The 288,358-nt window shown below is 39.7% G+C and overlaps 2 protein-coding genes, 1 non-coding gene and 2 pseudogenes across 4 annotated transcripts; 2 read left to right on the forward strand and 3 right to left on the reverse strand.

Annotated features, from left to right (window-relative positions):
* Window positions 1-7,862: 7,862 nt before the first annotated feature.
* On the forward strand, window positions 7,863-48,660 carry CHST7 (carbohydrate sulfotransferase 7). Of its 2 annotated transcripts, XR_005214494.1 has the most exons (3): window positions 7,863-9,502; window positions 37,754-37,913; window positions 47,672-48,660. XR_005214494.1 is itself a non-coding variant. In XM_037821170.1 (2 exons), exon 1 carries the CDS (start codon window positions 8,041-8,043, stop codon window positions 9,469-9,471), a length of 1,431 nt encoding a protein of 476 aa, XP_037677098.1. In that variant the 5' UTR covers window positions 7,863-8,040; the 3' UTR covers window positions 9,472-9,502; window positions 47,672-48,660. The 2 variants fall into 2 exon arrangements, 1 of the variants encoding a protein (XP_037677098.1); XM_037821170.1 differs by lacking the exon at window positions 37,754-37,913.
* Window positions 48,661-53,914: 5,254 nt separating this feature from the next.
* Window positions 53,915-148,789, reverse strand: SLC9A7 (solute carrier family 9 member A7). Its single transcript, XM_037821171.1, is given in 17 exon segments — window positions 53,915-55,172; window positions 60,288-60,393; window positions 69,208-69,290; window positions 78,998-79,064; window positions 92,884-92,943; window positions 105,696-105,849; window positions 109,154-109,265; window positions 112,109-112,179; window positions 112,182-112,221; window positions 112,317-112,405; window positions 113,633-113,738; window positions 122,942-123,082; window positions 123,413-123,522; window positions 130,935-131,047; window positions 134,869-134,945; window positions 142,391-142,468; window positions 148,604-148,789. Coding segments are annotated over 17 exon segments (1,671 nt in total). The 5' UTR covers window positions 148,616-148,789; the 3' UTR covers window positions 53,915-54,920.
* A 3,981-nt stretch (window positions 148,790-152,770) lies between these two features.
* Window positions 152,771-153,776, reverse strand: LOC119522657 (annotated as a pseudogene).
* Window positions 153,777-207,000: 53,224 nt separating this feature from the next.
* On the reverse strand, window positions 207,001-207,163 carry LOC119523928. The gene has a single exon (XR_005214729.1). It is a non-coding gene; the product is annotated as a U1 spliceosomal RNA (small nuclear RNA).
* Window positions 207,164-264,837: 57,674 nt separating this feature from the next.
* Window positions 264,838-266,350, forward strand: LOC119523629 (annotated as a pseudogene).
* Window positions 266,351-288,358: the final 22,008 nt, after the last annotated feature.

Here is a 288,358-nt window from a genome sequence, read left to right on the forward strand (position 1 = left end):
CCAGTGTTCTTTTTTACTTCAATTGCTCTTTTTCACTCTAATTATTATTCTTGTTATTTTTGTGTGTGTGCTAATGAAGGTGTCAGGGATTGATTTGGGTGATGAATGTACCACTATGTAATGGTACTGTAAACAATCGAAAGTACGATTTTTTTTGTATGACTGCGTGGTATGTGAATATATCTCAATAAAATGAAGATTAAAAAAAAAAAACAAATAGGAGAACAATAAAAAAAAATATCATTTATTAAATAACTCTTGGGAGGAAGGGAAAAATTTTTAAAAATGAAATTACAGAATTTAAAAAATAATCTTAATGAAAACACTATATATCAGAATCTATGGGATATAATTAGAGATGCAGTTATTTCTATTAATATTTCTATCAATAAAAATGAAAGTATAAAAAACTAAATTCCTAACTCAAAATGCTAGAAAAAGAAAAACAAAGGAAACAAAATGAAAGCACAAGGAAGGAACAATAAAGATAAAAGCAGAAATTAAGGAGGTAAAGAATAGAAAAACAGTACACCTAAGTAATAAATTAAAATCCTGTTTCCTTGAAAAAAGTTAACAAAATAAACAAACCACTATCATATTGGCGAATACCTCCAGTTTAACATTTAAAAGTTCCAATTTAATGTTAAAAAGTGACGGAGATAATGGATATCCTTACCTTGTTCCTGGTCTTAGCAGAAATTCCTCTAGCATTTTGAGTAACAAAAAAGGGGAGAAAAAAGCAGACATATACAAAATATGAAATTGAGCCACCTTTGACAAGGAGGAAATGACTACTGAAACAGAATATAGTTTTAAAAATTGTTAGAGACCCTTTGTAGACCTCTGTACAAATTTGAAACTGAGATGAAATGGATAATTTCCTAGGAAAATGCATTTGCTAAAATTGACCCCATTAGAGAGAGAAAGCTCAAACAAATCAATTCCTTTAAAGTTATAAAAGAACTATCCCCAGTAAAGCAGCTGGCCTAGATGATTTCACAAGGGAATTTTGCCAAACATTCACAGATTGTCCAAATGCTATAGCATGAAAAATGAAGGAAAATATTTTCTTTTTATGAGGCAAGTAGGATCTTTATACCTACACCTGATAACAATGGTACAAAAACAGAAAATTACAAACTAAGATCGCTTATGTATATTGGTGTCAAAATACTAAATAAAATATAAGCTAACAGAATCCAACATGACATTAAGTAAATAACAGTCCATGACTAATCGGGATTTACTCCTGGAATGGAAGGTTGGTTCAATATTATGAAATTCATTAATATAATAGACCTTGTAAACATATCTGAGGAGAAAAATAATTTATCTCCATTGATGTTAAAAAGCCTTTGAAGAAAGTTAACACTCTTTCCTAATTCTAAAAACATTCAAGAAAATAGAAAATTGAAGGATACTTCCTTTACACATACATACTCACACAGTCTAGAGCAGGTCGTTTTGTTATTCACTCTTGCAGAACTGTGTCCCTCTCCTTCACATTGCTGGGCTCAGTTTGAGGTTATTCCCACCCTGGAAGGTTTATTTGGTTAAAGCCGGTCTCCTCTTGTTCTGGTTTGCTAATGCTGCCGGTTATGCAAAATACCAGAAATGGATTGGCTTTTATAAAGGGGGTTTATTTGGTTACACAGTTATAGTCTTAAGGCCGTAAAGTGTCCAAGGTAACACATCAGCAATCGGGTACCTTCACTGGAGGATGGCGAATGGCGTCCGAAAAACCTCTGTTAGCTGGGAAGGCATGTGGCTGGCGTCTGCTTGAAGTTCTGGTTTCAAAATGGCTTTCTCCCAGGACGTTCCTCTCTAGGCCGCAGCTCCTCTTCAAAATGTCACTCTCAGTTGCTCTTGGGGTGTCTGTCCTCTCTTAGCTTCTCCAGAGCAAAAGTGTGCTTTCAACGGCCGTCTTCAAACTGTTTCTCATCTGCAGCTACTCTGTCAGCTTCTATGCATTCTTCAAAGTGTCCCTGTTGGCTGTAGAAGGCTCGCTCCTTCTGTCTGAGCTTATAAAGTGCTCTAGTACACTAATCAAGACCCATGCTGAATGGGTGGGGCCACACCTCCATGGAAACTATCCAATCAGAGTCATCACCCACAGTTGAGTGGGGCGAATCTCCGTGGAAACACTCAAAGAATTACAATCTAATCAACACTGATACGTCTACCCACACAAGATTGCATCAAAGATAATGGCATTTTGTGAGACATAATACATTCAAACTGGCACAACTCTCTTAGGCTGGGAAGGCCATGAGAGCAGGAACAGGGACTGTTTTTCCTCACCATGTATTTCCTCTGCCCCACACAGCTCCAGGTACGTGACAGACGCTTGATGAGTATTTTTGAACAAATAAACATCAAAATTTGAAAAACATACAAAGACAATATTTAGCCATCTTTGAGGAATTTGGGTCTCCAGGCCAGAGTTTGGAAAACAGTAAAGATGTGATTTTAGCATTCCTTTTTGCAACATATGAAACCTCATGAAAAAGAGAAAAGGTACCAAAACCTTGGTCTCCTTTTTTTCTCAGCCAAGTCTGCAGATTCTGCCTTCCCAGCCTCTAACCATTCCTTCCTTCCCCACTGCCAACAACTTCAAATTCTCCACTCCTTCTCTCTCAACAGGTCTTCCTGCCTCAATGTCAATCCACTGAACACACCCTGGCAAGATGGTCCGTGGAAAGTAATTTCTGCTAATATTGCTTAATCTCTCAATACAAATCATCAGTGGTCTGCTTTCAAAGACCAACTAAGTAAAAGTGCTTCCTCCCATCAGTCAATCAGATAACAAATTCTTCTTGAGCATCTGCTATGTGCTTGACACCATGTTAGGCTCTGGCATTCAAGGTCCCTAACAACATAACTTACAAGCCTTACAGATTTTGGTCTTTATCCAAAGTCCAATTGGAAGCTATGACAGGCTTGGAGGAGAGGAGTGACATGACTAGACTAAGTCACTGATTTAAAATCAGAGGGCAGAGTGGAAAGAGGGAGACTGGCTGGGCAGCTCTTGCAGTGCTCCAGGGGACAGATGGTGGTCACTTGTCTAGGTCTGTAGCAGTGGCAATGAAGAAAAGTGAATGGATTGAAGTGATATTGAGAAAGTGTTGGGGATTGAATCATGTTCCCCACAGAAGGCATGTTCAGGTCCCAACCCCTGGCCCCGTGGGAGTGAACCCATTTGTAAAGAGGACCTCTGAAGATTCTATTAGCTATGGCGTGCCCATACTGAATGAAAGTGGCCTTGATCCAATATGGCTGAAGTCCTTATAAGCAAAGGAAATTGGACACAGGAAGAGAAGCCATTGGGAGTGGCCAGAAGCTGGAAGTCAACAGAACACAGAATAGAACAGAGAAGACGCTGCCATGTTGCATTGCCATGTGATGGGAAAGCCAAGGAACCCCAAAGATTGTTAGCCAGCCAGAAGATATTGACCCAATAAGGAAGCACACCTTCTAGCCTCGGAAATGGTGAGCCAATAAACTCCTGTGCTTAAGCCAATTCCATTGTATGGTATTTGTTTTTAGCCATCAGGCAACTAAAACAGAAGGTAAAACCAACCTGATTGGTGATATACTGGATTGAGAGAGGCAGTTTGAGGGAGAGGGAGATGCCAAGAATGACTCTTAAATTTCTGATTGCATAATTGGATAAATGGGTTTGCCATCCAGATGTTAAAATAAATATGACTTTGAGGAAATGAAGAGGGGATGTCATTTAAATATCTGGGTTTCTGGGCCTGAAGCTCCAAAGGAGAGGTCTGGGCTGGAAATGTCAATTGGGGGTTACTGGAGAGACCAAGAGGACCCATGGCTGCACCTTGAGGAATTCTAACACTGAATGACCAAGCAGAGAAGGATGAGTTTCCTACAACAACAAAGACAGGAAACTCATACTTGAAGCTTACTCTATGTCATGCACTGTTCTGTTTTGTTTTAGTTTTTTTTTTTTTTAGTAGAGAAGTTGTGGGTTTACAGAGCACTGTTCTCTTTATGCATAAATCATTTAGTCCTTACGACAACCCTGCAGGGTAGGTACTGTTAGAATCACTGTTTTACAGATGAGGCACAGAGAGGCTAAGTAACTTGCCCAAGGCCACATGGCTGTAAGGAGTGGAGGTGGTATGTGAACTCAGGTGGTCTCACTGCTGAGCCGTCTCCCAAACTCTGAACTCTGAAGGTGCACCTATAAGACAGGAGGAGGAACCAGCAAGTGTGATGGCAACAGTGTTAAATGTTATGGGAAGGCCAACGAAAGTGCAAATGTCCTCTGGATTTAGTGACACAAAAACCATTGATAACCTTAGAAAGAGCTGTTTATGGAGCAATATGTGGGTGGAATCCAGATTGGGGTGTGTGGAGCAATGAGTAGGAGATACAAACATGAAGAGAACAAGTATAGACAACTCTACCAAGGAGTTGGGCTGTGAGGAGTGGGCAGAGAAGCCAGTGGCAGGAGGACAGGGGTGTGGCAAGGGTGCCTGGCAGAGAGATGCAAGTTAAGGGCTGGCATCCAGCCAGGCTCTGCTTTCAAGCTGCCATCTCTGGCTTGGGACTGTAACCTGGGGGGAGGGTTACATTTTTCCATTTGGTCAGCTCCCTTGTTGAAATTCATCTGTCCTGAGGGAGCACCTTCTAATCCCCAAAAAGGTGCTGTTGGCATTGGCAACGGCTATGCTAAAGGAGGATGCAGAATCAATGGGATTTTTAAAAAACATGATTGACACTAATTTTAACATCAGTGGGAATAATCTGGTTGAGAGGATATGGTTGAATAAGTAAGAAAGGAAAAGCGGAAATTGACAGAAGAGACCAGAATCTCCTCTATTACACCAGAAAGAAAAAAATGTCCACGAACTTAGGTGTAATAGAAATCACTTTACAGAAAACTTTATTTCTGATTGAGTACTCTTTCTGCTGGGGTGATAATTTACCTTGGTAATTCCAAGGGTTTCCCTATTCCCAGGGTTGTACTGTTGATCTAAGGTCTTAGGATAACTGACTTTCAGCCCACTTAGCTACCCCTGAGATGTCCCCATTACTGTCCCTGTGACCCCTTTGCTGCCCCCAAGCTGCAGGAAGCTTTGGGATAGTGCCTCTGATCATCTCTATCAAGATGAACCATACAGCCATTCCTCCTTGAGTCCTGCTCTGCCTTGTTTCTTTGCTGAGAAGAAGGGCTCAGATACTCGCTGCTGTGGGGAACACAGATTCTCTCTCCCTTTACCCATCACTAGCCTAGGGGAAATCTCTCAGTGGAGGGGCCAATGGAGGACCACTCTTTCTCCTGCTTCTCCAAAACATTTTGTCCAAGACCTCACATTCTTTCTGTATCATCTAGCTTTTGCTGATAACAAAAACCTCAGTGTCTTACACCAAACATCTATTTTCTCTCATAATTCTGTGGGTGGGTTGAGTGGTTCTTCTGGTTTGGATCAGTTTGGTTGAGGATGGAGGGTCTAGGATCTTGCTAGCCCAATGTGCGGTCCTCAAACCAGCAGCTTCAGTAGCACCCAGAAGCTTATTAGAAATGTAGACTTTCTGGCTCCAGGCCTAAAGAATCAGTTTCTTCATTGCCCAAGAACCCCAGATGGTTTGTATATACATTAAATTTTCAGAAGCACTGGTCTAGGATATGCTCTCTCACCTGTTTTGTGGTTGGCAGGCTGGCTGGTGGGATGGGAGTCAGCTGGTATGGCTTACTCTCTGATCCATGAGGTGTGTCATCCTCCGGAAGGCTAACCGGGCTTCTTTACATGGCGATCTCCGGGCCCCAAAGAGCGGTAAGAGAGAAATCCTCACAGCAGAAGTGTTTTTCAAGCCTCAGTTTGTGCCATGATTGCTACTGTTCTACTGGCCAATGCAAGTCACAGGGTCGCCCCTGAGTCAGCGTGGGAAGGCTTTGCCAAAGAGTGTAGATAAAGGAGGGGAATAATTTCTTATTTTTAAAACCTACCACACTCTTCACTACTGAAGTTTAGGCTTTTGGAAAGAAACACCAGGGGACTTTTGCATTCTGCCCAGCCTCATCCCTCCCTGAGGCAATGTGCACGGATCCACTTATGCCCTTAAAAGAGAAGAGGAGGGAAAAGTAAAAACGCAGGGAAGGAGGAAGTCATAGATCAATATTGGAAAATAATATCCCTGACACAAAGGAGAAGATGGGTACAGAGGTTAGTGCATCTAAGGGTCTGGTAGTGGGAAATTGAGGGATTGTCTAAGATAGTTTCATTTTTTTCTATGAAGTCGGAGTTAAGGTCATCTGTTGAGAACAGGATGGGGGGGGTTCAGAAGTTTGAAAAGAGTAGAAAAGGTTTGAAATAATCATAATGAACTTGAGCCTGGGAATTGACATGAGAAATATAGGCTTTTGGGAACCATTGAGGTTGATGATCATAAATTTATCTTAATGTCAGTCTATCCTGCGGAGAAACTTTTTCCAATAGTGTTTGCAGACACAGAGAAAGCCACAAAGCAGGGTTTGGGGGATTTTGCTAGATGAGTAATGAAAAGACAGAGGGAAAGGGAGTTTAGGTTATTGGTAAGAGTGCTTTTAAAATAATCATCAGGGGTATCTTAGCTGAATAGGAAAAACTGAGAAGAAAGTAGGGGTAGTGGTCAATGAGTTCACAAAATAGGGAGGAACTGAAAAGAGGAACTATGGACAGAAAGCAGGATGCTTGAGCCAGTGATTTCAAAGCTGGAGCATTTTCAGTGAGGAAAAAGAACATAGGGGAAGATCTTTGGAGAAGTTCTTAACTTTCCCAATTTGAACAGCCTTCTCCCTCCTGGAGCTGAGTAGAGCTGCTTTCTATCTTTTGTTAACTTTTACAACATCTTCCCCAAGGGGGTGAGAGGAAGCTCTCCTTTCCTTGTCCAGTATCCTGCCGAAACAGAGCAAAAATTATCCTTTTTTGTTTCTGTAAATCTAAGCTTAATCTGCCTCTTGGACTTCCTGTCACTCCTCTTATGAGTTATATATTCATCTATTCTTGGGTATGTGTCATTCCTGATGTGTCCTTTTAAACACTGAGCTCCTGAGAAAGCTCACCAACTTGCCACTCTGATTCTGTAAAATGTCTTTTACTTCTCAGTCAGAATGAGCCAGAATATGCTGCAGTAACAAATGGCCTCCAAATCTCCTGACCCTAGGAAATAGGAAGGCACTAAAAATTATTTTACAGATGAGTAAACTGAGCCTTAGGATGTCTGTAAAATGTGTGGGGCCCTCAGCTGGCAAAACTCTAAGGAACACAACACTCACAATTTCACGAAGAGTAGACCTTGCCTATTAAATGCTCTGCATGAGTGCAGTAGTACCTCCATCCACCCCCGGGGAATTTAACCTCTTTATTTATAACTACCACACAACATACAGTCGTGTATCTTAGTCGAGACTTTTAGTCCAGAACTCAGTAATAACCCACCCCGGGGCTAATTGGGTGCTGGATAGAGATGGTGGACCGGGGACCCCGCCCTAAACAGTGTGGAGGCCAGTGTTATCTGCCTAGGGCTGAGATGGTCGTGGAGAGGCAGTGGGGTCTCCGGGTGGGGTCCACGTCCGTCACTGGGTACAGTCTGTACACACGAGCCCCACCCTTGCCTTAAGTCAATTCTTTAAGACTTGACTACTTTATGGAGGGCGTGGGGAAAGGTGGGGTCTTGGCTCCCTGCGCCCCAGCCGGCGTCCCCTCTCCGCAGCAACCCCGCCCAGATTTGGCAGAGTGTTTTGGCCAACCCGGGAGGGTAGAGAGGCGGGGAGAAGCCGTAGGGTTGAAGGCGGGGCGGCTGCCAAGCCGGCCAATAGGCGGCTTTCCAGCCCCGCTGATTCGAGACAGGACAGGAGCGCGGCGACTAGCACCACCGCCTACGAAGCTTCCCATTTTGGATGAACAGTCCCGGTGGTTCGCCTCTCCCGGCTCAGAGAGGTCGGAAGAGGCCGGAGGAGCGGCCTCAGGGCTGGATTTCTGAAGAAGAGGAGAGGAAGGGCTCTCGACTCTTTCTGGGGGAGGTCGGTGAACGATGAAGGGGCGGCGACGGCGGCGCCGAGAGTACTGCAAGTTTGCGCTGCTGCTAGTGCTGTACACGCTGGTACTGCTGCTCGTCCCCTCCGTGCTGGACGGCGGCCGGGACCGGGGGGGCGCCGGGCACTGCCCAGGCCTGCAGCGCAGCCTGGGAGTTTGGAGCCTGGAGGCGGCGGCGGCTGGCGAACGCGAGCAGGGCACGGAGGTGCGGTCCCCCCGGTCCCCCGGCAACCTCAGCAGCGCCGTCGGGGAAGCCGTATCTCGCGAGAAGCAGCACATCTACGTGCATGCTACCTGGCGCACAGGCTCATCCTTCCTGGGCGAGCTCTTTAACCAGCACCCGGACGTTTTCTACTTGTACGAGCCGATGTGGCACGTATGGCAGGCGCTGTATCCCGGCGACGCCGAGAGCCTGCAGGGCGCGCTGCGCGATATGCTGCGCTCGCTCTTCCGCTGCGACTTCTCGGTGCTGCAGCTGTACGCGCCACCGGGGGACCCTGCCGCGCGCGCCCTGGACGCTGCCAACCTCACTACGGCCGCCCTCTTCCGCTGGCGGACCAACAAGGTCATCTGCTCGCCGCCGCTGTGCCCCGGCGCGCCCCGTGCCCGCGCCGAGGTCGGACTCGTCGAGGACGCCGCCTGCGAGCGCAGCTGTCCGCCCGTGGCGCTCCGAGCCCTGGAGGCCGAGTGTCGCAAGTACCCGGTGGTGGTCATCAAGGACGTGCGCCTCCTCGACTTGGGCGTGCTGGTGCCACTGCTGCGTGACCCGGGCCTCAACCTCAAGGTGGTGCAACTTTTCCGCGACCCGCGGGCTGTGCACAACTCGCGCCTTAAATCTAGGCAAGGTCTGCTGCGCGAGAGTATCCAGGTCCTGCGCACCCGCCAGCGAGGCGACCGTTTCCACCGTGTGCTGCTGGCGCACGGCGTGGGCGCGCGCCCCGGGGTCCCATCTCGCGCGCAGCCGGCCGCGCCGCGGGCGGATTTTTTCCTGACCCGCGCGCTCGAGGTGATCTGTGAAGCGTGGCTGCGAGACCTGCTTTTCGCGCGCGGCGCGCCCGCCTGGCTGCGGCGTCGCTACTTGAGACTGCGCTACGAGGACCTGGTGCGGCAGCCAAGCGCCCAGCTTCGCCGTCTGCTGCACTTTGCCGGGCTGCGCGCGCTTGCCACGCTAGAAGACTTCGCGCTCAACATGACGCGCGGCACCGCCTATGGCGCGGACCGGCCCTTCCACTTGTCGGCGCGCGACGCCCGCGAGGCGGTGCACGCCTGGCGGGAACGTCTGAGTCGCGAGCAGGTGCGCCAGGTGGAAGCCGCTTGTGCTCCAGCCATGCGTCTGCTGGCCTACCCTCGCAGTGGAGAGGAGGGCGACGTGGAGCCGCCCAGGGACCAGGAGATGCCTCAGAAGATGGAGATGGAAGGCGCCACGTAGCCTCCCACCCCCACCCCCAGGGTGGATCCGGGTAAGTTGGCCCTTGGCAGGATGGGGGCGGGGGGAGGGTCTTCGGGGAGCCTGACCAGAGTGGGTGGGAAAGTCCTTCTCAAAGAATTCGGGAGATTTCGTTGGGATCTCCAGCTTGGCCACCTGCCTCCTAAGAGGAGGACCCTGAGACAAGAGAGATTGTTTAAGTGTGGGTGAGGTGGCACCCAGCTCTCCGCACTCCCGCTCCAGTGCTTTTCGCGCTCTAAGAAGTAGGAGGTAATGTCGTCTGTTGAGAACGGGGGAGAATGAAAAGAGGAGTGTCAGAGGTCTGAGAAGAGTAGAGAAGGTTTGAAATAATCATTAGTGGAACTCGACTCTGGGAACTGATATGAAAAATATAGGCTTTCGGAGACCATTTGGGGTTGGCGATCATGAATTTATCTTGATGCCAATCTGTCCTACGGGGAAACTTTTTGCAGTAGTGTTTGCAGGCATAGAGAAAGCCAGAAAGAGCAGGGTTTGCTGGAAAGTTATAACTAACCCTACCTACCGCTGACTTTCTGTTTCATATCCCTTCTCTGTCTCATTTCTCTCATGCTCAGTCTTCGGGGCTTTCTTTTGGAGTAACCAAGCATGCAGGCACAGCGAGGGCGCTCTTGCAACAGTTTTTGCACACTTATGTGTCTCAGGCACTGGTATAGTGGAGTAGAACAGACTTTTGCTTTCCCCTGGCTCAAGTGGCATCTCTCTCCCTCTCTCAGTGGCTGGCGTCTCTGCAGGATATTTGACTATGTCCTGTTCATATAAGGTCACAAAAGCTGTCCTTTAATGCCTAGGGGATACCTCAGAGCTGGGCTTTCCCCACTTTGCCTCATCCGTTTGAGAGCTGGAACCTTAGGTTGGCAATAATAGTTTTGGCTTTAGCTGCAGAAGGAGCTTTGTGAAAAGACATCCCCCCCTCCTTTTTTCCCCCTTGTTGTAAAGCTTATCTCCTAAGATGCTAAAACGGGGCTTAAATGAAAACTGAGCTCAAAGTGCTCAGTGTCTGATCAGTGTATTGACTGCACATTGGGCTAAGGGAAGAGTTTGTTCTGCAAGATGGTGACAGTGACATGGGAATGCATTTGGGTGACTTGGAAGGGGATAGCCTTCTGCCCTGTGTAGTTTAGAAGAGAAGGAAAAGCAGTGCTGGGTGGCCGGAAGTGACTTAAGTTTCCATTCATTATTTTATAGTTATTTAGCATTTCTCAGGGGTGATGCTCTGAGGACAAAGGGTGAAGATGTTAATGAAGATTGATTTTGTTGTTCTTAATGGAGTCAGGGTAACAGAGTGATTTCGGAAGCTGGCTGATTTTTTCTCCTGGTAATCAAATGGTTTTCTTGATCAGTTTCTGTAATTGCTAGGAAATCTGCGTTCCTTCCTGATTTCTGGAGTGAAGGAAGTTAAGGCAGGCACAGGGTGACTTGTCACATTTTAACAAAAACATCCTTCCATCTGGAATCCTGTATTTACAGATGAAACATAATGATCCCTAACCCTCACTCACAAGTCTGAGGGAATTCCTCTCCAGGACAACTGCTGCAGCATTTTATGGCTTTAAGAAATGTCAGTCTCCCAGAATTTTTCCTTTTTATTTTTTTTTTCCATTTTAGTCAGCATTTATTGAGTACACCATGTGAGATGTTGGCTAGGGATGAGGTAATAAAAATAAAGAGAAGGGTTAAAGGACATAGCTTTCATCCTCTAGGATGTTGGTCTTCGCAGCTGTCAGTGACTGTGGGGGAAGCCACTGGAGCCGCTGTTTGGAAGGCTGATGGAGCTTCCTTTGGGGGCTACAGGACATTTGGGAGCAAGCTTTAGACTCTTCCATACTGGTGTCTGAGCCTTCCCACGTTTCTTCTGGAATTGTTAGGCACTTACCACCATGTCATCACCAACCACCGGATTTATTAAAATCCAACTGGAGAAAGCAGGCTGGTTTCTAGAAATATAACATTACTGACCCACTGATGGCTTTTCCAAAAGTCTGTCACACTCTACTCTAGGGAAGGGAATGGATACTTATTAAAGGGCTATGTTAAATGCATTGAGTTGGGCATTTTACATACATCATTATTTATACCAATTTTACAGATGAGAAATGCAAGGCTCAAAGGAGTTAAGTAACTTGCCCAAAGTCACATCTAGGCTGGTGAGAGTGGAACAGGGTTTGGTGTTCGACTCCATGGCTCATAATTTCTCCATTATAACACACCCTTACTGGTCCCCCTTGGCATCCGCTGGCACCCCAGCCAGGCTTAGAGGCTAGTCTGGGGTGGGAAACACACTTAGCATTATTACTAATATATTCCAACTACTGAACTAATCAATAAATAATCCTGGGCTTTCACAGGAAAGCTGGTGACTCTACAGCTGTCGTCCCCATGGGGCTTCTGAGCATGCATTTCACTCAGCAGTGAAGAGAGACCATACATGAATTAACCTGAGTGACATCTGGATGGTTCATGTCTGATAGCCAGGATGACAGGATTCGGTTGGGAGGGAGTTAGTGTGCCTTTTTAGGTCCGTGTGGTGACTGCAGCACCCTGAACCAAATCACCAAGGACCCAGTTCCTCTCCATCTTTTACATCTTCTTGGCTTTCATTCTCCAGCTTATCTTCCCACTGTCACAAGGTGATAGCCACAGCTCCAAGCGTCACATCCGCACATGACTACACAGGGTTGTTAAAATGTAGAAAGTAAGGAAGCTGATCAAAGGGTACAGGGTGGAGGTAGAGAACTTTTCCCTCATGTGACTAAATTATACAAAGCCCCATTTATCACCATCTCACAGTCCTTTCAAATGCTTTGTTGTCCGTAATTCTAATAATCCTTCATTGTACACAATCTATCCACTACTGTTCTGAACAGACTGATATAATATCTAATCCTTTTTCGCATGTCTCCCTTTGACCTCTGCCCTTGGTAGGATCCAAGATTTCACTCCTGTATGCATTTTAGGCATTTTTGACAAAATATACGGCACCCTTTGAAAGAAATTAGGAAAGGACATAAGTACACTGTAATCTAAGCCCTAACAACCAGAAAGCTTTCTTTCTCAAAAAATCATCCAAACAAAAAAAGAAACGGCCAGCCACCACCAAATCCCTCCCAAAGCACTTTGAAAGGCATTCCATTTTAATCAGGCTATTAGGCCCCAAAATAGGCTTATGTACAAATATCACTGAAAGGAGAACTTGCTACTTAAGCACAGACTGCTAAAGAATAGGCATTTGTTAAACATGGCTCCTGCACAGAATTTCTCAAGCAACAAAATTTTTTTAAACTCCCAATAGCAAATCAACCTGAGTGCTGTGTTGGAACCAGCAGGCTGGAAGTTAGGATGCTAGGTATGTGTCTCTCTATATGCATATAGATAGGTATTTGAGTGCCTGAGCTGCAGTAAGGTATGAACAATTTTAAAAAAAAAACACATCCATGTCCAAATCATTATTGCTCCTTTGTGAAGTTAGTGTTGCCTTTGAGGAAGACATTCCTGGAGCTCCTACTTGGGCCTGCCTTCCCAGGCAGGACTGCCTCAGTTGATGGTGGATTTGGTTTGTAGGAAAACTTAAGACTCATCAAGTCTGGTGAGTGAGGCCGGGGAAGAGGCCAATCCTGCAAAGTGAGCTGTAGCCATAAATTAGTGACAGAGACATTCCTTGCTCAAAGGTAGTCAGTTTTTATTAAATGGTAGAAATCATACTGAGTACCCACTTTATTTCCACTTATAATGTGACAAGGGCAGGAAATTGATTCAAATCAAAGAAATGAAGATTTCTGATGACTTCCTGGAAAAGTGAGGATACTTTTGGATATTGGAAGGAATTACCAAGGCTTTTTCTAACAAGGAAACCATTAATTAATTCTGCAAATTGAGTTACAAAGACCCATTAAACAAATTGCTTGACACTATATAAACACAACAACCAGAGCATGTCCATAATTTTTATTTCATTATATAATTTTCTAAAAATTTATAGATAAAATATTTTTATGTTTTCACTTATGCTTTCACTGTAGATTTTTATGTAAGAAAAATCTTACGTAAAAACTCTTACATTAAAAATGCTTTTGAAATAATTTAATTATCACCCTGCCTGGAAGTAGATGATGAATCCAGTGGCCTCGTAAGACTTTTTCTAGTCCTATAGCATGAGAGTGTTTCAGAAACTAATGAGGACATACTTAGTCAACATCATCCTCTATTTTATTTTCACACTAAAATAGGAAGCTTCAGCTCCCTTGTGGCTTAGTAATTAGGCATTATCATGGCTGTGTATTGAGATCAATTTCTGGTCAGTAGTAGTGACAGAGTCATTCCTTGGCTCATAGGTAGGTAGTTTTTATATTAGGGTTCAGAAGCCTCTGGCTCACTGGTTACCACTTGACTGACCTTGGGGAGTCCCTAAACCTTTGTGGCTTTGGAGTTCTTACCAATAAGAAGAGAAGAGTGGACTAGACGTTTTCAAGATTTCTTAGAACTAAGGGGAATTAACATTTATTGAGTGCCTATTTTTGTGCATTGTGCTACTTAATGCATGTTGTCTCATTCAGTCCTGAATTCAGCTCTCTGAGGCAGGTAGCAGCCCCTTTTATTGGGATGATAAAACCAGCCAGACGATTTTTAAAAAAATACTCAGGTATTCTCTGTTTTTAAAAATTTGTAGAATATAAGCATGTAGTAAAAAAAAATTCAATAGTATAGAAAGGTATAAAATACCACTAGTCTCACTTCCTAGAAACAAACACTGAATGTCTTGTGATAATAATGTCTAAGAAATGCTTTATGCAAGTTAAAAAGGAAATTTGTAGCCTTTATATACACGAATGGGATAGAACTGTAGTTATTGTTCTGCAGTGTGGTGGTTTGAATATGTATGTATCCCAGAAAAACATGCTCTTAAATCTAATCCATTCCTGTGGGTGTGAACCCATTATAAGTAGGACCTTTATATTTATTTATTTATTTATTTAAATTCAGTTTTATTGAGATATATTCACATACCATACAATCATCCATGGTGTACAATCAGCTGTTCACAGTACCATCATATAGTTGTGCATTCATCACCTAATTCTATTTTTAAACATTTTCCTTACACCAGAAAGAATAAGAATAAAAAATAAAAGTGAAAAAGAACACACAAATTATCACCCCCATCCCACCCTATTTATCATTTAGTTTTTGTCCCCATTTTTCTACTCATCCATCCATATAATGGATAAAGGGAGTGTGATCCACAAGGTTTTCACAACCACACTGTCACCCTTTATAAGCTACATAGTTATACAGTCGTCTTCAAGAGTCAAGGCTACTGGGTTGGAGTTTGATAGTTTCAGGTATTTACTTATGGCTATTCCAATACATTAAAACCTAAAATGTGTTGTCTATATAGTGCATAAGAATGTCCACCGGAGTGACCTCTCCTCTCAACTCCATTTGAAATCTCTCAGCCACTGAGACTTTATTTTGTTTCATTTTGCTTCCCCCTTTTGGTCCAAGAAGGTTTTCTCAATCCCATGATGTCAGGGCCAAGCTCATCCCCACAAGTTATGTCCCAAATTGCCAGGGAGATTTACACTCCTGGGAGTCAGGCCCCACGTAGAGGGGAGGACAGTGAGTTCACCCGCTGAGTTGTCTTAGCTAGAGAGAGAGGGCCACATCTTAGCAACAAAGAAGTACTCGGGAGGAGACTCTTGGGCACAATTATAAGTAGGCTTAGCCTCTCCTTTGCAGTAACAAACTTCATAAGGGCAAGCCCCAAGATAGATGGCTTGGCATACCAAACCACCAGTCCTCACTGTTTATGAGAACATCAGCAACAACCCAGGTAGGGAAATCCAACATTTCCGCATTTCCCCCCAGCTACTCAGGGGGGGCCCTGCATATATATTTTTATTCTCTGCCCAAATTACTTTGGGATGTATTGCTGTTGGACACTAACCTGTACAAACCTACCAGATCTTACTTCCTATTCAAAGTTCCATGCAATTATGGTGTTTGAATAAACTGACCGTACAAGTTAAATTATTTAGTGTACTATAGAAAATATAGATCCTGCACCAAATAAACATCTCTTCCCTTGGTCTCACACGGAAGTTGAAGTTTTAAAACACAGTCAGGAGAACCTAAGATGGTGGCTAGGTGAGACAGGGCAAAAAAACACCTCCGTGAAAAATACTAGATAAAAGTCAGAAAGTGACCCAGAACACCAGTTCCAGTGATGCACCAGCTGGACAAGGTCTGCTAAAACCACAGGAACCACGCATTTGGTGAAACTGGGAGTCTGCATTCTGAAACGAGTGAGTGAGCTGGCTGAAAGTCCGGCGGCCGCACTGCGGTGTGGGGAAACCATGGGTTGGCGTTTGGAGATGGGCTAGTTCTTTTTTTTTTTAAAAAAAAAAAAAAAGCCTGGGAGCGGCTGCGGATACAGCGGTGAGAACCGTGCAGTGAAGCGCGGCAGGAGCGGGCCTTGCAAACGCCTCAGTATCTGGCGTGGAAGATAGCCCTTCCCACATCTGCTGCAAATTGTCTCGGAGCCAGGGGGGCAGAGAGGAGCCAAAAGGAGAAAGAAACCGTGCCCCTTGCAGCCATCTTCCCGGCGGGCTGGGAACGCTCCTGCCCAGAGCCAGAGCCGCGTCAAGGGTCCCAGTGTGACGGGAAGTGTTTCCCGCAACACACGCACATGCCACGATATTGGCCGTGGACAGTGGCCTTTAGTGTACCCACAGCTAATTGTCCTGGAGCTGGGAAGGCGGAGCTGTGTGAAAAGGGGGAAATTAACACGCCTCATTCAGCCATCTTTACAGCAGGCTGGGAATGCCCCTGCATGGCCCAGCAGCCCAGGGCTTCCCTGGAGGCCGGTACGCACTTGTGACATGGCACAGCCTTCCCTCAGCAGAGGTCCTGGAAGAGCACGGCTGGGAAGGGGGGCCTGCTCGGAAATCCCGGGGACCCTACGCCAATACCAAGGACTTGTGGGTCAGCGGCAGAGACAATCTGTGGCAAGACTGAAATGAAGGCTTAGACTTTTGCAACAGCCTTAAATCTCCGGGAACACCTGGGAGGTTTGATTATTAAAGCTGCCCTGCCTCCCTAATCACTCAGACACATGCCCCACATTCAGGGAGGACAGCACCAACAACACACCCAAACTTGGTGCACCAATTGAACCCCACAAGAATCAGACCCCCACACACCACAAAGACAAAGTTGGGGAGAACTGACTGGAGGGGAGTAGATGACTCGCAGACACCATCTGCTGGTTAGTTAGAGAAAGTGTACGCCACCAAGCTGTAGCTCTGACAAATTAGAGATTGGTGTTTTTCATATCCTGAAAGAACCCTATCAAGTAAAGCAAATGCCAAGAGGCCAAAAACAACAGAAAATTTTAAAGCATATGATAAAAACAGGCGATATGGAGAACGCAAACCCAAACAACCAAATCAAAAGATCAGAGGAGACACAGTACTTGGAGCAATTTGTCAAAGAACTAAAGACAAACAATGAGAGCATGGCACAGGATATAAAGGACATGAAGAAGACCCTAGAAGAGCATAAAGAAGATATTGCAAGAGTAAATAAAAAAATAGATGATCTTATGGAAATAAAAGAAACTGTTGACCAAATTAAAAATATTCTGGATACTCATAGTACAAGACAAGAGGAAGCTGAACAACGACTCAGCATCCTCGAGGACCACAGAACGGAAAATGAAAGAACAAAAGAAAGAATGGGGAAAAAAATTGAAAAATCGAAATGGATCTCAGGGATATGATAGATAAAATAAAACGTCCAAATTTAAGAATCATTGGTGTCCCAGAAGGGGAAGAGAAGGGTAAAGGTCTAGAAAGAGTATTCAAAGAAATTGTTGGGGAAAGCTTCCTAAACCTTCTACACAATATAAATATACAAAGCATAAATGCCCAGTGAACTCCAAATAGAATAAATCCAAATAAACTCACTCCGAGACATATTCTAATGAGACTGTCAAATACTGAAGAGAAGACCAAGTTCTGAAAGCAGCAAGAGAAAAGCAATTCACCACATACAAAGGAAACAACATAAGACTAACTAGTGACTACTCAGCAGCCACTGTGGAGGTGAGAAGGCAGTGGCATGACATATTTAAAATTCTGAGAGAGAAAAATTTCCAACCAAGAATACTTTATCCAGCAAAGCTCTCCATCAAATTTGAGGGAGAGCTTAAATTTTTCACAGACAAACAAATGCTGAGAGATTTTGCTATTAAAGGACCTGCCCTACTTCAGATACTAAAGGGAGCCCTACCGACAGAGAAACAAAGAAAGGAGAGAGAGATACAGAGAAATTTAACAGACATATATAGAACATTACATCCCAAATCACCAGGACACACATTCTTCTCTAGTGATCACAGATCTTTCTCCAGAATAGACCATATGCTGGGACATAAAACAAGCCTCAATAAATTTAAAAAAATTGAATTTATTCAAAGCACATTCTCTGACCCCAATGGAATACAGATAGAAGTCAATAACCATCAGAGACTTAGAAAATTCACAAACACCTGGGGGTTAAAAATGAGGGGGAGATGAAAACATTCCCGGATAATCAAAAGCTGAGGGACTTCATCACCAGTAGATCAGTCCTATAAGAATGCTAAAGGGAATTGTGCAGGCTGAAAGGAAGGGACACGAAACAATTGACTGAAACCACATGAAGAAATAAAGATTTCCAGTAAAGATCACATGGTAAATATAAATACCAATACTACTGTATTTTTGATTTGTAACTCCACTATTTACTTCCTGTAGGATCTAAAATACATAAACTGTAATGATAAATCAGTGGTTTTGGACTCAATGTAAAATATGTAATTTTTGACAAGAACTACATAAAGGTGGGGGAATGGAGGAGTATAGGAACACAGTTTACGTGTCCTATTGAAGTTAAGTTGGTATCAAAGAAAAACAAGATTGTTATAGATTTCAGATGTTAAATTTAAGCCCCATGGTAAACACAAAGAAAGTATCAGAGAATATGACCATAGAGATGAAAAGTAGAGTATGGGTTATGAGAAGTGGGGGAAGGGGCAATGGGGAATTAAGGAATGAGTGTAGGGTTGCTGTTTGGGGTGAAGGGAAATTTCTAGTAATGGATGGTGGGAAGGTGATAGCATTACAACATTCTAAATGTGATTAATCCCACTAATGGAATGCTAGGGAGGGGTTGGAATGGGAAGATTTAGGCTGTATATATGTTCCCGCAATTGAAAAAAAAAAAAAAGAAAAAGACAGTCTAAATAGGCAATGACAATCAAATGCCAAGGATGATCCTGGATGGGATCTGAGGATGGAGGACAGGAGGCTCAAAGGGACACAGTGGGGACATAAGAAAAAACAAAACAAAACAAAAAAAGGAAATATAGAATGTAAGCTTTGTATCAGTGTTTAATTTCTTGAACTTCTTAGCTGCGCTTAATGGAATTGCATAAAAGAATGTTCTTGTTCATGGGAATTGTATATGTGAATTATAGTGTTTGTTCAAGGATGTGTGCAGCTAGCTCTCATATGTTCAGAAGACAGAGCAATAGATGATGGATGTTAGGGAGGGAGAGAAAGAAAGAAATGGAACGACAGGATGTTAAAGTTGGTGGATCGGAGTATCGGGGGAGGGGGGAGGGGTGTGCTTGAGTTCTGTGTCTGGGTTTTGTATTGTTTTTGCAACTGTTCCTGTAAGTTTGAATTTATTTCAAAATGAAATTAAAAAAAAAAACAGTCAGTATCATCCTTTACCCTTTGGCCCAATTTGCCTTAGTCCTAACCAGATCTGATTCATTCATATCTCTAATTGAAGTCTGGACTCTTTTTCAGCTTTTTTTTTTTTAACAATTGCTGTATGTGCTAATATAAGTAGGACCATTTGATGAGGTTACTTCAGTTATGGTATAGCCCGATCCATTAAGGATGGGTCTTAATCTTGTTACTGGAGTTCTTTATAAGGGGAGTGAAATTCACACACACACAGAGAAAGCCACAGAAGCAAAGAAGCTGAAATTCAATGGAACCCAGAAGAGAATGGAGAGGCCACCATGTGCATTACTGTGTGACAAAGGAGCCAAGGACCAAGGATTGCCAGAAGTTAGCCCCAGAACACCAGTCTTCGGGAAGAAAGCATCACCTTGATAACGCCTTGATTTGAATTTTCTTCTAGCCTCAAAACCATGAGAGAATAAATTCCCATTTTTAACCCAACTCTATTCCTGGGTATTTGCTTGAGCAGCCAAGGAAACTAAAACATGCACTTTATTTTTTTTTCAAGTAATACTTTGAAAATCTTCCTATGCCATCATATTTTTAATGGCTGTATAGTATTTCATTGTAGGTATATATTATAGCATACATAGCTAGTTCCTTACTGGAGGATATTTAGATTGTTTTAGTTTTTTGTTCATTGATACATTTGTAATACATTTTAATAGCATCCTTATATTATCTTTACATACATGTGAGTATACCTGTAAGAAAAATTCCTAGAGTAGAGTGACCCTATGTAGCAAATGGTATAAACTTTTTACATCTTGAGTTCTTCAAAGTTGCATGAACTTTCACCCCTCCACCAGTTTCTTGGAGTGACTGTTTCCTAGACTTTCAACAACACGGATTTTATCTAATTTTTTAATCATGGCTAGTTTGATGGATGAAAAATCCTTTCACCCAGCACCCTGGCTTTCTCTGACCCTCAGACTTGTCTTACACCTCAGACTGTAGTAACACCTCGGATGAAATCAACTTCTTAGCCCTTTTACAATCCACATATATTTGGAAAGTGTCACATCTATGATTACTTTGAAGGACTGTGCACATTTAGACACAAAAATTCCCATCCCCTTATAATACCACACTTACATACGATGTCAGGTTTTAGAAAGATTCTTATTAAGATGGCCGCCTTCTGGTACTGTTGCAGTGGATTGTACCTATTTGCTTGAATATCACCTATTTCAGGAGACTATCATTGGGGGAAATGAAGCTGATTTTAAGTAAGATTTAACCCTTCATACATTTTCAGTATGCTTCTCAGGGCCCTCTTTGTATTCTCTGGGGGAGGGAGGGCAAAAGTGCCCATTTGCAGTTTTTGAGGCAGGATTGAGAGAGTTTTCAAAAAGTTTTTTTTAGCCTGGGCAGAGAATTTCTTCCCATGAATACAAATGTAATATAAATAGCTGGGAGTGACCCTTTTAAAAAACATTTATAAACAACTGACTTAAAATTCTTCAGTATGCCACTTCTCAGCCTGCTCTTAGCAAGTGCCACACGGAAGAGAATTAAACTAAAAAAGCCAAACTGGCCCTATTTTGTGTTTGACATTCCAGTTGAGCAAGGTGGCTAATAAATGAACCCCTCTCTCTGTGAGGTCCCCTGGCTTCTCATCCTCTTGCTTTGTTAAGGAACTGAGTGAGCTTGCTCTACTGAAAGCAACCTTTTTGCTTAGGTGTAGTATACAATAAAAACAGTAGGGACTAAGAAACATCCTTGGCCCAAGTTCAAGAACATAGGGAAGTGGAGAACTATTTGTGATCTGAACAAGAAGCAGTTTCAGTTGGCGAAAAGTTGGAGAACTCAGTGATGTATTCATGAAAATTGGAATTCTTAAGCTTTGCTCCCCACTCTCCAAGCCCACGGACACCAGGCCAGCACCTGGGTCTGACATTTCCTGCAGCTGGCCTTGTTCATATTAAAGACCATCATGCTGGATGCTGAGAATACGTTATAGCATTGGCTGATGATGAATATTTTTAAATTAGGAAGTTAGGCTGTGGAAGAGGACCACCACATTTGAGTTCAATCATGAACAGGCTCCAGTTCAGCAGATTCCCCTCCCCTGAAGTGAACATGAGCAAAAAGGAGTTTTGCTGAAGAATCACATTCTGAATATTGCCACTGAAGTAGAAATGTTCTTATTGGGGAATCTAAGCCTCTTATGTTGAGTGTTACATTAAAGCAGGTTCTTCTTGGAGTGTTATAAAAGGAGCCCCAGAAGGCACCGGAAGAGTTGTGAGAACACAGTGCAGTCTCTTGGCCCAGCCAGTAAGAAGCCTTAAATATGGCCTGAAATCCAAATGCCTGGAGGGACCACTTTGGGAGATTAATATTGTTTGATTAATAGCATTTGGTCATGGTAATCAGCAGGCCAGAAGCTTAGAAACCACTCCATCTGAAGATCTGAAGTCTGTGATTCTGCCTTGAAATAAAACACCACAGAAACATTTGTAAGACATGGGGGAATGGATATGGGTTCCAGACTGTGGGTTCTTTTAGTAAAGATGATTACGAGCAGCCCCAGGAGTGAACTGAAAGGCTAAGTGAAGAAGTCATTAAACACATTCAGATAAGATGAGCAGTAGGAAAAAATACCCCAGAGCTTTGAAGTTGCTTTCCGTATGACTGAGGCCAGATTTTATCAAAAAAAGGCTCATTACTGCCTCAGAGAGATTATGGGAACAGTAAGCCAAAATTTCTAAAATCAAGATAATATTTTAAACTTAGGACTTCCTTTCAACCAACAGAGAGCTGGCATCTGTTAAATACATGGATTTTAGAAGCAGTAAAAGTAGATTCTGTCTCTTGCTTCAATTAAGGATAACACAAACAAGGGTGTAATAAAAATGATACATTTTTTTCAGGTTCTGCAAAAAATAAAAAAGTTATACTCTGTTGTCTTTCTGTGCCCACTGCCCTGACTCCCCACTCCTCACTCCCACCCCCCCTTCCCAGCTGGTAGGAATTGAAAACAGGACTATTTTACACAAAGGAGATGGTTGGCTGAAAATAAACACACACACCCTCCCAAATAACAATAGAAACCCTGGCACTGTTGAATGTCTTTTAAAATTTTACTTCTTCTGGCAGTTTGGTGGTTCCTCAGGAAGCTAAGTATAGAATTGCCATTTGATCCAGAAATCCCATTACTAGGTATATACTCAGAGGAACTGAAGACTAGGATACAAACGGACGCTTGTACACCGATGTTTATAGCAGCATTATTCACGATTGCCAAGAGATGGAAACAGCCCAAATGTCCATCAGTGGACAAGTGGATAAACAAACTGTGGTATATACATACGATGGAATATTACACAGCTCTAAGACAGAACAAAGACACAGAACATATAATAACATGGATGAAACTTGAGGACATTATGTTGAGTGAATTTAGCCAGAAACAAAAGGACAAATACTGTTTGGTCTCACTAATATGAACTAAAATTAATAAGCAAACTTTGAGAGCTAAAAGCTGATAACACAGGCTATTAGGAGATAGAAAGAGGGTAGAGATCAGGCATTTGATGCTGAAGGACTACAGAATGTTCAGCAGGATTGATTATATAGATCCAGAAATGGATAGCACAATACTGTGTGATGGTAGCACAATATTGTAAATATAATGAACAAAGCTGAGTGTGAGTATGGTTGAAAGAGGAAGCCTAGGGGCATGTAGGGCACCAGAAGGAAAGATAGAGGATAAGAACTAGGACTGTATAACTTAGCAAGACCTAGAGTGGATGATGATGGTGATTAAATGTAGAAATATAAAGTTTTTTCATGAGGGAGATAAAGTGAATGCCAACATTGTAGGGTATTGAAAATGAGATGGTATATGGGAAAAATACAGTCAATGCAAACTAGGTCTATAGTTAACAGTAACATTATAATATTTTTCCATTAATTGTAACCAAAGGTAAATGTCAGTAGAGGGGGATATAAGGAAGGGGTATGGAATTCTTGTTGTTTCTCCTTTTTTATTTTTTTAATTCTTTATTCTTTTATTTTTTTTTCCTCTTCTTTCTTCACAGAAGAAACGGAAATGTTCTCATATAGATTGTGGTGGTAAATGCATAACTATGTGATTATACCAGTATCTATTGATTGTTCACTTAGGATGGATTGCTTGGTTTGTTAATAAAACTATTTTAAAAATAAACAGAAAGATGCATGTGCTGGGGAAGATGTGGAGAGAGAGTATTCGCTGTTGGTAGGGAAGTACAACAGTGCAGCCCCTCTGGAGGGCAGTGTCTTGGCTCCACAGGAGGTTAAGTATAGGGTTGCCATATGATTCTGCAAGACCGTTATTTGGAATATACTTGGAAGAACTGAAAGCAGGGACACTAATAGATATTTGCACCGTGGTGTTTACTGCAGCAATCTTCACGATTTGCATGGATGGAGGTGGCCTAAGGGTACATTGACTGATGAACGGAATGGTGAACTGTGGTGTATACATACAATGGAATATTGAGTGGCTACAAGAAGGAATGAAGTTGTGAGGCATGCAACTAGGTGAATGAACCTTGAGGACATTATGTTGAATGAAATAAGCCAGAAACAAAAGGACAAATATTGTAAGGCCTCACTAATATAAACTAACTAAAATGAGCAAATGCTGAGAACTGAATTTGAGAGCATAGGTTATCGGGATAGAACATGGGCAGAGATAGGGCAATCGACAATGCAGGTCGATGATGCAGGAGTACAGAATGTTCAATAAGGCTTATTGTAAAGGTTCCTAGATTGTAAGTTCTTACAGCAGTCGCATCTATTCCTGAGATTAACTGTTATTTAAGAGATGTTTATTTGGTACAAAATTTATATTCTCTGTAGCACACTATCTAATTTAACTTGTATGGTCAGTTTATTTAAACAGCATAATTATGTGGGACCCAGAATAGATAATGAGATCTTGTTGTTCTGTGCAGGTTAATGTAATACCCCAAAACATCCCAGAGTATTTTGGGCAGAAAATAAAAAAATATATATGAAGTCCCCTTGAGGGACTAGGAAAAAATTTGGGACTATTAAACTTCCCCACCTGGAGAATTCCTGAAATTCTCAGAAGCACTGGGGACTAGCAATTTAGAAGGCTGAACCCTCAATCTTGGGGCTTGCCCTTATGAAACTTATTCCTGCAAAGAAGCTAAGCCTACTTATAATTATGCCTAAGAATCACCCCCCAGAGAACCTCTTTTGTTGCTCAGATATGGCCTCTCTCTCTCTCAATCAACTCTGCAAATAAACTCACTACCCTCCCCCCTACGTGGGACATGACTCCCAGGGTGTAAGTCTCCCTGGAACATGGCACATAACTCCCAGGGATGATTGGCCCTTGCATCGTGGGATTGAGAAAGCCTTCTTGACCAAAAGGAGGAAAAGAAATGAAACAAAATAAAGTTTCAGTGGCTAAGAGATTTCAAATAGAGTTGAGAGGTCATTCTGGAGGTTATTCTTATGCATTATATGGATACTCTAGTTTGTAGTGTATTAGAATAGTTAGAGGGAAATACTTGAATCTGTTGAACTGTAATCCAGTAGCCTTGATTCTTGATGACAATTTTATAAACTATATAGTTTTTATTGTCTGACTGTGTGATTGTGAAAACTTTGTGATTGACACTCCATTTATCCAGTGTATGGGCAGATGAGTAATAAAATAAAGAAAAAAGGGGGGGGGATAAGGGTACAGGATATTTTAGGTGTTCTTTTTTATTTTTATTTTTTTTTCTTTATGTTGGAGTAATGAGAATGTTCTAAAATTGATCATGGTAATGAATGCACAACTATATGATGATACTGTGAGCCACTGATTATATACTTTGGATAGATTATATGGTGTGTGAATATATCTCAATAATATTGCATTTAAAGAAAATTTACTTATTTTTATTTCTCAACAAAGGGGAAGAGAAATAATTTTGAACCTAGGAAAAATCCGTGTCCTGAATGTAGGTATGGCGATTTCTGACAATCCTGTTAGCTGGGGTGGGGGTGCTGCAGGGGGTGGGGGTGGGGGGTGGGAGGGGGCGGTAGGGGGTGATGGCTGGCTTACACAATCCAATGTCCTGGGCCAATAGGAACTGCTCTCAGCTGGGAGCCATTTTATCCTCACTAGATTAAGGAAGGGGTAGGAAATGGTAGGAAAACATATTGCCTCACTCTGTGTGCTGGTTTGTATATATTATATCCCCCAGAAAAAGCCATATTCTTTAATCCAATCTTGTGAGATATTGGGATTAGGTTGTTTCCATGGAGATGTGACCCACCCAACTGTGAGTGACACCTTTGGTTAGGGTGTGACCTCTGATAGATAATTTCCATGGAGGCGTGGCCCTGCCCATTCAGCGTGGGCCTTGATTAGTTTACTAGAGCACTACATAAGCTCAGACAGAAGGAGCAAGCTTGTTGCAGCCAAGAGGGACACTTTGAAGAACGCACGGAAGCTGAGAGAGGAACGCCCCAGGAGAAAGCTATTTTGAAACCAGAACTCTAGAGCAGACGCCAGCCACATGCCTTCCCAGCTAACAGAGGTTTTCTGGACGCCATTGGCTATCCTCCAGTGAAGGTACCCGATTGTTGATGTGTTACCTTGGACACTTTATGGCCTTAAGACTGTAACTGTGTAACCAAATAAACCCCCTTTTATAAAAGCCAGTCCATTTCTGGTGTTTTGCATTCCAGCAGCATTAGCAAACTGGAACACTCTGCATATCTCACTCACAGATAGCTGAAGTGATGGGCTGGACTTAGGCTGATCACACAGAACCTGTACACTGACTGGCCATCCTAACCTTTTATTCCTAAAGCATGATCAAGAGCAGAGCCCAGCGCCTTCCACACAGCCACTTCCAGCCACTCAGCTGACCAATAGCAGCTGTTGGGGACCAAAGGGATGCCTGAGTGGCAGGTCCCAGCTTCTGTGCCCTCCTTCCCTAACCCTTCCCACCCCCACTTGGTGGCTATCAAACATCTGCAGGGGGGCGGTCAAAATGTGTCTTATAAAATACTGACTCAGTTCCGTTATTTGAGTTGGGAACAGCGGTACTCACAAAAGCAATTATGTGTGCCAATTAAAAATACATCACAGAACAGCTCAATGAAAGGAAAAAACAAAAGTCAACTAGGCAAACTCAGCTGTTTCCAAGTTTTGTTAATCCTGGTGTGGCTTTTGCTCAAGTGAACTAGAACATTTGAGAAACTTTTAGCGCAGGGTGGGGTGAGGCAGTTATAAAGTTGGAAACATTTTATTATCTTCTATTAGGGAAATATAAAGGCCTTTTAATTTTTGCACTGGCTGACTCTGGGACATGAATTGAATGACTCACATGGATTGAGGTTTTACTCTGAATTCTGAAGCAGAGAAGTTGATCCTTTGCTTCCACTGTGGGGGCTGGGGGACTGTGTCCCTGGTGGCAGCGGTGGGGGGTGTAGGTCAAATGCTCAGACAAATGGCTTCTCCCTTGGTTTCCACTTCCCTCCGCCCTCCCCCATGCACTAGTTGTTTTGTTGTTTTTACTCAGTCCCTGTTATTACCTGAGGCAGAGTTGTTTCAAGTTAAATATGACTGGAAATATTGCTAATATAACTGTCACCCCCTGCCACTGCCACTTAATTTTCCACATTGAAAGTATGGAAATTATAACACTTATGCTGTTTAAAGTACATTTCTAGGCTATTTGTGGGTGCAGTTTAGTGAAATACTAATTTGAGGGTGCAGTTTAGCAAAACACTAAATGTTTCACATTACATTTTGCTTTAGAGTCACAGTGAGAGAATGCTTGCACTTTGCCATTTCTGGTATTTCAAATATTATTTTAACCCTACTCCTAAGCAGCTCCCTTTAAAAAAAAAAAGTTAATGGCTCTATTGTTGTAAACACTGTCAGTCATTTCCTTTTTCCTTGGCACTGCATTTCACTGATTTGAGGTGAAAACAGGAAGGGTAAGAAGCTTAACCTGGGTTAACTGATAAGCTTAGATGTTAACATCATCCACAGAGGGTGGTTCCAGTTTAGGATGCTGGGAGAAGATTCCACCAGAACACATCGCCATTGAGAAGGAGGCTGAAGCCCTTTCGCAGCCATTTGTTCTGGAGTTGGTCCAGGAAGAAGGCTGTTACAATAGGCTGTGATAACCGAGCCTGCTGAATACCCAGAAATCTCAGCTCTCAGAAGTGCTAAACCCCAGTCCCAACTTTTAGCTTCTGTGAAGTTGCTTTTGGTGGTAAATCCAGGGTGCTCACCTGGTGCCAGTGGGCAGTGACAAGCCACGGCACAGTTGAGTCACAGGCACATGCCTTCCAGGGGTGAGACCAAGAAAACGGGAAGGAAAGAAGGGCAGATAAAAATTTACAAGTGCAATTTAAGAAGGGGAAGTGAGGTCCCCAGGTGCAAATTCCCAGATCCACTTGGGAGGCCCAGGGCTCCTTTACCTGACTTGAAACAGGAGGCAGGAAGGCCACTGAGAGCTGCAGAGTTGCAAGGTCATTTGGTTGAAGCTTCTGTTCTCAAATTTTAAAGCCAACAGGAAGTTGACTCCCCTCCCCTCCCCGACAACAGCTTCAAAGGTTGAAAAAAAAGTATGATTAAAATGCTAAGTGACTGTCTTCCTGAGTTGTTACACTGTAGTCAGGGGAGCCTCAGCCAGAGCCAACTGCAATCCAGGCTCTATAAAGCCGGAATTAAGTTTCCCTTTGATGGGTTTGAGACCATTAGTAGGTCAACCAACTGCAGTGAGAGCCTGGCTGGTCATTTAAATACTCCAGGGAACTGCAGCAAAAAGGTATAATAGACCCAACTCAATGGGGTATGGCTTTGAATCTTTAAATAAACATAATACATTTTAAAAGGTAAAACCAATTTGTGACTTATTTGAATATTCATGAATGACTTCACACTTAAATGTCACACATTAAAAAAATCTTTTTATACAAACTCCTCAAAACAGTGATACATAGAAACCTTTATAAATCCTGAAAATCACTACACTAAGACAGTTTCTTTTATCATATTCTATTATGAAACAGGGTAGGTCTTTAAATAGTTCTGATTTATGAATAAACAAAAGGGTCTACACTTGTTTCAGGGGGAGAAGGTGGTAGCATATGTTTTCATTCTCCCCAGACCCTGGGTAAGTGGAAATAGTTTTATGCAACACATTTTAGCAGCTTAAATTTTTTTTATTTCTTTAAAAAATTTTTTATTAGAGAAGTTGTGTGTTTACGGACTGATCACTAGCAGCTCAAAATTTAATTCTTCATTGTCAGACATCGAGCAGCTGGGAAAAAGGAGAAAGCTAGCTATTTGGTCACTGTAGCTGGCTGATAAACTGAGTGTTTGGTTTTTAATATACACCCAAAGTTGAATACTTCATGGTTCCATATGAACAGTGCCCCATAGTATTAAAGAAGAGTTGGGTGTCGGAAATAAAGTGGTACCTGTAAGGGAATAAACGCTCTCTCGGTTCTGGAGGAGAAAAGAATTTATTTACGATCTTGCAAGATGGGGCGTCCAGCCAAACATGCGGAAGGCTGGCGCGCCAGAGGAAGAGAATGGCGATGTTTAAATCTCCTGCTCCTAATTCGCAAGTCCCTCCCCTGTTTCCCCATTGACTGGGTACTACAGAGGTTACAGCCTATCCGAGAACACTAACTAATTCATCTTTTGAGATTTTAATTTGTACAGCCAATCCCAGAGAGCCAACTAGCTCATTATTGAGATTTTGAACTGATTAGCCAATGCCCCCCCAAATTTTTATTTTTTTTGCTGTGAGTTCCCGCCTCTGATACTACCTCATGTCTCTTTACATCAGGCAGATTCTCTCTTCTCTTTGTCTGGGGCTTGTTTAAACTGGTTTTGCCTCCATTTCCCTTATTCCATGCTGTCTCTATGTGAAAACGAAACTTATTCCTTTCTTACAGATTCCCTCCTCTTTTTTTTAAACACTTTTAGTTTTCACATTTTAGATTCTCAAATTTGCTAAGGGCTTTTTTACATTCCTCATCATAGGGATCTTTCTTATTTTTGATTCTAGTGGTTTTGATGGCTTTTTGAACTAGCCTTTGAGCACACGGGATTATGTAGCACCCAGCTGTTATAAACATTTTGGCTGGAATGATAAGGAAAATTAAAATAGATGTTGCAATTCCTTTCCATTTCTCGAACCAATTTTCCAACCATTCTATGAGTGGGTTGTTAATGCTAGAATTCTTTTCTAGTTTCTGAAATAAGGCTGTTAAGCCTTGTAGGGCTTTGGTGATAGTTCCATTAGGTGCAGTATTATTGGGGATGAATGTGCGACAATTTCCCCCAACTATAGCACAGACGCCTCCTTTTTCAGCTAGCATCATGTCTAGGGCCATTCTGTTTTCCCATGCCATTCGGCTAGTGGCATCTAACTGTTCTGCTATTTCTTTAATGACATTCCTGGTATAGTTGATAAATTTTAGCTGATGATTGACATTTTTATTGATGGTGACCCACCAGAATAAGGACGATTTAAATTTTGCAGCTAATTGATTTTTAGCTTTAAACTCATTAGGAACTTTCTGGGGAACCCCTATACTATCTACAAACATTTTTTTATTGAAGGAACTAGGTACACTTTGTACATTTTTCTTTTCTCCTTTGCCTTGGGTTGGTACTTTATTACTTTCAAATGCCAAGGTAAATGAGATAGCCAATTGAACCAGAGCACAGGTTTCTCCCCACCTTTCAGGTAGTGTTGGCCAGAGGATGCCCTTCCCACAGTACCACCAGAGGTCTGCTCGGGGTATAGTTAGGCTGGAGAAGTTGCCAGTACTATCCTTGCTCACATTCCACACCTGTGTACACAAAGCCATGGTACTAAGATCCTGGAGCCCTTCTTCCCATCTGGAGAGACAGGCAGAGTGGTTTCCGGGACCAAGGTGAGACGCTGGTATGGCTTTGACACTTCCCTCCTGGACTGGAGGGAAAAGGGAGGACAACGTACTACAACTTTCACCAGGAGTAGCATTTTGAAAGAGGAGTGTTATACATTTAAACTCCCTTTCATGCTTTTTCATCCCCAAGGGGAAGGGCATAATCTGAACAGTGGGTTGTTTGGTTGTACAAGCATAACAGTCACTTCTGTTTAGACTCTGGATGGTATGTTTGCCCCATTCTACCCAGGCATTTGTATTTCCATAACCTGTCTCTATTTCTGTGGTTTGCTTTAAGTCTTTGGTCTTAAGTATTCTAATGACCTTGGGGTCAATTTGTACTGGAGAGTTAAATTCCAGCCAAGTTTCCCTTAATGGTTTTTCCTCCAACCTGGGTAAGACCCATCCCTCATACTGTGTGGTCCACCAAGCAGTGTTCCAAGAATAACAGGGGTTAGGTGTCTCATAAGTTATACTCTCAAATGTTCGCCCCCCAACAATCTTGCTTTCTATTTGAACAGTCTGCTAACATAAATGCTTATATTCCTCCCTCAGTTGTTGCTGATGTTTTAGATTTTTACAGCTCATTACTTGACAAACATCAAATTGTACAGTTTGAGACTTTAAGCCTTTGACTACACTTATAACCAGCTTAGCAGAACCTGTTACTCCTTGAATATAGAACATTATGATCAGCATAAGCAATTTCATCATTAAGCTATACACAGAGCACAATGCAAACATAGGGTTTAATCCAGCCCTTTCTCCCTTCTAATATGTTCCTTTAACTGTTGCCTATTTAAAGTGATCCTTAGGGGATCTGAGGTAGGAGTCACTTTCCAGGATTCAGGTTGAGTTGCTGGATACTTATCGTCTGGTTCAGGCACCGGTCCCTTCACTTGTGTGTAATGAGTCCAGCCTCTTTCTGCCATTCGGACTGCCGTCTCAGTTGTCAGCAAGACTTGATAGGGTCCTTCCCAGATCGGTTGAAGTTTGGATTCTTTCCACGACTGGATCAGAACCCAGCTGCCAGGCTGATGTCGATGGGCAGCAAATTCAAGAGGCGGGGTCTGAGCCAGCAGTCCACGGTGCCTGAGAGATGATAAAGTAGAAGACAAGGCCAGTATATAATTCTTAAGAAAAAGATCCTTTGTGTCTAGGGAGGGGAGCTCTCCAGTCCTCCTGGGGAAAGGCAAACCAAAAACCAAAGGCCTACACCTTGTAATTGCCTAAGTACTAAATTACACATGGCTTGCACCCCTCTAATGACTCCCCTAGTGTAAAACTGCTAATACCTGCTTTAGGTACAGACACTCCTGAAGTCATGTGCATGAAGAGCAGCAAGAACTTACCAACATTTCAGGCTAGAACAATTAGACTAAAGGACAACAATAATTTACAATAACCTAAGATTAATGAACATAAAAAGGCTTACCACTCTTAAATGCTAACTTAAAATTCAGTTTTTAGTACACCTAGTTTAGTGATGCTTGAATATACGTGATTCACATATATGCATACCCTGAACATACACACAAGTTTTGCTGTTAGATGAGTAAAAACCCACTCTCCAGGGAGAGGAGGACAAGCCTTGGTGTGTAGTATTTGACAATATATGTGGTGTCTTTATTCCTATTAGACTTAATGTTAAGATAGCAACCTGGCATTACCAAATGGAGACCTGGGAAGAGATATGAACCATTCACTGTTCTAAGTTTGTTTAATTCAGCTTTAGTGAACCTTAAACCCTTTTATAGGAACATTTACTTGCACTTTGAGTATGGACCTTTTGCTTTTGCCCAAAATATATCAGAAAAATTATTCTGCTTTTTACAAGAATACACAGTCTCATATATCTGGAATACAGACACATATAACTTATATACACACTCATAACCATACGAAACAGACATACATTCCCATTTACAAGCATGTATAGCCAATACACTACTGTTACACATACATAGAAAACTTTTACACAGTTTTTCTCACTTTTTTTTCATTTTTCACACTATTGTGAAACTGCACACAATTGCCCAGCTTTAGAGTACACACAAACTAGTATACGCTATAAAGACACAAAGAAATAGCTTCAGTTTACTATAGATGAGTACACAGGAAATTTTTGCCAAGTTTTAAATTACACACTGACAAACTTTAACAGTTTGAAAGACTCCTACGTAATTATATTACATGCTTTTATTACATACAAATACAACTATCCCACATTCCTGTGTAAACATACAACTTAAACTCCCATTAGATTCATGAAGTTTTAACTCTCAGAATGCATCCAAATACAGTCCTAAAAAATGTGCATATAACTTTCTATATACCCTGATACACACATTAAGGGACTTTAAATGTAGCTTCCACATGCCTTAGACTTAATTACACAGCACACTAAAATATGTAAATGTATTTATTAATACCTGTTTAGCCCCACATAAGTATATGAATAGAGAATCACACAAACCCCATGCTACAAATTTCCTTCCTCCTTTTTTTTTTTTTTTTTAAACTGCTCCAATTACTTCTCTATCTCACTTTTGTCTGTTTCCTCCCTGGCTTGTTGACTCTCTGAATATTTCCTCTAATGGCTTATTCAGCCATTCATCGATTTTTGGATCTTCTCTGAATATTAGGCTAAAATTCCTTTATATAGCTGACCTTTTAAAGTCTGAGTTATTAACAGAATGACATTGTATTCTTGGGGCTTGAGGGAGTGGGAGTCCAACCCTTTTTAGAGGCTTTTGTGGCAGCGCTTTTCTTTTCAAAGTCTGGGGTGATGTTGGGGAGATTACCTTTTTGGCCCCACCCTTCTTAAACATCGGGGTGCCACCCAGACTCTGCCTCTTCGTGGTAAAGGCTGTACCTAACAGTGGGGTGGCAGCCAGGCTTTTCCCATTCCCCTGGGAATGTGCTCCACCCTCTGGGTCCTGAGGCGGCAAAACTTTTCTAGAGCATTGAGGCGGAAAGCCCACCCTCAACCCGCAGGGCAAACTCACCCTTTTCATGCATGTGGGCCACTCCACTCTCCCAGCCTGAGACCACTTGACTTCAGACCTCAACTTTCATCGTTCTTTGGGGATATGGGTACAGCCAATTTTATTTTAGGTGGATGCAGTCTCTCTCTTTCTCTCATAGCCACCCTCTTTCCCATTTCCCTTTCTTCTCTGAAGAAAGGGATATTTACATAAACCAGATTTTAAGAATCAAGTTAATTGTTATTCAGCTAGCCTTGCTAGGCTTTTTATTAATGATTCTTACCTTCCTTTCTTTAAGAGCCTTTAGAAACAGAAACTTTTGGAAATCTCTCCATTTTTTTTTTTTTTAACTTTTGGTGGGTTGTAATTACTGGAGCAGTCAGCATTAACTGGCTCTCCAATTGCCTGGGGGCATAGACTGCTTCCACCAAAACCTCAGGCTTTAATGGTTCCCGCCCCAGTGGGGGAGGGGAAACCATAAGGTGGGGGAATGCTTATCCCAGGTTTTAGTTTCTTTTTTCCCTGCAGCCACCACATGGCACAGTTCAATTCTGCCTTGGAAAAAGGTTTATTTTTATTAACATGACACACGAGGTCAGCACAAAGCCGACTCTTATCTGCCTTATATTTTGGCCAGAATACATTTGGCAGCAAAATGCCTTTTTTTTTTTTTTTTTTTTTTGTCTAAACATAACAATAATATTTGATCATTTTCTTTTACCCTTTCCCTTGGTCCAATTACTTTTAGCCCAATGTTTTAACATGTTTCCCAATGGATTATTTAGAGGAATGTTCCCCGGGGACCCTAAAGGTACCCCCTTCCCTTTATTCCCGGCCGGCTGACTGCCTCTATTCCCCATTCTGAGTCTTGCCTGAGCATCTTTCCCTTAGGATCAGCTCTAGGCTCATCAGAATGTCCCCATTCTGAGTCTTGTTTGGGCATCTTTCCCTCAGGATCAGCCCCAGACTTTCAGAATGCTTTAACCACCAAGGTAATATAATATTTCTTTCCTTACCTTGGTCCGTGCACGGAGTTGCCTGGTTAACCAGAGGCAGGCCTTTTCTTTTCCCCCTTTTCTTATCCACAACCGGCAGATCCAAGCATCTGGCCTCGGGCCCTTTAGCTGCCGGAGATGGGCCCCCAATGGCGGAGTCCGAGACCGCTCAATCAGCGGGGCGCGCCTTCCCTTTGTCCACCTCGGGGGTCCCCCTCCGAAGCTTTGGATCCCGGACGAGCCCCCAAGTTGTCGGAAATAAAGTGGTACCTGTAAGGGAATAAACGCTCTCTCGGTTCTGGAGGAGAAAAGAATTTATTTACGATCTTGCAAGATGGGGCGTCCAGCCAAACATGCGGAAGGCTGGCGCGCCAGAGGAAGAGAATGGCGATGTTTAAATCTCCTGCTCCTAATTCGCAAGTCCCTCCCCTGTTTCCCCATTGACTGGGTACTACAGAGGTTACAGCCTATCCGAGAACACTAACTAATTCATCTTTTGAGATTTTAATTTGTACAGCCAATCCCAGAGAGCCAACTAGCTCATTATTGAGATTTTGAACTGATTAGCCAATGCCCCCCCAAATTTTTATTTTTTTGCTGTGAGTTCCCGCCTCTGATACTACCTCATGTCTCTTTACATCAGGCAGATTCTCTCTTCTCTTTGTCTGGGGCTTGTTTAAACTGGTTTTGCCTCCATTTCCCTTATTCCATGCTGTCTCTATGTGAAAACGAAACTTATTCCTTTCTTACATTGGGGTCTGGAGTAAATTAAAGTTTTAATTCTTTATCTAAGATCCTAGAGGCTTAAGAATTTTGGGGAATCCCACACTAAGAATTTATGGACATGTTTATGTTTTACAGTACAACCAAAAATACTGAAAAATGTTGGGAAATTAGCTGATAGTTTAGGGTCTACTTGGGGGCTTATAGACCCCATGGAGTTACAAGTCAGAACTGGAAGGTATGTAAGCATCCCTGACCTAGTTCTGTGAAATTCAGGCACTAGAGGCTGAAACAGGAGGATAGGAACCCATTTCTAAAGTATGCAGAAAGAAAGGGCCTTGTGAAGTTGCTGCCTGTATACTGCAGGCTGCTCAGCCTGTATTAGCAGGACTTTGGTACAGTTCTTCAAATACTCCAGAGGCAGTAACCATTCTGTCAGAGCTCCTATCTTTCTCCTGTAACTGAGAAGTTAGGATTTAAGTGATGATTATGATTACTGAATCATTATATGGATATTCCTTTTTTACTTTCTGGTATATTAGAGTCGACAGAGAGAAATAACAGAAATCTTTGAACTATAATCCAGCTGCCTTGATCTCTGATGATTGTATGGCCTTTATCTTGTGCCCTTGTGATTGTAAAAAGTTTGTGACTAACCTTCACTTGTACCCATTTTAACCAAGTTTTAGACTTTAGAGTTTTATGATCACTAAAAACAGCCCCTAAACTAACCCAGAACTAACCCAGAACTAACCCACCCCAAGTCCAAAGTTACCTTGATAAACAAAGCTGGATCTAACCAAAATGGGCCCGCCTGACATGCGCAGTAGCTTAGACTTTAACCTATAAGTGACCTATAACTCATTTTAATACTAAAAATCACACCCATTATCATATTAAGTCCACCATTTTCTTACATACATTCTGTGACTAAGCATGTAATCAATCTGTGCATGCTCAACAATTAGACTAACTGGGGCCATTGTAATCATTATCCTAAAACCAGTCCATCTTTGTTTTTTAAATTGAGTTTTTTTGAGATATATTCACATACCATACAGTCATTCACAGTGTACAGTTAACTGTTCACAGTACCATCATATAGTTGTGCATTCATCACCACAATGAATTTTTGAACATTTTCCTTACTACAAAAAAATAAAAATAAGAAAATAAAAGTAAAAAAGAATACCCAAAGCATTCCATCCCCCCAATCCCACCCTATATTTCAATTAATTTTTGTTGCCATTTTTCTACTCATCTGTCCATACACTGGATAAAGGTATTGTGAGCCACAAGGTTTTCACAATCACACAGTTACACCACGTAAGCTACAGTTATACAATTGTCTTCAAGAATCAGGGCTACCAGGTTGCAGTTCGACAGTCTCAGGTATTTCCTTCTAGCTATTCCAGTACACTAAAATCTAAAAAGGGATATCTATATAGTGCATAAGAATAACCTACAGAGTGGCCTCTCGACTCCATTTGAAATCTCTGAGTCACTGAAACTTTATTTTGTTTCATTTTTCTTCCCCATTTTGTTCAAGAAGATGTTCTCAATCCCACAATGCCGGGTCCACACTCATCCCTGGGAGTCATATCCTACATTGCCAGGGAGATTTACACTCGTGGGAGTCATGTCCCATGTGTGTGTGTGGGGGGCAGTGAGTTTACCAGCCAAGTGGGCTTAGAGAGAGAGAGGCCACATCTGAGCAACAAAAGAGGTTCTCTGGGGGAGACTCCTAGGCACAATTACAAGTAGGCTTAGCCTCTCCTTTTCCTGCCCATCTTTTGATACCATAAATCTTATCAGAATTACTGCAGTTCGGAGAGACAGATTTTTGGGCTGATAGGCCATCTATCTGATCTCCTGCTTTGTGCCAAGCAATAAAATCTCTCTCTCTCTCTCTCTGAAATCCTGGGGTTTCAGGAATTGTCATTTGAGTGCATCAGGCAGAGAACTCATCACCTTTGTCCAGTAACATCTTCCTACCTTGTACTACTGCCAGTGTTTTGATTTAAAAAAAATTGATCCTGAATGCAAAGCAGCCTTTTAGGTAGATAAAAAATGTTTAAAGAAGACTTTTAGTAAAAGGATTGTAAAAAGTGCTTATGGGTCCAGAAGTTGGGCTAGTAGTACCCTCAATAAATGTTTGTCTGGGAAATGGGATCTGACCAGGCAACATTTAGCACTTGGTTAGTCATTGACAGAAATCTATCCTGAGTTTCTGCCCAGCATGTTTTGGATCTTTAAAACAACTCAAGTGGAGAGCTGAATGCATTGCACAGAGAAACAGTGACAGAGGAAATTTTAAAAAACTTTTTATTTTGAAATAATTATATAATCATAGGAAGTTGCAAAAACAGTACAGGGATGTCCAGTGTATCTTTTACCCAGCTTCCCCCAAAGGTAACATCTTATATGTCAGTATCAACACCAGGAAATTGACATTGGTACAATCTACAGACTTTATTCAGAGTTCAGCAGTTTTTACATGCATTCATTTATGAGCATAGGTTTATGTAATTTTTTCATGTATAGATTTATGTAAATGCCACAACAATCAAGATACAGAACTGTTTTATCACAAAGGAACTTTCTCATGCTACCCCTTTACAGTCTCATTCCCCACCCCATCCCACCCCTTTCCCTGGCAAACATGACTCTGTTTTCCAGTTCTATAATTGTGTCATTTGAAGAATGTTATTTAATGGATTAATACAATATGTAACCTTTTGGGGTTTTTATAATCACTCGCATAATTCTCTGGCAAGTCATCCAGGTTTTTGCGTGTATCAATAATTTCTTTCTTTTTATTGCTGAATAGCATTCCATGGTATGGATGTACCACAGTTTATTCACCCACTGAAGGACAGTTTTTTGGCTACTACAAAGAGCTGCTGTGAATATTTGTGTACGGGTGCATGAAGATAAGTTTTCACTTCTCTGGGATGAATGCCCAGAATTGCAATTGCTGGATTGCTATAGTAAGTTTATGTTTAGTTTTATAAAATACTGCCAAACGGTTTTCCAGAGTGGCTGTACCATTTTACGTTCTCACAAGCAATGTATGAGAGATCCAGTTTTTCTGCATCCTTGCCAGTATTTGGTATTGTCACTATATTTTATTTTAGATGTTCTAATAGGTGTGCAGTGATATCTCATCACGGTTTTAATTTGCATTTTCCCAGTGGCTGATGATGTTGAACATCTTTACATATGCTTATTTGACATCCATATATCCTCTTTGGTGAAATGTTGGTTCATGTCTTTTCCCATTTTCTAATGGATTGTTTTTTATTGTTGAGTTTTAAGAGTTATTTGTTGTGACTACAAATCCTTTGTCAGATATCTGGTTGTAAATATTTTCTTCCAGTCTGTATTTTGTTTTTTTAATCCTCTTAATAAGGAGAAAATGTTTTTAATTTTGAAGAAGTCCAATTTATCCATTTTTTTTCTTTTGTGGATTGTATGTTTGGTCATGCTTAGAACTCTTTGTATAGGTCTAGGGCCCCAAAGATTTTCTCCTATATCAATATATAAATATATATTTTATATTTTTGTATTTTGCCTTTCCTTATAATTTTTAAAATAAACGTGTCTATATCTATATTTAAATCTATGACTCATTCTGAATTAATTTTTGTATAAAATGTGAAGTCAAGGTTTATTTTTTTGCCTATGGTGTCATACGTGTGTGGGCTTACTTTTGGGTTCTCTATTCTGCTTCATTGATCTATATGTCTGTCCCTCTGCCAGTACCACACTGCTTTGACTTATGTAGTTATATAGTATCTTAAAATTGGGTAGGGTAATTCTTCCTATATTTTTCTTTTCCAGAAAGGTTTTAGCTATTCTAGCTTCTTTGACTTTTCATATAAATTTTAGAATAAGCTCGTCGATATCTATAGAAAGCATTGATGGAGTTTTGAAAGGAATTTTGTTAAACCTATAGATCAATTTGACATCTTTATTATGTTGAATATTGCAATCCATGAACATGATTATATCTGTTGATTTAGACTTTGTTTGATTTCTTTCATTGGTGTTTAGTAGTTTTCAGCATACAAGTCCTTTACCTGTTTTGTTAGTATTTCATTTATGTTGACTAAGTATAAATACTACCAGTTTTTAAATTCCGCTTCAACATGTTCATTTCTAGTTATATAAATACAATTGATTTTTCATATTGATCTTGTATCCTGCAACCTTGCTGAATTCACTTAATGTTTCTAGGAAATTTTTGGACATTCTTTGGGATTTTCTATGTAGACAATCATGTCATCTGCAAATAGAGACAATTTTACTTCTTCCTTTCCAATAAGTATGCTTTTATTTCATTTTCTTGCTTTATTACATTGGCTAGGACTTCAGGTACTATGTTGAATAAGCGGTGACTCAAACATCTTTGCGTTGTTATCAATATTAGGGGGAAAGCATTGAGTCTTTTATCATAAAGAATGAGGTTAGATGTAGGTTTAGGAAGAATTTCTTTATCAAGTTGAGGAAGTTTCCCTCAATTCCCAGTTTGCTGAGAATTTTCATCAGGATTGGGTGTTGAATTTGGTCAAATGCTTGTTCTATATCAACTGATAATGATCATGTGATTTTTCTTCTTTAGCCTGATAATATGGCTGATTACATGGATTAATTTTTGAATACTGAACCAGTCTTGCATCCAGGAATAAAGCCCACTTGGTCATGATATATACATTTTAATATATTGTTGGATTTGATTTGCTAATATTTTGTTGAGGATTTTTGTGTCTAAGGGCATACTGGTTGGTAGTTTAATTTTTTGTACTGCCTTTGTCTGGTTTTGGTATCAGGATAATACTGGCCTCATAATTTTCTGGAAAAGACTGTGCAGAATTGTATTAATTCCAGTTAAACATTTGGTAGAATTATCCAGTGAAGTCATCTGGCCTGGAGATTTCTTTATTGGGAGTCTGTTAACTATGAATTTGATTTTTGAAGTGGTTATAGGACTATTCAAATTATCTATTTCATTTGGGTGAGTTATGGTAGTTTGTGCTTTTTGAACAATTGGTCCATTTCATCTAAGTTGTCAAATTTATGTGTGTGGAGCTATTCGTAGTATTTTCTCAAACTTTTAATGTCTGAGGGGTCTGTAGTGAGAGTCCCCTATTTCATTGCTGATATATTGGTAATCTTTGTCTTCTTTCTCCTTTTTATTGTTAGTTTTGAAAGCGGTTTATCAAGGTTTTTTATCTTTTCAAAGAAAAGATTTCGATTTTCTCTGTTTTTCTATTTTCAATTACATTGCTTTCTGCTCTTATTTCTTTACTTCTGCTTGTTTTGGGTTTATTTCAGTCATCTAGTTGCTTGAAGTGGGCACTTAGATTATTGAGCTGAGATTTTTCCTCTTTTCTAATGTAAGCTATACATTTCCCTCTTGACACTGCTTTAGCTGTGTCTTGCAAATTTTGATGTGTTGCATTTTCATTTTCATTCAATATATATTGTCTTTTAAAAAATTTCCCTTGAGGCTTCCTCTTTGACCTATGGATTATTTAGAATAATAATAATGATGATAATCTTTAATTTCCAAACATCAGGAGAATTTTCCGTTGTCTTTCTGTTATTGATTTCTACTTTGATTCCATTATGGTTAGCGAATATACTCCATATTATTTCAATTCTTTTAACTTTATTAAATCTATGTTGTGAATGTTCCAAGTATGCTTGAAAAGAATGTGTATTCTCTTATTGGGTGGAGTGTTCTATACATGTCAGTTCAATCCAATTAGTTTCATGATACTGTTCAGTTCTGTATCCTTGCTGATTTTCTGCCTAGTGGTTCTATCAGCTCTTGAGAGAGGGGTGTTGATGTTTCCAACTATAAATGTGGATTTGTCTTTTTTTCCTTTCTGTTCTTTCAGTTTTTGCTTTAGATGATTTGAAGTTATTTGGTGCACGGACATTTAGGATTCCTATGTCATGCTGGTGAATTAACCCTTTTACCATTACGTCCTGTCCTTTGTCCCTGGTAATTTTATTTGCTCTGAAGTCTATTTTATCTGATACTAATATAGCCACTCTTCAGTTCTTTTGATTAATGTTTTCATAGTGTATCTTTTTCATCCCTTTACTTTCAACTTACCTATATATTATATTTGAAATGAATTTCTTTTAGACAGCATATAGTTGGGCCAGGTTTTTTAAAAATCCATTTTGCCAATCTCTTTTAGTGCATGTATTTAGACTACTTACATCCAATGTAATTATTGATATTCTAGTGCTTAAGTCTGCCATTTTTATTGTCTTCTCTTTGTTCTCTGTTTCCCTTTTCCTGCCTTCCTATGGGTTACTTGAACATTATTCAGATATGCACTTTGATTTATCTACAGTGTTTTTTATTGTATCTCTTTCTATGTTTATTTTAGTTGTTTCTTATTAGATTATACATATGTAAGTTATCATAGCCTACTGGTGTGAACATTTTACTACTTTGATTCAAATGTGGAAACCTTATCACCACTTAGGTTCACTTGTCCTGTCCTGTTAATAGTATAGTTCTCCTATTTTCTCTACATATATTGAGAACTGTATCATACAATGTTATAATTACTGCTTCAACCATCAAACATAATTTAAAAATTAAAACTCAAGAGGATAGTCTACTATATTCATTTTTTCCCTTTCTGTTCTTTCTTCATTCATGATGTTTCAAGTTTCCTTCTTTTATCATTTCCTTTCCGTTGGAAGAACCTCCTTTAGTAGTTCTTTTACAGCACTTCTCTTGGCAAGAAATTCTCTTAGTTTTACTTCATCTGAGAATGTCTTTATTTCACCTTCATTCTGAAGGATATTATCATTGGATATAGAAGTCTGGGTTGACAGTTATTTTCTTTCAGCACTTGAAAAAATGCTGTGTCACTTTCTTCAGCCTCCATGGTTTCAGATGGAAGTCTATTGTCATTCCCATAAGTAATGCATAATTTCTCTCTAGTTGCTTTCAAGATTTTTGCTTTTAATTTTCTGATGTTTATGATGTGTCTTGGTGTGAATTTCTTTGGGTTCATCTTGCTTGGAGTTCACTCTCATGTTCTAGTATCTGTAGATTATATCTTTTGCCAAATTTGGGGAAATTTCAGCCATTTTTTCTCTAAATGCTTTTTCAGTCCCACTCTTTCTCCTCTCCTTCTGGACCTCTGATGAAATGAATGGTAGATCATATATTGTAGTCCCACGGGTCCCTAAGGCTCTGTTCATCTTTTTTCTTTCCACTTTTTATTCTGTTTCCTCTGTTGTTCAGATTGGGCAATTTCTGTTGTTCTATTTTCAAGTTCACTAATTCTTTACTCTGTCATCTCTATTCTGCTGAGGCCATGTAGTGAGTTTTGTTTTTTTTTTTTGGTTATTGTATTTTACAGTTCTAAAACTCCCATATGGTCCTTTTTACATTTTTATTATGAAATATAACATATATATAGAAAAGTGATAATTTTCAAAGTACAGTTTAACAAGTAGTAAGCAAATTCCAAAGAATTTATGGTTACAGTTCCACATTTCAGTTACTTCTTTATTGTGAACTATATATACAGAAAGGTGATAACTTTCAAAGTACAATTTAACAAGTAGCTATATAACAAATTTCAAAGAATGTTATGGATTACAGTTACACAGTCTTAGTTATTTCCTTATTGTGAAATATAACATATACAGAAGGATGATAACATTCAAAGTACAATTTAATGAGTAGCTATAGAGCAAATTTCAAACAATGTTATGGGTTACAGTTCCACCAATTCAGTTCTTTCCTTCTAGCTATTCTAATACCCTATGAACTAAGAAAAAATTATATAAAGATTCAGTATTTGTAATTCTTTGTTAAATCCTATCTTGTCTTTGTATCCCTTCCTCTCATTTAATCACTTTCTTGATCTTCAGGGGTATCTAGGCAATGACCACCCTAACTTGTTCATATTGAAAAGGGATGTCAACATCATGGGGAAGGGGGCTGCATCTGGTTGATGCTCTTGAAGAGGCTGTTGCCTCTGGGTTTTGGGACTTATCTGGCATAGCAACACTCTGGAGGATTTAAGTTTCTGAAAAATAAACTTAGTAAAACTTTTATAAGGTCTCAGTTGGGACCTAGGTATTTTGGGACTACTATTGATTAGGGCTTGGCATACTGTGTCCATTTGGAATATCTAGCTGGAGCTTGCATAAGCGTAACCTCCAGGATAGCCTTTCAACTCTATTTGAAATCTCTTAGCCACTGTAACCTTATGCTATTACCTTTCTTTTCCCTCTTTTGGTCAAGAAGGCATTCTCAGTCCCTCAGTGCTAGGGCCAGGCTCATTCCTGGGAGTCATGACCCATGTCGCCAGGGAGATTCACTCCCCTGGGAGTCATGTCCCACTTGGCGGGGGAGGTTATTGAATTTATTTGCAGAATTGGGCTCAGAGAGAGAAAGGCCACATCTGAGCAATAAAAGAGGTTCTCTGGAGGTGCATCTTGGGCATAATTATAGGTAGGCTTAGCAAGGGTTTGACTTATTAAGTAGGGGGTTCCTAATTTCACATAGCATGTATTTTGTCCAAGATAAACAATCAGTGACTCACATTATCTTCACTTACTTGTATAGTCATCATCACTCTCAACTGTAAACAATTATCATAACCCAAAACACCCCAAAGCTCTTATCAGCCCCTAATTATTCATCCCTAGTATTAGTGTAGTACTGGTAAGGTATTCCTATTAAATATAGTCTATAATATTTAATAGGTAGTTTTTCCCATATACCATTCTGTTGTTAACTCTTTCTACCAGTGTCATACAGAAGTTGATCATGCAAGCACTTATTTATATTTGTAGTGCTAATCTGTGGGATACATGCTTTTAAACAACCCCTTCCAATCATGTTCACCTTCAATGCTGTACTGATACTTATAATCCAGTTAATGAACTTTCATCGCCCCTGTCCATTCCCATACTTTAAGTTCACCCTCAATAACATGTCTGTACATATTAGGTAATCATTCCCCTTTCACTAGCTTCTCTCTATCTCTAGGTCCTCTATATTCTACATTATAAGACACTGATTTTACATTATTCAGGGAGTTCATATTAGTGATAGCATACAATATCTCTCCTTTTGTATCTGACTTATTTCACCCATCATTATGTCTTCAAGGTTCATCCATTTTGTCATATGTTTCACATCATTCCTTCTTACTGCTGCTTATTATCCCATTGTATGTATATACCACATTTTGTTTATCCACTTGTCTGTTGATGGACACTTGGGTTGTTTCCATCTCTTGGCAATTGTGAATAACGCTGCTATGAACATCAGTGTGCAAATGTCTGTTCATATCGCTACTTTCAGATCTTCTGGGTATATACCGAGAAGTGAAATTGCAGGATTGTAGGGTAACTCGATATCTAGTTTTCTGAGGAACTGCCAAACTGTCTTCCACAGCAGCTGCACCATTATACATTCCCACCAGCAATGAATGAGTTCCATTTTCTGCACATCTTCCCCATCATTTGTAGTTTATTATTTGTTTAATGGCAGCCATTCTTATTGGTTTGAGATGATATCTCATTGTGGTTTTGACTTGCATTTCCCTGATAACTAGTGAAGATGAACATTTTTTTCATGTGTTTTTTAGCCATTTGTATTTCCTCTTCAGAAAAATGTCTTTTCATAACTTTTGCCCATTTTACAATTGGACTGTTTATACTACTGTAGTTGAGTTGTAGGATTTCTTTATATATGCTGGATATTAGTCTCTTATCAGATTTATGGTTTCCAAATATTTTCTCCCATTGAGTTGGCTGCCTCTTCACCTTTTTGACATAGTTCTTTGAGGCACAGAAGCATTTGATTTTGAGGAGTTCCCATTTATCTACGTTTTCTTTCATTGCTTGTGCTTTGGGTGTAAGGTCTAAGAAGCGACATCCTAATACAATGTCTTGATGTTTCCCTACATTATCTTCTAGGAGTTTTATGGTACTGTCTCTTATGTTGAGGTCCTTGATCCACTTTGAGTTAATTTTTGTGTAGAGTGTGAGGTAGAGGTCCTCTTTAATTCTTTTGGATATGGATATCCAGTTCTCCCAGCCCCATTTGTTGAAGGGACTTTCTTTCCCAGCTCAATGGATTTGGGGCCTTATCAAAAATCAGTCAACCATAGATATGGGGGTCTATTTCCGAACTCTCTATTTGATTCCACTGATTAATATCTCTATTTCTGTGCCAGTACCATGCTCTTTTGAGTACTGTGGCTTTATAATAGGCTTTAAAGTCAGGAAGTGTAAGTCCGCCGACTTCATTCTTCTTTTTAAGGATGTTTGACAATTTGAGGCCCCATTCCCTTCCAAATAAATTTGATAACTAGCTTTTCCAAGTCTGCAAAGTAGGTTGGAATTTTGATTGTAATTGCATTGAATCTGTGGATCAGTTTTGGTAGGATTGACATCTTAATGATGTTTAGCCTTGCTATCCATGAACATGGAATATCTTTCCATCTAATTAGGTCCTCTTTGATTTATTAAAGTTTTATAATTTTCTGTGTAGGGGTCTTTTACATCTTTGGTGTAGTTTATTCCTAGGTACTTGATTTTTTTTTTAGTTGCTATTGTGAATGGAATTTTTTTCTTGATTGCCTCTTCAGTTAGGTCATTACTGTTGTATAGGAACATTCCTGACTTTTGCACATTAATCTGGTATCCTGCCACTCTGCTGAATTTGTCTATTAGCACAAGTAGCTTTGTTGTCAATTTCTCAGGATTTTCCAAATATAATATATTATCTGCAAATAATGGTACTTTTACTTCTTCCATACCAATTTGGATGTGTTTTATTTCTTTATCTTGCATATGGTCCTTTTTTTATATCTTCTGTTTCTTTGCCAAGGCTTTCTATTTTTGTATTTCTTTCCCATTTAATTTTGCTGAAGCTTTCTATTTCTTCGTTTGTTTCAAGTGTGTTTCAATTGCTCATTGATGCTTTTTATGCCAGCTGCTTTTAAATCCTTTTCAGGTAAAATTTTTTATATAAGGATATAAAATCCTTTGTTGATCATTTCAATATTCGTGTCACCTCAGTTTTGGCATTTGTTGGTTGTCTTTTCTCATTTAAATTGAAAATTCCCTTGTTCTTGGTTTGACAAGTGGTTCTTTTCATTGTATCCTGGACATTTGGGGGCTTTTAAGCATTTCTAGATCTTATTTAAATCTATTTTCGCAGGTTTCCATGGACACTATGCTGGTTGAGAAAGGAGTACACTACCTTGATACTGCCAGGTAGGGGGGTGGTAGTCTGAAAGTTCTGGCTCCCTTCTAGGCCTCTGATGATGAGACAGTAGATAGATTTTTTCCTGTGGTGCATGATTGGAATAGGGTGGTGTGATGGTTAGGTTCATGTGTCAACTTGGCCAGGTGATGGTGTCCAGGTGTATTAGTTAGAGAACCCTTACTAATACAGGTGGATATTGTCAAAAATATTTTGTCTTCCTAGGCTGATCCTGTCTCTGTCTTTTGACTAGAGATAACAGGCTTTATTTGGAGCTTTTTTTTTTTTTTGGTCTGTGACCTTTTTTCCTCTGGTCTCCCAGCTTCTTCAGCACCCATTACAGGATATAGAGGAGGCAAAAAATGGGGGGGGGGGGGACTCATGGACATCTGGTTCCTCAATTCCTGAGGGCCCTTATCAATATGCCTCCTTCTCTCCACCCTTCAGAGTCTTGTAACTTATGTTTTATATGTATGTTCAGGGGGTTAAGCTGCATTTTGTGGAAGGAATAAGAAGTGCATCTACTCTATCTTGTCCGGAACCAGAAGTCAACCCAACTGGTTTTTATTAAACTAAATTATACTAAAATTTGACATGGTGGTTCTTCGTTTATGCAAACAACCTGTATTAACAGAATACTAGAGATTTGTAGAAAGGCCTCAAGGGATTTATGAAATTTTCTCTTCCTTAATGCATTAATCTTTATTGTACATTTTTAATCATCCTGATTTTTGGCATCCCCAAACCCTGCATCAGTGATTCTGTTAAGCTAGTGGACAGTTTCAACACATTAGAAAATAATGTCAAGTTTGGTACAGGTCTAGGATCAGAGGAAGGTTTATAAGAAAGCAAGAAACTGGTGGCAGAACTAACACAAACATAGTCAGGCCACCCTTTACTGATCCTCACATACAGTGAGCCAAGTAATGTGTTTAAATGAAAGAAAAAAAGTTCAGGTACCACAAAGGTAGGAAGATGGACTTGTGCTTATACATTGCCTCAGTCTTCCAGAACAGCCAATTGTTCCTGGCATGATGTATTTTGCACATATGAACCTGGACACAAAATGAAGAATGCATGGTTAAACAGTTGGTGCCTAAAAGTACAGCTTCAATCACAGCTCTTTACCCTGCCCTGCCCAGCAAGTCCAGAAAGCTCAGTTCTCCTCAACAGGCACCCCACAGCAGTAGCTGCAGAAAGCACACAGTCTGTTGACAGAGGTGCCCCCGTCTTTTTCCTATCTTTACCCTCACCAGACACCTCTTGGGCCACATTTTTTCCTGGCTTGTCTTTACAAACCAGAAATGGTATTTACTCATTTGGTCTAGATTTGCCACATCTGATAATGCAGCTTGAGATAAGAAAGATTATAGGTTTCATATTTAAGAGGTCTTACATCATCAAGGTTCAACAAGTTTTCTATGTACAGATTTTTCTGTTCTGAAGTTCAAATGTCTTTTGTTCCTTCCCTTCCAGGTCAGTCACCACAAAGCAGGGCACTCGGTGTGTTGCCCCAATACTGAAGAAACAATGCTGTGGAGGCAATGTGTCACACTGTCAGAGGTTGGGACTTGATTTGATACCAACTGCTGTGCAGTTCTGCTGAGCAGGAATATCGTGAGCTGTTAAATACCAACGCACACACGTTGGCTGAGATGAAGTTTCTAGTAAGGAAGTCATGGTGCAATGTGAATAATTATGGCCATAAAATAGGAAGAGCTTAAGTTTCCACTCTGAACCTGCCTCTGCTGGAGTCATTTGAACAGGGTGTCTTCACAGCAAAGAAGAGACGTGATTTAGTACCATTTCACATCAGTAGGTGTCTGGACAAATACATCAATGTGAATAAGGGCCAAGTGAAGTCTTGTCTACCATTATTAAATTACTTAAAATGAAATAAAAGGTCTGGATGAAACTGTTTAAACCTGACTCATCCAGATCTCCTTCAATTAGCTCTCCCTTAGAAGCTATTACAAGATAGTATTTTTTTTTCTCCCTGGGATTGGAGAACCCTAATGAACTGAAACAAATTTTTATTGCTTTTAAATTGTTCTATCTGGTATTTTTGTAATTATACTATTAAATGACTCTGGAGTCATGATAATGAACGGGATTTTTTTGTTTTGTTTTGCTAAAAAGCAGCATTTATGATGTAGTTTAACTGTCTGGTTCATGTAAAAAGTAGTCTACATACAAAGGAATATGAAGAATATAAAGGAAAACTATGCAGTGGGTTCAAGAATCTTAGTTATTACCCACTGAGATCCTAAGCATTAAACTGAAATGAAATCCACTTGCCTAAATCTTACAACTTAATGTTTCTGACACTCGGTGATACTTTATATAGGGATCTACAGTCAATGCTTGCTAAAGACTTGTGCAGGCCAAGATAAGTCACAGGCAGAGGCCAAGTTTAAGCTATTTCCTTTACTCCTAAGGCACATTAAAAAAAACTCTCAAAACTCCGTTGTCTTGATTTTTACATCTTATTTTAAAATCGAATTTCTTCAAGCATCTAAATCAGGGGTCGGCAAAGAGATTTTCTGTAAAGGGCCAGCTGGAAAAGAGTTTAATCTTTGTGGGTCAGAGGGCCTCTGTCACCACTCCTCAAATCTGACATTCTGGCAGGAAGGCAGCCATAAACGAATGGGTGTGGCGTATGCCAATAAAACTTTGTTTACAAAAACAGGCGGTGGGCCAGATTTGGTCCACCGGGCTAGAGTTGGCAACCCCCAGTCTGAACGAAGCTGGAAAGGAATAGTGTCTACCCAGAACGAAAAGAAACAGACTAGGAATAGGATGATACTGTACTCTTCTACTAACCGATGATATGTTAAAAATAAAACAAGTTTAGTTCAGACAGTTAGTCTTTTTATTTTTAGTTTTGTAAAAAAAAAAAAAAAGCTTTGAGAAAAATCTGTTAAATATCAGTAAAGGGCAGGAAAACATGTGGATAGCTTTAACAATATCAATCTAAACATACACACAAAAGCAAACATTAAGTTAAATGCTAGGGAAAGATAGCACTTTGGGGACCTAACTGCAGTTTTCCTTATTGCACATAAAGATTGTTGATAACTCTAAGTCTTCACTTTTTCACAGTTATAGCATACTTAAATGTAGATATTTTTAAAAACCAGTTTGTTACTGTTGAATGGGAGTAGAGGTCAAAATTCTCCCCAATTACACTATGTAAGCGCTCTATATAAAAGTTCCCAGAATATCACATCATCCATGTTAAGTTCATTCTATTCTTTTTAAAAAATTGCTTTTCAGCTACTAAATGAATCCTGGTGGCCTTCTCATTTTATCATTTTAATGGACATAGTAAAGCTTCTTAAGTAAGAGTACAAGATGTATTTCTGGAAAAAAAAAAAAAGACAACCTAGGAGGAGCTGACACTTCTATGAAGTCATACTTTGAATGAGTGATTTCAGTGGTAAATTCCAAATCCAGAGGCGTAACGCCCACGCAACTGCAAACCATTTTGCTGCTTCTCCAAAGCCCACAACTGGAATAACCACAACAAAAGTCACCCCCCAAAATGTCCATGCAGTTTGTCACCCAGTAACACTTAGATCTTAACTTTTTTAAAAAGTGCTTTAGAGAGAGCCATTCTTCTGGCTGTTGACAAGTCCTTTTCTATTGGAGTTCCTCCAATGTATACAGGACCAGATGATTTTCCACTGGCCACAAGTCGAGTAGACCATGACATTTGTCAATCCTGTCAACCCTTTGAAAAGGTTGTCCTCAGAAATAAGGCACCCTCCCCTGTGTGCTCTCCTGTCAGCTCCAGACCTTTTCAAAAGGTGGGGTAGACCAGGCAGACCCTCCTCTTCACATCTACCTTCCCCAAAGCTCATGTAGCAGAAAACTAGTTGCCCATTTGTTCCATCTGGGCCATGGTTATAGCATATACCTACTTAGAAAAATAAAACTAACATCAAAAACGTTGGTTTTGGTCATTAAAATTTCTGCTACCCCTAGGTGAAGAAACCAGATGTGTTTGTTAATTTTTTAAAATCTCTGCCTAGGAAAGTTAAAACTGGAAAAAAAAATTCTGGGTCTTGTTTTGAGAAGACTGTCAGAGAGTCTACTTGGTTTCCGTAGTTAGACACCAGCATTGGTTTCTAAAGTATTTCTCTCTGTATATTGTCCTTATTAGGTATTAAAAAGGTCTTTTAGACCTTTAGAAGGTCTTTTCAGATATCAAAGTGGTGAAAGCAGCATTTATATGGATTGTTTCTAAACTTTAACTCTTGACCACTAGATACCTTCAACTTACTGTATTGGAATGCAGCAACTGACACTGGCAAACCAGATTCTTATTTAAAAGACAGCATAAGAGATCAGAACTCAGTTATACCAATCTAATATATTTGACAGACTAATTTCTGTATTAACTAATCTACAGAACCAACATCAAAAGGCAGGCATGAAACTTGTCAAGTTCCTCACTTCTGAGGTGGACTAATAAGTCATACACTTGTTAAATCAGCAAGCTGATTTACCAGTAGCCCTCATCATTCCAGATCACATTTTACAACAGATGGTAAAATTAGCTTTCTGGTATACCCCTCAGAACTCAGAATGTGTAGCAAGGTGTAGGTTTCCAAGTGGATGATTTTCACCCCTCATGAGTAGCTTAAATGCTCTGATGCCAGTCTTACCTAAGGCCATCACTAGTGTTTCTGCATTTGGAAATCACTTTATTCACATTAAATATCTGACAAGAGTAAATTAGCTTCCACTAGGGAAAAAGAAAGGTAGCCATATGATTTGGGAAGGGAGTGGTATGCAAGGCAAACCTCTATTTTGGAAGGGACTGTGATTCTTTGTCCTAGACTGAAATGTTCATGACTAGTAGAGATAATGTTTTTCATGTTTTCTAAAGAGATTTTATTTGTCAACCAAAGCACAGAGGACATTTTAGGGTCTAGAGAACATAGCCTAAAGAGCTCCTTGCTGTTTTCTTGATGAAACATTTGATGTCACAGTGTAATTTCTGGCTTCAAGGCATTAATGCTTATTTGTCTAGTAACCCCAGTAAGTCTCCTGGATGGTCATAATCCATTTAACCATATATGCCCTTCCCATACTTGTTTTCTAGGAAGAAACACAGCATTCTAAAGGTCCAAATTTCCTTCTCTTGGAGAGGAAGTTTAGGTTTCCTTATAATCCCCCAAAAAAGTATTAAAAGGAATGGCAGAAATTTTGGTATTCTCTTGTTGGTGCTATACAAATCTGCATCTCCTTAAATAACTTCTTCTAACACCGATACCACATGCCAGCAAAGCAATCACAACTTTTCACTTATCTTGGGTCTCTTCTCTGGCAGTAAATGGGCCCAAATTTTATTCTGAGGAATCCAACATGGATTCAACATGGGGACAAGCATGGTCTGAAGAGAAAGAGAGTTTATTTGACTGCAAAGGGAACTATTAATTTAATCCCAGATTAAATTTAAAAGACAGCTTCCCAGAAGCCCCCTTTTTTCCCACAAATGGGGCAAAGATGAACAGTTTTAAATTCTCTCCATACACTCAAGTCACTCTTCTCTCTCCTTCATGCTCCTAAGGTTTTCAAACATGACCTTTTCAGTTATACTTTATGGAGTACATTCTTCAGTTCTGAAAGATTATCATAAAACTCTTTCACAGCTGCCCAGTCTGTATTATTGGCCAACACTCAGTTTGTTCCATGAGACTAAAAATTTACAAGAAAAACCACACACACACACCTTAACTCGCTAGGCCATTCCTTTGAATAAGGTTCCAAATAACAGATTCTACTGCAAGCTCTAGACTAAAAGGCTCTCAACCCTGGCTGCACATTAGAACACCCCGAGGTTCCCAAACAAAATATGGAATCTCTAGGGGTAAGGCTCTCGCATCAGTACTTTTAGAAAAATGGTCAGATTTTTCCTAAAATGCAGCTAGGGTTGAGAACCTCTGCTCTAGAACATTAGACTCTGCTGAACTGCCCTAACTCAGAACAAATACGTTTATAAGATGGTTTGGGTTTCATCTCCCAAAGAAGAACTTTGGCAGTTGAATGTACCATTACTCATCAGTTTCTTTCTGATTTTATGCCATTCTGATAGCAGATAGTTTCCCTTGAGTTACATGGTTTCTGGGCCTTGTGGCATCCTGCTTTTCTCCGTTCAACTTAGGCATAATGCCTAAGTTAAAGTGACTTACCCTGATCCAGTGAATAAAAGACCCAATCAAATAACTATAACCCTACCTAGATTTTGATCTTGGCAAAGATCGATTTGCTCATACTTAAATGGGTCAGAAAAAAAAAGTTATGCAGTGAAGACTTCAGGAAAAAATACAAAAATGTATGGACTGACCAAAGACTAGGATTGGAAACCCAGTGGTTATTTTTCCCTCCCTATGAGGGCAATTTCTTATTTGCTGAGCTTCCTAGAAAACCAAAATTACAACAAACCCTTGAGGTTAGTGAAGACAGGATGTATCCTACCTGGTTGGCTCTTTTTGAGAACCATCATCAAGGTTTATCTGTTAGCTTTTTCCGCCCAAAATTAATCTAATTTAAGCAAGCAACATATGAAATAAGCATGGCTTTACAGAGAGCCAAACATTCTATCCCTCCACTGCCACCCCCACCCAAGTCAAACAAAAAAATGCCCTCACCTTTAAGTTTATATGGCATTACTACTAAATAAAAACAGATTTGCTGGTTCTGGGCCAGAGCACATACATCTCCAGCCTTCCATCAAACCCAGCAGCTGCTGTCTGCAGCCTGACACCACAACATAATAATCTCCCTTCCAGGAGCTCTGTAAGAAAGCTGTTTCTCTGGCTATGGGTTGGAGGTTTTAAGTCCCTCAGTAGCCTAGAAAGCCCTGAGGCCTCAAGGGGTTAGGTAGGTTGTTTAGCTTTTTGCAAATTTACAGAGCTCATGGATAATCATAACATCAAAATGGATTTTACTGTAGATAGAAAGGGAAGAGGAGACAGGCTAATATAAAAACCATTCAATTATATTATATTCAACTGTATGAAATCGCCCTTTCTGTTTTTAAAAAGTGATTGACTATCAGCAATTTCATGTGGCTCAGCCTAATTAATTTGTCCTGATTTGCACAAATTGTCAATTCAAAAAAATATAGAGTTGAGCAATGTATTATTTAAAAATTAAACATGAAAAAATGTGAGTTAAGATGGTTAAATGGCTGCTTTCATTACGGTGTACTAAACTGGGACATTATTTTGTCTGCCATAAGAAAAATGCCCACTTGTAATGAAAGTGGATTTTAAAAGCTGGGTTGCCAAATATGCTAGCACTGAAGCATAGGGACATGGGGAGAAACTCAAATTCTTCCCAAGAGTTCTCTCAGTATGCCACCTCCTACACGTATGGGCAGGTAGACCAGCTCACCCAGAAAGCACCCAAAGTAAAAAACTAAAATTGAAACCATGACCATACATTATACTCTGGTGCAAGCCTCCCCAGATACCAAGAAAATGACCCCTCTCAACATGGCACTCTGGTGTGAAGACATCTGGATTCTTAAAAATATTTTAACCTTATAGTAGAGAGACCCTTCCACTGGGTTGAATAATGTTTAACTTCCCACTGACTCCCCACTGATTCCTCATGTGGCCACTGAAATCTCATGCATTCATCAGCTCAAAGTTTGAAATTCTACCCAGTCTTTAGAATACTATCTTGTATTTTCTCTGCAGTTAATTTTTTTTTGCAGTGAGATTTCTTGCCATCCTCCAAATACCAGCCTATTGCCTCTCAGGTTTCTTGTTGCCTTTTCTTCCCCAGATGAAAGCATCCTACAAATTTTGGTGTTATTTCTAAATCCACAGTTGAATCTCAATCCCACTAATCATTTCCCTATCATACCCAGTTCAGACGTCAGGCAGGCAATTCATTATGCTGACCCTCCAGAGTTGAATTATTTTTGCAGTGACCTAAACAGCAGTTTTTATATACCTCCTGCCCTCAGATTACTTTAAAAAAATAAGAGTATAACACTATTTTGCCTTTGGTTTTAAACATTTCTGTAACTTCTTCCTCATGGAGATTTCCAGAGAAGGAACTAATTGTTTCCTCCATGTTGAAACATTCATGGATATATTTTCCAATCTGCAGTCTAGAGGAAACACAGGTAGCTTAAAAAGTTAGGAATCCCGATATGAGGTTGCAATCACACAGCCTTTGTCTCCAGAGCCTCCACTCAAACTGCTTTTTCGTATTTTCTATCCCATTTAAGAGCAGCTTCCCATAATCCTTGAAGGTCCAATCTCAATTGCCTTTCTTAGTGATCTTTCTTCTAGCCTGTTCTCCCTTAACTTCCCATCCTACAGACCAAGCTAGGCTTGCACTGCTGTATTTTAATATGAAGCCTCTCCTGGGAGGAATCCCCAAACACCTGCCTCACCTTGTTCAGATATTGCAGGTGAATGAATTAAGAGACCAATAAAGCATGCTTTTTTGTTTGTTTAACTCTGAAACAGTGCACTACTATGTGAAAAAGTGGGAATAGGTCTTCATTTGTCTTGATTTAGAGACACTTTAGCCCACCATCTGCATCTTGGGTTAAATTCCAGGTGTTGATATCTTCAGATCCCAATAAGACAGAAGCATTAGTTCAATTCAGTCAACACCCTACCTCAAACAACACTGGGGCTTGCAGCCATTCTCACCCATTGGTGGGCATCACTTCAGGGGTTTGGGGGGAAAGTCATGCATTATCCTCTAGAGGAAACACTAGGCGGGTGCCCCGGCTTGAAATCTTCTGGTCTCCAATTCCCAGGTCTTGTTCTAGCACTTCCTCCGAGCTGTTTTTTGTTCTTCGGCCACCTTCGAGGCTCATGGAGGCTGTGTGGGAGGCTGAGGAACCATTCGCAGTTACTGTGCTGTCCCCGTAGGTCAGGGTGAGGTCGCCCTCAGTCAAGATGAAATCAGAATCTTCCTCTCTCAGTGGCTCTTGGTTCTGAAAAGGGCAACCAACAACAACAACAAAATGGAAGACATATTTTCCAGGGCTAGAACCAACCCCAGCTCCACCCCTCATCTGAAAACTGTGGATTTATAACACTTGCCTGCTTTGAGCCTCCAGAGTGATAACTGGATATAAACTGTAGGGTTCTACTCAGTGTAAGGCACTGTTGCCTGAAGCAGGACTTAGAACACTAAAAAGCAATTCTGATTTCAGATGTCAGGCAGCTTGGAGTTAGGGACTAAGGAAAGAAGGGAGACCACCCTGGTTTTTCAGCTTCCCAACCCACAAAGAAAGAAGGGAGAAGGTCACTGGGCAGACCTTGCCAATAAGTTTAGGGTACTCTTTTCTCTGGGTAGGTCTCCTGGGTGGGCTTTGAGCCCTACACAAACCACCCTAAACTCACCTTATCTATCTTATCTGACCTACTCTTTGTCTAGTCCGCAATTGAGGAAAGGGGACACACTATAATTATGATTTCCTTCCTGTTTCTTCTCTCCTGTCCCCAAAGAAAAGAACCCTGATGGATAGCCCTCCCCTCTAAGTCCTCAGGTAGATGAAGCAAATGATAAGGAGGGAAAATACAGAGAGAAGTAAATTTACTAAGTCCTTCTCCTAAGTTCTCATTTGATCCCTACCCTTCCGCACTGAGGGGTGCAAAGACTAAAATCATGGAGGAGAAAACCTAAGCTAAGAGAACCTATGAAATCTGCCTGAGGTTGTCCAACTGATAGGAAGCAGAGTTAAGATTTATGCTGCCTCCAGACTGATTTTACCCACATAAAGGATTTGTGAAAAAATCACCGTGTTAGGAAAAGGACTGGCAGGACATTTCATGATAAGCAGTAATTATTGCAAAACAGACAAGACTAAACAAGGCAGAGCTTTAGCAAGCCACATTCACCTGAAATGAAAGACAGTGGGGCAAGTGGTTGAGAATGGCATGAGGTCAGATATAACCTTTCACCCTCCAATGGGTTTAACAAGCAAAACAACAGGAGGCCCGTTCCCCCACTGCACTGAGGTTTGCCTAACACTGAACTTATTTCTTGAATGGCAAACACGGTGTTAAAGCATTCCAAGGTAGAGAGCTGCTCTTTTCTCTCCTATTTACCTTTGATCCTTCAAAGCACATCTAAAGTCCTGTGTCCTCTACACGACAGGACCTCCTCAGGCCAGGATGCAGAATCAGACTCCCTGACATTCTGAAGCCCCAACTCCCTCAGTCACACTGCCATAGGCCACCAGCAGGTTCTGCTGTGTCAATGCTTGGGCTCTCCATGTAGATGATAAACTACCAGATGGCAGTGACCACCTTCTATTCTTGGCACCCTTTCCTACTTGTGCTTAATTCAAAGCAGGTACAAAGTGAGGACCTGTTAAATGCACCACCCAGGGAAGGATAAATAGGTTCAGTCTCCCTCACTTTCTCCTCTTCCAACCCATCTTTGTGCACTTACTGGTGACAAGTACATATTTGTTTTCTGCATTGTTTCTTGGTGATGTTGACTTCTCCACAATCCACATCACTGGCACAGTGTGACTCCACTTAACCAATGCTCCAGCATTCTTTACAGGCAAACATGCAACTCCTTTTGCTTGCTGCCTCAAATCCTCACTGGAATGAGGCAGGGTGCAAATGAACAACTAAATCAAAATCCTGTGCTTAGACAGACATTTAAAGCACAATTCTAAAATGCAATCCCAACTCCCCCAATTTCCTCCTTTCCACTAGCTCTTAGGAAGTCCTGAAACTCAATCTGCTCTACGATAGTTTTCTTAACAACAAATGAGATCACGTGTCCCATCCGAGTTTCCAACTCCCAGGAGGTTCTTCGTCCCCATTCTAGCACATTTCATTTCTCCTGCTCATACACGTGCTAGAAAAGGTTTCTGTTTATTTGTCAAAATACCTCTGCCAGGCCTCTTAGCTCCCAAGTTTTAGGGACACTATTCTGGCATGTATTTTTACTGTTTCAAGGTCTGGAGCCACAGAGGGACGAGAGCAGAATATGGGGCAAATGCCATGTGATGGAAATTCTGTAAGCAGAGGAAATCCTACCACAGTCAGAGGAAGCCCTCGTGATATGAACTCCCATGGCCTGCCCTGACTCCTTACAGTGGTAAGCAGGGCCAAAATTCACTGGCAGCAGAAAACAAAACTGGATGATGACCCATTCAAGAAAATCACACGCCCAGACAAATAGTACTCAAGGACAGGTCATTCAGAAACAAGGACATATTAAAGCCCAGTGGAGAATGATTTCCAAATCAAAGTCGTAATGAATGTTCTATGCAGATGATGAAACCATGCCACTCCCTCACATTCTAGATGACAGGATCAACAAAAGTTGTGTCAAACTGAGGGTTTCTATAATTATATAACTAGCTGTCCAGTGACGGGTGCTACAGAAATGCAATGAAATAACCCTGAAAACACTTGCAAACAAGAGGGTTGTGGGAATGTGTGCATTTTAAATAACCAGAGGTCGTTTTCGTAAGTGGGAGAACACTGTTTTCTAGGTGGATATGAAATCTAGCTGGTTTAGGGTTAGTGGAAATAATAAATAATGAACATCTTAGATATCTCCTAAATAAACTTGGTGAAGTCCAACATGCCATGTCAGTGATGGGGGAGAAATGCACGCTAGTGTGTCAAGCAGCCCCAAGACCGATGTAATCTAAGACCCTCACCTGGCACTGAACTCCCTAGGGAGTCCTCCATCTCTCTCAACTTTGGGTTTCTTTGATTGTTGATAATTGTTAAAAGACTCTGCTCCCATGCTCTCAGCAGCAGGCCTCACCAAGCATGTGTGGAGCTGGTGGAGACCCTGGTCAGGACCCCATTCCAAATCAGCAGTGGCAGCACTGAGAGCAAATCCTCCTTGTAGCCCAAGTCACCCCAATCTGAGATTGGCTGAGGGGAGTCCACAGCGCAAACACTACCCCAGAAAGCAAACTTCTAGGAATCCCCTGAACTGCTGAGAGAAGCACTTTAAATTTAACTGTAAGTTTACCAAATTTATGCTGAGTTAAAACTAGCCCAGATAGCTCTACTTTATGAACAAGGGAATAATAATAATAATAATAATAATAATAATAATAATAATAATACTTTAAGCTTCAGATTATGTAAGGTTTTTTTAAAAATAAAGTTTTCAGAGTGGGTTAGTTATTTTACTATTTTATAGACATGAAAAGTAACTCATTAAAACCTGCTTAAGATGGAAAGTTTAGAAATTGTTTAAAAGAGATTAGAGTTAGAAGACAAAGAAACATGTCAACCTAATGAAACAGATCGTAGCGTCTAACCAGTTGGAGCTTTATTAGTGGGAGAAACGGCAATGCCAAAGAGTTTCCTATGATAAAATGCATCCAAATGGCCCATAATGTCACTATAGATGGAGGTCCAAGCTGAGCAAACATTCAGCATTCAGACCAGACAAATTTTATTAAGTAAGCTATTAGCAGAATGGGAAACTATAAAACTAACTTTTTAATCTATTGGTTTGTATCCTTCTGACACCGGTAACTAGCACCATTATTTGGGCTGATAGAAATCATGTTAAAAATTTACCACAAGGGTGAAAAATGACTTCTAAAAAATGGGAGCAGTTCTAAGGAAATGGTGTTCTCACCATCCCATCAATTCTTTTTTTTTTGTAATTTAAAAAGTTTATCACAGGCATCATACAAATTTCATTTTTATATGGGTAAGGGGCTCAAGACTCTGGAAGGCTCCATTAACTTTAAGAAAAGGAAACTTTAATGTTGTTCTCCAAGACCTGTGGTGAAAATTCAAAGAAAAGACCATGGCAGAATTGCACTTTTAACCAGGCAGAAACTGCTTTCCCAGGGAGGCAAACCCAATAGGCCACTAGGCCTTTCCAACTGTCACCTTTCTCCTGAGGTCCTTAGGATCAGACACAGAGCTTCCTCTCTGCAGGACTCCCACTGCACAGCAGCAGTGTTTAGGACACATGGTGACTGGGCAGTTGTAATCTGTGTTCTCGAAGGAAGAGTGTGCCATTTAAGAAGCTGCATCCTCAAATCTTAGGTGCTCTGACATGGCTGCCCTTGGCATGCCAGACTGTCCTGCTCCCCACTGCCCCAGTGCCCCTTCCTAGCTATGGTGTCCACATCTGTTCCACATTAATGCACAGAAGTTTTCCTAACTCCTTTTACCATTAGAACTTACTGTTCAGGGCCCTTCTCTCAGATCTGGGCTTTGCATTCTGTTTCCTCATCACTAATCAAGCAAACTTCAGGTTATTAGGGTCTCAGCTCTGCCAGTTTGGACAATTCATGGCATCAATGAAACTCACTTTCCTCATCCATAACACTGAAGTATTTGCTTATTTGCATTATGGCCAAGAGAATAACACTAGCCTTTGTGAACTGTACAGTGCTACACAAATTTAAGAAGTAATTTTTCCCAAGATATAATATTGTGTTAATGACAAGATGATTAGGATAGGGGAAGAGAGATGAGGAAAAAACAAAGGCCTTTTACCTCTCCTACATTCCTTCCATGTAGGTGGCTGTTTGCTCTCCTTACTTCTCTGCCTTTTAGCCCACATCATTAGCTCAAGAGTCAGCCTTAAATTTAAGACTTCCACCAGTGCAGATAATGTCTTCATGCTGTGTTGAATCTATTTCTAGAAACTGAAAATTCAGAGAAAGGACCTAACCACAGCAACATAAACTATGTATAAAACAAATCCTCATATTTGTGACATGCTTTATAGCTCACAGTGTATTTATACATACCTTATTTAATTCTCACAGCCAGCCTGTGTTACTAGGCCCATTTTACAGATAAGAAAACATGAGGTGCAGAGTACTTAGATGGCCTATCGGGGCTTGGATTTGAGTCTAGTTGTCATCCATCCACAGCTGCTGATGTTGGGAAGCACCATAACCCTGACTAAAAGGTTTCTCTGTTACCGTGCAAAATATAAAAGTATATGGAAGTTGGCCAGTTCTAATCATTTTATTAGAGGGGCAAAATCTGAGGATTTGGAGGCTTGAGTGCGATAGATTTCTTCTTCCTAAGTGAGATTACCCTGGCATGGTGAGCAGACATGCAACCTGACATGCTGTACTTATGTCATACACCTGGGGACTAGTCAGACATCGAGCCAGCAAGCCACACCAAGCCGAGAGAGTGGTGGTTAACGGGGGGCCACTGTGCGTGAGGATGGGCTTCAAGTAACTATAAAAGGGTATTAAGGAAAAACATCTGAGGGGAAAACACATACCCAAAAAATGTGTTTAAAAAAACCCAAAGAGTCAATTAGCTGACACTAGCCACGAAAAGCCTGTTTGCCCCATTTTACCAGTATAATAAAGAAATACTTGGAATACAAAAAACACCTGCAACCCGAAACAGTTTGAATCAAAGTTTAAACTAGGTTCCATCAGTCTTAAGTGTTAATCAGCAACTCTCAGGTTGATGATTCCCACTTTCAGTTTAAAAAGAATATTTGATTAATTAGAACACCCTTCTCCTCTCTATAGTTATGTTGAATAGAGGTTTTGGATTCAGTCAGTATTCCAGCTTTTGACACACACCCAGCTCATGTCTTGGAAACACCGCGTACCTGGAGTGGGGCTGTTGCAGCCCCTGGGACCCCTCTGGCCCTTGTTTTCTGTAAGTATTCTTTCAAAACACCCCTCTACCCAGAGTTCACACAGTGGAAATGTTTGAGTTGGACAGTACCTTAAAGGTAAACTGGGGCTACTATAAATGAGGAAACTAAGACCTGGCAAGGTGAAATGATTTAACTAAGGATATGCAGACATAAATCCCCCAACTTCCTATAAGGGAAGGACCATTTTTTCACTCTACCTGCTGCCTCTCTTCCAGACTCTTTCTAGCACAGGGTTTCTTTACCTTAGCACTACTGACATTTTGGGCTGGATCATTCTTTGTTGTGGGGGTGGTCCTGTACATTGTTGGATGTTTAGCAGCATCCCTGGTCCCCAGGCACTAGATGATAGTAGCATCCCCTCCAGGTGTGACAACCAAAAATGTCACCTGACATTGCTGCATGTCCCCTGGGGTCCCAAATCAACCTCGATTGAGAACCACTACCCTAACATGAAGGTAAACTTATCTGCTCAGGGTCTGTCAGTCTGTGAATATCTGTGCTGCCAAATGCACAGTCCTCTGTTGAAAGCGCCATGAGGCACCAGGCATGTTATGACAGAGCGCTAGCCATTTCTGATAGGCAAAGCCAAAGTGATAGAGAAAAGATAAAAGACTCAGATGGCCACCTTAACTGCAGGAATGCCCAAGAGCCTTTAAAGGAAGGTGAGAAGCTGTCGTAACCATCTGGTACCCAAGAGGATGACTCTTCCAAGCACTGCTCACCTTCAATTAGAGCAGGACAAAAGAACAAAACCTCATCTACAGGAGGAGATGGAAGGCAGATACTGGGGTAAAATTCTACTTGGGAATTACTCAACCAAGGGAAATCCAGGGACTCTGCTGGAGCTCTTTACAAACAGAAAAAGCTCCCCTTTAGCTTCTGTCTCTTAACCACATTCTCAGGGAGGGGTGTAGGAGAGGCTTTAGTTCACTTTGGGAAAAGTCCCTACAGGCCTATCAGTTCTCTTCTGTCTTTAGTACTAAATATGACAGAGACTTGGATTTGTAGAATGACTGATATTAAACATTTAGAGGAGGAACCCATGAGGCCACTTTTCAGTTCCCTGCCTCACAGAGCTCAAAGAGAAGCTCCTCCTTCCCCAAATACAGCAGTCCCTCTAAAAACTTATTTTTCCTTTCCAATTTTTATGATACTTACTTTTTCACTGTAGAAACATGTTGCAATTGTATTCTATTTTCTGTGCTTTGTCTATAGATTGAGTCTAAGTGCTAGAAATCAATAAGCAACATTTGTAATAATGTCATCATATGAATATTATTCACTGTAGAATCAAGGAGAGTGGTTGGAGAAATATAAAAGAAAATGTAATACAATGTCCCTTAAACTTTTTTCAGTCAAAGGAGAATCCCTGAGTGTCTTGCTAAATAAAGGATCTTCTTTTAATTTCTTTTTTACTTTGTTCACTTCTTCTGGGTATAACAATCACTGTTTCTTCAACATTGTTCCCTTTGTTGGATTTTGTTTTGTTGGCTCTTTATGTTATTTTTTTTCCTTCTTTTAGAGTCCGCAGGATGCTAAACTTTCTGAATTCTTGCATGTCTGCAAGAGCCCTCCCTTTCTTCTCTCATATTTGATTGACATTATGAGTATAGAATTCTAGGTTCAGACATTCTCATTCCAGAACTTTGAAGACATTGCTCCACTGTATTGTATCATCCAATTCTGCTGATGAGAAGTCTGATTCTTGCCTTTCGGAGATGTCTGTTTTTCTCTTTGGGAGCCTTAAGAATTCCCTCTTTTTCTCTTGGAGTTAATGGATGTGCCCATTAATCCTATTCACACTTGATGGGCCCTTGCACTCGGGAAACCAATGTCCTTCCTTAGTTAAGGGAAATTTTCTTCCACTGCTTCTTTAGTACTTTTTCTCCAGTCTCTATCTTTTTTTCAAATCTTTTTAAACAATTTTGGACCATCCTGAGTCTACCCTCCACATCTTGAAACTCCTCTTTTACACATTTCTGACTTTTTGCTCTAATTCTTGGAGATTTTTATCTCAACTTTTATTTCAGATCAATAATTTGGTCTTCAGCCATGTTCAAGTTATTAAACAATCCATTAAATATTTTGTTCATCTAAAAAACCCAGTGACCTGTTCTTGTATTATGACTGGGAGAGCCTTTTAATTCTAAGGATTTTATTAGAGAAATTAAAAAGAAATACATGGAATTGTTTATTTTTGTCACCCCCACTCCTTCAGTCAATTCCTCAGTTCATCAGACAGGTTGGGGACACTCCTACCATGGCCAAAGTAGTGGGGATACTCTGGGGAGAAAAATCTTTGGTGCCCTCAAGATCTGTTTTTCTACCAGCCCTCCCCAGACAGTGTCTCTATTCTGTTTAGAGGGCTATGGACTGAGAAAATAAACGGATCATCTAGTTACACAGGAAGCACCTGTTGCAACTGTTCCTAATGATGTTCTTCAATAAATCACCTGATCAACATGGCTCAAGACTCACTTTTGTCTTCGGCTATAATGATCTCTACTACCATTGCCTCTACCTTTGGTCTTCCACATAGTCAAAACTATCTCTTCCATAATTTCAATGAGACTTGTGAAGAGAAAGTAGTGTGCTGAGCCTCTCATCTTAAACTGGAAGCCCATCTATCCAATTTTAAGGCTTCTTCAGGGAAGGAGGTACCACACTTCCTCCTGCCAGACTGTGAGGGTCACTCATGTACAGCTGAACTCTCTTCTAATACAGCAAAAAACCAGCTTTTTCTTGTTTGAACCTATGTGGAGTTGTCAAGTGAATCACAGGCAGCTTTCTAATCTAATTCTTTAGACTTGTTGTGCTGATTTACATTCCTATTGGTTTCTCTTCTCCAAATAAAAAAATGGAAATCCCAAATCTCCAAAAAATTTTAATTCAGAGGGGCCTTTACAGATCGCTATTGTTACTCATCAAAGAATCAATGTTTTAACACTTTAGCATTTTGTCACCCTCCTGTGGACTCTCTCCAATATTTTCTACATTCTTTACCAAGTCCAGTAAGCAGACATGCATTCCAAATTACAAAAGAGAAAAAGTTCAAATGGCTGAAAAAAAAATTCCTGGGAGTTTGTTCTGGTTTGCTAATGCTGCCGTTTTGCAAAATACCAGAAATGGATTGGCTTTTATAAAGGAGGTTTATTTGGTTACAAAGTTACAGTCTTAAGGCCATAAAGTGTCTGAAGTAGGGCATCAACAATCTGGTACCTTCACTGGAGGATGGCCAATGGCATCTGGAAAACCTCTGTTAGCCTGGAAGGCATGTGGCTGGCGTCTGCTTGCTCACAGTTTGTGTTTCAAAATGGCGTTCTCCAAAATGTCAGTGTCAGCTTCCAAAGCCATCTTCAAAATGTGTCTCTCAGCTGCAGCTACTCTGTCAGCTCCTGTGCATTCTTCAAAGTGTCCCTCTTGGCTGTAGCAAGCTTGCTCCTTCTGTCTGAGCTTATAGAGTGCTCTAGTAAACTAATCAAGGCCATGCTGAATGGGCAGGGGCCAGACTTCATAGAAATTATCTAATCAGAGCCATCACCTAGAGTTGGGTGGGTCACATCTCCATGGAAACAACCTAATCCAAAGTTTCCAACTTAATCAACACTAATACATCTGCCTCCACAAGACTGCATCAAAGATAATGGCATTTTGGGGGACATAATACATCCAAACTGGCACAGGGTTCTATTTCAATTAATAGGTGAGCAAGGTAATTTAAATTGACCTTTCCACTGTGAACAACTAGAAAATTTGACAAAATAAAATAACAAATAAAAATAAAACATAAAAATAAAGCAAACCTTCTGTTTGATATCATCAGAAAGCTACCAAGTGCAGCAAAGAGGACTAGAACCTGGGAGCTCAGAAGGTGAGCCCAGCATTTGGTAAACCATATTTTCCTTAAAGGTACCTGAGAAGCTGACAGAGCATCTGGAAGACTCACACAGACTCTGACAAAAACTGGAGTCCTGGGCCTACCAAGGAGAAAAAGATAAGCACCCCAGGCTTTCAACTGAAACCACAGAAAAAAGGGAAATGGAAAACACAGACTCTAACAGGAACCAAAGCCCAGCTTCAAATCTCCTTTATTCCTGCTTGGATTAAGGTCATCTGGAACTGCTAATGCTCCTAGCCTAGCTATTGGGAAGATGTAAAGTTAAATCATCTCTGGAGGATGATAACCTCACCCAGAGCATCTCAGATTATCTTTACTTTTTTTTTAGCCTATGACTGTCACTCAGTAAAAAAACTCACACACGAGCAAAAAAGCAGCCCTATAAGGAGACAAGTAACATGACCAGAAGCCAAGATTAACAATAAAGAAGTTTCAGATATGGAGTTATATGACACAAACTTTAAAGATAACTATACTTAATAATTTTAAGGAAAAAAATTCAGTGTACAAGTTTAGTACCAGATTAGACACAAGCGAAAAGAAAATTAGAGACCTGGAATATGGGGATGAATATTTAGGCTAAAGCACGAAGATGCAGAAGGTGGAAAAAAAGGAATGTAAGGTTTATGGTATATGGTAAAGCAGTCTAATGTACAATTAATTGGCGTTTCAAAAGGAAAGGAGAGAGAGAATGGATTAGAAAAAACACTGAAGAAACAATAGCTGAGAATTTTTCCAAACTGATGAAAGACATCAAGTCACAGATTTAAGAAGCATAAAAAAAAAACCCAAGCAGGATAAACACAAAGAAAATCACACCTACAGACATCACAGAAGAAAGTTAAGAAAATGAAAGGCAGTATGGGAAAAAAAAGATCTATACCAAAAAAAGGGAACAACAATAATAAGATTAATAGCTGTCTTTTCAACAGAAACGATGGAAGGTATGAGACAGTGGAATGATGTCTTCAAAGTGCTGAAAGAAAATAATTGCCAACAAAAAAAATCAATAACCACTAGAAATATCCTTCACAAATCAAAGGGAAAATGTGTTTTGGGATAACCACACAGCTTATAAGGGAAAGTTCTTCTTTAGAGAATAACTTTTTCTCATAAATGCAAAAGAAATAAGATTGGAACATCAACATTTTGCAACCCTGAATGAAAAATATTCTAGGCAATGATTATCAAGAACTCAAACTATTATGTGTAAGTTATGGTATATGGTAAAGCAAACATATGGTATATGATAAAAAAAACAAACACACGAGCAAAAAAGCAGCCCTATAAGGAGAAAAATAACATGACCAGAAGCCAAGATTAACAATAAAGAAGTTTCAGATATGGAGTTATCTGACACAAACTTTAAAAATAACTATACTTTATCCAGTTGGAACACTTTATAATGGATGGATGGTACTGACAATACATGAAGTCACTGATTAATCTTAACATCACACACACAAACAAAAGAAAGACAAGACATTCTGCCTCTTCTCATGTGATACAATAGGAAACGTAGAATATTTCCTATGGAGAATTCTTGACAAAACATCAAACCCAAATTTGATTAATCCTCCAGATAAGGGTTGGCAATCTTCAGATCTTGAGTCAAATCTGGCTGCCTGCTGTAAATAAAATTGTAGTAGAATACTAGCCATGCATGTCTGTTTTACATACTGTGTATGGCTGCTTTCATGCTACAGTGGCAGAGTTGAGTAGCTGTGATAGAAAGTTTGCCAATTCCTGCTCTACTTCTATCATTGTACCAGAAACACAAGGGAGAGGAGAATACGGTAAACACCATCATGGAGGATATAATCAATCAAATTCAAAATGTGAGATAATCTATAAAACAAATGACTTAGTAACTTCAACATATAAATGGCAAGAAATAATACAGAATGTATAGCACAAATAGAAAACAAATAATATATCAATAATTGAATGAAATGGATTAAATCCTCCAAATTAAAGACAATGATTTTCAGACTGGATAATACACTAAACCCAATCAGAAGTGGCTTTTAAGAGCAACACTTTAAATATAAAGATACAGATATGTTGAAAGTAAAAGGATGGAAAAATATATGCAATGCAGCACCAACCTCAGAAAGCAAGTGTAGCTATATTAATATTTGATTAGAGATAAAGAGGGACATTTCAGAATGATAAAAGATTCAAATTCACAAGAAAGATAAAAAACATTCTAAATGTGTATGTACCTAGTAACATAGTCTCAAATTATATAAAGTCAAAGTTGACAGGATTAAAAGGAGGAATAGATAAGCCTTTAATTGTAGTAGGAGATTTTAACATACCTCTCTCAAAAACTGATAAAACAAACAGACAAACAAAAGCAGTGGATTGGAAGACTCAATATGGTAAAGATGTCAATTTAATCTATAGTTTCACTGCAATCTCAATCAACATCCCAGGAGGTTTTTTATATGGAAATGGAAAGGGCTACCAAAAAAAGCCAAAGAAATCTTGAAGAAGAAAAATAAAGTTCTTCAAAGTGGAAGAACTTGATCTGCTGGACACTAAAATTTATTAACAAGCTACAATAAATAAGATGGAGTGATACTGGTCTAAGAACAGACAAATCAATCAATGGATCAAAATAGAAAATGAAGCAGATGGATCTATCTATATATGTGGACATCTAATTTATGACAAAGGTAGCACTTCAGAGCAGTGGGGTGGGAAAGCATGGTGTTTTTCAATAAACAGGGCTGGGTCAACTGGATATTCATATGGAAAGATCAATTCCAAGTGGATTGTATATCTAAATGTGAAAGTAAAACAATAAAGATTCTAGAAGATAACGTAGGAAATTGGCTTCATGACTTTGAGGTAGGCAAAAATTTCTTAAACAGGACACAAAAAGCACTAACCTGAAGGGTAAAAATCAATACATTGAATTAAGGCCTTTTGTTAATCAAACAATATTATTTAAAAAGTAAAAAAGGCAAGCCACAAAGTGGGAGAAGATATTTTCAACACATATACTCAGCAAAAGACTCATATCCAGAATATATAAAGAACTCTTACAAATCAGTAAGAAAAAAGGCAGACGACCCAATAGAAAAAAATGGGCAAGAGACTTAAAAGGGAATTTCATAAAAGAATATACCAAATGGCCAATAAGGCATTCAACCTTACTACTTCATAGAAATGCAAATTAAAACCACAATATGATATCACTACAAACCCACTAGCATGGCTAAAGTTAAAAAGACTGACAACACTAATATTGGTGAAGACTGTGGAACAACGGGAACTCTCATACACTGGATTTTGGAAAACTGTTTGTCCTTAACTTCGGAAGTTGGATCTACGCATGTCCTGTGACCCACAATTTCACTCCTGGGTATTTTCCTAATGACAAAAAAAAATGTGTGTATATGTGTTCCAAAAGACATGTACAAGAATGTTCACAGCATTATTTTTGATAATAGCTCCAAAATGGAAACAACCTATGTTCATCAACAATAGAATATGTAAGCTGTAGTATATTCATACAATGAAATACTATACAGCAATGAGATCAAATGAACTGGAGCTACACACAATATAGATGCATCACACAAATGATGTCAAGCCAAATAAGCCAGCCACTAAAATATATATATGGTATAATTCCATTTACAGAGTCCAAAAACAGGTAAAATTTATGTGTTGTTAGAATTCAGGAGAGCAGTTACATTCAGAGAGGGGAGAGGGGTAGCAGTGGAGCTATGACCTGAGGAGAGCTGGCAATTTTGTGTTTCTCTACCTGTTTGGTGTTAAACAGGTGTGCTTAGTCACTGAGTATTCACTGCACACTTATGATTTGTATACTTTTCTGCATTCTATACTTCAATAAAAATCTTTTAAACATTTTCAAAGTCTCCAGTGACCATATATAATAAGCTACCTTCCCATTTGATTGCTGTGTCAGATTAAGCAATCAGAAAGGTTTAACTTGTTGTTTTTCAATTTTCACCTGGGACCAGCTGAATCTACTAGAACAAGGTTTGCCCTGCCTATGGCCCAGTTACGCCAGGATCAGATCATACTAGTCATAGATCAGATCTGGCTGAGTCCAAGCAGCAGAAATTATTCTCCCCACATGGATTAACTGCCCAAGCTCTACTTCCATTCCTGACCACAATATGGTTCATTGTGTAATTTTAACTAATTCACTTACAAAAGCATATTTTCCCTGTACGGAAAGCTCTGAAGAGCCACATGAGCCTACCAGGCTGTGGATTTGCTACTTTAATGATATGCAAACAGTCCTCTTGGCCAGAGAGATGCTCAACAGAACTACCTGTAGTCGGATGATCACTGCACGTGTCCCAAGAGAGGACTGACTACACCTGTACCAAACACACATCCTCCCTTACTTATCAGAAGTCATTCAGTGACAGCTCAGCAAGGAAGTTTCATCATCAATATTTCACAAATGCAGGAATGCCTCTTAAAAGGATACTTGTGGTCAAAGCTATACCATAGCCTAAATATCCATGCACTCTCCTGCTTTGTCCGGTTTCCTCTGGCAGAGTCTGGACCATCCTAGGAACAAACAAGAGGACAAACGCTTATTTGCAGAAAAGGGACCTTAAAGAAAGGGGAAAAGCTTCTTTTGTAACCTTAACTTTTATATATTTAGAGATCATAATCAAATATCCTGTATCACCAGTTTCAAAGACACACTGGGAGTGAATATTTCAGCAGAAATTGAATAAACCCTAAAGGTAGGCAAATCAATCCCCAAAGTATCAAGGTTTGGGCATGCCTGTGGGTATACTGACTCAGTACGGTAAAACCATAAAATTTCTTGTGACATTCTTATCATAATTTCACTCAAAGTATCTTTCAGCAGATTAATTATCCTAAAATAGTCTAAATCCTAACTGGTTAAAATTGATTTACACAGAATATTAAAGAAACCTTCTGTAAAAACAACTTTCTAGGCCCACAGAAGATGGCCTGGAAAAACCAGGCTTTTTTGTAGTTTCCTGACAAGTTGGACAAGAATACTCTGAGGTTCTTTCCCAAACATCTACATTATTTGTGTTCTACGGTGGTGCAGCAACTTACTTTCCTATCAGCTTTAGGAAGGTGGGGTCAGTGGGTGAGGGAAACAGAGCCAGAACGAACAATTCAGTTATTTTATTTGCCCTCAAGTAGCAAGTTCCCTTTTACTCTTCTCATGTCTTTCTAACTCAAATATCCCCAGCATTTAATTTCCAAAATATTCTGCAAAACCAAATATTCATTTGAGGTTTAGGAAATCTGTTTAGCACAAGTATTATAAGCAACAAAATTAATATAAAAATTGGATTGACTGCAGCAATTTAAGAGCACTAGTGGGATTTTATGTTGCTGGATGAAAGTACAGCTTGTGAAACAGTCATTTTTTCCATCATCTTTAATATTATAGAGAGGCAACTTGGAAAGGACAATCGATAATAACTAAATAAAAGTTGAACCAAAACTACAAGTAGTTCTAAATCACAATGGATGTAAATTTCTTACTCTAATAGTGACACTGCAGACCAGATGGTTGGGAGAAAGGATTAATCAGAGATCTTTGAGAGGATAAGCATATGGTTACAAGTAGACGGAGGGAAAATAGCAGGCAATTTATTTAACTTCCTAAAGTTTCCACCAGCAAAGATTATTTTTAAAAACTGAGTCCCCATGGTATTTGAGGAATGTTTAGTTACAGATATGGAAATAGCTTAGTGAGCCCTTCTGTGGAAAGGGAAAAATTAACAGAGACCCCAGAAACCAATTTTATTTTACATTTTTACAAACTGTGTGGAAGAAGGAGGACACAGAAATGTCTCCATCTGCAGGTAACAATCATTCCTTAGGGGAATCACCCAAAGACAATTCTAAGAATATTTCAAAATGCCACAAGACTGGGTAGAAATGTGGTACATGACCTTTCCGATATACAAATATCTTTATGGAAAAACGAAACTTTAAAAAAAATAGGAATAAAGTTTCAGTGGCTGAGAGATTTCAAATAGAGTTAAGAGGTCATTCTGGAGGTTATTCTTATGCATTATATAGATATTCCTTTTTAGCTTCTAGTGTATTAGAATAGCTAGAAGGAAATATCTGAAATTGTTGCACTGTAATCCAGTGGACTTGACTGTTGACGATGACTGTATAATCATATAGCTTTTATCATGTGACCATATGATTGTGAACACCTTGTGGCTCACACTCTGTTCCAGTTTGCTAATGCTGCCGTAATGCAAAAATACCAGAAATGGATTGGCTTTTATAAAGGAGGTTATTTGGTTACAAAGTTACAGTCTTAAGGCCATAAAGTGTCCAAGGTAAGGCATTAATAAGGTCCCTTCACTGGAGAAAGGCCATTGGCATCCGGAAAACCTAGCTGGGAAGGCACATGGCTGGCATCTGCTTGCTCCCAGGTTGCGTTTCCAAATGGCATTTTCCAAAATGTCAGTGTCAACTTTCAACTGCCATCTTCAAAATGTATCTCTAAGCTGCAGCTCTAAAATGTCACACTCAGCTGTTCAGAGTTCCTTCTGTTCGTCAGCTCTTTTATATGGCACCAGTGATTAAATTCAGACCCACCCTGAATAGGTAGGGTAACACCTCTAGGGAAATTATCCAATCAAATGTCTCACCCACAGTTGACTGAGTCACATCTCCAAGGAAACAGTCAATCTAAGGATTCCAACCTAATCAACACCAATATGTCTGCCCCCCAATATTGCATCAAAGAACATGGCATTTAGGGGGACATAATACATCCAAACCAGCACACACTCCTTTTATCCAGTGTATGGACAGATAAGTAATAAAATAAAGAAAAATAGGTAAATAAATAATAGGGGGGAGAAGGGGTATGGAATATTTTGGGTCTTCTGTTTCTATTTTTTGGAGTAATGAAAATGTTCTAAAATTGATTGTGGTGATGAATGCACAATTATATGATGATACTGTGAGCCACTGATTGTATACTTTGGGTGGATTATATGGTGTGTGAATATATCTCAACAAAATTGCATTAAAAAAAGAATACATCCTGCTCAACTTCCACATCAGAACATATTTATTCCTCACCTCATTCTTTTGAATAGACTGTATTTCATTCCACACAGGAACAACATACCATAATTTATTTTAACTACTCAGTATGTTTCTAAATTTATGTTATATGTTATTTCCTTGAATATGTTTGCACACACATATTAAAAGACTAATATTAATATTTGTAAAAGATACCTTCCTAAAAGTCATGCTATTATATCATATTATGTTTGCATTTCTTAATTTATAATCTCAAAGTGAATGTTAGAATATGGAAAAAGAATGCTAAAATCATGAATTACTTTGTGCGTTTAGAAAATTTTAAGTGTTTTAATAAGATGTTTCTTTTCTAATAGAAAAAACAATAGGCTCTAAGCTCTCAGTTCTATAAGTGTCTATAGAATCTTACTAAAGAAAAAACTAACAAAATGATAAAAATCATCAGGAAGGATACTATAAACCATCAAACACAAAACAAGTCCCTCAAAGTCAGTTTCATCTGCTCCTCCTCTGAAACAATTAAACAACAAATCCCTACTGTGTCATCTTACCCTATGCAAAGCCACAACACATTATCATCACCTGGAATACTTAAGTTACTGCCTTCTCATCTCAAGGAAGCTACAAGAGATTTATATAAGCACCAAAAGACACAATTCAAATGATTAAAACAAGAGAAGGCCTTCTACTTGAAGGCAAACTAACAAAAGGTCTTCTCAGGCTATAAAAAGACATGCCTCCAGTGTACAAAATAGGTAAAGTGACCTCTGATTCCACAGCAAATCCTGAAATGTAAGAAAGTAAGAGACAACCCTGAAAAGCTTATGAGAGGTAAATTTAGGACAAATAAAAAGTGCAGCTTTGTAAAAGGGGTGTTAAGCAACTTTTTATTCCAAGAGAGTGCCAAAAGTGTGAAGAGGTACAGGAAGAACGTAGATGAATCTGTACATGCTGGCTTTCAGGAAATCTGGGGGTGTTCTGTGGAATAGAACTAAGTTTTTAAGCTGACCCAGAAGAAGACAATCAACTCCTGCTTTACAACACGATTTGGGTTGCTATCATGGACGAGCCAAGAGAGCCCTTTCTGCGGGACAGGGCTGAGCAGAGGTCAGTATGGGTGTAGGCTGATCCTACCATAGGTAGGGCCTCCTACCAAGCCTGTACTTGGAGACCTACTTGGATCTCCATTCATGTGCTACTCATAGAAAAAGTGGGGACTTGCTCTATTACCACACCCCTCCTCAAATCCTATATATCAACCATAAGGTTTTACATTCCCATGTCTTAAGCTCGGGCTACTTCAAGAGCCTGGAACACCATTTCTTCCTCTCACCTTCTATAATATCTACCTGGCAAACCCCTATTCACCATAGGTTGGCTTCTCTGAGAAATGTTTCAGGAGCAACAGAGCATTCTGAGATATACAGGTGAGACCATCACAGGCTCGCTCAACACACTACCTGGGTTTAAGCCTTAGCTCTACTCCTGATTGTGCCATTTCCCCACCATGTAACTCTGGGCCAGTCACCCACCCTTTTTTTGCTTTGGTTTTCACATCTGTGAAATGGACATATTAATAATGACCTATCTCATAGGGACATCATGAGGCTTAAATGAATTTTTACATTAACAGTGTCTGATATGTGGTAAACACTCAACAAATACTGACTATTGTTATTACTAGCCATGTGACTTGTTTGTGCTGTTTAAATAAGACATTTTAAAAATATTTAGCAGTGCCCACCTGGCACATGTTATAAATTCAATTTGTAAATTCAGTTCAATTTATAATTGAGCTCATGTTATAAATTCAGTTCAATTTCCAAAGACTGGAGATGTGATTCCAAGCATGTATTCATGGAAAAAAAAAACCTGTTCTATTAATGCCATTTGGCTATCTTGTGGGACTTTCTATATGAGGGATTTTAAAACTTTTTACTGATGTTATTAATAGAGAGACCCCTTCAAGGAACCAAATACCACCAACTCTGCTTATTACCATTTTCTGGGCATATAACAATGAGTGTCTATTTCTTCTGCATTCATTAAGCTCCTAATTATGTGCCACCCATTGCATGCTGGGTGCTAAAAACACAAAGAGGAATGACACTCAGTACCTGCCCCTTTAGGAGGACACTATCATGTAGGGGAGACAAATACATACATACTAACAAATGTGATCAAGAAAAATAAAGCAGATTAAAGAAGTAAGGAGTGGCAGAAGGTCCTAATTTTGAAACAATTTATCTAGAATTAATGAATAATGATTACTGAGTAGAGTCAGATTTCATTCCATTCTTATATAATGTTAAAATATTATATATATACATATATTTTTTTAAGTTAAGATCGTTACTTTCAAGGCTTATAATAATGAGAGGAACTTTTTTTTTCCAGGGATGGAGCATGTGGTGAGCAAAATAATGATCCCTAAAGATGTCCACATCCTAACCCTTGGAACCAGGGACTATGTCACCTCACCTGACAAAGGGGCTTTGTAAATAGAATTAAGGATATCCAGGTGGGAACCAATCTAATCACATGGCCCCTTAAGAAGTAGAAGGAGGAAGAGGCAGGAGAGATTCAAAGCCTGAGAGGGACTAGAGCTGTTGCTAGCTCTGAAGTGTCAGGAAGCCACGAGGCAGAAAATGCGGTAGCCCCTAGGAGCTGAGAGGGACCTCTAGCTGATAACCTTAGCAAGGAAACAGGCACATAAGTCCTACTGAATTCTGCCAACATGAATTCATGAAACTGAATTCTGCCAACAATTTGAATGAGCCTGAAATTGGAGTCTTTGCCCAGAGCCCAGATGATGCCTCGATCTTGATCTGGAGAGGCTTAAAATGGAGAAAGCAGCACAGCCCACCAGACTTCTTTCTGACCTCCAAAAATGGAATACAATGAATGTGTTGTTTTAAGCCACTGAGTTTGATAAATTGTTATAGCAGCAACAGGAATCTAATACTGCACAGAAGAGTAAATAAATGATGGAATCAGATTTGGGCTCTTTTTCATGTCATCAGGACAGTGAGGCCCGAGATTTCTCAGTCAGGGGTAATAACAGGGTTTAGAAACAGGGAATCTGGTCTCTGACAGTGATACATTGATCATTTCCCTCCCTGCTTAATGCTCTTCCCAGAGCTCCACATGGCCTAGCCCATTCTCAAGCTGTCATGTGCACACAAGTCCCCTGGGGATCTTGTTAAAATGCAGACTCCAATTCAGCAGATCTAGGCAGGGTATGAGATTCTGCATTTCTACCAAGATCCTAGGTAAGGCCTTTGCAGCTGGTCTCCACTCCTTGGTCTTGCCTCTGCCATCTCAGCTCTCCACCCGGCCCCTTCATCACGTTTTCACCAAGCCCTTAAGGATGGAAGTACCTCTGCCTTGTTTATACATGTATCCCCAGAGCCTAAAATAATGTCTGCAACATAATAGGTGCTCAATACATATTTGTCAAATGAGTGAATACACTAATTTTAATTCCCAGCTTCTAGGGAAAAAAAAGGAGCAGAAAGGGAAATCAGGGAGGGGCCAGCGGGGGCACTAGGAAGAACAAAAAGAAAGAGCTTGGTGGGGTCAGGAGGCAGTAATTTGAGGAAACGTGCCTCAGTAACTGAATTTGAAGATTTAAGGAGACTGGGTATCAGATTTCAGCCTGGAGGGAAACTGGTGGAGCACCCAGGAACAGCAGCAAATCCAACTTGCCCAAAAAATCATACGTCAGTCAGTGCAACTATAAACAACTGATTTTCTAGTTTTCTCTCCACACACACACACAGAAGGGTTTCCTGTCCTCCATATTCCATTAATAACCTGCTTGTGACTTTGTCCCAAATCGAGAACATGAGGTCTGCCTGCTGATATGAAAAATCCTGGATAAATTCAGATTTCTGGTGTGCCAAAGGCGGCCTCGTCCACGAGTGCTCTTCTGTAAACTCAGGGAAGGAAGTGAATGATGTGTCTGCATATCTGGACAACATAAATCTCATCTGTGTCTGGCATGAACCATCCGGCTTTAACAGGAGGGAGCGTGCCTCCAGCTGGGCTTGTTTTTGTTTTGGTTGCAAAGTCACCAAGAGCTCCAGAAAAACAAAGCAACTGAGTTTTGTTTTGTTTCGTTCTAATGAGTCAAACTTGCCAGGGACAGGAAGCTGAAGTCTGTCCATAATATTCTTATGCTTTCCTCACATAAAGCCAAAACTTCTAGCCAGCAGCTCATTTTCATCTCCCAAATGAGCTAATATTCTGTAATTCTGGAGCCACGACTGTTTATAACTTCAGGCTTCTAGAACTAGTGAGGGAAATCGTGCTTGTTATCAGAAATGCTGTCCCTTCAAATATCAGCTGTTTGTTTTTAGGAAGATCATTTAGAAATGAGGGAAAGAGAACTGCCCTTTCTTTTCTAACAGGGAAGGAACATCTGGCCTTTCTCACCACCTCTGATTTCAGTTTCATGACATCACTGAGCGTGTGACCTGGATCCATTTCAAGGGAAACTGCAAGAACCCAGGGTTTCACCCAAAAACGAGAAGCCCATTTATTTTTCTGTTGCACTGTTTCTTGTGACCATTGACTGCCCCCAGCCTGGCCATTAGCAGCTCAGTGGAACAAGAACACTAGGGTCAGGAGGATTTAAAGAAATAAGGCCCTTTCTGCATAGGGCATGAGTCATTTCTAACAGGGTCTCCTGGGGAAACAATCTCGTAGTTTGCCTTTTTTTTCCAGTCAGATGGCAATCTTGAAAGACTTTCGAAAAGCCAGTGGAACTGACTTTGAGGACCCTTCTGAATGACTGTGTCTGAAGCTTGAAAGGAAGGGGGTTAAGGGGAAGCTGTGACACAGCTCCCAGCTAGGGCTGGCAAATAGGGCCCCACTAGGAGTATGATAGAAGTCACTGCCATCCCCACACCCAATGCCAAACAAGCACAGTGCTCTCTACCCAAACAGGCTTCTGTGAGCCACCAGCAACACTCAGTCTATTCCTTCAGGCCCATTCAGAGAAGTTTCAGAGGCTCATTCCACCTAAGAGGATGGGCCCTGTTTCAGCTGTCACTGCATGGACATGCCAGAACCCATAGCATTCTGGACCCGCTGCTTTCTCAAACATCTCCATGGAAAAGTGACAGCATACTTGTTACTAAGCCTAATTACAAGCCCAGTTTTTCCAGGGTGCAGTCTTTATGGTATATAGTAAAGTTCAGCTACATGAAACCATTCAAAGCATTTATTTATTCCTACATTTGGGGCACTTTGTTATGCAGCAAAACTAACTGGAGAAGATGGCAAAACCAGGGATGTTTTCACTAGTCTGGAACTGTCAAGACAGTTTCGCTCCAAACCTGGGTTACCCCACTGGTACTCGCCTACGTTGCTTACAAAATTAATCTTGACTCACCACAGTTCGGTGGAGGATGGTTTGGAATAAGGCAGCCATGTCCTAGCAGAGTCATTGTTTTCCTTTCAATTAAATAAAGACATCCATCACACTTTTCACCCAGATTTTCTCAGGGTGAGTTTCAAGATTTCCGAAACTGTTGGTCTAAATTAGCTTCCAAATGCCCAATTCCTGAACCCCTGTTTTCTAAAGTCCTTAATCAAAACTAGAGGTAGACAGCAGATTTCCAAAAAACAACTTGTCACTGAAACCATATGTTTCCAATTGGCAAATGTCTTTTGGAGCACCATTCAAGTAGACACCAAATCGCCAATTAAGCTCATTGAAAAATCTTTCCAAAATGTCCCAAACTTTCAGAGACTCTGGCTTTCTGTCCTTGAAGTTAAGACCTAGAAGGGACATGAATCCCATGAATGCCTTATCAGGCTGGGAACTCCCTCAAAGAGAAAGAAATCAGAAAACGCTAGAGCAGCATGCCCTGGGTCCTGCACAGCATCACGTTTTGGGAGACTTGTTAAACTTGATTTGGTAAGTCCTAGGGAATCTGAAATATGCAGACTGGATTTAGGATTAAGTGCAACCAGAATTGTGGTTCAAAGCTGACTGGGAGAAAAATAAACTCTACATGGTTTCACAGACAATGTACATGTGTGGTCAGTAAAGGTACGGGCTGCACTAGGTCATCTCTCACTCCTCCCATCTGAGCTCCCCACTGTGCTGAACCACATGGAGGAGCCATGTAGAGGCATTCTAGTTGGCAGTTCTAGCCTTTGAGTCCTTCCAGGCCAGGCCCCAAGCATAGGAGGGAATAAGCCTTTGGATGATTCTAGCTCCCAGACATCAAATTACCCCCAGCCTTGGACTTTTCCCACCTGAGGCCCCAGACTTTATGGAGAAGAGGCAAACTGTCCTTACTATGCCCTTTCCAAATTCCTGACCCAGAGACTCCTGAATATAATAAAACGATTGCTGTTTTACTCCCCTACATTTGGGGCACTTTGTTATGCAGCAATACTAACTGGAGGAGACGGCAAAACCAAGGGCCAGCACCCTCCTCTGCCCAACGTGGTCTCCATCATGATTCTCTCTGCAGCAGCAGGAACTTTTCTCTGCTCTCACACTAGCAGAGGCCTCAGTGGGCCCATCCCAGATGCTGCCATAGGTGCCTGCCATTCACTGTCTCTACAACCTCCATTCCCAGCACTCCACACCAGGCTCTGACTGCCACCATCACCCTGCCCAAATCTTAATTGTTAGCATTGCTGTGACCTCCAGCCCAAAGGAGGTGAAGGCTGCTGCTGCTCTGCCATTTCTGGGCTGGAGGGGAACTCAAGAGCTATTGAGGATCCCAGCCCCCATGCCTGCAAACATCCAATGTCTCTCTTTAGTTCCTCAGATTTCATGGACTGGACAGTCAAATAATATCCCTCTCCTACCCACTTCCAGGGTACCACTGATAGACTCAGAACCAGTTACAGTGAGCAAACCACCAATATATCCATTCTTGAGAGGCAGGGACTTGGCTTAAACACTCCTGGCCAGCCCATTCCCTTGATATGTTGTTTAAGAACACACACTCTGGGATCAAATTCAGTCCCCATCACTTTCTAATTCTCTGACCTCAAATGACTCAAACCTTCAAACTTCAGTTTCTAATCTGTGTAATGGTGACAACAGTACCTACCGAATAAGGCTGTTTTGAAGATCATAAGGGAATCCATGTGAAGTGCCTGGCATGTAATAAATGCTCAATAAATTTTAGCTGCTTTTAATAATGTCTTCCCTAGTAAGAAGCATCTCTTGTGACTTACCCTTGTAAGACTTGAAAGCTGTCGTTACTGGGTGGTGGGTCTTGATCTGGGCCAACCCCAACTCTATAGGCCACCAGGGAGAAAGACAAGGAGAAAAACAGGAAGGATTAGCTTGGACCACAGAAGCCATGGTGACTGAATTTAGCCAAGATGCTGACCATCTTCCCAAAGCAGGAGTGCGGTTAGCTGTCATGCAAGAGTCATGAGAAAGAGGCCCCATACCACATCAGATCCCAGAGGGCAGGAGGGGCAATATCCTGTGTGTTTGTACCCTAAGCAAGGTTTCTGGAAAATGGCACACATTGGCAACTGTCCATCTGCCTTCCTGTACCAGACAGTCCCATTGTCACAACGTAGGTCTCACTGCACTGGGCCTTTTCCACTCTGTTACACTTTCCTCACTTCCTCCCTGACCAGCCTTTATTATTTTCCTAACATTTTATTATGAAACTTTTCATATATGCAGGGAAAAGTTGAAGCAATAGTGAACACCTGTATATCCAACACTTAGATTCTGTCCTTAACATTTTAGTATATTTTCTTTTTTTTTTAAATTCAAATTTATTGAGATATATTCACATACCATGCAGTCATACAAAGCGTACAATCACTTCATAGTACCATTATATAGTTGTGTGTTCATCACCAAAATTAATTTTTGAACATTTTCATTACCACACACAAACAAGTAATAAGAATAAAACTTAAAGTGAAAAAGAACAGTTAAAGTAAAAAAGAACACTGGATGCCTTTTTTTTTTTGCCCCTGTTTTTCTACTCATCCATCCACACACTGGACAAAGGGGGGTGTGATCCACATGGCTTTCCCAATCACATTGTCATCCCTCATAAGCTACATTCTTATACAATAGTCTACTAGATTCAAGGGTTCTGGATTGTAGTTTTTTTTTTAATCTTCATTTTATTGAGATATATTCACATACCACACAGTCATACAAAACAAATCGTACTTTCGATTGTTCACAGTACCATTACATAGTGGTACATTCATCACCCAAATCAATCCCTGACACCTTCATTAGCACACACACAAAAATAACAAGAATAATAATTAGAGTGAAAAAGAGCAATTGAAGTAAAAAAGAACACTGGGTACCTTTGTCTGTTTGTTTCCTTCCCCTATTTTTCTACTCATCCATCCATAAACTAGACAAAGTGGAGTGTGGTCCTTATGGCTTTCCCAATCCCATTGTCACCCCTCATAAGCTACATTCCTATACAATAGTCTACTAGATTCAAGGGTTCTGGATTGTAGTTTTTTTTTTTAATCTTCATTTTATTGAGATATATTCACATACCACGCAGTCATACAAAAAAAATCATACGTTCTGTTGTTCACAGTACCATTACATAGTGGTACATTCATCACCTAAATCAATCCCTGACAGCTTCATTAGCACACACACAAAAATAGCAAGAATAATAATTAAAGTGAAAAAGAGCAATTGAAGTAAAAAAGAACACTGGGTACCTTTGTCTGTTTCCTCCTCCTATTTTTCTACTCATCCATCCACAAACTAGACAAAGTGGAGTGTGGTCCTTATAGCTTTCCCAATCTCATTGTCACCCCTCATAAGCTACATTTTTACACAATTGTCTTCGAGATTCATGGGTTCTGGGTTGTAGTTTGATAGTTTCAGGTATCCACCACCAGCTACCCCAATTCTTTAGAACGTAAAAAGGGTTGTCTAAATTATGCGTAAGAGTGCCCACCATAGTGACCTCTTGGCTCCTTTTGGAATCTCTCTGCTACTGAAGCTTATTTCATTTCCTTTCACATCCCCCTTTTGGTCAAGAAGATGTTCTCCGTCCCACATGCCAGGACTGCATTCCTCTCCGGGAGTCATATTCCACGTTGCCAGGTAGATCCACTCCCCTGGGTGTCTGATCCCACGTAGGGGGGACGACAGTGATTTCACCTTTCAAGTTCGCTTAGCTAGAGAGAGAGGGCCACATATGAGCAACAAAGAGGCATTCGGAAGGAGGCTCTTAGGCACAGTTATAAGGAGGCCTAGCCTCTCTTAGCAGCAACCATCTTCCCAAGGGTAAAACCTATGGTAGAGGGCTCAACCCATCAAACCACCGGTCCCCTATGTCTGTGGTCATGTTAGCAACGATCGAGGTGGGGTAGGCGAATACCCCTGCATTCTCCACAGACTCCTCAAGGGGCCCTACATATTTTTTTCCTTGTTTTTCTTTTTTAAATCAACTGTATGAAAAAAAAATTAAAAAAAAAAACATACAATAAAAGAACATTTCAAAGAGACCATAACAAGGGAGTAAGAAAAAGACAACTAACCTCAGATAACTACTTAACTTCCAACATGTTCCTACTTTACCCCAAGAAAGTTACCTAATATAGCAACATTTCTGTGAACTTGTTCCTACTATATCCATCAGAAATTAACAGACCATAGTTATTCCTGGGCATCCCCAGAACGTTAAATAGCTTATCTGTTCTTCTTGGATTGCTGTTCCCCTTCCCTAATTGCTCTCTATTGCTAGTTCCCCTACATTCGACATTATAAACCATTTGTTTTACATTTTTCAAAGTTCACATTAGTGGTAGCATATAATATTTCTCTTTTTGTGCCTGGCTTATTTCGCTCAGCATTATGTCTTCAAGGTTCATCCATGTTGTCATATGTTTCATGAGACTGTCCCTTCTTACTGCCGTGTAGTATTCCATTGTGTGTATATGCCACAGTTTCTTTATCCACTCATCTGTTGAAGGACATTTGGGTTGTTTCCTTCTCTTGGCAATTGTGAATAATGCTGCTATGAACATTGGCGTGCAGATATCTGTTCGTGTCACGGCTTTCCGATCTTCCGGGTATATACCGAGAAGTGCAATCGCTGGATTGAAAACTAGATATACAATGAATCTATATCTAGTTTTCTAAGGAACTGCCAGACTGACTTCCAGAGTGGCTGAACCATTATACAGTCCCACCAACAATGAATAAGAGTTCCAATTTCTCCACATCCCCTCCAGCATTTGTAGTTTCCTGTTTGTTTAATGGCAGCCATTCTAATCGGTGTGAGATGGTATCTCAGTGTGGTCTTAATTTTCATCTCTCTAATAGCTAGTGAAGCTGAATATTTTTTCATGTGTTTCTTGGCCATTTGTATTTCCTCTTCAGAGAACTGTCTTTTCATATCTTTTGCCCATTTTATAATTGGGCTGTCTGTACTATTGTCACTGAGTTGTAGGATTTCTTTATATATGCAAGATCTCAGTTTTTGTCAGATACATGGTTTCCAAAAAATTTTTTCCCGTTGAGTTGGCTGCCTCTACCTTTTTCAGAAATTCCCTTGAGGTGAAGGAACTTCTAAGCTTGAGGACTTCCCATTTATCTATTTTTTCTTTTGTTGCTCCTGCTTTGGGTGTAAAGTCTAGGAAGTGGCCGCCTAATACAAGGTCTTGAAGATCTTTTCCTACATTATCTTCTAGGAGTTTTATGGTAATTTCTCTTATATTGAGATCTTTCATCCATTTTGAGTTAATTTTTGTGTAGGGGGTGAGGTAGGGGTCCTCTTTCATTCTTTTGGATATGGATATCCAACTCTCCCAGCCCCATTTGTTGAAAAGACCACTATGAGTCAGTTCAGTGACTCTGGGGGCCTTATCAAAGATCAGTCAGCCATAGATCTGAGGGTCTATCTCTGAATTCTCAATTCGATTCCATTGATCTATATGTCTGTCTTTGTGCCAGTACCATGCTGTTTTGACAACTGTGGCTTTATAATAAGCTTCAAAGTCAGGCAGTGTAAGTCCTCCCACTTCGTTTTTCTTTTTTAGAGTGTCTTTAGCAATTCGAGGCATCTTCCCTTTCCAAATAAATTTGATAACTAGCTTTTCCAAGTCTGCAAAGTAGGTTGTTGGAATTTTGATTGGGATTGCATTGAATCTGTAGATGAGTTTGGGTAGAATTGACATCTTAATGACATTTAGCCTTCCTATCCATGAACATGGAATATTTTTCCATCTTCTAAGGTCCCCTTCTATTTCTTTTAGTAGAGTTATGTAGTTTTCTTTGTATAGGTCTTTTACATCTTTGGTTAAGTTTATTCCTAGGTACTTGTTTTTTTAGTTGCTATGGAAAATGGTATCTTTTTCTTGAGTGTGTCTTCAGTTTGTTCATTTCTAGCATATAGAAACATTACTGACTTATGTGCATTAATCTTGTATCCCGCTACTTTGCTAAATTTGTTTATTAGCTCTAGTAGCTGTATCGTCGATTTCTCAGGGTTTTCCAGATATAAAATCATATCATCTGCAAACAATGACAGTTTTACTTCTTCTTTTCCAGTTTGGATGCCTTTTATTTCTTTGTCTTGCCGGATTGCCCTGGCTAGCACTTCCAGCACATTGCTGAATAACAGTGGTGACAGCGGGCATCCTTGTCTTGTTCTTGATCTTAGAGGGAAGGCTTTCAGTCTCTCACCATTGAGTACTATGCTGGCTGTGGGTTTTTCATATATGCTCTTTATCATATTGAGGAAGTTTCCTTCAATTCCTACCTTTTGAAGTCTTTTTATCAAAAATGGATGTTGGATTTTGTCAAATGCTTTTTCAGCATCTATTGAGATGATCATTTGATTTTTCCCTTTCGAATTTTTAATGTGTTGTAATACATTGATTTTCTTATGTTGTACCATCCTTGCATGCCTGGAATGAACCCCACTTGGTCATGGTGTATGATTTTTTTAATGTGTCTTTGGATTCGATTTGCAAGTATTTTGTTGAAGATTTTTGCATCTATATTCATTAGTGAGATTGGCCGGTAGTTTTCCTTTTCTGTAGCATCCTTGCCTGGTTTTGGTATTGGATTGATGTTAGCTTCATAAAACGAGTTAGGTAGTGTTCCATTTTCTTCAATGTTTTGAAGGAGTTTGAGTATGATTGGTGCCAGTTCTTTCTGGAAAGTTTGGTAGAATTCCCCTGTGAAGCCACCTGGCCCTGGGCATTTATTTGTGGGAAGATTTTTGCTGACTGATTGGATCTCTTGGCTTGTGATGGGTTGGTTGAGGTCTTCTATTTCTTCTCTGGTCAGTCTAGGTTGTTCATATGTTTCCAGGAAATTGTCCATTTCCTCTACATTATCCAGTTTGTTGCCATACAGTTATTCATAGTATCCTCTTATAATTTTTTTAATTTCTTCAGGATCTGCAGTTATGTCACCTTTTTCATTCATTATTTTGTTTATATGGGTCTTCTGTCTTTTTGATTTTGTCAGTCTACCTAGTGGCTTGTCAATCTTGTTGATCTTCTCAAAGAACCAACTTTTGGTGATATTTATCCTCTCTATGGTTTTTCTGTTCTCTATGTCATTCATTTCTATTTTAATCCTTGTTATTTCTTTTCTTCTACTTGGTTTACGATTGGTTTGCTGTTCGTTTTCTAGCTTCTTCAGTTGATCCATTAGTTCTTTGATTTTGGCTCTTTCTTCCTTTTTAATATATGCGTTTAGTGCTACAGATTTCCCCCTTAGCACTGCTTTTGCTGCATCCCATAGGTTTTGGTATGCTGTGTTCTCATTTTCATTCATCTCTATATATTTAGCAACTTCTCTTGCTATTTCCTCGTTAACCCACTGATTGTTTAGGAATGTGTTGTTTAACCTCCAGGTATTTGTGAATTTTCTAAGTCTCTGATGGTTATTGACTTCTCATTGTATTCCATTGTGGTCAGAGAATGTGCTTTGAATAATTTCAATCTTTTTAAATTTATTGAGGCTTGTTTTATGTCCCAGCATATGATCTTTTCTGGAGAAAGTTCCGTGAGCACTAGAAAAGTATGTGTATCCTGGTGATTTGGGATGTAATGTCCCGTATATGTCTGTTAAATCTAATTCATTTATCAGGTTGTTTAGGTTTTCACTTTTCTTATTGGTCTTCTGTCTGGTTGATCTATCTATAGGAGAGAGTGATGTGTTGAAGTCTCCCACAATTATTGTGGAAACATCAATTGCTTCCTTTAGTTATGCCAGTGTTTTTCTCATGTATTTTGTGCCACCTTGTTTGGGTGCATAGACATTTACGAATGTTATTTCTTTTCGTTGAATTGCCCCTTTTATTAGCACGTAGTGGCCTTCTTTGTCTCTCAAAACATCCCTGCATTTAAAGTCTGTTTTATCTGAGATTATTATTGCTATACCTGCTTTCTTTTGGCTATAGCTTGCATGAAATATTTTTTCCATCCTTTCACTTTCAGTTTCTTTGTGTCCCTGTGTCTAAGATGAATCTCTTGTATGCAACATATTGATGGTTCATTGTTTTTGATCCATTCTGCGAATCTACATCTTTTAATTGGGGAGTTTATTCCATTTACATTCAACATTATAACCGTGAAGGCATTTCTTGAATCAGCCATCTTATCCTTTGGTTTATGTTTGTCATATTTTTCCCCTCTCTCTATTAATATCCTTTATTGTACCCATACCAAATCTCTTTAGTACTTAACCTTTCTCCAAGTCTCTCTGTCCTTTCTTTGTTTCTCTGTCTGTAGGGCTCCCTTTAGTATCTCCAGTAGGGCAGGTCTCTTGTTAGCAAATTCTCTCAGCATTTGTTTGTCTGTGAAAAGTTTAAGCTCTCCCTCAGATTTGAAGGAGAGCTTTGCTGGATAAAGTATTCTTGGTTAGAAATTTTTCTTACTGAGAATTTTAAATATATCGTGCCACTGCCTTCTCGCCTCCATGGTGGCTGCTGAGTAGTCACTACTTAGTCTTATGCTGTTTCCTTTGTATGTGGTGAATTTCTTTTCTCTTGCTGCTTTCAGAACTTGCTCCTTCTCTTCCGTGTTTGACAGTGTGATCAGAATATGTCTTGGAGTGGGTTTAATTGGATTTATTCTATTTGGAGTTCGCTGAGCATTTATGATTTGTGTATTTATGTTGTTTAGAAGATTTGGGAAGTTTTCCCCAACAATTTCTTTGAATACTCTTCCTAGACCTTTACCCTTTTCTTCCCCTTCTGGAACACCAATGAGTCTTATATTCGGATGTTTCATGTTATCTATCATATCCCTGAGGTCCATTTTGATTTTTTCAGTTTTTTTCCCCATTCTTTCTTTTATGCTTTCATTTTCCATTCTGTCATCTTCCAGGTCACTGATTCGTTGTTCAACTTCCTCTAGTCTTGTACTATGAGTGTCCAGAATCTTTTTAATTTGGTCAACAGTTTCTTTAATTTCCATAAGATCATCCATTTTTTTATTTAGTCTTGCAATGTCTTCTTCATGGTCTTCTAGGGTCTTCTTGATATCCTTTCTATCCCGTACTATGATCTCATTTTTCATCTTTAGTTCTTTGAGTAGCTGCTCTAGGTGCTGTGTCTCTTCTGATATTTTGATTTAGGTGCTTGGGCTTGGGTTATCCATATCGTCTGTTTTTTTTCATATGCTTTATAATTTTCTGTTGTTTTTGGCCTCTTGGCATTTGCTGAACTTGATAGGGTTCTTTTAGGATTTGTAGACCAATTGAAGTCCTTATCTTTAATTTATCAGATCTACAGCTTCATGGAGTACACTTCCTCTAACTAACCAGCAGGTGGCATCCACAAGCCACCAGTTCTCCACAAGCCAGTTCTCCCCTGCTTAGCCTTTGTGGTGAGTGGGGGAGTGAGCCTTGTGGCGTCCAATTGGTGTACAAAGCTTGTGTGTGTAGTTGGTGTTGCCCGCCCTGTATATGGGGCGTGTTTCTGGGCATTCAGGGAGGGGGGGGGGGTGGCTCTAACAATCAAATCTCCCTGATGATCCTAGAGTTTTAAAGCTGCTGCAATAGTCTACTCCTTCAGTTCAGTCCTGCCACAGTTTGTCTCTGCCACTGACCCACAAGTCCTTGGTATTAGTGTATGGCTCCTGAGACTTGGAAGTGGGCCCCTCTTCCAGGCTGTGTACCCCCTGGTCCTCTGTTGAGGGATGACTGTGCTATGTCACAGGTGAGTGCCGTCCCCCCAGGGGAGTTCTGGGCTGCTGAGCTGTGTAGGGAGGCTCACAGTGTGCTGAAATGATGGCTGAATGGGGCTTTGTTAATTCACAGTGCTCCACCTTCCCAACTCTGTGACAATCAGCTGAGGTTGCAGGGAAGGCTAATGTCCACTCCCAGTTTTGTGGTGTGTGCCTGTTATTTGAAGCAGTTCCGTCACACTGGGTTGTCTGGGGCAGCTCTGGGCTATGGGGCTGGCGATGGGCAGGAGTGTTTCCTGTCCACCAGGATGATGGCTATGAGCAGACACCCCCCTTTTCTTGGGAAGTTGTGGTGTTTAGTGAATTTTCTCAGCCACTGGATTATTGCCTTTTGTCTCAGAGTTCTCTTAGTTCTGCTCTTGTCTTGACTTGCCCAAATTGGAAGTCTTTGAAGGTTTCTGTATTGGGCTTCTTAGAGTAATTGTTTTAGAAAAAGAAAAAAGGATTAAAAAAAAAAAGGGCCCCCCCTCAGAGATCTAATGGGTTATTGAAATGCTAAGAGACAAAGCAATTAAGGCCTTTCAGGGCAGAGAGATCAGCTTTTCTTCGGGATTTGCATATGCGCCTCAGGGCCTGAGCTCTGCCCTTCCCCTTTCTATGTTCACCAGAACTCCAAAAATCCTCCGCTTTTATTTTGGAGTTTTTCGTGTTGTTTTTTTCTATGCCTGTGTCCTCTCTGCTGGGCTGGCTGCTCTCAGATTCTCTGGTGTCTGGTCTCAGTCTATCTATGGTTGGAGTTTGGATCAGTAGAATGAGTTTCCGATAAGGGCTGCCACTGCAGTTCTCCCTTCTCCTTCCCGGAGCTGACAGCCCCTCCTCCCACAGGACTGAGCCTGGCAGGGAGGGGTGCGGGTCCCCTGGCCACAAAAACTTACAGATTTCGCTGATCTCAGCAGTTCCACGTTTTCATGAGTGTTGTATGAAGTATGCCCAAAGTCAGATTGCTCTGTGGTGTCCAGTCCACACCGTTCCTGGCTTTCTACCTACTTTCCTGGAGGAGTAACTAAAACATACAGTTCACCAGTCCGCCATCTTGCCCCCAGTATATTTTCTTTATTGCATATCTATCCATTTCTCTGTTGTGGCAAATTGAGTTATATACTCCAGCAGAACATGTTCTTTATCTTAACGCACATCCTTGTGGACGGAACCCACCATAACTAGAACCTCTTGAAGATGTTATTTTTAGTTAAAGTGTGGCCCAGCTGAAACAGGGTGGGTCTTAATCCATATTAGAGAAGGCCTCATAAAGAGAACCCAGAAGTCACAGAAGCTAGAAAGGAGAGGACACTGATCACCATGTGATGGAAAAACCCCAGTGATTACTGTCAGCCAGCATCCGAATGCCATAGTGCTTCGGGAGAAACGAAGCCTTACATAATGCTTGATTCTGGATGACTTCTAGCCTCAAAACTGTAAGCACTGCAACCAATTCCAAAATCAGTTTGTGATATTTGTGACAGCAGCTCATTTCACATGAAGGTGCAGACATCAGTACGCTTTTTCTAAATACTTCAGTATGCATAGCATTAACAAGAGTCCTGACCCACTTCTAATTCTGCTTGTACCCTCCCGCAGTAAGGATGACCTGAGAATTCACACATTTGAGATCAACAACCAAAAACAGAAAGGAAAGCAAAGTGACAAAACTCACTTATAACAATTTCCACTATTAACTCTTTATCTCCATACTTTCCTCATTCTGTGGCAGAGAATTGCAACATGGACAACATGGGGCAATGGGCGAGAAAACCAAAACACCAGAAAAGTTCTATATCTTCCCTCACTCACTTAAGTATTACAAAAATGGATGGTATCACAAGAGGTACACCAAGAATACATGCTTCAGGAGGTTAGATCTTATTTGACCATGAGGAGGGTGCCAAATGAGCCCTCACAGGGGAGTTATTTGCAATCCAGTATCGAGTGTTGACACCAATGGGCAGACACTGGATGCACAAAGGCCCTGTGTGTGCGCACCTCACTGTTCCTTGTCTTCCTCCCTCTCCCCCACCTACGATGCCCAGAATATTTCTTGAGAAGAGAGACTAATGGAAAAAGGATTGGATAGAACAACACAGTCAACCTCTATTCAAAGTCAACCTCTACTCTCTCTTATTCCAGGCTTGCCAAGTACTAACCCAAGTTGCCCAGGCAGACATTGGAAAGGGGAGGATATAGAAGGAAAGGGAACCATTACCCCATATTATGCTGAAAGCAAAGTTTAAAGGTCCAAGATGAATTCATGTATATTGAAACCTCAAGTGTGCCTGGCACCAGATTTCTTCCTCATGGGCCTGGGGTTTAATGGGATCTCTGTAATGAGTCATGTGGGCTTTGCTATGTATATAACGACTGCTTCCAGGAATGGGTTTCTGAAGGCTGGAAGGCTTGTCCTCAAAACTAGACATTATCCAGGGGCTTGTGAGCAACATACCTCACAGAGATTTTCTGACTTTAAAATGATCCAATTTAGGGGCCCAAGGGCTGCCAACAAAAGTCACACCAGAGCCCAAGTGCCACCAAAGTACAAAAGTAGTAGAGGAGAGGTTGCATATTTGATTCTTAGCTGTTGTTCTTTAACCCTCACCTGTTTTTAGAGTCTCTTAATGTACACTATATATAGAAAAATCCTCTATATGATGGTTTTGTCAGCATTCATAAGATCAACAGCTAGGAATCCAGTATTTTCTAATTCTATCATTCCTTTCTCATTTCTAAGAGGATATTCATCTGTAAAGAAGAGCTTTCAGAAGGTTTTTATTTACTTATTTTATTGATTAGTGAAATGAGGAATCTCTCCATTGTCTAAGCAATTGGTTCAAGCAAAGTTTTACTTAATATTTACGGGACTTGGTGTTGTGTCTCTACAGAATCCCAACAGGAATTTGACATATTATCAATGAGAAGGCAAAAAGTTAGCAGGTAGTTGTTACTTTTCTAGAAGAAGAAAAAAAGTGATGCCAGAGAAACATGACTGAAATTAGTTCTTTCTAGAATCTGTAGCACAGTTCAGTAGCCACTAGCCATATGTGGTAATTTAAGCAGAAATAATTAAAACTAACTAAAATTTAAAATTCAGTTCTTTGGTCATACTAGCCACATGTCAAGTCCTTGATGGGCACTTGTGACTAGTGGTTACCATATTGGACATTGCTATCATAACAGAAAGTTCTATTGGACAGAGGTGATCTAGACTCACTCTCAGGTTCCCCCAGGACAAATGGCAAACATCGTGAGTTTGGGATGGGGTTAGGGTAGCCCTAATTTAGCAACTTTATCAAGTTATTCCAATGTTTTGAATTTGCTGTTTTGAATTCTGGTCTGGCGCCGTGGACCCAGGGACAGATCTCTGGTCTTAATCCAATCCTTACATGAATGAGTGTCACTGAAGTTACCAGGATTTAAATGAAAATCATCAAAATTTAGTCTTTACAAGGGGTTCTTCGTTAAACAAAATTTATTATAATTCCTGTTAAACAGATTTTTTTTCCCTCCCAGCAGAGATTCCGGGTCTGAAAACCACCAATTGTAAACATTCACAGACACAGGGTGCTATAATAAGTTAAGTGAAACCTAACTAATACTCATAATCACATGGTTTTCTTTTCCAGATAAGGTCTGGAATGTATTGTTGAGCTTCTCCTTCTCCTAAAAATGAAAGGCTAGAAGAAAATAAATAATGCTAGTTAACAGGGACAAATGGTTAATCAAATTCCAACCCATGCAGTCATCTTCAGATTTGGTTGTGTATATCCCATGGATATCTGTAGTGCTGAAAACCATTCTACCCAACATTCCCAGTCCCTTGCTGCAGCCAATTGCTACCACCTGTTGGAAATGTAGCTCTAACTTCTGACTGGACAAAGCCTAAAAGGACCTCTTGGGCCCTCCCACAGAGGAGAGGAATATGGGAAGGCCCCTTGGGGCCTCTTGGAATCCCTGCTCCTGTTATAAGTACTGAATAGGAGATTCGCAAGAAAGCAAACAAAGACCTGTCTCCCAGCTTGCTACCACTTTTTAAATGCCAAAAGAAAACAGACCAGGGCAGTGACACAAATTGTGATGTTCTGTGCTTTCTTTATCCATCCAAGGCAGTTTACTTTAGGATGATTTAATAATTACTTTAATGGCAGTGTCAGGGGCCCCTTGGACTATCCCCAAGGATAACACTGGGCTTTGCAGCTCCCTGTGAATGGTCCCACCTTTGGGGAAGAGCCCAGAACCAACCTGGTCTCTGGTAACAAGAGATAAAGCAATGGGCCAGGGTGTTTGGTCATGTGCTGGGCAGCAGTAAAGACCAGGTACAGCATTTTAATTATAATGCTTCAGGAGAGTTTGTGGTCCCCTAACTTTCTGAAATTCCTAGTTTCAGACAAACTATCCACAGCACATATTTCTCTCCTGACCTACTATAATGCCTTTGATCCAGGATTCTATGTAAATCTGGAACTTTTTTTGCTGTTCTATTATATCATATTCAGCATTCCTCTGATACATCACAGTTGAGCTTATCAGAGCACACACAACAGTCTTTACCAGAATAAACACACCAAATGAGAAAATAAATCAATCAACTGATATGTTCATTCTGGAATGATTGAATACAGATAACTAGTAATTTCCCTTATGTTACAATAATCTGTATATTCTGAAGAACTTATATAAAATGCCATGAAATCTCAGAAATTTTACAAGTGTTCTACTTTCTTTGATACATTTTTAAATTTGAATGACCTAGTCCCTGAATAATTGGTAATGTGAGACAGAAACCCTCATATTAAACCTTGAATGTCAGATCATAATCTGAATTCTCTCATGTCCCAAGGGTAATAACTTACACCTGGCCTGAAGAACCTTCACTTCTTGAGAGCAGGATGCTTCAAAAGAAGGGTTTCATCTGCAACTCAACTGGTACCTGAAGTCAGGTCTCCAAAAGTGAACTTTTTATTGTATGTGTATCTTCTTTAAACAGTACATAAAAATGTGTACCCAGGGAGCTAAATGTTTCACTTAATTTTGTATGTGTCATTACTGTATATATCTGGGGCCGGATACTATCCCCAGATCCACTCCCCATTACAGGTATCACTGCTTTCATCACTGCCCTCAATGAGTGAAATATGTAAGCAATGCCAAGAACAGAGTTTAATCCTGCTTTGCATCTGATTTTTCCACCAGCACCAGGAAGAAGATCAGGAAGAAAGCACGCTGATTAAAGATACAAGAAAGGAAAACAGAAACAAAGTTTTTATTCTGATTGCCCTGACATTATCACTCTTAAACCTAATCATATCATAAAATTGGATGGACACTGAGAAACAAATTACATCACAGGAATCCTTAATTGTCTTTTAGTTAAAAAAAAACTGTCTTTTGAATCTTCTGATTCATCATAAGGTACAAATAGACAAATACATAATTAAAAAAACAGTATTGCTATTTAATTAAGACTGTGTAAGCCATACCCCAGTCATGGCTTAAATATGAAAATCTAGTTCTCTTTGTGAGTTAAAAGTCTTATTTACTAAACCATAAGCAGGACTTTGTGGAAAAGGCATTTGTGCCTCTGAAAATGGGCTGCTCTTACCATGAAGTTCAGTTTTCCAAGGAGGAAACACTTGCCAAGTCAGATTTTTGATGTTGACAACTGCATTGTCCAAAACGAGGGGAAAAGGGAGCAGAATCCCAGGAACATATCACTCAACCCAGAGAAAGGGTGGAAAAAATGATCAGAATTGACCTAACCTCTTGCCCTTTTGCTGAAACAGGCAGGGAGTGGACATACACAGGAAGGAAGAAAGAGATAAAAAGCATACAGAGAAATATCTTAGGTTAGAAAGAGGAGAAAAGGCAGGCCTGGTTAATTTTTTCTGAGGATGCCCTGTGTCACCTGAAGTACTGCCAGCGGAGTTCGTTCTGGTCCTCTTCGGAGGGCTCCTCGACGCCAACTCTGGGCAGCACAAGAAGGGAACGTGAGTGTAACAGGACAATAGAGGAGCCAGGAGCTCTGGGGATTTGCCCTGGCCCACCTCCATTCAAAGAATATACCATCTCACTTTAAATATCAATCCATACCCTCCCTTACACTATCCCCCATTCTCTAAACCCAGAGAAGCAGGAAGGCAGCTACATTTAAATTTAAAGCAACAATGTTAGGAGGCAGGGCAAATGAGTATCAATTAGAAATGAAGATACACCTCTCAAAGTATAATGGAAGTAAATCAAAGGAATAACTGCAACTCCTAAAATATGAATTTATACAATTTTCAGGAATTCATCTTTTATAAAGCAAGATACATCCATATAAAAAACAGAAAAAAAGGTTATTACTAAACACGTTTGAAGTGACTTTACAGAAAGAGCAAAAAAACACTATTATATTATTGAAAATAGCAACAATACTTATGAATCCAAAGACCTTCTTTTTTCTTAGAAAAGTAAATCACATTGTCCATAGTTTCAACCTGAAGGTCAGGAACCCAACTTCTGCCACTCTCTTTACTTCATGGCCTTAGAGTTGATATGACCGATTTTCACCTTCCTTAATAACTGTGGAGTTATTCAGAGTGCATGTGAACTTTACCATCATTTTAGAGTAGGGTTTCTCAACCTCAGCGCCACTGACATTTTGGGCTGGATCGTTCTTTGTTGTTGGGGGCTGTCCTGTGCATTACAGGGTTTAGCAGCATCCCTGGCCTCTACCCACTAGATATGCCAGAAGCAATCTTCCCCTACCCCTACTCATGACAACCAAAAATGTCTCTAGGTATTGTCAAATGTCCCATGGGGAGTAAAATTTCACTTATTTGAGAACCATCATGCTAGATCATACACACTTAATGGGATGACATCATTCCCAAGGGTATGAAAATCGGTTCCTGGGGGCCAAAAATCTCAGATATCGGGACTCGGGCAAGATGGTGGCATAGAGAGGAGTGGAAGCTAAGTAGTCCCCCTGGAACAACTACAAAAAACCAGAAACAACTAGTAAATAATCCAGAATAACTGCGGGGAGACAAACGAGACCATCCATTCATCATACACCAACCTGAATTGGGAGGAATGCCCGAGAACACAGCATAAAATCTGTAAGTAAAACCTGCGGAACCAGGTCAGGAGACCCCCTCCCCCATAGCCCAAGCTGCGGAGCCTCGTGGTGCCAGAGAGAAGCTCTCTCCCAGCAAGCGAATACGGCTCAGCTGAGCTCCAACTGGGGTTTTAAGTAGCGAGTGTGAACTGCTCACTACAGGTACGCATCCCCAAAAAACAGACAGAGGCTTTGGGTGACGACTGACCTGGGAGAGCCGGAGGGTCGCCTTGACTGGGTCTGAAGGGGACTATCTGTTTCTTTTTCAGCTCAGTGGAGAAAGCCCCAGTCATTTTAAGTTTCCAGGGCTGTGACTTGGGGAAGGGCGGAGACAGCACAAGCAGAGAGCAAGACCATTGAAATGCTAATAACCTCCACCTGAGGGGTCTGTCTTCTCTAGGAGGAAAGGGTTGGGGCCCTTTCCATTCAGAACCAGACCCCAGAGCCTGGGGGAACACGGCCACACCTCCTCACACCAGTCAAGAATTATAGGCTAACAGGTGTCATCTGCTGGGCAGAAAAGCACAGTGACCTGAGGCATCAAAGAGTGGAGCAATTTTCTAAGACACACCCGCAGGGAAACCAGATACTGAATATTTCTTCCCTCTGGGACCTGAGCCTGTTCTGGTCTGGGAAAACCTGATTTGGATAACCAAGGAAACCATGCCTAGACAACAGAAAATTACAACCTACACTAAGAAAAACAAAGTTATGGCCCAGTCAAAGGAACAAACGTACACTTCAACTGAGATACAGGAATTTAAACAACTAATGCTAAATCAATTCAAAAAGTTTAGAGAAGATATTGCAAAAGAGATAGAGGCTGTAAAGGAAGCACTGGACATGTATACGGCAGAAATCAAAAGTTCAAAAAACCTACTAGTAGAATCTATGGAAATGAAAGGCACAACACAATAGATGAAAGGCACAATGGAAACATACAACAGCAGATCTCAAGAGGCAGAAGAAAACACTTAGGAACTGGAGAACAAAACACCTGAAAGCCTACACGCAAAGGAGCAGATGGAGAAAAGAATGAAAAAATATGAGCAACGTCTCCGGGAACTCAAGGATGAAACAAAGTACAATAATGTACGTATCATTGGTGTCCCAGAAGGAGAAGAGAAGGGAAAGGGGGCAGAAGCAATAATAGAGGAAATAATCAATGAAAATTTCCCATCTCTTATGAAAGACATAAAATTACAGATCCAAGAAGCTCAGCGTACTCCAAACAGAAGAGATCTGAATAGGCCTACACCAAGACACTTAATAATCAGATTATCAAATGTCAAAGACAAAGAGAGAATCCTGAAAGCAGCAAGAGAAAAGTGATCCATTACATACAAAGGAAGCTCCATAAGACTATGTGCGGATCTCTCAGCAGAAACCATGGAGGCAAGAAGGAAGTGGTGTGACATATTTAAGATACTGAAAGAGAAAAACCACCAACCAAGAATCCTGTATCCAGCAAAGCTGTCCTTCAAATATGAGGGAGAGCTCAAAATATTTTCTGACAAACAGACAATGAGAGACTTTGTGAACAAGACACCTGCCCTACAGGAAATACTAAAGGGAGCACTACAGGGTGATAGAAGACAAGAGTGCGTGGTTTGGAACACAATTTTGGGAGATGGTAGCACAACAATATAAGTACACTGAACAAAGGTAACTATGAATACGGTTGAGAGAGAAAGATGGGGAGCATGTGAGACACCACAAGAAAGGAGGAAAGATAATGACTGGGACTGTGTAACTTGGTGAAATCTAGAGCATTCAACAATTGTGATAAAATGTACAAATACGTTCTTTTACGAGGGAGAGCAAGCAAATGTCAACCTTGCAAGGTGTTAAAAATGGGGAGGCATTGGGGGAGGGATGCAATCAGCATAAACTGGAGACTGTAACTAATAGAATCATTGTATTATGCTTCCTTTAATGTAACAAAGGTGATATACCAAGGTAAATGCAGATAAGGGGGGGATAGGGGAGGCATGTTAGACACAACATTGGTGGTATTGTCTGATTCTTTATTCTACTTTGATTTAAGGTTATTTTTCTTTTTGCTGCTTCCTAGCTGTCATTTTTTTTGTTTCCTCTTTCTTTTGCCTCTCTACCTTCTTTGACTCTCCCTCCTGCCTTGTGGAAGAAATGTAGATGCTCTTGCTTAGTATGAACAGAATGTTCAATTAGGATGAACTTAAATGTTTGGAAATGAACAGGGGTGTTGGTAGCAAGATGTGAGAATAACTAACAGTGCCGAATGGTGTGTGAATGAGGTGGAAAGGGGAAGCTCAGAGTCATATATGTCACCAGAAGGAAAGTTGGAGGTCAAAAGATGGGAATGTATAAAACTGAATCCTATGGTGGGCAATATCCACGATCAACTGTACAAATACTAGAAATCACTTCATGAACCAGAACAAATGTATGACAATACAATTAGAAGTTAATAATAGAGGGGCATATAGGGAAGAACTATATACCTATTACAAACTATATACTACAGTTAGTAGTATTTCAACATTTTTTTCATAAACAGTAACAAACGTACTATATCAATACTAGGAGTCAACAATTGAGGGGGGTTGGTTAGGGATAGGGGAGGTTTAGAGTTTCCTTTTCTTTTTTTCTTTTTTCATCTTTCACTTTATTTCTTGTCTGGAGTAATGAAAAGTTTCTAAAAATTGAACAAAAATTAAGTGTCATGATGGATGCACAGCTGTATGAGGGTACCCAGGGGCAAGTGATTGTACACTTTGGATCTTTGGATAATTGCATGGTATCTGAACAATCTCAATAAAAATGAAAAAAATAAATTAAAAAAAAAATCTCAGATATCACAGTGGTATGTAGCCCTCCAAAGGGCCACAGTACATAAACAGATATATGGCATTTCAGTGATTTTAAAATTTCATTTGGGGGGAGGCAATTAGGAAACAAAATGCCTTAAAAATGCTCCTTAAGGGGGCAATAATGAAAAAGAGGATGAGAAACACTATACTAGATGGTGCCCAACTCACCATGCTATGTCCCTGAGCTATGAAAGTGAGAACATGATGCTTAACGTGGCACCTTTAATTAATTACATGTTCAGAATGTGACTTAAACCAGACTCTGTATATTACTAAAGCATTGAGAAATTTTGACAAATATCAGAAAAATAAGCCAGATTCCTTTAATGTAAGATTTATCATCTCTTGACTAATAAATAATACTAATAGTAGCAATAGTAATGGTATGAATAATAATGATAATATAATAGCTAAAATGTACTGAGTACTTGCCATGAGCCAGGTGCTACATTTAATGAGCAAATTCTTTATCACATGTATTGATTAGCACATTTGATCCTTGTGTATTGTTGTCCCCATTTACTCAGTGAGGAAACTGAGGGTTAGAAAGGTTAAATAAGTTGCCCAAGGTCACAAACTTCCGACTCAGGCTGTTAAGACTCCAGAGTCATATCCTATATTATAGGATAGCAACTTTGACTACAAGGTGACATCTTTATAAACTCTTTTAAAATATCCAGTTTCAAATACTATTACATAAAGAGCTTAGGGGCTCTTCCTTTCATTATTCCTTACGTTATCTTACAAAGAGCTTTATCATAAACAATCAGTCTAACACGATTACACCAAGCAGAGTGTTCTTGAAAGATTATATTACTGCATTCTGGGATATGACAGTTACTTGTTAATTTGGCTCACTGGGTGTGTGAGGCTCCACTCCCTACACCACTTCATGTGTGTATCATTTAAAGCTGGGGGCTCCAAGAGGACAACCACCATGCCACTAAAATGCGCTCAGGACATATACAAGGCTCATCTGTGAAAACATCCCATGATTGTTTTCCTAAGTTGCCAAAATTATGCCTGTTATAAATAACAACACTTACTCAGGAGACTAAGATAAATACCTAGTTTATGCTGAAACAAAATAACTTTTTTTTTAAAAGATAATTTTGCCATTACCTTTTAAAATGTCAAGCATAAACACCAATTTAAAAAAGGTAAGTTGGATTTACAGAGAGCTGTGGCCTGGCTTTGAACTATTAGTTATACTACATTTTTATTTTATATACACACTTGAAACTAGCCATGGTTAAAAAAATCACAGCTAACTCCTAATTATTTACAGTGGAACTCCAAGACCCATTCGGAGCTTCTGCTTCTAAGCAACTATTTCACATCTCATCATGGCCCCTATCAGCAGCCTGGAGAAGTAAGAACAAGTAGGTACTGATCCTGCTGAGGTTATAGAGATCAAAACACCACACTGAACTTTAGGGGGTTTCTGAATGAACTTAGTATAAGAACCTGAGTTTGCTAAATGATCTGTGGCCGTAAACTAATACCACAAGCCACAAGCCAGAAAAACCAGTCTCCTTATTGTTACCAGAGGGAGTTTCTTTTTATGTTGACTCTTTAAATGTCAGTTTCTACACTTACATAATGGCTATTTATATACATCTGGGAAAATGCAATGAGCTGACACCATATGTACTTTTACCAATGGCACACTGTACAATGCTACTTATAATTGGACAGAAGGAAGGAAATAATAAAGATAACAAAAATCAGTGAAATTGAAAACAGAAAAATACAGAAAATCAGTTAAACAAAAAGCTAGTTCTTTGAAAAGATCAATAAAACGGGCAAACCTCTAGCAAGACTAACAAAGGAAAAAAGAGAGAAGACACAATTTACCAGTATCTGCAATGAATACTACAGACCCTACAGATGTAAAAAGGATAGTAAGGAAATACTACAAACATCTCTACACACATAAATTTGATAGCTTAGATAAAATGGACCAATTTCATAACCTACCACAGTCACCCAATTTGAATAGCCCTATAACTATTAAATAAATTTACTTCAAAATTTTAAAAACTCCTAAAAAAGAAATCTTCAGGCCTAGATGTTTTCACAGAGAATTCTGCCGAATGTTTAAAGAAAATAATTAACATTAATTCTAATAATCTCTTCCAGAAAATAGAAGAGTAGGGAATATGTCTTACATTATTTTCTGAGGCCAGTATTATCTTGATACCAAAAACAGACAAAGGCCGTACTGAAATTTAAAATAACAACCCAAAAAACTGCAGGCAAATATCTCTTATCACAGACACAAAAATCCTTTACAAAATATTAGCTAACAAAATTCAGCAATATGTAAAAAGAATTACAACCAAGTAGGGTTTATTCCAAAAATACAAGGCTGGTTCAATACTGAAAAATTAATCAATATAATTCACCATAGTAACAGGCTAAATAAGAAAAATCATATGATCAATCAATTGATACAGAGAAAGCATTTGACAAAATTCAACAACTGTCCATGATAAAAACTCTCAGAAAACTAGCATTAGAGGGGAACTTCCTCAACTTGATGATGAACATCTACCAAAAAAACCTACAGCTAACATTATCCTTAATGGTAAAAGACTGAAAGCTTTCCCCCTAAGATCAGGAACAACGTAAGGATGTCTACTCTCACCACTCTTATTCAGCAGAGCATTGTAAGTCCTAGACAGGGCAATGAGACAAGAAAATGAAATAAAAGGCACACTGTTTGGGAATGAAAGAAATAAAACTGTCCCTATTTGCAGATGACAAGATAGTCTATGTAAAAAAATCTCAAGGAATCTAAACACACAAATAAAATTCTCCTAGAACTAATAAGTGAGTTCAACAAGGTCGCAGGATACAAAATCAACATACAAAAATCAACTGTATTTCTACATACCAGCAATGAACACATGGAAACCGAAATAAAAATACAATATCATTTACAATAGTGTAAAAAAAAACAACAAAAAGAAAAGAAATACTTGGTTGTAAATCTAACAAAACATGCCCACAAACTGTCTAATAAAGGGAAAAAAATCTAACAAAACATGTATAGGAGTCATAAGCTAAAAACTATAACATACTGATAAAAGAAATAAAAAAACATAAATACATGGAAAAACATGCCACATTTATGGATTAGAAGATTCAACATAGCAAAGATGTCAATTCTCCCCAAACTGATCAATTGGTTTGAGTCAATTCCTATGAAAATCCTAGCAAGAGTTTCTGTAGATATAGACAAGCTTATTCTAAAATTTCTATGGAAAAGGAAAGGAACTAGAAGAGCTACAACAATTTTGAAAAAGAAGAAAAAAGTGGGAGGAATCACTCTACCTGCTGCTATGATTTACTTTATAACTAGAGTCATCTAACAGTATGATACTGGTGGAGGGATAGACAAAAAAAACCAATGGAACAGAATAGAGAACCCAGAAATAGACCCACATTGATATGGCCAACTGATTTTGTGTGTGTGTGCTTTTTTTATTGTGAAATAAGATACATATACAGAAAAGTGATAAATTTCAAAGTACAGTTTAACAAGTAGTTATAGAGCAAATTTCAAAGTATGATATGGGTTACAGTTCCACAATTTCAGGTTATTTCCTTCTAGCTGTTCTAATACTCTAGAGACTAACAAGAAATATCAGTATAATGATTCAGTAGTCACAATCATTTGTTAAATCCTATCTTCTCTGTTACAACTCCTCCCTCTCATTTGATCCTTCTCCCAATCTTCAAGGATATTTGGGCAATAACCATCCTAATTTCTTTATGTTGAAAAGGGGTGTTGACATTATGGGGTAGAGGAATGAAACTGGTTGTTGTTCTCAGAGAGACTGCTAACTCTGGGTTTCAGAGCTTAACTAGCATAGGAACAATCCAGAGGCTTTAAGTCTCTGAAAAATAAACTTATTGAGTATATAATTTTTTATAGATTTTTAGATTGAACCTGGAGTGTTCCTTAGGGTTTTCAGGAACTGTTGCTTGGGGCTTGGCATACTGTGGTATTTTGTAATATCTGGCTGCAATTTGCATAAGAGTAACCTCCAGAATAGTCTCTCGACTCTATTTGAAATTTTTCAGCCACTGATACCTTCTTTTGTTACATTTCTCTTCCCCATTTTTGTCAGGAAGGAATTGTGGATCCCATGATACCAGGGACTGGCTCAACCCTAGGAGTCACGTCCCATGTTGCCAGAAAGAATTATACCCCTGGAAGTCATGTCCCACATAGGGGGGAGGGTAATGAGTTTATTTACAGAGTTGGGTTTAGAGAGAGAGAGGCCACATCTGAGCAACAAAAGAGGTTCTACAGAAGTGATTTTTAGGATAGTTACAGGTAGGCTTAACTTCCCCATTACAGAAATAAGTTTCATGAGAGAAGCCTCAAGATTGAGGGCTTGGCCAACTGATTTTTTACAAAGAAGCAAAAGCAATTCAATGGAGGAAGGATATTCTTTTTAAAAATCATGCTAGAATAACTGGATAGCCATAGGCAAACAAAACAAAACAAAACAAAAAAACCCCACGCTGACCTAAATCGTACATCTTATGCAAAAATTAACTCAAAATGGATCATATTTAAATGTAAAGTGTAAAATTATAAAACTTTTAGAAGATAAAATAGGAGAAAGTTGTCAGGACTTCTTCGTGCTTGGTGAAAAGCTCTTACACATGACACTAAAAGCAAAATCCATAAAAGGAAAACATGACAAATAGGGTCTCAGCAAAATTAAAACTTCTGCTTTATGAAAGACTCTGTTAAAAGGATGAAAAGATGGGCTACAGACTAGAAGAAAATATTTGCAAACCACTTATTCAACAAAAGACTAGTATTTAGAATAAATAAAGAATTCTCAAAACTCACTAGTAAAAAAGAATCCAATTAGAAAATGGGGAAAAGACTTGAACAGAGATTTCAAGCTCCACAAATGACAAATAAGCATGTGAAAAACTGTTCAACATCACTAGCCATGAGAGAAATTCAGATTAAGATCACAATGACATACCACTACACACCTATTAGAACTGCTATAGTAAAAAGATAACACCAAATGTTGGGGGAGGATGCAGAGAAACTGGATCTCTCATACATCGCTGGTGGGAATATAAATGGTTCAAGCACTCTGGAAAATAGTTTGTCAGTTTCTTATAAAACTAAAATACGATCCAGCAATTGCACTCCCACGCATTTATCTTGGAGACACGACAACTTACACCCATACAAAAAGCTTGTACATGAAAACGAATAGCAGCTTTATTCCACAGTCAAAAACTGGAACCTACTCAAATGCTCTTCAGCAGGTGAATGGTTAAAGAAACTGTGGTACATCCATACCATATGATACTATTCAACAATAAAAAGGAACAAACTACCGATACATACAACAACCTGGATGGATCTCCAGGGCATTAATCCTGAGGAGGAAAAAAGCCAATCTCAAAAGGTCACATATTATGTGATTCCATTTATATAACATTCACAAAATGACAAAATTAAAGGGATGGAGAACAACTCAGTAGTTGATAGGGGTTAGGGATGGTGGGGATAAGGAAGATGGGTGTGACAATACAGGATAGAATGAGAGAGATATTTTTAAAGGGACAGTTCCGTATCTTGATTGTGGTGGTGGATACACAAATCTACACATGTAACAAAATGACACAGATCTATGCATACACATATTTTCGATTTTATACTACAGTTCTGAAAGATTGGGGGAAGCTGGGTAAAGGGTACATGGGACCTTTCCATACTATTTTTGCAGCCTTCTGTGTATCGTTAATTTACTTAAAAGGTTTAAAAAAATTATATGGCATAAGAAAACTTGAATGCCCTGAAATCTTATGGCTCACATATGAAAGAAACCTGATAGAGGGTTTCTAAAATCTGATGATAATTCCAAAAATTTACAAGGCATTACCAATAAAGACTAGTGAGGCTGAAATTTTTCTAAAATATCAATAATAAAAAACAAATTTTGATCACCTTTGCTAGAGAAAAAGATTGATTTATGTATCTATTGTCTCTTTAGAGAATATTACAAACTTGTCATTTGAAGAGGAGATCAAAAAGTAGGCAGATAAAAAAATTGTAGAAAAAAAATATTATAAAGAAGTGACCTGCAGTTAATTAACAAAAATTTTATATGCATTTTCTGGACTTTGCAATAGTTCTGATTATTATGAGCTTTTTAAAACTTGGAAATATACTGTAATTTATTTCACATTCTGAGTAAGTATTCACTTTTATGCCTGACTTTGTATTTGTAACATTCAGTTCTTTTACTTAAAGAGGCTCTTCAAATTGTATAAAAGCTCCAGACTCCACCAAATTTAAATATGCTGCTGTACCCAGGTATTACAGTAGAGTGAATAAGAGCATGGGTCAGACAAAAACCTCGATCCCACCATTAGATAACTACAAGACCATGGGCAAGCTACTTAACCTCTCTAAGTCCTGGTTTCCTCATTCATAGAACAGAGTAACAGTGGATACATATGAATGTGTAATAGGATTGTTGTGAAAAAAAAATATATATAGAAAGCACTCATAACAGTGCCTGGCATAAAACAAGGGGTTGGTAAATGAATCCTAGAGCAGACACTGTGGGTTATCTGTTCAACAGCTATAGAGAAAGACTCTGCTTTCTCCTTCCTAGCAGCTCCCAGTCTAGTTCAGGCATCCTTCTCTTTATCTGCAGCCTGTGTGCCTCAGGAAAAGCTGCCCACAGTCTCAGCTGGGTAAGACTGACTGTTCTAATGGCTGACTTTTTGAGAAGGGTTAAATGGAGTGCAAAATGTCACAAGTCAACTTCCTACTCTCAATGGAAAATTGTTTGGCCCTGTATATTTGGTGGGTGGGGGTGGGGAGGCACCAGAAAAGAACTTATAAATAACATGAAGAATACACAAAACTTACATAACTTAATCGGGCACTGAGCACCCAGGTCTCCTACTGGGTGACCAGACAAATAGGAGCAAGAAGTAATCTCAGAGGTCTCCAAGTGCAAAGATACTTAACTGTGGGCAGTTCATTCTTCTACACACAACGAAGATGATGCCAACTTATTCCTTATGTTTAAAGCCAAGAGATTATAAAGTCCCAAGGATGGATTATTTTCCTTAATCCAATCCCTGAGATTCATGCCAAGAAGCTGAAAGTCTAATCATGCCAAATTTTACAGCATAAAAATAGTCCCTAACACAACCCTTCTTACAGGCAGTATGACAGTGGTTAAGAGTGTCAACTCTGTGGCAAGACTGTCTGGATTCAAATCCCAGCTCATCCACATAGAGCTTTGTGACCCTGGGCATGTTACTGCTCTGTGCCTCAGTTTCCCCACCTCTAAAATGGAGATAGTAATAGCTCCCTTATAGGAATATTATAAGGATTATCTTAATATGTGTATATCCTGGAACAACACTTGAACACAAGTGCCAGTTATTCTATGACTATCACTAAGAAGCCTCACATAGGCTCTGCAGACCCACCTGGATCTGAAGCTGAGGCACAGTAGCCCAGAAATGGTGCAGCTGGCAGTGGTCAAGAACAGGAATTCCTCCCTACTATTAACATCAAAGTCCCAGATGGAGGAGACTATTCTCTCAAAATTCTAGCTTTCTCCCTGACTCCAAGGATGATGGGGAGATCCTTGTTCATTTTCTCTCCTCCAGGCTATGTATGCTTTGCAGCTTGTCTGTCCCGTGTTTTCTACAATCTGGGTAAGGGAATACAATTAAAACACCAGCAGAGGAGGGAAAAAATGAGTCACCTGAAAATAAAACAAAACACCCAAGGCTGCTTCTTAGAGAATTCTTCTTCACACCTTTGCACTACCCAAGTGTCTTCTTGTTCCCTATCATATTCACATCCTGCAGACCTGAAACTGTGGCACTGCCAATGATAGAGCATAACACTTAAATCTGGAAGGGACTTTGAGATAATCTAACTAAGTGCCTTCATTAAAGTCTAAACTTCCCCATTGAAGTTGAGGAAAACTGAAGTCCAAAAATGAAGGGCTTGTCTTAAACCAAAGCCAGAATTAGGCTGGTGGTCTCTTGATCTCTGTTTCAATGTCCTCTTTTCTATAAGGTACTGGAGCTCACAAGCACAGTTGTGCAATTCAAATGCTGTGAAAAAATCAAACTCAGATCAGTGCCCTTGGTAAACCCATCTGGCCTCTCCATCCTGACACAGTTGCAAAAACCACAGGAAGAGAACGTCCATGAGATGGCAGCAAATTAGGGTTACACAGGAAATGTCACCTATTTTCTGCACTCAAGCAGTTAAGGGTCACAGCACACAGTTTCATATTAAAACAAAACTCTAATTTCGTCTTTTATTTCTGGTTGGAGAGCTTATTTATTTTTAAGGCCTTAGGTTTCATTTCAAAGGAACACGATATAGTGGACATTGTCAAGGACTAGTCTCTCTCCTGCATCCTTAAGGCTTTTTGAATTCTTGCCCTAATATTACAACTTTAGCAAGGTCCAGGAGTTTCTGTTTCCTTGTATTTTTGCACCAGTAAAAATTATAATGATAACATTTTTTCTCTTGGAACATTTACTAGTCTGAAGTTTTATTTATTTCTAAAAATTTTTAATCTGAAACAAAACAAAACAAAACAAAAAACTGTAAAAACCTTCCACGATATAAGCTGCAGCACACCCTGCGTGGGCATATTAAGCGTTCTCAAGAACAGTAGCAAGTGATGTATTTAGACAGAAAACTGGCCTTGGTTCCAGACTGACCTTATATTAAACCATGACAACATGGGTGTCGTGCCTCCACCAATGACCCAGACAGTGAAGAAAATGATGAGGAGGGTGGTCGTAAACATCATCTGGAGAGCACAGGATGCTGTGTCTCAGATGGCTAACACAAAGGCCATCGCTCCCCTGAGGCCTGCAGAGACCAAAGAGGAAGATCTCCTGGTTATAAGGATAAATGACAATGACTCCTCAAAACCCACTGCTGCCACTCAAGGCTTATTGACTGGATCCATTTACACTTAGAGAGCCAAGTTGTTTTACTCAGAAAGAAGAACCTTAAAGGAATATGAGCTTTTCAGATTTGCAGCTTTCTTGCAAAAAATTCTCAAATGCAATGAGAAAAATACTGCACTACTTTACATACCACATTTTAGAGTAATGCTCTTTTATTTCTTAAATAATTCTCTTGCTAGTAACACAAAGTAAAAAGAAATGTAAATAAGAAATAATATAAACTCTGTGATCCAAATACATAAACAGTAGTAAATTTGAGAAACAGGCTAGGTATGAATACATCAAATGCAAATATACCACAAACCACAAAACAGTTCGGCATTTCCTTAGCCAAGGGGGAAGTCAAGCAGAGAAGTATCAATATAACATACTTTACATCAAGAGTTGGCAAAGTTTATTTTGTAAAGGGCCAGATATTAAATACTTTGTGTACCAAGAGGTAAAATCAAACATATCATGTAGGTACTTACATAAAAGAAAGAAAACAAATTTCCACAAATTTTTATTGATAAAAATCAAGTCTATAATAATAATCATTGAGCACAAATTGTTGGACTACAGATCTAACAAAAAGAATGGAATTCTTTTGGAGGGGATATTTCACTTTAATAGGGTTTCAGAGTTAGTATTCCTATCATCAAACAGATTGCAAATGTTCACCTGTAAAAGTCATTCTTAGCTCATGAGGGGCAGGATTTGGTCCAGGGGCCAAACATGATGTCGCCAAGGTTCACTTAGGTAGTGGCAAGTATCAGAACTTTATTCTTTAAGGCTCATAATTTGTTTTTTAATAAAAATGGTATCAATGGTCTTTAGTATGTATCTAGCATAAATTTTTATTCACCAGGGGCAAGAGTACATGTATATTATATGAGAGAAGCACAAGCTCTATCTACTACATCTGTACATTTTCCCACCTTTCCCAATTTCACAATTTTATTCACCTGGAGCTTCATTATGCTTCACCAAAGAACAGTGACTCAATAAAAGATACATTAAAAAAAAAACAGAGCAAAAGTAATGTTTTCTATTTATCTGTCCTAATGAACTATTTATACACATCTAAGTCATTCTACAGCAAGCTATGACATGGATCAATTTTTAAGCCTACAAAGGGATACTGTCTCAAAGAAGAAAACTCGAGGGTCAGAGGGAGACAATGTATGATATACATATATCTTTTTTATTTTATTATGTTTACTTTATTGTAAGCAATAGGAAAGTGAAACCTCAGGTATTTCACAGCCTTGAAAAATGAGTTCCTTTTGATGGCCATATTTCTCCCAGCAAACCAAGGAGCAGAATTTTGAAATATTTTTTTATTGGGGATATCGCTAAACAGCACTGTGTACTTCTCAGCCTTTTAGTACAAAAGATAATGAATGTATTTTATGTTTAGCTAGGCGACAGTTATTGCCAACTTACCTTTCCCTTTTTCACCAGTATCTTCCTGATAACATAAGTGGGATCTTGTCATTGCCCTCTTTATAAACCTCTAATGTCTCCTAACTGCTCTTGAACAAAGCCCAAGCTCTCTGGCACACAACTGAAGCTTCTCCATGGTGTAGACTCCAGCGAGGTGATTCTCAGATTGTGGTCCTTAAACCAGCAGCATTACCAGCAGCTGAGAACTCACTAGAAGTGTAAATTCTTAGACCCGAATCTGGCCCAGGGATCTGTGCTTTAAGAAGCCCTCCAGATGAATCTGTGCTTTAAGAAGCCCTCCAGGTGAATCTGATTTAACCTACTGGTTGATATCAGTAGTTCAGACATAATTTTCATTTCCAACTGCACCCTCTTTCTTCATTACTCTATCTATCTTACATTTAAACCAGACTGCTATCCTCTGGAAAAGCCTACCTGGCAATGTTTTCTGCCTTTACAACCTGCTGCCTCCTGAAATTTCATTTCTTCCAAGCCCAGTTCAAAGGCTACCCCCTTTGTGAAGATGGTCCTGCACCCTCCTCTTCTCATCCACATTTATTTCACACCTCTTCTCTGCAATTCACCATCCTCTCTTGGGAGAAAGTTAGCTCTCTGTACACCTCTCCCCCCACCCAGTAGACTCTGAGCTCCTTGAGGGAGGTTACTCTTTGTATCTTCCACAATCCAGAACTGTGGCTTATAAAAAGAGGATGCTCAACAAAGTTTTGTCAGAGTGAAAGGAAACAATGAGAAAAGCTAGTAATGATGGCAGGCTGTATATTTAAGTTCAGATTCAAGTTAGTACCAGACAAAGTGACTGCTTTTCTGAGCAGTGCCAGTTGGTGTGATTTGAGTATATCTCTATGATGCCCCCCACCAGAGCTACTGCGAACCAGCGCATGCAGCTGCTACTCACTCTGCCTTCTTATACAGCCCCCTACCCCTTCCCACACACATGACAGAGGTACCTTTAAGGATCATACCAAAGCCAGGCTGCTTTGGTCCCCAATATCTCCTCCCTCTGTTTGGTAGAGATGCTCTAACTTCAGTCTCATCTATATAAAGGCTGATGCTTACCACCCCCATTGCAATATTCACTTATGCCAACTGCTGTCTTCTTTCCTCACCTCCATGAATTTCTTTATTGTCCTTTGTCTCCTCAGTGGCTTCTCCACACTTCTCAGCTTTACAGTGAAAATGTGGCATCTGGAGACAATATAAATCAAGCAGAACTATCATAGCAGTTATCTTCAGGCTTGGGGTTCATCTTGCTTATGTGAGCTTTTTTTCTCTATAGAAAATTAAATCTAGGAGGGACCTCAACTAGTTAGTTCAATTTCATTATTTTAAAAGTGATGATACTATAGCTGGGAGACTTTGAGTGACTTGGCACATACTCTTTCTCATTAAAGAGCTATTTTTCCTTCTAATTTTAAGTCTGGAGACCTTTTGAAAGCTTAAGGGTTATGAACATCTACTAGAAAATAGTAAAGTACTCTAAATACATATATATCTAGGGCCTTTTGGTGGTGGTGATGAAATAAAGATGCGTTTTAGTAGATAATGATCACATTTGGTAGTATGGTTTGCAAAATCAATACTAATTTAGTTGAACATGTGCACCTGTGCACTCAGCACTGCAGGAGAGAGACCAAAAACAACTTTAATTTCTGTCTTTTTTGAGCCTTATTGACTATATTTTAATCATACTGTCATTCTCTGCTGTATAAAACTCATTTTCTTCACATTTATATATAAAATATAAATACAGATTTTACCTGAAAACATCATCATGTGTTGAAAATTCCAGCCAATCTTATGCCTTCTGCCCAAGTTGAGGAAGAAGGAGAGTGGGGAGATATGTGCAGCTCTGCCCAGGAAGATGGCAACCTGACCAAGAGGTAGAGGTTAAGGACCCAACAGCCTTCCAGAATGGCACTAACACAGAACCTCTGATTGAGCAAAGACATTTAGGAATGTAGTGACACCTTGTTATAATCAGGAGAGCTGCACAAAGAAGCCAGGCTGCTTGGCTTCCCTTTAAACAAGTCTTCTAGCAACAAGTGGAATCCAATTGGCCAACTTTCCCAACCTCTCCTTCATAAAGATAATTTCTAGCCTATTAAACACACTGTTGTAACCTCCTGATTTAACAATCAGGTATTGACCAAGTCCCTGATCTATCTAAAAAATGAGTTCAGAAATAAGTTAACGTGTCACAGTGGGGGTGGGGACTTGGGAGAAGCAAGCACTGTGTCTATTAGAACACAAATACTATTAGAAGAAAAATATTAGAAGAAAATAATATTTGCCCGCTTTATAAACCTCTAATGTTCTATTAGAAGAAAAATAGCAAGAAGAAATAATTACTAACTCCTGAGACAGACTATAAACAGAAAGCTGGCTGGAGAGAAAGAGCTCCCAAGCTTCTCTTGAAAGTAAACATCAGGGACTCTAATCAGCAGGACGATCCTGAAAAAAAGGAGGTAAGGAAACTTACAGTATTCATAACCTGAAAACACATCTTTACACATTCATAACCCTAAAACACATACTTCACAACAATCAACCTGGGGAAACATCTCTACCTAACTGACTAAAATGTCTTTTGGCTATGTAAGAAATGGAAAAGGAGGAGTGTGGGCAAGGAACTCTAGTGTGGAAACTAAAGAATTCAGGGAAACCAGTCATTCGTCACTTGCTGAGTTAAGAACAGAGCCCAAAAGAGAGTTCCACACTGCCCCCGGTCAGAGACGGAAACAACTGTGAGAGCCAGAGGAACAGGGAGCTTCCGTTTAGGCAAAGCACCAGCTGCAGGAGCTGCAGCTGTTTCAGACAGAAGCGAGGGCAGAACTGTCTTCTGCCTTCTCCAGGGTAAAGCATTGACTATTTTTCTTTTTCTTTTTTTTTTTTTTGGTTGTTTTGTTTTGCTTTTAAAAGGAAAAAGGCAGTGCTTGTAAAGCACATTCTATTCCAGAAGCAAAGCAAAAGCCCTTAAGTGTTAAAAGGCCTTCAGGATTCTTACTGCACAGATAACTGACTCACCCTTTGACAAGGCCCTCATCGGTAAACAAGGACTGCTGAACTCACTAACTCTCTCATGGGATGCCATGCTAGGAATAAAAATGAAAACAACATGCAAGGTCCTGCTTAACGAGGTTTATTATAAAAAAAAAAAAACCCAATCCCCTAAGTTTTTAGCTATTACATAGTTGAGTATGTAAATCCAAGAAACGAGCCACCCATTTAGGCATAAGTAGAGGAATGCGGGCACTGCATTAGGCCACCATCTATCTAGGTGCTTTGTGAGTGTCACTTATTCCTACACAATAAATGAAAAGGCCAGAAAAGAGAAACACTCCTTTTTGCCAGCATTTCAAGACCCGTGAATACCCGTGAATCGGAAAATGCAAAAGTGAATGCCCAGCAATAGGGCACTCCTGCTGAGTATGCTGGAATCGAGGCTCAGAAGGATTAGTCGAGTTCCAAGGCCCAGAAAAAATCATTTTAATGAAAACAACAGTGTCTGAGGCCAAGTGAGCAAAACTCTCAGAGTTTTGTCTAGGCATTCACATCCTTCCTCGCTTGACAGAAATCAACTGAAAAGTGTGTCTTTATTCCAAAGCCAGCACTAACAATGGGACTAAATCAAGGAACAAAGTATTTTTCCATTTTTATCTTCTTTTCCCTCTTTTCCCTTTTTTGTGGGGGGAAAAAGAGCATTTTCCACCATGATTCTGTAGCAGTAGGTAAACTAAAATGAAGTGTGGTAGATTGGATTATGTACCCCAGCAAAGGCATGTTCTTAATCTTAATGTGCATCCCTGTGGGTGTGAACCCATTAAAAATAGGATCTTTTGAAGATGCTATTTTAGTTAAAGTGTGGCCCAACTGAATCAGGGTGGGTCTTAATCCATAGTACTGAAGGCCTTTAAAGAGAAGAAACTGAAAGCCAGAAATCAGAAAAACAGGAGAGAAGCCAGAAGCTGGAAGTCAGTGCAAAACCAGCAGAGCAGAGAAAGGAGAGGACATCACCATGTGACAGGAGGCAGCAATACAAGCCAAGGAACCCCAAGGATTGCCAGCAGCTAGCATCAGAATGCTATAGACTCTGGGAGAAAGCAAGTGTTGCTGATATCTTGATTTTAGACCCCTTCTAGACCCAAAACCATGAGCCAATAAATTACTGTTGTTCAGTCAACCCAATGTGTACTATCTGTCATAGCAGCCTGGCAAACTAAGACACGAAGGCATGATCACTGCCTGCAGACTTCTCTGGGCAGTGCAAGGAAGGGCTGCACACACCAAGTGTGCAGTCTAGAGCAAGAGTAACAGGACCTTCAGGTCATCCAAATCAGGGAATCTTCTGGATTGGAATCCATGCAGCTACAAAATACCAAAAATAATTCTGGGGTCTTATGGGGTTGCTGACTTTTTAACTTGCTAAGAAGGACACTTTACAAAATAAACTACTGTTTGCCAAGCACCATCTTAACAGAAAGGCCATGTGACAGAGAAAATCTAGAACACATAATTTTAGGATAAATGCCAGTCCTTTAAAGTTGAATACATTTAGCTTTATGAAACACCATGTAAGCCTTATTTTGCTCATCATAAAAACCTCATGAATTAGTAGCACTGGCCGAGTCACCCAACCCAAACAAAAATTATTATAGTTTCCACAACAGTGGCCACTCTCCATGTAGAAAACGGTGAAATGAAAAAAAGGATACAAAAGCTCCAATGATGAAAATGGGGCTGAAAACGTGCTTCTGGAAGGTGAACAGCGCCAAGCCCATGTAGGAAAGATGAAGTTCTCTGCCAGGAAGTGTAATACCTCAAAAAGCTGCACAGAGTGGGGAAAAGGAAGCTGTAAACCCTGCTATTCCGCCTTCCTTGTATTTACAGGTAATTCATGTGTAGTTAACAGCTTCCTCTCACCTGCTTGGTTTGACTTCTTGATTCTACTGACAGATTGTTGTAAGTGTAATGTGCTTGTGTGATTCCACAGTAAAGGACAGCTACGACACCTATCAAGAGATTTAAAAAAAAAATCAATAGGAAAAAAAAAAAGACCAGGAAAAAAACACCTGCTCTTCCTGAATGTTTTTCAAAGTTTCTTCATACTCAAATCTTGTGTATGGAAAGCTTCTACTGCCCACCCCCACCCCCACCGCTCTTATCAATCTTTCTTCTCCAAACCCTGCTTTTCTTCAAAGTCAATTCTCTTTGCCCCAGTTTTAAAAACATTCTCTCTCTTCCTCTAAACTCCTACACAATTTAACATCTGTATTTGGCATTTAGCATTCATCCCTTCAAAGAGAATGAGAGGGCCCGTCATGCACTTTTGTTATATTGTGAATTTAATTATGTTATGAATTTAATTTCAAACCAATGCTTTGTATTTTTGATTGGCTGCAGATAAAAAAGTCTAATTTCTGAATAGATCAAGAGTACTGACTCATTTATCCAACCTACATTTCTGGCTAAAGGTAACCATTTTGTTTTGCAAAACAATTGATACACATGGGACTCTGCCTATACTTTTACAGATAATTGTCATGTTTTACAAAAGTGGGGTATCTTATAATGTTGCATATAAAGATATGTTGTAGTATTTAGAAAAGACGATTAAAAGACTTCCTACCTATCTACCTTATGTATAGGAATTCTACTTGAGTTTTCTGATGGAAAGATTCAGTGATTTATTTTTTTAATGAGAGAATGTGAATACTGGGAATTAAAACCACACAATAACTGCACTAATAATGTATGACACTGGCACCATAAAAACATGGTATTGAAAACCAGTGATTAAACAGAAATGAAACAATGAAAAAAATGTGCGTGCACTCATCTGAGATGATGCAAAATTACCTTGAAAAGGACACATTTTTGCTTGTTATTGTTATTGTTTGTAAAATAACATAGCAATCTAGGGGACAATACAAATAAGACTTTAATACATTCAGTAACTTTTGTAGCTAAACATCTACTCATAGTTATCATAGTGAGTACTCAAAAACATAACTGGGTTTGGAATAATAAACCTTATTCTTTAAAAATATGTCGTTTCTGGAAACTAAATTATTCATTAAGGCAGAACACCAGCCTTACTCTGCAATCCACCCTACAGACACTTTTTGAGCAGTTAACTAATCCATGTAGCTCCTATTAAGAATTATTCCCTCCTCCCAAGCTCCCAGAGCCCCTGCTACAGTGAGGGGAAAGGTGTGCCAACAGCAGAAAAAACCCACCTGTAAACCCACAGGCTTCTGCCAAGAGAAACGTACTCCAAGACATAAGAAAGAAGAGAGCTGTCTCCAGCAGGGGGAAGCAGTGCAGCTTGGTAAACTTGGTCACGTCAGTAGGCTGTCAAGGAATACATCTCCAGGCCCAGGGCTCAGGGTGCCCAAGAACCATACTCCATTAGCCCAGGAGCCCCTCCCTAAGGGCTACCCTTTCCCTTCAACTCTTCTTTCCCAACGAGCCCTAAAGCTGCTACAAATACATATATTTTAAACAAATAAACATGAAACTTTCTAAAGAAACTGGAAACTGGTTTTCCATGCTCTTTGTAACCCCTATGGTTCCAAGAGGCACAGTCCCAGCCTAAGGCTGGACTAGCAGTTTGGTTCTGGCAGTGCTGGGCCTGCCTTGGGCAAGCCTGGAAAGACCTCTCTGGGCCACGAGGAGCTGAGTCCACCACAGCAGGTGCTTAATGAATGCCTGGGAAATAAATAAATGAATGCACAACTCCAGGGGGCACCTACAAGACCACTGCTGGTGCCACTTTGGGAGACCAGAGAGCCCCCTCCTAATCCTGCCATTCCATGCAGGACTAGCACAGAACCATCTCGTGTGTGGCTTATATGTCCCCAGGACAGCAAAAGGGCCTCTGTGAAGAAAGCAATCTAAATCTGCACTGTCCAATATGGTACTTACTAGCCATGTGTGGCTGCTCAATATTTAAAATGGGCTAGTCCAAACTGATACATGCTGAAAGTGTAAAACACATACCAGATTTCAAAGACTTAATACAAAAAATGAATGTATAAATCTCATTAATAAATTTTATATTGATTGCATGTTGAAATAATGTAGATCATATTTGTGGCTCACATAGTTCTATTGGACAGCCCTGCTCTAAATGCTCATGAAGGAAGATTATGATGAAGGGCTCGGCAGCAACTGCATGCTCATTCTGCACTTTGCTTCCGTGCTTTTTTTTTTTAAGTAAATATTGAATGATCCTTGACTTAAGGAAGATTGACTTGCACTAATTCCTACTGATGACCCTCAGCTAGCATCAGTGGGAATTATGGCCACGTTAACACTGTACTTTACAGCCTGCTTCCTTACAGCCTTCTTTGGGGTGGTGTCTGATTCTAGCCTCCTCCTAGCTCCTCAGCTCTTTTTGCTCCCTTATAGCTGATGCTTCCCCCAAGCTCCTGACTCCAACTGGTTTCATAAAAAAGGGAGAGAAAAAGCAAAGGTCTGAAAACCAAGCCAAGTCTGCAGAGTCGCAGATCCAAACAACATTTTCTCAGGCTCATTTAGCTAGGGACCGAATCTGCACGTTTCACCAGAGGGACACATTTCAGGGGGTTCCACGCTAGTGGAACAACTGAGTTAAGATTCATATCTGAAAACAGGAAGAACGAAGAACTTTCTTTTGGAAAGTGTAATGCCACAGTAAGCATACCAGGCAGGGGCAGAAAATGCAAAAAGGATATTAGAGAGGCGGGGCAAGATGGCGGACTGGTGAGCTGTATGTTTTAGTTACTCCTCCAGGAAAGTAGGTAGAAAGCCAGGAACTGCGTGGACTGGACACCACAGAGCAATCTGACTTTGGGCATACTTCATACAACACTCATGAAAACGTGGAACTGCTGAGATCAGCGAAATCTGTAAGTTTTTGCGGCCAGGGGACCCGAGCCCCACCCTCCCAGGCTCAGTCCCGTGGGAGGAGGGGCTGTCAGCTCCGGGAAGAAGGGAGAACTGCAGTGGAAGCCCCTATCAGAAACTCATTCTACTGATCCAAACTCCAACCATAGATAGACTGAGACCAGACACCAGAGAATCTCAGAGCAGCCAGCCCAGCAGAGGTGACAGGCATAGAAAAAAACAACACGAAAAACTCCAAAATAAAAGCAGAGGATTTTTGGAGTTCTAGTGAACATAGAAAGGGGAAGGGCAGAGCTCAGGCCCTGAGGCTCATATGCAAATCCCGAAGAAAAGCTGATCTCTCTGCCCTGTGGACCTTTCCTTAATGGCCCTAATTGCTTTGTCTCTTGGCATTTCAATAACCCATTAGATCTCTGAGGAGGGCCCTTTTTTTTTAATCCTTTTTTCTTTTTCTAAAACAATTACTCTAAGAAGCCCAATACAGAAAGCTTCAAAGACTTGCAATTTGGGCAGCTAAAGACAAGAGCAGAACTAAGAGAGCTCTGAGACAAAAGGCAATAATCCAGTGGCTGAGAAAATTCACTAAACACCACAACTTCCCAAGAAAAGGGGGGTGTCTGCTCACAGCCATCATCCTGGTGGACAGGAAACACTCCTGCCCATTGCCAGCCCCATAGCCCAGAGCTGCCACAGACAACCCAGTGTGACGGAACTGCTTCAAATAACAGGCACACACCACAAAACTGGGCGTGGACATTAGCCTTCCCTGCAACCTCAGCTGATTGTCCCAGAGTTGGGAAGGTGGAGCAGTGTGAATTAACAAAGCCCCATTCAGCCATCATTTCAGCAGACTGGGAGCCTCCCTACACAGCCCAGCAGCCCAGAACTGCCCTGGGGGGATGGCACTCACCTGTGACATAGCAGAGTCATCCCTCAACAGAGGACCCGGGGTGCACAGCCTGGAAGAGGGGCCCAATTCCAAGTCTCAGGAGCCATACGCCAATACCAAGGACTTGTGGGTCAGTGGCATAGATAAACTGTGGCAGGACTGAACTGAAGGATTAGACTATTGCAGCAGCTTTAAAACTCTAGGATCACCAGGAAGATTTGATTGCTAGAGCCACCCCCCCCCCGACTGCCCAGAAACACGCCCCATATACAGGGCAGGCAACACCAACTACACACGCAAGCTTGGTACACCAATTGGACCCCACAAGACTCACTCCCCCACTCACAAAAAAGGCTAAGCAGGGGAGAACTGGCTTGTGGAGAACAGGTGGCTAGTGGACGCCACCTGCTGGTTAGTTAGAGAAAGTGTACTCCACGAAGCTGTAGATCTGATAAATTACAGATAAGGACTTAATTGTTCTACAAATCCTACAAGAACCCTATCAAGCTCAGCAAATGCCAAGAGGCCAAAAACAACAAAAAATTATAAAGCATATCAAAAAACCAGACGATATGGATAACCCAAGCCCAAGCACCCAAATCAAAAGATCAGAAGAGACACAGCACCTAGAACAGCTACTCAAAGTACTACAGATGAACAATGAGACCATAGTACGGGTTACAAAGGATATCAAGAGACCCTAGAAGAGCATAAAGAAGACATTGCAAGACTAAATTAAAAAATGGATGATCTTAATGGAAATTAAAGAAAATGTTGACCAAATTAAAAAGATTCTGGATACTCATAGTACAAGACTAGAGGAAGTTGAACAACGAGTCAGTGACCTGGAAGATGACAGAATGGAAAATGAAAGCATAAAAGAAAGAATGGGGAAAAAAATTGAAAAAATTGAAATGGACCTCAGGGATATGATAGATAATATGAAACATCCAAATATAAGACTCATTGGTGTTCCAGAAGGGGAAGAAAAGGGTAACGGTCTAGGAAGAGTATTCAAAGAAATTGTTGGGGAAAACTTCCCAAATCTTCTAAACGACATAAATACACAAATCATAAATGCTCAGCGAACTCCAAATAGAATAAATCCAAATAAACCCACTCCGAGACATATTCTGATCACACTGTCAAACACAGAAGAGAAAGAGCAAGTTCTGAAAGCAGCAAGAGAAAAGCAATTCACCACATACAAAGGAAACAGCATGAGACTAAGTAGTGACTACTCAGCAGCCACCATGGAGGCGAGAAGGCAGTGGCACGATATATTTAAAATTCTGAGTGAGAAAAATTTCCAGCCAAGAATACTTTATCCAGCAAAGCTCTCCTTCAAATTTGAGGGAGAGCTTAAATTTTTCATGGACAAACAAATGCTGAGAGAATTTGCTAACAAGATACCTGCCCTACTGGAGATACTAAAGGGAGCCCTACAGACAGAGAAACAAAGAAAGGACAGAGAGACTTGGAGAAAGGTTCAGTACTAAAGAGATTTGGTATGGGTACAATAAAGGATATTAATAGAGAGAGGGGAAAAATATGACAAACATAAACCAAAGGATAAGATGGCTGATTCAAGAAATGCCTTCACGGTTATAACGTTGAATGTAAATGGATTAAATTCCCCAATTAAGAGATATAGATTCGCACAATAGATCAAAAAAAATGAACCATCAATATGTTGCATACAAGAGACTCATCTTAGACACAGAGACACAAAGAAACTGAAAGTGAAAGGATGGAAAAAAATATTTCATGCAAGCTACAGCCAAAAGAAAGCAGGTGTAGCAATGTTAATCTCAGATAAAATAGACTTTAAATGCAGGGAAGTTTTGAGAGAAAAAGAAGGCCACTACATACTAATAAAAGGGGCAATTCAACAAGAAGAAATAACAATCGTAAATGTCTATGCACCCAATCAAGGTGCCACAAAATACATGAGAGAAACACTGGCAAAACTAAAGGATGCAGAGTGCAGAGGATGTTTCCACAATAATTGTGGGAGACTTCAACACATCACTCTTTCCTATAGATAGATCAAGCAGACAGAAGACCAATAAGGAAACTGAAAACCTAAACAATCTGATAAATGAATCAGATTTAACAGACATATACAGGACATTACATCCCAAATCACCATGATACACATGGTTTTCTAGTGCTCATGGAACTTTCTCCAGAATAGATCATGTGCTGGGACATAAAACAAGCCTCAATAAATTTAAAAAGATTGAAATTATTCAAAGCACATTCTCTGACCACAATGGAATACAATTAGAAGTCAATACCCATCAGAGACTTAGAAAATTCACAAATACCTGGAGGGTAAACAACACACTCCTAAACAATCAGTGCGTTAAAGAAGAAATAGGAAGAGAAATTGCTAAATACATAGAGAGGAATGAAAAGGAGAACACAACATACCAAAACCTATGGGATGCAGCAAAAGCAGTGCTAAGGGGGAAATTTATAGCACTAAACACATATATTAAAAAGGAAGAAAGACCCCAAATCAAAGAACTAATGGATCAACTGAAGAAGCTAGAAAATGAACAGCAAACCAATCCTAAACCAAGTAGAAGAAAAGAAATAACAAGGATTAAAGCAGAAATAAATGACATAGAGGACAGAAAAACAATAGAGAGCATAAATGTCACCAAAAGTTGGTTCTTTGAGAAGATCAACAAGATTGACTAGCCCCTAGCTAGACTGACAAAATCAAAAAGAGAGAAGACCCATATAAAGAAAATAATGAATGAAGAAGGTAACATAACTGCAGATCCTGAAGAAATTAAAAAATTTTTAAGACGATATTATGAACAACTTTATGGCAACAAACTGGATAATACAGAAGAAATGGACAATTTTCTGGAAACATATGAACAACCTAGACTGACCAGAGAAGACATAGAAGACCTCAACCAACCCATCACAAGCCAAGAGATCCAATCAGTCACCAAAAATCTTCCCACAAATAAATGCCCAGGGCCAGATGGCTTCACAGGGGAATTCTACCAAACTTTCCAGAAAGAACTGACACCAATCTTACTCAAACTCTTTCAAAACTTTGAAAAAAATGGAACACTACCTAACTCATTTTATGAAGCTAACATCAATCTAATACCAAAACCAGGCAAAGATGCTACAAAAAAGGAAAACTACTGGCCAATCTCCCTAATGAATATAGATGCAAAAATCCTCAACAAAATACTTGCAAATCGAATCCAAAGACACATTAAAAAAATCATACACCATGACCAAGTGGGGTTTATTCCAGGCATGCAAGGATGGTTCAACATAAGAAAAACAATCAATGTATAACAACACATTAAAAACTCGAAAGGGAAAAATCAAATGATCATCTCAATAGATGCTGAAAAAGCATTTGACAAAATCCAACATCCCTTTTTGATAAAAACACTTCAAAAGGTAGGAATTGAAGGAAACTTCCTCAACATGATAAAGAGCATATACGAAAAACCCACAGCCAGCATAGTACTCAATGGTGAGAGACTGAAAGCTTTCCCTCTAAGATCAGGAACAAGATAAGGATGCCCGCTGTCACCACTATTATTCAACATTGTGCTGGAAGTGCTAGCCAGGGCAATCTGGCAAGACAAAGAAATAAAAGGCATCCAGATTGGAAAAGAAGAAGTAAAACTGTCATTGTTTGCAGATGATATGATCTTATATCTAGAAAACCCTGAGATATCGACGATACAGCTACTAGAGCTAATAAACAAATTTAGCAAAGTAGCGGGATACAAGATTAATGCACATAAGTCAGTAATGTTTCTATATGCTAGAAATGAACAAACTGAAGAGACACTCAAGAAAAAGATACCATTTTCAATAGCAACTAAAAAAATCAAGTACCTAGGAATAAACTTAACCAAAGATGTAAAAGACCTATACAAAGAAAACTACATAACTCTACTAAAAGAAATAGAAGGGGACCTTAAAAGATGGAAAAATATTCCATGTTCATGGATACGAAGGCTAAATGTCATTAAGATGTCAATTCTACGCAAACTCATTTACAGATTCAATGCAATCCCAATCAAAATTCCAACAGCCTACTTTTCAGACTTGGAAAAACTAATTATCAAATTTATTTGGAAAGGGAAGATGCCTCGAATTGCTAGAGACACTCTAAAAAAGAAAAACGAAGTGGGAGGACTTACACTGCCTGACTTTGAAGCTTATTATAAAGCCACAGTTGTCAAAACAGCATGGTACTGGCACAAAGATAGACATATAGATCAATGGAATCGAATTGAGAATTCAGAGATAGACCCTCAGATCTATGGCCTACTATCTTTGATAAGGCCCCCAGAGTCACTGAACTGACTCATAATGGTCTTTTCTACAAATGGGGCTGGGAGAGTTGGGTATCCATATCCAAAAGAATGAAAGAGGACCCCTACCTCACCCCCTACACAAAAATTAACTCAAAATGGATGAAAGATCTCAATATAAAAGAAAGTACCATAAAACTCCTAGAAGATAATGTAGGGAAACATCTTCAAGACCTTGTATTAGGCGGCCACTTCCTAGGCTTTACACCCAAAGCACAAGCAACAAAAGAAAAAATAGATAAATGGGAACTCCTCAAGCTTAGAAGTTTCTGCACCTCAAAGGAATTTCTCAAAAAGGTAAACAGGCAGCCAACTCAATGGGAAAAATTTTTTGGAAACCATGTATCTGACAAAAGACTGATATCTTGCATATATAAAGAAATCCTACAACTCAATGACAATAGTACAGACAGCCCAATTATAAAATGGGCAAAAGATATGAAAAGACAGTTCTCTGAAGAGGAAATACAAATGGCCAAGAAACACAGGAGAAAATGTTCAGCTTCACTAGCTATTAGAGAGATGCAAATTAAGACCACAATGAGATACCATCTAACGCCGATTAGAATGGTTGCCATTAAACAAACAGGAAACTACAAATGCTGGAGGGGATGTGGAGAAATTGGAACTCTTATTCATTGTTGGTGGGAGTGTATAATGGTTCAGCCACTCTGGAAGTCAGTCTGGCAGTTCCTTAGAAAACTAGATATGGAGTTACCATTCGATCCAGCGATTGCACTTCTCGGTATATACCCGGAAGATTGGAAAGCAGTGACACAAACAGATATCTGCACGCCAATGTTCATAGCAGCATTATTCACAATTGCCAAGAGATGGAAACAACCCAAATGTCCTTCAACAGATGAGTGGATAAATAAAATGTGGTATATACACACGATGGAATACTATGCGGCAGTAAGAAGGAACGATCTCGTGAAACATATGACAACATGGATGAACTTTGAAGACATAATGCTGAGCGAAATAAGCCAGGCACAAAAAGAGAAATATTATATGCTACCACTAATGTGAACTTTGAAAAATGTAAAACAAATGGTTTATATTGTAGAATGTAGGGGAACTAGCAATAGAGAGCAATTAAGGAAGGGGGAACAATAATCCAAGAAGAACAGATAAGCTATTTAACGTTCTGGGGATGCCCAGGAATGACTATGGTCTGTTAATTTCTGATGGATATAGTAGGAACAAGTTCACAGAAATGTTGCTATATTAGGTAACTTTCTTGGGGTAAAGTAGGAACATGTTGCATGTTAAGCAGTTATCTTAGGTTAGTTGTGTTTTTCTTACTCCCTTGTTATGGTCTCTTTGAAATGTTCTGTTATTGTATGTTTGTTTTCTTTTTAACTTTTTTTTCGTATAGTTGATTTAAAAAAGAAGGGAAAGTTACAAAAAAAAAAAGAAAAATAAGGAAAAAAAGATGTAGTGCCCCCTTGAGGAGCCTGTGGAGAATGCAGGGGTATTGGCCTACCCCTCCTCGATGGTTGCTAACATGACCATAGACATAGGGGACTGGTGGCTTGATGGGTTGAGCCCTCTACCATAGGTTTTACCCTTGGGAAGACGGTTGCTGCAAAGGAGAGGCTAGGCCTCCCTGTAATTGTGCCTAAGAGCCTCCTCCCAAATGCCTCTTTGTTGCTCAGATGTGGCCCTCTCTCTCTGGCTAAGCCAACTTGAAAGGTGAAATCACTGCCCTCCCCCCTACGTGGGATCAGACACCCAGGGAAGTGAATCTCTCTGGCAACGTGGAATATGACTCCCGGGGAGGAATGTAGACCCGGCATCGTGGGATGGAGAACATCTTCTTGACTAAAAGGGGGATGTGAAAGGAAATGAAATAAGCTTCAGTGGCAGAGAGATTCCAAAACGAGCTGAGAGATCACTCTGGTGGGCACTCTTACGCACACTTTAGACAACCCTTTTTAGGTTCTAAAGAATTGAGGTAGCTGGTGGTGGATACCTGAAATTATCAAACTACAACCCAGAACCCATGAATCTCGAAGACAGTTCTATAAAAATGTAGCTTATGAGGGGTGACAATGGGATTGGGAAAGCCATAAGTACCACACTCCACTTTGTCTAGTTTATGGATGGATGAGTAGAAAAATAGGGGAAGGAAACAAACAGACAAAGGTACCCAGTGTTCTTTTTTACTTCAATTGCTCTTTTTCACTCTAATTATTATTCTTGTTATTTTTGTGTGTGTGCTAATGAAGGTGTCAGGGATTTATTTAGGTGATGAATGTACAACTATGTAGTGGTACTGTGAACAATTGAAAGTACGATTTGTTTCGTATGACTGCGTGGTATGTGAATATATCTCAATAAATTGAAGATAAAAAAATAAATAAATAAAAAGCAAAAAAAAAAAAAAAGGATATTAGAGCAGTCACAACCCCAGTCACAGCTCCCATGGTGAAAGAGCCACTAAATATATCTAGAAAAATGCCAACTGACTTAAAAAAGGCAGCAGCATCAAAGGCATGCATGTTCAGCCCCGCTGGCTGGTAGGCAAGAATAGACTTGGAGTTTTAAAAAGAAGAGAGTTAAAAATGCGCTGGTTTTACACCGTGGTACCTAAAACTATCTACTGACACAGATATCTAGATTCTGTAAGCACTACCCAAGGTATATTCATTTAATTTAATCTGCAATTACCAGGTTATGTCGGTGTCAGCATTCTGATCACGGGTGACTGGGCAAAGCAACACAACTTTGTCAATGAAGTTGAGAAATCCCAGTTATGAAAAAAAGCTCGGTTTAATATTTAACACTTTTCAGACAGGTCTCTGGATGTAGCCCAAAGCATTCAGGAAACCACGGTCTTCTTTCGGGAGCAGAAATATCGTTACTTACGAGGACAGGACAATGGCAACAGCATCATTTAGGACGCTTCCCCCAAACAGAAGTGCATAAAGGTCCACGTCTGCATGCATTTCATTAAATATTGCCAGGACAGTCACTAAAATGTGGGCCAAGAAACATATACATTAGTTAAGTTTCTGACCTTAAACCAATGATTACAGGTTTATAGAGGCGATGCCTTATCTTAGATGGCAGTGGGTAGTTTAGGGAGGCAGCAGGGGAATCGAACACAGATTGTCTGTTGATTGCAGAAATTAACGTGGCAATCTTCCTAATCCAAATGAGGTTTGATGCGATGCTTGATTCTAGTAACACTGCGCCACTGTACATTTTTCACTGTAATCCCATCACATTTTGAACATACCTCTATTACAGAACTTAAAAAAATAATCACAATTATTGTGATTTGGCTCCTCCAGTGGGTTGAAATTTCTCTGAAGGCAGGAACCCTATTTTATTGACCACTGTACTACCAGAACCTGGCAACAAAGAAGGCTTTAATAGAAGTTTGTGAAGTAATAAATGTTTTCATTTATGACAGACTATACATCACTACACTTCTCATAATTTTCAGAATTCTTAGGCATTTAAAAATCAGTTATTCTCCATTTTAAGATCAAGTTTGCATTGCAAACGCTATGGCCTAATAACCCGATGGAGCAGAACCTCATGATAAAAGGGACACCTGTTGTCATATGTTTCTATAAAGTACTGTGTGTTAAGAATGTTCAGTTTTAACTTGATCTTCCACCATGGGCACGTCTGTTATTTAAGTAAAAGACGTGAAGTTTGTACTTTAACGCATGGAGTTTGAACTATCTTGACGTGCAGACACTGCTTCCCTGTCTTCTGAGATTGTCAGTTCTAAAGAACTGTCATAGCTTAATTCTTTTTTTGCACTGAACCACGGGCAGCCTCACCACGTTGCCCACTTGTTTCTAGGGCCCCCGTGAGTGCCGGTATGTGTCGTGTACAGGAGGTAGTGTGCCTTAATGTGTCTGCTGCATCTCCTGAGTTGTCGGAACTGAGAACCCTGCAAGGTGATCCGAGATACATGTGTGGAAAAGTATGTTCAAAATTCCATCCATTCCTTGCATGACGAAAATCACTACAATTTATATAATATACTCAAGGGAAATTTTACTGCTGTCTAATTTATGTAATAACACTGTTGATTCCAGGTTTGTTTAATAGAACTTTGTATCTTAAAAAAAATCAGTTATTCTCTAGATCAGCAGTTCTTGAACTTTTCAGTCTCAGGACTCCCTTACATTCTTAAAAATTACCAAGGCCCCCAAAGAGCTTTTGTTTCTATAGGTTAGAGCTATCCATATTTATTGTATTATTAAATAAAGCACAAAAATATAAAAATATTTAATTCATTTAAAACTAATAATAAACCCATTATATGTTAGCATAGTTTATTTTTAATGAAAAATAATTATATTTTCCAAAACGAAAAAAAAATTAATAAGAGTGGCATTGTTTCACATTTTTGAAAATCTCTTCCATGTCCGGGTTAATGGAAAACATTATTCTCACATCTGTTTCCACATTCAATCAATAGATAGTTAGTATCAAGTTATGCAGCTTCTGGAAAACTCCACTTTGTACTTGTAAAGTATTATTATCAAAAGTTTTGACCTTATGGACCCCCGAAAGGGTTTTCTGGACCCCAGGGGGTCTTCAGACCACACTTTAAGAACCACTGCTCTAGAGTAGGGTTTCTCAACCTTGGATGGTTTATGTTTTGGGCCAGATAACTCTTTGTTGTGGGAGCAGCTATCCTATGCGTTATAGGATGTTTACTAGCATCTCTGGCCTCTACCCACAAGATATCATTAGCACCCCCTCTGCCCATGTCAAGTATGACAACCAAAAATCTCTCTAGATATTGCCAGGTGTCCCTTGGGGGACAAAATCACCTCCAGTTAAGAACCATTGCTCTAAATATAAACATGTAGCAGTGTTTCCTTTCTCAACACTCATTCCCAACTACCTTCTCTTTTGTGGGTTTCTACCTTAAGGGCTTTAAAAACTAAAAACTCACTTTCCTGGACTCCCCTGCAGTGAGTGAGGCCTCTTCCTACCTGGAAGAGGGCAGAGAGGCTGGATATGGTAGAGTTGTCATGCGTTTGTTGGGCAGCTAACACGTGACTGAAACCTAAGGTTGTGCAGTAGAAAGACTGAGTTCCTGGATGCCCTTGACTATTATCCAAGACAAATACCTATTTGTTTAAAATAGTATGTTAGGTTTTTCTATTATTTGCAACCAAAAAAGCATTACTAACTGACAAAATTAGAAAACAATACCAAACAAATGGATAGTTCAGTGAGTTATTATAAGCCAACCACCATCCACTTCAAGATACAGAACTTTACCAACCACCCTGTAAGTAGCCCCATATGTCCCATTCCAATCTCAAACTCCTTCCTTCACTCAACCTCACTCGTTTTTAGCAATCACTTCCCTGCAATCCCTTACAGAGCATCCAAATGTACCTTCTCAGACACTATGATTTGGTTTACCTGATTTTTAATTTATTATTTTTAATTTGTTTTCTACATCTTTTTTACTCTATAGATTCCCCCTCCATGCCTTCCTGCTGGCTTTCTTTTCAAAACACCCAATTGTCTAGTCCTCTCACTTCTGAATTTTCCAATCCTGATGTCTATCATTTTCTTAATTTCCTTTAGCTCCTTTTGGAATATTATTAAAGTTCAAATGCTTCTGGGCCCTAGTTTCTGGTATGATGTCATACTCTGTAGCTTTATTATTCAGAGGGGTTATCATCATTTTTTCTTACAATATGTTTGCATGAGATTCAACCTCAATCCTTTTTTTTTTTTTGCTCATATTTAAGTGAGATGGATATGGGGTCGAAGTCGGTGGGTCCAGAATAGTTTTCTTAGCTTCATGACTCTAGGGCTCCCTCTTCTGGTTTTATATTGAAGTATTCAAAACATGGCCTCTTGGTGTAGCCAACTCTCCAGTACCTTCTGAGGTCCACTGCCTCTGGTCCCCTCCTCCATTAGTATCTGAGCTTTCTTTCTCCTTTAACATTCTGTCAATCTGGGTTCATGATCCTAGCAGTTCATCTTTAGGGAGTGGCTCTCTCCTTCCAGAGAGATATTCACTGGGTATTTCTGAGGGTCCAGGTTAACTCAGCAGCCTCTAATCTCCTCCAGTCTTCTCGGGCTCATCCACAAATTGGAATCTATAAAGCCCTTGTTTTAACTGCTGTTATCAGATTTGCCCACAAAATTCTTTACTCTCAATGGGGCCTCTCCTATTGAATACACATACTTGTGGGAAATTTCTGGATTCCCCAACAATCAATATTATCAGTAGCCTCCCTTTTCCTATCCTCAGCTTCCTGCTGCTGGTGGGTTGACCCCACCACTATACATTTGGGGATTCTATGTCAGTTAGTTTTGTCTCTGTGCTTTTACCTTTGCTGTCCTGTTTTCTCTATTTTTGTTAGGGATTAAGGGAGATTCCAGAACTACACTGCCCCCAATCATGCCTTCCTTTTCAAAAAAATCAATTCATTTTATTGAGAATAAGCAAGGATTAATTTGTATTTGAATAATGTTTACTAAATCATGAGATTGCTCCAGGTTGTTATAAATTCAGTGGCAAAAATCACTAGTTTAAACATTTATTCAGAAGCTAAACAGACACCAGTAGGGTATATTCCCATCAGCTATAGTTCTTAATGATCTTGTCATCTCCATATTGCAAAAGTTAATGGAAGATGCAAAGCCAACCTCTTTCCTTTGTCCTTAAAATATATAGTTAGCTCATTTATCCATGGCAGTAAAGGATAGCATCCACAATGAACAATAATAAGAGTTAACACTTGCATTGCACTGGTCTGAATTTGGCTGGTCTGAATTTCAACTTCTCATTCTCCCTGTCCTCACAACTTTTCAAACAGTTCAGGAACTCTGCCATGCCCCTCCTGAGCAAGTCTGTGCCTGACCAAGGAGAGGAATATGGGTGCTGGCAACCAGGAGATGATGGGGTAGGGATGACAGACTGGGTGCGTGGCTTCTAAAAGTGGGGATTAAACAGACTGTCCCCACCCTAGAGCAGGACCTTTGAAATCGGAACAGCAGGGTCGCAGCAGCTGTTTCCAATTGGACATGAACTGAAAAATCACAAGTAACTGACAGAAGACTGCTGATACAGGTATTGAAAAGTAGTGGGGGGAGGGGAATGAAAAAATAGCAGGTACAGGAAAAAGGAAAAATCAAGAACATGGATTTGTTCTTTCAATTAACTTTCCTTGACCACTTCATCTATGTACTAAAAATCACTTAGCACTTGCGAGCACACAGTACAAGGAGGCAATTACCATTATGTACAAAATACACTTGACTCAAAGAGCCGTGGGAGCAGGTGGCATATTTGAACTGAGTTTCAAAGGCTAAGCAAAGGACTGACCAGCCTAGGTGATACAACTAGAGAATGTGTCTTTGATTACACAGATCACAGATTTTGAAAACGGTGAGTAGGCCTTATCAACTCAGAAGGGTGTAAAAGTGACAGAATCACAGTTAGGGGAATGGCTTCATAATAGTTCATGGAAAGGAACAGCACTATGCACTGAGTTGGAATTTTATGCTTTCCTTCTTTAATTCTAGATCCATCCCAAAGTAACAGTCCACAAAGATGGTACATGGCACCTACAAAACATAATCACAGAATGGAAAGGGCACCTGGTCACAGAGAAGCCTATTTCATTCCACACATATGGTGTTCCTTTCAACAGGAAAGTAAAAGACTGGATTCTTGAGCCAAATATAATGTAATCAAGGAAAAAGGACTTTTAATTCTTCATATAAGTCAATACCACTCTGTATCACAACATCAGAATTTTTGTTTGCTGCACCGGGCACAGGAAGTCAATTTGGTTTTCTGGTCCCCATTAACTCTGCACTTAAGTTCTTATCTCTTTTATGGCCCAAGTATTCAAATAACAGATTTTCTAGGAGGCTAGTAAAAACACTTTTAATCTACAAAAACATTCTATATTTCAAAAAGATTTCCATTAAAAAGACAGTTAAAGTTAATGTCCTGATGTTTAATAAATTAAAACTTCCAATTTTATAGAACTTTCATTTATATCAAAGCCTACTGTGCCAAGCCATCTTCACAGACCAAATAAAGATGCTGTGTCATGGTAATGCCTTCCATTATTTTCTACCATGGCATAGACACATTAAAGGGAAGTAAACATTACAAAGATAATCTGGAAAAATAAGCCTTTCTATCCAATTAAATGAAGCAACACTGATAGCTCAGAAAACACATCAGTAATCTCTACCTTATACCAACCTTCCTTTGCTTCTTGGTGGTACTAGTAAGAAGTTATTAATAAAGTTACAGATGAGCATAGTTAGTAATGTATTTTCTGAGAGACCAAACACCGACTTATGAATAAACTATCTCATCAGATACACATTTGTACATAGTTACTGATACCACAGTATTAAAATGATAATGCTACTTTTCAGAGTGCTGTTTAGAAACATGCTTGAGTTAAGTGATGATCTGTTATTTTTTTTTTTAAACACAGGGAAAACAGAAATCTCTGCCTGAGTCAGATGTGGACAGAGAACAATATAATTAGCAGATCCTATACTCAGCGTTTTAAACACGTGATTTCCTTTAATCTTCACAATAGCCCTAGGAAATAGGTACCATTACTCCTATTTCATAGATGAGGAAACTGACCTGGAGGAGATAAAGTATGCCTAGGCCACTCAATCAGTGACTGGCAGGGCTAGAGTTAGAACTAAGGCTTGTGATTCCACATCCCACATTCTTTCCACAAACCAGGTTGCCTTTACCAGCCAAGTCTTCAGTACCACTTAGAGTGTTTATAATAAAATATCGGGAGTAAGAGAGGTCAAATGTTTTTTGGAACATCAAGATTCTTCAGAACCACACAACTGTTTAGAGTGTACTAACCAATATGGTAGCTGACTATTTAAATTTAAATTATTTAAAATTAAATAGAATTTAAAATTCAGTTCTTCCATTGCACCAGCCCACATTTCAAGTACTCAATAGCCACTTGTGGCTTGTGGCCACCACAATGCACTGAGCAGATTATAGAATATTTCTACTAGGGTGGAAAGATTTATTGTATGACCCAGTTCTAGAGGACCCCCGAGAGGTATAAGTAGGGAATCTTGCTTCTTTAAGGTCATTATTGAACAGAATGTTACAGAACATTGTAGACATTTAAAAGACCTTTCCACGTCCAGTTTAAGACAGGACCAGTCCTTTCTCCATTAACTCTTTCTCTAAGATGTACTCTCAGTAGTGGACATAAAAGAAAGGAATAGCCATAAATACTTGACACGAACTGATTGAATTATGGGTTGCAACTTTGAGATCTTTGTTTGTTGGTTTTGTTTTTGAGCTGCAGGGTAGAGTGGATATGTCATCATTCCACTTTTTAAAATTAGTTCAGTTAACACTTGAAAAATACAGTGTAAGAGATTTATGAACTAGAAGTATCCCAGTGCACAGTCATACAGGAGCACTATACAAAAGGAGTTGACAAATTAAGTTATATTCACTATAGGTACCCAAGTATATTTCCACTAAGAAAAGGTATTATTTAAATCAAATGATATGTTTCCTAAAACAAGACAAAAGCAAAACATTGAGAAAGAAGACAGTGTATGTGTAGAAATTATGACCAAATTAGTCATCTAAAATGAAAGACAAAAAGGAGATGCATGCCTTTCTTAGAAAAGCCATCTAAGTCTGTTAGTCCCATTTACTGGTTGCTTTTGCCACTATTCCATGTTAATACTACAATATCCCTGTTACGGTGCCCGCGAGTTAAAGTACGAGACAGCCAAACAGAATTTAAAGAGCCTTTTATTAGCAAGCTAGCAGGCGGCTGCCGTCTCTCACTCCGCGCAGGGAGTTCAGCAAGCAGCCCCCACCTGTGTACGCTGGTGCCTTATATAGACAGAAACCCTATCCTATAAACGCAAGCAAGCAAGCTATTCTAACAGAAGCAGAGTTGGCAGTTTAGCTCTTGATCACAAAAACAATTACACAAAGAGTTTCACTTGGAACTGGAGCAGTTATTGATCATACAAAACAATTTCACAAAAACAATTTCACAAAGAGTTTCACTTGGGACTGGAGCAGCTATTGATTAGTAAAGGGTTACAAAAAGTTTCACTTGGAACTGGAGCAGTTATTGTTAAAAGGGTTACGCTTGGCTGATGCGTGCAACCACAGCTTTCCTCCCCTAAACGGTAAAGTTTTGATTTCTTTAACTGGTACAGGCCCAGTCTCACTCCCCCCTCCTCATGGCCTAATGCTGTTTACACAACGCTGTTGCTTTGCAGATGTTTTGGGATTAAGGGAAAGGGACCCCACTTCAATCCCGACTGCAACAAAAGCTAATGATTACTCTTTTTAAAGATTTAAATAATGGAATATCATAATGAGAAATTCAAATATACAGATACCTGGGTCTGTGGCAGAGATAATTGCTCCAAAAAACAGACAATCTGTATAGTAAAACTTATCCGAGAGCTGTCCCACAATCTTCATGAGCTTCACTACACCATACATAAGACTTCTGTAAGAAAAGAAGGTAAACTATGTCAGGAGGATGGTTCCTCCAGAAACCACAGAGAAAAAGAAAATAAAACCCTCCTAAACTGGTAGTCTAGCAATTATGCAAGCACAGTGGTACGAAAATACTGTAACTCAAAGGAGAGTTATGAAAACATCAGGTAGCAGCTATGGTTGGGACACTTGCCAGAAACATGGGCAAATAGAACTTTGGTACCAAGTAAGTTGCAGTTAATGTCATCTTGAGAAACATCTAAGAGTTTTATTTTTTTTAAATTGTGCTCAATAACAACTGTAGCAACTATATAGTATGGCCTTCAATCAGCAACAAAGTAAAGGTGTCTTAAGCAACTGGGTAACAGAAGAGAAAGGTAAAGGAAAAACACCAGCATAAAGTGCAATAAATTGCCAGGAAACTCACAGGATTCTAAGGCAGTGCATTTAGAGTCATGAAAATGGGTGGACTGGATGAAGCTAGAGAGAAAACAAGTAGGTTCATCACAAAGACCCAGGTGAATAATCTTTACAAGCTCTCTGCCAAGAAGGGAAAAGGAGCAAACGTCCCTAAATGTCCCATGAGAACATCAATGTACCCATTAACAAATCTAGCCTGTCACTCTTTGTATGGATCTGGCTACAGCCCTCTTTATACTGTGCAGAGTGTGGTGTGATCTAAGAAGGACCTCCAATTAAAATACTCCAGCTGGGCCTGAGCACACTTCTTACAGGACACCTTACAAATTGGGGGCAGGAGTGAGGAGTGCTAAAAGCCCTAGTACATGCTACTATGGATTTGTATGTGGTGGTGGTGGCAGCAGCAGAGATTAGGGGAGCAAAAATAACCATGGTATTAACTCTACAGTTAACCCTCTAATAATAAGATTCTTGATGGTCCATGTCATTGCTCACCTTTGTATCCTGGGTGCCTAGAACTATTTCTAGAACTGAACCCTAAAATAGCTGTAACTTAAAGGTGGCCTATGTGTGCCAGGCACTGTTCCAAGCACTTAAACATTCCTATTTAAATTCACAGTAACTCTCTGATACAGATTTGATTTGCTGTTTCGTTGCTTCTCAAAGGCGTTTTTCATCTACCTTTAAGATTTTCTGAAACTGGACCTTCCTCTCCATTTCCTTCCACCAAAATCTTCAACCTGGGCAATAGACTTCTCTCTGGCAGCTATTTCCCCATCTTGCCTCCCATCATCCCTGTGCCAGTTTGGATGTATTATGGCCCCCAAAAAGCCATGTTCTTTGATGCAATCTTGTGTGGGCAGACTTTTATTAGTGTTGATTAGATCGTAATCCTTTGATTGAGTGTTTCCATGGAGATGCACCCCACCCAACTGTGGGTGAGAACTCTGATTGGATAATTTCCATGGAGGTATTGGCCCGCCCATTCAGGGTGGGTCTGAATTAAATCACTGGAGCCATATAAATGAGCTGACAAACAGAGGGAACTCAGTGCAGCTGTGAGTGACATTTTGAATAGGAGCTACAGCCAAGAGGGACACTTTGAATAAACTGAGAGAGGAGCTAGCTGCAACTGAGAGAGACAGTTTGAAGTTGGCCATTGAAAGCAGACTTTTGCTCTGGAGAAGCTAAGAGAGGACAAAACTCCCCAAGAACAACACTTTGGAGAATGCCATTTTGAAACACAACCTGGAAGCAAGCAGGCACCAGCCACATGCCTTCTGAGATAACAGAAGTTTACAGATGCCATCAGCCATCCTTCAGTGAAGGTACCCTTTGTTGATGCCTTACCTTGGACACTTTATGGCCTTAAGACTGTAACTCTGTAACCAAATAACCCTCCTTTATAAAAGCCAATCCATCTCTGGTGTTTTGCAAAAGGGCAGCATTAGCAAACCAAAACAATCCCCAATGCCAGTTATCTAACCTGTAGCTCTTTAATAGCTTGTCATCCCTTAAAGAACAAAGTCCAAGGCCCCTCTTTTTTTGATGGCAGAAAAAGCCCTGACCCCTGCCTTTATCTCCAGATGTACAGCTAATAATTTTTAATTAACTAAAATCCATGATTCTTCAAATTTCCTTAGTTTTTACCTAATGTCTTTTTTTCTGTTCCAGAATCCCATCCAGGATATCTTGTTATATGTAGTAGTCATGGCTCCTTAGCCTCCTCCTGGGTGTGACAGTTTCTTAGACTTTCCTTGTTTTTTGATGACCTTGATGGTTTTGAGGAATACTGGTCATGTCATGTATCTTGTAGAATGTTCCTCAATTGGGATTTGTCTGATGTTTTTTCTCATAATTAGAATGGGGTTATGTGTTCTGGGGGGAAGACCACAGAGGTGAAGTGTCATTCTCATCACATCATATCAAAGGTATATACTATCAAAATGACTATCACCTTTGATGCTGACCTTGATCACCTGACTGAGATAGTGTTTGCCAGGTTCCTCCACTGTAAAATTACTCTTTGTTCCCCTTTCCATACTGTACTCTTTGGAAGGAAGTCACTACGTGCTCCACCTCCTGGAGGAAGAAGTATCTACATAAATTATCTGAAATTCTGCACAGATTTGTTGCTTCTCCCCTATTTATTTATTTATCCAATATATCAGTATGGACTGGACTCAGAGGTATTTATTTTATACTTTGGGTTATAATTCCATGCAATGTTGTTTACTTTGTTGTTCAAATTGTTCCAGCTTAGGCCATTAGGGGGTCTTTCAGGTTGGCTCTTGTTTTCCTTTGAAATGTGCCCATCCTGTATTTCTCCTGTAGCTTTCTTTTTCTAATATATTTTTTTTATTAGACAAGTTGTAGGTTAACTGAAAATCATGCAGAAAATACAGGTTTCCCATATATCCCCTAATTTTAACACCTTGCGTTAGTGTGGTACCTTTGTCACAACTGACGAAAGAACACTATTATAATTGTACTATTAAATATAGTCCACTTAGTTTACATTAGGCTTCACTGTTTGTCCTATGGGTTTTAAAAAAAATTAATTCTAGTAACATATATACAACCTAAAACCACATTCAAATATGGCATTCAGTGGTGTTAATTACAGTCACAATGTTGTGCTACCATCACCACCATCCATTACCAAATTTTTCTATCACCCCAAGAGAAACTCTGTACCAATTAAGCATTAACTCCCCATTCCTGACTCCCACCCTTGCCCCTGGTAACCTATATTCTAGTTTCTGACTCTATGAATTTGCTTATTCTAATTATTTCATATAAGTGACATCATATGACATTTATCATTTTGTGTCTGGCTGATTTCACTCAACATGATGTCTTCAAGGTTCATCCATGTTGTTGCATGTATCAGAACTTTATTCCTTTTTAGGGCTGCATAATATTCTATCACACACACACACACACACACACACACACACACACACACCCTTCATTTTGTTTATCCATTCATCTGTTGATGGACACATGAGTTGCTTCCATCTTTTGGCAACTGTACACAATACTGCTATGAACATCAGTGGAAAAACTGTATGTTTTGAACACTTTCTTACTTTCTGGCACTATAAGATGCCCCAGGTTCACCTTGTATCTTTCCTGTGCCAGCCCTAGAAGCAGCTACTTCTGCAAGGGGCCCTGGTACCATTATTGGAGAATGGTATTAGAAACCAAGATCTGGGCAGTGGGCATAATTTTGATTGGCCTTAATTTTAATTTAAATAGCTACACGTGGCTAGCAGCTACCATACAGGACAGTGCAGCTCTAGATCTTAATTGCTGTCATCACAAATACAAAAATACTGGCTCTATTTGCTCATACGGATCTCATTCCTTTGGAAAGTATGTTAATTTTGTTATATGACAGTCACTTACCCAATAATGAAGCAAGAAACAGCAGTTCCCAAGAAGGCATAAGCCAGAATAGACCTGAGATTTCTGAAAAAGTGTCTCTGGATAAAACAAAAGAGCAGGAATCACATCGTGATTTTTGACAGCAAGCATAAGAAACACATTAAAAGTCTCTAATAAGAGAAACTTTACTTACTGCTTCTATTACATCAAGTAATAACTGAAGATACTTCAGAATAATGCTATTTAACCTTAAACATGGTTTTAAAATATCCTCTGCCTTGCCGGGTCAAACCAGTTTACTCTGGTGATTCAGAAGTGATTCAGCTAGTCGCTTCCAGTTCTGGTGGTGCCTGCCTTAAAACCTCATTTAAAAAACACAAGTTCAAATCTAATAAAGCATGAAAGTACTAGCTAGGGAGCTTTTGCTTAATTCAGTATCAGATGATAGAGTGCCCTAAGTATCTGCTCAAGGGACTGGAGGTATCTCCTGATATTAATCTGGATTAATCTTTGGAGTCTGAGAAAGAGGGACAGTAAGGATATATGTGGAGAAATGAGAAACCAGCAAGTTCCATTTAAGAAGGGCAAGTTTATATAGGAAGAAACCCATACCAATATAAGATCTACCTATTGTTCAGAAATGGGTGGCAAAACTGCAGATCCTCTCAATGTTTGCACATTGCCTTCTTTTAAAAACTTTTTTAAAATTAAAAACATACACACAAAAACATATACATTCATATATATATGTACATATACATACATATACACACATTTACATATGGATTTATTTCTCATAAGTCATTAAGCCTATGGGATATTCTGATGGGGGAACAAATCCCCGTTTGTGGGATCCTGAGCCATGGCTCTTCTTACTTTTCAAGGCATAAGTCATTCTTATTTGACCATCAGAACTATTTAATACAGACAGATGTGCAAAATCCCCCAAGCACCCTAATCAAACAGGAGCCAGGAACACTTTCTCTCAAAACAAGAATAAGGCAGGAGAGTCCCAGTGCCAACTGAGAAACATCAGGGAAAGATAAGGCAGAGGAAGAAGCCACTCTGGGACACGCAGTCACCAAAGAAGTCTGACCAGACAAAGGACTGTGGGCATCCTTTGGCCTGAGTTCCAGACAGGATCTGAGGCCTTGGCTTCAGTCTTCCCCAGTGCTTGCCCCTATCTATAACCATATCTTCCTCCCTCCCTCCCTCCCTCCTTCTCTCCCTCTCCCTCTATCTCTAGCTCTATCTCTGTCTCTGTCTCTATCTGTATCTCTAATTGTGGTGGTTTGAAGCTATGTGTACCTAAAAGAAGTATGTTCTTAAATTTAACCCATTCCTATGGGTGTGAACACATTGTAAGTAGGATCTTTTGATGAGGCTACTTAAGTTAAAGTGTGACTCTTCTCATTCAGGATGGGATTTAATCCTATTACTACAGTCCTTTATAAAGAGAATGAACACAGAGGGCACAAAAAGCCACAGAGGCAAGAAACTGAAATCAACGAAACCGGGGAGAGAAGGGAGAGACCAGCAGATGTCACCATGTGCCTTGCCATGTGGCCAGCAGGATATCTTTGGGAAGAAGGCAGAGCCTTGATGTTGTCTTGATTTGGACATTTTCTTGGCCTCAAACCCTAAGTGAATAAAATTCCCACTGCTTAAGCCGAACCATGTCATGGTATTGCTTTAAGCAGCCTAGGAAACTAAAACACTTACCTATTTTCTGAACAATTGAGAGCATATTGCACACAAACTCCTTGAACACATAAACTTGCATGTATGTTTCCTAAGAACAAGGACATTCACTTACATAATCACTTTAAGTGCAATTATCAGGTTCAAGAAATTGAACACTGATACAAAGCTTATAGTCTATATTGCAATTTTTCATATGTTCTGATAATGTCCTTTGATCCTTTTCTCCTTTATGCTTAGATCCACCCAAGATCATGTATTGCATTTAATTGTCATTGTCTCTTTAGCTGGTCTTTTTTTTTAATTGTGGAAATATATATACAACATAAATCCTTCCATCCCAACACCTCACAAACATACCATTTTGTGGAATAAATCACATTTATCAAGTTGCAGCATCTTCACCACCATCCATTACTGGAACTTTCCCACCACACCAAATAGAAATCGTATACCCAATTTAACTACCAATCCCCTACCCCTGCCCCTGGTGAATTATACTCTACTTTCTGTCTCCATTAGTTTGCATATTTTCTGATATTTTCTTTATGGTTACCATGGGGCTTAAATTTAACATCCTAAATCTATAACAATCTTGCTTAGTTTGATACCAATTTAACTTCAATAGTATACATGAACTATGTTCCTACAGCCCTTTGTCTCCCCACCTTTATACAGTTCTTGTCATAAGTTACATATTTATATGAGTCCCAAATCATAGATTTATCATTACATTTTAAGCATTTAACTTTTAGATCCTGTAGGGAGGAAAAAGTGGAATTACAGACCAAAATTATAATAGTACTAGTATTTACATTTATCCATGTCATTACCTTTACCAGAAATCTTTATTTCTTTATGCAGCTTTGGTCAATTGTTAGTATCCTTACCTTTCAACTTGCAGAACTCCCTTTAGCATTTCCTATAAGGCTGGTCTAGTGGTGACAACTCTTTCAGCTTTAGTTTATCTGAGAATGCTCTCTTTCAGAGTTTACCCATACAATGAGTTTGGAGAACAGCTCTAGGCCAAAGTATAGGGGCCTCTTTGATCCTTTTGGTGCATGAATCTTGTCTTGGGTATGCCGCTGTGGCCCTAGGAATTTCCCTGTTTACACAGACACAAATGTTCCCCTCTTCCATAAGACAGTTTTCTCACAGGCCAGGGCACTGCACCAAAGTGAGAAATCCTTTGTCCCAGGCAGCACGTCTTGACTGCTGTCCCACAGCACTGTCTAGGAACCTTGATAAGCCATCTTCTACAAGCAGGGTAAGTTCTAGGATGGCAAGTTGAGTCTCTTAGGCCAACACCAGACATACAAGCTCCCAGTATGTAAATCAGGGTTACTCTGCTTCCTCTGGAACCAGGACAAGGGATCTGCACTGGGAGCGTGGGCTGACACCACACCTAGCTGGCAAGGGGTGGGGGAGAGACCAGCCAGGGTGCTGGGAGGTTTTCCTACTGTTTTTCTAAGCAGGCTTTTTCTTGATTCAGGACTCACCCTATTACTGCAATCATTTAACTGTTTTCTGGAACTTTGGGAAAGATGTCTCTGCCAGTTCTTGCTGATTGTTCAAAGCTTCTGTAGGGGAACAAAGCCCTGAAGCTTCTCACTTTCCCAACTTGATGGGGAGGGCATTTTTTAAGCTACATGTGTTTATACACCAATCTTTTGAAAAAATTGGATTTAAAAAAAATCAACAACCATGAGCCTACTTCCCTTTAAAAGCTTCATCAAGGGCTTAAATCAGGGATGGCAGGGAGTGTATCAAGGAAGGGATATAAGGTCAATGAAATATCCAGGAACACATTTTAATCCCAGATGTGCTTTCTCTTGCCACTCACCTTTCCTTTGGGTAACTTTGGGATATATTTAATAAATTCATATTCATGATATTAGCCAAAGCAAAAAAATTGGAATATAAATCTGCTACCAAAATATATTCATAATATTTTTCAAAGTCACACACAATCACCCATCCCCTACTCATATCTGCTGATATGAAATGAAATTTTATTGTACCTTAAAAAGACATAACATACCTCTTGTGAATTATTACACCTAGTACTTAAATGTGTATCTCACAGTTTACAAAGTACTTACACATATATTAGCCCATCCAATCTCACAAGAACCCCATCATGAAGATGTTATTTGACCATTTTATATGAGGTGTGACTTGACCTGCCTGAAGTTACACATCCACCAAACTGCAGCATCAGACCTGGAAAAAAGTCTCCTGACCCAAGGATATTGCACTCTCACTTTACAAGCTGCCCTTCTACCCAGCTACTGGATTCCCACCACATCCTTTTGGGGAAGAAAGGACAGTAGGTGTTAAGTGGAATCCTATAGCTTTCATTCTATTCTTAGTTGGCTACAATATAGACATGAGTAGTTTAGAGTCTCCCCTACTTTTCCTTCTCAGTAATAGACGACATACCTTGGTAAAGCCTTCAAGAATCTAAGCCCAAGACAGATTGGGATAAGAAGGTTTGCTTTTGGTGAAAATCCACCTGGCATCCCACTTCCTAGCTGCACCATTCTAGGCCTTATATTCTTATTCCTTGGAAAACCTCTCTTCCTCCATTCCCCACTGACAATTTTTAACAAGTTACAGTATGCGTGCATGTGTGTGTGTTTGTGTCTGGTGGAGAATTTCACCAAAAATTAAGGATTCTATAGGTGAATTGTCTCCCTACAGATGCCCTGGAAGCAAAATGTGGTGAAACAAAATTAAAGCTAATTCCACTGATAATTTATTCAAGTCAGAAAAAAAGCCCAAGCCTGCATGATGGCTAAATGTGAATAAGTCAAACTGTCTGAATATATCTGTTTACATACCAGGAGCTAAATGGTGAATTTTTATTACACATTTAATTGACAACAGGTTTAATCAGAGTTGGCAGCCATATTAAGAACCAACTATTTAAGTGCTTGTATGTGGATTATTTAGAAAAGAAAGGGGCTAAATCAACAGCTGATACCTGAAAGACTAGCATTTCAAAAACAACTTAAATTGGGAACTAGCGAAGTCTGTTACCTGTTTTTCTTCTGAGAAAACAGGGCTGACAAAAGGAAGACTGCATGAATCAGGGTGAAAATTAGGGTGCTTTTCAACCATTAGAGTGACTTTCTTTCACAACCTATGATTTGGTTTCATTTTAAAGCAGCTAGCTCCTTGATTACATATTAAGATTAGTTATTTTAAATACTGAATTCTTCATCACCCATTTGACCTGAAGAGGAATTCCCAAATTCACCTTGTAGATAAAGACTCACATTATTTATATTGATATTAACCATCTATTTGATAGGTGTCAACAACTGACATACATACTCAGGTGACTCTGTCAACCCTATATATTAGGAAAAGTATACCTTTTTGTGTACAGAAAACCTAAACCCAGAGGTAACATAGCACAGAGGAACAACCTTGAGCCCTGGAGTCAGGGAGACAGGGCATGACCTTGACTCAGTCCCACACCCATAACCTCACACACATTAATCATTCTGAGTTCAGTTGTATCACCAGTAAATGCAAAACACTCTCTATGTGTTTGTGAGTGCACAAGTGAGTGTTGGGTAGTATGCATAAACACACAACTCACTGCTCCTCAAGCATCCACCGTAGAGAGATGATTTCTATTCCAAACCTCTGAAAGGTGTTGTAATAATATGTGGTCATTTGACCTCGGAAAGGGGAAACCAGCTTGACCCTGACTTGCAGTCTTGATGCTCTTGTGCAAGGTGGGGGATTGTTCTCATACCTCTAGCTTCCATGCAGTGAGCAAAACAAGGCAGCCTTTGGCAGGCCCAGCAGTTAACTTCTAAGAGCTCTCTATTCCAGCCTCTACCTGTGACTCACCTAACAGCTAAAGGACACCTGTCTTCAATTCATAAATAGGTATTAAGGAGCCCCATTCCAGCCTCAGGGCTAAGCTACATCCTCCAGCACAGGTTAACAGGGACCTTAGGTCATAAATTAATCATTCAATTGCCAGTGAGTTCCTTGTGTCTGTTTATCAATGTGCTGGAAACTGAGGCAGGGATCAGCAATTCTCCAACCACTATCACCTTCTTACAGTTTCTGTGATTAGAAATGATGTATGTAAAAACAGAAACAAAGAATATATGTAAAGTTCCTAATACAAAGCAGATGCTCAATAAACTGTAGCTATATTTATATTGGTTGGAAATAGTTAAAAAACATTCTCAAAACTAGAGTTGCTTTGACAGAAAAGCTACCCTGATAGGTGAGCATCCTCTCATAAAATGAGTTTGCAAGTGTTCCTTCCTCTATTTTCTGAAAAACCTTGTGTAGGATTGATATTTTTCTCCCTTAAATGCTGGCTAGGAATCACCAGTGAAACCATCTGGGCTTGTAGGAACTCAATTTTTTTCATTAATATAGAACTGTTCATGTTTTTTTATTTCTTCCTGGTTCAGTTTTGGTAAATGTATCTTCCAATAAATTTGTCCATTTTACCTGGATCATCAAATTTATTGGCAGAAAGTTGTTTGTATTACTCCCTTATTACCTTTTTAATGTCTGAAGGGTCTGTGGTAGTGTTCCCCTCTTTCATTCCTGATATAAGTAATCTGTATCTTTCATCTTTCTTTCTTGATTGGTCTAGGTAGAGGTATATCAATGTGGAGGGCATTCTCTAGTTCATAAGAATGTTTTTGGGTTCTGTTGGCAGCTAAGATCTCTCTTCTCTAGGTTTCCTTTAGCCCTCATTCATAAAGAGAGCTGAAACAAGCTCCATGACTGTTATCTGAAGGCAGCCCCCTGGAGGCTAAATTTTCACACAATACCCTCATAGTGGGGGTCAAGGGTGAGGGCAGCCATATCATTGTTTGTAAAGTAGAGGCTTAGGTACAACTTTGCTACAGGCACAATGACCCTCAACAATGAAAATTAGCTTTGTTAAAACATTTAATTTTGGAATAATTACAGATTCACAGAAGATGAAAAGAGTGCAGAGAGGTCCTATGTACCCTTCACCCAGTTTTCTTCAATGGTTTATCTTACATAATTGTACTATAATATCAAAACTAGGAATTTGACATTGGTACAATGCATGTGCTTAGTTCTATATCACTTTATCACATGTATAATTTGTATAACCACCACCACAATCAAGATACAGAACTATCCCATCACCACAAAGATCTCTCTAGTGTTACCCATTCTAGTCACACCAATCTCCCATCCCCTGCTATGCCTAGCCCCTGGAAGACTACTTGTTTGTTCTTTATCCCTATAATTTTGTCACTTTAAGAATGCTGTATCAATGAAATCATACAGTATGTGACCGTCTGATATTGGCTTTTCAATCAGTGTAATGCCTTTGAGATTCATCTAAGTTGTTGTGAGTATCAATATTTGTTCCTTTTTATTGCTGAGTAGTATTCCATGGTACAGATGTATCACAGTTTGTTTAACCATTAACCTATCATAGGACAGTTGGGTGGTTTCCAGTTTGGGCTTATTACAAATAAAGCTGCTATGTACAATCGTATCCAGGTTTTTGTGTGAAAATTTTGTGTGAACAGGAGTGTAATTGCTGGGTTGTTTGGTAATTTCATATTTAGTTTTATGAAAACTGCCAACTGTTTTTCACAGTGGCCAGACTATTTTACATTTCCACCAGCAATGTATGAGAGATGAGATTTTAAAACAGAAGTGAATCATTGATGATGAGTGAACTAAAGTCTCTGAGTGGATGCAGAACACAGTAATCAGCAATCTGGAAGAGAGCAAAAGAACTAGAAAATTGTGTAGGTAAATTAACACATGGATTCACATGCTTTAAGAAATACTGGCATAAAACTCTTACCTTCTTTAAACTGTGTCCAGCATGGAAAATAATTGGAGGCAGCAGAACATTGAAAAACACCTCTGGATCAAATGTTACCTAACAGTTTAAAAATTAAAAAGTCAATTTAATACCAGTTGGCACTATAATAGTTGCTTAATATTTTAAGCCATTCTCTTAAGTTTGAATATTTAGAGAAAATAGCATAAATGGGAAAATCATGGACTCATCACATGAGAGAAGCCATAGTACAACTTTCCCTGTGGACTGACATGTTCTCTTCCCCATTACACTCCAGACTTCTGATCGTGGTGTTTTGTTTTAACATGTATTAAGACATAACAGATTAATGCAATTTTTTGTAGACATTTTTCTTTTATTGTATATGAAAACTCAACAAATCATAGTTACCTAAAGATTAGTTGCATGGAGGTACCTGAGACCCATATCAATGAATAGTTCATATTCTGTAGCATTAAAATTCCTTGGTCTATCTTTACATTTTTTTTTCATTTTTATTGAGATTGTTCAGATACCATACAATTATCCAAAGATCCAAAGTGTACAATCACTTGCCCCTGGGTACCCTCATACAGCTGTGCATTCATCACACTTAATTTTTGTTCAATTTTTAGAAACTTTTCATTACTCCAGACAAGAAATAAAGTGAAAGATGAAAAAAGAAAAAAAGAAAAGGAAACTCTAGTCCTCCCCTATCCCTAACCAATCCCACTCAATTGTTGACTTGTAGTATTGATATAGTACATTTGTTACTGTTTATGAAAAAATGTTGAAATACTACTAACTGTAGTATATAGTTTGCAATAGGTATATAGTTCTTCTCTATATGCCCCTCTATTATGAACTTCTAATTGTATTGTCATACATTTGTTCTGGTTCATGGAAGCGATTTCTAGTATTTGTACAGTTGATCATGGATATTGCCCACCATAGGATTCAGTTTTATACATTCCCATCTTTTGACCTCCAACTTTCCTTCTGGTGACATATATGACTCTGAGCTTCCCCTTTCCACCTCATTCACACACCATTCGGCGCTGTTAGTTATTCTCACATCTTGCTACCAACACCCCTGTTCATTTCCAAACATTTAGGTTCATCCTAGTTGAGCATTCTGCTCATACGAAGCAAGAGTATCTACATTTCTTCCACAAGGCAGGAGGGAGAGTCAAAGAAGGTAGACAGGCAAAAGAAAGAGGAAACAAAAAAAAATGACAGCTAGGAAGCAGCAAAAGGAAAAATAACCTTAAATCAAAAGTAGAATAAAGAATCAGACAATACCACCAATGTCAAGTGTCTAACATGCCTCCCCTATCCCCGCCTCTTATCTGCATTCACCTTGGTATATCACCTTTGTTACATTAAAGGAAGCATAATACAATGATTCCATTAGTTACAGTCTCTAGTTTATGCTGATTGCATCCCTCCCCCAATGACTCCCCATTTTTAACACCTTGCAAGGTTGACATTTGCTTGCTCTCCCTCGTAAAAGAACATATTTGTACATTTTATCACAATTGTTGAATACTCTAGATTTCACCAAGTTACACAGTCCCAGTCGTTATCTTTCCTCCTTTCTTGTGGTGTCTCACATGCTCCCCATCTTTCTCTCTCAACCGTATTCATAGTTACCTTTGTTCAGTGTACTTACATTGTTGTGCTACTATCTCTCAAAATTGTGTTCCAAACCACACACTCTTGTCTTCTATCACCCTGTAGTGCTCCCTTTAGTATTTCCTGTAAGGCAGGTGTCTTGTTCACGAAGTCTCTCATTGTCTGTTTGTCAGAAAATATTTTGAGCTCTCCCTCATATTTGAAGGACAGCTTTGCTGGATACAGGATTCTTGGTTGGCAGTTTTTCTCTTTCAGTATCTTAAATGTATCACACCAATTCCTTCTTGCCTCCATGGTTTCTGCTGAGAGATCAGCACATAGTCTTATTAAGCTTCCTTTGTATGTAATGGATTGCTTTTCTCTTGCTGCTTTCAGGATTCTCTCTTTGTCTTTGACATTTGATAATCTGATTATTAAGTGTCTTGGCGTAGGCCTAGTCATATCTCTTCTGTTTGGAGTACGCTGCGCTTCTTGGATCTGTAATTTTATGTCTTTCATAAGAGATGGGAAATTTTCATTACTTATTTCCTCTATTATTCCTTCTGCCCTCTTTCCCTTCTCTTCTCCTTCTGGGACACCAATGATACGTACATTATTGTACTTTGTTTCATCCTTGAGTTCCCGGAGACGTTGCTCATATTTTTTCATTCTTTTCTCCATCTGCTCCTTTGCGTGTAGGCTTTCAGGTGTTTTGTTCTCCAGTTCCTAAGTGTTTTCTTCTGCCTCTTGAGATCTGCTGTTGTATGTTTCCATTGTGCCTTTCATCTATTGTGTTGTGCCTTTCATTTCCATAGATTCTACTAGTAGGTTTTTTGAACTTTTGATTTCTGCCGTATACATGTCCAGTGCTTCCTTTACAGCCTCTATCTCTTTTGCAATATCTTCTCTAAACTTTTTGAATTGATTTAGCATTAGTTGTTTAAATTCCTGTATCTCAGTTGAAGTGTACGTTTGTTCCTTTGACTGGGCCATAACTTTGTTTTTCTTAGTGTAGGTTGTAATTTTCTGTTGTCTAGGCATGGTTTCCTTGGTTATCCAAATCAGGTTTTCCCAGACCAGAACAGGCTCAGGTCCCAGAGGGAAGAAATATTCAGTATCTGGTTTCCCTGCGGGTGTGTCTTAGAAAATTGCTCCACCCTTTGATGCCTCGGGTCACTGTGCTTTTCTGCCTAGCAGGTGATGCCTGTTAGCCTATAATTCTTGACTGGTGTGAGGAGGTATGGCTGTGTTCCCCCAGACTCTGGGGTCTGGTTCTGAATGGAAAGGGCCCCACCCTTTTCTTCCTAGAGAAGACAGACCCCTCAGGTGGAGGTCATTAGCATTTCAATTGTCTCACTCTCTGCTTGTGGTGTCTCCACCCTTCCCCAAGACACAGCCCTGGAAACTGAAAATGACTGGGGCTTTCTCCACTGAGCCAAAAAAGAAACAGTCCCCTTCTGACCAAGTCCAAGGCGACCCTCTGGCTCTCCCAGGTCAGTCGTCACCCAAATCCTCTGTCTGTTTTTGGGGGCTGCGTACCTGTAGTGAGCAGTTCACACTCGCTACTTAAAACCCCAGTTGGACCTCAGCTGAGCTATATTCGCTTGCTGGGAGAGAGCTTCTCTCTGGCACCATGCGGCTCTGCAGCTCGGGCTATGGGGGAGGGGGTCTCCCGAACTGGTTCCGCAGGTTTTACTTACAGATTTTATGCTGTGTTCTCGGGCATTCCTCCCAATTCAGGTTGGTGTATGATGAATGGATGGTCTCGTTTGTCCCCCCGCAGTTATTCTGGATTATTTACTAGTTGTTTCTGGTTTTTTGTAGTTGTTCCAGGGGGACTACTTAGCTTCCACTCCTCTCTATGCCGCCATCTTGCCCGAATCAGATTAATGCAATCTTAAGAACTCACAGAAAGTTTCTGGCCAACATTTATCAACAAGAAATAAAAACACCTTGATTGTTATCAAACTTTTTTAAAGCCACAACTGTAACAAAAGATGAAGACATGATGTTTTAATTTATTTCCTGGATCCTTCCACAGAATCTCTTATAGACATAGCTCCACTAAATTGAATCCTCTTTTGAGTGACCAGACTCCTATGACAACTGATATGGCCTAGACCAAAGTCACAAGTGATGCTGGTGGCTTCCTGAACATCACCATAAATTCAGCAACTCTAAGGGGAATGAAATTACCTGCAGATTTCATACAGGGAAATCACTGATACTACCAGACAGCAAAGTCCTATAACATCCAGAAAAGTATTAAGCATTCTATAAACCTGCTAAGCGTTTTTTTTTTTAAGACCTCATTCATACTGGTAAATTAACTGGTTTTTATTCCAACCAGTTTTTTAAAAAATCTTCATTCTAATTATTAAAAGTAAAGTTTACTTAAAAAAAAAAAACAAACTGGAAATGTTAATCTGCTAGTTGAAACTTGAATGGTTCCCTCAGATCATGTTTTATTCTATCTTCTTGCTGAAGACAAAAGAAGTCTGAAAAGCAGAGAATGTCAGAATGAGAAGGAGCCTTGGACAATGTCCACCCAATATTAAGACACTGGGCACAAAGAGCATGGAACTTGCTGGAAGTGACCCAGTAATGTATGAACTAGCATGAGGGTTTTCTGACACTCAGTCCAATGTTCTTTGTACCAACCAAGCCGCCTAACATGCCTCTTCTCCCCTTAACTAGCAATGATAATTTCAGCTTATTTGTTACCCAATCTTTGATTTGTGTTGCAAAATTTTAAGGAAAGAGGATTTGAATAAACACTTTTGTGAAGATGATAGAGCAAAAGTTAGCCTCATCTTCTATTATGATCTAAAAGGTGAAATCAGTTGGGATCTTTTTCCTTCTACCCCATCATATCCAGTATGAAGGGCTCAAGCTGCCATTTCAAAAGTCATGGTATTTATACTGGGTATCATTCTCAGTTGCATTTCACAAATGTTTATGGACATCCCATGCATTCTTTTGAAGGGCTGAGGGCAAAGAATGTACCAGTACTGCCTTTAGGAGCACAGATAACATGGTCATGTTTAATGCTCCAGGTTGAGACTAATTTTCTTTACGGATTAGGTTAGGGTAGGTTCCAAAAGCAACAAAAATCTAATTTGGGGAGTGTGCCAGTTTGAATATATTGTGTCCCCCAAACGCCATTATCTTTGATGTAATCTTGTGTGGGCAGATGTTATCAAGTGTTGATTAGACTGTAATTCTTTGAGGGTTTCTTTGGAATGTGCCCCACCCAGCTGTGAGAGATGACTCTGATTGGATAATTTCCATGGAGGTGTTGTTCCACCCATTCAGGGTGGGTCTAAGTTGAGTCACTGGAGCCACATAAATGAGCTGACAGATAGAGGGAATGCAGTGCAGCTGTGAGTGACGTTCTGAAGAGCTACAGCCAAGAGAGACACTTTGAAGAAAGCACAGGAGCTGTAGAAGAGAGAAAGTGTGAAGATGGCTGTTGAAAGCAGACTCTTGCTCCGGAGAAGCTGAGAGAGGACAAATATCCCAACTGCAACTAAGAGTGACATTTTTGAGGAATTGCAGCCTAGAGAGGAACGTCCTGGGAGAAAGCCATTTTGAAACCAGAACTTTGGAGCAGACACCAGCCATGTGCCTTCCCAGCTAACAGAGGTTTTCCAGACACCGTTGGCCATCCACCAGTGAAGGTACCCGATTGCTGATGTGTTACCTTGGACACTTTATGGCCTTAAGACTGTAACTGTGTAACCAAATAAACCCCCTTTTATAGAAGCCAATCCATCTCTGCTGTTTTGCATTCCAGCAGCACTAGCAAACTAGAACAGGGAGTATCTTCTGTCTTTGCCTGTAAGCGTTACCACATTAGCCTTGTTCTCTATGAAAAGGAGCACCCTACAACCTGGAATCCCCAGACCACTATACAGAAGCCTTTCTGCTGATAAACCCTGGTCTATAAGGTAATGAATGGTATGTATGCCAATAAATACAGATTTCTTGCTTATCCTGGAAATCACCAACATTAGGAAATATATAATCCTTTTTTTCCCATGGATTTTTTTAGCTATCTCCAGCATCAAATGAAAAATCAGTATTTGTGATCAAATTCTAAGACAATAAGACCTTTTTCCCCTTTAGATTCATTAAACCTTTAGCATCAATCCCCAGTAAGAGAAGGCACCCAATAAATATTTGTAGCCTACAGCAAAAGAACCATGATGAGCTAAGAATTACACTTCCAAACACTGTATAATTCAGCTAAAAGTGCAATCATTGTTATTTTAAGAAACAATCTCATCTCTAAACCACAACAAAGATAACAGACATAAGTAAAGAAGAGATGGGGGTTGGAGAGATGAGGTGAGTGGGGATGTACAAATCCGTGGTACAATCAGTGGCCCACGTCAGCTACTGATCCCAACAAGCCCAAGAAGGCCACAAAGCTGAAAGGCTTGGGTTCAAATCTGGTGACTTCTCCTCATCAGAGCCCAAAAGCTTCCTAGCAAAACTGAGAGTCAGGAATGTTACTGATATTACCAGAGTTCAAAAGGATTTCTCTCTCCAAGTTGGAAAAAGAATCAGGAAATAAAAACACGCCAGGACAAGGATGGCTGAGTGGCCCCAGCTCACCTTCCTCAGCATGTCATTCTGCTCTACACTGTTGATCTTGCCAGGGCTGATCTCTCCTTTCAGGGTGTATTTGAAGAACTTCCCACTGACATTCACTAATAAGGTGCTGAAGGCCCTGTCTTCCTGAGCACAGCTGAGTGACTTGTCATGGCCACTGGTGGAGGGGGTGCTGTATCTCAGGATCACCCCAACAATGAGCCCTGAAACAGAGTGGAAAAAATATGAGGCCTGTGGAAGGATAAAGAGAGCGTGGAAATAATGGCACAGTCAATTTTCAACAAAGAAATTCAGAAGTAATCTTAGAGACTAGTTATTGGGTGTGGTGTATTTTAGGAACCACTCCACTGTCCTTCAGGAAGAGTTAACATCCATCTATTCTGGTTTAATTTAAGTCCCTTCAGCCACCAGGAAGACAAGGTGGGATAGTACCTTTGGTGGTTATTTTGGCACTCTTAGCACATTTAACAACTGATTATGTCTCATTTCTCAGGCTTTTGTTAGAGGAAGATAGAATGATAAGAAGTAAAGCTTTTTCAGCCAAGGACAGCACAAAGCAGAAATGCTGAGATCTTTGATTTTCACCAGTAGCATCTCTCAAACCAGTACTGCTGCCATCTGCCAAAAGGGACCAGGATGCTGTAACTTCTAGTTGCTACAAATGCAACTTGCTCTGCCACACACCAGAGGAAGGGGAAAAACGAAATGCTTTTGCTTAGGTCATTTCAAGCCTTGAGTATGATAGAGAAAGTCATCACATCCCTTAGAGAGCTAAACACTGAAATGCAAATTTTAGCAATCCTGATTAAGGGACTGTACAGCTGGCTTCTTGGAGCCATGGCCATGACACAGCTAAGATAATCAGCTGCAAGTCTTTAAAAATCTCTTTCAATTCTTAGTAGGAATTTCCCATCAGGGGAAGATAACAGCAAAATAGTACAAAAGCACTCAACTCTGTAAGTGAGGAAGGAGTGTTGCTCCCCTGCTCCTGCGTCTGAGTCAGACATGTCCAAGTAAGAGTGAGTGAAATGTGAAAAAACAGAAATGAACACCAAACACTTTCTACAATTCTCTTGTAGGAGGAAAATTTCAGACATCTCTCTACAGTCAGTTCTGTTCTAAGCAATTTTTTTTCATTTTATTTATTTATTTATTTATTTATTTATTTATTTATTTAAAAATTTTATATACAAGCTAGGATGATCTGTTGTAATCAAATGATTCGGCTATTTTTTTTTTTTTTTACAAAAGAAATCGTACATTCGATTGTTCACAGTACCATTACATAGTTGTACATTCATCACCTAAATCAATCCCTGACACCTTCATTAGCACACACACAAAAATAACAAGAATAATAATTAGAGTGAAAAAGAGCAATTGAAGTAAAAAAGAACACTGGGTACCTTTGTCTGTTTGTTTCCTTCCCCTATTTTTCTACTCATCCATCCATAAACTAAACAAAGTGGAGTGTGGTCCTTATGGCTTTCCCAATCCCATTGTCACCCCTCATAAGCTACATTTTTATACAACTGTCTTCAAGATTCATGGGTTCTGGGTTGTAGTTTGATAGTTTCAGGTATCCACCACCAGCTACCCCAATTCTTTAGAACCTAAAAAGGGTTGTCTAAAGTGTGCATAAGAGTGCCCACCAGAGTGACCTCTCGGCTCCTTTTGGAATCTCTCTGCCACTGAAGCTTATTTCATTTCCTTTCACATCCCCCTTTTGGTCAAGAAGATGTTCTCCATCCCACGATGCCGGGTCTGCATTCCTCTCCGGGAGTCATATTCCACGTTGCCAGGGAGATTCACTTCCCTGGGTGTCTGATCCCACGTAGGGGGGAGGGCGGTGATTTCACCTTTCAAGTTGGCTTAGCCAGAGAGAGAGGGCCACATCTGAGCAACAAAGAGGCATTCGGGAGGAGGCTCTTGGGCACAACCATAGGGAGGCCTAGCCTCTCCTTTGCAGCAACCGTCTTCCCAATAGTAAAACGTGTGGTAGAGGGCTGAACCCATCAAACCACCAGTCCCCTATGTCTGTGGTCATGTTAGCAACCATGGAGGTGGGGTAGGCAAATACCCCTGCATTCTCCACAGGCTCCTCAAGGGGGCACTACATCTTTTTTTTTTTTCCTTGTTTGTCTTTTTTCTTTTTTTTTCTTTTTTTTTTTTTTAACTTTCCCTTCTTTTTTACATCAACTGTATGAAAAAAAAAGTTAAAAAGAAAACAAAAATACAATAAAAGAACATTTCAAAGAGACCATAACAAGGGAGTAAGAAAAAGACAACTAACCTAAGATAACTGCTTAACTTCCAACATGTTCCTACTTTACCCCAAGAAAGTTACATAATATAGCAACATTTCAGTGAACTTGTTCCTACTACATCCATCAGAAATTAACAGACCATAGTCATTTCTGGGCATCCCCAGAACGTTAAATAGCTTATCTGTTCTTCTTGGATTATTGTTCCCCCTTCCTTAATTGCTCTCTACTGCTAGTTCCCCTACATTCTACATTATAAACCATTTGTTTTACATTTTTCAAAGTTCACATTAGTGGTAGCATATAATATTTCTCTTTTTGTGCCTGGCTTATTTCGCTCAGCATTATGTCTTCAAGGTTCATCCATGTTGTCATATGTTTCACCAGATCGTTCCTTCTTACTGCCGCGTAGTATTCCATCGTGTGTATATACCACATTTTATTTATCCACTCATCTGTTGAAGGACATTTGGGTTGTTTCCATCTCTTGGCAATTGTGAATAATGCTGCTATGAACATTGCCGTGCAGATATCTGTTCGTGTCACTGCTTTCCGATCTTCCGGGTATATACCGAGAAGTGCAATCGCTGGATCGAAGGGTAACTCTTTATCTAGTTTTCTAAGGAACTGCCAGACTGACTTCCAGAGTGGCTGAACCATTATACAGTCCCACCAACAATGAATAAGAGTCCCAATTTCTCCACATCCCCTCCAGCATTTGTAGTTTCCTGTTTGTTTAATGGCAGCCATTCTAACCGGTATTAGATGGTATCTCATTGTGGTCTTAATTTGCATCTCTCTAATAGCTAGTGAAGCTGAACATTTTTTCATGTGTTTCTTGGCCATTTGTATTTCCTCTTCAGAGAACTGTCTTTTCATATCTTTTGCCCATTTTATAATTGGGCTGTCTGTACTATTGTCATTGAGTTGTAGGATTTCTTTGTATATGCAAGATATCAGTCTTTTGTCAGATACATGGTTTCCAAAAATTTTTTCCCATTGAGTTGGCTGCCTCTTTACCTTTTTGAGAAATTCCTTTGAGGTGCAGAAACTTCTAAGCTTGAGGAGTTCCCATTTATCTATTTTCTCTTTTGTTGCTTGTGCTTTGGGTGTAAAGTCTAGGAAGTGGCCGCCTAATACAAGGTTGCAGTGGTACCTAACATGGAAGTGGCTGCCAACCTTGGGTCTCAGTCTAATTTTCCTAATCCTCTTCATTGCTATCCTCAGGTGAGGAGGGGCTCTGCAGAATCCTGGTCTATAACCCTAACACATATTCTGTCTCCAGTGGTCTACCTTGTTCTCTTGCACCCTGGCTATGAGCACCCTCCATCACTTCTCCTCGGACAGGAAGGTTAGAATACTGTGGTCAATTCCCATAGAGTCTCTGCACACAGTAAGGTGGGAAGCATCATCTGTGCACCTGTGTGCTGTTGGGCCCAGCATTCAAGGGCACATTCTGAACTCGCCTTCTTTCTCCCATTCTCACTTTTCTAGCAATTCTGCTGGTAATTGTACGGAGGACCCCATGACATATTTACTGCTTTGCACTGGGAACTCCACCAGGGTCTGCAACATTTGCTGCCTCAGCACCCTTCTCTTGTTCAGCAACCATCAAACTCCACAATTTCTCAATCCCCTATACTGTGGGGGTAGTTCCCAGGGGTTATCCTTCTTTATGGCAGTCTGATGTACAAATGTATCTTTTTCTGTTTTTGGCTGGGTGTACTTTATTGATGGTACATGACAAGGTAGGGTTCTCAGCCCCTCCCATTCCTCAGGGGTCTGGGATGGAAGCTATGGAGGATGGGTGATGCTCAGTGTTAGGGGATCGAGTTGGGGCCAGGACTCCCCAGCAGCTGATGGCCTCTCTTCCTCTCATACTGTTGCTGGGGCTTGTGGTCCAGGGGGCTCTTACTCCTTGGAGGCCATGTGGACCATAAGGTCCACTACCCTGTAGCTGTAGCTAAATTCACTGTCATACCAGGAAATGAGCTTGGCGAAGTGGTCACTGAGGGCAATGCCAGCCCCAGCATAAAAAGTAGAAGAGTGGGTGTCACTGTTAAAGTCGCAGGAGACAACCTGGTCCTCAGTGTAGCCCAGGATGCCCTTTAGGGAGCCCTCTGATGCCTGCTTTACCACCTTCTTGATGTCATTGTATTTGGCTGCTTTCTCCAGTTGGACGATCAGATCCACATTGGACACACTGGAGGTGGGGATGTGGAATGCCAGGCCCGTGGGCTTCCCATTCAGCTCCAGGATGACCTTGCCCACTGCCTTGGCAGTGCTGGTAGACGCAGGAATGATGCTCTGGGCAGCCCCACGGCCATCATGCTGCATTTTCCAGAGGGGCCATCCACAGACTTCTGAGTGGCAGTGATGGCGTGGATGGTGGTCAGGAATCCCTCCACGATGCCAAAGTTGTCATGGATGACCTTGGCCAGGAGGACCAGGAAGTTGGTGGTACAGGAAGCACTGCTGACGATCTTGAGGGAGTTGTCATACTTTTGATGGTTCCCACCTATCACAAACATGGGATCATCGGCTGAAAGGGCAGAGATGATGACTCTTTTGACACCATGCTTCAAGTGAGCCACAGCCTTCTCCATGGTCGTGAAGACACCAGAGGACTCTACAACATATTCAGCACCAGCATCATCCCATGTGACGGTGGTAGGATCTCACTCCTGGAAGATAATAATGGGATTCCCATTGATGACAAGCTTCTCATTCTCACCTTTGATGGTGCCATTGAACTTGGCATGGGTGGAATCATACTGGAACATGTAGAACATGGAGTTGAGGTCAATGAAGGGGTCACTGATGACCACAACCTGCACTTTGCCAGAGTTTACAGCAGCCCTGATGACCAGGTGCCAAATACAGCCAAATCCGTTTATTCCAACCTTCATCATCGTGTCTCAGAGATGTGGCTGGCACTGCACAAAAAGATGCAGCTCTCTATCAAGCAGGGAGGAGCAGAGAGGTTACATATATATCTTGCTTGGTATCAGTCTTGTTGATGAAACCATCTCTGTTTCTTACATTGAACCATTTCGCTATTCTCAAAACTTTCGTTTTGAGGGGGCCAGGCTGGGTGTTGGCAGACTGAGGATGCAGGTGGCAGCAGCTCTTGGGTCTCAGCCTCACTCCTTATGGTTGCCCTGATAGTGACTGAGGCCAGCTGCAGCAGCTGTGGTTACTCCCAGGTGTGACGGCAACTAGGCTGGCAGTGCTGAGGCTGCTCAGGGCTCTTTATGAAACTCTGTATTGCCTTTTTTTTAATGCAATTTTATTGAGATATATTCACACACCACACAATCCATCCAAAGTATACAATCAATGGTTCACAGTATCATCACAAAGTTGTGCATTCATCACCACAATCAATTTGAGAACATTTTCATTACTCCAAGAAAAGAAAAAAGAAAAAAGAAAACCCAGAACATCCCATACCCCTTATCCCCCTTATTATCAACCCCTGGTATTGGTGTGGTACATTTGTTACTGTTGATGAAAGAATATTAAGATATTACTATTAATTCTAGTGCATAGTTTGCAATAGGTACATTTTCCCCATACACCCCTCTATTATTAACTCCTTGTAATAGTGTCATACATTTGTTCTAGTTCATGAAAGAACTTTTTAATATTTGTACACTTAATCACAGTCATTGTCCACCACAGGATTCACTGTGTTGAACACTCCTATGTTTTAACCTCAAGCTTTTCTTCTGGTGACATATATCACTCTAAACGTACCCTCTCAACCATATTTACACACAATCTGCATTGCTTTTATATTCTTATTTCACTGGCTGTTTCGGCAGTTGTTTTCTGATGAATTTTTTTTCTCTTTTTTTTTGCCTTGAAAGCTCTCTTTTTATTCAAAATATCTTTTTTAAAAAATTCAGTTTTGTTGAGATATATTCACATACCATACAATCACTCATGGTGTACAATCAACTGTTCAGAGTACCATCTTATAGTTGTGCATTCATCACCCCAAACTATTTTTTGAACATTTTCCTTATACCCGAAAAAGTAAAAATAAGAATAAAAAAAGTAAAAAAGAACACCCAAATCATCCCTCCCATCCCATCCTATTTTTCATTTAGTTTTTGTCCCCATTTATCTACTCATCCATCCATACACTGGATAAAAGGAGTGCAATCCACAAGGTTTTCACAATCACAACGTCACCCCTTGTAATCTACATTGTTATACAATTGTCTTCAAGAGTCAAGAGTTCTGGGTTGTAGTTTGATCGTTTCAGGTATTTACTGCTAGTTATTCCAATTCATTAGAACCTAAAAAGGGTTATCTATATAGTGCGTAAGAATATCTACCAGAGTGACCTCTCGACTCCATTTGAAATCTCTCAGCCACTGAAACTTTATTTCATTTCATTTAGATGTTCTCAATTCCATGATGCCAGGTCCAGATTCATCCCCAGGAGTCATATCCTACTTTGCAAGGGAGATTTACACCCCTGGGAGTCAGGTCCCACATAGGGGGGAGGGCAGTGAGTTCACCTGCCGAGTTGGTTTAGTTAGAGAGAGGGCCACATCTCAGGAACAAAGAGGCACTCAGGGGGAGACTCTTACACACAATTATAAGCAGGTTTAGCCTCTCCTTTGCAGTAACAAACTTCATAAGGGCAAGACCCAAGATAGAGTGCTCAGCATACCAAACTGTCAGTCCTCAATGTTTGTGAGAACACCTGATGAAGTTTTATATGACAAAGATAATTTTGTTGTCCTTCAACACTTATAATGATACAGGAATCCAGAGGCTACCTGTCACACTTAAGTGACTTCATCAGGAAACCAAAACAGTCATTTACAGATGATAATCCTTTTCTTAAATTATTTTTCACATAATTCACCATTTCTTTACTGTACTAGGCTCATTATTAGCAGAGCTAATTTAAGGACTAGATCATACAATCATAGGGTCCTCATAATGAATACTATACTAAAAAAAAGAAACTTATATTTGTTGGCAAAGCCCTCATATACAGGAGATGCCCTAACCCTCCCTCCCAGTAATCATCACCATCATATTTAGAATCTTATCAGGTATGAATCTTGCTGTTATAGACTTATAAAACCTTACCCTCCCTACCCTGGGCCCAATATGCCCATATTAAAGAGGGTGAAATGAAGGTGATGAGGCTGCCCCCTTGTGATAAGTCATGGTAACGTAAAACACAACAGCAAAGGTACAAGGTTAACACCTTGTTTTTGTGCATACTACAGAATCTACCTTCCTGGAAGCTCTGAAGTTAAGCAAAATAGCAAATAAACAAAGGCACTAGCCACAGTTATCTGAGGGAGTCATGAAACTGGAACACACAACAGCAACTACATCTGCTGCTCTAATTATTGTAATTACTGAGGGAAGGCTGCGTCTTAAACAGAAATAAAGGCAAATACATAAAGACATACACGAGTGAAGAGGGATGGTTTTGAGAACATCTGGTAAAACAAATGAAAAAAACAGACCTTGCATTTACCTCAGTTTTAATCTACAGTGGCATTTTTTTCTAATTAAAGAAAATAAAACCTATTTAAGAATTCACCTGAATTCAAAGATTACCAACTGAAATAAACTATCTTTTTGAGAAACCACAGGTGGCTTCCCTAGATCATCAAGAATATCCCTAACTCATACCCCGCCTCCCAACTAGTAAACATTTCTTTTACAGATGAGCGATTAAGGTCCCACAGCTATAACACAGGGGCCTCTAACCCCTACTCCAGAGACGTTTTTGTTTGTTTGTTTTTCCCTTTCCCACACCACCATCACAAGGATTTTTCTTGATCTTCCAAAGGAGACTTTCTCTGTATGACCTCCTGGCATGAACTCCACTTCTGTAGAACGTTATTATCCTATGATACTAACAAAGAAACTACCAGAACTCGGTTCTTTCTGATCAAGCTTGATGGAGCACAAAAAAAATGATTAACTTTCATTTAACACTTTTAACTAATCACATTTATTTCTTTTCCAAATATGCCTGACTTTTTTTCTTTTTGTTTTTGTTTTTAACAGAATCTGAACTAAAAGTCAGAGATATTTACAACCCTCAGCTCTGAACTCTGTGGCTGCTACTTACTTATTGCAATCTTCATGAGGTCTATAAAAACAAATTATTATATAAGTCTTAAATGTCTCATCAAAAGGGTACCCACCAAATAAATTGTGGTCCATCCACACAGTGGAGTCTATTATACCAAAAAGAGTGCAGCAACTCTATGTCCTATGTATTAAGTGAAAAAAAAAGCAATGTGCAGATGAAGTTGTACAGCATGCTACCTTCTGCATGGGATATAATAAAGAAAATGTATTTCAGGTTTTTATATACATCAAAAATCCTTGAATGGATCTACCGAAGAAAATGTAACAGTGGTTGCCTCTAGGGAGGGGATATCAGTGGCTGGGGAGAAAAGATATGTCTTAATTTTCACTGTTGATCCATTTGAATTTTATACTGTGAACAATATATATTTCCTATTAAAAATGAAAATGATAGCTAAGTGCTAAAGTAAGCCATGCCATTTCATATCTCTTTGCTCTTGGCACATGCTGTCCACTGCTAGGTATGTCCTCCTGCCCCCATCCCACGTCCCCTGTCTACCTAATCACTTCCTATTCACCCTGAAAGACTCAGCTGAAACAGCACCACCTTTGTCAGACTCGCAGGTAAAATTAATCACTCCTTCCTCTGTGTTGTCTTTGCCCATACAGCTGTTCTTACATGTCTGTCTCCTCACAAGACCATAAGCTCCACTAAATCCAGCACAATGTCTAGAACATGGTCATTTCTCAATAAATATATGTTGAAAGAATGAAAATAATGAAAATTAAAAACTGTGAATTGACTGCAAATAATAGTAAATAATAGTAATAGATCAATTATACATATATGAAAATGTCAGTTCCCTAAATTATGAGCATAATGCCTTCCTTTTACCCTGCAATTCATGTCCAGCTTTTGGCAGGCAACAAAACATTATCTGGAAAGATTAGAGTTTTGTGTTTTGGGCTGCAATTTCCTAAGTCATGAAATTGGTGTCTGGGAAGTATCCACAGTCACCAACCAGAGTCATTGTTAGTGACAACGAGAATCATTTCACACCATATACCCAGCAAAACCCTTACGTGTTTACAAGGGCAGAATAAAATGTAATTACTCACTGGTTTTGATTCAGCCCAGCTCTAAACTATGCCATATTTAACAGCCTACTTGATCAAGCAAGAGCTCCATTTTAAAAGTTATTTTAAAACAAAACATAGAGGGGAGAAGCTATAACCAAAAATCTGTTGTCCATCCTCGTAACAGTTAGTACCAAGCAGGTGTACTGTGCATTCCAGGAGGGGAGGGCTCTGGGCTGGGTGCTGAGGAGATATGGAGATGTACAGAACATAGTGCCTGCCCTCCTGAGGATGGGAAAACATAAATAACAATACAAACAGTATAAACAGTCAAGTTGTATCAAGCACCACAAAACAGAGGCATAAAAAGATGACATAGGAGGGAACAGAATAAGCAGCTCTTTCAGGTGAGAAAGTGGCTGAGGAAAACCTTCACAGAAAAGGTGACTTCTCAGTTGGGTCTTTCAAGATGAATCAGATTTTTATGGGAGAAAGAGAAGGATGTGTGAACTATATTTCGGAGAAAGCCGTCAGCATGAAGTGGGAAAGTGAACTTCAAATAGAGCAGTGTAGCAGGAGAGTTGCCTGTTCTTATGAGAACGGGTGGGGGTGGGGGGCTGAAGACTAAGTGTCAAGAAGTAAGGTAAGCCAAGCTTATGAGATCAGACTTGGTCCCATAGGAAAGAGAAGGCCACAAAGACTTCTGGGCTAAGAAGGGACATAATCAGGACTGACTTTTAGAATATAATATATTAGCAGTATGAAGGATTAACTGCTTTCTGACTTTATCAAAAAACTTTACCAAAAAGTGTTCCTAAAAGCATCATGCCTCCCAGAGAAAAAATCAAAATCATTTCTCCAATTAAGAGGATTCCAACATTATCCCATATTACACCTCTTTTTTTTCAAATGCTAGTTATAGTTCAGATTCACACAAACAGGACCCAGACTGCTGTGAAAAGTCACCCACCCAAACCTAAAAGAGATTTATGAGACATAGAGGCATAGCAACTAAATGCAGTTACAGGGATTTTATTCTGCTCTCAAATCAAACTTCAAAAAAAAAAAAGTCAATTGGTGTCATGTGAACTCATTGGATATTTGACAATATTACAAAAATTACTGTTATTTTTGAAGGGTGATAATGTATTGTGGTTATGTATTTTTTAAAGATTCCTCATTTTTTGGAGATAAATACTGAAATATTTACGAAATAAGATATCTGGGATTTGTGTCAAAATAATATTACTGTGGGAAGACTTAGTTGTGGGTGGTGGTTTACAGATAAAACAAAATTGACCATGAGGTGATAATTAATGAAGCTGGGTGATGGTACCTGGAGATTATGAGACCATTGTCTCACAATACTACTGTCTTTGACATTTTCCAGAATAAAAAGTCAAAGCTTTAATGGAGAGACTTCAGCAAATGTAGGTACAGCACAGATTTTTTCCCCTGTTCTCTGGAACCCCACAATCCACATTTCTGCTCGACATCTCCTGAACACCTCTGACTCAACCGGTCTAAGAGGTAACTCTCACCCACCCACCCCCGTAAATATTGTTGCTCTTCTCCATTCCCTATGCCAGTGAAATGCACCACCACAGCCCCATCTCTCAGGTCAGAGACTTTGTAAGTCATTTTTATCTCATTCGCCCATTGAGGGACCCTCTAGCTCTCCACAGTGGCATCATCTCACTTGCATGAACTTATTTTTTAACAGTTTCCTAGCCTCCCTGCACCCATCTCACTCTACTCAACACTCTACCTCAAAACCACTGCAAGGTAAACCCACAACTTCTGCAGTTAAACAAACAAACAAACAAAAAAAAAACACTGCAAGGATAGTAATTCTAAAATAAATGCCTCCCATCTCTCTCTGCCTATCTCAAAGTCTTCCAGTAGCTCCTTATAAGACAAAAAGCCTGAACTCCTCAGCAAGGTAAAATCTGTTGATCTCTTTTGTGTTCATAAGGTACTGAGGTTTTCCTGATACCATCTTAGTTAATTCATTTCTCATAAAGGGCATGAAACCTATTTTAGAGATAAGGAAAGACCTGACTAATGAGTGGCTCAGCATGCCTCTGACTTCCACAGTCACAGCAGGGGATCTCCTGAGACAGGTTAGTCAGGAAACACCTATCGGAAAGCCAGGGTCACCAACTGGCATCCTCTTATTCCTGTATTCATGACAAAGCCTACCTGACTGCTCTCACTGTAGATGTGACCCAAGACTCACATATTCACAGGGGCTGGCTGACCAGATGGACAAAATGTGGCCACCAAACAAAATTTTTCTCTGGGAGACTAAATGACCTATTTAAGGGTCAAACAGCAACATAATCAACTGTTCTCCTTCCTAGTATCAGAGGGACAGCATCTAAGCAAAGGAGCCCAAACAGACATTAACCATAAAATGAGGAGAAAGTAAGCTATGCAAAAGAACATACTCCATGGTAACAAAAGCAAATAGGAATGTGAATCACCTTTAGTAAAGATACTCAAAATAGGATAGCAAAACACAAGTGGGGAGTGTTTGGAGAATATGCCAGTCACCAGAGAGATGAGCCCAAGATGCCTTTTCCAACACTATCAACTATGTTGTTTATTTCTTCCTTCAATGTGCCTCTCAGTCACCCAGGTCCAAACTACAGCTACTGCTTTCAGAAGACATGAAAAGTGTCTCTCTGGCCTGAAAACACTGATACCAAGCAGTACTGAACAGAACAAACAGAAGTACAGGATTGGTGATACTAATTAGCTTAATGACAACACACACAATTGGCACCTCACCAGATTATACGTGCAACAAATATTTATTGAAAAAAAAAAGTATTGAGCTGCTTACCATATGCTAGACACTAGGAATATAGTAATCAACAAAACTGGCAAAATCCTGTCCTAATAGGATTTACATTCTAGTAAGCAAAAGGGTGTTTTTTAGAAACAAAATAAGAAAAATAATATAAGTACTCAGGAGGAAACTAAAAGAGGGAAGAAGACAGGTAAAGGAGGAGTGGGGTAGGGATGTGGTGAAATATTAGACATCAGGGAAAGAGAAGGTCTCACTGGACAGAAAAAAGTGATAAGCCAACTAATAAAACAAGTCATCTGCTCATCTTCTTGCCATTATATTCTTTGTCATTTACTTTTTTTTGATGTTTTTTAAAAGCAAAATGCCTACATCCATTACTTTAACAAAACCCAATGTTCATCACATCATTTAACAAATATGTATTGAGTAACCATTCTATGCATGACTGTATAAAGCACTAAAGAGAATATACCAGAAATAGTCCACAATGACTACCATCCTCTGAGAGTCCACAATCCAGTTGAAGGCAGAATTGTACAAAAGAAAAAAAGCACTGGATACAGAATCCATATTGCAGTGGTGAGACACTGAAGGGTTTTCAGGGGAATCATCAGGCAGTCAAATGCTGGATGGGAAGAAAGGTCACCACACTCCCTAGCTGGGTGGTTAGGGGAGTCTGATGGAATAGAAAGGAAAGGTGTGCTGCAAAATACACCACAAAGATTAAATCAACAGGACATGGTGATTAAGAAGGTATGACTGAAACAAAAGGACAAAGAGAAGTAAAAGACAACCCCAAGGCTTTGAGCCTTAGGTAAAATGTGGATATCATTTACAGAAGTGAGAAAGTCCAGTGGGAAAGCTAGTTTCAAAAATGAAAGATGCTAACTATGTTATCACATACACCAATTTTAGAGCATGACATGTTCAGGCGGAAATGGCCCAAACATCCAGAGTGTTTATGTCCAGGAAAGAGAATGGGAAAAATTCAAGGAGAATGGGAGGCTTATTTTTCAGTTTGTCTTTTCGCCTACCTTTTGAATTTTATTCCATGATAGGTATTATCTTGCCAAAAATTCATTTAAAAAAAAGCAGTAAGTTTCAGGACTGTATTGCAGGAATATATATAGGACTGAGTATAAAGATCTGGAAGCCAGCTCTGCAAAAGTGGTATCTGACGCTATAGATCCGAGAGCGAAAGAAAGTTATCAGGCCAAGAACTGCCCTTTGGGCACCTCCCCATTTGGGCATCCAGAGTGAAAGCAGAGACAGTGGGTAGAGAAAAGGACCTCCGATGTGACAGGAAGGACCTCATTCAGAAACACTACCAAATGCACCAAGGCATCTGAAGGTACCTGAAATGGGGGAGTGGATGGTAAGGAGCCCCATTGTTTTAAAGGTATTGAGAATGAAGGTTTGCCTCAGCATTAGCTGATAAGATTGGCATAAATTGTATGTGACTGGCAAATAGTGGGAGTAAACCAGGAGATAAGCTGTTTGTGGACCCTGAAGACCCTGGGAATCCCCCAAACCACAAGGTGACCCACCCGGAATACACCTGAGAATCATTTATGGAAAATCCAGCCCACTGTGTGGTAACCAATTTGGAAAACACGGTGAAAGAAGAGAAAGAAAAGCAAATCTCCAAAACTCAGATGATGAGGCCATCCGTGTAACCACTGGCTACAACACTAACATTTTCTCCTAATGCAATCATTTCATGCAGGGTTAAAAGTCATTATTAAAAGCCACCAGAAAACAGCCGAGTGTAAAGCAATCACAGAAATCTCAAACATAGGGAAACTTCATCATCCATTACTTTATTGTGTCCCTACTCTGACATAGTTGACTGAGCACTACACACAGTACAGAGAGAAACCCTTATGGGTGAATGCAGAGAGAGAAAGCAGGCTGTATTCTTTCCCCGCCTAGTCTCATTCCCATCATTTGTACCCAGTCCAAGGTTTACTCAATACACATATCCATAAATATATATCATTCTTTTGCTTGTTTTAACTTACATAAATAGTATCATATAGAATTAGGAGACAGGTTTGGCCACTAGAACAAAGACCAAAATATTAGTGGCTTAAATAAGACAGAAATTTATTTTTCTCTCTTAGAAGAGAGTCAGTGCATAAGTATTTCATGGAGGAAATGGTGACACCCCACCCCCACCCACCCCACACCTATCTCATTCTCTGCCATCAGTTGGGTGTTGCCCTCATCTGCATGCCCAAGAGCACTGCCCTCCAAGGCGGAGGGAAGTGAGAAAAGGATAAGGGAGGGCACTCCCCTTCCTTTGAAGGATACAGCCTATAAATTGCACACACTACTACAACTCACATCCCATAAGCCAGTATTTGGTCACTTGATCACATTTGGTCTCAAGAGAGGCTAGAAGGTAAAGTCTTCATTCTGGGAAGCCATTTGCTCTTCTAACATTCTATTAATATGGAAGAAAGGGAAAGCAGCTACTGGAGCAAATAGCATTCACTGCCATATTTTTGGGTGGTTTTTTTCTGCATCTCCCTTTTTTTCACTCAATAGTGTGTTTTTGAGAGTTACTCATGTTGAAACATATAAATTCATGCATGTTTGCTCCTCTTTAGTTGTATATGTTGTGCATTAATTCTTTTTTTTTTTAAATACAAAACTGAAACTTTATTACATATGCAGATGAAGTTCCTTGTCAGTTCTTTCCTTAGGGAAAAAAAAGAAGAAATATCCCCCTAACTCGGATGTGGTTTCCCCTGGAATAGACCCCACATTTAAAAAAGTTTTCTGTTTGTGGTATTAAAGGAATCGTTTTTCTGCAGCTGTTCAGAAATCCTGAAAAATCCTAATGTCTGATAAATGAATGTGTCCTTCTCAAGTTATGTTTATCTTTATATATGTAAGAGGACTCCTAAAGATATGTCCAAAGGTTATTAGTGAAAAACTCATTTCATTTACTCAAGAGAAGGTGCATAGACTATTTCCAAGGATTCTGAGCTCTTATTCTTATTTTAGCATTTTAGTATTTGGTATCAATCTAAATGATTAAGGTGGGTTGGGTATAAGAAAAATTACTCAATCCTCTCAGTCTGCTGTGAAATTTTCCACAAGCATATAGAGAAATATTTTTCTATTCTAAGAAAAAACACAATGCAAGTGGGATGAAAAATAGCAACTGATACTCTCGTCATTGTTCAGGGGCACACTGGGGAATGGTGGGGAGTGTGACAGATGGAGAGGACATGCCACATCCAGAGAAATGAATCAGATGGAGCAGATTGGTGCCAAGTGGGAACGTGGCTCCAGTTGTCAGAACTTCTGATTTCTTTGAAGAAATGGGACATTTGGAGTTGCATTTGAAATCTCCTAATTTAAATATGTTTTCTCAAAATTGTTTGACAAAAGCACTGTGCAGGCTAAAGGAAATATGGAATGTAACCTGCTGACTACTATTTGTTATGGATTGTTAGATAGATGGGCAGAAGGATAAATATGTAGTGACCAGCATGTCCAATACTTGTTTAAAAATGACATCATTATATATATACTATTAATTATTTTTAAATTACAATGAACTTTATATTAACTCTACAGAAGAAAAATAAAGAGACAAGAAACTGAAAAGTCTTTCTTGACCATCCTGGCCTATCACTGTATATTCAGTGTTTAGTGCCTGGCAGAGTGTCTGGTACAAGGAAATTTCTCTATCTGGACTTTTCCTTTCTCCGCAGGATTCCTTCTGTCAGTTCCACCAACAGTGATAAACCTATCATTTACCTCCTCTTTTCTCTCATTCTGTTTCCGTCTTTCTTTGCTACTCACCTCTCTTTTAGTTTCTCTTTCTTTCCTCCTACCCCCATTTCATCATTCATACTAGCCTCACAGAGCAGAGAGGCATCAGGTTGGGTTTTTAACATTAAAGATCCGAACTGTGGTGGTTGAGGAGGAGAGTCAGCAGGGTAGATAACCTTTACTTTGCCATGTTGAAGAACATATTAGGATGCTCAATCATTTATCTTTAATGTAGCTGAGGGGTTTATAGAAATTCTGTTCATCTTTCCATTTGCCTCTTCTGTTTTCTCTATACTTCCACTCAACATTTCACAAGCAAATCTTCTCCAACCCTCTTGCTCCAAGCCCCTCTTGCTGTTGTAATCCCAGGCCTCAGGGTCAGACTCGGAGTACAGCTGTGAACCCTGCTGTCCCAGATGAGGAGCAGCAGCAGCCGAGGATTTGGTGGAAGGTGGTGGGAATCCATTAGGGAAAATCTGTAGCCACTCCGTATAGGACTGTGGAGGAAGATGCCTCTCTGGGCCTCAGTTTCCTTCTTAGGAATCTCAAGTGCAGAACAAGCCATGGTGATGGCCGATAAGCCAATACAGAGCTCCACCCCTGAGCACACTGCATCTTTGTCCTCACCGAGAACAGGGACTCTGAGGTGCTCTCAAATCATCAGGGAGGGCTGATGTGGGAGTTCGCCTACAAAGGTATGTGCCATTAGGGAAGACAATGAAGACCAGAAACTGGAGCCAGCAAGACATTCACATCGGCCTGTGTGAATTCGCTCTGAGTTCAGCTGTGATCACATTAATTCTTACATAGGGACTCATGTGAAAGATCTGCTTTAGAATTTAAGATCTAAATTCTAAATTTGGTACATGAATACACCACAACTATTAAACCCTACTGCTAGATGCCCGGGTCTTTTAAATACACTATATTTACAAAGTGCTTGAATCCCATTAGGGGACAATTAAATTAGTTAAATGCTAAACTGTATGAATAAGTCTCAGGTATACTATGGCTGTTTTGTAAAGCCTTTAGGGTACCCTACAACAAGTCAATTAAAATAGAAACTGATAACACAAAGCTATATACAAGGAGAAAGTAAATTAATGGATTTCATGGACTTTATGGTCCTTGTAATCAAGCATTAAGTGATGTTCTAAGTTTGTGAACCGAACCAAAAATGAAAGACTGTGTGGCAGTTTGATTCTCATTATCTGATAAAAGGAAATAAACAAATTAAGAGAAAAGAATGTTTGCTTAACCCTAAATTCTAAAACAAATCTGTCCTATGAGCCCTTGTCCAAGGCTCAAGGGACAAGAAAGGATAATGTCTTTAGATATACAGAAAAAGCACAAGGCTTCTCCAGGATAATGTTCCTTGGTTAACCCTTAAAAGCCAGAGCACTTAGCATTAAAAGTTTTTCTGCAGAGGGTCAGGTTAGTGCTCCAGGTTCGTGGCCATGTGGGGGTCCTGCCCAGAAGGGGATATCAGTGGTGACCCAACCAGCAGGAAAGGCTGAGTCTCCTCCAGAGCCTTGTGGCTTCCCTGTGGTTCTGTACTTTTGGATGCCATATTATTAGTGACTCTGGTATTATTAGGGGATTTTCCTCTCTCCTGTAATTAACTCAAAGGTTTCAAATCATTTAGGAGAAGTGAAAAGACACTGGTTATTTCTGTGGGGTTTTTTCCATGACTAAAATGCCCAAATATAGTATCTTCTTTACATTGTTACTCTTACTCTGTAGTTATTTTTTCTACACCACAGTTACAAAATGCTACCCCAATATGTTACTCTCGATGTTTTTTCACTACTCTATTTCTCTATGTAACTTTCCCAAAATAGAAAATGCACCTTTTTTAGTATGTTAAGAGGCAACAGTTTCAAATTAATCAGTGTAGAATAAGAAATACTTGTTGAACACCCACTTTGTACTTACAACATTATATCTTAACTTTCATCATGACTTTATGACTTAGGGATTATTAACACTTTACAGTTAAGAAAATTGGCTCAAGATTAAATACCTTGCCTAAAGCCACATAGCTAGTAAACCTTAGAATTAGGATTCAAACTCTCATAGTTCAATTCCAAAGCCAGAGTTCTTTCTGCTATTTCTTGATGCCACACAGATGACAAGTGAATTATGGGTAAATTTTTGCTCAGCTTTGTAAATACATAGGTGCCCATTGTACTGAGTCCCAAAACCTCCCCTAGAAACTCACTATTCTCTATAATCTGGCCATATTGAAGGCCTCCCAATATTATTTCCTAATGTGCTCTACAAGGACCCCATCCCAATCTGATCTGGCAGGTTTCATCATTGTCTCCGTACTCACAGATAACACATTGACCCAGTAAATATTTTTTGAGCTCCTACTAAGTCCCAGGTACTGTTCTTGACTTTGTGGATATGTATCAGTGAATGAAACAAACCAAAATTCCTGCTCTCATGAAACTTATTTATATTCTAGTAGGGAGAGAAACACAAGAAACAAAATTGGTGAATTATATGGTATGTTAGAACACGGTAAGTGCTATGGTAGAAATAAAGCAGGTAAAGGATTAAGGAGAGCTAGCGTGAGGTAGAGGTGCGATTTTAAAAAGAGCCAAAAGAAACTCTAGAAAAGAAAATACGGCAGAATTTTAATGCACTTCAACAGCAGACTAGACACACTAGAAGACAGAACTGGTAAAACTGGAAGATAAATTTGTTGAAAGAGGTTCATTTGTTGAGCAAATTAATATTTACTGAGCATCTACTATATATCAGGCATTGTACTAGATGCAATTATTCTACCTTTCTACCGTCACAAAATTACTTTTCACTAGTATCAACATTTTCAAGTTCTACCACCACTCTCTAAAGCCTACCCAAGCTTCTTGTTCATGTTGATATCTTATTTATCTACATATCATTTTAAAACAATAAATATTTATTCATATCACAAATTTGCCCAGTTCTTAAATTATTCCACCTCTAACTAGTTAATTTTAAACTCCTTGAGCTCTAGGCCTATAGATTAGATTTCTTTCATATCTCTCACATGGAATAGCATAGAGCAGGAATTCAATAAACACCTGACTGATTTGGTCACTGTAACTATACAGCTTTTTCTCTATAATGGCTCAAGTACAGTTAGTTCCTGGAAACATTCACAGTATCATTAATAATGATGCTATGATTCATTTTTCTCAAAATTAAAATGAGTCCAGTGGTTCAAGATTAAGTTCTGGATCTAACCAAATTTTTATGAATATACCATCATCCTTAGTTAAGAATGACAAATGTCACATAGTGTATTTTTCAGTCATGAGACACCTGTACACACACATTACCTAACTTTATTCCTATCAATAGCACTCTAAAATAGGCAGTACATATATTATTCTTATTTTGTAGATCAAGATGCTGAAATCTAGAGATATTAAGTGGTCTATCAAAATACAGATGGGTATAAAGAGTGAAGCAGAGACTCAGACCCAAGACTTATGATTCCTCAGCTAGTACTCATATGTGCAAATCTAAATGCAAAATACATCTTCAACTGGATTATTGATAAAGTGAACATTCGCAGGGCCTTAGAAGGCTTTGCCTTCCAGTAACATTTGGTAATATACACTTATTTTGAGAGTACTTAAGCTTATAACAAATAGAAATAAGCCAGTTTCTTTATTAAAAAGAGAAAAATCAAACATTAATAAACCAAGAAAGGGATTCCATTGCCTTCATTTATTCAATAAACTTTTACCGAACATTTCTCAGCCACCAGATGCTGAGAGCCCAGAGATGACTAAGGCAGGATCCTACTCAGTAAGAGAAGAAGGTCTAAAACAGAGCATGAGTCCTGCAAAACTGGCCTGTGCCTTCAAAGTACAGAGAAGGGGAATTAATTACCTTGTCCAAGTCTGCTCTTAACTCCCCACTGACTCACCCCCAAAGACACTTTAAACATAGAACTGGGTAGAATCTAAGCCTATCATGCAGGCAGTAACTCTTCTGATTCAAAAGATCTATCATCACCAGCAAACTGGAGGTACAGTTTTACAGATTTACAACCAAACAAGAAGGGATGACTCTGATAAAGATAGATAAATACTGCCCAAGTGGCTTTAAAACCCTATTCGAAAGTATTTTGATCATAATTTGGTGTTTCACGATTCATTTTTCTGTTTCTAATTCCAGTTCCTTGCTGTCTGGGGAAGGGGTGAACCAAGCTGTCCTGAAATCAGCTAGTTTCCAGATAAAGCCAGAACTCTGACCAAAAAGATAAAAGCTGCCAGAACAAAAAGAAAACAAAAACCCTTAGGTCAAGTTCTCCATCCTGGATATCTGGTCACTTCAGCCATACCAAAATGCATAATCTAATTGCATTTTCCCAAAGAATTAATGAAATAATTGGGAAGGGGGTGTCACTTTCTCGAGCAAGTAATCAGCATTGCTGGTAGGACTTATGTCATAAAAAGCAAAGTTGCAACTGCATTCTATACTCCTGGAAATACTCAAACAGTGCTCCAAGTCCTATGAAATGGACACATACTTTATATGCGTTAATTATACAACGGGTCCAGTGACTAGAAATCCCATGCAGAACCAGAAAAATCACCCTAATATTTTTTGGCTTATTCTATTACGTTTGGGTAATAGAGCGTTTTAACGTCAATAATAAAAGTCACTGCTTGAAGAAGTCTGAGCAGTCTTAAATATCCCAATAAATAATGAAATAGGGTCATCCAAAATCTTCAGTCACCTTAGAAACATACTTTAAATATTTACCCAACTGATTAATTTAAAGTGGGTAAACTGAAAAGACAAACCCAGTTAAAACATCAATGAACACCATAAGTAAAAGGACAGAAGAAAAACCAAAATAAACATTTTTTAAACTTGCCTGAGGGAAACCATAGACAATAAGTTTAAAATTTAACTCTGCTTTTGGCCAATAAGGGAAAAGTTGAAGGTTTCCTATTACAACCTAAGAGTTGGCAAATCAAAAACTAAATTTTTGGTCCTGTGTGCTAAGAAGAATCTGTCTCAAGGTTTTTGTGGAAACTGGGTGGAGGGGTCAGGCAGCAGGGTCAACAACTGCCTTAAAGCATTTTTCTCCAAAATGCAAAGGTCTTCCACTTATAAGCATCCCTCAGAGAAAACCAAAGACATGTTAGTTTGGTTCTATAAGGGAAATTTCAGGAGTGGGAGACTGGAGAGCAAAATAATATGTTCCAATTTGTCATTTCATGATGTTTTGGCTTAAAGTTTTTGAAGAATTAATAAGTAATATATGACTTTAAAACATTTCTCTCAAACACTAAATTTCTCCGCAAGGTTTCTGATGGGAACAGGATGACAGACAATCATAACTAGAGTCTTTACTGAGGACTTCAATGACTGATATTGAAAAAGATCTATAAGGTACAGGTGCCAGGAATGTCAGGTATAGGGAGGTTTATTATAAAAATTCAAAGATCCTGATCTGTATTCTGCCTGCTGGAAGAGAGGTTCTAAAATCATAAATACGATTTTCCTCAGAAAGTAACCATAGTTCAAGCACTTGACCAATTACTTGTGCCAAGTACCAAAACTTGGTTCCACTGAGTACCACTTCATCACTCCCACATCCTTTCCATTCCCAGTTCACCAGCTCGGCTTCTCAAGCATTCTTCCTGGTAACCCTCTCTTTTTACCATCACTATTCTGGTTCAAGTCTCCTGCCTGGACTTTACACAATAATCTCTAAACAATCCTTGCTGTTTCTCACCTGACCCCAATCATCCTTTCTCCAACAACCACCAGGTCAATTTCTTTGAATCACAGATGAGGTTAGTCATGCCACAGCCCTGCTTAACATTCTTCAGTGATATCAATGTCCCTGGAAAAAGAAATCCAAGCATTCAAGGTTCACAAAGACCTGGCATTTGCCACCTGTCCAAATTCAGTTCCTACTACCACCTGCCTCTCACATACACACTTGACATACTCAACTCCTCACAATTCTCCCCACACATCTTGCTATTCTCCTCCATCTGGAAATACTGCCCCCCCAAAACCTATCTGACAGCACTGGCAGAGAAGAGATGAGAAAGGGACCCCAGCAAATAAGGCCTATCATCCAAATAAACCCTGGGGATCTCTGAGATGATATCTCAAACAAAACTACCCACACATTTAGACTGCCAAGATTATATCCTGAATTCCCACAGCAAAACTACTCAAAAAACAGATAAGGCATTGCATGAGCGGATGTTAAAGGTAAGGTATTCCGGTACAAGAAAATCCAAACTTAAGAACAAATAGACTGAACAAAGGACTTCAAATCAGCCATTTCCACAAGATGATCACCTCTGGTCTGAATATATATAATGACAATGGTTTAAAAACATTTTCTGGCTGTGTTGATTATCTCTGTGGTCCTACTTGAAAATACAATTTGATCCATCTTTGAGTTAATCTTAAAAATTTCCAGGAAAATAATTTTCATTCTTAATAGAGTTTAATATAATAGTCTGTTCAGACTCAAGTGTTCTAATACATAAGGATCTTTCCACTTCTAAAATTAAATTATTTAATGAAAACTCCAGAGAGAGACTCTACTGTTAAATCTCCAGAACGATTTAGAACATATAACATGTGTTTCCACTGTAGTAGTCTAATCAGCCAGCAGAAGAGTGGAATTTTCAAAGATACAAATAGTTCCCCTTGGTTATATTATCCAGGAGAGAAATCAGAGCTGCAAGAGAATAGGAGACTGAGGGAACAAGGTAGACCCCTCAGCCTCTGGCTTTTCCGGCTTCCTAGGCTAGAAGCAAATGATTCTTTAAAAGAAATCCATTCATTAAGCTTCCAAGAAATAAATAACTTTGCTTCAATTTCCCATAGAGTCGTCTTCAGATGGTGCCCAGTTTTAAATCATTATAATTTTCACAAACACAGAATAGCTTCCATAGTTGTGCCAGTTTGAATGTATTATGTCCCCCAAAACGCCATTATCTTTGATGTAATCTTTTGTGGGCAGACATATCAGTGTTGATCAGATTGTAATTCTTTGAGTGTTTCCATGGAGATGTGCCCCACCCAACTGTGGGTGATGACTCTGATTGAATAGTTTCCATGGAGGTGTGAGCCCACCCATTCAGGGTGGGTCTGAATTAGTTCACTGGAGCACTATATAAGCTCAGACAGAAGGAGGAAGCTTGCGACAGCCAAGAGGGACACTTTGAAGAACACACAGTAGCTGAGAGAGGATGAGAAACAGTTTGAAGATGGCCATTGAAAGCAGACTTTTGCTCTGGAGAAGCTAAGAGAGGACAGACACCCCAAGAGCAACTGAGAGTGACATTTTTGAGGAACTGCAGCCTAGAGAGGAACGTCCAGGGAGAAAGCCATTTTGAAACCAGAACTTTGGAGCAGACGCCAGCCACATGCCTTCCCAGCTAACAGAGGTTTTCCAGACACCATTGGCCATCCTCCAGTGAAGGTACCCGATTGCTGATGACTTATCTTGGACACTTTATGGCCTTAAGACTGTAACTGTGTAACCATATATACCCCCTTTATAAAAGCCAATTCATTTCTGGTGTTTTGCATTCTGGCAGCATTAGCAAACTAGACCAATAGTGAAAGCACAGAATTGAGAAAAAACCCAGTCCACAACATGTTGACACCAACCCACCAAAGACTATGGAGATTCTCATGCAACCAATATTTGAGTAATCATGAACAAGGCATTAAGGGACTCGCCTTTACGGACCTTATGATCTAGTGGGGGTAGGGGAGAATAGCCCATAAATAAGTAAACAAAGAGAAAAGATAATTACATACTGCGGTTAAGCGCACTTAGTGAAGGCAGTTGGTGACATTCACTAGCAATATGCACTTTTTTTTCCATTTTGCTTCCCACAACCTCAATCAACATATAACTTTACGGTATGAAGTATTAAATGCACAAACACCAGAACAAACATGAATTTCCTAGTCTAGATTAACGGTTGATAAATCAGAAAACCATTTTCCTGGTCCTGTTCTCTAAGAAGAAACTGCCACTGTTTTTTGTTTGTTTGTTTGTTTGTTTTGTGTGTGTGTGTGTATGTGGAAATGGGGAGGAGAGGGAACTAATGTCAACAACAGCCTTAATAGTATTTTCCCCCAAAATGCAAAAGGTGGTCCACATGTAAGTAGCCTATGAATACAGGTTTCAAAATAAACTCTTAAAATTTTATTACGTTTAAGAATCATCAATGCCTTAATATTTAAACATCTGTTTAAGTCCTCCTAATAAAGACAAATGCATGTTTGTTTATAGCTTTTGTAAATATAATTGCAGTCATCTATGGCTTTAAAAAGAAAACCTGGAGGCGGGGCAAGATGGCAGACTGGTGAGCTGTAAGTTTTAGTTACTCCTCCAGGAAAGTAGGTAGAAAGCCAGGAACTGCGTGGACTGGACACCACAGAGCAATCTGACTTTGGGCATACTTCATACAACACTCATGAAAATGTCGAACTGCTGAGATCAGCGAAATCTGTAAGATTTTGCGGCCAGGGGACCCGCGCTCCTCCCTGCCAGGCTCAGTCCTGTGGGAGGAGGGGCTGCCAGCTCCGGGAAGGAGAAGGGAGAACTGCAGTGGCAGCCCTTATCGGAAACTCATTCTACTGATCCATACTCCAACCATAGATAGACCGAGACCAGACACCAGAGAATCTGAGAGCTGCCAGCCCAGCAGAGAGGAGACAGGCATAGAAAAAAAAAAAAACAACACGAAAAACTCCAAAATAAAAGCAGAGGATTTTTGGAGTTCTGGTGAACACAGAAAGGGGAAGGGCGGAGATCAGGCCTTGAGGCGCATATGCAAATCCCGAAGAAAAGCTGATCTCTCTGCCCTGTGGACCTTTCCTTAATGGCCCTGGTTGCTTTGTCTCTTAGCATTTCAATAACCCATTAGATCTCTGAGGAGGGCCCTTTTTGTTTTGTTTTTTTTTTTTTAATCCTTTTTACTTTTTCTAAAACAATTACTCTAAGAAGCCCAATACAGAAAGCTTCAAAGACTTTCAATTTGGGCACGTCAAGTCAAGAGCAGAACTAAGAGAGCTCTGAGACAAAAGGCAATAATCCAGTGGCTGAGAAAATTCACTAAACACCACAACTTCCCAAGAAAAGGGGGGTGTCCACTCACAGCCACCATCCTGGTGGACAGGAAACACTCCTGCCCATCGCCAGCCCCATAGCCCAGAACTGCCCCAGATAACCCAGGTCTTCAAATAACAGGCACACACCACAAAACTGGGCATGGACATTAGCCTTCCCTGCAACCTCAGCTGATTGTCCCAGAGTTGGGAAGGTGGAGCAGTGTGAATTAACAAAGCCCCATTCAGTCATCATTTCAGCAGACTGGGAGCCTCCCTACACAGCCCAGCAGCCCAGAACTGCCCTGGGGGGACGGCACTCACCTGTGACATAGCACAGTCATCCCTCAACAGAGGACCCAGGGTGCACAGCCTGAAAGAGGGGCCCACTTGCAAGTCTCAGGAGCCAGACGCCAATACCAAGGACTTGTGGGTCAGTGGCAGAGACAAACTGTGGCAGGACTGAACTGAAGGATTAGACTATTGCAGCAGCTTTAAAACTCTAGCATCATCAGGGAGTTTTGATTGTTAGGGCCACCCCCCCTCCCCAACTGCCCAGAAACACGCCCCACATACAGGGCAGGCAACACCAACTACACACGCAAGCTTGGTACACCAATTGGGCCCCACAAGACTCACTCCCCCACTCACCAAAAAGGCTAAGCAGGGGAGAACTGGCTTGTGGAGGACAGGTGTCTCGTGGACACCACCTGCTGGTTAGTTAGAGAAAGTGTACTCCACGAAGCTACAGATCTGATAAATTAGAGATAAGGACTTCAATAGGTCTACAAACCCTAAAAGAACCCTATCAAGTTCAGCAAATGCCACAAGGCCAAAAACAACAGAAAATTATAAAGCATATGAAAAAAAACAGACGATATGGATAACCCAAGCCCAAGCACCCAAATCAAAAGACCAGAAGAGACACAGCACCTAGAGCAGCTACTCAAAGAACTAAAAGATGAACAATGAGACCACAGTACGGGATATAAAGGAAATCAAGAAGACTCTAGAAGAGCATTAAGAAGACATTGCAAGACTAAATAAAAAAATGGATGATCTTATGGAAATTAAAGAAACTGTTGAACAAATTAAAAAGATTCTGGACACTCATAGTACAAGACTAGAGGAAGTTGAACAACGAATCAGTGACCTGGAAGATGACAGAATTGAAAATGAAAGCATAAAAGAAAGAATGGGGAAAAAATTGAAAAAATCAAAATGGACCTCAGGGATATGATAGATAATATGAAACGTCCAAATATAAGACTCATTGGTGTCCCAGAAGGGGAAGAAAAGGGTAAAGGTCTAGGAAGAGTATTCAAAGAAATTGTTGGGGAAAACTTCCCAAATCTTCTAAACAACATAAATACACAAATCATAAATGCTCAGCGAATTCCAAATAGAATAAATCCAAATAAACCCACTCCGAGACATATACTGATCACACTGTCAAACACAGAAGAGAAGGAGCAAGTTCTGAAAGCAGCAAGAGAAAAGCAATTCACCACATACAAAGGAAACAGCATAAGACTAAGTAGTGACTACTCAGCAGCCACCATGGAGGCAAAAAGGCAGTGGCACGATATATTTAAAATTCTGAGTGAGAAAAATTTCCAGCCAAGAATACTTTATCCAGCAAAGCTGTCCTTCAAATTTGAGGGAGAGCTTAAATTTTTCACAGACAAACAAATGCTGAGAGAATTTGCTAACAAGAGACCTGCCCTACTGGAGATACTAAAGGGAGCCCTACAGACAGAGAAACAAAGACAGGACAGAGAGACTTGGAGAAAGGTTCAGTACTAAAGAGATTCGGTATGGGTACAATAAAGGATATTAAAAGAGAGAGGGAAAAATATGGCAAATATAAACCAAAGGATAAGATTGCCGATTCAAGAAATGCCTTCACGGTTATAACGTTGAATGTAAATGGATTAAACTCCCCAATTAAAAGATATAGATTCGCAGAATGGATCAAAAAAAAATGAACCATCAATATGTTGCATACAAGAGACTCATCTTAGACACAGGGACACAAAGAAACTGAAAGTGAAAGGATGTAAAAAAATATTTCATGCAAGCTACAGCCAAAAGAAAGCAGGTGTAGCAATATTCATCTCAGATAAAATAGACTTCAAATGCAGGGATGTTTTGAGAGACAAAGAAGGCCACTACATACTAATAAAAGGGGCAATTCAGCAAGAAGAAATAACAATCGTAAATGTCTATGCACCCAATCGAGGTGCCATAAAATACATGAGAGAAACACTGGCAAATCTAAAGGAAGCAATTGATGTTTCCACAATAATTGTGGGAGACTTCAACACAACACTCTCTCCTATAGATAGATCAACCAGACAGAAGACCAATAAGGAAATTGAAAACCTAAACAATCTGATAAATGAATTAGATTTAACAGACATATACAGGACATTACATCCCAAATCACCAGGATACACATACTTGTCACAACACACTCCTAAACAATCAGTGGGTTAAAGAAGAAATAGCAAGAGAAATTGCTAAATATATAGAGACGAATGAAAATGAGAACACAACATACCAAAACCTATGGGATGCAGCAAAAGCAGTGCTAAGGGGGAAATTTATAGCACTAAATGCATATATTAAAAAGGAAGAAACAGCCAAAATCAAAGAACCAATGGATCAACTGAAGAAGCTAGAAAATGAACAGCAAACCAATCCTAAACCAAGTACAAGAAAAGAAATAACAAGGATTAAAGCAGAAATAAATGACATAGAGAACAAAAAAACAATAGAGGGGATAAACATCACCAAAAGTTGGTTCTTTGAGAAGATCAACAAGATTGACAAGCCCCTAGCTAGACTGACAAAATCAAACAGAGAGAAGACCCATATAAAAAAAATAATGAATGAAAAATGTGACATAACTGCAGATCCTGAAGAAATTAAAAAAAACTATAAGAGGATATTATGAACAACTGTATGGCAACAAACTGGATAATGTAGAAGAAATGGACAATTTCCTGGAAACATATGAACAACCTAGACTGACCAGAGAAGAAATAGAAGACCTCAACCAACCCATCACAAGCAAAGAGATCCAATCAGTCATCAAAAATCTTCCCACAAATAAATGCCCAGGGCCAGATGGCTTCACAGGGGAATTCTACCAAACTTTCCAGAAAGAACTGACAGCAATCTTACTCAAACTCTTTCAAAACATTGAAGAAAATGGAACAGTACCTAACTCATTTTATGAAGCTAACATCAATCTAATACCAAAACCAGGCAAAGATGCTACAAAAAAGGAAAACTACCGGCCAATCTCCCTAATGAATATAGATGCAAAAATCCTCAACAAAATACTTACAAATCGAATCCAAAGACACATTAAAAAAATCATACACCATGACCAAGTGGGGTTCATTCCAGGCATGCAAGGATGGTTCAACATAAGAAAAACAATCAATGTATTACAACAGATTAAAAACTCGAAAGGGAAAAATCAAATGATCATCTCAATAGATGCTGAAAAAGCATTTGACAAAATCCAACATCCCTTTTTGATAAAAACACTTCAAAAGGTAGGAATTGAAGGAAACTTCCTCAACATGATAAAGAGCATATACAAAAAACCCACAGCCAGCATAGTACTCAATGGTGAGAGACTGAAAGCCTTCCCTCTAAGATCAGGAACAAGACAAGGATGCCCGCTGTCACCACTATTATTCAACATTGTGCTGGAAGTGCTAGCCAGGGCAATCCGGCAAGACAAAGAAATAAAAGGCATCCAAATTGGAAAAGAAGAAGTAAAACTGTCATTGTTTGCAGATGATATGATCTTATATCTAGAAAACCCTGAGAAATCGACGATACAGCTACTAGAGCTAATAAACAAATTTAGCAAAGTAGCGGGATACAAGGTTAATGCACATAAGTCAGTAATGTTTCTATATGCTAAAAATGAACAAACTGAAGAGACACTCAAGAAAAAGATACCATTTTCAATAGCAACTAAAAAAATCAAGTACCTAGGAATAAACTTAACCAAAGATGTAAAAGACCTATACAAAGAAAACTACATAACTCTACTAAAAGAAATAGAAGGGGACCTTCAAAGATGGAAAAATATTCCATGTTCATGGATAGGAAGGCTAAATGTCATTAAGATGTCAATTCTACCCAAACTCATCTACAGATTCAATGCAATCCCAATCAAAATTCCAACAACCTACTTTGCAGACTTGGAAAAGCTAGTTATCACATTTATTTGGAAAGGGAAGATGCCTCGAATTGCTAAAAACACTCTAAAAAAGAAAAACGAAGTGGGAGGACTTACACTCCCTGACTTTGAAGCTTATTATAAAGTCACAGTTGCCAAAACTGCATGGTACTGGCACAAAGATAGACATATAGATCAATGGAATCGAATTGAGAATTCAGAGATAGACCCTCAGATCTATGGCCGACTGATCTTTGATAAGGCCCCCAAAGTCACTGAACTGAGCCATAATGGTCTTTTCAACAAATGGGGCTGGGAGAGTTGGATATCCATATCCAAAAGAATGAAAGAGGACCCCTACCTCACCCCCTACACAAAAATTAACTCAAAATGGACCAAAGATCTCAATATAAAAGAAAGTACCATAAAACTCCTAGAAGATAATGTAGGAAAACATCTTCAAGACCTTGTATTAGGCGGCCACTTCCTAGACTTTACACCCAAAGCACAAGCAACAAAAGAGAAAATAGATAAATGGGAACTCCTCAAGCTTAGAAGTTTCTGCACCTCAAAGGAATTTCTCAAAAAGGTAAAGAGGCAGCCAACTCAATGGGAAAAAATTTTTGGAAACCATGTATCTGACAAAAGACTGATATCTTGCATATACAAAGAAATCCTACAACTCAATGACAATAGTACAGTCGGCCCAATTATAAAATGGGCAAAAGATATGAAAAGACAGTTCTCTGAAGAGGAAATACAAATGGCCAAGAAACACAAGAAAAAATGTTCAGCTTCACTAGCTATTAGAGAGATGCAAATTAAGACCACAATGAGATACCATCTAACACCGGTTAGAATGGCTGCCATTAAACAAACAGGAAACTACACATGCTGGAGGGAATGTGGAGAAATTGGAACTCTTATTCATTGTTGGTGGGACTGTATAATGGTTCAGCCACTCTGGAAGTCAGTCTGGCAGTTCCTCAGAAAACTAGATATAGAGCTACCATTCAATCCAGCGATTGCACTTCTCGTTATATACCCGGAAGATCAGAAAGCAGTGACACGAACAGACATCTGCATGTCAATGTTCATAGTAGCATTATTCACAATTGCCAAGAGATGGAAACAACCCAAATGTCCTTCAACAGATGAGTGGATAAATAAAATGTGGTATATACACACGATGGAATACTACGCGGCAGTAAGAAGGAACGATCTCGTGAAACATATGACAACATGGATGAACCTTGAAGACATAATGCTGAGCGAAATAAGCCAGGCACAAAAAGAGAAATATTATATGCTACCACTAATGTGAACTTTGAAAAATGTAAAACAAATGGTTTATAATGTAGAATGTAGGGGAACTAGCAGTAGAGAGCAATTAAGGAAGGGGGAACAATAATCCAAGAAGAACAGATAAGCTATTTAACGTTCTGGGGATGCCCAGAAATGACTATGGTCTGTTAATTTCTGATGGATATAGTAGGAACAAGTTCACAGAAATGTTGCTATATTATGTAACTTTCTTGGGGTAAAGTAGGAACATGTTGGAAGTTAAGCAGTTATCTTAGGTTAGTTGTCTTTTTCTTACTCCCTTGTTATGGTCTCTTTGAAATGTTCTTTTATTGTATGTTTGTTTTCTTTTTAACTTTTTTTTTCATACAGTTGATGTAAAAAAGAAGGGAAAGTTAAAAAAAAAAAAAAAAGAAAAACAAGGAATAAAAAAAAAGATGTAGTGCCCCCTTGAGGAGCCTGTGGAGAATGCAGGGGTATTCGCCTACCCCACCTCCATGGTTGCTAACATGACCACAGACATAGGGGACTGGTGGTTTGATGGGTTCAGCCCTCTACCATAAGTTTTACCGTTGGGAAGATGGTTGCTGCAAAGGAGAGGCTAGGCCTCCCTATATTTGTGCCTAAGAGTCTCCTCCTGAATGCCTCTTGGTTGCTCAGATGTGGCCCTCTCTCTCTGGCTAAGCCAACTTGAAAGGTGAAATCACTGCCCTCCCCCCTACGTGGGATCAGACACCCAGGGGAGTGAATCTCCCTGGCAACGTGGAATATGTCTCCCGGGGAGGAATGTAGACCTGGCATCGTGGGACGGAGAACATCTTCTTGACCAAAAGGGGGATGTGAAAGGAAATGAAATAAGCTTCAGTGGCAGAGAGATTCCAAAAGGAGCTGAGCGATCACTCTGGTGGGCACTCTTACGCACACTTTAGACAACCTTTTTTACGTTGTAAAGAATTGGGGTAGCTGGTGGTGGATACCTGAAACTATTAAACTACAACCCAGAACCCATGAATCTCGAAGACAGTTGTATAAAAATGTAGCTTATGAGGGGTGACAGTGGGATTGGGAATGCCATAAGGACCAAACTCCACTTTGTCTAGTTTATGGATGGATGTGTAGAAAAGTAGGGGAAGCAAACAAACAGACAAAGGTACCCAGTGTTCTTTTTTACTTCAATTGCTCTTTTTCACTCTAATTATTATTCTTGTTATTTGTGTGTGTGTGCTAATGAAGGTGTCAGGGATTGATTTAGGTGATGAATGTACAACTATGTAATGGTACTGTAAACAATCGAAAGTACGATTTGTTTTGTATGATGGCGTGGTATGTGAATATATCTCAATAAAATGATGATGAAAAAAAAAAAAAAAGAAAGAAAGTCCCAATGTCTGGATGACAGTGATCCTTATACACATGAAATGTTAAAGACAGACAAGACCACAAACCTCATCCAAACCAAGCTCATGATTTCCTGAGAAGGAAGCATCTCAGAGCAATCACAAACCTGATTTCTTAATAATCTCCTCCATATAGTGCTTGTGAGTAGGACCTGCATCCCTGTACAACAAACAGTCAACAAACGCTTGAGTATTCAACATAAGACTTAGTTTTGTGGAAATCCTGACAGGGCTTACTTGGGTCTCTTCATGGAAAGATTAAAATCTGTGGTTGATAGACAATACCAAAAGAAACACAGGAAACTAATCAGTATAAATTGGGGATGCCCCAAAGATTGACTTGCACAAAAATCAGCTCCAGTTTTCGGAAATACTTAAATGCCTCCTGCAATGTCATTTTTGCTAACTCTTAACTGTTAGTGGACAATGACTGTGTGACGGCATAGGTTATCATCACATGTGACCAGTATAACAACATGAGTAACATAAATAAGGAAGATCATTTGGATTTATTATTAAGTCTATTTGTAACTTGGAATGAAAATCACTTTATATGTTTAACATGTAGCAATTCTACCAGTCTTGAGGGATATATTAACCTTTATTACTGTAAGAATAAAATGCAGATTAATGACTGTGAGAGCTGTTAATTTTTATTTACAAATCAGTTAACTTAAAAATTTTTAAAGATGGACACAAAAAGCACAAACCATAAAGGAAAAAAACTAATAAATTGGACTTCATCAAAATTTAAAACTTCTACTCTTCAAAAGACACTGTTAGGAAATGAAAACACAAGCCAGAGACTGGGAGAAAATATGTGCAAGCCAATTATCTGATAAAGGATTTGCATCCAGAAAATATAAAAAACATAACTCAATAAGAAGAAAACAATAGAACAAAAATTTAATGGGCAAAACATTTGAACAGCGACTTGACCAAAGAAGATATACAAATGGCAAATAACTATATGAAAAGATAATTAACATTATTAGTCATTAGGGAAATGCAAATTAAACAGTAATGATATACCACTTCACAATAGAATGGCTAAAATTTTAAATTCCTAAGTAATGAAAGTTGGTAAGGATGTGGAGCAACTGTAAATCCTGTCCTCCTGCTGGAAGTGCAAAATTACTAGCCACTTTGAAAACAGTTGCTAGGTTTTTATAAGGTTAAACATACACCTACCATGTGAGATGGTTAAGTTCATGTGGCAACTTGGCTAGGTTATGCCATCCTGTTGTTTGGTCAAGCAAGAACTGGCCTGACTGTTGCTGTGAGGGTATTCTGTGGATTTAAATCATTGGTCAGTTGACTGCAACTATGGCTAATTACACCTACAATCAACAAAGCAAACTGCCTCCAGCAATGAGAGAAGTCTCATCCAATCGGTTTAAGGTCTTAAAGAAAGAACTGATGATTTCAGCAGTGAGAAAGAGGAATATCTATCTCTGCCATCTCTACAGTGAGAAAGAGGAATATCTCTTTCTACTATCTTTACTATCCCCAAGAGAAGCCAACCAGCTTCTCTTGGGGAATTCATAGAAACCTTCATCAGTGTTCCCAACTTGTGGCCTACCCTATGATATTCAGACTTGCCAATTCCCATGGTCGCATGAGCCAATTCCTATAATAAATTTCTTAATATTTACATATATATCCTGTTGCTTCTGTTTCTCTGGAAAACCCTGACTAATATACCATGTGACCCACAAATCTTATTCCTGGGTATTTATCCAACAGAAATGAAAACACATGCCCACACTAAGACTTGTAGGCAAATGTTCACAGCAGCTTTATTTATATTATTCCAAAATGGAAAAACAACCCAAATGTCCAACAAATTGTGAATGTGTAAGTAATCTGTGGTGCATCCAAATAATGACTTTCAAAAAGGAATGTACTAAGAAATAGTTCGTATTTATTGAATGAATTAATGAATGAAGAATGTAGTGGCTAACTAACTTAAGATATTGTCAAGTATCTATAAAATTTAAGTTTTAAGATAGAATAATAGATACTAGAGTACACCATAATCCTAATATTTGTAGAAACATTTAGTGCATTAGTATTCATAACATTACAAAATAAACTTTTAGAGTTGCATTTAAGTTTCACTTATCTCTTTGGTATCACATACATACAATCTAGTGAACTCAGATGCAATCTATCAGCTGACAGTGCTGAGAAATTACTTCTTGCTTTGTAGTGTCAAACTTTAAAAAACTATCCATATTTTTGAAAAATTATATTAATAATGATATTTCTGAATAAAATTTCAGATTTATTCACCCCAGAGGTTCATTCACAAGTCGATGACATTTTGGTTTGGTCTTAGCCCAAAACTGATTTTTAACACTTTGCTATTCACTATTTAACCAAAGTACATCATTAATACAAACCATTTATTGGTTAACTTGCAGAGCTTCAAGTTCTGATTCAAGCTCATCCAGCCTCCACCAACAGTGTCAAAGCACACTCTGGGGTTCAGCCTTCACAACAACAGCTGCCTTCAGGCACTTATGACAAAGCCACCAACAGACTTTGAAAGAAATGACATGACTGGCCATTGATCATGTGTGCATTTGTTATTTATGTAGTGGTTTGTGGAATGAAGACCTAGCAGTGAAGTTTATTCTTTATTCAGTCACCATGTACCAAACATTTGAACCATGTTGTTGGGGGATCAGTGTCATTTAACTAAATCAAACTGAAATTTGTGCATATTGGAATGAAACAAAGTGAGGATACCCATATTTCAGGTGGGTGGAACTTCTAACTTGTTTCCAACCAACAGAATATGTCAAAGGTGATCATTCCCATAACTATGTTACATTATATGATAAAGATGAAATGCTTTTGCAGATATAATTAAGATCCCTAATCTTCTTTATTCTGAAGCATACTTCATCTGAAATTAATATAGCTACTTCAGCTTTCTTTTGCTTAGTTGTTTGCATGGTGTAGCCTTGTCATTTCCTTTACTTTTAACCTATGTATGTCTTTATATTTAAAGTGCGTCTCTTGTAGAGAGCATATAGAATTGTGTCTTCTTTTTTTATCCAATCTGATAATCTCTGTCTTTAAATGGCTTCTTTAAACCATTCACATTTTCACATTTAAAGCGATTATTGGTATGGTGAGATTAAAATCTACTCTTTTGTTGGTTTTCTACTTGTTCTATTTGTTCTTTGCTTCTTTTTTCCTCTTTTTTTTTGCTTTGTATAGGTTTTACTGAACAATTTTTATGATTCCACTTTATCATGACTGTCGACTTTTTACTTTCATAACTTTTTAAATGGTTGCTCTAGGGTTCACAACACACATTTTAAAAAAAATTGTATCTACCTTCAAATAATATTAGAACACTTCACAAGTTAAGACAAGGACCTTATAACAGTATTTTCCCAAATCTTCATTCCCATCCTTGTGACACTGTTGTTATACATGTAACTTGTACATATGCTATAAACACATAACACATTGTAGCAATTTTTACTTTAAACAATCACATATTTTGGAGCAATTAAAAATTTTTAAGATTTTATTTTACCTTCATTTATTCTATTTCTGACATTCTTCAATTATTTGTTTACATCCAATTTCCCTACCTATATCATTTTCTTTCTGCCTCAAGTACTTAACATTACTTGTAGGGTGGGTCTGCTGCAATAAATTCCCTCAGTTTTCATTTGTCTGAGAAAGCATTTCTTTATTTTTTCACATTTAAAAGACATTTTCACTGGGTAAAGAATTCTAGGTTGACAAATTTCTTTCAGCACTTTAAAGATGTCACTCCACTATCTTCTTGCTTATGTGTTTGGTTTTTTTGTTTGTTTTTACTGAGAAGTCTGCTCTAACTCTTATCCTATTTTCTCTGTAGATAATGTGCTTTCATTCTCCCCTCCAGTGCCTTCAAAAATACTCTGTCTTAAGTTTTTTTAAAGTTTGAATATAATATGCCCTGGTGTTTGTTTTGGTATTTATCCTGCTTGGTGTTCTCTGAGGTTTCTGGATCTGTGGTTTGATGTCTGCCATTAATTTTGGAAAACTCTCTGCCATTATTTCTTCCAACATTTCTTCTGCCCTATATTCTCTCTCTTATCCTTCTGAGATTCCAATTATGTTAATATTAGATCATTTGATATTGCTTCTCAATTCTTGGATGCTCTATTCTGATGTTTCACCCTTTTCTCTCTTTGCCTTCCTGTTTGAGTAATTTCCACTGACCTATCTTCAAGTTCACTGCTTCTTTTACCCCTCTGAAGACAGTCTTCATTTCTGTTATGGTGTTTTTTATTTCTAGCATTTCCATTTGATTCTTTCTTTTATTTTCCATCTCTGTGCCGAAATTACTTACCTAATCTTGCATGTTCTCTACCTTGTCCATTACAGCCTTCAAAATATTCATCAGAGTTTTTAAAAATTCCATATCTGATAGTTCCCACATTTGTGTCATACCTGAGACTGGTTCTGATGACTGGTCTCTCCAGACTGTCCTTTCTTGCCTTTCTGTATGCCTTACAAGTTATTTTTGAAAACTGGGCATGTATTGGACAGTAGTTTCTGAGGTAAATATTTTTATGCTTGAAGATGAGAATGCCTTTTTTCTGCTAGACCTTTAGTGTTGGGTTTGTGTGCTCAGGGCACAAGAGCCTTCAAATTCCTGTAGTGGTATTTATAGTATGGGGTAATTTGCCACAGGGTTTCTCTTAGTGTCTTCTCCCAACTTGACTTCCAACTTGGCTTTAGGTTTTGGGCAGTGCTCCCCAAAGAGAATCTATCTCTTGCTGCTCTCCCAGTTCTGTTCCATTGTTATTTTTACTTGATGCCTGTTAGCTTAGGAGGAGGGTGACACAGGGACATGTTCTGATTAATCTTCAATCTTAGGCAGGCACTGGGGACTTCAGTCTTGGGCCTGTGGTCTTCACAAGCATTCCTGATCCTCCTCCAGATGTAATGCGGTAATACCTAGCTGGTATTCCTTTCCTCCCCCAAGAGCAGATCTTTGTTTTTGCTATTCCCTTCTCCCAGCTGCAGTGGTTTTCCACCAGTGCCCTCAGTTTTTGTTACCCCTCTGTCTGCAGATTAAAGGTTTTGTTCCTTGGGGACACAGGAGAGATGTATCCAGGCATCTTTTGGCAGTGGCTGCTGTTCTCTTACCCCAGCATCCTAATGCGAAATTTTCTCCGGTTTCTCCCTGATCTTCCCTGTCAACTCTGGTGGGGTTCCTGGAGGAAAAGCCTGCAAGAGGAGGTGAAAAACCCCACGGCTGTGGCCCCCAGCCTTCAGAAATTCATTAAAATTTTCTAATTTAACCTTCTTCCTGGTTTATTTGATATTTAGCAGTATCTGTTCTAAGTAAGCAAATGCTCAGGTCCTGTTTCTCCCTGAAGTAGTGCCTGACTCTCCTACTTTGGGGTTAAGTTGTTTGCCCTGAAACCTCAGTTTTCTATTGAGTTCAAGCAAAGGAATTAATTTGCAGTTTGTCCAGCTTTTTTCTCATTGTAAAGATGGGCACTCTCTATCTTAAAGCTGAAACCAGAATTTATTAGTTTTTGAAGTGTGCTTTTATTTTCTATTCAGCCTTTTCCCACAAGAACTGCATGCTTGAAATACTGAAAGACTGTGCCATGCAAATTACAATATATGTAAGTGACAATTTGCTGCACCTTTTCTTAATCAGATATATGTAGAAAATATGGGGATTCCTGTAGTGTTAATAACCAAAGATCCTGGTCATTTTGAAATAAACTGATGCTCCCACCTGAGTTGCTATAATTCCCATTAAAAGAAAGAACTTGTTTTCATTAACACATGTGTTCTGGTCACACATAAATGCTTGCTGTCCATTTGGCCTTTTGAAGTAGAAAAAAATGCTCAGACCCACATCATACCTTTGACCTTGTGTCACTGGCCCAACAAACCCTCCATACCAGTAAGGCAGAATGAGAACACAACAGGTGCTTAACTTCCCTATTCCCTATTCCTTTACAGGAACCCAGCCCTAATTAAGGAACTTCCTAAACATTGCCTGGATTGTAGAAACTGAAGAAACATCACTATAAAACCAAGTTACATGGATTCAGAGAGAGATTACTGCCCTCCATGGGCACCAGGTTCCCTGGCTGAACTCATCAAAAAAAGGGCTTAGAGATGCCAGGGTATCACTGTTAAGGCAGCACTGTGGAAAAAAGACATTGCTACAGTAACGTCTACCATTTTGCTTATAGAGATTAATGTGTACCTTAAATTACAATATTACACTATAAAAAGGGTCCCTTCCTGCTCTCCTCACACTTACCACCACTTTCCTCTCCCCAAATAATATATAATAATGAAATAAAACAGCAATGATAGATAAGAGCTGATAAGAGTTTACAAAAAAAGCTGATGTGGGATTTTTTTATATATACACTTAACATTTCAAATTTGAGCAACTGTTTATCATAATTACCTCATCCTATCCTTTAGGCATCTATGAACATAACAGTTTCAGCTTGTGCCTCAACACTGAGCTTCTATTCCCCCCTTGGTCTGCTGACAGGGATATTGGGTCTTCTTGATTCTGACCACACAGCTGTTTTTCCTCCCTTCTGGATTGTATCTAGGCATTGGATATACTGCACACCAGTAACAGACATACAATTTGAGGAAGGATCTTTGTGCCAGCCCTGGGCCTATCTGCCCTCAGATCCATTTTCTGACCTTTCCTTGCTCTGCTACATGTTACAGGAGAAGGGGAGGGGAGAAAAGACAGATGACCCCAGTAAACTACATTTCTATACCCCTTTCCAAGTGGCTTCCCATTAGATTCACTGAATGGGAGGTACACATGAGAAGACTAGTGGGTCAGAGGAAAAGAGAAGCCAGGGTATTTCTACCTCTCAGCCGTGGACTGTTTCAGGTAGTGGCTGGCTCTGTGTTCCCCATGGCTGAAGCTCCCGACCAGACAGTTTTCACTCCAGGTTCCATGTCTCACTGGGAAGCCTCCACAGTGGTTCCACTTCCCACCAGATGGTCTCTACAGCGCTCTGGTAGTACTATCTTCTCCCTGTATACCCCCTCCAGTCCTAAGGGTGACAGCAGCTTCCTGCTGTTGCTCATCTGTAGGTTGCTACAACATACTCTGTTTGGCATCTCAGCTTTTCCAATGCCTTTGTTACCAGCTGCCCTCTACTGAACCACCTGCCTCTTTTTTCCTGACTGGACCTGGGGGACTTCATCTACCACATCAGAACTCTATCCTTTACCAGATTTCTCCACAATGGTGGAAAATCACTACAGCATTAACATCTTGTCTGGGTCTCTTTTCAGTGCCATCATAAACATTCTGCACAACACTGCCACTGAAAAGAAACAATTCTCTTATTCATATCACTGAAGTGAATCATTCTGACTTATTCATAGCTTATTGTATTAATGAATGCAATCTTTTCTTCAGTTTTCTTAGCAGCAAAAAATGTACAGCAGCCCATGGAGTCCTAGACTAGAGTAAAACAGCCCATGTTGGGCTTTTTTTTAAATTCAGTTTTATTGAAATACATTCACACACCATACAATCACCCATGATATACAATCCACTGTCCACAGTATGATAACATAGTTATGCGTTCATCACCACAATCTATCTCTGAACATTTTCCTTACATCAGAAAGAACCAGAACAAGAATAAAAATAAAAATGAAAAAAGAACACCCAAATCATCCCCCCCATCCCACCTCATTTGTCCTTTAGTTTTTATCCCCATTTTTCTACTTATCCATACACTAGATAAAGGGGGTGTGATCCACAAGGTCCTCACAATAACACTGTCACCCCTTGTAATCTACATTATTATATAATTGTCTTCAGGAGTCCAGACTGCTGGGTTGCAGTTTGGTAGTTTCAGGTATTTACTTCTAGCTATTCCAATTCATTAAAGCCTAAGAGGGGTTATCTATATAGTGCATAAGAATGTCCACCAGAGTGACCTCTCGACTCCATTTGGAATCTCTCAGCCACTGAAACTATTTTGTCTCATTTTGCATCCCCCTTTTGGTCAAGAAGATACTATCAGTCCCACGATGCCAGGTCCAGATTCATCCCACGGTGGCCTTTTTTAAAGTGTGTGTCTGAATGTATACAGACACATATAATAGCATGTACCCACAAACACAGAGAGTCCACAGTGCAAGAAGGACAGTAATTCCTGAGAGATGGGAAAAAATGAAGTGAGCCTTATGATTGTTTGTTCCAGTTTCACAAGAGAAAGTGTTTCTGGGACCCAGTGCATGGAGGGAAAACTGAGGTGAAAGGTAAACCTTGCCTCAATAGTGGGAATAATTAGCCCTAGACTAACACTGTTCAGACCCACCTAACATGTCATAAAAGCACCACCCCAAAGGATCAAACTATTGCCAAGTAAATTAACTGCATCCAGGAAGAAAGCTCAAGATACCGTAATAGAAATAGAAAAATACCCAGCACCCAACAAGGTAAAATTCAATATATCTGGCATTCAATCAAAAATTAACAGGTATATGAAGAGATAGGAAAATATAACTCATAACAAGGAGAATGATCAATTAAGAGAAACTGACCAAATGTTTTCTAGCAGAGAAGGGCATTGAAACAGTTACAATATCAATAAATTCCTTATATTCAGAAAGTTATACAGAGCCATGGAAGAGATTTTAAAAAGACCCAAATGGAACTACTAAGAATAAAAACAACAATATCTGAGATGAAAAATACACTGTATGGGATTAATGGTAGAATAGACACTGAAGAAGAAAAGATTAGTTAACTTGAGAGGATAGCAATAAAAACAATCTGAAATGAAACACACAAAGAAAAAAGAATCTAAAATTAGGAAAAGACATCAGTGAGCTGAGGAACAACTTCAAGCAGTTCAATACACAGGTAATTGGAGTCTCTAAACTTGGGGAAAAGGAACACCAAAAATATTTGAAGAAATAATTGCCAAAAATGCTCCAAACTTAATGAAAACCATAAAACTGCAGATCCAAAAAGCTCAACAAACTCCAGCACAAAAAGCATGGTAAAAACTACACCAAGGTAAATTATAATCAAATTGCTCAAAACCAGCAATAAACAGAAAATCTCAGAAGCAGACAAAGGAAAAAGACATGTTAAATACAGAAAAACAAAGATAAGGATGACATCAGATTTATCATCAGAAACAACATGAACAAGAAGACAATGAACTAGAATAGCTAGAAGTAAATACCTGAAACTACCAAACTCCAACCCCGCAGTATGGACTCCTGAAGACAATTACATAATAATGTAGATTACAAGGGGTGACAGTGTGATTGTGAAGACCTTGTGTATCACACCCCCTTTATCTAGTGTATGGATAAGTAGAAAAATGGGGATAAAAACTAAAGGACAAATGAGGTGGGATGGGGGGATGATTTGGGTGTTCTTTTTTCACTTTTATTTTTTATTCTTGTTCTGGTTCTTTCTGATGTAAGGAAAATGTTCAGAGATAGATTGTGGTGATGAACGCATAACTATGTTATCATACTGTGGACAGTGGATTGTATACCATGGATGATTGTATGGTGTGTGAATGTATTTCAATAAAACTAAATTTAATTAAAAAAAAGAAGACAATGAACAACATCTTTAAAGTAGTGAAAGAAAAAAATCAATTTAGAATTCTATACCTAGCAAAAACAGCTTTCAAAATGAAGATGAATAAAGACTAATTCAGACATACAAAAGCTGAAAGAATTCATCATCAGATAATAACATTTGTTAATGGATAAACCAGATCTGTTAAAGGATATCCTCCTGGCAGAGGGAAAATGATACCAAATGAAAAAGAAGAAGTGCTGTAATGAAGAGATCTAGAAATATAAACATAAGTTGGATTTTTCTCTTATTATTTAAATGTCTTTAAAAGATAATTGGGCAGGTGCCGAGTAGGTTGGCAGAGACTGGAGTATGCTCTGCAGGCAGGCAGAGTCGGCGAGGGCTGTGACGACCCAGACCTGGAGGATGCGGCGCCCCTGCCTTGGCCCAGCCCAAGCAGATGATGGTGATTTGGGAGCTCAAAGTGTGTCTTCTAGGGGATACTGGGGTGGAGAAATCCAGCATCGTGTGCTGGTTCATCCAGGATCACTTTGCCATAATATTATCCCCACTACTGGGGTGCCCTTTTTGACCAACATGGTGCCTTGTGGGAATGAACTTCATAAATTCCTCATTTGGGACACTGCAGGTCAGGAATGGTTTCATTCATTGGCTCCTATGTACTATTAAGGCTCTGCGGCAGTTGTCACAGTATATGATATTTCATACCTTGAAGAAATGGATTAAGAGCTGAAAGAACACGGTCCAGAGAACTTCATGATGGCTATTGCTGGGAAAAAAATGTAGCCTCTCAGGTATTAGGGAGGGTCCCTTGAAGGATGCTAAGGAATATGCTGAATCCATAGATGCCATCATGGTTGAAACAAGTACAAAAACTACTATTAATAATGAAAAACTCTTCTGTGCTGGTTTGGCTGTATTATGTCCCCCAAAACGCCATGTTATTTGATGCAATCTTGTGGGCCAGAGCTATTACTGTTGATTAGGTTGGAATCCTTTGACTGAGTGATTCCATGGAGATGTGACTCAATCAACCGTGAGTAAAATGTTTGATTGGATAATTTCCATGGATGTGTTGCCTCACCCAATCAGGGTGGGTATTAATTAAATCACTAGAGTTGTATAAAAGAGTTCACAAACAGAGGGACCAGAGAGCAACTGGGAGTGACATTTTGGAGAGGAGCTGCACCCAAGAGAGATATTTTGAAGACGGCCCTTGAAAGTAGACTTTTGCTACTCCAGAGTTTGCCTGGGAGTAACTAACAGAATACCCCCAGACACCCAGAAAGAAACGTCCTGGGAGAAAGCCACTTTGAAACACAACCTGGGAGCAAGCAGGCACCAGCCACATGCCTTCTGAGATAACAGAAGTTTAAGATGCCATCAGCCATCCTCCAGTGAAGGTACCCTTTGTTGATGCCTTACCTTGGACACTTTATGGCCTTAAGACTGTAACTCTGCAACCAAATAAACCCCCTTTATAAAAGCCAATCCATTTCTGGTATTTTGCATCATGGCAGCATTAGCAAACCAGAACACCTTCCAAGGAATCAATCACTAGATCCCACCCTTGGGCCCCCATGAAAATGGAGCAAACTCAGGAAATAAACACCTACCAACCGGTGGTGCTGCTGACACAGGGGTCACTGTGGTCCTAATGTCCACAAAGCAACCAGTGTCCATGCCTGCACACTCCCTGCAAGACTCAGTCCTCAGAGGCCTGGCACTTGCCTTTAAGAAAATGAGCCTGCTGGCTGCGCATGATGGGAGACCTGCAGGGAACAGAGCAGGAAATGCCCCTGGAAAAGGATTTTATAAAACTCTTGGCCAAAGCCCACCACACTGCCACAAAGTGGCCTATAGCGTGTGAAATACACAAGGGGACGGATGGTAGGTAACAAGTAGATGCTGAGTTTTTTGTTACAAAACCTCAAAGAATTATTGAATTTGTAAAAAAGTCTTACGAATTTATTATGTGTGTGTGTGAGGGGGGTGGGTTCCAGTGTCCCTTTTCCTGTGTCACCTAGCCAAATATCAGTCACTTCTTCAGTGCCAGTACCTATGTCACCTAACCAGCCTTCACTGAATTGCACATTTAATTTAGAAGGTAAGCTTTTAGCTGGCTTTGGAATGAAGCATTTATTTATTGTTGTCTGAAGGAAATCTGAGAAGTGTAATTAGACCATCACTCGAGCTCAAGACAAGCTCTTACAAGAGGAGATAGATGTATTAGAAACTGTTGTCCACACCTCTGACTTTTAATTGATCAGCATTTTTCTAAGTTTGGATCATATTCAAACAAACCTAATCTGACTAAAATATTGCATATAATTTTGGGAGGCCTAATTTGAAAGAATCATTTAAATAGTTACTATCTAAGCAGTGCCTGATGTCAAATATAAATATTATTCAGGAGACCGCCTAGCATGCGGCACTCCATGGTAATATTTATTAAGAGACTATGTCCTGGTGTCTTATCTAGGGGAAAAAAATCACCCAGAGGATGTCTGAGTCTAAATCATAGAGCAAACTTCTAATAGCAATTGGTTATAGACTACAGGGAAGCCAGCCAAAGGAAGTATCTTAAGATTCTAGACTCAAAACACCCAATAAAAGCAGAGAAAGAATTTTCAAAGTTGCCAGGCTTGGAGACATGGATATTAGGGCAAACCCAAGGTGCTGCCCCAGAAGGCCAGTGAACTGAGAATACGTTTTGATGAAAACCTTCCTCTTCAGATTCCCTGTCTGCTCAAATTAAAGGTACCTGAAACCAAAGGAAGTAAAGGGGAAAATGAGATGGGAAGGAAGAAAAACTGTTTCCAATCCGAGGTCAAAATCGACCACCACTGTAACTTTCATAAAACCTGGGATCATGAAGCAGTTGATTTCCTGTCAGGCTTATAAAAGGAGGTGATTCTTAGGGACAGGGCCTTTTACAGGAAAACTGTAAAAGAAGAGCTTTGGAAAGGGTTAATCATGGAGCAGGGTGGCCAGGGCCAGGTGGAAACTTGCTGCTTGCATGTCCAAGGGCCAGCAAGCATTTATTGAAAACTGACAATGGAAAAGGCAGAAACGAGACAGTGAACTGACTAGAACTCTTGGTAACCCAGTGGGCTGGTATTCTCGAGTCCCATCATGGCCGTGCCCACCATCCTCTTGACGGGCTAGAGACCCTGAAGCATCAACTGAAGTTAGAGTCCTTGAGAGACCAAGCTTACAGGTGCCATTTTCTTGTTAATATGGCTTTGTGTTGACTGCAGTCAAGGAGACAGGGTTGGGTGAAATCACAGATTTGTTTTATACCTCAAGAATGTGCCGTCTATTTGATGTTCTTACTGCTTCTCCCAACTTGTGAGAGTTGATTGACCATCTTAGAATGGGAAGGCTAGTGTGCCAGTTTGAATGTATTATGTCCTCCAAATGCCATTATCTTTGTAGTCTTGTGGGGCAGACGTTTTGGTGCTGGTTGGATTTGCTTGGAATGTGCCCCACCCAGCTGTGGGTAATGATTCTGACGAGATGTTCCCATGGAGGCATGGCCCCGCCCATTCGGGGTGGGCCTTGACCAGTGTAGCCATATAAATGAGCTGACAAACAGAAGGAACTCAGTGCAACTAAGAGTGAGATTTTTGAAGAACTGCAGCCTAGAGAGAAACATCCTAGGAGAAAGCCATTTTGAGGCCAGAGCTTTGGAGCAGATGCCGGCTGCCTTCCTAGCTAGCAGAGGTTTTCTGGACACCATTGGCCATCCTCCAGTGAAGGTACCCGATTGCTGATGTGTTACCTTGGACGCTTTGTGGCCTTACGATTGTAATTGTGTAGCGAAATAGACCCCCGTTTTATTAAAGCCTATCCATCTCTGGTGTTTTGCATTCTGCAGCAAACTAGTAACTAGCTAACTAGAACATATTTTGGTACCAGAGAAGTGGGGTGCTTTTGCTGCTGACTTTGCAAATACCAAACATGTTGGAACGGCTTTTCAAATGGATAAGGGGAATATTCTGGAAGAGTTGTGAGGAGCTTGATAGAAGAGCCCAAAACTGCTTTAAAGAGACTGTTTAGGGAAATATGGAGTCTAAAGATACTTCTGATGAGGACTTGAGCAGAAATGATGAATATGTTGTTGCAAACTGGAAGAAAAGCGATCCTTGTTTTAAAGTGGCAGAGAATTTGGCAAAATTGAGCCCTGGTGTGAGATGGAAGGAAGAATTTGAGAGTGACAACCTGGAATACTTAGCTGAGGAGATCTCCAGACTACATGTGGAGGAGGTACCCTGGCTTCTCCTTGCAGCTTATAGTAAAATGCGAGCAGAGAGAGATAAACTTAGAACTGAACTCTTGGGTTCAAAGAAACCAGAAGCTGATGGCTTGGAAAATTATGAGCTTCCAGGGGGTGGAATCCCAGAAGCTACAGCCCAACATAAGCATGTAACCAAACACGGAACCCAGCCGCCATTTCAGATTGGAGATGGAATTATCCAGAAAGCATTTGTGGAAAGTCCTACTATCTAATGGCTTTGACGCCTGTATCCTTCATGCAAAGCCAACAGAATTTTTGCGAGATCTTTATAGACACAGCCATTGCCAGTCTGGACTGGAGGAGACAGACAAGGAAAACATTAAAGGAAAAATCTCCTCAAAGACAGAGCCATGGAGGTTGAGGTCCAGAGTCAAGAGTTCTCGGGCTGGGAGAGTGGAGCAGCCCACATGCATGGAAAGGGTGAGTTTGCCCTGGAGGTCGAGGGCGGGCTTTCCGCCTCGATGCTCTGGAAGAGTTTTGCCATCTGAGATCCCAAAGAGGGTGGAGCACATTCCCAGGGAATTGGGGAGAGTCTGGCTGCCACCACACTGTTCTGAAGGGGTTGAGCATGTGCCCCAGAGATGGAAGGGAATCCAGGAGCTGCCCCGATGTTTGAGGAGGGTGGGGCCGAGAAGGTGGTCTCCCCAATGTGTGGATATGTTGGAGCACTCACCCAAGCATTTGGAGAGAAAAGGGCTGCCACAAAGGCCCTTAGGAAGCATTAGACTCCCGCTCTCTCAAGCCCCAAGGATGCAACATTGTTCTGTAAATGACTCTCAGACTTTGAAATCTAATGGAGTCTGTCCTGCAGGTTTTAGGAACTGTTTTGGTCCTGTTAACCCTGTTTTCCTTACTCTTTCTCCTTATGGCAATGGGAATGTTTATCCTATGAATGTCCCTCCTTTGTATATTGGAAGCATATAACTTGTTCCAACTCCACAGATCCAAAGCTAAAGGAGAATTATGCCTTAGGACCCACCACGCCTGTAACTGATTTTGATAGGATCTTGTACTTAACTTTTGTTACTGAAATGATTTAAGTTTTTGTGATATTGTGATGGAATGAATGTATTTTGTATTTGGAAAGATAATGTCATTTTGGGGTCCAGGGGGTGAAATGTGCTGGTTTGAATGTATTGTGTCCCCCAAATGCCATTATCTTTGTAGTCTTGTGGGGCAGACACTTTGGTGCTGGTTGGATTTGCTTGGAGTGTGCCCCACCCAGCTGTGGGTACTGATTGTGATGAGATGTTCCCATGGAGGCGTGGCCCCACCCATTCGGGGTGGGCCTTGATCAGTGGAGCCATATAAATGAGCTGACTCAAAGAGAGGGAACTTAGTGCAGCTGTGAGCGATGTTTTGAGGAGGAGCAAGCTTGCTGGAGAGGAACGTCCTGGGAGAAAGCCATTTTGAGGCCAGAGCTTTGGAGTGGACGCTGGCTGCCTTCCTAGCTAGCAGAGGTTTTCCGGATGCCATTGTCCATCCTCCGGTGAAGGTACCCGATTGCTGATGTGTTACCTTGGATGCTTTGTGGCCTTAAGACTGTAACTGTGTAGTGAAATAAACCCCCATTTTATAAAAGCCTATCCATCTCTGGTGTGTTGCATTCTGCAGCATTAGCTAACTAGAACAGCTAGAAAACACTTATTTATGGGTCAAGAGAGAGAGCCTCTTAGTTTTCCCAGACAGTTACCTCAAGAACTATTAGCAAGTGGAACTTGGTGTCCTGATGGGTCCTCTGCAGGGAGTTTTAGGGTTTTCTTCACTTTGTCAGCATTACCTGCTAACAAGATTCTGCTTGCAGACCAAGCAATAATCATGCTTCTTTCCAAAGATAAAGGAAAAATCTGAGTTGAATGTTGAGGTGACCTCTTTCTAGGTGATGTGCAGGCTTATGTTTGAAGCTTTCATCGTCCAGCTCTCCCTGAGGCCTTAGGGTTATTTCCAGACAGTGTTTGAGTTGCCTCGCCAAGGTGATAAGCACACCCAGCAGAGATGTGATGGCTTCTGGCTGGGTTTGCAGGGTGGGCCTCTTAGATAAAATGGCTAGTCCTAACCACATGAAGCTGGCCACCCACCAAGAAGCCCATGGCTTTGTTCCAGAAGCACACAAGAACGTGACACTCTTTTACCTCTCTGTACTGCCTTAACTATTCAGACCAGTCAGAGGATATATATATATAATTGCTATCAGAGCAATCAGCAAAGAGAGAATAGACAACTCTTGAGCATACAACATTCACACAAGCATGGAGTCTCCTCTAAGGAGAGATGCTTGACCTTGTCCATCAGTAAGATTTTCCCACCTTCCTGTATTTTACCTTGGGATTACTTTCTGACTGCACTAATAATTGAACTATAACCACATAACATTATGTAAAGACCTTGAAATCCCGGTAACTCCAAATGTAGTTTCATGGGAAGTACCATCCTTCACATCCTTTCCCAAAACTTGCTACCTTTCCCCAGTTTTCATTTTTCTCCTGTGTGATATGTGTGTGTACATATGCAAGTATGATTTATGTCTCTTACACTGTCATGTAATCCCTTTCGCTAGCTGAGTTTGGCTCATGGCTCTGTTATATGACGTCGGCATGGCTTCTCATAGGGACTTCTTCCTGGCAGAAATCCCCAAGGAGTCATGAGGACATTTGTTGTAGGTACGTAATTGACTAGCCATTTCAGAGCTATAAACGGTAAATTAGGATGCTGAATAGGATGTTACCTAGAAGACTTGAAAGGCTTGATGACTTAAAACTAAACTTTAGTCAATGATTAAGAGCTATGTCCCAATGAAAACTGAATATGGCAAGTGATGGCTGAAACTGTGGGCCCCACTTCTCATGGCTCTGCCAGGCTCATGGCAAGATAAATAACTAGGTAGCTCATAAATTAAAGAGATCTGTATTCAAACTCATCACGTATATAGTTTACTCTGTTAGCCATCATTATTTAAATCAGACCCAGTGATGCAGTGTCTGTCTGCTCTGCTGTGCGAACGGCCCCTTTGCTCGTGTTTCTGCCAAGCGTTCTCTCTGGGCTGGACCCAGTTCACACATCTAGAAGATGCCACCACAGCGTGTTTGAACCTCTCCCCCTTGTATCCATTAGCAAAGCATTCGCCTCAACAGTGCCGACTGTATCTATTATTTTGTGTTTAACACACTGATTCACACTAATAAATATTTTTAATTTTAAAAAGATAATTGACTGCTTAAACAAAAGTACTAACAATATATTGTGTATTTTATAACTTGTGAAAGTAATATACATAAGAAAATAATAAAAAGGTTGGGAGGGAAGTAATGGGAGTATACTATTATAAAGCTCTTACACTAAATGTGAAGTGATAAAATATTACTTTAAGGTAGACTGTGATAAGTTTAAGATGTATACTATAAATCCTAAAGCAACAATTAAAATAACGAAACAATGAATTACAGCTAATAGCTACAAAGGAAATAAAATGGATGAAATAATATTTGAGCAATCAAAAAAATGCAGAAAACCAGGAAAAGGAAACAAAGAACAAATGGAACAAATGGAAAACAAATAGCAAGCTCACAAACTCAAACATAACCATATCAATAATCATATCAAAAGTAATGGTCAAAACACCCCAATAATAGGCATAGACTGTTGGACTGGGTTAAAAAAAAAAAGCAAGACCCAATCATATGCTGCTTACAAGAAAAGCACTTTAAAGACATAAATAGGTTAAAAGTAAAAGATGACCAGCAATTCTACACTTAGGTTATATAGCCCAGAGAAATGAAAACATATGTCCACACAAAAAGCTGTACAGCTGTACATGAATATCACAGCAGCATTATTCATAATATCCAAAAGTAGAAACAACCCAAATAGCCATCAATTGATAAAAGGATAAATAAAATATGGTATATCCATACAGTGGAATATTACTCAGCAATAAAAAGAAGTGAAGTACTAATACATGCCGCAACATGGGTGAACCCTGAAAATATCATGCTAAATGAAACAAGTCAGTCGTGAAAGACCAAATATTATATGATTCCACTTATACAAAGTATCCAGAATAGGCAAATCCATAGAGACAGAAAGTAGACTAGTGATTGCCAAGGGCTGGGGGACTTGGGGAGAAACGGGAAGTGACTGCTAATGCATACAGGGTTTCTTTGTAGGGTGATGAAAATGTTCTAAAATGGACTCTGTGATGACTGCCACCATTGAAGTATACACTTTAAATGGGTGAATTATATGGTATATGAATTATATCTCCAAAAAGCTATTATTAAAAAAGGAAAGGAATTTTAAAAAATAAAAGAATGGCAAAAGATATTTGCTAATATTAGTCAAAAGAAAGCTGGAATGGCTATATTAATAAAAAGTCAAAGTAAATTTCAATGCAAAGAATATTACCATGGATAAAGAAGGTGACTTCATAATGATAAAAGGGTTTATTAATCAAGAAGACATAATGATCTTAAATGTTTATGCACTTAATAACATGAAACAAAATACAGGAAGCAAAAACTAAAAGAGCTGCATAGAGGAACAGTCAATTCCATGATTTTTGTAGGAGATTTCAATACCCATCTTTCAAAAACTGACAGAAGTACATAGAATATCATTAACAATATAGAAAATTTGAACAACTCTATCAACCAATTTTAAGGGATTGGCATTTCTATAACACTAACACAAAAACAGCAGAATAAATTCTCACAAGTGCACACAGAAACATATACCAAGATAGAACATATTCTGAAGTATAAAACAAGTGTCAATAGATTCAAAAGTATTCAAGTCATACCAAGAATGTTCTCTAACAACAATGACATTAATTAGCAATCAATCACAGAAACATCCTTGAAAAACCCCCAGATACTGAGAAACTAAATAAAACAGTTCTAAATAATCCATAGATCAAAAAGGAAATCAAAACGGAAATTTGAATGCGTATTTTATTGAATGAAAATGAAAATACAATGTCTCAGAATTTGTCAGATGTCACTAACGCAGTACTTGGGGGAAATTTTATAACACTAAATGCCTATATTAGAAAAAAAATAAAGGTCTCAAATCAGTGACCAAAGTTTCCCCATTAAGAAACTAGAAAAAAAGGGGAAATTAAACTAAATAAGCAGAACAAAGGGAATAAGGAAATAAAGAGTAAATCAGAAATAAATGACGTAGAAAAAAGAAAATAACAGAGAACAAAGGATAAAACCAAAAGCTGGCTCACTGAGAAGATCTGGGCTGATAAGGAAAAAGAAAGAAGATACAAATTACCAATATCAAGTATGAGAGAGGGCTTCATTACACCAATGAATTTTACAACTTAGATGAAATAGAAATATCCTTGAAAGATTTAAATAAAAAAGCTTAGTGAAGAACAAATAAATAACTGAAATAGCCCTGTTTTAGTTTCCCAGCTGCTAAAACAAATACCATACAATGGGTTGGCTCAACAACAGAAATTTACTGGCTCACAGTTTCATAGGCTAGAAGACTTCCTTCCTCTTAGGGTTGGTATCTTCTGGCTGACCAGCAATCTTTGGGTTTCCTTCACTTTTCCATCACACAGCAAAGTACATGTTGGTGTCTCCTCCCTTCTCTTCCAGGTTCGGTTGACTTCTGGCTTCCACCTGCTCCCTGTGGCTTCTCTCCCTGTCTTGGCTTTCACTCTGCTTCTCAAGAACTCCAGTCATCTGGATTGAAGCCCAACCTGATTCAGTTGGGCCACACCTTAACTGAAGGTACATCTTGAAGAGATCTTATTCACAGTGGGTCCACACCCAAACAGAATGAGGACCAAGACCAAGAACATGTCCAGACTGGGGTACACAATTCAATCTACCACAAGCCCTATAACTCTAAAAGAAATTGAAATTGTAGGTAAAAATCTTCCCACAAAGAAAACTTCAGGGCCAGGTGGCTTCACTGGTGAATTCCACCAAACATTCAACTAAGAAAGAAAGGATACCAATTCTATAAAAACTCTTTTTAAAAACCTGAAGAGGAAGGAATACTTCCCCACTCATTCCATGAGGCCAATGTTACCTTGATACCAAACCAGAAAAAAACATAACAAGAAAACTACAGACCAATATCATTCATTAATTCAAAATGTAAAAATGCTAAATGAAATTTTAGCAAATCATTCCAACAATATATTAAAATAATACCACATCATGACCAAGTAGGGTTTATCCCAGGAATGCACAGTTGGTTTCCCATTAGAAAAATCAATATAATTCACCATATTAACAAACTAAAACAGGAAAAAAAATCATACGATCATCTCGGTAAAAGCAATAAAAGCATTTGAGAGAATCAACATACATACCTGATAAACACTCAGCAAACTAGAAATAGAAATGAACTTCCTCAACTTGATAAAAGGCATGTTCTAAAAATCTACAGCTAACATTAATGGTTGAAATATTTTTCCCCTAACTTCAGGAGCAAGGTAGAGATGTCTATTATCACCTTGCCACTTGGACATTGTATAGAGGTTCAAGCCAGTGCAACTGGGCAAGAAAGGGAAATAAAAAAGCATCCATAAGGAAAAGAAAGAAGTAAAACTGTCTTTATTAGCAGACAATGTGATCATCTATGTAGAAAATCTGATGGAATAAACAAAAAAGCTACTAAAACTAATTAGTGAGTTTAACAAGATTGTAGAAAACAAGATTAAATTACAAAAATCAATTGTATTTCTATATATTAATAATGAACTGGAAATTGAAATTATAAAAACAATACCAATGACAATGTAAATTTGAAATAGTTAAGAATAAAAGTATCAAATATGTGCAATATCTGTACACTGATTACCATAATATACTACTGAGATAAACTACAGATAAATGCTAAATAGACAGAGATATACCATGTTCATGGATTGGAAGATTTAATATAGTAACAATGTCCGTTCTTCCCAAATTGATCTATGGATTCAATTCAATCCCAATCAAAATAACTGCAAGACATTTTGCAAATATATACAAGCTGACTCTAACATTTATACAGAAAGTCAAAATAATAAGAACAAACAATTTTGAAAAAGAAGAATAAAATTGGAGGACTCACATTATGTGATTTTAAAACCCACTATAAAGTTGGAGGAAGCAAGACAGTGGGGAATTAGCAAAGATCTAGATAGACAGATCATTGGAACATAATAGAGAGTCCAGAAATAGATACAGACAGATATGTCCAATTGATTTTTGAGAATGATGCAAAAGTAATTCAATGAAGAAAATATTTATTCAACAAAAGTTTTGGAACAATTGGGCATCCATATGTAAAAAAAATAAAGAAGAAGCTCGACCTAAACCTTATACCGTATATACAGATTAACTCAAAATAAATCATAGATCTAAATGTAAAATGCAAAACCATAAAACTTTTGGCAGAAAGCATAAGATAAAACCTTTTTGACCTCGGGTTAAACAAAGAGTTTTTAGACATGGCACCAAAAGTATTATCCATAAAAGAAAAAAAAATTGGTAACATGGACTGCATCAAAATTTAAAACTTTTGCTTTGTTAAGATAATGAAAAAACAAGTTTCATACTGGAGAAAACGGTGCAGCCACTGTGGAAATCAGTTTGGTGGTTCCTTAGGAAGTTGAACATGCAATTACTATATGACCCAGCAATCCCACTTCTTGGTACATACCCCAAAGAACTCATAGCAGAGACGCAAACAGATATTTTTACACTAAAGTTTACAGCAGTATTCACAACAGCCAAAAGGTGGAAGCACTCCAAATGTCCTTTAACAAATGAATTGATAAATAAAATGTGGTATATAGAGATAATGGAATGTTATACAGCCATAAAAAGGAATGAAGTTCTGTTGTATACTAAAACATGGATAAACCTCGAAGACATCACATTAAGTGAAATAAGCCAGACAAGAGTAAAAGACAAATATTGTATGAGCACCCTTATATGTAATACCTAGAAGAAACAAACTTCATAGAGGGAGGTGTGGAGCAGGGGTGGAGAAAGGAGACGGGGGAGGGGTTATTGTTTAAGGGATAGAGAGTTTCTGTCTGATATGATGAAAGAGTTAGGGTAATGGATGTTGATGATGGTACCACAATATTGTGAATGTAATTAATACCACTGAATTGTACATTTGAATGTGGTTAAAATGGGGAATGTTAAGTTATATATAAGTTACTATAATAAAAGTTTTAAAAAAAGAAAATAAATGCAAATTACATATCTAACAAAGACTTGTACCAAGAATATATAAAGAACCTTCAAAACTCAACAACAATAAAATAACAATTCAATTAGAAAATAGGCAAAAGACTTACAATAAGCACATGAAAAGATGGTCAACATTAGGGAAATGCAAACCAAGATTGATACCACTACACATCTATCAGAATGGCTAAAATAAAAAAATACTGGGATGACAGCATGAAGATGGTGGTATAAGACATTCCTGGGAAAGTTTCCTCATAGACACAACTAAATAAATGGGCACATTCCATTTGCTTGGAACTCCTGAGGACAACAGAGACTCAAGGATAACTCCACAAATGCTGAATTGAAGGAAAAAAAAAAACACCAAAAAAGAAGGTAGGAGCTCTGCAACTGGGACCTGCCAGTCTTCAACTCTCCCCCACACACGGTCCCATGTAGTTTAAGACTCACATAACTAGGCACTCCAGCCCAGGCACCTCTTGCCATGGTCGCTGATGACAACAACTTAGAGTCCTAAGACCATTCAGATATGGAGATCCAAGGCCACATAGACCCAGGGTGCGGCCCGAGCAATCAGCAAGTGTGTACATACAAAGCAGCCTCCAGGAAACAGGAAACAAGAGTGACCTGCAGTGTAACTTTGGCAAGCAGTATGCACTTCCATCCAGGTCTTTAATTGCTGGTGCACCTAAACGAAAAAAGTGGGCATTTTGAAATGCTAACCCAGTATGGCTCCTTGAAGTGGGATATCCTAACATAGAAGTTACCAGAAAAGCTGCAGGGAAAAAGGGGGAAAACTGAATCACTGTAAAGCACAGCACACAGAGGACTGAAAGCTGTAGTCAAAAATCATAGCTGCTGGGGAGGAAAATTTGCATTAAAAAAAAACAAAACAGAACAGAACAGCCCAGGACTCCCAGAGAAGTAACAGAGAAAAGAATTTCTCCTGGAGGTGAAACAATTGCACATAACAGGGTAATCTTAAAAGTTGCAGTAAGTGCCACAGGCTGCTCTGAAGGTTGAATATAAGCTAGAACAAGTATTGAAGAAGAGAGTCAACACACAGCCAGTCTACAATAAAACCCTCGGCTAGAGGGAGAATCTGACTTCCAGAGAGAGCAGAGCAAAATAATCAAATTCCTAGACATCAATAAAAACCAGAAGTCATTCAAAGAAACAAGAAAATAAGTCTCATCCAAAGGAACAAATTAAAACTTCAGAGGAAACAGAGACATTGGAACAACTAATCAAAGAACTTCAAACAGATCTCCTAAATCAATTCAAGATGCTAAAGGAAAATATAAACTAAATATGGATATAGAGCTACAGGATATTAAGAGACAATGTGTGAACAAAAAGAGGAATTAGAAAGTCTAAAAGGAAACCTAACAGAACTTACAGATATGAAAAACACAATAATGGAGATTAAAAATACACTATAGGCATGCAACAGTAGATCTGAACAGGCAGATGAAATAATCAGTGAACTATTACACAGGACTATCAAAATCATACAATCAGAGGAACAAAGAGAGAAAGGTATGTCAAAAATTGAGCAGACTTAAAAGACCTGTGCAACAACATGATGGCTATCAAGATACACACTATGGAGTTCCAGAAGGAGAAGAGAAGGAAAAAGGATGGAAAGAGTATTTGAAGATATAACGGCCAAAATTTTCTCAACTCTTATGAAAGACATAAATATACATTTCCAAGAAGTGTAAAGTACTCCAAACAGAATAAACTCTAATAGACCTGCTCCAAGACACACACTAATCAAAATGTCAAATGCCAAAGATAAAGAGAGAATTCTGAAAGCAGCAAGAGAAAAGCGATTCATCACATTCAAAAGATCCTCTAAGATTAAATGCTGATTTTTTCATCAGAAACCATGGAGGTGAGAAGGCAATGGTATGATGTATTTAAGATACTGAAAGAGAAAAATTCTTTATCCTGTAAAACCGTCCTTGAAAAATGATGGAGAGTTTAAGACATTTAGAGATAAACAAAAACTGAGAGAGTTCATCAATGAAAGGCCTGCCCTAGAAAAAATGCTAAAAAGTTCTTCAGATTGAAAAGAAAGGTCAGGAGAGAGTGGCTTGGAGCAGTGTGAAGAAGCAATGTGAAGAAGCAGTGTAAAGGTAATTACATGGGTAAATGTAAAACACAGTAGAACTGTATCTTCAGTATATAATTCTACTCTTTATTTCCAATAAGATTTAGAATTCAGTTTAATAAGAAATAATATTTCCTTGTATTAGATATGCAAAATACAGTAAGTTTATTTTTGACAACATCAACATAAAGAGGGGAAACGAAGGGATACAGGAGCAGAGCTGGGTATGCTATTGAAATTAAGTTGGTATCTTTTCAAACTAGTAGGCTATAGACTTAGGTTGTTTAATGCAAACCCCAGGGTAACCACAAATATAGTATTTATAATATACACAGAAACAGAAATGAGAAAGGAATCTACAGTTACATCACAAAAGACCAACTGTACACAAAAGGAGGCTAAAATAAAGGAAAAGAAAGACAAAAAATATATAAGGCATATGAAAAACAAAGGACAAAATGGCTGAAGGAAGTCCTGCCTTATCAATAATAACTAATGTAAATGCATTAAACTCCTCAATCAAAAGAAACAGATTGGCAGAATGTATAAAAAGCACAATCTAACTATCCATTGTTTACAAGAGACTTACTTTAGACCCAAAGACACAAATAGGTTGAAAGTGAAAGGATGGAAAAAAATATTCCATGCAAATAGTAACCAAAAGATAGCTTGTCATATTGGACAAACTAGACATTAAGTAAAAAAAAAAAAAAAAAAAAAAAAAAAAAAAAAAAAAAAAAACTGTTGCAAGAGACAAAGAAGGACACTATATATTAACAAAAGGTTCAATCCACCAAGAAGAAGCAACATTCATAAACATTTATGCACCTAACCTCAGTGCCCCCAAAATATGTGAGCAAAACAATGACAAAACTGAAGGGAGAAATAGACACCTCTACAATAATAGCTGGAGACATCAATGCACCAATTTCATCAATGGACAGAACATCTACGTGGAAGATCAATAAGGAAACAGAAAACTTAAGCAATGATAAATGAACTAGACCTAACAGATATATGCAGAACACTGCACCTAAAAAACGAAGAATACACATTCTTTTCAAGTATACATGGATTACTCTCCAGGATAGACCACAGGTTAGCTGACAAAATAAGTCTCAATAAATTCAAAAAGATTAAAATTATACAAAACATCTTCTCTGACCACAATGGAATGAAGCTAGAAATCAATAAGATATGGAGAACTGGAAAATCCACAAAAATATGTAAGTTAAATAACACACTCTTAATCAATGGATCAAAGAAGAAATCACAAGGAAAATCAGTAAATATCTTGAGACAAATGAAAATGAGAACACAACATATCAAAACTTAAGGAATGCAGCAAAGGCAGTGCTGAGAGGGAAATTTATTGCCCTAAATGCTTACAATAAAAAATAAGAAAGCACCCAAAGCAGAGACCTAACCACACACGTGGAGGAATTAGAAAAAGAACAGTAAACTAAACACAAAGCAAACAGGAGGAAAGAAAGAAAGATTAGAGCAGAAATAAATTAAATGGAGAATAAAAAAGCAATTGAATTTACAAAACCAAAAGTTGGTTCCTTGAAAAAAATCTATAAAATTCAACAAACTTTTAGCTAAACTGACAAAGAGAAAAAGAGAGAGAACACAAACAATTAAAGACAGAAATGAAAGGGGGGACGATCATTACTACTGACTCCACAGACATAAAAAGGTTTCATAAGAGGTTGCTATGAACAACTGTATTGCAACAAGTTATGCAAACTAGATGAAATGGACAAATTCCTAGAAACACACAAACAAGCTAACTGACTCTAGAAGAAATAGAAGATCTCAACAGACCAGAAACAAGTAAAGAGATTGAATCAAGTAATCAAAAACCTTCCAACAAAGAAGATCCCAGGATCAGACAGCTTCACTGGTGAATTTTACCAAACATTCAAACAAGAATTAAAACCAATACTGCTCAAACTCTTCCAAAAAATTGTAGAGGAGGGTACATTCCTGTGTTGGTTTAAATCTGTTATGTATCCCATAAAAAGACTATGTTCTTTTAATCCACTCTTGTGGGGGCAGACCTATTGTGGGTGGGACCTTTTTTTATTTTTTTTATTTTCTTTTTTATTTTTATTTTTTAAGGGGAGAGCGTGAACACAGTTCCCCACTACCACAAATTATGCAGTTGGTTTCCCACATTTGGGGAAATTGCAGGGGTCAGCAAATCCAGAGTACAATGGATAAGCCTCGCCCTGGGAAAACCACCTTTGTGATCATGGTGTCTCCCCTGCCAGGTAAGTATGTGGGTGGGACCTTTTGATTAGGTTGTTTCCATGGAGATGTGACCCCACCCATTCAAGGTGGGTCTTAATCAGTTTACTGGCATCCTTAAGAGATCTAAGAGCTAATACAGACCCAGTCACTTAGAGATGCAAAGAGAAAGACGTTTGGAGATACGAAGCTAGGAGATGAAATCCAGAGTTTGCCCCTGAAAAGCTAAGAAAGGACCCCTAGACATTTAGAGAGAAATGCCCTGGGAGAAACAACCAAGGATGCACAGGAGCTGAGAGAGAGAAGCTAAGACAGAAACCCAGAGACATTTTGGAGAAAACAATGGAAACAAGAAGCTAACCCTGGGAGAGGCCCAGCAGACTCCAGCCATGTACCTTCCCATGGGACAGAGAAACCCCAGATGCCATCAGTCTTTGTTCAAAGAAGGTATTGTCCTGTTGACACCTTACATGGGACATTTTCATGGCCTTAGAACTGTTAACTTGTGACTAATAAACCCCCACTGTAAAAGTCAATCCACTTATGGTATTTTGCATGCTAGCAGCTTTAGCAAACCAAAACAACTCCCTGATTCATTCTATGAGGTCAGCATTACCCTAATACCAAAGCCAGAAAAAGGTATCACTAGAAAAGAAAATTACAGACCAATTTCCCTCATGAATATAGATGCAAAAATCCTCAATAAAATACTATCAAACTAAAATTAACAGCACCTTAAAAGAATTATACACTATTAAATGGGAGTTATGGGAGGTACACCATAAGAAAATCAATTAATGTTATACTCCACACTAATAGGATGAAAAAAATAAATGATCATTTCAATTGACATGGAAAAGGCATTTAACAAAATTCAGTACCCCTTCCTAATAAAAAATATTCAGAAAACCAAGAAAAGAAGAAAACATCCTTAACATTATAAAGAGCATTTACAGAAAAACCCATAGCTAACATCATACTCAATGGTGAAATACTGACAACCCCCTCCCCAAGATTAGGAACAAGACAAGGATGCCCACTGTCACCACTGTTATTCAACATAACACTGGAAGTGTTGGCCAGAGGAATTAGGCAAGAAAATAAAATTAAAGCATCCAAATTGGAAAGGAAGAAGGAAAATTTTCCCTATTTGCAGATGACATGATTCTACACATAGAGAATCCTGAAAAATCCACAACAAAGCTACTAGAGCTAATAAACAAATTCAGCAAAGTGGCAAGATACAAGATCAACAAGCAAAAAAGCAGTGGTGATTCTATACACTAGTAACGAACAATACAAAGCATAAAAAAATTCCATTTACAACAGCAATTAAAATAATCAAGTATCTAGGAATAAATTTAACCAAGGATGTAAAGGACTTTTACATGGAAAAAATAAAATATTCCTGAAATGAATAAAAGAAGAACTAAATAAATGGAAGGACATTTCCTTTTAATGGACTGGAAGACTAAATACTGTTAGGATGTCAATTCTATCCAAAGCGATGTACAGATTCAACACAATACCAAACAAAATTCCAACAGTCTTCTTTGCAGGAATGGAAAAGCCAATCATCAAATTAATTTGGAAGGGTAGAAGGCCCTGCATTGGCAAAACTGTCTTGAAAATGAAGAATAAAGTTGAAGGACTCTCCCTTCCTGATTTCAAAACCTATTACAAAGCTGCATTAATGAAAACAGCATGGTACATGGTATAAGGACAGACTTATAGACCAATGGAATTTAATTCAGAGTTCAGAAATAAACTCTCACACTTTCCGTCAACTAATCTTTGACAAAGGTGCGAAGTCCACTCAATGGGAAAAGAACAGTCTCTTCAACATATGGTGCTGGACAGCCATATGCAAAAGAATGAGGGTGGATCCCTCCCTCACATGATACAAAAATCAACTAAAAATGGATCAAAGACCTAAATATAAGTACAAAAACCATATTAAGAAAAGGAAACATCTTCAGGACCTTATTTAGGCTTGGTTTCTTAGACTTTACACCCAAAGCACAAGCAACAAAAGAAAAAATAGATAAATGGAACTATGCCAAAATCTAAAACTTTTGTGCTTCAGAGGATTTCATCACGAAAGTAAAAAGACAGCCTACACAATGGGGGAAAATATTTGGAAACCACATATCCATTAAAGGATTAATATCCACTACATATAAAGAAATCCGTCAACTTAACAACAAAAAGAAAAACAACCCAATCAAAACATGGGCAAAAACCTCGAACAGACTTCTCTCCAAAGAAGATATACAAATGGCCAGAAAGCACATGAAAAGATGCTCAAAGTCATTAACCAACTTGCATAACCAAGGGAAATGCAAATCAAAACTACAATGAGATACCACTTCACACCCACTAGAATGGCTACTATGAAAAAAAAAAACAGAAAACAACAAGTATTAGAGAGGATGTGGAGGAATAAGATCACTCACTGTTGGTGGGAATGTAAGATAGTGCAGCCACTGTGGAAAACAATATGGTGCTTCTTTAGCAAACTAATATAGAATTACCATATGACCAGGCAATCCCGCTTCTAGGTCTATACCCAAAAGAATTGAAAGTTGGGACTCAAACATTTGCACACGAATGTTCACAGCAGCATTATTCACAACTGCCAAAAAGTGTAAGCATCCCAAGCATTCATCAATGGATGAATGGATAAACAAAATGTGGTATATATACAATGGAATATCATTCTGCCACAAAAAGGAATGAAATTCTGATGCATGCAACAACAGGATGAACCCTGAAGACATCACTGTTGAATGTAACAAGCCAGACACAAAGGGACAAACACCGTATGATCTCTTTCACATGACATAAGCAAAATAAGCATATTCAGGAAATCAGAAACTAAAATACAGGTTACCACAGGCCAAGAGGGGGAGGGTAATTAGGAGTTAATGTTTAATTGGTATGGAGATTTTGTTTGGGGTGATGGAAAACTTTTAGCAGTGGACATTAGGGATGGAGGCACAACTTTGCATCTGAAATTAACACCACTGAATTGTATATTGGAAAATGGAAAAAAGAGCACTTTTAGGTTGTATATAAGTTACCACACATAAAAAAATCACACAGAACTGTTCAACACAATGTAAACAATGTGCTAAAGTTAACAGTATAATTATAATAAAATTTTTATGACTTGTAACACAGGTACCACACTAATGCCAAATGTTAATAGGGAAAACTGTGTGTGTGAGACAGGGGTGTATACAGGGTCTCTGTACTTCCTTCATGATTTTTCTGTAAACCTATAATTGTTCTATTAAAAATTAAAAAAAATAAAAATATACTGACAATATCAAGTGCTGATCAGAATGTCGAGCAGTTGGAACCCTCATACATCGCCGGCTGGAATGAATAGCCACTCTGCCAAATAATTTGGCCATTTTCTCATACAGTTAAACATAACCCACCTTATGACGCAACCATCCCATTACTCTAAAGAAATGAAAACTTACATTCACTCAAAAACCTGTACAATTGTGTTTATAGCAGTTCTATTCATATTTACCAAAAACTGGAAGCAACCCAAACGTCCTTTAACTGGAAAATGGTTAAAGAAACTGTCTTGTATGTCCATATAATGGAATACTACTGAGCAATAAAAAGGAACTATTGATACATGCAACAACTTGGATGAATCTCAAAGGCATTATGCTGAGTGAAAAAGCCAATCCCCAAGGTCAAATACTGATGATGCCATTTATAAAACATAATCAAAAAAAAAAAAAACTATAGTGATGGAAAACAGACCATTGGTAGCCCAGATGGGGTGGCAGCATGCATCTAGACTCTTACAGACTTCACCCATTGCATCTTTTTCCTTGTTGTTCCTGCTATGTATCCTTTTTCTGTAATAAACCACAGTCATGCTTAAACTGTCTGCATTCCACAAGTCCTTCTAACAAATCTCCAAACATGGGGGTGATCATGGGATGCCCAAAACTTACCAAACATAAATGGTACTTTAAATCTGAATCCTTTGTTCAAATGCTTTCTCTGGATCTTTACTGCGCCCTCTTTGGCCTCCCCTAGGATCTCAAGGAGTATCATATCTATCATAGGTAAAAACACCTGCATCAGGTCCTCACAACAGCCCCATGTGTCACATCCAAGTTCCAAGGGGAACTCAGAGCCTGGTGTTAAAGTTATAATTAGGCTCAGCAGCAAATAACAAAGATCCTTTTCTCTCTCACTTATAAGTTGCCCAGAAGTATGCAGTCTGAGCCCGTATGACAACTCTATTCTGTCAGAGACCCCAGCTTCATCTATTTCATTGCACTGCCAGAAGTGATTTCCATTCCCAAGATTACCTCTTGATCCAAAATTGCTGCTGGAGCTCTGACCATTGCATACACATTCCATGAAGCAGACAGAAAGCATGGCTGCAAAAGAGCATCCTCCCTTCCTTCTAAGGATATGTCACACAACTCCCACACAACACTTCTCGTTCAATCTTTGGCCAGATCTTGGCCACATGACCATACCTCACTACAGAAGATGCCAGGAAATGTGCTCTTTTCAATGCACAGCAATATGTCAAGCTGAAAGTCAGGGTTCTACTAGAAGGGTAAAGGAGAGAATGGATATTGAGTGGTAACTGCAGTTTCTGCTACACCTGGTAAGTTCTACACTGAACACAAGACAGTTCGAGCATGAACACTTTTAATAACCAAGACAACTTGAGGTAAATGTGTCTTTATCTAAAACACATTATAGAGAAGAACTGATGTATATGAACCTAAACTCTACATCTCTTACACCCTAATTACAACTTTCTCACTTTCTAGCTTCTTAGCGAAAACGTAACAGATGAACCCTAGGATGTTTACTATCTTAGTAACATGAAAAACAAATTTAACAAAACACAAGACTTAACACTGTTCTTCCCCCAGAAACTGTAGTGTCTCTGAAAATATACAGAATCTTTAAAAAGAAAAAAAAACATATGGCTTATCAGCTAGACACCATTTTCTGCAAACCTGCATATTTATACCTTCCTCCATGCCTTCATTCTCCTTACTTAAACAGCTCTCTGCAATTCAGGCAGATGTTTTCATACTCAAAGGTTTCCTTACTAGAAACTCCACTGTCAGCGTGAATCTTGTGAGGCACAAGAATGTGAAGGAAGGACATTTCATGCTAAGCAGTGTTACAGCGCCTTGCTTTTTGATAGACAAAATGGAATTCATTAAACAAATATTTCTAGAGCACCTATATATGCTAGGCACTCTTCTGGGGTTGGGGAAACAGTAGCAAACAAAAGAAATATCCTGTTTTCCCAGGGCTTACATACTAATGTATTTGGAAAAGCTCTCCAGAAGATTCTGTTATGCTTGTCACAACTAGCATAGCAAGGGCAGAAAGACATGGGAGCACGCAGATCTGCACACCACCTTTGTGATCATGATCTTTAAAGACCAGAAAGGACCCAACTGAGAAGGCCTAGGGCAGCCACTTGGAACATCTCTTGACATATTTTCCCCTCTATCACTGGTAGGTGGAGCCTTCTGTCATATCAATGGACTAACACTTGCAGTATGACCTTTGGGGTGAAAATTAGTAGGCATTTTGGCACTTCTTGGGTTGAAGGCCCTTAGGCCTACTAACAGAGAAACTGAGTCCTCCATATGGGCCAGCCTCACTTGCAATTCTATACTGGAGTTTGGGGTCAAAGCCCCAGCTAATAATTTTGCCTTTTTTATATAATCTGGATATAGATTTTCCCTCAGAGACCTCAGGGAATCAAGTCATCCAGGCAGGGTTCAGGTTCTCCTCTATCCTGGCCAAATACACCCTAAACCACATAGATCTCATCCTGTAACAGATTCCCCACTTCCCAATTTTAAACATGTGACCCTGAACAAATGAGGTACTTGACCTAATGTGATCATCTGGCCAAATGGGACAAATAATATAGTCTTCATATATTTGATGTGAAGGATAAATGGCTGAAAATATGCAAAATACTCAGCACATAGCAGATGCTCAATGAATGCTTGCTATTATTTTTTATTATTATTTTATTGACATGCAACATAGTGAATGCATTTGAAGGGTGAAAACTTTAAATATTCTATAGCAGTGAATCTCAAACTTCATCATGAAAAGAAACCCTGATAATGGGCTAAAACATAAATTTCTGGGCCCTACCCCCCAGACATTCTAAGTCACTAAGTCTGGGGCAAGACCTGAACATTTACCATTTCTAACAAGCTCCCAGGTGATGCTGATGCCGCTGGTCTCAGGACCACACTTTGAGTAGCAGTGGTAAATAGGTCCAGGGGAACAATTTCATAAAATGGAGATGAATACTCTTTCCAAAGATACATAATTCAGTTTATCAACAACCACCACCAAAAACAAACCATGCAAAAATCATACTACTTTTCTTTTCTAGATTACATATAACAAAATACTCAATAATTATTCCAAAAGACTGACTAGCTACTTTCAAATGTAGTCTCTAGCTAGACTACATTTCACTGCTTCCTTTGCAGGTACATTTGGTCTTGTGACCATGCTCTGCCCACCAGAAGGGGGCAAAATGATGTACAACAGTTCCAGGTTTTGCACATACAAGCATACAGATTGAGAAGGAAGAAACAACATTGTCTTTGTTTATAGACAACTGTCCATGTAGAAAATCCCAAATAATAGGGAAAAACACTCCTGGAACTAATAAGCAATTACAGCAAGGTTGTAGGGTACAAGATTAACATATGAAAGTCAATTACTTTCCTATATACCAACAATGAACAATGGGAATTTGAAACTTAAAACACCACCATTTACATACGCACCAAGTAAATGAATTACTTAGGTAAAAATCTAACAAAATATATATAAGATCTATATGAGGGAAACTACAAAACTCTGATGAAAGAAATCAAAGAAGATCTAAATAAATGGAGAAATATTCCATGTTCATCAACAGGAAGTCAATATTATTAAGATGGCAAATCTTCCCAACTTAATCTATAGATTCTATGCAATCCCAATCAAAATTCCAGCAAGTTATGTTGTGGATCTCAACAAACTGATTCTAAACTTTATACGGAAAATCGAAAGACCAATAATGGCCAACACAATAATGTGTGACTACCTGACTTCAAGACTTACTATAAAGTTACAGTGATCAAGACAGTATAGCATTGACAAAATAACAGATAATTAGATTAAAGGAACAGATATAGAGCCCAGAAATAAACAGACCCATACAAATATAAACAACTGGTCTTTGACAAAGAAGCCAAGATAATTCAATGCAGAATAGAGAAAGGAGAGTCTTCAACAAATTGTGCTGGAACAACTGGACATCCACATGCCAAAAAAAAAAAAAAAAAATCAACACAGATCTTAAACCTCTCACAAAAATTAACACAAAATGGATCAAAGAACTAAATGTAAAACACAAAACTATACAACTTCTAGAAGATAAAAAAGGAGGAAATCTAGGTGACCTTGGGTTTAGCAATGACTTTTTAGATACAACACCAAAAGCATGATGCAGATACAACACAAAAAAGCATGATCCATGAAAGAAAAAATTCTGAGTTGGACTTCATTAAAATTAAAAACTTGTGCTCTGTGAAAGATACTGTTAAAGGAATGAAAAGACAAGCCTCAGACTGGAAGAAAATATTTGCAAAACACATACCTGATAAACAGCTTGCATCCAAAATACACAAAGAACTCTTAAAACTCAACAATAAAAAACGAACAACCCAATTTCAAAATGGACAAAAGAACTGAACAGATACCTCACCACAAAAGATATTCAGATGGTAAGCACATGAAAAGGTGTTCAACATATGTCATTAGGGAATTGCAAATTAAAACAATAAGATGCCAGTACATACACATTAGAATGGCTAAAATCCAAAACACTAACACCACCAAATGCTGGCAAGGATGTCAAGCAGCAGAACTCTTATGCCTTTCTGGTGGGAATGAAAAATGGCACAGCCAATATTGAAGACAGTCTGGCAGTTTTTTAAAAAGCTAAGCATAGGCTTGCCACACAATCCAGCAATTATGCCCTTAGGTATTTATCCAAAGGAGTTGAAAACTTATATACACACAAAAACCTGCACACAAATGTTTATAGCAGCTTTATTCATAATTGCCAAAAATTAGAAGCAACTGAGACATCCTTCGATAGATGAATGGAAAAATAAACACAGTAAATCCATACAACTGAGTATTATTCAGCAATAAAAAGAAAGGGGCTGGGAGAGGCGGGGCAAGATGGAGGACTGGTGAGCTGTATGTTTTAGTTACTCCTCCAGGAAAGTAGGTAGAAAGCCAGGAACTGCGTGGACTGGACACCACAGAGCAATCTGACTTTGGGCATACTTCATACAACACTCATGAAAATGTGGAACTGCTGAGATCAGCGAAATCTGTAAGTTTTTGCGGCCAGGGGACCCGCGCCCCTCCCTGCCAGTCTCAGTCCTGTGGGAGGAGGAGCTGTCAGCTCCGGGAAGGAGAAGGGAGAACTGCAGTGGCAGCCCTTATCGGAAACTCATTCTACTGATCCAAACTCCAACCATAGATAGACTGAGACCAGACACCAGAGAATCTGAGAGCAGCCAGCCCAGCAGAGAGGACACAGATATAGAAAAAAACAGCATGAAAAACTCCAAAATAAAAGCGGAGGATTTTTGGAGTTCTGGTGAACATAGAAAGGGGAAGGGCAGAGCTCAGGCCCTGAGGCGCATATGCAAATCCCGAAGAAAAGCTGATCTCTCTGCCCTGTGGACCTTTCCTTAATGGCCCTGGTTGCTTTGTCTATTAGCATTTCAATAACCCATTAGATCTCTGAGAAGGGCCCCCTTTTTTTTTTTTAATCCTTTTTTCTTTTTCTAAAACATTTACTCTAAGAAGCCCAATACAGAAAGCTTCAAAGACTTGCAATTTGGGTAGGTCAAGTCAAGAGCAGGACTAAGAGAGCTCTGAGACAAAAGGCAATAATCCAGTGGCTGAGAAAATTCACTAAACACCACAACTTCCCAAGAAAAGGGGGGTGTCCGCTCACAGCCATCATCCTGGTGGACAGGAAACACTCCTGCCCATCACCAGCCCCATAGCCCAGAGCTGCCCCAGACAACCCAGTGTGATGGAAATGTTTCAAATAACAGGCACACACCATAAAACTGGGTGTGGACATTAGCCTTCCCTGCAACCTCAGCTGATTGTCCCAGAGTTGGGAAGGTGGAGCAGTGTGAATTAACAAAGCCCCATTCAGCCATCATTTCAGCAGACTGGGAGCCTCCCTACACAGCCCAGCAGCCCAGAACTGCCCTGGGGGGACGGCACTCACCTGTGACATAGCACAATCATCCCTCAACAGAGGACCCGGGGTGCACAGCCTGGAAGAGGGGCCCACTTGCAAGTCTCAGGAGCCATACGCTAATACCAAGGACTTGTGGGTCAGTGGCAGAGACAAACTGTGGCAGGACTGAACTGAAGGAGTAGACTATTGCAGCAGCTTTAAAACTCTAGGATCACCAGGGAGATTTGATTGTTAGGGCCACACCCCCTCCCTGACTGCCCAGAAACACGCCCCATATACAGGGCAGGCAACACCAACTACACACGCAAGCTTGGTACACCAATTGGACCCCACAAGACTCACTCCCCCACTCACCAAAAAGGCTAAGCAGGGGAGAACTGGCTTGTGGAGAACAGGTGGCTCGTGGACGCCACCTGCTGGTTAGTTAGAGAAAGTGTACTCCACGAAGCTGTAGATCTGGTAAATTAGAGATAAGGACTTCAATTGGTCTACAAATCCTAAAAGAACCCTATCAAGTTCAGCAAATGCCAAGAGGCCAAAAACAACAGAAAATTATAAAGCATATGAAAAAACCAGACGATATGGATAACCCAAGCCCAAGCACCCAAATCAAAAGACCAGAAGAGACACAGCACCTAGAGCAGCTACTCAAAGAACTAAAGATGAACAATGAGACCATAGTACAGGAGATAAAGGAAATCAAGAAGACCCTAGAAGAGCATAAAGAAGACATTGCAAGACTAAATAAAAAAATGGATGAACTTATGGAAATTAAAGAAACTGTTGACCAAATTAAAAAGATTCTGGACACTCATAGTACAAGACTAGAGGAAGTTGAACAACGAATCAGTGACCTGGAAGATGACAGAATGGAAAATGAAAGCATAAAAGAAAGAATGGGGAAAAAATTGAAAAAATCAAAATGGACCTCAGGGATATGATAGATAATATGAGACGTCCGAATATAAGACTCATTGGTGTCCCAGAAAGGGAAGAAGAGGGTAAAGGTCTAGGAAGAGTATTCAAAGAAATTGTTGGGGAAAACTTCCCAAATCTTCTAAACAACAAAAATACACAAATCATAAATGCTCAGCGAACTCCAAATAGAATAAATCCAAATAAACCCACTCCGAGACATATTCTGATCACACTGTCAAACACAGAAGAGAAGGAGCAAGTTCTGAAAGCAGCAAGAGAAACGCAATTCACCACATACAAAGGAAACAGCATAAGACTAAGTAGTGACTACTCAGCAGCCACCATGGAGGCGAGAAGGCAGTGGCATGATATATTTAAAATTCTGAGTGAGAAAAATTTCCAACCAAGAATACTTTACCCAGCAAAGCTCTCCTTCAAATTTGAGGGAGAGCTTAAATTTTTCACTGACAAACAAATGCTGAGAGAATTTGCTAACAAGAGACCTGCCCTACTGGAGATACTAAATGGGAGCCCTACAGACAGAGAAACAAAGAAAGGACAGAGAGACTTGGAGAAAGGTTCAGTACTAAAGAGATTCAGTATGGGTACAATAAAGGATATTAATAGACAGAGGGGAAAAATATGACAAACATAAACCAAAGGATAAGATGGCAGATTCAAGAAATGCCTTCATGGTTATAACGTTGAATGTAAATGGATTAAACTCCCCAATTAAAAGATATAGATTCGCAGAATGGATCAAAAAAAATGAACCATCAATATGTTGCATACAAGAGACTCATCTTAGACATAGGGACACAAAGAAACTGAAAGTGAAAGGATGGAAAAAAATATTTCATGCAAGCCATAGCCAAAAGAAAGCAGGTGTAGCAATATTAATCTCAGATAAAATAGACTTCAAATGCAGGGATGTTTTGAGAGACAAAGAAGGCCACTACATACTCATAAAAGGGGCAATTCAGCAAGAAGAAATAACAATCGTAAATGTCTATGCACCCAATCAAGGTGCCACAAAATACATGAGAGAAACACTGGCAAAACTAAAGGAAGCAATTGATGTTTCCACAATAATTGTGGGAGACTTCAACACATCACTCTCTCCTATAGATAGATCAACCAGACAGAAGACCAATAAGGAAATTGAAAACCCAAACAATCTGATAAATGAATTAGATTTAACAGACACATAGAGGACATTACAACCCAAATCACCAGGATACACATACTTTTCTAGTGCTCACGGAACTTTCTCCAGAATAGATCATATGCTGGGACATAAAACAAGCCTCAATAAATATAAAAAGATTGAAATTATTCAAAGCACATTCTCTGACCACAATGGAATACAATTAGAAGTCAATAACCATCAGAGACTTAGAAAATTCACAAATACCTGGAGGTTAAACAACACACTCCTAAACAATCAGTGGGTTAAAGAAGAGTTTTGCTCATATACTGTGTTCAAAGCCTTTGTTGCTATGTGTTACACATACGTTTTCCCAGTCTGGAGCATGTCCTTTTACTTTGCTTATGGTCTTTTTTTCTTGCAAAGATATATTAAATTTTAATATATCAAAAAAAACATAAAAAAAACATAATGTGAATAAATTGGAAATACAGGATCATTTCACTCAGATTTTCACACTAAACACCTAACATAAATGTCAAAAGGTAAATTTGTGCCACTCTCTCCAGAGTAGACAACAGAGTCAAGAAGAAATAAAGAAAATAGTTTATTTCCACCCCAAAAAAAAAAAAAAAAGAAAAAGAAAGGGGCTGTGAAAAGATATGGACAAACCTCAAATGTATATTGGTAAGTGAAAGAAGCCTGCCCGGAAAGGCTACATACTGTATTAGTCCAACTATATGACATTCTGGAAAAGGCAAAAGTCTACAGACAGTAAAATGATCAGTAGTTGTCAGGGATTCGGGGGCAGAGGAAAGGGATGAATGGGTGAAGCTCAGGGCATTTTTAGGGCAATGAATCTATTCCACATGACACTGTGACTCTGGATACATGACATTATGCATTGCAAAGATCCACAGAACTGTACAACACAAAGAGCGAACCCTAATGTAAACTATAGGTTTTAGATAATAATAACATATCAATGTTGGTTCATCATTTGTACCACAGTAATGTAAGAAGTTATTAATAGGAGAAACTGGGGGGCAAAGGACATATCTGGAAACTCTTGCAATTTTCCTGTAAACCTAATACTGTCTAAAAATAAAGTCTATTATAAAAAATAAAATTCTCTTATGTTAAACCACTGAAATTTGGAGTTGGTTTGTTTTACCAGCTAGCATTGCCCCCAAGAAAATATCCATTTTGATTAAAAGCCAAGCAGCATGCTTTAATCAAAAGATACAAAGCCTCCTAACATATATTCTCTTGTAAATGGAACAGAGGAAATATTTTAAAAAGACACATAAACTTAAAAATCAAACAAAAAACTTGAAATTAAAGGGAAATTACTGGTTTTCCAGTCATGTAAGCTATCATCATCTCGCATAAACTAATTTCGAATGGTGTTAAGAAACACCAGAAAGAGTATAATGAGAGTGACAGACAGCCTTACCTGTGCAACCTTTCAGCCACAGGATCAAGGTGGTTCACTTTTCTCCTAATCTTCTATTTTTTAATGAAAATTTCTAAACACACAGAAAAGTTGAAAGATGGGTATAAAGCACACCCTTTTACCCATCACCTGGATTTAACAATTGCTAGTGTTTTGCCATATTTGTGTTCTCTACACATTTTGTTTTACTTGAATCTTTTGAAAGTAAATTGCAGACATTAAAACTCATACTCTTCATCCCTAAATACTTCAGCCTGCATCCCCAAAGAATAAGTACATTCACTTATATAATCCCAATACCATTATCACACCTAAGAAAAATCACAGTAATTCCCTAAAATCATCTAAAACCCAGTCCACATTCAAATATCCCTGTCTGTCTCCCAAACGTCTTCTTTAGCTCATTTTCATGAACCAGGAGCCAATCAATGTTCCTGTGTTACATCTGGTTACATCTCTTTGGTCTCCCCTAATCTAGAATACTTCCCTTTCTTTTTTCTTTCCCTTGACATTGACTTTTTAAGGAGACCAACACAATTGTCTTTTAAATCGTCCCATACTCAGGATTTGTCAATTGTTTTTCTCATGGTGACTTATAACCTGTCTCTCTATCCCCTGTATTTCCTGTAAACTGAAGGATAGGCCAAAATACTCGATAAGATTCAGATCAAACATTCAGGGCAAAATACTACATAGATAATGTTGTGTACTTCCTGCTGCATCACATCAGGTGGCACATACTATCAGACAGTCACCTTATGAGTAATTATAAATTTAATCACTCAAGATGATGACTCCCACACCTCTCCAATGTAAAGGGACCTTCTTTCCTCTGCAACACACAACTAATCTGTAGGGTGATAGCACCAAGCAAGTACCACGCTCCCCAAAACATTTCGTGGTCTTGGCATTTATTGAAGATCCTTGTCTAAAGCAATTATCACTGGGGGTAACGAAATGGTGATTTTCTAATAACATCATTTCAAAAGGGTTAACTTTTTACAAGAAATGTCATTTTTTTTTAATTTTAAGATGCAAACATTTTACTTCCATTTATAACTTTAAAATAATAGCTAAAAATACCCTTTCTGCCCAGAAACTCTTTAGAAAAGAACACTTTAACATCCAGGGAAATGCTACCAACCACAGAACTACTATTTAGTATTTCTAATGCATATTTTTGCTGCAAAAAAAGTTATTTTCTTTATTTTTAAAACAGCTTTAATGAGATACAATTCACATACCCTACAATTTACCCATTTAGAGTACACAATTCAATGGTTTTTAGTACATTCACAGATTTATGAAACCATCAACACAGCCCATTTTAGAAATTTTCCATCACCTCCAAAAGAAACCCCATACCCTTTAGCTACCACCCTCCCTATCCTTCATCCCCTACCCCAGCCCCAGCCCTAAGCAACCGCTAATTTTTCTGTCTCTACAGATTTCTGTATTCTGGACTTTCACATGAATGGAATCATATAATATGTGACCTTTTCTGTCTGGCTTCTTTCACTTATAATGTTTTCAAGGTTCATCCAAGTTGTAGCATGTATCAGCACTTCATTCCTTTTTATGGCCAAATAATATCCCATTCTATGAATATACCACATATTTTTATCCATTTGTCTTTGCTGATGAGCATTTAGGTTGTTTCTACCTTTTGGCTATCATGAATAATGCTGCTTTAAATATTTATACACAAGTTTTTTTGTAAACATATATTTTCATTTCTTTTGGGCATATACCTAAGAGTTGAATTGCTGGGTCATATGATAACTCTGTGTTTAATCATCTGAGGAATAGTCAGACTGTTTTCCAAAATGGTGCACCATTTTGCATTCCCACCAGAGGTTATGAGGATTCCAGTTTCTCTACATCCTTGCTAACACTTCTTATTATCTCATGTTTTTATTCTAGCCATCCCAGTAGATGTGAACTGGTATCTCATTCTGGTTTTGATTTGCATTTCCCTGATTACTAACCATATGGAACATCTTTTCATGTGCTTATTGGGCATTTGTATACCTTCCTTGGAGAAAGACTATTCAAATCTTTGTCCATTTTTAAATGGATTATTTGTCTTTTATGATTGGGTTGTTAAGGGTTAGTTACATATTCTAGCTATGAGTCCTTTATCAAATATATGTTTTGCAAATATTTTCTCCCATTCTGTGCGTTGACTTTGTACTTTCTTGATGGTGTCCTCTGACATTTGCTTTATTTTTTAACAATTTTTAAATCACAAAAGTAATGTGCCTATATAAAAAAATTTCAGACCAGTCTGAAGAGTATAAAGAGAAAAGTAAGACCTTCCCCCACCTCCCACACAGCTAGTCCCACTCCCAAGCAATAACCATCAAGTTTGTGTATCCTTCCATGAAAGCACCCATATCATATATATGTATATACATGTTTTTGTAGTATATTATACATTAAAAGAACAAATGGGTTAATACTATACATACAGTTCTTCACATTGCTTTATCCATAATATTATTTGTGGACAGCCACCTTAAAAGGACATCTCAAAACACCGTTCTCTTTTTACCAGCTGTATAGCATTCCTTAATAGGAATGTGCTGTGATTTAATCAGTCCCTTCCTAAAGAGTACTAAAACTTGTTTCTACTGCAGTAAATACTTCTGTCTATATAACATGCTAGAGCAAGTATTTCTAAAAGATAAAGTCCAAGAATTAAAACTGCTGAAGAAAAGAGTATGTGCATTTTAATTTGTCTTAAAAAATAGCCTACTAAAAAAGTTAGAATTATCCCCACTCCCACTAACTGTGTCCCAATGCATTTTTAAGTTACAGCAGGTCTCTGCTGAGCAAACCTCAAGTAGCAAAGCTTGCCAAAGAATCACAAAGTCTACAGTGAGAATGGGAACTGATATTTACTCAGTGCTTAAGTGCCAGGTACTGTACTTGACCCTTTACAATATCTCAACAATACAGTAATCCTGTGAAGTGGGTGACATCATCTACATTTTACAAAAGAAGAAAACGAGGCTCAGAGAGCTTAGCCACCTTGCCCAATGTTATATAGCTTTATAAGGGACAAGATCAGTATTTGAATCCAGGGATATCTGGTATCAAAGTAAGACCACAAGGGGCTGCCCCAAACTGGGGCTAAAGTAAGGGGCTCTTAAAAAAAGGCGGCACTGAGTTAACCAGGAAGGGGTAGAGGTTCCAAAATGTTTATGCACAGGCTCTACTGTTAATTATATGCTACAGAAAGGAGTCATATTTTCCCCTTTCAGATTTTGCCTACTAACCCACTCTCAGGCTGTGCTTAGCAATCCAGTTCCAAAATACCAACAATGAATCCATGGTCCACAGAACCTGGAGCAGCCAACCAACACAAACTTTGAAAGCTGATAGGCATGGAGGAGAGGGAAGCTAGAAGCAGGTGGTGAGCTAGCATGGCATACTCAGATATTTTAGCCCCATGACAGTTGTCACAAAAACATTATGGGGGAAGTGGAACTACTGTACACAGAGAAGAGAACCACAGTTAACTGACACAGACTGTTTATACCACCTTTCCCTGCCTCCAACACTTGCTATTTCTGCTGCACAAACATGCTGGGCCTAGTAACTTTAGGATGGCATTTAATCAAATACAGAACTAGACAGCAGGGAGCTCCCCTTCCCTGACAAAACAGGTTAGACTGGTGACAGGCTAGTGCGCTGCAGTGTGGTTCCCATTGCAGGGGCTGGGAAGCTGCTTTCAACTTCCCTTAGTCGTCAGGTCTGTGGTCACCTTCCCTTATAGCTTCCTGGGTCTGCTGTCAGGGAGGAGTGCTTGTAACTGTCCCTTGGTGGGTGGAGGAGTTTCATTTTAAATATTAAGCTTTCAAAATGTGTCTCTTATTTTCCTTAGGTTCTTTGCACCCAAGCAAGTGCTTATTATGGGATCTATTTGTGCAAACCACTTCTAATGTAACATCAACTATTCCTTGAGGATAATAAGAAGGGGAAAAAAAAATGAGAGAAGGAGAGGAAGAAAAGTCCCTTCCTTTTCCCTGTTTTGTCTCCATCCCAGGCACAGGGCCCCAGAAATTCCATGAGTTCAGTTAACAAATTAAAAGGTCACAAAAAATGGATAACATAACATGATTTAAACAGGGAGAAGTACATGTCAAATTGGGTTATTTGAGGAGCATCTTAAAATGCCATCACAAATGACATAGAATGGGGGCATGGACACATTAGTAGGGGACATGCTTCCATAGTGCAAAATTCTAAAATCACAAAAGGGTATACAGTGATGTCTCTCTCCTGCCACATCTCCCAGTCACCCACTGACTCTCCTCCAAGGAAACCAATGTCATTAGTCGACTGTGTGCCCTTTCAGAGATATTTTATGAATATACCAGCAAATATATATATACAAACATCAAAGATTTCTATCTCTGATTAAAATGCCACTTAATATAAAGTAGCAGAAATTAAAATTGCTTTTAATTATCAACATATAAGGTTTTGAAATTCACAGTTGAACTCTTTTCATTCATCAAAATTTACAAACATTTACAAGTTAAACTGTTTACCTACAGAAATTAAGTTGGGTACCCAGCACACAGCAGGTACTTAACAAATGTTTCCTTAGGTCTTTTTGCCCTGTTTTACTCAGAGGCAATAGCATAATTACTCACTTCCTCTACTAATACGGAGAAATGAAATCTGATTTCTTACTGTTAAAAAAGAGAAGCGAAGCCCTGAAAATCTAAACTGCATTCACGGTGTTCAAAGCCTTTCAAACTGAATTTTTAAAATTAGAGTCCCTATCCTAATAGTCGTCAGCATATAATGAATAATTAGCTAACTCAGTAGCCTTATAATTCAGATTTGGGGTGCTTGAAACAGAAGACCAAATATTCCTGAGAGAAAAAGAGAAATATTTTTTTCACAATTACAGGCAAGTCACATTAAAATTTTATTTGGCATAACCTAGGACATCACATATTGACAAACTGAATTTCTTAATACATTTAAAACTAACACATAAACCTGAAAATATACAACAAAATTACAGGGAAATGCTATGAGATAATGTTCAATTTTCTGAACATCATCAATTAAACCAGACTTCACGAAATAGCATACTAGCGTGATCCCATTGACTAAAAGATTGAGGTGAGTTTAAAGAGTATGTATCAGCAAAGGAAAATTCCACTGTTGTTCTCAGCCTTAAGATGAAGGTGACTGAACTCCTAAGAACATGGTGTACTTATCAGAAAATATATTTTTAAATTCCCATTTACTTTCCATGCACTTGAGCATGTATTTATGATCCTGTCAAACCTACCTCCTAATGTATTCCACATTTTATTTTAATGAACTGGATCTAAGCACTATAAAATAAAAATATTTTCATGGCTATCTACATACACAAAAAGCAATCTTCACGTGCATCATGGCTCAGTGTCAATCTCCTGAAATGACAACGTGCTTCAATTCCTCGCTATCCGCTCAGGAAACCTCCCAGCTTACCTGCAGCATCAGTCATTTGTTACCAATTCACACAAACCATAGACCTCAAGAACAGTTAGGTATCGAGGCCAACGTTTGTGTTTGGACCTATAATTTGCAAAAACCAAACTCAATTTTAGACCAGGTCCTATTACAATTCGAGATCTTGTTCCCCGCCTGCCTGAGAGGGCCTGGTGGCCGTTGAGTTCTGGCTGCCAACAGACAACCATGAACCATGACAAGCAAAGCCCAGGGCCAGAGTAATTTTCACATTAAAGATTAAAGTGCCTGTTTTCCCTTCTCTATTGGGGAACTCTGGATGGAAAGTGAGTGGAGAGATCCCTCCGGAATAAGTGATGATGTAAAATGCTCCCTGTTGGGAACAGTTATTAAGTGGTCTCACCTATTTCATAACAGGATGCCAAACCTTGGCTTTTAAATCCACTGAATTAAATTTAAAAAGAGAATACTTGGCTCCAGTTTGGAGTCATTTATCTGGAGGGGGGTGAGGGTTGGAGGGGGCACAGAGGAGAACCATGCATGACTCAGATTATGGCTAACTAACATCCAAGTAATAATGGGAGATTTGAACTGAACACTGCGCATGCATGTAACAACACTGTGCCGTTAAATCCAGAAAAAGAGTGGCATCAGCCCACCCTTCATGACAAAAGAAGGCTGACTCCAGAATTAAACTACTATTTTCCCCCTCCACACCCCCAGAAATGAATCTTCCAAGTCACATCCTCCTCTTCTCTTGCAGAAAGCAACTAATTACATATAACTTCCCACCACAGCATAAGGGCGGGAGGCATGCCCGTCCCCCAGAATAGGCCTGGCACAGTGATACACCCCAGGGTCTCGGACCATGCTCACCTTTCACTTCATGCTCAACTGAAAAGCCCCCAGTGGGTAGACATCACAGGCTGACTTTCTCCACGAACCATCCTGAAGCTGTAGCTCCCCAGAAGGCATTACTTGGTGAGAGAAGCTGACCCCTCACCATAGGTCCGTAGGTCACCCCTGACTTTATCAACACGCTACTGGGATACACAAACCTCAGAAGTGGGAACCCACGCAGGCTGACCATGGATGTGGCGTTCAAGGGGCCTCAGCAGCCCATATCCAAGCCATGAAACCCTCAGCCCTGGACCCCATCCCAAAAGTGGCCGCCCCTAGGAAGTCACCCACCTCCCGCCCCCGCACACACACTGGGTTTAGATTAACGGTTTGGGGTGGTGTCCCGGCCCGCGGGATGATCAACCGAGGCTCCAAGTCCTGCGAAGAATGGTATGGGACAAGAGACACGAAGAATGACAGCAAGACAGGTTTCTGATCAAGCTGCAAAACTTTATTGAAAAGGCAGGGTATATATGCCCTGGAGGGAGAGGGGGGGGTGGCTAATAGGGACAGGTAGCGGTCTGGGATTGGTGATTGCTGTTGCTAGGGTGGATGGCCAATGGGTGGCTACTGTTTAGGCGCGAACTAGCTACTGCTTAGGCGGGAACTGCTGTTACTTCCTTGAAGAAAGCTAATTATAGCTTAAGCTGTTCTTGCATCAGCCCTGGCGGCCATATTGCATGTTACTGGTATCGCTGAAGGTGAATATTATATATGCTACCTTAATTGTCCCCAACATCTCCTCCCTTTGTTTTTCAAAAGGATGGAGGAAGAATGCTGATTGAGCATTTCTTTGGCATTAACCTGCTGGGGGAAATAGAGCCCTCATTCCCCAAGTTGTTTGTGGCTCTGTTTTTCTGGGGAGGGGATGTTTTGCAGAGCAAACCCCTATGCTAATGAGGCATACTTATCAAGGAGCTCAAAAACGGCCTTTGATTGTTTTGGCCCTCCTTTGCAGTGCTTTGCCTTGCACCCAGCGGTACCAATCATAGCATGAGCTAGAAGCATATTTTTGAGTTATATGCTGCTCCCGTAGGAGGGGGATTCTTACCCGTCAGGGGTGGTAGCATTCAAGCAGTCTGGATTTACACCTTGGTCAGCGAGGTGGAGCCAGTGATAATGCACTTGAATGGGCTTGCCTAGGGCAGAATCAACCTGATCCTTAACTAGCTGTATTATTCTTCTTATGGCCCAAGGGGCAAAAGATATTATAAGGATTAGGGTTATCAAGGAGCCTAATATAGGGAGGAGGTAAGGGAGGATTCCATTGAACCCCCAGGAGGGACCTCCTTGGGCTTCCCGTTCACGCTTGCAGTTTGCAATTCCTTCTCTAAGCTTGGTCATGCAATCTCTAACTATTCCAGAATGATCAGTGTAGAAGCAACATTCCTCGCCTAATGAAGCACAAAGCCCTCCTTGTTTAAGGAAAAGTAGGTCTAAGCCTCTTCTATTTTGGAGAACTACTTCTGATAGAGATGTAAGGGATTTTTCAAGATGGGTGATGGAGGTTTCAATACGGGCTAAGTCTTCGTCTATTGCAGCTCTCAGGCTGGAGAAGCCTTGGTTGTGGAGGATAATAGAGGCGGCTCCGGTGCTTAGGCCAGCAACACCTGTAAGCTGGGCTTCTCTTGGTTGCCGGCTGCACGTAGGTTGGGCGTTTTCAGGGCAGGCTACAGCAGAGTTGGCGACGTGCTGGAAGAGAGAAAAAAATTTTTTCTCAGGGAGGGGTTGGTTCCCTGGAAAGGTCATTGTTACAGAGAAGGGGGGACTTTGCTACTCAGTGGTTATTTTTACTTGGAGTTGCGAGAGAATGTCTCTTCCCCAGACGTTGAAAGGGGGTTGAGTGACAAGAAGTGGCGTGATAGTACCGCTGTGTCCTTTATTATCTGACCATTTTAGTGGTAGGGTGCTTTGCAAAGGGTCTTCGACTTTTCCGACGCCCGATAGGATGATGCTGGTACGCTGGGAGGGCCATTCAGGAGGCCAACAGTTTAAGGTTATAAGCATAACCTCAGCTCCAGTGTCTACTAGTCCTGTAAACCATTTATTGTTAAGCTTCAGTTTTAGGGTAGGTGGATTATGGGAAACAGTCTGTGTCCAGAAGGTGTTAGGTGTTGAATCCTGTTCTGGTGGTGGGGGTTAACATGCTTAATTAGCCTTTCTGGAAGCCAGCGAGGGCCTTCTTTCTCTTGATCATATATGCAAGCAGAGCCTCGTCCCCAAATAATAACGGGGTCAGGCCCATTCCACTTTGATGTCAAGGGGTCACGCCACATAACAGTGGCTTGTTGCGTTTGTGTTTTGGGATGCCAGTGTCTATCAGCCGCAGATTGTCCATTAATATCTAGGGTTAAGAAGTTAAGGACAAAAACGGCATGGTGTAGAAGGTCTCGAGGACGTTGCTTTGTGAGGTTGAGAGTGCTATCAGCTAGACTTTTTTTAGGGTGCGATGTGCTCGCTCTACTATTCCCTGTCCTTGGGGATTATAAGGTATTCCCGTAATGTGCTTAATTTGCAATTGCTGACAGAATGTTTGAAAGTTTTTTCCAGTATACCCAGGTCCATTATCTGTTTTAATGGTTTTAGGCTGGCCTAAAATGGTGAAGCAATGTAGCAAATGAGAGATGACATGCTTTGAAGCTTCCCCTGATTGCAAACTAGCTAGCATGAATCCACTGTACGTATCAATACAGACATGTATATATTTAAGTTGTCCAAAACTAGCGAGATGGGTGACATCCATTTGCCAGATTTAGTTTGGGATGAGTCCTTTTGGATTGACTCCCAAGTGAGGGACTGGCAATTGGGTTACACAATTTTTGCAGGTTTTAACAATTTCCCTTGCTTGTTCTCTAGTAATATTGAATTTTAGGCGGAGAGTGTTTGCATTTAGGTGGTGTTGAGCATGGGCTTGAGTGGCTAAAGTTAGGGGATTAGAAAGAATGGGACATACTAATTGGGTGGCGGCATCTGCTAGCGCGTTGCCTTTGGCTAGAGGCTCTGGTAGGCTTTGGTGGGCACGGAGGTGTCCTATAAAAAAGGGGTGGTGTCGTTTAAGAATTAGTTTTTGTAGCTATGAGAATAAGGGGACTGCATTGGAGGAGAGTTTGATAAATGGAGTTGTTTCTAATAGCCGTATAGACTGGGCTATGTATGCACTATCAGTGTATAAATTAAAAGGTTGGTTTTGAAGGTGGGAAAAAACCTGCAGGACTGCATAGAGCTTGACAAGTTGAGCTGAGGTATAGGGAGAGCGCACGGAAAATGCTTGACCCTGGATGACATATGCTGCGGTCCCATTTGCTGAACCATCAGTAAAGACGAAGGTAGCAGAGTCTATGGGTTTTGCTTTAGTGACCTTTGGGAAGGTGAATTGATGGATTTTAGTGAACTGGATGTTGTTTGGGTAATGATTATCAATATCACCTAGGAATGAAGAGCATGCGATAGCCCATTCATCGTTGGTTTGGAAAAGCCAATGGATTTGATCTTGGGTGTATGGGACAATAAGGGAATCGGGATATTTTCCAAACAGTTGGTGGCTAGTTTGCCGGCCTTTAATTATGAGGGCAGCTATAAGAGCAACGTATGGTGAGAGCACTTTTGTTAGAGTAGCTGGGAGATGAACCCAGAGTAGTGGGTGGCCTCGCCCGTTTGGTTGTTTTAAATTGGATTGCCAGAATACGCCTGTAGGCGTGTGAATTGTATTAAGAATTATAAAAATTAAAGGCTGGTGGTAGTTTATTTGAAAGCAAGTTTGATTTTGGATAGCTTGATTTATAATGGTAAGTGCCTGCATTGCTTCTGGAGTTAAGGTTCGGGGAGAGGAGGAACTTGCGTCTCCTTTTAAAATATTAAAGAGTGGTAGCAGAGTTTCAGTGGGTAGTTTTAGGTAGGGGCGAAGCCATTGAATGTCCCCTAAGAGTTTTTGAAAATCATTCAACGTTAGCAAATGGGAGGTTAGCAATTGAATGCGGGGTGTTAAAACTTGTTGGTGCCAAAGTTCGAACCCTAGATAAGAAAAAGGGTCTGAGGTTTGTACCTTGTCGGGGGCTATTTGAAGACCTTTTGCTGTTAAATTTTTAAGAAGGTCTTGAAAGCAAGAATATAATTTGTATACGTCCTCACCTGCTAACAGGACATCATCCATGTAATGAAGAATGTAGATTTGTGGCCAAAGCTGTCTGATAGGGTTAATGGCCTCAGCGACAAATTTTTGGCACAAGGTTGGACTATTGGCCATGCCCTGTGGTAAGACTTTCCAATGAAACCAGGGCATAAGGCCCTGAAAATTGATTTGAGGGACGCTAAAGGCGAAATATTGCCTGTCCTCTGGGTGAAGAGGTATGGAGAAAAAACAATCCTTTAAATCTATAACTATTTTGTGAAAGTTTATACGGATAGCAACTGGTGAAGGGAGACCGGGTTGCAGCGCCCCCATGGGTACCATGGCTTTGTTTACGGCGCGCAAGTCTTGTAGTAGTCTCCATTTACCTGATTTTTTTCTTATAACAAAAACAGGAGTGTTCCAAGGGGACTGAGTAGGTTCAATATGTCCGGCATTAAGTTGTTCCTGTACTAACTCTATAGCCGCTAGGGTTTTTTCCTGAGTTAGGGGCCATTGATCAACCCATACTGGTTCTACGGATTTCCAAGAGATTTTCTCAGCATGGGGTACAGGGATGTCAATGGCCGTCAGGCTAAATTTTGGGAGAGCCCGAGTCCTGTTCTAGCTATATTAGGTGTTATAGAGATGGGCTGTCTTATTCCTTGATTAGCCTTGCCTAGGCCTTTGCCAGGGAGAAAGTTGATTTTGAGCATTTGAGCAGTAACTGTATCACTAGGGCTGCACATAAAAACTTTCATTTGAGTTAGGGTATCTCTACCCCAGAGATTAACGGGGAGATGGGGGATAATATATGGTATAACTGTACCAGCGTTCCCTTCCTCATCCTCCCATTTTAGGGCTTGTGAACTTTGTAGAGGATTTGTGGCTTCTCCTATTCCCTGTAGGTGGGTGGCAGCGGCCGTGAGGGGCCAGGAATTTGGCCAGTGGTTTGAGGATATAACTGTGGAATCGGCTCCTGTGTCTAAGATTCCTTCAAATAGCTTGCCATTAAGTTTTAGTTTTAAGGTGGGCCGATTATGGGATATTGGTTGTGCCCAAAAAATGTCGGAGGATCCAGGGCCCTCTGTGGGGCGCTGGGTTTTTTTGAAGTTTGAGTTAATGTGTTGAAGGGGGAGGATTACAAGCTGTGCTATTCGGGTGCCGGGAGGAATAGAGACAATGTTGCTTGAGGTGGCTGCGATTATTTTTATTTCACCCTTAAAATCATTATCCAGCACACCTGGGGTGATTTGAATCCCGTGAAGGGCGGTACTGGCTTTTCCTAAGATGAGGCCAAAGGTATTTGGGGGCAGTGGTCCATAAACTCCCGTTGGTATGAGGAGAGGACTGTTTTCTAGGGTTAATATTGATTTGGAGGTGGTACAGAGGTCCATCCCTGCGCTTCCTGCTGTTGCTCTCCATAAGTCTGCGACACGGCAGCATGGTTTATGGTGGGGAGAGCTGGTATTGTGACTGAGGATGGTCGAATGAACCGTACTGCCCCTGGGTTCGTTCTGGTTGGGGCCTGGGGCCGGCCCCATTGGGAGTTTCCCTAGGGCTTAGGCTTAAGGGGTTGGCCATTAATGTCTGTGTTAGAGTGGCATTCAGATGCCCAATGGAACCCCTTTCTACAGCGGAGACAAATAGAGGGTGGCAATGGGGGTTTTTTAGAAATGGGTGAAGAGGTACTGGTTCTTGGTGCGGGGCAATTTTTTGAAAAATGGCCAGATTGCTTACAGTTGTAGCATGTTGGAGGCTTAGTTTGTGCAGCAAAGTTTTGAAGGGCCGCGCCAATGGCTATTCCAAGAGTTTGAGTGGGCCCGATGCCAGAACAGAGTTTTATGTAATTATTAAGATTGGTATTGCGAAAGGGGCGGATTGCTGCCTGGCAGGCAGCGTTGGCATTTTCATAGGCCAGGTGTTTAATGAAATCACTCTCGCTTTCGCTGGCCCCAAATAGACGCTCAGCCATATTTTGCAGGCGGCTGAGGAAATCGGTATATGGTTCATCGGGTCCCTGTCTTAATTTAGCTAGAGAGGCAGTGGCAGCACCCTTTTGTGGAAGTTTTTTCCATGCTCTAAGTGCAGCCGTTTGTATTTGTGCTAGGAGGCCTGGGGGGAATTGAGCTTGCTTATCATTTTGATGGTAGGGGCTCTGACCTAAAAATTTGTTCAATGTCCATTTTTTAGAGGTCACTTTACGGGCATTACGGGTGGCATACCTTTTACAGTGCTCTTCATAATCGGATTTCCATAACAGGAAATCGCCGCCGGACAAGGCAGCTCTGGCTAATTGGGACCAATCGTTAGGAGTGAGTTCCTTTTCACTAAGGCTTTCTAATAAGGTGAGTGTGAAGGGGGCGGTAGCGCCATAATCATTCACTGCCTTTTTTAATTTTTCTAAATATTTTAAACTGAGTTTTTTATATTTAGCTGTTGAGGTAGTACTAGCTTCCTCTTGCTCCTCTTCATTAGAACTGGGGGGGTTTGACTGTTCCTCTTCCTCGCTTTCGCTACTAGAAGCGCCATTTTGGGTCTGACTACGTGTAACTGAAAAGGCGTAGGTGTGGTGAGTGCAATGGGGACGTGATGAGGGGGCATTTTCTGGGAGCGCAAGGGCAGCAATGCTTTGAGTTGCCGACCAGAGGTCGGTGAGCAAATTGGCGGCTCGCGGCCGCTCCTGATTAAGGGCCTCTTTAAAATTATCGGCGTGTAGCCGGAGATTTTCCGCAGCTTCCTCTAAAGCGTGGAACTGAGGCAGGGATGTGACTGGATAAAATTGAGGACACGGTTGAGGATTTGGCTCTGAAAGACCAGGCGCATAAGGAGGTGGCCGAAACGGAGGAAGGGAATTATCCTCCAAAGAAAGTAAGTTTTCAGCTTTTGTTTCAACTTTACACTGATTGGCTAACGGACAAACCTGACTGATAGGGGTGTTCGGTCTACTTTCGTTTGGGTCCTCATTTAGAGGTTTTACAGGCATGTCAATAATTACTGAGTTGGTTTCTGAGGCGGGGCGAGAGTGCTCTCTTAACGCTTCTTCCCCTTCTCTACAGAGCTTTTGAATATCTGGGGCCAGGGAATGGACCTTTAGGATTTCATTAATTAGATTCCAGTAGGTGAAAGCAGTGACAGGGACCCTTTCAGGACCGAAGGTTCGGAAGTAGTCCTTTAGACAATCTCCGACCCGCTGCCAGCATTGGTGAACTATAGTACCTTCCCGAGGGAACCAAGGGCAAGTTTTTAGGAGAAAATCAAAAAAATGCGTGAGATCCTTTTTCTTAACTCTAGTTCCTCGTGCCTTGCGAGATTGTTTAACTTGACTAATATATAATTGGTGCTGGGAAGTTGCTTGTCCCATGATGGGGGTGGGGGCTTACCTTTTGTTGTCTTCTTTCTTTTCTTTTCTTTTTTCCTTCTTTCGCCGACACTGATCAACTGCTGAAGGGATCCGTCTCACGAGCGAGTTACTTCGCAGCGATCCGGGTGCGGTGAGAGTGAGAGGCCTCTCTCCTTGAGTGCGGCGTTCCGTCCCTCACAAGGCTCGAGCCCCACGTTGGGTGCCAGTTGTCCCGGCCCGCGGGACGATCAACCGAGGCTCCAAGTACTGCAAAGGAAGAATGGTATGGGACAAGAGACACAAAGAATGACAGCAAGACAGGTTTCTGATCAAGCTGCAAAACTTTATAGAAAAGGCAGGGTATACACGCCCTGGAGGGAGAGGGGGGTGGCTAATAGGGACAGGTAGTGGTCTGGGATTGGTGATTGCTGTTGCTAGGGTGGAAGGCCAATGGGCGGCTACTGCTTAGGCGGGAACTACTGTTACTTCCTAGAAGAAGGCTGATTATAGCTTAGGCTGTTCTTGCATGAGCCCTGGCGGCCATGTTGCATGTTACCGGTATCGCTGAAGGTGAATATTATATATGCTACCTTAATTGTCCCCAACAGAGTGGCAGTGGGGGGGGGGGCGGAGATGGGGAGTGCAACTGAGATATAACCGGGCAGACAAAACCAGCCCACCTCTGTGCCTCTGGTTTTCCTGGGTTCCCCGTGAAGAAACGTCAGAATGGGGTGGGATTTTTAAACGGTAGTAGAAAGCCACAATATGCAGACAGTTGACCTTGGGAACCAACATCGTCGCAGCGGGAAACAGAAAAGAAATGAATCATGTTAACAAGTGAAGGAAGAGCAAGGCACAGTCGCGGGAAGGAGAGCACCGGCCCGGCCGCTCGAGGGGGTGTGGGATGTGGGAGATGGGGGTGGGGGTACCGAGTGTAGGGGGGGTTCACCATAGATCATGGCCAGCCCGGTCTCGTGCAGGAAGCGCACACGGCGGTGCCTGAAGAGCCAGATGGTGATGATGGTGAGCGTGAGCAGCAGGATGAAGGTGAGCAGGCTCACGCTGTCCTGCCGGTGGCTCTTCTCCGCCTCCTTCTCAGTGGCGAGCTCCTCCATGGCGCTGCTGTCGTCGGCCACCGCCCCAGAGGAGGAGGCCGAGGCCGCCGCACGCAGCCCCCGACCCAGCAGCAGCGGCAGCAGCAGCATTAGCAGCAGAAGCAGCCACGGCGGCGGCAGCGCCCAGACCGCCCGCTCCGGGCCAGAGCGCACGGCGTCACCAGGCTCCATGGTCCCCGGGCCGCCCGGGTCTCCTCCGCGTGGGGACCAGCAACTCGCGCCGTTGGCGGATTTCCGCGGCGCCGCGGACCTGCCTAAGTGGCAGCGGCCGCCGCAGCTCCTCCTCGTGGCGCAGGAGGCCCTGGCTGCGCTGGAGCCGCGCGCGGGGGCGGGGCGCGTGCAGTGCGCAGTATCCCCAAGCACCGCTCCCTGCCCGCGCACCTGTTCTACCCCCCGCGGCGCTTCGCAGGGATCACGCGGGGTCGGAGGGGTATCAGATGTCGCCGTTGAAGCGTGGGCCGGGACGTCGGTCCCTTGTCACTCCGTCCTTGCGTGCCTGGCCAGGCCGTCTGGGGTCGCGGGGCTGGTTCTTGGGCAGTCGCCGCCGCGCTTCCTAAACGAGACGCCAGAGGTCGCCCGTGCCTGGCAAGAGGGTCAGCTTGGGATTCGCTCGCCGAGCGGTTGAGAGTCCTAGATCTGGAATCACCGAGAAACGTGTGACCTCAGGCCAGTGTGCAGCCGCCCGGGGTCCAGTAAAGTGAGGGCTCTAGGGGAAGAGAGGAACCTCGAAGCCATGTTACCCTGCCACACTCCTCCTTCCTCCTCTCTTGTAGTGCCTTCCAGCACCCGGGACTTGCCAGAACTTGCTAGGCTTCATTCAAACCTCTGCTGTACTCTGAGCCAAAGTGAGGACCGGATAAGGTGTTGAAATCGGTGGAGAGCATTAAAATATCTCCTTCACCACCTGGGGAATAAAATGACTTCTTATTCTGGACTGTGCAACTAACCTTAGTCTTAGGGAAGAGGATATAAACAGAAAGAACTGAACACATGTTCTAGGTCGGTGGGCTTGGGGGTGGGGGAGAGTTTCCCCTGGTGTCCCTTTTATGTTGAACTCCTGGTAGCCTGTCTTTGGATACTTCTTAGGACCAAACCCAGCTCTGGGCAGAATTATGAAGTGGCCTCTGGAGGATAGAGACTCTAAGAACAAATCCTCAGGAACTAAAGTTTTCAGTCCACCTTGTTTTTCTAGTCAAGGAAGAAAAGAGAGAGCAAATTATTAATCACTGAATTCTCATTCCCAGTGCTTACCCCTGTGCTCACAGTGTTTAATGAACCACCCTGAAATCCATACCAACCATCCGTGTTCTCTCTCCTAGAGGAGTTTGCATTTTTAAGAGGGTTCAAGGAAGAAGGCAATGCCTAACCAAAAGAAGTAATAGGAAAGAGATGGCATTAGGTAGGAAAGATATTTGGACCACTGCAGCCTTCCTGCTTCCCCTCTAGATGAACGCTCTCTGAAGTCTGCTTAGTACCTTCTTTACAGCAGGAGAATCTCTTCATCTAGATTTTAGCTAGCATCTTCCCCTATTCCTCCAGACTATCACCCAGCACCTGCAAAAATCCAGATACCTTGAAGTTCCTTGTAGGATCCCACTGAAATTTCAAGCATTAAAAATCTGAATGGTCACAAATAAAGCTATACAGTTACAGGAAAACTTTATCTAATTTCCAGAGACTCATTAAAATCCATGTTTGTTGAAAACAGACCTTATTGATCATAATAGTGCACCCTCTTGAGTTCTCCTAAGTTAAAAACAGAACTTCTCTCTGTCGCTCACACTGAGGGCAACTCAGTGTGTACCTTAAAGGTACAGACTTTGGAGTGTTTGTGGCAGATTTTATTTTCCCAATATGGTTACAACTGTATTTCCAATTCCACATGTTCTTCCAGGACCTTACCAAATTGAAATTTTACTAAAAAATACAATAACTAAAATTTTAAAAGTGACTAGATGAGCTTAATAGTAGAATGGAGATGAAAGAGTCAGTAAATTTGAAGATAAGTCAATAGAAATTATCCAATTTGAACAACAGAGAGGAAAAGTGAGCAGAGCCATGAGGACCTTTAGGACAATAAGAAAATGTCTAACCTCCATGTCTTTAGAGTCCCAGAAGGAGAAGAGAAAAGAGCATAATGCAGGAAAAATACATGTGAAGTTATAATAATGAAAACTTTCCAAATTAACAAAAGTCTTAAACCTTCAGATTTGCGAACCGCAGTCAGCAAACCCCAAACAAGATAAACCTAAAAGGATCAATGCCCAGACATATTATTTTGAGACTACTGAAAAGAGAGACAAAGAAAATATCTTTAAAGCAAAAAGAGAAAAATGACACATTACATATAGGGTAATAATTCAAATGACTATGGATTGCTCATCAGTAAACAGGGAGGACATAAGGAAGTGCACAACACTTTTAAAGTGCTGAAATAATATATTCTGCAAAAATAGCCTTCAGGAATGACCGCGAAATAAAGACATGCTCAAATGAAGGAAAATTGAGAGAATCCATTGCCAGCAGACCTGCTATGAAAGAATGGCTAAAGGAAGTGCTCCTCATAATTTCTTTAAAATATGATTTACAGTTGCAATCAAAAATTAAAACATGGCCCAATAGTGTTTTAAATGCATGTATATGTAATATACAAACTACAACATAAAGGGGAGAATAAAGAGAACTATGTGGTGGTATGGTATTCTACATTCCACTTGAATTGGTAAAATATTGATTCTAAATAGATTGTAAAAACCTAAGTATGTATATTGTGAACCCTAGAACATGCAAAGAGATAAAGTCAGAAACACAATAAATAAATTACAATGAAATACGAAAAACTGATCAAAGAAACCCAGGAAGACTCAAGAGAGGGGAAACAGAATAACAAAAAATAGAGGGAACAAATAGAAACAAATACTAAAATGATAGACCTAAATCCAAACATATCAATAATTACATTTAATATAAATGGTCTAAAAAATAAATTAAAAGAGATAATCATAATAGATTAAAAAAAAACAGGACCCAAAAATATATGCCTACAAAAAACTTACTTCAAATGTATTGACATAGGTCACTTTAAAGTAAAAAGATGGATACATATGTACTATAGAAACACTAGTAATAGAGAACTGGAGTGGCTCTGTTACTGTCAGACATGTTAGACCTCACAGCAGATAAAAATACCTGGGATGAAGAGGGACATTACATAACAATAAATGGTCTATTACCAAGAAGACATTACAATTTGTATTAGTTTTATATTGCTGCATAACAAATTACCACAAAATTAGTGGCTTAAAACAATACACATTTATTATCTTGTAGTTTCTGTGGGTCAAAAGTCCAGGTGCAGCTTAATTGAGTTCTCTGCTTCAACGTTTTGCCAGGCTGCAATCCAGGTGTCTGCTGTAACTGCAGTCTCCTGGTAAGCTTAGCTAGGGAAAGATCTCATCATAAGCTTAACTTCCAAACTCATTCATGTTTTTGGCAGAATTCATTTCCTCGCAAAAATATGACTGAGGACTCAGGATTTTTTGCTGATTGTCCATTGGAGGTCATGCTCATATATAAGAGGCCAAACACAGTTCCTAGAGGCTGCTTGAAGTTCCTTGCCACTTGCGCTTCTTTAACATGGCTGCTTACTTCATCAACCCAATAAAGATAATCCTTCACTCCAGTCTGCTGAAATGGAATCTTATATAATGCAATATAATTACAGGTGTGACATCCAAGAATTTTGCCATATAATGTAGTCTAATCAAGGCAATGATATCCCATCATCTTTGCCATGTTCTATCAGTTAGAAGCATGTCTCAGATCCTGCCCTCACTCAACAGGAGAGAATTACACAAAGGCATGAACATCCAGAGGTGGAGTTCATTGGGAGTTATCTTAGTGACTTCCCACCACACAATCCTAGATACATATGCATCTGATACCAGAGCTTCAAAATTTATGATGCAAACTTACATGATAAATGTAAGTGATAAACTTTACAGGATAAATAGACGTGTCCACAATTATATATAATTGGAGACTTTAATACTCCTCTCTCAGTAATAGGTAGAACCAGTAGACATAAAACCAGCAAGGATATAGAAGATCTGAGCAACATTATCAAACAACTGGATCTAATTGACATTTATAGAACACTTCACCCAACATTAGCAGAATACACATTCTCTTCAAGTGTACATAGAACATTCATCAAGATAGATCATATCCTGGAACAGAAAACAAACCTCAACAAATTTAAAAGAATTGAAACCATAATAGATTGTTCCCTCATGAAAATGGAGTTAAACTAAAAATCAAAAAGAGAAAGATAACATAAATATCTCCAAGTTCTTAGAAATAAAGCAACATACTTCTAAACAGTCCATGGGTCAAAGAAGAAGTATCAAGGGAAATTAGAAGTTATTTTAACTGAAGGAAAATGAAAACACAACCTATCAAAAAATTGTGACATGCAGCTAAAGAATGGCCCAGAGGAAAATTTACAGTATTTAATACTTATATTAGAAAACAACAAAGTTCTCAAATTAACAATCTAAACTTCTACCTTAAGAAATCAGTAGAGAAGAGAAAATAAATATAAACAGAAGGAAGTAATAATGATGAGAACAGGAATCAATACAATTGAAAACAAAACAATAGAGAAAAGCTATGAAATCGTTTAAATCAAAAGTGGTTCTCTGAACAGAGCAGTGAAGTTGATAACTTTCTAGTAAGACTGAAAGATAAAAAGAGAGAAGATTCATATTACCAATATCAGGAATTAAAGAAGAGCTATCACTATAAACTCCACAGATATTAAAAAGATAATAAGAGAATACTATGAAAAAGTATATGCACACAAGATTGATAGATAAAATAGACCAAACCCTCAAAAACCAAAATCTTTCATAACTCACCCAAGATAAATTAGATCATCTGAATAGTCTTATACTTATTCCTATGGCTAATGTGGTAGATTGAATTACATACCCCAGGGGGAAAAAAAACATGTTTTTAATCTTAATCCATTCCTGTGAATGTGAACTCATTGTAAATAGGACCTTTTGAAGATATCATTTTTAGTTAAGGTGTAGCCCAACTGCATGAGGGTTGGCCCTTAATCATATCTGGGGAGACTTTATGAAGAAAAGGCAACAAGGAGAAGCCAGAAGTCAGCAGGAACCTGAAAGTAAAATGAGAGGACACAACCATGTGACAGGAAAGCCAAGGAACCCAAGGATTGCTGGCCAGCCAGAACACTGCCAGCCATGGGAGGAAGCAAGTGTTCTAGTCTCTGAAACCATGAGCCAATAAATTCTTGTTAAGTCAACCCATTGTATTTGTCTTAGCAGCCTGGAAACTCAGGCAGCTGCTATAACAAATCATCACAAACTTGATGGCTTAAAACAACTCAGATGTATTCTCTTACAGTTCTGGAGACCAGAGTCTGAAATCAGTTTCACTGTACTAAAGTCAAGGCGTTGGCAGGCTGGTTCCTTCTGGAGGCTTTAGAGAAGAATCCATTTGCTTGCCTTTTCCAGTTTCTAGAACTGCATTGCTTGGCCTAAAGTCCCTTCCTCCATATTTAAAACGAGCAATGTAGCCTCTTGCTTCCATTGTCTCAGCTTCTACTTTCTCCTTTGAGCTGCTCACCTCCCTCTGATAAAGACCCTTTTGATTACATTTAGGGCCCACTCAGATAATCCAGGTAATCTCCCCATCTAAAGATCCTTAATTTAATCACATCTTCAAGGTCCATTTTGCCATGGAAGGTAATATATTCACAGGTTCTGGAAATTAGGACACAGATACATTTGAGAGGCCATTATTCAATGCACCACATGTACTTTTTTAAAGAAACTGAAATCATAGTAAAAAATTTTCAAAAAAGAATTCTAGAGGACTTGGTGGTTTCACTGGCAATTTCTACCAAATATATTAAGAAGAAAGAATACCAATACTACACAGTCTCTCCCAGGAAATATGAGAAGAGTAAACACTTCCCAACTTATTTTATGAGGCCAGTGTTACCCTGATACCCAGACAGACAGTTCAAGAAGAGAAAGCTACAGACCAATATTTCTCATGAATTTAGACACAAAAATCCCAAACAAAATATTAGCACAAAAACCTAACAATGTATTAAAAGAATTATATACCATGACCAAGTGGTGTTTATCCTTGGATTGCAAGGTTGGTTCAACATGAGAAAGTCAGTCAATGCAATCCACCATATTAACTGTCTTCAAGAAGAAAAATTTACATGATCGTATTAATTGATGCAGAAAAAGCATTTGACAAAAGTCAACATCCATTCATTATGGTAACTTTCAGCAAAGCAGGAATAGAAGGGAACTACTTCAACCTGATAAAAAAGCATGTGCCAAAAGAAAAAAAAAATAAAACCAAAAACAAAACTACCACTAGCATCATACTTAGTGATGAAAGACTGAATTCTTTCCCTTTAAGATCAGGAATAGGCAAGAAGATCCACTATTGCCACTCCTGTTCAACATTTTACTGGAAGTCCTAGTCAGTAACTAAGGCAAGTAAAAAGAAATAAGAGGAATAAAGGTGTAACAAAAACACAATGTATAAATTCAAATGGAATGCTAAAAGTTCAAATAATCCAAAAGAGGGGAGGAAGTGGGAGACAAACAATCAAAAACAAAAAGAAAATTAGGGAAAAGTGAAGTCTCAAAGGATATTTTAAAAGTTCTCCTATTTGCACATGAAATAATTGTCTACTTTTCAAATCCCAAGGAATCTCCAAAAATCTCCTAGAACTAATAAATGAATTTATCACTGTCTCAGGATACAAGGTCAGCATGCAAAATCAATCATATTTCTATTTACTAGCAATGTGAAACTGGAAATCAACATTTAAAAATGTGTAGCATTCACAATAGGAGAAAATAAAAGGAAATTATGTGTATATAGATTTAATGAAACATGTTAAGGATCTATAGGCTGAAAATGACAAAATCTTGAAGAAAAAAATCAAAGAAGACTTTAAAAACATGGAGAGAAATGGATTGGAAGACACAACCTAGCAAAGTTGTCAATTCTCTCCAAACTGATGTACAGATATAACACAATTCCAATCAAAATCCCAACAGCATTTTTTGTAAATACAGACAAGGGAAATCTAAACTTAAGAGGAACAGCAAAGGAACTAGAATAGCCAAAACAATTTTGAAAAAGATGAATAAAATTGGAGGCCTCACACTGCCTAATTTAAGGCTTTCTATAAAGCTACAGCAATCAAGGCAGGCAGGCATTGGTGGAAGGAGAGATATACAGATCAATGGAACAGAAGTCAACCCAGAAATAGGTCTACACACAAATACAGCCAAAAGAATTTTTACAAAAGTGAAAAGGCAATTCAATGGAGAAAGTCTATTCTTTTCAACAAATGGTTTGGGATAACTGCACATTCACATGCACACACAAAAAAACAAACTTTGAGCTAAACTTCAGACCTTGTACAAATCAATTCTAAATGTATTTGTGCCAGTTTGGATGTATTATGTCCCACACAAAAATCACGATCTTTTAACCCAATCTTGATTGAGTGTTTCCATAGAAATGTGACTCACCCAACTGTGGGTGATAACTCTGATAAAATTATTTCCATGGAGGCGTGGACCCCACCCATTCAGGATGGGTCTTGATTAGTTCACTGGATTACTTAAGAGAACTCAAGAGCCAACACAGACACTTGCTGACATTTAGAGATGCTTGGAGTTGGAGAAAGAAGGATGTTTGGAGATGCTAAGATAAGAGATGAAGGCCAGAGTTTGCCCTGGAGAAGCTAAGAGAGGACCCCCAGACACTTAGAGAGAAACGCCATGTGAGAAAGAAGCTGAGAGAGAGGAGTTGGAACACAACCTGGGACCAGCAAACACCAGCCACTTGCCTTCCCAGCTGACAGAGGTGTTCCAGATGCCATCAGCCTTTCTTCAGTGGAGGTATCCTCTTGTCGATGTCTTAGTTTGGACACTTCTATGGCCTTACAACTGTAAATTTGTAGCCAAATAAACCCCCTTTATAAAAGCCAATCCATTTCTGGTATTTTGCATAATGGTGGCATTGGCAAACCAGAACAGTATTATAGCTCTAAATGTAAAATGTAAAACTATAAAATTTTTAGAATTTTAGAAGAAAACAGAAGAGAAATGCTCCCTGACCTGGGGCTAGGCAAAGAGTTCTTAAACATGATACCAAAATCCCAATCCATATATGAAAAAATTGCTAAATTGAATTGCATCAAAATTAAAAGCTTTTGCTCTACAAAAGACACTTTTAAGAGAATGAAAAGACAAGCTACAGACTCGGAGAAAATATTTGCAAAACACATATCCAACAAAGGACTTGTATCCATCATGTATAAAGAACTCTCAAAACTTAACAGTAAGAAAACACACAACCCAAATGAAAAATGGGCAAAAAACTTGAAGATCCACTTCACAAAAGTGGATATATAGATGACAAATAATTACATGAAAAGATGTTTTTCATAATTAGCCATTAGGGAAATGAAAATTAATGCCATGATTACCACCTATTAGCATGGCTTAAGTAATGCACACTGACAATACCAAGTGAAGGTGAGAATGGGGAGCACCTGAAACTATTGTGCATTGCCAGTGGGACTGCAAAATTGTACAGTCACTCTGAAAAACCATTTGGCAGTTTCTTATAAAGTTAACATACATTTGCCTGTAAGAATCAAGCAACCCACTCTTAGGTATTTACCCAAGAGAAAAGAACATTTATGTTGTTCTTGCAAGCCTAGGGATAGAAGCCACTTCTTGCAATTGTTCTCTCTGGGTTATCTCAGAAGTGCCTTTTTGCTCTCTGAGATCTACAGACCTAGGTAGCCAATTCCCTATATTAAGCCTCTTCTGTTGAAATATCTGGTGGTTACTGTTTTTCTGACTGGACCCTGGCTCACACTCAAGTCTTTGGAGACTTGCAGTAGCAAGTCAGAGGGAAACCAATGGCAAGGCTTACCCTGAATACCTTATGTTTGTTTTTGCCTCTGTGTGAATTTGTTCCTGTATTTAAGGATAAAATAAAAATTCCTAATCATGGTACATAAGACCTCTGGTAGACATTGCTGGTGGTTCCAGAGATTTGTGATTCCCTTTCCTTCTGAACACTGAGGTGATTGTACTTCTCACCTCCCTGAAGTTTGCAGTGGTTCTGTGACTTGCTTTGGCCAATGAAATGAGAGCAGAAATGATGTGTCACATCTGGGCAGCAGCATTTAAGTGCTGGTGCGTGATTCTCTGTGCCCTCCTCCCTTGCCATGATGAATCCTGAAGACTCAGATAGAGATGGTAGTGTCATCAGGTGGAAAAGTCTGCAGATGACATGTAGTTTGAGGGAGAATATTTTTTTTACTTTGGAGTTGCTACCACAGCATAGTCTAGCCTGTCCTGACTATACATTTTTTAATTTTCTCCTTGCCTACCTCTCCATCTTCAGCTCTACCCACTGCTTCTTTTCTCTCACTCTTCCCTAAGTGCATCAAGATATCTCACACATTTGGGCTTTTGTATATGCTTCTCCTTTTGCCTAAATCAATCATTCTTCAGCTTGCAGCTGCTACTAGTTGCTTAAAGCCCAATTCAGATGCTACCTACTCCAGGAAACCTCTGAGTACTTTCTTAATCTGGGTTAGGTGTGTTTCCTATATTTTCCCCTAACACCAGGTGTTTACTTCTAACATGACACTTAGCACATTGTATTATAGTATCTGATTATTTTGTTGCTATCCCCTCATTTCATTAAGTTCTTTGGAGGTAAGGATAGAATTTGTTTTATTGTTTATTTGTTTTGCTCTGTCCCCAGCATTGAGCCCAATGCCTGGGTACACAGTAGATGTTCAAAAATATTTGTTGAGAAAATGATTAAACATATGTAAGTGATGCAGAGGTTGTATTTTCTAAAAAATTAGCTATGTACTTATAATGCGATTTAATTGAAAATCATTTTCTTGAATTCTATATTTTCCCATGGTACCTCATGTGGTACCGTGTGTGGATTCTTTAAATAATCTACTTTATTTAGAATTTGTATCTTTGTAGTCATCATTTGTTTTTTTGTAATATATTTTCTGCCATTTTCTTATTTTTGTTGCTCTTTTTCTATGGAATATTATCTGGCAACATTCACTTAATCTATGTTGGAATATATGTATAGTTAAAATTCAGTGAAGTCCTGGGAAACCAAAAGGGTTTAAATAACATTTGTACATTTAATGCTATAATACCCTGCAACATGTTCCAAATTAAATAAAGGGTACTTTTAAATGTAAAAGTAAAGTTTTATTTTCTTCTGCTATTTTATCATCCCCAAATCAGAGCTCTTTATTTTTTATTCTATTTCCAAAGAACAACCCCCCCCCCACAGTTCAATTTCAAAATACAGTCTTAATTCAGAGTCTCTAGAACAAAAGGAAAGTCATTTCTAGGCACTTGTAGTTTTGTTTTATGTTTCTCATTATATATATATTGAGATTCCCCAAAATGTGAGTCATTTAAACAAAGCCTCAGGAAGCCTCCAGATTCCTTTTTGATTATCTTAAAGTAATCTGAAAATGTTTTAGAGAAGGCCCTTATTAGCAATATATTTTAAAATAAAAAAGAGCTTATTATGAGCTCAAGATATTCCTTAAAGCTTTCATTAATAGTTCAGGTTTTTCCCTTTCTATCTGCCTGCTTCTGTCTCACTACATTAAGCAAAATGTAGGTATTGCATTTTTTTGCTCCTTTTAGCATCCTCCAAATTTGGGCTTCCATCCAAGACTCCCACTGTAGTGCACCACTCTGAGAGATGGTGGCAGCCAAGGTCAAATAGCTCCTGGGAAACCTTTGTAGATGTGTTGACTACCCTAGGTATAAATAGATAGGTTCCTTTTCTTAAAGCAAGACACACAGAAAGACATCGAGAAGATCCAGGCACTGATGCCTTCATGACTATACAAATCCACTCAGACTATATGTTTATTATTCAGTAGCCATGTTAGAAAAGTGCTCCCTTGGACTCTATTCAGAGGTTAGCCACGACATTCCCTAGTTATCCTCTCTGCAGCCATCATCCTTCTTCCCTTGTTGGCTGTAAACTTTTTCCTCTAACATATATGGGAAAACTGGCCATTTAAAAGGAACTCAGCATGTTTACTAGAAATACTTTTGCTGTAAGTAACAGAAAACCTGTCTCCCAATGACTGAAACAAATTGGAGTCTGTCTTCCTCTGTAGGAAGCTGCTAATGCAGGTTCAGTGTGTAAGAACCACCTCTCCACATAGCCAAGCCAATATGATCATGAGAGAAGTACTGCAACTTCAACCACAGGTCTCAGTTCAGAGGAGGAAGAAGGGAGAAGGGCTCCCTGCAGATTCTCTCCTTTTATCAATAAAGCAAAAGCTTTCCCAGAATCTATCTTCTTGGGGCCCAGCAGACGTTTACTCAATGCCCAGAGTTGATTAAATGGCCACCTCTGGTTGTGAGACAGGCTGGAAAACAAGAAAGAGGCTTGTCATGATTGGCTTAGTGCAGTTGTGAGCCATTGCCTGGGCAGGGCACATTGCTCCTTCAAAGAAAATTGAGGATCCACTGGACATAAAGAAGGGGGTGAGTAGGCAATTACCAAGGTCTGCCTCAGGAACATTATAGCCAATTATAAAGCAGCTGATTTTCATCGGGGCCTTTGTTTAGAAAGAAGGATGGCACTGCACCTGCTAAAAGTATTCTATCTGCTGAAAAAATTGAGACACCTTGTGTAAATTATCTTTGTACAGCATTTATTCTTCAGTTCCTACAAACACATCTTAGCAGCTGTAGTTTCAAAAAAACAAAAGCACTTATTTGCAACTGAGACAGAGATACCCAGTCACCCTCCAATATCCCATTCGTCTCTCCTTTTTTTTCCTAATATTGGAAAACTAGTCAATATGTCCAGCTTTTACATTTAAAAAAAGAGAGAGAGATTAGATTTCTCAGCCTCCTTTGCAGCAAGGTGTGGCTGTTTGACTAAATTTTGTTCAGGGAACTGTGAGTGGAAGCATTAGGTCCACTCGCAGAATCCTCTGTAGGATTCTTAACAAGGAGGGGATGCATGACCTATTGTCCTTCCCCTTTTCTTCCTTCCTCCAGCTTGTAAAGCATATTCGATGGCTGCCAACTTGGACCATGACAGTGACCTTGAAGATGGAAGCCATGCTCTGAGTATGGAAGAGCAAAAAGATAAGAGACTGGGTCCCTAATGACAACCTGAAAATATCGTAGTGTTAGTGGACAGCTTACCTCCAGATTGCCTTTACCTGAGAGAAATGGATGAGAAAATTCTACCCTATTATTCAGGGGTTGGGAGGTTGTGGCTTGCAGCCAAACCTAATCACAACTGATACCGCAGCATAACCTCCTTCAGACTTTAACTTCATTCTTTAATGTATTTAAGATAGTATAGCCCAGAGCATGAATAACAAATTCTACCCCAAGGTAAGAATGAACTTTCCCACAGGGCTTATTTTCTCCAACAGGTGCTGCTGCCACTAATCTGGTCTGACAGATGCACCAAGTGCAGATTTCTATCAACATACTTCACGGGTCACAGATTAGCCAAGCCCATTCCATAACCTTATTTCTCTGGGTCAGCATACTTGATTATTTTATTATTATTGATACTGTTGCTATTGTTACTTTTATTATAATTAGCATTTTAATAGAGTTGATGGCATGCATTCTCCAGTTGCCTGTGACCCCCACCCCCTACCACACACACATACACTCTGCATTATCTCACACTGAGTGCTTCACTTATTATCTCACTCCTGAGGATATTAGGGAGAACTACCCCCCTTGAAATGGGACTTTAGAAATAAAGAAAATGGAGAGGAAATATTCAAGAATGGCTGAGCTCACACTATGAAATGATCCACTAACAACGAGTCTAAATATGAATGTATTAATCACAGGCCATCAGTAATAAACCCCTTGGCTCAAATGTTAACATAAGTTCTCACCATTAAGAGAAACCCTTAGGATGTAATTAAGGGAAGAGATTCTGCCTTAGTCATAGAGAACTTCACTCTGTGTCATAATTGGTGCTTTTTTTTACATGTCTGGACTTCAAAGATTTTCAGTCTCTCCCATCTGTAGACAGTTCATGTATCAACCATGTGTCCAGATTTTTAACTACTGCTATTTTCTAGTTGCTGCTGAATAGATCATGCATTACTGGAATATAACTTAGTCCCACTTGAATGCAAATTCTTTGGGGATGGAAATTATGTCTGCTTTTCACACCCCAATCTCCCCAGCACCTAGCACTCAGGGTGTGGTGCTCAGTAGTCAACTAGCGCTTCCATGTATGGCTGTACAGGTTGCTTTCAAGAGTGCACACCAAGGGAGGGTGGGGCAAGATGGTGGAGTGGTGAGAAGCAGAATTTCGTCTCTCTCCTAGAGCAGCTGGCAATTACCCAAGAACTATATGAAACAGTGTTTTCAGGGTCTCCAGTAACCAGTCACACATTGGACGCAAGTTTGGAATTAGAGGAAAAGCTGAGATCGTGGCAAACATTGTAAGATCCCCGGACCAGGGGTCTGGCACCCCTCCCCACCCAGACCTCACAGACTGTCTTGCTGCTGGCTCCCTGAAAAGGGGGGGAAAAAAACAAACCGAAAAGCAGCAATCTGCTGAGGGCAAGAAGGGAGGCTCAACCCAGCCTCAACTGCAGAATTAATTAACAAATTAATTAACTAATTTTGGGAGCTGGGGTGCTAAAGAAGGGCTTGGTTCCAAGAATTGGGGGCACTTAAAAGCGGGCACCCATTCCCAGACTCCAAAAAAGCCATTTTTCCCCCTACATTTTGTCCCTTCTGGCTTCTCACTGATCCCTTATCTTTTTTGCATTTCAATAGCCCCCAGAAGGGGTGGAACTGAGGCTGTTGGAGAGTAATTATCAGACAATAGCCCAAAGCATATCGTTAAATGCTCTATTCTGACACTGACAAAACTTCCAGGCTGGGGAAAGACTTTTAAAAGAGACTCTTTTTTTTTTCCTTTTTTCTTTTTCTTGATTTCTTTTCTATTTTTTTTTTTAAGTCTAAAAGTAATATATGTGGTTATTTTCTATTAGAAAGCCCAGGTTGAGGGACTAGGCAGGGCTTGGGGGAGACAGAGTACCCACACTGTCTTTGAATTCCGTATTCACTACTGAAGGCCTCCACCCCCATCTTTAATTGGCAATTCAGGCTGACCAAGGAATCTACCTGGAGAGGCCCCAAAAAGGAGAGGGGAGAAGGGAATAGTGCCCCTGAGAGACAACTGGAGTTCTGAGGATTGGGAGAGTGGAGGGAGGTCCAGCGCAACTGGCAGTCCTCCTTCTGGGAACTCAGACCCCAGGGGCTGGAATTCAGATTCCTGCTTCAGTCAGCCACGCCCCCGACAGGATCAGAGTCACCAGGAGAACTAAAGTCTACACACCTCCTTACACTGGTGGGGGAGCTGCGGGCTGGCAAGCGCCACCTGCTGGACAGGAGAGGAAAAGCACCAATTCTAAAGACCTCATAGGAGGGTCTCATTCTCAGGAAAACTCCATACCCTACCAATGAGACCTGGGCCTCACTAGACTGGGAAAATCTGACTAGGATCGACCATATCTGAGGAGACCCGCTCACAAAAAGGTTACATAGAGGCAGAGCAAGAAACAGAAAAAACAAGAGGGGAAAAATTCTGATCAACTAAATAGAACCTAAATTAGAGGTCTAGAATAAGTTGAACTGAATAACAGAGGCCAGAGAACAAAGCCAACCAACAAGAAAACCACTAGGTAAAAGATAGAAAACAAGCTCAAAAATAAACTAATCAAGAAAATCAGATGCCTAGATAACTTAAGATAACAAGCCATAACAGGAAACATGAAAACATGGACCAGCCAAAGGAATAAACTAATAGCTCAGCTGAGACAAAGGAGTGGAGGCAACTAATGCTAAATAAATTTGATGAAATGAAGGAAGATATAGCAAAAGAGCTGAAGGATATAAAGAAGACACTGGATGACCATAAAGAAGAATTCATAAACTTAAAAAAAAACAAATGGCAGAACTCATGAGATTGAAGGCCACAATGGAGGAGATGAAAAACACAATGGAGGGGCACAACAGTAGATTTGAACAGGCAGAAGAAAGGATCAGTGAACTGGAAGACATGTCATTCGAATTCATACACACAAAAGAACAGATGGTGAAAAAAATGGAAAAATATGAGCAGGGTCTTAGGGAGCTGAGTGACAACATGAAACGCACAAATATACTTGTTATGGGTATCCCAGAAGGAGAAGAGGGGGAAAAGAGGCAGAAAGAGTAATAGAAGACATAGTCACTTAAAATTTCCCAACTCTTATAAAAGACAGAAAATTAGAGATTCAAGAAGTACAAAATACCCCAAATAGAATAGATCCCAATAGACCTACTCCAAGACACTTACTGGTCAGATTGTCCAATGTCAAAGACAAAGAGAGGATTCTGAAAGCAGCAAGAGAAAAGCAATCCATCACATACAAGGGAAGGTCAATAAGACTATGTACAGATTTCTCTGCAGAAACCATGGAGGCAAGAAGACAGTGGTATGATATATTTAAGATACTGAAAGAGAAAAACTGCCAACCAAGAATTCTATATCCAGCAAAACTTTCCTTCAAAAATGAGGGAGAGATTAAAACATTTTCAGACAGACAGACACTGAGACAGTTTGTGAATAAGAGACTGGCACTACAAGAAATACTAAAGGGAGTGCTACAGGCTGATAGGAAAAGACAGGAGAGAGAGAGTTGGAGAAGAGTGCAGAAATGAAGATTATCAGGAAAGGTAAAAGGAGAGGAAAAAATAAGATATGACATATAAATTCCAAAAAACAAAATGGTACAAGAAAGTACTGCCCTTACATTAATAACACTAAACGTAAATGGATTAAACTCCCCAATAAAAAGACATAGACTGGCAGAATGGATTAAATAACAGGACCCAGCTATATGCTGTCTACAAGAAACTCACTTTAGACACAAGGACAAACATAGACTGAAAGTGAAAGGTTGGAAAAAGATATTTCATGCAAACAGCAACCAGAAAAAAGCAGGAGTAGCTATATTAATATCAGACAAGTTAGACTTCAAAAGCGAAACAATTAAAAGAGACAAAGAAGGACACTATATATTAATAAAAGGGTCAATTCATCAAGAAAACATAACAATCATAAATATTTATGCACCAAGCCAGAATGCCCCAAAATTCATGAGGCAAACACTGTGATCACTGAAAGGAGAAATAGATACCTCTACAATAATAGTTGGAGACTTCAATACACCATTCTCATCAATGGATAGAACATCTAGACAGAGGATCACTAAAGAAACAGAGATGTTGAATTGTATGATAAATGAACTAGACTTGACAGACATTTATAGAACACTACATCCAACAACAGCAGGATACACTTTTTTCTCAAGTGCTCATGGAACATTCTCTAGGATAGACCACATGTTGGGTCACAAAGCCAGTCTCAACAAATTTAAAAATATTGATATTATACAAAACACTTTCTCAGACCACAATGGAATGAAGTTGGAAATATATAAAAGGCAGAAGGTCATAAAATTCGCAAACATGGAGGCTAAACAACACCCTCTTAGAAAACCAGTGGATAAAGGAAGAAGTTACAAGAGAAATTAGTAAATACCTTGAGGCAAATGACAATGAAAACACAACTTATCAAAACTTATGGTATGCAGCAAAGGCGGTGCTGAGAGGGAAATTTATTGCCCTAAATGCCTATATTAAGAGAGAGCAAAAATTGAAGAGTTAACTGCTCACCTGGAAGAATTAGAGAAAGAACAGCAAACTAACCCCAAAGCAAGCAGAAGGGAAGAAATAACAAAGATTAGAGCAGAAATAAATGCAATTGAGAACAGGAAAACAATAGAGAGAATCAACAAAACCAGAAGTTGGTTCTTTGAGAAAATCAATAAAATCGATGGACCACTGGCTAGGCTAACAAAAAAAAAAAAGAGAGAGAGAGAGAGAGCAGATGCAAATAAATGCAATCAGAAATGGGAAAGGAAATATAACTACCGACCCTGCAGAAATTAAGGAGATAATGCCAATAAACTAAACAACTTAGATGAAATGGACAACTTCCTAGAAGAGCATAAACAACCAACATTAACTCAAGAAGAAATAGATGACCTCAACAAACCAATCACAAGTAAAGAGATTGAGTCAGTCATCAAAAAGCTCCCAAAATGGGGTGGGATGGGGGGATGATTTGGGTGTTTTTTTTTCACTTTTATTTTTTATTCTTGTTCTGGTTCTGTCTGATGTAAGGAAAATGTTCAGAGATAGACTGTGATGATGAACGCATAACTATGTTATCATACTGTGGACAGTGGATTGTATATCATGGATGATTGTATGGTATGTGAATGTATTTCAATAAAACTGAATTTAATTTAAAAAAATGCATGTGAGATAAACAACAAAAATAGCATTCTAATAAAATATAAGGAAATCAGAAAAAGCTCCCAAAAAGGAAGAGTGCACGCCAAGGGGATAGCAGGTTAGCTGGAGCTAAAACCCAGCCCTTCTTGCTTACCAAGCCTCTGCCTTCATGGAGACTGATTCCATTTGGGAAAGGGGAACTTTTTCAAATTTGCACAGAGGTACTCTGGATTCTCCAAGCTGAGAGAGAAGAGATACAGCTACCTAGAGGACGAGCGTCATCGTAATTCACACACAGGTTCCCTGTATCATGGCAGCAGTCCTGGAGGCAGTCAAAATAATTTCGGTATGAATGAATGCCCTCTTCCTATGAGCACTCTGTAATTCTCATCACAGTCCCAAGCTGACCCAAGCTGAAGTAGTTTCCTCTTTGAGCATTTTGATTCTGCTCATTCCTACATATTCTGCTTAGTATGAAACAATTTATAAAGACTACATTATGTGGATCTGCAGTATATACATTTGTGAGATGAAAAAGAGTATTATTAAAGTGCTGTGTCCCAAGGAAACTTTCTAGGGTGATGGTAATGTTCTGTATCTTGATAGGAGTTTGGATTACACTGGTTGTATGCATTTGTCAAAACTCATGGAATGGTCCAATTAAGATTTTTGCATTCTATTGTATGTAAATGTTACCTTAAAGGAAAATTTTATATCATAAACAAATATTAAATCCTAGTTAATTTTATACATTCTTAAATATTTAAGGGGAGATGTACTGATGAGTGAAAGTTATGTTGAAATGCATCAAAAATAATTAGCTGAAGCTGTGGAACTATAATCCATAATATTCTTTGAAATTGGCTCTGTAACTACTTATTGAAGTGCATTTGGAAAGTTATCACTTCTATGTATATATGTTATATGCTACAGTAAAAAATATGATTAAAAATAATATGGATTGATGAATGGTTACTGGCATGGAGAGATGGATAAAGGGATGGAAAGATGTGATACAGCCTGCTTGATAAAATATTAATTATAGAATCTAGTTGAAAGTTATGTGGGTGTTCACTGTAAAATTCTTTCAATTTTTCTGTGTTTGATAATTTTCAAAACAAAAGTTGGGAGGGGGAAGAAGCTATGTCCCATTGTGACAGATTGGATTATTCTCCCTACTCTTCACTCCCTCTTAGTAATAAAATTATACATCCATACTCTTTGCCATGTGATTTTGCAAGAACTCCTAGTAAAGTAGATGGGGTAGATTTCCTTGCCCCATGGACTTCTGCCTTGGTCATGTGACTTGCTTTGGTCCATGGGACAACAGCAGACATGACACACACAGAGGCTCTAAATGCACTTGCTTGGTTTAGCTTGATATCTTGCACATCTGCCATTGCCATGAAAAGAACATGACCCGTGTAGCTGCTGATACCAGAATAAAGAGCAGTTCTGAACCTGACCTGTAGCCTGAAGCAAAGCTGCCCAAGCCAACCCTCAGACCTGTAAGAAATAAATGCATGTATAAGCCACTGAATTTTGGAGTTGTTTGTTATGCAGCATTATCACCACAGAAACTCAATTGCCTGTCATATTAATTCTGTTACGGGGTTAAAATTTTTGATTGGAGAAATGATTGTCCTTGTCAAAATTCAGTGCCCTAACACTCTAAGAGAACTATGACTGTACTACAATGGTGAGGAGCTGGAGGTGGGGCAGGGATTCAGGCTGACTCTGCAGGTGGTTCTAACTGAGGCAATGGGCACACCTACAACGGGACAGTGAACCAGGCCAAATTCCTTCAGAGTTTGCTATGTTATCTCTAGTTAAAAATTAGGGACAAACTTACTACTTTCAATGAAATGAGTATAATCACTCTCTGAAACTGTGTATCATAGACAGTTCAAGCTAGATGAGACCTCAAGGAAGATCTGTATTTACCTAATTTTACAGGTAAGAAAACTGAGGGATAAAGGTAATTAACTTATGTTTGCACAGGTAATCAATGGCAAAGCCAGAATTAGAACCCAGGTCTCAATGCAAGATCCATGTCTTAGGCTGTGCAGAGAAAGCATTCAGCTAAACAATAGAGACTGCTAAAGAAAATCACAGCTTCCTGCTTGAAAACTCAATTGGTTCTTTGCTCTCCACTGAGCCTGATTTGATTTTCTGGGACAAGTGCTTCCTTTCTAACAACGCTGATTACTTATCACAGTACACTCACAAAGGCATCAAGGACTGGATTTTGAGTGATTAATCTTGGTGTAGGGCAGTCAGACACAGCTGGCGAGCTTAAGATTTGAATCCTTTCACACCCTTGCTACTCAAAATGTGGTACAAGGACCAGCAGCATTGGCCTCCACCTGTGGAATCTCAGCTCCACCAAAGAATTTCTGAATCAGAATGTGCATTTTAACAAGATCCCTAGGGGATTCAAATACACATTAAAGTTGAAGAACTACTGCTGCTCTGTAATCACCTGTGGGGTTGTAAAACATGGTCGCAGTTATTTGGGGGGTCTATGTCCCCATCCCATGAATCTGGGCAAGCTGATGATTGCTTTGAACAGTAGAGTATGGCACAAGCGATACCGGATGACTCCCAAGGCTAGGTCATATTCCACCTTGTTCACTGGAATATTCACTCTTAGAGCCCTGAGCTGCCATGTGAGAAGTCCAACTATCTTGAGCCCCAATACTGGAGATGTTCTACTTAACAACTCCAGCTTAGCCCAGCCATCCAAACATCCATGTCACCAAGGTGCCAGACATAAGGGGGAGTCCATCTTAGACCCTCCAGTCCAGCCCATCTGCCAGATGAACATTGCAGAATGATTGCTGTCAGCATCACATAGAACAAAGAATTGCCCTAATAGGCCACTATAAAATGGTTGTTGTTTTAAGCCACTGAGTTTTGGGGTACTTTGTTGTGCAGCAATAGGTAACCAGAACATAGTCTTAACCTTGGCCCCATTCCCCACCCCACATCCACACACACCCCATTGCCACGGTGAGAGTCTGAATTAATTGGTCTGGGGAGCAACCCAAGCAGTGGGATTTTTAAAACCTCCCCAGGTAATTCCACTATGCAACCAAGGTGGAGAACTCCTACTCCATGGGCTATTATTTGTATGATCTTGGACACATCACTTAACCTTTGTGCACTTGTGCCTCTTGGATTTAATAAACTGAAAATGTGCATAATCACTTCTATTTCACAGTACCCTTGTGACCTTTTCTTCCAGCTATCTGCCTGCCCCCTTGCTAGGCAGCTACTTAATCAACCATTTTTCTGTAAGCACATCTTTAGTTTAGCAACAATCCATGAGGGTCTGATAAGTTTTGGTGTTGAGACAGACACTGTAGATTGGCTGACTGTATCTCTATTTTCTCTTTGCCTAATTCTACCAAAAATTCTATTTCCCAATCTCTGTTGTAGCTAAGGGTAGCCATGTAACATATGCAGGTGATTTCTAGTGTCTCTTCTTCTTCCTTTGCCTCTTTTTTTCCCACTGGAATGCAGATGTGATGGTTGGAGGTGCAGCAGCTATGTGTGACCATGAGGCAATGCACAGGAGAATGAAGGATGGCATGCTATGCCTACCAGGTCAGAAATATGGGAAGACTTGGACCTTGAAAATGTTAGCAGATGGCTTTGTCAGTCCTGGACTGGCTTCCTCCAGACTTCTAGTTCTGTGATTTTTTTTTTTAAGAACTGTTGTTTAATCAAGTATGAGCAAGATTGACTGCTAATTGTATTCTAAAGCAGTAGTTTCCAATGCTGGCTACACAACAGAATCACCTGGGTAGGTTTGTTTTTAAATTCCTAATACCCAAGTTCTAACCATGACCAATTAAATTAGAATCTCTGGGTATGTAGTCAAGGCATCAGTATTATTTTGAATTTGCCCAGATGATCCCAACAAGCAGCAGAAGGTGAAAATCAGTGGTGTAAACATATTGCTCAAGCTGTATTGTGCATGTGAGTCACCTGGAGATTTTTTTAAAATGCGGATTCTAAGATGAGGTTTGAGAGTCTGCATTTCTAACAACCCCGGGCAATGCCCTTGTTGCTGGTCTGAGAACCACACTATTTGAGAAGAAAGTGTCTAAAGCTGTCCGAATATGGTACCACAAGCCATATATGGCTATTTAAACTTAAATTAATTAAAAATAAAATTAAATATCCAATCCCTCAGTCACATTAGCCAGATTCCAAGTGCTCATTAGCCACATGTGGCTAGTTTCTACTATTTTAGACAACACAGAATTTTAGAACATTTCCATCATCAAGAAAGTTCTATTTGACAACACTAGTCTAAAGCATCCCTAATTGATACAATGTATTTTGAAAAGGACACAGAAAAGAGAGGAGTGGTTTTGAAATCATCTTCCAAAGGCAAAATTGTGCTCATCTACCTGCAAGAGCTAGTTTTGTTTCTGATTAACATTGAAACTAGAGGGTTTATTCTATAGGCCCTGTTTTTTTCCGAAAACAAGCGATGAGACTAAAACCATTCTGAATTCCTCCAAACTGATCAGGTTCCATATCTCTCAAAGCCAGCAAAGGCAAATGTTTCTGCACCTAATTGAAGCAATAGCCAGACCTGGAAGCAGAGAGAAGCACTGCAGAGATGCAAGTGAAAAACAGAAATAAGGAGCCATAACAAAAAAGAGACCATTTCTATTATATTTTCTAATAACCATCACTGAATGGCATATAATGGGCTTTCTGAGCCACCTGATTTCAGGTGAAACCAGGAAACTGGAGGACTTTTAGAACTTAGAGTCCTCAAAGAGGTTACTACATAATATGCATGAGGCTAACAAAATTAACTGATGTAGCCTTGCATTTTATGGGTGTCTCTCATCTGAAACTTTTTCATGCCATATTGTAAAAATAAATAAATAAATACAAGAACAAAACAGAAAATCTCATATCCAAGCTATTATTTGTTTGAATCTTTTCTTCTTTCAATTTTGTTTAAATGGTCCAAGACTAACATCATCCTCTATCATCTGGGGATTAAATCAGTGTATATCCTCTGGATGGCATAAAGCCATGTATACAATCAAACACATGCACACATATTCACATACAACATCACCTCTTCATATGTGGCCTTCTACTTGCTTATGCATGTGTGAAAGTAAAACTAGCTCTACAAAAAGCAAGTTTGTTTTCTACCCAAGTTTCCTTCTTCCCCATATTCAGCCACGCAGAGAGTAGAAGAACTGCTATCAAAATACTTCTCTCCAGGCTAGACTTGCATGTAATTGTGCCTAAGAGTCTCCCCCTGAGTACCTCTTTGTTGCTCAGATGTGGCCCTCTCTCTCTCTAACTAAGCCACCTAGGCAGGTGAACTCACTGCCCTCCCCACTACGTGGGATCTGACACCCAGGGGTGTAAATCTCCCTGACAACGCAGGATATGACTTCCAGGGATGAATCTGGACCCAGCATTGTGGGATTGAGAATATCTTCTTAACCAAAAGGGTGATGCAAAATGAGACAAAATAGTTTCAGCAGCTGAGAGATTTCAAATGTAGTCAAGAGGTCACTCTGGTGGACATTCTTATGGACTATATAGGTAACACCTCTTAGGTTTTAATGTATTGGAATAGCTAGAAGTAAATACCTGAAACTACCAAACTCCAACCCAGTAGCCTTGATTCTTGAAGACAATTGTATGACAATGTAGATTACAAGGGGTGACAGTGTGATTGTGAAAACCTTGTGGATCACACCCCCTTTATCCAGTGTATGGATGGATGAGTAGAAAAATGGGGACAGAAACTAAATGAAAAATAGGGTGGGGGGATGATTTGAGTGTTCTTTTTTACTTTCATTTTTATTCTGATTCTGATTCTTTCTGAAGTAAGGAAAATGTTCAAAAATAGATTGGGGTGATGAATGCATGACTATATGATGGTACTGTGAACAGTTGATTGTACACCATGGATGATTGTATGGAATGTGAATATGTTTCAATAAAACTGAATGTAATTTAAAAAAAGAATCCTCTCCACCATCCATTTCATCATATAGTGAAATACCTGGTGTCAATCATATAGATTCACTATTGTTTATAGTGGACATTATAATTTAATGAAATCAATTTTGGTTAAGAAAGTCTTTAAATATGAAGTGTGTCTGTTGAAGAAAATTGTCCATATTTCAAGGAAAACTGTTGACACTAATATTGATGAAAACTACCAAAAACTAACAAATGGAAAACAAAGCTAAAAACTATTGATTTCTCTACATATAATAATCACTAGTCATTTTTCCATTCACTCATGAAATAATTTTTATGAGTTTATCCCGCATACAGAGCTCTGCCATTGAGTTAGTAAATTCACGAAGACAAAGCCCAACCCTCAAAGACCTTACCTTTCTTTACAAGTCAGGGTTCTTCTGCTTGAGCCACAGATTTAAGCTTTTTATAGAACCAATGGGAAAGTTGGAATATCACACTCAGAAAATGGTCAGGGACCAAGGCAAGGAAGGAGTTCTAGTATGCTAATGCTGCCGGAATGCAAAACACCAGAGATGGATTGGCTTTTATAAAAAGGGGGTTTATTTGGCTACACAGTTACAGTCTTAAGGCCTTAAAGTGTCCAAGGTAACACATCAGCAATCGGGTATCTTCACTAGAGGATGTCCAGTGGTGTCCAGAAAACCTCTGTCAGCTGGGAAGGCACGTGGCTGGCATCTGCTCCAAAGTTCTGGCTTCAAAATGGCTTTCTCCCAGGATGTTCCTCTCTAGGATGCAGTTCCTCAAAAATGTCACTCTTAGTTGCACTTGGGGTATTTGTCCTCTCTTAGCTTCTCTGGAGCAAGAGTCTGCTTCCAACGGCCGTCTTCAAAATGTCTCTCATCTGCAGCTCCTGTGCTTTCTTCACAGTGTCCCTCTTGGCTGTAGCTCCTCTTCAAAACACCACTCACAGCTGCACTGAGTTCCTTCTGTTTGTCAGCTCATTTATATGGCTCCACTGACCAAGGCCCACCCTGAATGGGAGGGGCCATGCCTCCACGGAAATTATCTCATCAGAATTATCATCTACATTTGGGTGGGACACATTTCTATGCAAACAACCTAATCCAAACGCTCCAACTTAATCCCCACTAATATGTCTGCCCCACAAGATTGCATCAAAGAAAATATGGCTTTTTCTGGGGGACATAATACATTCAAACCAGCACAGAAGGCTACCAGAAGAACAGCTCAAATTGTGCACCCAAACCATTCTGGCAGGGACACCACTGTTGCTTTCTCTGACTCCTGGATGCTGCAGTTTACATTGTGACCATGGAGTGCTGCCCTGGAGATTTGGTGTTACTGCCACCATTGTTACCACAATCAGACAGGTCCTGCACTGTTGTTAATTCTTGCTTTAGCTTTCAATACAAAGGAAGTCTGATGTATTTCATTGCCTGGCCCCTAGCTGCAAGGGAGGAGGGCAAAGAAAATACCTGGCTTTTCAGGTTTTACACTGGAAAGTGTGCTCTGTCAAAAATTTGTACATGGGCAACATAGGTAGGGGATTCAAATATTGGACAACACAACAACCAAAAGGCAAATGTCCATCAAGTGAGCTACAGAAAGAGTGAGAATTCAAAGGAGGGGAAGATTACTTCTAGCTGGTGCAATCAGAGAAATTTTTCTCCAAAAGAGGACTTTTTAAGTGAATCTTAGAGGATAGTATGATGAGTACTTGGGAAAATGTGGAGAGGAACGTGGCAAATGAGGGAACAGTATGAGCAAATAAATACACAGAGTTTGGAAGATGTGGAGGCAGAAAATGGCAGGGTTTCATTCAACAAACATTTACTAAACATATGCTATGTGGCAGGGTACTCTGTTCAGCCCTGGTGACTAAGATATGAAAGGCATAGTCTTTGCCCTTAGGTATTCACAGTCTAATGAGCAGAGACCCAATGAGCAAACAAAACTTTAATACATGCCAATAAGTGCTCTAATACAGGGAAGGAATCACAGACCAGGGTCACTTAGCCTTAAATGAATTAGGGAAGGCTTCCCCACGGTGGTGAGCTCACTGTGAAGGACAAGTCAGAGCGAGCCAGGTGAAGAAGTAGCATGTGTAGGTGTAGTGAGATTTGAAGAAGCTTTCTGATAGAAGGAATAGCATTCACAAAAGCATGGAGTTGAGAAAACACATCACATGTTTGGGAAATTGCAGGAATTTGGTATAGCTTTGTGGCTGGGTGGTGAGGATGAAACATGACTGAAAATTTTGGGTTTTATGAAAAGGCAATTGGAAAATGTTGAGGAGTGTCATGATTGGGTTGGACTTTAGGAAGAACACTGTACTGGCAATGAGGAGGATAGATTGTGATGGGACCCAAACCAGAAGCCAGGAAACCAGTTTTATCAGTTAGCATTCGCTGCATAAGGAACTACCCCAAAACTTAACTATTAATTTATCTCCCAATGTTGTGGTTTGATAATTTGTGCTGGGTTCTGCTGAGCAATTCTTCCTATCTGGGACAAGTTTGGCTGAGCTTGGCTGGGCTCTCTCATGCATTTGCTGTCAGTTTCTGGGTCAGCTTGGGGCTGGCTGGTCTGGATGTCTCAAATGGGGGATGGCCCATCTCTGTTCCACATGGTCTGTCATCATCCACGAGGCTAGTCTGGGTTTGCCCACATGACATATGAAGAAGGGGTTCCAGAGCAAGAGTGGAAGTCCACAAGGCTCCTTGATCCTCAGATTTAGAACTCACACAATGTTGCTTCTACTGCAAAGTAAGCCGCAAGGCCAGTCCAGATTCAAGGACTGGAGAAAGAGATTCTACTTCTTGAGGGAATGAGCTGCAATTATTTGTGGCCATTTTTACAATCCACCACACCAGCTAGGAGGTAAATTTTGTAATTCATAAGGAAATACATGATAATAACTAAACCAAAATAATGACAATGAGGATGCAGGGAAGACTAACTTGGGACAAGTGATCAGACTTGGTGATTGAATAGATCCTCTGGTTCTGACTTGGGAAATGAAGAGGTTGGCGGTGTCATTTAGAAGATGGGCATGAGAAGCATTGCTGATGGTCAATCTGACTTAATCATATAGTTAAGCATGTTCGGAGTATCCTCTCTTACACTTCTAAATGCTTACTCTTGCATGCACAGACTTAAAAGTTTGCTATTATCATGAAACATCCTTATCTGCTCATGAACAAAATAAAATAGCAGAGGTAGTGGAAGGGATACTTCTGTGTAGCAGTTTTCTGTTGCTCTAGCAAGAGATAACTTTCACTGTGCTTCTAAGTAGCCGAGAAATATAGTAGAGACGATGTTTTTTCCTGTTTCAGGACTTGCATCTGGGCCTTTTCATGGGCTGTTCCTTTGCTTGAAATGTCTTACCACCCCATCTCTTTGCTTGCCCTTCCATGTCTGGCTCCTTCTCATTCTCTGACTTTCAGTTTACATGTTATGTTTGCAAAGAACACCCTATTTAAATACATCTCCACCCCTCACAGTTACTTTCCATTACAGCACTCTGGTTAATTCTTTCTCAGCAATTTTCACAGTCTATTTTTATCTTGGTTTGACTTATTTGTTTTTTTATCTCCCATTACATTAAAATGCAAGCACTTTGAGGTCAGGAATATTATCTGTCTTGCTCACCTCACACAGTGCCTGATATATTCTAGGTCTCAATACATATTTGTGGAATGAAGATGGACTATTTATCTACAGAGCTGGAGGTATGATGCTCTTCCTTATGTGCTCTTCTTTCTTTAAGCTTATTGAAAAGTATAGTGAAGATTTTGATACTGAAGATGTGATTAAAGACTGAAATGATTTACTAACATAGTAAATATTTACTGAATGTTCACTATGCCCTTCATATGTATCTGTTACCTCATTTAGTCTTCACAACAAGACTATGAGACAGTGAGGTAAGTGCTGTTTTATCCCCATTTAACAGATGAGGATAGAGAGGCTCAGAGAGAGGCTCTGAGAAAGTAAGTAAGTTGTCTAGGGTCACACAGATAGTTTGTGCTAGAGCCTGGACTTGCACTCAAGTGTAATTTTAAAACATTTGCTCTTAAACACTATTCCATAGCTTCTTCAAAATAATCTTACAAGTTCCTTTAAAAGGCCTGATATCTATTTGTATGGTATATATCTTCTGGAAGAAAAGAACTAAATAAATATTCTATAAGTTCTCTCTGAGCCCTATGAGCTAGTAAATGTATGGCCCTCTGAAATGTTTTGTAACATTAAAATGAAGTTTAACATTAGTTCCTGTTTCTTTATATGGATAGCGTACTTGAACTGAGCAGTGAAAATCAAAGGTCCAAGAGACTGGCCACACTATCAGACCAAATGTGGGATCTAGTTAAAGTAGTGTTCTTGAAATATGCTACAATCAGCAAAATAAGCTGATTTTCTTAATTTTCCATTAAGCCCAACCCCTTCAATGGATAAATGAAAATGCTTATTCTTTTCAAGAAACAAACCTCTCAGAGGATTGGCTTGTATCAGTTACCTATTGATATATACCAAAACATCCCCAAACTTAGTGGCTTAAAATAATTATTATTTCTTATAATCCTGTGGGATGGGTAGGATTTGTTAGATCCCAGAAGAAGAAACTAACGTGTAAAAGGAGTTTCTAACTCAAGGGCCCCACAGCTTATCTCACAAGAAAACAGGTGTCCCATAGACTAAAGAATGAAGGCTGTTCAAAGCTGTTCAAGGCCATCCCAGTGGCCCCTCAAAGGCGGGAAAGGCAAGGTCAAAGATGCCTGTAAAACAATCAAAAAGGCCTGCTCTCCCCCGTTAGATAATGCAGCTTATTTCCTAAAAAAAATATTGTCTCAGAATTCTACCAACCAATCACCCCAAACCTAAATAAGCACGCACCATAGCAGGCACCCTACCCAACGTGGGTTCCTTTTTTTGTTAAAGAACGCTGCTCTCAGATAGAGAGCGGGAGCCATTACCTTTTTCTTCTTTTCTGCTGGCTCCCACTTGCTTTCTTCCTCTAATAAATCTTAAACTTTGACTCGCTGCATTGTATGAATTCTTGAATGGCTCCGAACCTAACAGGATTCACCTGTGCAATTCTGCTCATATTGTCTGGGGTCTCTTCTGTAGTGGGGTTCAGCTCGGAGCTGCAACCTCTGAGGCTGGAACTTCTAATCCTCTCATCTTCCAGGGCCTCTCTCTACATGGCCTCTAATTCAGTAGTCTAGCCTGGACTTCTTTATAGCATGGCAGCTGGGCTCCAAAAGGAAGAAAGCAGAAGTTGCCATTCCTCTTAGGACCTGGGCTCAGAAATTCCAGATTATCACTGTCACCATATTCCATTGATCAAAACAAGTCACAAGGCTAGTCCAGATTCAAGGAGTGAGAAGACAGACTCCAGCACTTGATAGAAAGATTGTCAAAGGATTTGTGGCCATCTTTTAATGGCCATCTTTTTTACTATTGGGTCCAACCATCAGGTCGTGTGGGTCATTGAAAGAATGATTGTTTCCTTGTAGGAAAATATCCCTAGTTTTGTGGAGGACACAGCCTCCATCCCAAATAAGCAAACATGAATATTGGTGGAGGGTTCCACTTCCTACATTCTGAAGCCAAGTAATGGTACAGAAGCATAAGAGGAGAATGCATAAGCCAATAGTAATTTCATCAATTCCAGAATCCTAATGCCAGGTTGGTTTTCAGTGCTGATATGTGGCCAACATCTCAAACTGAGATGCTTAAATCCAAGTACTATTTGGGTCTGAGAGAATTGCCTCTGTCAAATCACAGTGGGATTTTCGCTATCAAAATAATCACTGAACTCTTTTGGTTGCAAGTGGTGGAAGAGTCAGTTAAAACTAATTTAGCATAACAGTGATGGTAACACTGAGAACAACAGTAATACTTACATAACTGTATTTGACACAGGGATATGCCACCCAGATCCCCTTTCAAAGAAAGACTCATTGCACAGCTGCAGGGATTTTGGTCAGCAGGCAGCCTCCAGCTGTCAGCTCTTTCTGAGGCTACCTCAGCTACAGAAAGCCACCAACCTTCTCAGAGAAGCCCACATCTAATGACTAAATGAGACAGAGACATATAGGCTGAGGCATTTAGGCCCAACTCTGACAGACAATACTTGATCCAGAGCTCCCTGGTAAGTTGGCTAAAGCTTTACCAAACCTGCTTCACTGTCCCTCTGTCCAATCCTGCTTCTGCCCCCCTCACAGATGTTGATCCATTATAAAAATCTTGCACCCCAGACTCCATCTCAGCCTCTGCTTCTGGACAGCCCAACCTACAACAGTAACTTAACTGTCCAGTGGCAAATTTGGTTTCAGGTGTGCCATACACAAGGATACATCAAAATGCAATCAAGAGGGAGGAGCAGGCGAGAAGATGGCAGAGGGCCCCAGTGCTGCCAATGGGAACATGGAGATCTGGAAGACCAAGAAGCTCATCAAAACCTTGGATGTGGACTGCAGGTGAGCACTGTGTCCAATCCCCACCCCAGTGTCTTCCTGGTTCCTGGACCCCTCAGGATGGCTTCCCCTATGCAGCATGGCCAGAGGAGGAGATCCAGGCATACAGCAACTCCCACATCCTGGATCTCTGGGTAGTAACTCTCAACTCAGGGGTGAGGGTCTGCACAGTTGGCTCAAGAAGGAGTCCTTCCCCCACTTGGAACAATAGCCCAAGGATGATTTCATTGATCATTCCTCCCAAAGACCAGATGTCACGAGTGGCAAAAATGTTAACAGATGAGTTTGGAACTGCATCTAACATTAATTCCCAAGTAAGCCGCCTTTCAGTCCTGGGAGCCATTACATCTGAACAACAAAGATTGAAACTTTATAACAAAGTACCTCCAAATGGTCTGGTTGTTTGCTGTGGAACAATTATAATGGAAGAAGGAGAGGAAACGAAAATGGACATTGACTTTGAGCTTTCAAACCAATTAATGCATCATAGTATTTGTGTGCCAATAAATTCCATGCAGAGGTACTTACAGCACTGCTTTCAGATGATAGCGAGTTTCGCTTCACTGTAATAGATAGTAGTGGTGTGCTTTTTGGCACACTCCAAGGAAATACAAGAGAAGTCTTGCACAGATTCACTGTGGATCTCCTAAAGAAAGAAACAGTAGAGGAGGTCAGTCTGCCTTGCATTTTGCCCATTTAAAAATGGAAATGACAGAACTGTGTCCCAAAAGTAGCTGAGACTGCTGGGCAGCTGTTTATTTCTGGCGATAAAGTGAATGTTGCTGTTCTCATTTTAGCTGGATCAGCTGGCTTTAAAACTGAATGAAGGCAATCTGATATGTTTGATCAGAGGTTGCAATCAAAAGGTTTAAAATTAGTTGGTATCTCCTATGGTAATGAAAATGGATTCAACCAAGCTATTAAGTTATCTACTGGAGTTCTTTCTCTCCAACACGAAATTTATTCAAGAGAAGCAATTAATAGGATGATACTTTTATGAAATCAAAACAGGAAATGGGCAAGTACTGTTTTGGAGTTGAAGATAAATGAGAAGCTTTAAAAACAAGAGCTGTAGATATTCTAACAGTCTATGAAAATCCATATAAAATGAGATACGTTCTTCATTGCCAAGGCACAGAAGAGAAAATTCTCTAACTCCATAACAAGAGAAGGATAAATCTCATTTCACAGACAAAGAGACAGGACAGGAACATGAGCTGATTGAAAACATGCCCCTGCTGGAATGATTTGCCAACAATTATAAAATATTCAGAGCTACATTGAAACTTGTCACAGATAAGTCATAAGAAGGATCATGGTTTGTGAAAGGATTTGGTGGAACTGGAGGAATGTTTCAATACTGAATGGATTTCCAGGGAATGGAATACCAAGTAGGAGACAGTGAATTTTTTTACCTTGATAACTACTAGGTAGTTGGCATCGATCTGACAAACTGTGCCTCAACCTCCAGCATCTAATTCAAGGATCACACCAGTGGTGGAATTCAAAAAGATTCTGCCTTACAATTGGATCATTTCCAAAACTTAATCCATGAACACCAGATGGTGAAAAGAAAACCAAAACAAAACTAGACCCAACCTTTGTCATGATGTCATCACAGCAGCCTACAACTAAATTCCTAAATGCCACTTAGGACTAATTTTAAAAGGAATACCAGTTTTTAATTTTACTCAATGGTGAAATTGGTTGTTCTTGTATTTTATGAAAAAAATGATTTTTCAAACTTTATACATAGAAGCAAAAATACTTTAAGTGCTATAATCTTCAAAAGGTAACAGAAGTGAGGTGGGGCAAGATGGCAGCATAGAAAGGTGTGGAATTTAGTTAGTCCTCTACAGCAACTAGTAAATAGCCAGGAACAACTAGTAAATAGTCTGGAACAACTATTGGGGGACATCCGTGACTGAACACACATCATACATCAGCCTGGAAAGGGTGAGATCACAGCATAGAACTGTAAATAAAGCTCCCCAAACTGTGAAGCTGGCACCCCTCCCCCACCAGCAGGGCAGGCTGAGTTGTAACATTTCCCAGTGGAAAAAAGAAGCAGGCTACCCGAGGTGAGGGAAAGTAACTCAACCAATCTCCAACTGTAGTTTTAATCAACAAATTTGGACTAATGAATACAAGCTACAAGCACAGATAAACCCAGAGCAAGCAGGATAGGAACCCTGAGGTCTCTTCTGGCAGAGAGGAGGTGGGGCTGATGGAAAAAAAATAAATAAATAAAAACAGAGGCTTTTGGAGATGGCTGAGCTCAGAATACTGGAAAACAACTGTGTCCCAAGAAAAGGGGCACAGAGAACCAGTTATTAACAATGATCAAGTGGCAAAACAGGGGGGCTGGGGACTGGTTCTGAAAAGGGGCTTTCTCTCTTTTCCCTTTTTGTTCTCCTATTCTAAGTAGCTCATAAGAGGATGCTTCAGGCATTTTCAATTGTCAGTGCTGACCCAGGCAAGGGTGAGTTAAGACAGTCAGAGAGACAAAGGGGGAATTAAACTGTAGGAGATAATTCCGTAAAGGGTATATCTTTCCCCAAGAAAAGGGGGGGCAGGGCCCAGCTTGGGTATCTGCCCTCCCTTGGAGAGTTGGGTCCCCAGGGCCTGGGGACGGCAGGGCAGAAAAAACATGGGCTTGTCTTCTGACACCCTTGGCCCCTGACCAAGACAGGGTCTGCTGAGAATTAAAGGGACCACACCTCTTTATACCAGTGGAGAGCTGCTGGCTGACAGCACTGCCTGCTGGACAGGATAGGAAAAGCACAGAGTCTAGAGGCCTCACAGTAAAGTCTGACAACCTGCTAGGTCTTACACACAGGGAAACATCATATTGATTACACATTCGTCCTGAGACCTGGGCGTTTCTAGTCTTGGAAAATCTTATTGTGATAATCAAGGAAACCAGATGCCTAGACCACAAAAACTTAAAGGAGTCACATTAGGAAAAAACAAAGATATGACCCAGTCAAAGGAACAAACTTGCAATTCAAATGAGTGAAAAACTAATAAAATATCTTCAAGCAAATATTCTTAATCAATTCAAAAATCAAATTAACAAGTTGAGGTAAAATATGGCAAAGTATGTGAAGGATATAAAGAAGACATTGGGCAAACAGAAGGAAGAAATCAAAAGTTTGAAAAAATTGGCAGAACTTATGAAAACGAAAGACATAATACAAGAGATGAAAAACACAATGGAGACATACAACAACAGATCTCAAGAGGCAGAATAAAGGATTCAGGAACTAGAGGACAGGACATCTCTGTGTCAGGAGGGGGAGCCCAGAGGACCGAGTGCTATCTCTGGCCAGTGGGTGAAGCTGGGGGGACCATGGAATGGCCCTGAAGGGGGACTTTCTGTCCCTTTTTCTCTCTCAATGGAGAAAACCACAGCTGTTTTTGCTTCACAGCTTTCTGACCCAGACAAGGGTGGAGATAGCAGAGTCAGAGATACAAAGAGCCTACTTAAATGCAAATGAAAACTCCCTAAGGGGGTGTATCTTCCCTAAGAGGAAGGAGCCCTACTACCAACATCCCATTCAGAACCAGACCCCAGAGCCTGGGGGAAAAGCCAAAACAGAAACTAAGGACTAAGGAGGCCACACCTCCTTACACCAGTCAGGAGTTACAGGCTGACAGATGTCACCTCCTGGGCAGGTTAGGAAAAGCACAGTGGCTTGATGTCTCACAGGGTGTGTCAATATTCTAAGACACACCCTCAGGGAGACCTGATACTGAATATTGTCCCCTTCTGAGATCTGAGCCTGTTCTGGTCTGGGAATACCTGATTGGGGTAACTAGGTGTGCCAGTTGAATGCATTATGTCCCCTCAAATGCCATTATCTTTGATGTAATCTTGTGTGGGCAGACCTATCAGTGTTAATTACATTGTAATTCTTTGAGTATTTCCTTGGAATTTGCCCCACCCAACTGTGGGTGATGATGCTGGATAATTTCCATGGAGGTGTTGGCTCGCCCATTGGGTGGGTCTGAATTAAATTATTGGCCCACTATATAAGATCAGAGAGAAGGAGTGAGCTTGCTATAGCCAAGAGGGATGCTTTGAAGAAAGCACAGGAGCTGCAGATGACAGACAGTTTAAAGACGGCCATTGAAAGCAGACTCTAGCTCCAGAGAAGCTAAAAGAGAACAAACACCCCAAGAGCAACTAAGAGTGACATTTTTGAGGCACTGCAGCCTAGAGAGGAACATTCTGGGAGAAAGCCATTTTGAAACCAGAACTTTGGAGCAGACACCAGCTACGTGCCTTCCCAGCTAAAAGAGGTTTTCCAAACACCATTGGCCATCCTCCAGTGAAGGTACCCGATTGTTGATGACTTACCTTGGACACTTTATGGCCTTAAGACTGTAACTTTATAACCAAATAAACCCCCTTTATAAAAGCTGACCCATTTCTGGGGTTCTGCATTCCAGCAGCATTAGCAAACTAGAACACCAGGGAAACCAGATGCCTACACAATAGAAAACTGCAACCTACACCAAAAATAATGAAGTTATGGCCCAGTCAAAGGAACAAACTTACACTTCAATTGAGAAACAGGAATTTAAACAACTAATGCTAAATCAACTCAAAAAGTTTAGAGAAAATATGGCAAAAGAGATGAAGTGTATAATGAAAACACTGGGTGAATATAAGGTAGAAATCAAAAGTTTGAAAAAACAACTGGCAGAATCTATGGAAATGAAGGGCACAACACAAGATATGAAAAACGCATTGGAGACATACAACAGCAGATCTCAAGAGGCAGAAGAAAACACTCAGGAACTGGAGAAAAAGACACCTGAAATCCTACACAAAAAGAACAGATAGGGAAAAGAATGGAAAAATATGAGCAATGTCTCAGGGAATTGAATGACAACATGAAATGCATGACTGTACATGTCATGGGTGTCCCAGAATGAGAAGAGAAGGGAAAAGGGGCAGAAGCAATAATAGAGGAAATAATCAATGAAAATTTCCCATCTCTTAATGAAAGACATAAAATTACAGATCCAAGAAGAGCAGCATACCCCAAACAGAATAGATCTGAATAGACCTACACCAAGAAACTTAAATATCAGATTATCAAACATCAAAGACAAAAAGAGAATCCTGAAAGCAGCAATAGAAAAGAGATCCATCACATACAAAGGAAGCTTGATAAGACTATGTGCAGATTTCTCAGCAGAAACCATGGAGGCAAGAAGGAAGTGGGGTGATATATTTAAGATACTGAAAGAGAGAATCCACCAACCAAGAATCCTATATCCGGCAAAACTGTCCTTCCAATATGAGGGAGACGGGGAGGAATGTAGACCCGGCATTGTGGGATGGAGAACATCTTCTTAACCAAAAGGGGGATGTGAAAGCAAATGAGACGGGTGGGGCAAGATGGCAGACTGGTGAGCTGTATGTTTTAGTTACTCCTCCAGGAAAGTAGGTAGAAAGCCAGGAACTGCGTGGACTGGACACCACAGAGCAATCTGACTATGGGCATACTTCATACAACACTCATGAAAACGTGGAACTGCTGAGATCAGCGAAATCGGTAAGTTTTTGTGGCCAGGGGACCCACACCCCTCCCTGCCAGGCTCAGTCCCGTGGGAGGAGGGGCTGTCAGCTCCGGGAAGGAGAAGGGAGAACTGCAGTGGCAGCCCTTATCAGAAACTCATTCTACTGATCCAAACTACAACCATAGATAGACGGAGAACAGACACCAGAGAATCTGAGAGCAGCCAGCCCAGCAGAGAGGAGACAGGCATAGAAAAAAAAACAACACGAAAAACTCCAAAATAAAAGCGGAGGATTTTTGGAGTTCTGATGAACATAGAAGGGGGAAGGGCAGAGCTCAGGCCGGAGCCCAGGCCCTGAAGCGCATATGCAAATCCCGAAGAAAAGCTGATCTCTCTGCCCTGTGGACCTTTCCTTAATGGCCCTGGTTGCTTTGTCTCTTAGCATTTCAATAACCCATTAGATCTCTGAGGAGGGCCCTTTTTTTTTTTTAATCGTTTTTTCTTTTTCTAAAACAATTACTCTAAGAAGCCCAATACAGAAACCTTCAAAGACCTGCAATTTGGGCAGGTCAAGTCAAGAGCAGAACTAGGAGAGCTCTGAGACAAAAAGCAATAATCCAGTGGCTGAGAAAATTCACTAAACACCACAACTTCCCAAGAAAAGGGGGGTGTCCGCTCACAGCCATCATCCTGGTGGACAGGAAACACTCCTGCCCATCACCAGCCCCATAGCCCAGAACTGCCCCAGACAACCCAGTGTGACGGAACTGCTTCAAATAACAGGCACACACCACAAAACTGGGCGTGGACATTAGCCTTCCCTGCAACCTCAGCTGATTGTCCCAGAGTTGGGAAGGGAGAGCAGTGTGAATTAACAAAGCCCCAATCAGCCATCATTTCAGCAAACTGGGAGCCTCCCTACACAGCCCAGCAGCCCAGAACTGCTCTGGGGGGATGGCACTCACCTGTGACATAGCACAGTCATCCCTCAACAGAGGACCAGGGGGTGCACGGCCTGGAAGAGGGGCCCACTTGCAAGTCTCAGGAGCCATACGCCAATACTAAGGACTTGTGGGTCAGTGGCAGAGACAAACTGTGGCAGGACTGAACTGAAGGATTAGACTATTGCAGCAGCCTTAAAACTCTAGGATCACCAGGGAGATTTGATTGTTAGAGCCACCCCCACCTCCCTGACTGCCCAGAAACACTCCCCATATACAGGGCAGGCAAAACCAACTACACACGCAAGCTTGGTACACCAATTGGACCCCACAAGACTCACTCCCCCACTCACCAAAAAGGCTAAGCAGGGGAGAACTAGCTTGTGGAGAACAGGTAGCTCGTGGACGCCACCTGCTGGTTAGTTAGAGAAAGTGTACTCCACGAAGCTGCAGATCTGATAAATTAGAGATAAGGACTTCAATTGGTCTACAAATCCTAAAAGAACCCTATCAAGTTCAGCAAATGCCACGAGGCCAAAAACAACAGAAAATTATAAAGCATATGAAAAAACCAGACGATATGGATAACCCAAGCCCAAGCACCCAAATCAAAATACCAGAAGAGACACAGCACCTAGAGCAGCTACTCAAAGAACTAAAGATGAACAATGAGACCATAGTACGGGAGACAAAGGAAATCAAGAAGACCCTAGAGGAGCATAAAGAAGACATTGCAAGACTAAATAAAAAAATGGATGATCTTATGGAAATTAAAGAAACTGTCGACCAAATTAAAAAGATTCTGGACACTCATAGTACAAGACTAGAGGAAGTTGAACAATGAATCAGTGACCTCGAAGATGACAGAATGGAAAATGAAAGCATAAAAGAAAGAATGGGGAAAAAATTGAAAAAATCGAAATGGATCTCAGGGATATGATAGATAATATGAAACGTCCAAATACAAAACTCATTGGTGTCCCAGAAGGGGAAGAAAAGGGTAAAGGTCTAGGAAGAGTATTCAAAGAAATTGTTGGGGAAAACTTCCCAATTCTTCAAAACAACATAAATACACAAATCATAAATGCTCAGCGAACCCCAAATAGAATAAATCCAAATAAACCCACTCTGAGACATATACTGATCACACTATCAAACACAGAAGAGAAGGAGCAAGTTCTGAAAGCAGCAAGAGAAAAGCAATTCACCACATACAAAGGAAACAGCATAAGACTAAGTAGTGACTACTCAGCAGCCACCATGGAGGCGAGAAGGCAGTGGCACGATATATTTAAAATTCTGAGTGAGAAAAATTTCCAGCCAAGAATACTTTATCCAGCAAAGCTCTACTTCAAATTTGAGGGAGAGCTTAAATTTTTCACAGACAAACAAATGCTGAGAGAATTTGCTAACAAGAGACCTGCCCTACTGGACATACTAAAGGGAGCCCTACAGACAGAGAAACAAAGAAAGGACAGAGAGACTTGGAGAAAGGTTCAGTACTAAAGAGATTCGGTATGGGTACAATAAAGGATATTAATAGACAGAGGGGAAAAATAAATATGACAAACATAAACCAAAGGATAAGATGGCTGATTCAAGAAATGCCTTCACGGTTATAACGTTGAATGTAAATGGATTAAACTCCCCAATTAAAAGATATAGATTTGCAGAATGGATCAAAAAAATGAACCATCAATATGTTGCATACAAGAGACTCATCTTAGACACAGGGACACAAAGAAATTGAAAGTGAAAGGATGGAAAAAAATATTTCATGCAAGCTACCGCCAAAAGAAAGCAGGTGTAGCAATATTAATCTCAGATAAAACAGACTTTAAATGCAGGGATGTTTTCAGAGGCAAAGAAGGCCACTACATGCTAATAAAAGGGGCAATTCAACAAGAAGAAATAAGAATCATAAATGTCTATGCACCCAATCGAGGTGCCACAAAATACATGAGAGAAACACTGGCAAAACTAAAGGAAGCAATAGATTTTTCCACAATAATTGTGGGAGAATTCAACACATGACTCTCTCCTATAGATAGATCAACCAGACAGAGGACCAATAAGGAAATTGAAAACCCAAACAATCTGATAAATGAATTAGATTTAACAGACATATACAGAACATTACATCCCAAATCACCAGGATACACATACTTTTCTAGTGCTCACGGAACTTTCTCCAGAATAGATCATATGCTGGGACATAAAACAAGCCTCAGTAAATTTAAAAAGATTGAAATTATTCAAAGCACATTCTCTGACCACAATGGAATACAATTAGAAGTCAATAACCATCAGAGACTTAGAAAATTCACAAATACCTGGAGGGTAAACAACACACTCCTAAACAATCAGTGGGTTAATGAAGAAATAGCAAGAGAAATTGCTAAATATATAGAGACGAATGAAAATGAAAACACAACATACCAAAACCTATGGGATGCAGCAAAAGCAGTGCTGAGGGGGTAATTTATAGCACTAAACGCATATATTAAAAAGGAAGAAAGAGCCAAAATCAAAGAACTAATGGATCAACAGAAGAAGCTAGAAATGAACAGCAAACCAATCCTAAACCAAGTACAAGAAAAGAAATAACAAGGATTAAAGCAGGAATAAATGACATAGAGAACAAAAAAACAATAGAGAGGATAAATATCAACAAAAGTTGGTTCTTTGAGAAGATCAACAAGATTGACAAGCCCCTAGCTAGACTGACAAAATCAAACAGAGAGAAGACCCATATAAACAAAATAATGAATGAAAAGGGTGACATAACTGCAGATCCTGAAGAAATTAAAAAAAAATCATAAGAGGATACTATGAATAACTGTATGGCAACTAACTGGATAATGTAGAGGAAATGGACAATCTCATGGAAACATATGAACAACCTAGACTGACCAGAGAAGAAATAGAAGACCTCAATCAACCCATCACAAGCAAAGAGATCCAATCAATCATCAAAAATCTTTCCACAAATAAATGCCAAGGGCCAGATGGCTTCACAGGGGAATTCTACCAAACTTTCCAGAAAGAACTGACACCAATCTTACTCAAACTCTTTCAAAACATTGAAGAAAATGGAAGACTGCTTAACTCATTTTATGAAGCTAACATCAATCTAATATCAAAACCAGGCAAAGATGCTACAAAAAAGGAAAACTAACAGCCAATCTCCCTAATGAATATAGATGCAAAAATCCTCAACAAAATACTTGCAAATTGAATCCAAAGACACATTAAAAAAATCATACACTATGACCAAGTGGGGTTCATTCCAGGCATGCAAGGATGGTTCAACATAAGAAAATCAATCAATGTATTACAACACGTTAAAAATTAAAAAGGGAAAAATCAAATGATCATCTCAATAGATGCTGAAAAAGCATTTGACAAAATCCAACATCCGTTTTTGATAAAAACACTTCAAAAGGTAGAAATTGAAGGAAACTTCCTCAATATGATAAAGAGCATATACGAAAAACCCACAGCCAGCATAGTACTCAATGGTGAGAGACTGAAAGCCTTCCCTCTAAGATCAGGAACAAGACAAGGATGCCCGCTGTCACCACTGTTATTCAACATTGTGCTGGAAGTGCTAGCCAGGGCAATCCGGCAAGACAAAGAAATAAAAGGCATCCACATTGGAAAAGAAGAAGTAAAACTGTCATTGTTTGCAGATATGATCTTATATCTGGAAAACCCTGAGAAATCGACTATACAGCTACTATAGCTAATCAACAAATTTAGCAAAGTAGCCGGATACAAGATTAATGCGCATAAGTCAGTAATGTTTCTATATGCTAGAAATGAACAAACTGAAGAGACACTCAAGAAAAAGATACCATTTTCAATAGCAATTAAAAAAAAATCAAGTACCTAGGAATAAACTTAACCGCAGATGTAAAAGACCTATACAAAGAAAACTATGTAACTCTACTAAAAGAAATAGAAGTGGACCTTAAAAGATGGAAAAATATTCCATGTTCATGGATAGGAAGGGTAAATGTCATTAAGATGTCAATTCTACCCAAACTCATCTACAAATTGAATGCAATCCCAATCAAAATTCCATCAACCTACTTTGCAGACTTGGAAAAGCTAGTTATCAAATTTATTTGGAAAGGGAAGATGCCTCGAATTGTAAAGACACTCTAAAAAAGAAAAACCAAGTGGGAGGACTTACACTGCCTGACTTTGAAGCTTATTATAAAGCCACAGTTGTCAAAACAGCATGGTACTGGCACAAAGATAGACATATAGATCAATGAAATCAAGTTGAGAATTCAGAGAGAGACCCTCAGATCTATGGCCGACTGATCTTTGATAAGGCCCCCAAAGCCACTGAACTGAGTCATAATGGTCTTTTCAACAAATGGGGTTGGGAGAGTTGGATATCCATATCCAAAATAATGAAAGAGGACCCCTACCTCACACCCTACACAAAAATTAACTCAAAATGAACCAAAGATCTCAATATAAAAGCAAGTACCATAAAACTCCTAGAAGATAATGTAGGAAGACATCTTCAAGACATTGTGTTAGGCGGCCACTTCCTAGACTTTACACCCAAAGCACAAGCAACAAAAGAAAAAATAGATAAATGGGAACTCCTCAAGCTTAGAAGTTTCTGCTCCTCAAAGGAATTTCTCAAAAAGGTAAGAGGCAGCCAACTCAATGGGAAAACATTTTTGGAAACCATGTATCTGACAAAAGACTGATATCTTGCATATATAAAGAAATCCTACAACTCAATGAGAATAGTACAGAGATCCCAATTACAAAATGGGCAAAAGATATGAAAGACAGTTCTCTGAAGAAGAAATAGAAATGGCCAAGAAACACATGAAAAAATGTTCAGCTTCACTAGCTATTAGAGAGATGCAAATTAAGACCACAATGAGATACCATCTAACACCGATTAGAATGGCTGCCATTAAACAAACAGGAAACTACAAATGCTGGAGGGGATGTGGAGAAATTGGAACTCTTATTCATTGTTGCTGGGACTGTATAATGGTTAAGCCACTCTGGAAGTCAGTCTGGCAGTTCCTTAGAAAATTAGAAATAAAGTTTCCATTCGATCCAGTGATTGCACTTCTCGGTATATACCCGGAAGATCGGAAAGCAGTGACATGAACAGATATCTGCACGCCAATGTTCATAGCAGCATTATTCACAATTGCCAAGAGATGGAAACAACCCAAATGTCCTTCAACAGATGAGTGGATAAGTAAAATGTGGTATATACACACAATGGAATACTACATGGCAATAAGAAGGAACGACCTCGTGAAACTTATGACAACATGGATGAACCTTGAAGACATAATGCTGAGCGAAATAAGCCAGGCACAGAAAGAGAAATATTATATGCTACCACTAATGTGAACTTTGAAAAATGTAAAACAAATGGTTTATAATGTAGAATGTAGGGGAACTAGCAATAGAGAGCAATTAAGGAAGGGGGAACAGTAATCCAAGAAGAACAGATATGCTATTTAACGTTCTGGGGATGCCCAGGAATGATTATGGTCTGTTAATTTCTGATGGATATAGTAGGAACAAGTTCACAGAAATGTTGCTATATTATGTAACTTTCTAGGGGTAAAGTAGGAACAGGTTGTAAGTAAAGCAGTTATCTTAAGTTAGTTGTCTTTTTCTTACTCCCTTGTTATGGTCTCTTTGAAATGTTCTTTTATTGTATGTTTTTCTTTTTTTTTTTATAATTTTTTTTCCATACAGTTGATATAAAAAGGAATAAATGGTTAAAAAAAAAAAAAGAAAAAAAGAAAAAAAAGATGTAGTGCCCCCTTGAGGAGCCTGTGGAGAATGCAGGGGTATTCGCCTACCCCACCTTGATGGTTGCTAACATGACCACAGACATAGGGAACTGGTGGTTTGATGGGTTGAGCCCTGTACCATAGGTTATACCCTTGGGAAGACGGTTGCTGCAAAGGAGAGGCTAGGCCTCCCTATAATTGTTCCTAGGAGCCTCCTCCCGAATGCCTCTTTGTTGCTCAGATGTGGCCCTCTCTCTCTAGCTAAGCCAACTTGAAAGGTGAAATCACTGCCCTCCCCCCTACGTAGGATCAGACACCCAGGGGAGTGAATCTCCCTGGCAACGTGGAATATGACTCCCGGGGAGGAATGTAGACGTGGCATCGTGGGACAGAGAACATCTTCTTGACCAAAAGGGGGATGTGAAAGGAAATGAAATAAGCTTCAGTGGCAGAGAGATTCCAAAATGAGCCGAGAGGTCACTCTGGTGGGCACTCTTACACACAATTTAGACAACCCTTTTTAGGTTCTAAAGAATTGGGGTAGCTGGTGGTAGATACCTTAAACTATCAAACTACAACCCAGAACCCATGAATCTCGAAGACAATTGTATAAAAATGTAGCTTATGAGGGGTGACAATGGGATTGGGAAAAGCATAAGGACCACACTCCCCTTTGTCTAGTTTATGGATGGATGAGTAGAAAAATAGGGGAAGGAAACAAACAAATGAACAGACAAAGGTACCCAGTGTTCTTTTTTACTTTAGTTGCTCTTTTTCACTTTAATTATTATTCTTGTTATTTTTGTGTGTGTGCTAATGAAAGTGTCAGGGATTGATTTAATTGATGAATGTACAAATACATAATGGTACTGTGAACAATCGAATGTACTATTTGTTTTGTATGACTGCATGGTATGTGAATATATCTCAATAAAATGAAGATTAAAAATAATAATAATAATAATAAAAGGACATCAGGAAGACCGTAGAAGAGCATAAAGAAGCATTTGAAAGAGTAAATGTGTAAAAATAGCACATCTCATGGAAATAAAGGATAGTGTTGATGAAACTAAAAATATTCTTGAGAACATACAACAGCCGATATGAAGAGGCAGAGTAAAGTATAAGCGAGCTTGAGGACAAGGCAATGGCATGTGAATGCACAAAAGAACAAATGGTGGAAAAAAATTTTAAAAAAATTGAAATGGTCCTCAGGGAAATGATGGACAACATGAAGTGCATAAATATAACAATCGTTGGTGCTCCAGGAGTGGAAGAGAAGAGTAAAGGGTTAGGAAGAGTATTTGAAGACATTGTTGGGGGAAAATTCCCAACCCTTCTAAATGACATAAATATGCAATTCAAAGATACTCAATGAACTCCAAATAGAAAAATCCAAATATGTCCACTCTGAGACATATTCTGATCAGATTGTCAAATGCTGAAAAGGAGAAAGTTCTGAAAGCAGCAAGAGAGAAGCAATTGACCACATACAATGGAAACAAGATAATACTAAGTATTGACTATTCACTGGGCACCATAGAGGCAAAAAGGCAGTGGCATGATATATTTAAAATTCTGAAAGGGAAAAATTGCCATCCAAGAATTTTTATCCAGCAAAGCTGTCCTTCAAAATTGAGGGAGAGTTTAAAATTTTCAAGACAAACAAATGCTGACAGAATTTGTTAACAGGAGACCTACCCTGCAAGAAACACTAAAGAGAGAACCTAAACACTGTGATAAATGAATTAGAATTAACAGATTTATAGAGAGCATCACATCCCAAATTACCAGGGTATACATTCTTCTATAGTGCTCACAGAATGTTCTCCAGGATAGATCATATGCTGGAGCTTAAAATAAGCCTCAGTAAATTTAAAAAGATTGAAATTATTCAAAGCACATTCTCTGACCACAATGGAATGCACCTAGCATTCCTCTAACAGCTAAGGAAAAAAAGAAAGGAGAGAGAGTCCTGGAGCAGAGCACTGAACTGAAGAGTATTTGTAAGGTTAACTTAAAGGAAATAAAGAGAGAGGGGGAAAAATAGCTCTGACAACTAAAAACCAAAGGATAAGGTAGCTGTTTCAAGAACTGCCTTCCCAGAAGTAATATTAAATGTGAATGGAATAAAATCCCCAATTAAAACATACAGATTGGCAGAATGGATTAAGAAGTAGGAACCATCAATATGCTGTTTACAAGAGACTCATCCTGGATCCAGTGACACAAAGAGATTGAGCATGAAAGGATGGAAAAAATATCTGATGCAAGCTACAGCCAAAAGAAAGCAGGGATAGCAATACTAATATCAGGTAAAACAGATTTTAAATGCAAAAATGTCATAAGAGACAAAGAAGGACATTATATACTAATAAAAGGGCAAGTCAACCAGAAGAAATAATTGTAAATGTTTATGCACCCAATCAAGGTTCTCCAAAGTACATGAGACAAATATTGGCAAAACTGAAGGAAGTGTTAGACTTTCCTATGATAATCATGGGAGATTACAATATACCACTCTCTTCTATAGATAGAACAACCATACAGAGAACCAATAAGGAAATTGAGAACCTAAACACTGTGATAAATGAATTGGACTTAACAGATTTATAGAGACCATCACATCCCAAATTACCAGAGTATACATTCTTCTATAGTGCTCATGGAATGTTTTCCAGGATAGATCATACGCTGGGGCTTAAAATAAGCCTCAGTAAGTTTAAAAAGATTGAAATTATTCAAAGCACATTCTCTGACCACAAGGGAATGCAACTAGAATTCAATAACCATTAAGGAAACAGAACATTCACAAATATGTGGAGGTTAAACAACACACTCCTAAATAATCAGTGAGTCAAAAAAAATTGCAAGAAAATTGCTAAATATCTAGAGGTGAATGAAAACGTGAACACAAACATATCAAAACCTATGGGATGTAGGAAAGGTGGTGTTGAAGGGAAAATTTATAGCTCTAAATGCATACATTAAAAATGAAGAAAGAGCCAAAATCAAAGAACTAATGGAACAACTGAAGAAGCTAGAGAATGATCAGCAATTTAACCCTAAAGCAAGTAGAATAAAAGAAACAACAAAGATTGAAGCAGAAATAAATGATATTGAGAACAAAGAAAACAATAGAGAGAATAAAGAAAACCAAAAATTGGTTCTTTGAGAAGATCAGCAAGATTGATAAAGCCTCTGATAGACTGACAAAGTCAAAAAGAAAGGAGACCCAAATAAACAAAATCATAAATGAGAGGAAGGACATTACTGTGGATCCTGAAGAAATTTTAAAAATCATAAGAGGATATAGTGAATAACTTTGTGCCAACAAACAAGGCAATTTAGAGGAAATTGATAACTTCCTAGAAACATGAACAGCCTAGACTGACCCAAGAAGAAATAGAAGACCTCAACACACCAATTACAAGCAAAGAGATCCAATCAGTCATCAAAAAACTAACTAGAAATAAAAACTCAGGACAAGATGGCTTCACAGGGGGATTCTACCAAACGTTCCAAAAAGAACTGACACCATTCCTGCTCAAACTCTTGCAAAAAAATTGAAGAAAATGCAACACTACCTAACTCATTTTATAAAGCCAACATCACTCTAAGACCAAAACCAGATAAAGATGCTACAAGAAAAGAAACCTACAGGCCAATCTCCCTAATGAAAAAGATGCAAAATTTCTCAATAAAATACTTGCAAATCAAATCCAAAGGCACATAAAAAAATCATACACAATGACTAAGTGGGATTCATCCAAGGCATGAAAGAGTTGTTCAACATAAGAAAATCAACCAATGTAACACAACACATCAACAAATCAAAAGGGAAAAATCAAATGATCATCTCAATAATGCTGAAAAAGCATTCAACAAAATTCAGCATCTTTTTTTTTTTTTTGGTAAAATCACTTCAAAAGGTAGAAATTGAGAGAAACATCCCCAATATGATAAAGGGTATATGTGAAAAACCCACAGCCAGCATAGAACTCAACAGGGAGAGACTGAAAGCCTTCCCTCTAAGATAGAGAATGAGACAAGGATACCTGCTGTTACCATTATTATTCAACATTTTGCTAGAAGTTCTAGCCAGAGCAATCTGGCAAGACAAAAAAATAAAATGCATCCAGATTGGAAAGGAAGAAGTAAAACTATCATTATTTGCAGATGATATGATTGCATATTTGGAAAATCCTGAGAAATCAACAACACAGCTACTTGAGCTAATAAACAAATTCAGCAAAGTGGAGAGATACAAGATTAATGCACAAAAATTGTTAATGTTCCTATACAGTAGAAATGACCTAACTGAAGAGGCACTCAAGAAAAAAATTCCATTCATAATAGCAACTAAAAAAACCCAAGTACCTAGGAATAAACTTAACCAAGGATGTAAAAGACCTTGGCACAAAAAACTACATAACTTTACTAAAAGAAATAAAAGGGGACCTAAAAAGATGGAAAGATATTCCATGATCATGGATAGGAAGGCTAAACATCATTAAGATGTGAATACTACCCAAACTGATCTACAGATTCAATGAAATTCCAATCAAAATTCCAGCAACCTACTTTGCAGACTTGGAAAAGCTAGTTATCCAATTTATTAGGAAGGGAGAGGGGACTCAAATTGCTTAAAACATTCTAAAAAAGAAAAACAAAGTGGGAGGACTTACACTTCCTGATTTTGAAGCCTATTATAAAGCCACAGTAGTCAAAACAGCATAATATTTGCACAAAGATAGACATTCTGATCAATGGAATTGAATCAAGTGTTCAGAAATAGACCCTGATATCTAGTCAACTGATTTTTGATAAGGCCCCCAAATCCACTGAACTGGGACATAAAAGTCTCTTCAACAAATGGGGCTGGGAGATCTGGGTATCCATGTCAAAAAGAATGAAAGAGGACCCCACCTCACACCCTATACAAAAACTAACTCAAAGTGGATCAAAGACGTCAATATAAGAGAAAGAACCATAAAACTCCTGGAAGATAATGTAGGGAAACTTCTTCAAGACCTAGTATTAGGAAGTCACTTCTTAGACACTGCACCTAAAGCACAAGTAACAAAAGAAAAAATAGATAAAAGGGAACTCCTCAGAATTAAAGCTTCTGTACCTCAAAGGAATTTGTCAGAAAGGTAAAGAGGCAGTCAACTCAATGGGAGAAAATATTTGGAAAACATGTATCTGATGAGACTGATATCTTGTATATATAAAGAAATCTTACAACTCAATGACAATAGTACAAACAGCCCAATTATAAACAGGCAAAAGATATGAAAAGATTTCTCTGAAGAGGAAATACAAATGGCTAAACACACATGAAAGAAGTGTTCATCTTCGTTAGCTGTTAGGGATATGCAAATCAAGACCATAATGAGGTATCATCTCACACCAATAAGAATAGCTGCCATTAAACAAACAGGAAACTACAAATGCTGAGAGGATGTGGAGAAATTGGCACTCTTATTCATTGCTGGTGGGAATGTATAATGGTACAGCCACTCTGGTAGACAGTTTGCTGGTTCCTCAGAAAACTAAATATCAAGTTACCTTACAACCAAGCAATTTCACTTCTCAGTATGTATCTGGAATATCTGAAAGCAGTGACATGAACAGATATTTGCACACCGATGTTAATAGTGGCATTGTACACAATTGCCAAGAGATGGAAACAATCCAAGTGTCCTTCAACAGATGAGTGGATAAATAAAGTGTGGTATATACATATGATGGATTAGTATGCAGCAGTAAGAAGGAATGATGTTGTGAAACATATGACAATATGGATGAACCTTGAAGACATAATGCTGAGTGAAATAAACCAGGCAGAAAAGGAGAAATATTGTATGTTACCATGAATGTGAACTTTGTGAACAATGTAAAATAAGTGTCTTATAATGTAGAATATAGGGGACCTAGAGATAGACCAAAGCTAGTGAAGGGGGAGTGATAAACTAATATGTACAGCCATGATAACTAGGGTGAACTTAATGATATGGGGATGGACAGTTGTGATTACGGTTTGTTAGTGGGATTATAAGTATCTGTGCCAGATGTTGTTTAAAGGCACATAACCCACAGAGTAGTGCTGCAAATATAAGTAAGTGTTAGCATGATATACTTATAAGATATGACACAGGTACAAAGTGTTAAGAACAGAGTGGTACATGGAAAAGCTACCCATTTCATAATATAGACTATATTTAACAGGAATATCTTATCATCACCACAGTAATACTGGGGATGAATAATTAGCAGCTGATAAGAGCTCTGGGATGTTTTATGTTATAATAATTGTTAAAATTGAGAGTGATGATGATTGTACAACTAAGTGATGACAATGTGAGACACTGATTGTTTATCTTGGGACAGAATATATATTATGTGAAATTAGGAACCCCCTACTTAATAAATCAGGCCCCTGTTCTTGAGGTTTACTCTTGTGAAACTGAGGGTTGTAAATGGGAGGCTAAGCCTTCCTAAAATTATGCCTAAGTGACATATCCAGAGAACCTCTTTTGTTGCTCATATGTGGCCTTTCTCTCTCTGAACCCAACTCAGCAAATAAATTCATTAACTTCCCCCTCACATGGGACAGGACTCCCAGAGGAATGAATCTCCCTGGTGACATGGGACACCACTCCCAGGAAAGGAGCCTGGCCCTGGCATCAAGGGATTGAGAATGCCTTTTTGACCGAAAGAGGGAAAAGAAAGGTAACAAAATAAGGTTACAGTGGCTAAGAGATTTCAAATAGAGTCTAGAGGGTATCCTGGAGGTTTCTCTTATACAAGCTCCAGCTATATATTCCTAATGGCCACAATATGCCATACTCTTACCAACAGCAGTCTCAAAATACCTATGTCCCTATCTGAGACCCTATAAAAGATGCACTCACTAAGTTTTATCTCTCAGGACTTAAATCCACCAGACTGTTCCTATGCCAGACAAATCCTAAAACCCAGAGGCAACAGCCTCTTTAAGAACAACAATCAGATGCAGTCCCTTCCCCATAATGTGGACACCCCCTTTCCATATGAACAAGTTAGGGTGGACACCCCTGAAATTCTTTACCATTCTAGGGAGTCACCTCCAGTTTAGGCCCATGGGAATTGGGTACTTTCCAATGGGAGTGTCTTCCCTCCAGGCCTTGAGCATTTGGTCTCTACTGAGACCCTTTGCAGTCAAATGTAAAGCTTTTCTTCTTCTAGATTATGCTCAGGAAACAGAAAACTTAGAGGACAAAGGTAATCCCATAAGCATTGCCCTAGACTTCTCTTAGGTAGGGCAGGTCCCCCCACATAGGGAGCATAGGTCTAGACATCTCCCACAGAGGAACATCCCAGGGTGCTCAGTGACTCGACTCAGGGATGTCCAGTGACTTTACTCCCCATGTTCCCAAGACATTGGGCTGATAGAAAGGAAGTACTCCTTGAGAGCATTCCCCTGGAATTCTTCCTTGAAGGCTGGGAAACCCCCAGAAGAATAGGTCCAGACATCTCTCAGGAAAAGTGTGCCAGAGTTGCCCAGTGATGGTACTCCCTGTGTTCCCAAGAGATTGGGCAGGCGGAGAGGGAAATGCCCAGCTCTCATGCGTGTTGGGAAGCTCCATGGTCACACTGGCACTAGGGAGGATACTGTATCTCCTTTTCTGAGAACATGGGAAATACCAAGAGTCTATAAGCTAAAAGATGGGAAAGCATAGCCCCTCAAAGGGCTCTCAATTACAATACCATCCTCCAATCTGTAAAAGACAAGGAAAGTAGTCAGAAATTCCCTATGCCCAGATGTTTATAGCTCTCTATCAAAACAAGGCCCTAAAAGGGTCACTTGTGTTATGCCCATGTCTCAATTTCTACTAAAAAAGTAGACCTTAATGATCCCCTTTTAAAACCTGTTTGCTAAAGGCATGAGAAAATATACACCCAGCCAGTTAATTATAATAAGCTAAGGGAGATCACTCAGGAGAAAGATGAAAACCCAGCTCTGTTCCAGGGGAGGCCAGTGGAGGCCCTAAAAAGTAAACCAACGTCGGCCCAGACTCCCAGGAAATTCAGATTTTGTTGGGCACCATTTCATCAGCCAGTCTGCCCCTGACATTCAAAGAAAGCTACAAAAGCTCTCCATGGGCTCGCAAACTCCTACTAATGACATATTGGAAACTATTTTGTATGTCCTTAACAATCAGGACAAGTCTGAGGAGGAGGAGAAGGCAAAGAGACATAAGCAAACGACCAGGGAACAGGCTCAACTTATTGCAGTCACTGTTAAAGGTGCCCTGCCCCCTCAAGGTCACCTGAATCATGTCTCCCAGCCTCTAGGGCCTCACTTCAACTGTGGGTCAGAGGCCACTGGCAGAGAGAAAGCCAGAAACTTAAGACAATCCCTGACCTTGGGACCCACCAAGGCCTTACCCCAAGTGCCACCAACATGGGCACTGGGCCAGGAACTGCACTGCCTCCCAAATGGGGGGCAGATCAGCCCTTCGAGCCCTGCTCACAGCAAGTGAGGAAAACTGAAGGTGCTCCAGACCACTTATGGCTCTGCTGACTTTGCATCTGACTATCAACCTAGAGGAGCCTCAGGCGACATTTGATGTGGCAGGTAAGATTATTAATTTCTTAATTAAATAATAGAGCCACTTAACTCTGTTCTGAGCTGCCATTTTGAGTCTACCTCCAGTTGGACTTGCCTAGGTATGGGAGTTGATGGTAAAGTCAAAACTAAAACCTTCACTACCCCTCTCCTTTGTAGGCTTGAGGACATTCTGGTTTCCCATCAATTTCTCTTTGTCCCTAAATGCCCCACTCCCCTTATAGGGAGGAATCTTCTTTACTCCCTGGGGGCCACCTTAAAACTAGAAAACCTGGCTAGTCACATATTTGTTTCTTCTTCTCCACTGCTTTTCGTCCTTTATGCAAATTCAGTGCTGGGTCTTTATTAAAATTTTCCACAGGGAGACTTCCTATGGGGCAGTGGTTTTAGATTTCCCAAGACCATCATTATTGTTCCTATCAAGATATCATCCCTGGCTATGACCCTCCTTTTCTCTTCCATTTCCCAAGAGAAAATTCCCCAGGATATTCTTGCCCATCTTCTCCTTTGCATATGGCCTTTGAATAAATCTCATAAAAACCTTTATTCTCTCAAAGACATCAAACTTCTCTTCCCCAAAGAAAAGGAAATCCTCAAACTTAGCCAAGCGAGACCTCCATCCCTTCAAGTTCTGTTTGTGGTAGTTTTTAGATCAGGTCATGCATGGAGCTTACCAAAAGACTTCCTGCCCCCATGGTTAGAAGAAGAGCAGAGGTTCTGCTCAGAGCTGCTGGGGTGAGGAGTCTGGTTCACCAGCCCACTGAGTCTAGCTCAGGAGTTAGAGGGTGCCCCAGATCACCTGTCCCCCTAATCTCAGGTCTTTCCCCCTGGGGGTGCCTGGGGGCAAAAAGGTTTTACAAGGGAGTCCCTCAACTGATGGACACACAGGACACTGGGCCACAGTGAGTGAATAATCCCTGTCACTCTCTTCTTTCAGAGTATGGACATCCTGGTTGACAACCCTCTAGAATGTCTCTTTAAAAACTGAAATGACCCACTAACCACAAAATTAAAAAGGCAAAAATGTATCTTTTATTATAATACTGCTTGGCTACAGTATAAATTAAAATGCAGAAAGCAATGACCTCAAAATGGCACTCTTGGCTTTAGTGTCTTTCTCCAGTTAAATCTCTTTTGCAAAAGGGAAAACAAGTGGCCTGAAATTCCACGTGTCTGGCTTTTCGTGGCCCTATATCAAGACAAGGCCATGAGGGTGACCTGAAGAATTTGTTATCTTCAGGGAGAGTTAAAAGATAAGTCCTCCAGGATTTTGGCAGGGAAAGAAACAAATATATTAGATGACCAAAGCCCCAAAACTTGCAGCCCCAAAAGACTCCAGGATAATCCACCCCCAACCCTGGACCCTGAGTTTGCCAGAACTGAGGCTCCCATAGACCCTTCTCCTTTAAAGGAAGAGGTTTCCAAGCCCACTGCACCACCACTTTATTCAAGTCCAGTAGGACATACAGTGGAGTCCCCTTTATACCACCACCCCAGAAATTTTAAAAAAAAGGATTTAAAAGGGGATATAATATGCCCTCTCTGAGAACTGGCCAATCGGGGTATGGAACTATAAGCGTCCATGTCCCTTTTTCAATGATTGACTTACCACAATGTAAGAAACAGGGAGCTTCTCAGAGAATCCCTCAAAAATTATGGAAAAATTTAAAAACCTAGTATTAGCCTTTGAATTCACTGGGGGTGGGGATGCAAATCACTCTTTCCTCATGTTGTGCTCCCGAGGAAAAAATGTCAAATTTAGTCTGGAGCACAGGACCACGCAGACCAACTTGAGGGCCAACAACCTGCCCCACAGGCAGTAGGAGCAGTAGCAATTCCAAATGTTAATCTAAACTGTAACTATCAGAGTGGTCAGGCAAACCTGAAAGCCAGGGATCACATGAAGCTTGTCTAATAGAAGGAATTAAAAAGTGTACCATCAAACCTGTAAATTATAATATGTTACAGAGTATAACTCAGGAAGATAAAATAACTCTGCTTTATTTCAGAGAAGGCTACTGGAAGCTATGAAAAATATACCCAAGTAGATCCTGACTCTCCAGAAAGGCAAATAATACTTAAAACCTATTTTATTAGTCAGTCAGCTATAAATCAAAACTTCATCCTTAACGAAAAGGACTTTAAGAGAAAAGCAAGGCAAGTATATAAATTATGTTCTACCTGTTAATTAACATAACCCTGGTAAATGTGGAAAGGTAAGAGAGGAGAAAACTTCTGCTATAGTTTATCAAATATTTTTATTTCTAAAAGTAACTTCATTAATCAAAAAACAAAGAAAGTAAAGTATGCAATAGTCAGCCATACTATAATCAAACCAAAGCCATGTCCTCAGGGACTTTAGCTCAAAAAGCAAAACTAATTGTCCTCACCTGAGCTCTAGAACTAGGAAAAGGAAAAAGGCTATACCTTCCTAGTCCTGCATGCTCACACAGCAGTGTACAAAAAGGGGGGCTTTCTCCAAATTAAACGCCACCAAGAGATACTCAATCTCTTAAATGCCCTGCTCTTACCAACAGAAATAGCTGTAATTCA

Source organism: Choloepus didactylus, chromosome X (genome assembly GCF_015220235.1).
Source record: "Choloepus didactylus isolate mChoDid1 chromosome X, mChoDid1.pri, whole genome shotgun sequence".
Taxonomy (NCBI): Eukaryota; Metazoa; Chordata; class Mammalia; order Pilosa; family Megalonychidae; genus Choloepus; species Choloepus didactylus.

What these genes read in the sequence shown, in the direction of transcription:
- CHST7 (XM_037821170.1), top strand. Translation starts at nt 8,041, where the DNA reads ATGAAGGGGCGGCGACGGCGGCGCCGAGAGTACTGCAAGTTTGCGCTG.